The 288,358-nt window shown below is 42.2% G+C and overlaps 11 protein-coding genes and 1 long non-coding RNA gene across 12 annotated transcripts in view; 7 read left to right on the forward strand and 5 right to left on the reverse strand.

The window, feature by feature from the left end:
- Nucleotides 1-16,738: 16,738 nt before the first annotated feature.
- LOC306961683 (mucin-2-like) lies at nucleotides 16,739-37,986 on the forward strand (the record flags this gene model as incomplete). Its single annotated transcript, XM_079554527.1, has 18 exons — nucleotides 16,739-16,861; nucleotides 16,951-17,020; nucleotides 17,099-17,236; nucleotides 17,538-17,702; nucleotides 17,779-17,873; nucleotides 18,956-19,088; nucleotides 19,286-19,538; nucleotides 20,429-20,478; nucleotides 20,559-20,662; nucleotides 20,903-21,054; nucleotides 21,173-21,311; nucleotides 21,685-21,792; nucleotides 23,112-23,288; nucleotides 23,570-23,809; nucleotides 24,841-24,997; nucleotides 25,078-25,206; nucleotides 26,418-26,565; nucleotides 37,953-37,986. The coding sequence occupies 18 exons, from the start codon at nucleotides 16,739-16,741 to the stop codon at nucleotides 37,984-37,986; spliced, it is 2,415 nt and encodes an 804-aa protein (XP_079410653.1).
- A 190-nt stretch (nucleotides 37,987-38,176) lies between these two features.
- Nucleotides 38,177-43,400, forward strand: LOC306961684 (intestinal mucin-like protein; the record flags this gene model as incomplete). The annotated part of the gene is made up of 12 exons (XM_079554528.1): nucleotides 38,177-38,264; nucleotides 38,391-38,614; nucleotides 39,778-39,949; nucleotides 40,035-40,285; nucleotides 40,464-40,647; nucleotides 40,881-41,064; nucleotides 42,115-42,278; nucleotides 42,701-42,770; nucleotides 42,924-43,033; nucleotides 43,110-43,144; nucleotides 43,309-43,340; nucleotides 43,397-43,400. Exons 2-12 carry the CDS (start codon nucleotides 38,459-38,461, stop codon nucleotides 43,398-43,400), a joined length of 1,362 nt encoding a protein of 453 aa, XP_079410654.1. The 5' UTR covers nucleotides 38,177-38,264; nucleotides 38,391-38,458.
- Nucleotides 43,400-44,276, forward strand: LOC306961870. The gene is made up of 4 exons (XR_013792790.1): nucleotides 43,400-43,477; nucleotides 43,846-43,941; nucleotides 44,022-44,062; nucleotides 44,154-44,276. It is a non-coding gene; the product is annotated as an uncharacterized lncRNA (long non-coding RNA).
- An 883-nt stretch (nucleotides 44,277-45,159) lies between these two features.
- Nucleotides 45,160-48,359, forward strand: LOC306961845 (intestinal mucin-like protein). The gene is made up of 6 exons (XM_079554775.1): nucleotides 45,160-45,347; nucleotides 45,790-45,885; nucleotides 45,951-46,079; nucleotides 47,275-47,314; nucleotides 47,895-48,015; nucleotides 48,129-48,359. Exons 1-6 carry the CDS (start codon nucleotides 45,279-45,281, stop codon nucleotides 48,316-48,318), a joined length of 645 nt encoding a protein of 214 aa, XP_079410901.1. The 5' UTR covers nucleotides 45,160-45,278; the 3' UTR covers nucleotides 48,319-48,359.
- Nucleotides 48,360-49,944: 1,585 nt separating this feature from the next.
- Nucleotides 49,945-55,303, reverse strand: tollip (toll interacting protein). The gene is made up of 6 exons (XM_079555567.1): nucleotides 55,200-55,303; nucleotides 53,353-53,505; nucleotides 52,854-53,036; nucleotides 52,557-52,709; nucleotides 51,442-51,526; nucleotides 49,945-50,863 (listed from the first exon to the last, which is right to left on the reverse strand). Exons 1-6 carry the CDS (start codon nucleotides 55,230-55,232, stop codon nucleotides 50,628-50,630), a joined length of 843 nt encoding a protein of 280 aa, XP_079411693.1. The 5' UTR covers nucleotides 55,233-55,303; the 3' UTR covers nucleotides 49,945-50,627.
- A 2,743-nt stretch (nucleotides 55,304-58,046) lies between these two features.
- Nucleotides 58,047-63,203, reverse strand: lins1 (lines homolog 1; the record flags this gene model as incomplete). The annotated part of the gene is made up of 7 exons (XM_079554529.1): nucleotides 62,789-63,203; nucleotides 62,618-62,707; nucleotides 62,302-62,431; nucleotides 61,748-61,989; nucleotides 59,668-59,965; nucleotides 58,937-59,129; nucleotides 58,047-58,653 (listed from the first exon to the last, which is right to left on the reverse strand). The coding sequence occupies exons 1-7, from the start codon at nucleotides 63,131-63,133 to the stop codon at nucleotides 58,047-58,049; spliced, it is 1,905 nt and encodes a 634-aa protein (XP_079410655.1). The 5' UTR covers nucleotides 63,134-63,203.
- A 2,016-nt stretch (nucleotides 63,204-65,219) lies between these two features.
- On the forward strand, nucleotides 65,220-78,572 carry cers3a (ceramide synthase 3a; the record flags this gene model as incomplete). The annotated part of the gene is made up of 11 exons (XM_079554532.1): nucleotides 65,220-65,306; nucleotides 69,235-69,410; nucleotides 69,601-69,718; nucleotides 71,284-71,402; nucleotides 71,475-71,532; nucleotides 71,615-71,665; nucleotides 71,773-71,865; nucleotides 73,853-73,981; nucleotides 74,063-74,169; nucleotides 76,338-76,491; nucleotides 78,393-78,572. 11 exons carry the CDS (start codon nucleotides 65,220-65,222, stop codon nucleotides 78,570-78,572), a joined length of 1,272 nt encoding a protein of 423 aa, XP_079410658.1.
- Nucleotides 78,573-83,029: 4,457 nt separating this feature from the next.
- Nucleotides 83,030-114,253, forward strand: adamts17 (ADAM metallopeptidase with thrombospondin type 1 motif, 17). Its single transcript, XM_079554676.1, has 23 exons — nucleotides 83,030-83,186; nucleotides 83,451-83,815; nucleotides 88,431-88,596; nucleotides 90,247-90,410; nucleotides 90,998-91,081; nucleotides 91,907-92,058; nucleotides 92,483-92,526; nucleotides 97,179-97,284; nucleotides 97,799-97,939; nucleotides 100,743-100,893; nucleotides 102,953-103,054; nucleotides 104,950-105,095; nucleotides 105,355-105,524; nucleotides 106,109-106,236; nucleotides 107,099-107,219; nucleotides 107,539-107,619; nucleotides 108,860-109,017; nucleotides 109,092-109,242; nucleotides 110,159-110,294; nucleotides 111,205-111,409; nucleotides 112,204-112,356; nucleotides 112,501-112,678; nucleotides 113,548-114,253. The coding sequence occupies exons 1-23, from the start codon at nucleotides 83,129-83,131 to the stop codon at nucleotides 113,700-113,702; spliced, it is 3,315 nt and encodes a 1,104-aa protein (XP_079410802.1). The 5' UTR covers nucleotides 83,030-83,128; the 3' UTR covers nucleotides 113,703-114,253.
- Nucleotides 114,254-119,258: 5,005 nt separating this feature from the next.
- Nucleotides 119,259-137,447, forward strand: minar1 (membrane integral NOTCH2 associated receptor 1). Its single transcript, XM_079554684.1, has 4 exons — nucleotides 119,259-119,990; nucleotides 120,124-121,647; nucleotides 133,252-133,515; nucleotides 136,925-137,447. Exons 1-4 carry the CDS (start codon nucleotides 119,268-119,270, stop codon nucleotides 137,120-137,122), a joined length of 2,709 nt encoding a protein of 902 aa, XP_079410810.1. The 5' UTR covers nucleotides 119,259-119,267; the 3' UTR covers nucleotides 137,123-137,447.
- Nucleotides 137,448-142,821: 5,374 nt separating this feature from the next.
- On the reverse strand, nucleotides 142,822-234,009 carry cemip (cell migration inducing hyaluronidase 1). The gene is made up of 29 exons (XM_079554665.1): nucleotides 233,701-234,009; nucleotides 192,104-192,241; nucleotides 189,008-189,145; nucleotides 187,108-187,246; nucleotides 186,761-187,000; nucleotides 177,779-177,958; nucleotides 174,642-174,712; nucleotides 174,424-174,519; nucleotides 173,883-174,004; nucleotides 173,528-173,675; nucleotides 171,781-171,972; nucleotides 164,953-165,122; nucleotides 161,945-162,154; nucleotides 160,989-161,194; nucleotides 158,750-158,819; nucleotides 157,727-157,855; nucleotides 157,567-157,652; nucleotides 156,390-156,521; nucleotides 156,275-156,310; nucleotides 155,322-155,474; nucleotides 154,941-155,121; nucleotides 154,568-154,783; nucleotides 152,740-152,951; nucleotides 148,979-149,164; nucleotides 148,689-148,893; nucleotides 148,268-148,354; nucleotides 144,883-145,040; nucleotides 144,405-144,505; nucleotides 142,822-144,054 (listed from the first exon to the last, which is right to left on the reverse strand). The coding sequence occupies exons 2-29, from the start codon at nucleotides 192,159-192,161 to the stop codon at nucleotides 143,927-143,929; spliced, it is 4,050 nt and encodes a 1,349-aa protein (XP_079410791.1). The 5' UTR covers nucleotides 192,162-192,241; nucleotides 233,701-234,009; the 3' UTR covers nucleotides 142,822-143,926.
- A 6,224-nt stretch (nucleotides 234,010-240,233) lies between these two features.
- On the reverse strand, nucleotides 240,234-248,557 carry abhd17c (abhydrolase domain containing 17C, depalmitoylase). The gene is made up of 3 exons (XM_079554754.1): nucleotides 247,728-248,557; nucleotides 244,481-244,660; nucleotides 240,234-241,725 (listed from the first exon to the last, which is right to left on the reverse strand). Exons 1-3 carry the CDS (start codon nucleotides 248,210-248,212, stop codon nucleotides 241,506-241,508), a joined length of 885 nt encoding a protein of 294 aa, XP_079410880.1. The 5' UTR covers nucleotides 248,213-248,557; the 3' UTR covers nucleotides 240,234-241,505.
- Nucleotides 248,558-256,182: 7,625 nt separating this feature from the next.
- The window catches only part of arnt2 (aryl-hydrocarbon receptor nuclear translocator 2), a 59,353-nt gene continuing 27,177 nt past the window's right edge, over nucleotides 256,183-288,358 (reverse strand). Inside the window, exons 7-19 of the mRNA XM_079554707.1 lie at nucleotides 279,410-279,475; nucleotides 278,856-278,941; nucleotides 277,143-277,219; nucleotides 272,035-272,169; nucleotides 269,554-269,628; nucleotides 269,304-269,455; nucleotides 267,284-267,359; nucleotides 263,525-263,648; nucleotides 262,523-262,619; nucleotides 261,622-261,760; nucleotides 261,394-261,544; nucleotides 257,168-257,313; nucleotides 256,183-257,055 (exon numbers count right to left, since the gene is read on the reverse strand). Of these exons, the coding sequence (XP_079410833.1) occupies nucleotides 256,957-257,055; nucleotides 257,168-257,313; nucleotides 261,394-261,544; nucleotides 261,622-261,760; nucleotides 262,523-262,619; nucleotides 263,525-263,648; nucleotides 267,284-267,359; nucleotides 269,304-269,455; nucleotides 269,554-269,628; nucleotides 272,035-272,169; nucleotides 277,143-277,219; nucleotides 278,856-278,941; nucleotides 279,410-279,475 (1,423 nt within the window). The 3' untranslated portion in view covers nucleotides 256,183-256,956. The remainder of the gene's footprint in view (nucleotides 257,056-257,167; nucleotides 257,314-261,393; nucleotides 261,545-261,621; nucleotides 261,761-262,522; nucleotides 262,620-263,524; nucleotides 263,649-267,283; nucleotides 267,360-269,303; nucleotides 269,456-269,553; nucleotides 269,629-272,034; nucleotides 272,170-277,142; nucleotides 277,220-278,855; nucleotides 278,942-279,409; nucleotides 279,476-288,358) is intronic.

Below are 288,358 nucleotides of genomic sequence, written 5' to 3' on the forward strand. Positions count from 1 at the left end.
AAAGATCCTCTCGGTTCAGGCGGGAGTTAAGAGGTTAATATAGAAGCTGCAGTTACCCGAGGTGGCAATAGTGAGCATAAAACGACTAACTTGCAGCTAGCCCCTTTAATGTCAGGTACAAATCAATGGCATCCACTGGATTTTCACTGCCATGGTCTTCAATATGCATCATGCAAAGATCAGAGACATCTGGCACAGAGAGCACGGTGGTAGAGGGGTGAGTGCTCCTGCTTCACAGGTAGAAGGTCCAGGTTCGATTCAAACCAGGAGGGGGCCTTTCTGTGTGGAGTTTGCAGGTTTCCTCGGGTATTCCGGTTTCCCCTTCCACTAAAAAACATGTACAAAAGACCAGGATGAATGAGAGTATGTTTGAGAGTGCGAGTGTGGGACGACGGATGGAAGTTAGTGTGCGGCTTGTTGGTGTGGTTGTTAATCAAATAAACCAATAAACTTAACCTAGTGTGTGCTAATGGCGCACCACATCTGCACACACAACTTAACTCAACCATGGAATAACGTAATAATAACATTCTAATTATTTTTGACCTTTACACTGTGTTTGATGAAGGAGCAAAGTTGATTTTCCCAGCTATAAATGACATTCAAACAATGTGTCCAGTTCACACGCGAAGCCTTTCTCACAGTAGATCACCTTTTGTCATTCCAAACACAGATAATGCAATATAGTCAAAACCTCAATCATATCTGTGCCATAGAACAACAGCAGGGGCGGACTGGCCATATGTCCATTCTGGAAGAGCACAGAAGGGCCACTGGCTCTAGGGCCACCGGTCTGGCCTCTCACTTTACCCTCACCTTACCCTTACCCCCGCGCGTAACCGAGCTTTACCCAAATCTAAAAGCTAAAAGAAAAGCATCCAAGAGCAAAAATGTGCTGGAAAAGCAACAAAAAAGTGACAAAAACACAACGAAATGTGACAAAAACGTGACGACAAAGCAATGAAAAAAGCGATGAAAAAACAAACACCCCCCCGAAAGACAAGAGACGAAAACACACCGAAAAAGTGACAAAAAAGTAACGAAAAAGCAACAAAAACATGACAAAAATGCAGCGACAACATGACAAAAAGTTACCATCGCTTTTCCAGATTTTAGCTTTCAAATGAGGCGTTACAGTGTTGCTCTCCAGTCAAGAAGCCTTTTGATTTGGGTAAAGCCGAACTGGAGAGGTCAACGTATGTCTTTGTGGAAGTGTCGCATTTACGCAAATTTGGGCCAGTCTGGCCAGAGTCCAGGGCTGTTTTTCAGTCCCAGTCCGCCCCTGAACACCAGTAGAATGTTTGTGTAAGTTGTGGTTTCACACAGGCTCTAGTTAGGTCGACCTAACGTGGCTCTCGACCCAAGGGAGGCACTTTTGGGTCAGTGTGAATCCAACTTTAGGTCTAAACAGTCGCTCCGAGACCGACTGAAACAGGTGGTCTCGGAGCGGCTTCACTCTGGGGCAGAGCGGGTGCGGTGTTGTAGGAACCGTTAACGTAACAACGGCCTATAATGTAATAAATTTGGCTCAAAATGTACACTGTGAATATCAAGCATTGGCTTAAATGACTTGAATTGAGGAAATGTATCTTGTTTTGAGCGGTTTTCACTCATTTAGACACTTTTCCTGATCAGACCAAGTTTACTTTGCTTGTTTGAGGACATTTCAGACCAGTTCTAAGGTAAATCTTGCTTGAAATAAGAAAGTAAAATTGCCAATGAGATATTTTCTTACCCAACTGGCAAAGAAAATGACCTGAAATAAGGACGAAATGTATTGAAACGAGTCAGAAACATCTCAGAACAAGTGAAATAATCTAGGACAAATGCCCAAGAACTTCTTAACTAGTCAAAACAAGTAAAATGTGGATTATTGTGCTCAAATTGAGATGTTTATACTGATCTAGTTAATTACTTTTTGCAGTGTAATAAGCCGATAAGGCAATAACAGGCCATTAACTCTACTGAGCCAATAATGTAGCAACGACCAGCCGATAACACAACCATTATTACGTTATTGGCCAGACGAGATGAAAATCGTTAATAATTCTAATATTCAGCCTATTTTATTTTGCATGGGTTTCATCAGCTTTTGTATTTTACTGTTTTATTATTATTTTTTAGCTGTTTCCACTTATCGTCATGTAAAAAAAGAGGCAAACTTTATATGTTTTAGCGATAAAAGCAGTTTGTAGACTACTTTCTCATGTGAATGTAATTGTTTATATTGTATTGTTGTGCGTCTTTTTTTAATATTTCCCTTTCACTAAAGCACTTGAACATCATCTTTACCAGAGCGCATGAATGCAGCATGAATGAACAGTGACTAGAGCAGGGGTAGGTAACGTCAGGCCCGGAGGCCAAATACGGCCCTCCAGCACAGAACCCCTGGTCCCCAATATGATTTTGCGAAATATTATTATGCAAAAAAGGGATCAAATACCTGTTAAAGTACACAAAAAATTTGAGAAATAGTGTCTTTTTACGGTGTATTTTTTAACCCTGTTAACTCCTGCCTGAACCGAAAGGATCTTTTTCCTCACGTCAACAGATTTTTTTTAGATCATTTTTTTTGTTGGGTATTCAACTCATTTTTGTAACTTTTTTGTAATTTATTTGTCATTTCTTTGTCACATTTTTGTCATTTTTTGGTCATTTTTTGTCACATTTTTGTCATTTTTTCTTAAATTTTCTTAGATTTTTTTAAATCATTTTTTTGGTCAAATTTTTTATCATTTTTTTTGTCATTTTTTTGTCATTTTTGCCACTTTTTGCCACTTTTTCATAAATTATTCGTCACTTTTTTGTCAATGTTTTCTCCCTTTTTTGTCACATTTCCATCATTGTTTTCGTCTCAGTTTTGTTGCTATTTTCACAGTTATTTTCCAGAAGCTTTTGAACTGGGGTAAAGCCAAACAGGAGAAAATGTGCTCGGTTCAGGTGGGAGTTAAGGGGTTAAATGTCTTTGGAGAACATCCCACTTGGTCATATATAATGTAAAACAGTGATTCTCAACTGGTAGGTTTGGACTCAAAGGTGGGTCGCGAGCCTATAGGGAACTTTGTTTCAATATTTTCTATCTGAAACTACACGGAAACACACTGGAGTCTTTTAAAATTTGTATTATTGGGTTGTTTTGATCATAATTTCAGTCTTAATAGCAAATCTACGGCTTGTTCAATAAAAACATGTGGTAAATACAATATTTTATACGATATATGACAAATTACAGTTTTATTTGGGTCGCAGCTTGTCATTAAGGTAATGGCGAGTCTTGGAGCCGGACCACTTTAGAACCACTGATGTGAAACATTGGTATTTGCAGAAAAAGGTTCTTAACTTTAGGATACAATAGTATGGTTCGGCCCTCAGTGTTTTGGCAATGATGGAAATCGGCCCTTCGTGACGCAAACTTGCCGACCCCTGGACTAGAGTATAGCACTTTGGGAGCTTGTCAACTCCTGTAAAGCGCAATACAAGTATAAGAAATGATTATTTTTAATGGGAGTGATGTGTTTTGGGCCTTGGCCTTGGCAGAGTGAGCGGTGCACAGGGAGCAGGCAGGAGGATGTGGATCCTGGTCTCAGCAGGCGTGGTGTGTGCTCACGGCGCTCCACATTTACACAGGCACTCGCTCAATAATGATCATGTACGTAATGACAACATCCTAATTATCTTTTTCACACGGTGTTTGATGAAGGAGCAGAGTTGATTTACCCAGCCATTAATTTCATTCAAAGGATGTGCCCAAGTCACACACGAAGCACCAACAGCCTCTCTGACAGTAAACAGATCGCCTTTTGTCATTCCAAACACAGTGCAGTGCGCATTAGTCAAAACCTCAATCATATCTGAGTCATAGAACGACAGTAGAATGTTGCCAACAGTCGTGTAAGGTCATTTTCACACAGGCTCTTAGGTCCACCTAAAGTGGCTCTCGACCCGACTTTTGGGTCAGTGTGAATCCGACTGAAACAGGTGGTCTCGGAGGGGCTTTACTAACACACTGGGGCAGGGGCGGACTGGCCATATGTCCATTCTGGAAGAGCACAGAAGGGTGCTGAGCTTTACCCAAATCTAAAAGCTAAAAAGAAAAGCATCAAAATAGCGAGAAAAAGAGGATGAAAACAAAACAAAAATGTGCTGGAAAAGCAACAAAAAGTGACAAAAAATGTGATGAAAAGGCAACAAAAACATGAGAAAAACACGGACAAAAAAAAACTACAAAAACGTGAGAAAAACACAAACAAATGATAGAAATAATGAAAAAAAAATAATACAAATTTGACATAAATGACGTGACAAAAAGTTACCATCACTTTTGTAGGTCTTAGCTTTCCTTTGCTCTCCAGTCGAGAAGCTTTTAGATTTGGGTAAAGCCCAGTATAAAAAAAAATATGAATCTAAAAGGAATTCGGTGGAGTATGGTGTACCACAAGGTTCAATTTTGGGACCATTATTATTTATTATTTATATTAATGATTTTGCTTCTGTTTCTACGACCACCTTTCCCGTTCTTTTTGCTGATGATGCCAATCAAAAAAATAATAAAAATAAAATGTCGACCTGGGGAAAATGCACTGTTAAGGTATGTATTTGTGGAAGTGCACAATAACGCTAATTTGGGTCAGAGTCCAGGGCTGTTTTTCAGTCCCAGTCCGCCCCTGCTCCGGGGTGGAGCGGGTGTGGTGTTGTAGGAACCGATAATGTAATAATGGCCAATAATGTAATACATTTGGCCCAAAATGTAATAAGCCGATTAAGTAATAACAGGCCAATAACGTAATAACTCTGGCCTGACAAGATGAAAATCATTCATAAATGTAATAAATTCAGCCAATGTAATAGTACATAAAGTTGAATTTATTTTCAAAAACACATTAAACACCGTTTTTTCTAAATTGTTAGGTGACCTGTTATTTTGTGTTTTTTTTTTCTTTTATCAGCTTTTGTATTTTACTGTTTTATTTTTGTCACTTCCGGTAACTTGTCACATGTTTTTTTTCTTACGCCCAGAGCCCACGCTGTGATGGAAAGGTTGGCAGATCGAGACCCTGCTCCCACAAGTGCATGACGTCGCAGTGTCCTTGGGCAAGGCACTTCACTCACATTGCCTTGAGTGCTTGGTAGTGGTCGGAGAAGCCAATGGCACAGTTTGGCAACCGACAACAGTAGTCATTATTTTGTACCAACCTGTGTTATCAGTCAGTGGTGGAAAATGATTATGTCAAGTATTGGACCAACCACTCACATTCACCGCATTCATACATAGACGAGGTGAGTGAAGTGCCTTGCCCAAGGACACAGCAACGTCATGCACTTGTGGGAGCATGAATGAAACAACCTTTTGGTAATAAAATGACCCGCTTTTTCCTTCTGGGTCACCGTCGGGGTCAGATTTGTAAAACTGATGATGTAAAATTAAGAATGAACTTACTGTGGCCGACTTCTTCCTGTGACCATAAGGAAATGGCTCTGGAAGATCCTGGCTCCTATGGACTTTACGTTGAAACATTTTGGCCTCTCTTTAAGTCATTATTGAACACAGGCTTGTCATTCTGACTTCAACATGTTTGTCTCAACATGCGCAACAGCATCCTATATTTTTACTTTTGTTATTTCACCTTTTTTCTCCGCCATATTCTATATAGTGGAGTTGGCTCCAAAAAACCCTTCAAATTGCTATCATGGCTGAGCTTTGTTAGCCCCCAATGAACGCAATGGGGCACCCTCAGTCCATCGCTATACTTGTCAGGCCAATAACATAAGAATTATTACATTATCGTTATTATGTTATCGGCTTATTACATTTTGAAACTGGCCTAATGAATGTTGTTACTGGCCATTACTACGTTATTGGTTCCTACAGGTTAGATAATGGCCGACTTTGGGCCGAACGACTATGCCTTTTATAGCATGAAAAAAGACGATGTTTGGATTTACTACTCTGGTGAGGTAATGGATCGACTTCATATCATCAAGGAACTCTCTCAGTGTTAATTTTGACAAGATATTTTAGTCTAGTTTTAGTCGACTAAAATTGCATGTCAATTTAGTCGAGTAAAATTAAGACTAATATAGTCGACTTATATTTATAATATTCATAATAATCATATTTAATCGTGGTTCTCGACTTAATGGAGCTGCTTCCACATGAATAAAGCACAGACCTGTTCATTTGACAGTGAATTTAAATGATATGAGGCTTTTTCAGACGGTCAATAGAAGTTTGGATGATTTTAGTCTCTCCTTTTCATTTTTATTTAGTCTTATTTTAGTCGACTAAAATATCTGGACATTTTAGTCATAGTTTTAGTCTCATGAAAAACTTTTAATTTAGTTTTAGGCCTATTTTAGTCAGCAAAAATATCACTTTGACTAAAATTAAGACTAAATATTTTAGTCGACGAAATTAACACTGGTCTCTCTCCTGTTAAGCTTATCAGCCGATCAGTTCTCCTCATTTTTCGCGTTGACAGGGTGATGCCTGTTGTCATGGAAATAAGTTGGACGAACCGCTGATGGTTGTTACACGGCTCATGGTGCGACTGAACTAACTTTGAAGTACATGCAGTTGATAGAAACTATAGTTTTCCCTACAGGGCGGTGTCAGGTCGAGCCACAAGGCGCTCCAACATGTGTAAAAACATCCTGAGTATGTTAGTGTGTAAACAAGGCAGATCCCTTCTCTGATGCACATTTGTGTTAGTTCACCTTGGCGTGGCTACACATTCATCCTGCTGGCCCCTCCCCTGGCACGCTTATATAGAGCCCGGTACGCCTTCTGTGTTGTTTCCGATCTGCGGTGTCCAGTGGCCGATATGGGGTCCATACTGTGGTTCCTCTGCCTGACCCTGCTTCCATGGGCTCGCGCAACTGGTAAGATATTTGCCTTTTTTATTGTTTCCAGAAAAAAAAAACTAGGGTAAGGATTCTATAGACACATTTGATGAGGAGCAACCTTCAGTTCGGACCAATTTTCGTCATTGCTAATATACTTTTTTTCTATTAGTGCTGTACATCTATGACCTACTGGGGTGTTTTGTCAGGAGATGCGAAAATACTGACAGTATCTCCCACATTTTAAAGTACTTTATCACAGATTTCGTCTATGATTTGTGATACAATGTTTCTTCAAAATCTTATTTGGGGCCAAAGGTTTTATGCCTGAGGGCTGGATTTGGACCCCGGGCCTGACGTTGCCTACCCCTGCTTTAGTTTTAACTCTGATTTGCTCTTAAGTCATTGTAGGGCCCATTGGAATATATGGACCCTATAATGTACGAGTTTGTTCCTCGTCACGCCTGATTTTTAAAAGTGTATGTTCCATCCTAATTTTAATTCGAAGCGTTTGTGATTTTATTTTGTACAAGTTGTAAATATTATATTATAAACATCTAAAACTTACACTGTTTACCATTAGCTAATATGGGATTTATCCAATTTAATCCAATTTATTTCATATGTTTAGACTCTGAATAAAACATTTTAAAAAAGTGCCATAATTTCATATTTTGGTTTCTAATGCAATGGGGTGAAAATAAGTGAATGTTATGGAAATCAAATGGATTTAAAAGAGAAAGAGTCCGGCTTTAGAAAAGACCAAATGAGACCAAATGTTTTTTTGAAGGACACCTGGAGGGCAATGTCCCAATGTCTGGGCAAAACATCTGCTGGAACACTTTTTTAAAGCTACCAAAGACTTTCTAATTATTGATGGTGTATTTTTGATACAAAAACTAACTCCTCTCTTTGAGCGTACACTTTCTTCTCCTTCATCCACCATGAATCCTCTCTGCATCACCGCATCAACTAACATCACATCCTCTTTCATGGATCTCCTCTATGATCTTCCTGTGGGCCATCTGTTTCTACCGTCATTTTTTATCTGAATCATCTTCTTGTTTTTTGCTGCTGACTAACTGTGTCCCTCTGGTTTGTGATAGTGACGGTGCTCCCGAATCTGAACAATGCCAACGTTCTGTCAATGACTACAGGTAAGCTCTGCAAAATGCCTGTCATTATAGACTTCAGACTCTGAGTGGGCGCCAGTTTGCCACAAGGCAACACACTACAGGCAAAACTCTTTTTTTGAATTTTATTTTAAGATTATGGGACAAATTGTTCGCTTACGAGATGGAAGAGTCCATTTTTATACTCGCTACTGCCACCTCAGGTCTTACGCGTAACTGCAGGGTCTATATTAAGCTCGTACATGACGGCAATTAGGACCCGAAGTAACATTTTTGAGTGACAGTGCAGGATTTTAGGGGCAGTTGTGGTGAACAGGTCTGAGCTCATTCTACACATTAGGACATGGCTGGAACATGTAGGGGCTAGAAAATACGCAATTTTAACATTTTTAAACTCTAGTTTTTTGGTTTCTTTTTGAAAGACACTAGGTAAAAACAAACAAAGCTGTTCAAATATCTTACGCGTTTCGACGGACAAGGAACTACTTCTGTCTTCGTCAGAGGCGTCTCCCGACGTGCATGATGCGTCTCTTATTGGGATGTTGTTCTTCCCAGGTGTGGCCACACCTGGGAAGAACAACATCCCTAACCCATCATTTTACCAAGTGTCTTTCAAAAAGAAACCAAAAAACTAAAGTTATTACTCAAGAAGACATAATGAATGTAATAAAATATTTTTTAAACTCTGTATAGTCTTTTAGTCCTTTAACATATAAACTTTCACCTGGAAACAAAAAAATATATAAATTCATTTGGGAAACTGTAATTTCAAGGGCCATTTTCTCCAAATGCATTTTCCTCACATTGGTGCGTCAATATCTCCACCTAAGTAGGACCTACAGACAGAGTTAGACTGAACAATATTTTGAGGTATTTTTTAATATCATATTCGTAGCCTGATTTATTGAGTTTTGAATTGCAAAAAAAAACACGGCGACATTTAAATTAGCATTTAAATTAACACATTTTTCCACTAGAAAACAGCTTGTTTTCAAACTAAACAACATATCCAAATTCCACCACAGCAAAAGTTGTTGTAACTAATATGTCAACAAAATATAACCATGAATTTAGACCTGGCTCAATCCTTTACTCGAAAATATGGGAAATTTGGGGCTTATTTTTATTAAAATGACAGAAAACTTGCAATACATTTTTCTAATATTTATGCCAGTAATCTACAGCAAAAGTTTCAAATTGATATCTCTCAATTTAAAAAGTTTCCCTATTCACCTGCAGTGTCTCGCCTTACGCTTTCTCCAATGAAGCGCCTCAATTCCATTCTGCTCCACTTACTTTGGGGCTTGTAAATCATTAGCCTTTGTCGTTGGTTGTTGATGCTGTGCTGGTTTTGTTTGTCTATTGATATAAAGAGTTGTTTGAATGGGGAAAAAAAGTTATAAATTGTTATCGTAGACGTGGTAGAAGTGCCCAAAAGCAATTTTACTACAAGCCCCAATTCTGATCATGTCCATAGTGTTTGCACAGTGCGTTTCAACAGCCTTCCTCCTAAATCTTTGTTGTTTGTCCCAGCCAACTCAACCCACCTGGGCCGGGTGTGCTCCACCTGGGGGGGCTCCCGCTGGAAGACGTATGACGGAAAGTTCTACCGCCTGCCCTCGCCCTGTGCCCATGTGGTGACCTCGGTGTGCAGCCCGGACAGCAACACCCCGAACTTTGTCCTGCAGATGCAGCGCTCCCTGGATGGAACCATCTTTCACATCCTGATGAAAGTGGAGGGCGCCATCGTCGAACTGCACTCCAACTCCAGCGCCATTATCGACGGCAAAACGTGAGTGCAAAAAAGGCCTGGGTGAAGGGGATTGAGATGAAGGTTCACAACAAAACAATAAGCAAAATAGCAGTGGCATTATGGCTTTTGTAATCAATGAATCACATTTAAGGGGTTGTATTTATTTTTAGAGGTATAGAGATGCTTCTTTGTATTATCCTACATTTTAACTGAAGTGGAGATGTGAGGCCCGTGTGATCATTTCAAACACTTCAAAGACAATAACAGTTTGGATTTATTTTGGAGAATCATCTTTTTAAATAAGTTTGTCTCAGCTTAACTACAGTTTGACTGTAAAATTGTTTTTGGCTTTACGCTGTGTTTGTCTCTAAGCAACGTCTTGTAGGAAGAAGGAAACTAAAAAGTGTCTGTTCCGCTAAAGTAAAATGTGACTAATTTTGATTAATATTTTTAGTCACGGTATATAATTAATTAAACTAAATTCCCGGCCCTATAAAATATATAACTTAGAACAAAAGAGTCTTATTGAAAACAATTAAACTTACAAAAAGGGTTTGAAAGTATAAACAATGTGAGGCCATGCCACAGAAACTATACGTTTGTTAAGTGGTAACGTAACACCGATCCTTCCGGGTCCACAGATGTGCGAGAAACTACAAAAAACTCTTTAATACCACAATCAATATTTCTGAAACTTAGAGTTACTGAACATTAGGGCTGGGACGATCCGATACATATCACGATACCCAGAGGCCAATTCGATATGTATTGCGATACAGTAAGTAATTCTAACAAGTGATATGTTTACATTAAAATGTGTAAAAAGTCATATGTCCAAAGTTTATAAACCAAATGCCATGTGACAAGTGCTGTGTAACAGTTACTGGAAAACAATGGAGAGTGTGATAAAAATGCCTCCAAACACAAGTATTTAAAGTATTGCGATACTTGACAAAGCATTGATATTTGGTATTGCAGCACAAAGTATTGCGATCCAAGCCTGATCCGATATTTTGTCCCAGCCCTACTGAACATTCTTATTTATCAGGCCCATTCGCCAAAAATGCTGTACCTACTGCTATAAAAGTAATATTTACCAAAGTCGGTACTTCCGGGTTAGCGGAGAAAAATGCTAACGGCTGCTACGCTAACCCCGGAATGTTTGTCTAATGAGTCTGAGAAGTAAGTAGGTTCAGTAACTCTCCGTTGAGTTTCAGAAACATTGATGGTTGTTTTTAAGAGATTTTTATGTTTTTTTCTCGCATATTTGCTGGTCTGCTAGGCCCCAGAAGTGGAAGTCGTGACGTCACACTTAAAGGAATTTTTACATACTGAGATATGTTCTTACCTTAGCTTTGACGAGTTCTTTAGGACCTGTCTGATCTTCACCCGTGCCTTCAATCACGTAGACACAGCGCAGACGGCGTTAGCATTTAGCCTCTCCACCCTGTCCACTATAGCTCCAAAACAGGTGAAGATAGAAGTTCCAAGCTCTTCCACGTTTTCCCTATTTAAATATGGTTACGTGAAGTGTTCCACTACAAAGTATAATTACACAAAATTAAACAATGTGGATTTTCTATGCGGATAAAAGGGGGAACTATATTGTAAGGCGTAATAATACCAGGAGTAATATGGCATCCGCACAGTAAAGTGAAGCGAAGAGATTACGCCTTACAATATAGTTCCCCCTTTTATCCGCATAGAAAATCCACACAATCAGACAGGTCCTAAAGAACTTGTCAAAGCTAAGGTAAGAACATATCTCAGTATGTAAAAACGGTGGCCTATTCCTTTAACAAACGTATTGCATAAATGTAAATACTTCACCGTTGGAGATGAAGGTCCTTTAGTGTAGAAGATGACTCAAATAACTTCATCAAAGATGTACAACTCCTGTACGACTGAGAGCTTACACAGACATCTTCACCATAGGAGGTTAACAATAATTTGACACATAATAAATGTAAGATTTAATTCAGTTTATTAATTGAATGAAATGAAGGTACCCAGGTGGCACAGTGCCAGCCAGTTGTTTGTGGACGCTCACCTTCCCACCTGTGAGGGGCAGTTGAGACACTTTTACATTTTCATATAACACCGTCATACAGACTCTGACTAACTAGTTGTTGTCATTATACCTCTGAGTTGAGGGCACATTGGATGGAAAGACTATTTGATAATCTCTGGACTAACTGTCTCATTTTGTCATATTCTTTTTCTTTTAATTCTATTTTTCTCTCCCCATTTTCTTCCTGTTTATTGCTTGTAAAACACCAGCTGAAGATGCACCATCATGTTACACATCTTTATTTTAATCACAAGCTGTTCTTCTATGTGTCTGCTTTAGTAGGGTCATATGACTGAACTAATTGTTATAGAAGCATCTACAAAATTCAATACATTTCGTACACAATTATGGAATAAATGAATAAATGAGTTTGTAAACATTATACAAATGCTTTTAGGGGTCCTAGGGATGAATAGGTAGAAAGTAAAGCTTTTAGTTATAGTAGAAATGTTTATTTGACAAAAATCACAAAGAAAGAGATTTTGTTTTGTTTTTTAATTGATGTTGTGGAGGGGTTTGAGCGACTAAATGAGCCTATAGGACCAATGTTGTTGTGGGCTTCATGCCCATAGTAGAAACATCCGTGGTAAACAGGTCCTTGGTGACGGGTTCAGAAATCTCTCATGATGTGAGACCAGGACGGGAGTGATCTGTGCAGCTTAGACCAGCAACAAATAAATGGGAAAAATATGGATCATTGTAATTATAATGTTCATCTTATTTATTTATCACTTTAAAAAAAACAGTGACCGGAAACAACGATGACCACACAGCAAGTTAACACTACATTCTTACACAAAGCCAATAAAGTCACCGTGACCTTGCACGGCTGCAGTCTGAGATGTCAACGATTGTCTGAAATAATGTGAATTGTGTTCAGGGTGGCGCTTCCTGTGACACTGAAAGGTGTGACCCTGTCCTCCAGCCCCACCAACCTAATTGTGAAGTCCACCGTGGGCTTCCGAGCCATCTGGAACCTGGACGACTCCCTGGATGTAAGTCTCACTCTCTTTCAAAACTGAACTGATTCATAAGAAAACTACTTGCTTTGGTGTGGCTCAGCTGCACAGGAAAACTCTCTTAAGAGCAGATGGTAGCTCTAAAATATGTATTGAACTGAATTATGCCTTTACTCGATCATCTAAGAGAAGCTTGGCAACAGGACATTGGAATAAACATTACTACATCTCAATGGACTAAGACTCAAGACACCGTCCACTCACCTTCAATCTGTGCTCGCCATGGACTGCTCCAATTCAAAGTTCTGCACAGGCTGCATCTTTCCAAAGTACGGCTTTCCAAAATGTTCCATGGGGTGAACACAGCGTGTGAACAGTGTAGCCAGGAACAGGTTTAGCTAGCATAACATAACAGCTTGCTGGACCAAAATGTTTAAATCGCTTTCTGATGTTTGTTGGAACACAGTTACTCCCTGACGCTGTGCTTGCACTTTTTGTGATACCTCCTGTTATTAGATTTGTCTCGCTAGAAGACTGATCCTATTAAATTGGAATAAAAAAATAAATAATAAAAATAAAATCTTTCATTAATTTATTATATGATGTAATGAAACATATCTAATTGCAAAAATCCAATATGAACTAAAAGGAAAGGTAGATGATTTTCATCTGATATGGGATATGTTTCTGGAGCACTATGACAAATGTAAACAATTATGAATGTAATGGGTGTAAATGAATGGCCTGCCTGTTCAAGACACTAAATGTGTCAAATTACAAGAAGCTTTAGCAAATGCAGTCTTAATTCATTTTGCATGAATTAATTTGTCTTTTTCAGATTGAGATGGACAGTAAATATCAGGGCAAGCTGTGTGGGCTGTGCGGCAACTTTGATGGAGTTGAGAATGACTTTGAGAAAGATGGTAAGACCTTTAAGATCAGTGGTTCTCAGCTGGTTTAGCTTCAGAGGCCACTTTCAACTTATGACAAGATTATATTGAAATATTTTAGCTGCTTTACCTTGTTGTGGTATACAATGTTGAATAGTACGATGTGGAAACAAGGCTCCTCTGTACAGGAAATGATCTTGAGGAGTTCGCAGAGAATTACAAGGTGGATGATCCCAATAAGAAGTGTGATGAACCCGGGGTGCTGTCTGCCAAGAGCTGTGCAGAAAAGGTGCTTCAGTGACTTCATGTTTGTGTCGTGTGTGTTGAGTTCACATGTGTTGAACATGTTTCTTATCCCTACAGTCATTCTGCGATGACATCTTCTCCAGCGCTCCGTTTGCAGACTGCTACAACCGGCTGGACGTAGAGGCCTTTCATTCGGCCTGTATGTCAGACATGTGCTTCTCCAACACCACTGACTTTCTCTGCAAAACCATCTCTGAGTTCTCCAGACAGTGTATCCACGCCGGGGGCATCCCACAAAAGTGGAGGAACGAGTCCTTCTGCGGTAAGAATCCAAGCAGAATATCGTGCCACTAAACTATAAGAGCACACAGACTGACATGTGTTGGTGTTACAGACAAACGGTGCCCATTAAACCTGAAGTACCAGGAGTGCAGCACGTCCTGTCCAGACACCTGCTCCAACCCCGAGGCCAGTCAGACGTGTGACAGCCACTGCCTGGCCCAGTGCAGCTGCCCCGCCGGTCAGAGAAGGCTCCACACTACACACATGGCACACACAAACACTGGAGAGCACTGGTATTACAGAGAGGATCAGCTTAAGGGCTTCATTAGCCACACAGGGCAAGACTGTGTGTTTACAGAACCATTCTCCCACATTCATTATCACCTTTCTCATTTAACCTCCACATTCCACATGTCTGAAGAATGACGCACATCTTCGGTCTTCTCCAGAGTCAGTAGAGGTTGATTTGATGTCAAACTCCCATATTTGCAAGATATTGTGAAATATTTTTTACATATTGGTATTTAGATTTAAATAAGAGAAAAAAGTAGAACAATCACCTCACAATACTGTCGTTGGCAAATACTTGAAAATTTGAAAATGTAAACCACCAATTAACTGCAGGTACGATCCTTGATGACATTGGGAACACTGGTTGTGTGCCGAAGGAGACGTGTCCGTGTCAACACGCCGGGACAGTGTATACGTCTGGACAGTCCTACTCCTACCAATGCAGAAACTGGTGAGACTAAATCAACTTCTATTCTAGTGTTCTCGTCTACATCTAATCTAAAAGTACAACTAATGGTAGTTCTCAAAATCTGGGTGACACAGTAGAAGAACACATACATGTTCCATATGATCTGAATATGTTACCTGTGCTGTCTTTGCCAGTGTGTGTGAGAACGGCGGGTGGAATTGTACCGAAGGCAACTGCCCTGGGACCTGCTCAGTGGAGGGAGGAGCCCACATCAGCACGTTTGATGGGAAGTCCTACACCTTCCATGGAGACTGCTCTTATGTGCTTGCAAAGGTACAGTGAACAACATCTGACACAAAGATAAGCAAAGATGTGGAGAAGAGCAGATCAAACGGTTCTAGTGCAATCGGCATAATGTAGAATCGAATAAGGGTTGGTGTTTCCCACTTACAATATGGTGGGCATCGGTCGAGAGTGACAAAAGTTTTGTTTTGTGCTCCTTGAAGTTCTTTCTTTCATTTTACTTAATAAGTAATTATAATTTTATTGAACCATGGACCACCGAAAGGAGAGTTATTGTTGCGGTTTTAACTACTAGGGTTAGGACAAATACAAAGATACACAATACTATACGCACAATAACAATCATGACCAATTCATTGTATCATTACTTTTTAAGTCATAAATTAAGACTACCCATGCAAATAGTAATTTACATCAGATGTTCCACTCACTATCATGGGCACAGGTGTATAAAATCCAGCACAGAGCCATGCAAACTGTCTTAGAACTCTGCAACGCTCTCAAGGGCTCAGTGAATTCCAGCGTAGCACATTGTGTTAGACACTACACCAAAGCAATTGAATTTATTAAAGAAAAATGTCTTGGTCCAAGGTGTAGCTCTGGAGAAGGCAGGGGTACTAAAGGAAAAGAGTCAAAAGGCAAAAAACAAACTTGGCAAAAGTCATAGATCACTGAGAATCGCAGAGCAGTAGTACATTGACGGTCTTAGTGTCAAGCCTGGTTTGTGCTTCAGCGACGGCTCCGCGTTTACGTGCTGGATGCACATGGGAGCCAATCAGGGAGTCCGCGACAGCTGCATCTGCCGCTGAAGTGCACCTGCCGCACAAGGTGACTCCGCGGCAAGTGCTGCAGAACGCAAGTGCCGTGATGGGTTGATCCTTTCGCAAAACAAGGAAACACACAACAAACTTCTTCAGTCTCCCCCTTTGAAGTTGTTTTTCATGAATATATTGTTCCTATGACTTAGTGCTTTTGTGTTTTCATTCCAAAAGATGTTTAAAATAGACATAACAACGTGAAGGGAGAGGAAATTCTGGACGGGGCTGCGGTGGGCGGGACCAGCCGGCGAAGTATAAAAGAGCCTTTACAGTGATGAGCAATTGGAGCCAGGTGTGCCCGCTCGGAGTCCACTCCCCTTCCGGGACCAAGCCTAAAAGAAAACCCACAAGAGGGAGACAAAACATGCACAAAGGCCAAAACATAACATCTCGGGCCGTCATGAAAAACCCTCAATCCTAAATACTCCAAAGTCTGTAACAAAGCCGAAGCAACTTGGTAACAACAACAATTCTTTTACAAAGTGTTAGCCAAACAAAATGACACCATGCGCCATGCTACAAACTTCATGTGGACTTCAGATTAGCTCAGGAACAGCGCCGAGAGAAAACCAAGCCTTCCAACATCAGTTACAAGGGTGACCTCACAAATGTGAAAGAATTATGAAAAATCCCCATGAACACCATAAAAACATGTAAACCTTGTGGATAGCCTTCCCAGAAGAGTTGAACAGGGACAATAAAGTTCAGACCTTAAGACCTTAACCTACAGTACTAGAGTAACCATGTATTTGCAGAGGAGTGTGGCGCCGAACTTTGCTGTGGTCGTAGACTTGGAGAAGTGCGGTTTGACAGACTCTGTGAGCTGTCTCCGTGCCGTCACCCTGGCCCTGAACAACAACTTAATGGTAAAAATGCTCGTGCATATGTTCATGTACTTGTACTTTCAGGTAGAATCATGTTGACGTAAAGCTCTCATTTCCTTCGTAAACTGCAGGTGGTTAAAATCCGCGCTGACGGGCAGGTATACGTGAACAACATCCAGTCTCAGCTGCCTCTCTTCACACGTGAGTCCGGTCCAGCTGTGAGCACAGGGAAGCGAGTGCGTCCAGCCAGCTAACCTCTGCTTATTCTGACCTCCACAGCCGATCTCGTCATGTACATGCCCTCGTCTTTTTACATCTCTATTCACACCAAGATGGGCCTGCAGCTCCTGGTGCAGCTGAGCCCAGTCATGCAGGTCTATGCCATTGCACAGACCGATCTCAAAGGGACAACTGTCGGTAAGCCTGTGTGCTGCGACCATTAATGTGTTTAATTCACACTTACCACTGATTTGCAGAGATTACGTTATGTCTCACAGTCATGTGACACATTGTAGTTTTCTTAAAGGAACAGGCCACCGTTTTTCCATACTGATATATGTTCTTACCTGAGCTTTTCACACCAATAACAACATGCTCCACTGCTCTTAAGGAAAAAGTGGATATACAATTTATATATAGAATAAAATATCTATTTTTTCTGTTATGAATTTAAACACAATGATATTTTGACCCCCATGATCTTCTTATTGATGAAAAGGTCTGTGCGGGAACTTTAACGACAAGGAGCACGATGACTTTATGGGGATGAGTGGGCTCGTGCAGGCTACACCTGCAGCTTTTGTGAACACATGGAAAATGTTATCGGGCTGTTCGGACATCAAATCACAGCTGCAGGACCCGTGCAACCAGGCCCTCAACACAGGTAAGCCGCACAGCCACAGCTCATCTTCTTCTTCCAATGGACTGTTCTCTCACCTCATCCCTGCTCCCGTCTTCAGCGAGCTACGCCGAAAGCTGGTGTTCCAAGCTGACCGACTCAAAGAGAGTGTTCGCCCAGTGTCATTCCTCTGTCGATCCAGGCCCATACCAGAAGGTGAGCAGGATGTGTCTTCAATTTAATAACTCCTTCCTTCTCTTTTTCTGGTAACAATACAATTCTACAGCACTTAACTCAGATATATACATTGATAAAATATAATTGATTGACAGTGCAAACTGGTTCAAACTTATACAAACACTTTGAATTTGTAAAGCTGGTTGTATATCAGTTCTCTCAAATGTGAATGTTCCTAGAATGGGGCTCTCCAACAGGTGGCCCACGGGCAAGAGTTGATTGAACCCTGACATCTACAGAGCAAAAAAACAAAAAAAATAATATAAAAAGAGTAATTCTCTTGCCCATTCCTGTGCGGCGTTATGCTGTTATTATTATCGTGGTGTGAACCGGAGCTACAGCAGCTCTAGGGCTTTTACAAAGACACACATCAGGCGCATTTGTGGTTTATTGCACATTTTTAATCAACAATGAGCCGTAGGTGATTATAACGATCTAATCAGGCTAACCTAGCCTTTATTCAACCATATGAGCTGGATAGGCTTAAATACTGGGGAGAGCCTGGCGTAGACCATGCAGTATAGTTGAAGATCCATAGGGCATGGCAGGGCTGGGCAATTAAATCGAAACTTAATCAAAATCGCAATCTCAACATTGGCCAATCTCAATAATCGTCATGGGTCTTCATAATTGACAGGTTTACAGCCATTTCTTTGGCACAAACCGGACCTAGTGTGAGAGTTTGGACGAGACAATGGAGGTACTTTTGTGCATTAAATGGGACTTGATGAAACAATTTGTTTATGTTTGAGCTGAGGTTTGAATAAAACTGTGATCATGTTGTAAATGCCAGTTGCAGCAGTAATCTGAGGCATTTTATCCAAGTTGCCAAATTTGCCAGTTACCAGTTGCCTTGAATGCAATGCCGAGTTTTGGTGCTCCATCGTCACGGTGATGGCTGTCAGAAAAAATGTGTAAAACTGAGTAGCCTACAATTTGAGTAATCTTTCTTTGTGGTTATCTTTGTGGTTATCTGCATGACTGTGGTTAGTATGTTAATTTTGAGACCGTATTAAAGGAATAGTACAGTTTGCTGTTTTGCTGACAGTGTTGCTTTGCAGAAGTGCAAATACGACGTGTGTGTCGGGAACGGGCACAACAGCGAGCAGGCCATGTGTGCCGTGATGTCCACCTACATCCTGGCCTGCTCCATGGCTGGAGTCAACATCCCAGGCTGGAGAGACACCATTTGTGGTGAGACATGTTCACTTCACGTGCATAAATCAAGCTGAGGGGACAGTATAAGCCACTTGTTGTGAATTACAGCTACATTAAATGAGAGCTTGCTGCATGAGGAGCATCTGTTCATGGCTATTATTACATCAGTTCCTAAAACATGCAAACAAGAAAGACTAAAAATCATAGTAACACTGCCTCTCTGCCGTCTCCAGCTAAATACAAGGATTGTCCAACGGGAACCACGTACAGTTACAACATGACGAGCTGCCGCCGCACCTGCCGCGCCCTGAGCCAGCCCGATTACACCTGTCAGGACGAAACCGCGGTGGTGGACGGCTGTGGCTGTGAAGAGGGGACCTACATGAACCAGATTGGCCATTGTGTCGCCAGCTCCGACTGCCCCTGCTACTACAAGGACAAGATCATCCTGGCGGGACAGACCGGAACCGTGGACGGAACCACCTGGTATGGTTGTCATGGGAGTCGATGCAATAGAAATATAACCCCCATTTGACTGAGTTCAAAATTGTGCTCATAACATTCTGAAGTGTACGTATAGTTTAATGTGAAATCACTCAAAGCATTACATCAAGTTCAGCACTGGGAACACAACCTATTATTTTGGTTACACTATAATGTCCTCTGCAAACAGTGAAAAACCCTGCCTCCGTCGGTGTTCTATTGTTTGATAGGTACATGTAGAGGATAGAGACAGGACGAAAGCAGGTTCAAGTCAAAGCGGAACATTTTATTGTCGTCCCCTAGGAACATACAAGGCATCGAAAGGTTCCTACCCAGCCTATCACTACAGTAGGGTCTGAAAGACGCGTAAATAAATTAAAAAAAAAACTTGTTATGTTAGTGCGCTTCTTTATAATGAAAGTAACGTGTTAGCGTTTTCTATATAGCAGGCTTTGTATGCCAATTTATATATACTTACTATATTTTACTTACGCTGAAAGCTCAATTTTCACAAGCCGAGCTGTAGAAGCGATCCAAACCCCACAATGAACAGCTTGATATCAGTAAACAAACAGCAAAAGGCCACAATAAGAGGCATCAGCATGCTACAGTCCCTTTCAGAAGCAAAGAAAAGCAGGCCATAGTTAGTTAAAGTTTAATAAATAGTGTGTCATCAAACGCACGCTCTGAAAAACATTAGCTAAACTGTTAAACACACAGTTTTCAAGCAAAATTGTGAAAAAGTCTACTTTTACAAAGTGAACTCGCTTAGTGAACCCTAACAAAGTAGTCAGATTACTATAATGTGCTAGTAACTAAGGCAACACAGTACATTAATGCCTTGTAAAACATACGTCTCCATTAATGTGAATGGTTTCTCACTCTGTTTGCAGTGTCTGCAGAAACGGAGTGCTCAGCTGTGCAGGAGGAACTAAGTTGAAAGGTAAGGCTCATTTCATCTGTCTAACAGGCTCAAATTAATAGACAAAATTAGATTTTGGTTTGTGTCATGTGCTGGGACAGCCACCTGTACCTCGCCCATGGTGTACTTCGAGTGCTCCTCCGCCAAACCGGGAGCCAACGGGACCGAGTGCCAGAAAAGCTGCAGCACTTTGGATATGCCCTGTGTAAGTACATTTCCATTCATCTTTTTCTATGGACCAAATAAGTAGTATCTCATTATCATAAAATATTTTACTGAAACTTTAAATGAACAAGAGCTGCTTTTTTTGTGTGTGCATAATTTGAGTTCGAAGGGGTTTCAAGATTCCAGTTTAGCACCCATCATGATCCTCAATCAACTCTTCTTTCCTTTCCTGTGTGAAAGTGTGGTGGCTCTGACCTCTGTTTTCTTGCATGTACCACAGTACATCAAAAGCTGCACCTCCGGCTGCATGTGTCCGGACGGCCTGGTGTCGGACGGGGCAGGGGGCTGTATCGAGGAGGACAATTGTCCCTGCGTGCACAACGGGAAAGCATACAAGACTGGACAGTCCATCACAGTGGACTGCAACACCTGGTGAGGACAGCTGTGAAAAAAATGTGTCTGGCCGGATGGACTACTTTGCAGGTATCTCGCGGTTTGATGTTTTGATTGTAGTAACTAACTGTCTTCTTGTGGCTTGTTCATTTTGCAGCACTTGCAAAAACCGAAAGTTCTCCTGCACCACTAATCACTGTGACGCTGTCTGTGGGATTTATGGAGATGGTCACTATACTACATTTGATGACAAACGATATGACTTCAATGGGAATTGCCAGTACACTCTACTGCAGGTAAAGACTTCCCCATAGTAAATATATTTATATGACTCCCTTGGAGATAACACTGTTTACAAAATATTCCACTTCATTTCTTTCTCATTCATAATCGTGAATGGCGACACAGTGGTAGTGATCTTGCATCACAGCAAGAGGGTCCTGGGTTCGATCCCCGGACCTGTGTGGAGTTTGCATGTTCTCCCTGAGCCTACATAGATTTCCTCTGTGTGCTCTGGTTTCCGCTACTTTTGTTTGTTTGGTTGGTTGTTTATTTGGTTGGGACCAGGATGAATGAGAGCGTGTCTGTAAGTGCGAGTGTTAGCGTTCAACAAATTTAGATTAATTCAAAATTTCTTACAAACGATTTTTCTTTCTGTCTTTGTGTCAGGACTCCTGCAGCAGCTCGAGCAATGGCACTTTCAGAATCATCACTGAGAATGTGCCCTGTGGGACGACAGGCACCACTTGCTCCCGGACCATCAGGATGTACCTGGGGGTAATGTCAACACCTATAACACAATTGTTTTCTAATGAATGAATTGGGCTGTACAATTCATTCATTCGCCCTGGATCCAAAAGTACAAATCCTTAGTGATTCCCAAAGATTTTAAAAGAAAAATAAGGGGGAACAAAGTTTAAAGGTACAACAGAGGCTAATCAACTACAGTGTGGTAAACACAGAGTATTTGTAATGAGAGAAATGACCACATATGTTAAAAATATGGTAAAATGCTTCTAGACTTCTTTGGGTCAGGTGGTTCAGTGGATCGTCTTAAACCCTGAAGGTTGGTCGTTTGACAAGTACTGGAATTGTGAAAGTAGGAGAGAATCCCCTTCATGTCCATTTCCAAAGGGATCTGGCATCCCAAAGAGCTCATTCAGCTCTCTGATTGGACAATTGTCTTGAGAGCAACAAAAAATAAATACTTCTTCCACCTCATTTCGTCCTGGGAACTTTATCCATTTAAACAAGCTCAATTACCCGTGTGTTCAACACCCCTGATCTAAGTCAAATAAGAGTCCAATGGCGTCTCCTTTTTGCAGCGCACTGAATGCAAAGTGCCATATGAAGGTTCTTTCTGATGTCAACAGCATCAGGAAATGTTTAGCTAAAACTAACTAGACCTTTTACAGATTTATAAATGTGAAAAAAAATGTGCCGATCTCAGTCATTATTTTATAGATTTACAAGACAAAAACATTTGTGTACCTTTATTTATGTCCAAAACAGCAGGGCAATCTCCTGCTGCAGCTCAGTTAAAGCCTTTGGGCCTGCACAGTACAACTGTCCATTATTAATAGATTTTTCTTTTTCTTCTGACGGCCCAAACGTAGTGTGGCCCCACCAGGAATCTCCCGCGATTACCCAGCACGTCACTGCATTGATCTCAACTTTAGTAGTGTGTGCTAAATATGCATATAAATGTCTAATAATAGTGAAAGATTGTCCATTCTACTCAAGGACTCACTATATACTGAACTCATTATCATGATTATTTAATTTGTTTCTTTTATTTATGAACATAACTGCCACATTTGCCACTATAACAGTAATATATAACAGGTTTTTCATATATATACATATATTATATATATATATATATATATATATATATATATATATATATATATATATATATATAGAGAGAGAGAGAGAGAGAGAGAGAGAGAGAGAGAGAGAGAGAGAGAGAGAGAGCAGCCCATCCCTCTGTCTGAAATGAGTGTTTAGATTTTTTTTTTATTTACCTCACAGAAACTACTCATGGGTTCTTTGTTCCCACAAGCTGAAACACACTATTTGACAAATTTCCGCAGGACGCAGAGTTTGAGTTCCGCGACGAGGGCTTCCACGTGGTGCGGGGAAGCAGCCAGTCTCGCCCTGATCGCTTGCAGAAGATGGGCCTCTACCTGGTGGTGACCCTGAAGACTGGCCTGATCCTCATGTGGGATATGAAGACCAGTCTGTTTATTAAACTCAATCCGGAGTATAAGGTAAACAAACTCAACGTTGGGAGAAGGTGGGATTGAGAGGTGGAAAATCTCACGTACAAATTTGTGTACTTCAAGGCCAGGTTCAGAAAATGATGATATAGCAAGAAGAATATTAGTTGTATAGAAGCCTGTTGCAGTGAGTCGTACCTCAGTTAAACAGCACAGGAGATGTGAGCTCAATATGCTGTACCGAAAAGAAATTCCACCAACTCTGTTGTGTGGCCATTAATAAATGATTATGATTATGATCAGTTTATGAACAATTGCTCTTTTGCTTTTAGGGCCATGTGTGTGGTTTGTGCGGAAATTATGACGGTAACAGCAGGAACGACTTCACAACACGCTCCCACGAGGTCGTCACTGACAGTTTGGTGTTCGGGAACAGCTGGAAGTCGGAGTCGACCTGCCCTGGGGCTAAGGTGGTCCAAGACCCGTGCTCCTCCAACAGATACCGTAAAGCCTGGTCTCAGAAACAATGCAGCATCATCACCGGCATCACCTTCCAGGCCTGCCACTCACAGGTGCTCACAACTCTGCCACAGCATTGGCTTGAAATTATTTCCTCTACTCGTTCAAATGTGTTCAATTTAAAGAACGATGGATCCACCCCCATGTTTAACAGTTGGACAGAAGTGCTTTTCATGAAACTCTGCGCCCTTCCTTCTCAAATTGAACCTGTGCACTGTGGGCTGCACAATATTGAAATAACTTGCGATTTGTGATACCGCTGTGCAATATCGCAATAACAACATAATTGGAATATTTCACTAAACCATTTCAACATGATATGTTCCATTCTAAACACAAATTGTAAGTACCCAGTTATTCAGCAAGTTGTGTCAAGACAAGACTTAGAAAACACTACATCAGCATCAGGAAATGTTTAGCTAAAACTTACTAGACCTTTTACACATTTATAAATGTGAAAAAAAATGTGCCGATCTCAGTCTGATGAAGACTTTCATGATGTTGCGATATATTGTGGCTTCTTGCGATAAGGACATTGCTTCACCTAATATCGCGATATGATGTTTTTTGCGCTTTAACCGAGCACCTTTTTCTCCAGTCCGTCTTTATCCAAATCTACAAGCCTCTCAAGTGGAGATTGGAGAGCAACAGTGTCGTGCCTCATTTGAAATCTACAGCCTACAAAACTGATCATAACTTTTTTTGCCGCATTGTTGCCGCGTTTTTGTCACATTTTTGAAGTGTTTATGTTGTGTTTTTGTCTGGGTTTTTCATTGTTTTTTCATTTGTTTTTTTGTCATGGTTTCGCCATATTTTTAGCACTTTTTTGTTGCATTATTGTTGCACGTTTTTGTCACTCTTCCATTGCTGCTTTGTCGCTCTTTAGTCACTTTTTTGTCTCTTTTTTGTGGTGTTTTCATCCTCATTTTTGTCTCTATTTTGACAATTTTTTAGAGAGTCAAAGTTTTTAGATTTGGGTAATGTCCTTGGTTCAGGTCGGGGGTTAGAGACCTTAACCTCTGTGTTTTGTATCCAGAATGCATTTTGGCTGTGTGTTGGTAACTGTACTGTATTTGTGGCAAAGGTGGACCCGGGCCCATACTTTGACTCGTGTGTCAGAGACTCTTGTGCCTGCGACACCGGTGGGGACTGTGAGTGTTTTTGCACTGCTGTGGCTGCCTACGCAAAAGCTTGTAACGAAGCCAGTGTGTGTGTGCGCTGGAGAACGCCAAAGTTGTGCCGTGAGTATCGACATAAGCAATCATGTAGTCAACAAAATATTTACACCAGAGGAGATTCTGAAGGTGCCTGTTCTGTGCAGCTATTTTCTGTGACTATTACAACTCCCCTGGAGGCTGTGAGTGGCACTACAAGCCCTGTGGAGCAAACTGCATGAAGACCTGCAGAAACCCGTCTGGGAAATGCTCCGATCTTATCTCAGCAGTTGAAGGTAAGGCTTGTATTCTACTATGTGGTGCTGGAATGTCTTTGTCTTGTTTCTTTTTTAATTTCTTTTTTGAAATTCTTCAGAAATGTTCTTGCATGTATCGCAAATAACATTCCAACAATAATATCAATCTGGAAAGGATCCGGTTTAAATCGTTCTTGAAGAGAACAGACTTTTTTGGGGACATTTGCTATTAATTGGTTCAAGGGCACCACATTTTAGAGCCAGTTATGCCCCAATCTCAAAATCTAAACTGGGCGCAGTTGATAGAGTGGGTCGCCTCAGGATCGGAAGGTTGGGGGTTTAAATTCCAGATCCTGAAGATGTCCTCTGTCGTCATGTCCTTGGGCAAGACCTTGTCTCTAGTGTCTGCATACATTGGAATGAGAGTGTGAGAGGTGACTGGTTCCTTGCTATAAAGTGCATAGATACAGACTGCATCTCTGAAATCGCCCATATATGGTCATGTTTGAAAACAGTTAAGGGGGAAAACAATTTGGAGAAAAATCTAAACTTTCTTTAATTATTCAAAAACTACTTTAACAAATGCTGAATTATGAATATAGTTTTCTACTAAATAAAGATACAAAGAAGTGGTGAGGAGCAAAGTGGTTCAACAGCCCGTAAATACATACATAAAGGACAATGCTAACTTGATGCTTCATGTTAGCATGGGGCTAATGCTAGCAGTTAGCTAGCGCTAGCTACGTCTGCCGTTTTTTCACCTCTACTGAACAATCTGCTGTGAGAAAATATCCACATGGGCCCGATTTACACTTGACTTTATTTATGTGTGGTAAATAAGCTCATATTCCACCAGAAAATGGTTAAAAAGAGTGGAAAATTGTGTTTCTCTGAAGTTTCTATTTTCCCCCTCGGCGAAGCCATGACCCCTTCTATGACGAGATGCCGTCTGTATCTATTGAGCCTTATGAAGGTAGAAAAGCACAAGTTGACATTTCACAAAAAACATGCTGTCAACATCTTGGACACCTTGCTCTCTCTTTGTCAGTGCACTGGGTAGATTTTTGTTTCATTAACAGCAGACATGATGCAAAACCACATCATTATTTGCAATTGCAGTTTCATGCGACTGATAATGAAAATATAGATTCAAAAGCTTGCTTGATTTTGGCATTACACTTGGCTTTAATAACTGTGTTCCTAGTTTGAGATTGTACCTTTCTGCTGTTAACTCAAACATTTTGTTGTAGGTTGTTATCCCCAATGCCCAGCAAGTAAGCCATTTTTTGACGAAGACGACATGAAGTGTGTCACCAAAGATCAGTGCGGCTGTTATGACAACAATGGCAATCATTACAATATTGGAGATGACGTTCCTTCCAACAACTGCTACACTTGGTATACCGCAGCACAACACTTAATTCTAAACACAATTCTACTGTGTTCTGTAATTTAAAAAAAAGGTGCACAATTTAACATTAGCTTCACAGAAATGACTAAACTTTGACCCTGAGATTTTCATAACTCCAGAAATCGCAGTCCACATTGGTACATATTCATTTTTCCTCCTCTCTCTCATCGTTTCTGTTGAATACAAGGCAGTTTTTTGTCAACTGCATAAATAAAAAAATGGTGCTAATAATGTACAAGGCAATTCAATCCAAACAGCATCAAGGTGGACATGTCTTACGAATTGTGCCGACAAGAAAAATTACAACAAAAAATACTATGAATACGTACATTTTGTTTCTTGATCATCTTTTGATTCAGTTTTTATCTTTTTTTAATTATCATTTTAAGTGGGTGCACAGATACTGGAATAAACTGCAGATACAATACAAGTGGTGAGCATGACAGTATATAATCAAAGTTTACAAAAAATCCAGTGTTGCTTAAATGCATCTAACTCTGTCAACAGCTTGTACTTGTTTTATTAATGGAAGGATCTACAAATATGGTGATGTAATATACAACACCACCGATGGTCTTGGGAATTGCATCACAGCTACATGTGGAAAAGATGGAGAAGTGAAAAGACAACTATATTCCTGTGTTATCACAACCACAGGTGTTCCGACTACAACATTTGTTTTTACAACATCCGGTATGACGTTAATATAAAACAAACATAACATGTTATTGCCGTAATTGATGGTTAATATCAGATGTATCTAATTTATCTCTGTTTCACTCTAATCCATGGCTTCCTACTGAAGAGGTTGCACCAACTTCAATGTCCACTAAACCTCCAGGGGTCACAACCACAGGTGCTGAAACAACCGTGGTTACATCTAAACCTTCAGTCACTACTACACCAACTGTCACAACACCCAGTAAGACAATAGAGACACTTGAAACAACCACATCTGGTCCCACAACAAAACCAACTACAGAAGTCACTACTGTCCCAACGACAGGGTCAACAACAGCTGTGGTGGAAACAACAACTGAAGCTCCAGGGGTCACAACCACAGGTGCTGAAACAACCGTGGTTACATCTAAACCTTCAGTCACCACTACAACAACTGGAGTATCTGTCACAACACCCAGTAAGACAACAGAGACACTTGAAACAACCACATCTGGTCCCACAACAAAACCAACTACAGAAGTCACTACTGTCCCAACGACAGGGTCAACAACAGCTGTGGTGGAAACAACAACTGAAGCTCCAGGGGTCACAACCACAGGTGCTGAAACAACCGTGGTTACATCTAAACCTTCAGTCACTACTACAACAACTGGAGTGTCTGTCACAACACCCAGTAAGACAACAGAGACACTTGAAACAACCACATCTGGTCCCACAACAAAACCAACTACAGAAGTCACTACTGTCCCAACGACAGGGTCAACAACAGCTGTGGTGGAAACAACAACTGAAGCTCCAGGGGTCTCAACCACAGGTGCTGAAACAACCGTGGTTACATCTAAACCTTCAGTCACTACTACAACAACTGGAGTATCTGTCACAACACCCAGTAAGACAACAGAGACACTTGAAACAACCACATCTGGTCCCACAACAAAACCAACTACAGAAGTCACTACTGTCCCAACGACACGGTCAACAACAGCTGTGGTGGAAACAACCACTGAAGCTCCAGGGGTCACAACCACAGGTGCTGAAACAACCGTGGTTACATCTAAACCTTCAGTCACTACTACAACAACTGGAGTATCTGTCACAACACCCAGTAAGACAACAGAGACACTTGAAACAACCACATCTGGTCCCACAACAAAACCAACTACAGAAGTCACTACTGGCCCAACAACAGGGTCAACAACAGCTGTGGTGGAAACAACCACTGAAGCTCCAGGGGTCACAACCACAGGTGCTGAAACAACCGTGGTTACATCTAAACCTTCAGTCACTACTACAACAACTGGAGTATCTGTCACAACACCCAGTAAGACAACAGAGACACAAGAAACAACCACATCTGGTCCCACAACAAAACCAACTACAGAAGTCACTACTGGCCCAACGACAGGGTCAACAACAGCTGTGGTGGAAACAACAACTGAAGCTCCAGGGGTCACAACCACAGGTGCTGAAACAACCGTGGTTACATCTAAACCTTCAGTCACTACTACAACAACTGGAGTATCTGTCACAACACCCAGTAAGACAACAGAGACACTTGAAACAACCACATCTGGTCCCACAACAAAACCAACTACAGAAGTAACTTCTGGCCCAACGACAGGGTCAACAACAGCTGTGGTGGAAACAACAACTGAAGCTCCAGGGGTCACAACCACAGGTGCTGAAACAACCGTGGTTACATCTAAACCTTCAGTCACTACTACAACAACTGGAGTATCTGTCACAACACCCAGTAAGACAACAGAGACACAAGAAACAACCACATCTGGTCCCACAACAAAACCAACTACAGAAGTCACTACTGGCCCAACGACAGGGTCAACAACAGCTGTGGTGGAAACAACAACTGAAGCTCCAGGGGTCACAACCACAGGTGCTGAAACAACCGTGGTTACATCTAAACCTTCAGTCACTACTACAACAACTGGAGTATCTGTCACAACACCCAGTAAGACAACAGAGACACTTGAAACAACCACATCTGGTCCCACAACAAAACCAACTACAGAAGTAACTTCTGGCCCAACGACAGGGTCAACAACAGCTGTGGTGGAAACAACAACTGAAGCTCCAGGGGTCACAACCACAGGTGCTGAAACAACCGTGGTTACATCTAAACCTTCAGTCACTACTACAACAACTGGAGTATCTGTCACAACACCCAGTAAGACAACAGAGACACTTGAAACAACCACATCTGGTCCCACAACAAAACCAACTACAGAAGTCACTACTGGCCCAACGACAGGGTCAACAACAGCTGTGGTGGAAACAACAACTGAAGCTCCAGGGGTCTCAACCACAGGTGCTGAAACAACCGTGGTTACATCTAAACCTTCAGTCACTACTACAACAACTGGAGTATCTGTCACAACACCCAGTAAGACAACAGAGACACTTGAAACAACCACATCTGGTCCCACAACAAAACCAACTACAGAAGTCACTACTGTCCCAACGACAGGGTCAACAACAGCTGTGGTGGAAACAACAACTGAAGCTCCAGGGGTCACAACCACAGGTGCTGAAACAACCGTGGTTACATCTAAACCTTCAGTCACTACTACAACAACTGGAGTATCTGTCACAACACCCAGTAAGACAACAGAGACACTTGAAACAACCACATCTGGTCCCACAACAAAACCAACTACAGAAGTAACTTCTGGCCCAACGACAGGGTCAACAACAGCTGTGGTGGAAACAACAACTGAAGCTCCAGGGGTCACAACCACAGGTGCTGAAACAACCGTGGTTACATCTAAACCTTCAGTCACTACTACAACAACTGGAGTATCTGTCACAACACCCAGTAAGACAACAGAGACACTTGAAACAACCACATCTGGTCCCACAACAAAACCAACTACAGAAGTCACTACTGGCCCAACGACAGGGTCAACAACAGCTGTGGTGGAAACAACAACTGAAGCTCCAGGGGTCTCAACCACAGGTGCTGAAACAACCGTGGTTACATCTAAACCTTCAGTCACTACTACAACAACTGGAGTAACTGTCACAACACCCAGTAAGACAACAGAGACACTTGAAACAACCACATCTGGTCCCACAACAAAACCAACTACAGAAGTCACTACTGTCCCAACGACAGGGTCAACAACAGCTGTGGTGGAAACAACAACTGAAGCTCCAGGGGTCACAACCACAGGTGCTGAAACAACCGTGGTTACATCTAAACCTTCAGTCACTACTACAACAACTGGAGTATCTGTCACAACACCCAGTAAGACAACAGAGACACTTGAAACAACCACATCTGGTCCCACAACAAAACCAACTACAGAAGTCACTACTGTCCCAACGACAGGGTCAACCACAGCTGTGGTGGAAACAACAACTGAAGCTCCAGGGGTCTCAACCACAGGTGCTGAAACAACCGTGGTTACATCTAAACCTTCAGTCACTACTACAACAACTGGAGTATCTGTCACAACACCCAGTAAGACAACAGAGACACTTGAAACAACCACATCTGGTCCCACAACAAAACCAACTACAGAAGTCACTACTGTCCCAACGACAGGGTCAACAACAGCTGTGGTGGAAACAACAACTGAAGCTCCAGGGGTCTCAACCACAGGTGCTGAAACAACCGTGGTTACATCTAAACCTTCAGTCACTACTACAACAACTGGAGTATCTGTCACAACACCCAGTAAGACAACAGAGACACTTGAAACAACCACATCTGGTCCCACAACAAAACCAACTACAGAAGTCACTACTGGCCCAACGACAGGGTCAACAACAGCTGTGGTGGAAACAACAACTGAAGCTCCAGGGGTCTCAACCACAGGTGCTGAAACAACCGTGGTTACATCTAAACCTTCAGTCACTACTACAACAACTGGAGTATCTGTCACAACACCCAGTAAGACAACAGAGACACTTGAAACAACCACATCTGGTCCCACAACAAAACCAACTACAGAAGTCACTACTGTCCCAACGACAGGGTCAACAACAGCTGTGGTGGAAACAACCACTGAAGCTCCAGGGGTCACAACCACAGGTGCTGAAACAACGGTGGTTACATCTAAACCTTCAGTCACTACTACAACAACTGGAGTATCTGTCACAACACCCAGAAAGACAACAGAGACACAAGAAACAACCACATCTGGTCCCACAACAAAACCAACTACAGAAGTCACTACTGGCCCAACGACAGGGTCAACAACAGCTGTGGTGGAAACAACAACTGAAGCTCCAGGGGTCACAACCACAGGTGCTGAAACAACCGTGGTTACATCTAAACCTTCAGTCACTACTACAACAACTGGAGTATCTGTCACAACACCCAGTAAGACAACAGAGACACTTGAAACAACCACATCTGGTCCCACAACAAAACCAACAACAGAAGTAACTTCTGGCCCAACGACAGGGTCAACAACAGCTGTGGTGGAAACAACAACTGAAGCTCCAGGGGTCACAACCACAGGTGTTGAAACAACCGTGGTTACATCTAAACCTTCAGTCACTACTACAACAACTGGAGTATCTGTCACAACACCCAGTAAGACAACAGAGACACTTGAAACAACCACATCTGGTCCCACAACAAAACCAACTACAGAAGTCACTACTGGCCCAACGACAGGGTCAACAACAGCTGTGGTGGAAACAACCACTGAAGCTCCAGGGGTCACAACCACAGGTGCTGAAACAACCGTGGTTACATCTAAACCTTCAGTCACTACTACAACAACTGGAGTATCTGTCACAACACCCAGTAAGACAACAGAGACACTTGAAACAACCACATCTGGTCCCACAACAAAACCAACTACAGAAGTCACTACTGTCCCAACGACAGGGTCAACCACAGCTGTGGTGGAAACAACAACTGAAGCTCCAGGGGTCTCAACCACAGGTGCTGAAACAACCGTGGTTACATCTAAACCTTCAGTCACTACTACAACAACTGGAGTATCTGTCACAACACCCAGTAAGACAACAGAGACACTTGAAACAACCACATCTGGTCCCACAACAAAACCAACTACAGAAGTCACTACTGTCCCAACGACAGGGTCAACAACAGCTGTGGTGGAAACAACAACTGAAGCTCCAGGGGTCACAACCACAGGTGCTGAAACAACCGTGGTTACATCTAAACCTTCAGTCACCACTACAACAACTGGAGTATCTGTCACAACACCCAGTAAGACAACAGAGACACTTGAAACAACCACATCTGGTCCCACAACAAAACCAACTACAGAAGTCACTACTGTTCCAACGACAGGGTCAACAACAGCTGTGGTGGAAACAACAACTGAAGCTCCAGGGGTCACAACCACAGGTGCTGAAACAACCGTGGTTACATCTAAACCTTCAGTCACTACTACAACAACTGGAGTGTCTGTCACAACACCCAGTAAGACAACAGAGACACTTGAAACAACCACATCTGGTCCCACAACAAAACCAACTACAGAAGTCACTACTGTCCCAACGACAGGGTCAACAACAGCTGTGGTGGAAACAACAACTGAAGCTCCAGGGGTCTCAACCACAGGTGCTGAAACAACCGTGGTTACATCTAAACCTTCAGTCACTACTACAACAACTGGAGTATCTGTCACAACACCCAGTAAGACAACAGAGACACTTGAAACAACCACATCTGGTCCCACAACAAAACCAACTACAGAAGTCACTACCGTCCCAACGACAGGGTCAACAACAGCTGTGGTGGAAACAACAACTGAAGCTCCAGGGGTCTCAACCACAGGTGCTGAAACAACCGTGGTTACATCTAAACCTTCAGTCACTACTACAACAACTGGAGTATCTGTCACAACACCCAGTAAGACAACAGAGACACTTGAAACAACCACATTTGGTCCCACAACAAAACCAACTACAGAAGTCACTACTGGCCCAACGACAGGGTCAACAACAGCTGTGGTGGAAACAACCACTGAAGCTCCAGGGGTCACAACCACAGGTGCTGAAACAACCGTGGTTACATCTAAACCTTCAGTCACTACTACAACAACTGGAGTATCCGTCACAACACCCAGTAAGACAACAGAGACACAAGAAACAACCACATCTGGTCCCACAACAAAACCAACTACAGAAGTCACTACTGGCCCAACGACAGGGTCAACAACAGCTGTGGTGGAAACAACAACTGAAGCTCCAGTGGTCACAACCACAGGTGCTGAAACAACCGTGGTTACATCTAAACCTTCAGTCACTACTACAACAACTGGAGTATCTGTCACAACACCCAGTAAGACAACAGAGACACTTGAAACAACCACATCTGGTCCCACAACAAAACCAACTACAGAAGTAACTTCTGGCCCAACGACAGGGTCAACAACAGCTGTGGTGGAAACAACAACTGAAGCTCCAGGGGTCACAACCACAGGTGCTGAAACAACCGTGGTTACATCTAAACCTTCAGTCACTACTACAACAACTGGAGTATCTGTCACAACACCCAGTAAGACAACAGAGACACTTGAAACAACCACATCTGGTCCCACAACAAAACCAACTACAGAAGTCACTACTGGCCCAACGACAGGGTCAACAACAGCTGTGGTGGAAACAACAACTGAAGCTCCAGGGGTAACAACCACAGGTGCTGAAACAACCGTGGTTACATCTAAACCTTCAGTCACTACTACAACAACTGGAGTATCTGTCACAACACCCAGTAAGACAACAGAGACACTTGAAACAACCACATCTGGTCCCACAACAAAACCAACGACAGAAGTCACTACTGGCCCAACGACAGGGTCAACAACAGCTGTGGTGGAAACAACCACTGAAGCTCCAGGGGTCACAACCACAGGTGCTGAAACAACCGTGGTTACATCTAAACCTTCAGTCACTACTACAACAACTGGAGTATCTGTCACAACACCCAGTAAGACAACAGAGACACAAGAAACAACCACATCTGGTCCCACAACAAAACCAACTACAGAAGTCACTACTGGCCCAACGACAGGGTCAACAACAGCTGTGGTGGAAACAACAACTGAAGCTCCAGGGGTCACAACCACAGGTGCTGAAACAACCGTGGTTACATCTAAACCTTCAGTCACTACTACAACAACTGGAGTATCTGTCACAACACCCAGTAAGACAACAGAGACACTTGAAACAACCACATCTGGTCCCACAACAAAACCAACGACAGAAGTCACTACTGGCCCAACGACAGGGTCAACAACAGCTGTGGTGGAAACAACCACTGAAGCTCCAGGGGTCACAACCACAGGTGCTGAAACAACCGTGGTTACATCTAAACCTTCAGTCACTACTACAACAACTGGAGTATCTGTCACAACACCCAGTAAGACAACAGAGACACAAGAAACAACCACATCTGGTCCCACAACAAAACCAACTACAGAAGTCACTACTGGCCCAACGACAGGGTCAACAACAGCTGTGGTGGAAACAACAACTGAAGCTCCAGGGGTCACAACCACAGGTGCTGAAACAACCGTGGTTACATCTAAACCTTCAGTCACTACTACAACAACTGGAGTATCTGTCACAACACCCAGTAAGACAACAGAGACACTTGAAACAACCACATCTGGTCCCACAACAAAACCAACAACAGAAGTAACTTCTGGCCCAACGACAGGGTCAACAACAGCTGTGGTGGAAACAACAACTGAAGCTCCAGGGGTCACAACCACAGGTGTTGAAACAACCGTGGTTACATCTAAACCTTCAGTCACTACTACAACAACTGGAGTATCTGTCACAACACCCAGTAAGACAACAGAGACACTTGAAACAACCACATCTGGTCCCACAACAAAACCAACTACAGAAGTCACTACTGGCCCAACGACAGGGTCAACAACAGCTGTGGTGGAAACAACCACTGAAGCTCCAGGGGTCACAACCACAGGTGCTGAAACAACCGTGGTTACATCTAAACCTTCAGTCACTACTACAACAACTGGAGTATCTGTCACAACACCCAGTAAGACAACAGAGACACTTGAAACAACCACATCTGGTCCCACAACAAAACCAACTACAGAAGTCACTACTGTCCCAACGACAGGGTCAACCACAGCTGTGGTGGAAACAACAACTGAAGCTCCAGGGGTCTCAACCACAGGTGCTGAAACAACCGTGGTTACATCTAAACCTTCAGTCACTACTACAACAACTGGAGTATCTGTCACAACACCCAGTAAGACAACAGAGACACTTGAAACAACCACATCTGGTCCCACAACAAAACCAACTACAGAAGTCACTACTGTCCCAACGACAGGGTCAACAACAGCTGTGGTGGAAACAACAACTGAAGCTCCAGGGGTCACAACCACAGGTGCTGAAACAACCGTGGTTACATCTAAACCTTCAGTCACCACTACAACAACTGGAGTATCTGTCACAACACCCAGTAAGACAACAGAGACACTTGAAACAACCACATCTGGTCCCACAACAAAACCAACTACAGAAGTCACTACTGTTCCAACGACAGGGTCAACAACAGCTGTGGTGGAAACAACAACTGAAGCTCCAGGGGTCACAACCACAGGTGCTGAAACAACCGTGGTTACATCTAAACCTTCAGTCACTACAACAACAACTGGAGTATCTGTCACAACACCCAGTAAGACAACAGAGACACTTGAAACAACCACATCTGGTCCCACAACAAAACCAACTACAGAAGTCACTACTGTCCCAACGACAGGGTCAACAACAGCTGTGGTGGAAACAACAACTGAAGCTCCAGGGGTCTCAACCACAGGTGCTGAAACAACCGTGGTTACATCTAAACCTTCAGTCACTACTACAACAACTGGAGTATCTGTCACAACACCCAGTAAGACAACAGAGACACTTGAAACAACCACATTTGGTCCCACAACAAAACCAACTACAGAAGTCACTACTGGCCCAACGACAGGGTCAACAACAGCTGTGGTGGAAACAACCACTGAAGCTCCAGGGGTCACAACCACAGGTGCTGAAACAACCGTGGTTACATCTAAACCTTCAGTCACTACTACAACAACTGGAGTATCCGTCACAACACCCAGTAAGACAACAGAGACACAAGAAACAACCACATCTGGTCCCACAACAAAACCAACTACAGAAGTCACTACTGGCCCAACGACAGGGTCAACAACAGCTGTGGTGGAAACAACAACTGAAGCTCCAGTGGTCACAACCACAGGTGCTGAAACAACCGTGGTTACATCTAAACCTTCAGTCACTACTACAACAACTGGAGTATCTGTCACAACACCCAGTAAGACAACAGAGACACTTGAAACAACCACATCTGGTCCCACAACAAAACCAACTACAGAAGTAACTTCTGGCCCAACGACAGGGTCAACAACAGCTGTGGTGGAAACAACAACTGAAGCTCCAGGGGTAACAACCACAGGTGCTGAAACAACCGTGGTTACATCTAAACCTTCAGTCACTACTACAACAACTGGAGTATCTGTCACAACACCCAGTAAGACAACAGAGACACTTGAAACAACCACATCTGGTCCCACAACAAAACCAACGACAGAAGTCACTACTGGCCCAACGACAGGGTCAACAACAGCTGTGGTGGAAACAACCACTGAAGCTCCAGGGGTCACAACCACAGGTGCTGAAACAACCGTGGTTACATCTAAACCTTCAGTCACTACTACAACAACTGGAGTATCTGTCACAACACCCAGTAAGACAACAGAGACACTTGAAACAACCACATCTGGTCCCACAACAAAACCAACTACAGAAGTCACTACTGTCCCAACGACAGGGTCAACAACAGCTGTGGTGGAAACAACAACTGAAGCTCCAGGGGTCTCAACCACAGGTGCTGAAACAACCGTGGTTACATCTAAACCTTCAGTCACTACTACAACAACTGGAGTATCTGTCACAACACCCAGTAAGACAACAGAGACACTTGAAACAACCACATCTGGTCCCACAACAAAACCAACTACAGAAGTCACTACTGTCCCAACGACAGGGTCAACGACAGCTGTGGTGGAAACAACCACTGAAGCTCCAGGGGTCACAACCACAGGTGCTGAAACAACCGTGGTTACATCTAAACCTTCAGTCACTACTACAACAACTGGAGTATCTGTCACAACACCCACTAAGACAACAGAGACACTAGAAACAACCACATCTGGTCCCACAACAAAACCAACTACAGAAGTCACTACTGTCCCAACGACAGGGTCAACAACAGCTGTGGTGGAAACAACAACTGAAGCTTCAGGGGTCACAACCACAGGTGCTGAAACAACCGTGGTTACATCTAAACCTTCAGTCACTACTACAGCAACTGGAGTATCTGTCACAACACCCAGTAAGACAACCGAGACACTTGAAACAACCACATCTGGTCCCACAACAAAACCAACTACAGAAGTCACTACTGGCGCAACGACAGGGTCAACAACAGCTGCGGTGGAAACAACAACTGAAGCTCCAGTGGTCACAACCACAGGTGCTGAAACAACCGTGGTTACATCTAAACCTTCAGTCACTACTACAACAACTGGAGTATCTGTCACAACACCCAGTAAGACAACAGAGACACTTGAAACAACCACATCTGGTCCCACAACAAAACCAACTACAGAATTCCCTACTGTCCCAACGACAGGGTCAACAACAGCTGTGGTGGAAACAACAACTGAAGCTCCAGGTGTCACAACGACAGGTGCTGAAACAACCGTGGTTACATCTAAACCTTCAGTCACTACTACAACAACTGGAGTATCTGTCACAACACCCGGTGAGACAACACCAATTGTTGTTACAGAGGCACCAACAACCACGATTCCCGTCACCAAACCTTCAGTACTTAACACCACAACAGTCACCTCTACAGTATCTACAGTGTTTACTACATTACTCCCATCAACTTCTACTGAAGCTTGTTTCTGTCATGTCAATGGAACAGCCTATAGACCAGGTACCTTTTTTTGCATGTATTTCTAGTACAGATTGGAGAGATTTTATTGAATACACTTTAAAAAAAAATTAAACAAGACCTATCATTGTATTTGTACCAATTTTCTGACTGAATTTCTTTTGACAGGAGATCAGATATACAATATCCCAGATTTGACCGGCTTCTGTTACATTGCACATTGCAACTCAAGTTGCATGGTTGAGGTTGATTTCAGGGATTGCTCGACTCCCAGTCCCACAACTATTACAACAACTCCAAGTGGCACAGTTTCAACAACTGCCCCTTACACATCCTCCATTACCCCTGCCACAACTGTCCTGGACTGCAGTCTTGAATCTCCTCCAAGAAAGGTCAGATATTGAATGTTCAGAATATTTAAACACCTAGAAGTTAGCAGAGAAGATTTCCTGAACGCAAAACCAAGAGTGATTCCATAACAAATTCAATGTCATAAATGTGCAAAAATATAGAAATAGAAATTAGAACACCCAGTAAATTAGAAAATATTCTTTTTCCAGATGTTTTTTACCAATGAATGAATAAATGAACTGAATCAATAATAATAATTAAAAAAGGATAACTATCTAATTACAGGTTAAAGAAAAAATGCCCAAACTTAAATTTCTTTGTTAGCACAAATTAGGTTCGAGTACTACGGAGGTACATTAGGCTCACTTGTGAGTGTTATTCTTTTTCCTCTTATCATGTTATTTCAAGATAATATCTCTTTCGTACAATACGGATCACATTATTTCATCATATGAAATTATCATAGCAATTTATTGTGACCTGTTCTTCATCACGTCATTTCATAATAAAAAAAGATAAGGTTATTTCATCATGCTATTACCAACCCAGGTAGCAGTGTCTGAGCCAGTCTGGCTTTCTTTTGGCATAGCTGGCTGACCCGACTCTTCTTATAATGAGCCATGCGCAGGAAATCGAGTGTCAGTAATCAGGTAGTATAACCATTACTGGACCTGAAGGGGACACGCGTTCTCTGCCCCACAACAATCGTGCGGGCCAAAACATGCTTTGGCGTTTTGCGGTGCCATCTTCTGGTCCAGTACCAAACAAACAGCGAGTCAACCACAAGTTTTGGAATAGATACTTGGTTTGATACCAGGTCATTCTGCAGTTTGTAATTGTTGATTTGAACGGAAAAAGTGCAAAAGAAGTCACTCACTAGTGTCCAGACCCAACAAACCACAGTCACTTCATATCATGAAAGCGTGATAAATATGACATTATTTACAAAAATAATATTTGTTTAACAATAACAATTTGTGGACCAAAGAACTTTTTTGTTTGGAGATTTTTTCTAAAAACATTGAATCGTCCTCTGAGTACTGGCACAAGCCCTCCATTTGAAATTACGACATTCTTGTACCTACATAAACCCATAAATATAAACTTCCTCCTATACTCTTTAAAATCCAAACTAATTAGCAGAATATAGTTGCATTGTGTTTTTGTCTAAGTGAATTAAGAACTAAGAATATTTGTATTATAGAATGGAGAAACCTGGGAGGTTGGAAACTGCACCACAGCTAAGTGTGTCAATGGTGTGGTCACGACTACAAACATGTCTTGCCCTACACGATCCCCAGGATTCTGTGCCAACGGGCGTCAACCTGCCAAAGTCCTTGATCAAAAAGGATGCTGTTATGATTATGAATGCCCATGTAAGTGATCTGTTACTTTACTTTACCATATCTTTGATGCTGAAGGACACATTGCATGCCTTGATTTTGTATTTTATTCTGACAGGTGTCTGCAAAGTCTGGAACCAGAAAAACTACTTAACGTTTGATGGAAAATCGTACACTTTTGCAGAAAATTGCACGTACTATCTCGTCAAAGAGATTATTTCCAAGTATAACCTGACTATTAGTATGACCAAAGAGGCATGTGATTCCTCTGGTGGCGATACTTTCTGTTCACACACTCTCACTGTGGCCTACCAGTCTGATGTGGTAGTTTTAAAGCAAGCAAAGATTTCAGGAGCAGTCCAGAACCAGGTAGACATTTTTGAAAGTAAAGTGCATCTCAATTAAAATGTTACAACTTTGCCATTTACACCGTATTAGCACGCTAGTACAGTGCTGTAAAGTAAAGTGATTTACCGCTCATCCACTGTTTTTATGCTTATTTTTTTTCTGCATTCTGCTGTTTTAATGCGACTTTGTGTTTTTTCAGATTTATGTGAATGAAGTGCAAGTCTATGCCCCATACAAAAACAAAGACATCAGGATCATAGGATCAGATGTTGTTGTCAAACTGAAAATAGCTGCCATCAAGGCGAAAGTGCGCTATTCAGCTTCATCGATCAGGATCAAGCTGCTTCAGTCCCTATTTGGAAATAACACTGAAGGACAGTGTGGTACGTATGTTTCCCTAATGAGGTGTCAATTTAGATACTGTCAAATGTTTCTTATCTTTTAATTCACTTGACAAACTGGAACTCATAGAAACAGAACTGCAGCACACTTTCAACTGTCACATATTACGTTCAGCCAGTGGGTGTCTGTGTTTGTGTGTCGTTGGGTTTTCTTGCTTGTTGAGTCTTTCTCTAATATTTAATGCTACATCAGTGATATACTTCTGCTCTTAAAGGCACCTGTGACAACTCCCAGACCAACGACTGCCGCGCTCCCAACGGCCAAGTCGAGACCTGCTCCACTTCTGCCGGTCAGTGGGTGGTCACAGGGGAGCAATGTGTACAGCCCACAGTGCCCCCTACTAGCCCTCCAACTGTTTCTCCCTGCTCACCGGAAGTCTGCAACAAGCTGAACAGCAGGTTAGAAGGAAGTATGGGGTGCAGTGAATAAGAACAAGTCAGCCTAGTTTATGCTTTAACTTTTTTAAAGTGTAAGTAGGAAAAACTTTAAAAAAGCACTGTTCAAAGCCTCACTGCAGAACACTCCAGGTTATTTCTTGCCACGTGACATGAGGATCTAAACTGTTGTAAAACGCCGCTAAAAAAGAAAGCCCAAATATGACAGCGATTCTAAATGGGTTCCTAATAATTAGCTGGACACCGACAATGCTATTTTTCTTAAAAGGTGCATTATGCAACTTGCGTATGTGACCTTTCAGTGACCCAGCGGCTGTATGGGTGGTTAGCAGGACGCCCCAGGATCAATTGTTTTTTAGGGTTAGCCCACTAAATTAAAACAATTTTTCACCAGTAAGCCTTGGATTTTATTCCACACATTGGGTTTAATGCTACGTAGTGTTAGGAATGGGAACCATCTATTTTCCGATAATTGTATTTAAACCATACTTTGTATTTGATACCGATACCAGAACAAAACCTTTGTCGATACCTACTGTATACTAAACAATTTGTCATATAGAACCATAAAACAGAACAATAATGTAATCATTTCTCCTAATTTTCCCACTTTTTTCCCATTTCTACTGTTTTGTCCCCAATTTTCCCAAAATGTTCAATTCTCCCCCCGAATCCCCCGGCCACCAATTTTTTACTCAAAATCTTTCCCTATTTTTTTCTTATTTTTTTCCTCCATTTGAGCCATTTTTTCCATGTTTTTTTCCCAAGTTTCCCAAATTCTTCCTCTGAATTTCCCTAATTTTTCCCACATTTTCCCCAATAGTCCCCCATGTCCATTTTGATGACCAACCGAGGCTCAGGTAGTAACATTTGTCATATAACGGTTCAAGTCAGGCTCTGGTCTATTCATGCGACCGCATATTTGTGTTATGGGACAAGGTGCATCCTCCAACTTACTTGCGTGAATTAATAATGAGAAGTTCCTGGGCTGTGGATAAAAACTAATTTACAGATAGCTCCATATTTTTTGGTAACATTTCCTCTTTTTAACAGGGTTTTCCAGGAGTGCCACAAAGTCGTACCAGTGGACCCCTATTTTCGCTCATGCGTGAAAGACGCGTGTGAAAATCCCTGCGCCAGCATGGAGGCCTATGCCAGCGAGTGCGCCGAGGCTGAAGTCTTCCTCAACTGGAGGAACCAAACCAACGGGCTCTGTGGTTAGATACACCTTAACAGCTTAGTTATACAACATACTAAGCTTTGTTGGTGTTGCTTTTTCGGGTGCATTCACACAAAAATCAAATAAAATGACTTTAGGTGATTATTGGGGTGGAGGATGGATCAGATTTTTAGAATGTGTGTTTTTTTTTTAACAAGAACAGCCAAAAAAATATTTTCTAGCCCGCCTTAAACAGTATCTGGCATAGTTCAACAAAATGAAGTTATTATTGTTGTATTACAGCATTAAAAGTTTTCGGCAGTATTTAATAACAAAGGCACAATAGCTGAGAGACTTTAAGCAAAGGCAAAAAAAAACATAGCACATTACCCAACCCAACTCGATTCAACGTATGTTTATTTTTCCCATAATATCTTCCATGTAAAATTATGACATTTGATTGAAATATGTGTTCCCCAGAGTACAAGTGTCCAGACAACAAGGTGTACAAAGCGCTTGGTCCCGAGGTGCCGTCAACATGCGACAACAGGTACAGTACTGAGTCACCAATACAGACCTAATGAACTGTGTCTTGACACTCACCTCAGAAACTCAGAAATAAGCTGGATTACTGAGGATACATTTTGCTAAGGGGATAAAAAAGTATTACATTTCCAAATAACCACTGTCCCACACGCGACAGGTACAATGACAAGTACAAGGCGGACAACGACTCTGTGCTGGAGGGCTGCTTCTGTCCAAACGACACTACTGTGTTCAACAAGGTCAACCCGTTGTGCGTCAGCACCTGCGGTTAGTGACCTGCACAGAGATATGATTTCGACTTTAATATCCATAGTATGTTCATTTATATATTGTTGACTTTCAGATGTGTGCGTTGGGTCTGATGGAAAGCCACGACAGGTGAGTTCAGATGAGTCCTGTAATGGGGTTTGTAACCTTTTGCAAAGAGTCAGTTATCTGTATTATAAGGATGAAAAGCAGTACATATATCACTACTCGTTTCACGTGATTGACTTTTACATGGTAGTTTAGCTGTTGAGCTGTAAAGTGTGCATTGTTCACAGCCTGGAGAAACATGGACGAGTGACTGCAACCTGTGTGTCTGCGACAAAGACTCTGTGAGCACCCAGTGTGCACCTTTGAAGTGTCCAGATAAGGTTGCTGTCAACTGCTCTGAGCCTGGACAGCAGGTCGTGAGCCAGATCAAGGATTGCTGCCCCATACAGACCTGTGGTCAGTGCGCATGCTTCACTCACCTCAACAATATGTCTCCAAAACACACTTCACACTCCAGCAATATGAGTCAAGTACGGGTGCAGAGAAGTCAGTAAAAGACTCATGACCAAGTCGGCGTGAATCATCTTTTGTCCACTGTGTGTGTTTGTTTCTTTGTGCTGAGTGAAAGGACAGCTAAGAATTGGAATGTTACTTTTACGAAAAGGCTTTATAGCAAACAGGAGTAAGTTTTCCTGTGTGTGACAGTAGATAATAGACAGTATGCCTTGTGAGTCTTTGAGCTGGGCTACATTTTTTTCACCAGTGTTTGTAGTATTTTTTTATAATGACCATCCTCAAAATATGTCTGAATCTCATTCTCTCAGAGTGCAAGCAAAACCTCTGTCCCAAACCTCCCACGTGTCCCCTGGGCTTCACTATGAATGTGACGGATGGCGTCTGCTGTCAGGAGTACAAGTGTGGTAGGTCCAGCTCTCTTACACAAACACATGAGCACTGGTCATGTTAGATATTCACTGTTGTCCTATGTCCTATGTTTCAGTTCCTAAAAACGTGTGTGTCTATGACATGAAGGAATACAAGGTAATTATAGCAATTCTTAGCCATTTAGCTTCCCTTTAAAGTTGAGCTTTTATCGGTTAAGTATTCATTGTAATGCCTATGTGTGCTACAGCCTGGAGAAAAGATCCCCATCACTCCAACAACAACAGAGCCCCCAATCGAGGCGCCTCCCACAACCTCTGCGACTCCCTCCCCCACGGCTGTCCCCACGACCGTCCCCACAGCCATCCCCACGACCATCTCCACGACCATCCCCACAGCCATCCCCACGGCCATCCCCACGGCCATCCCCACGACCATCTCCACGACCATCCCCACAGCCATCCCCACGGCCATCCCCACAACCATCTCCCCGGCCATCCCCACATCCATCCCCACAACCATCTCCCCGGCCATCCCCACGACCATCTCCACAACCATACCCACAGCCATTCCCACGGCCATCCCCACGGCCATCCCCACCACTATCTCCACGACCATCCCGACGGCCATCCCCACGACCATTTTCACGACCATCCCCACGGCCATCCCCACGACCATCCCCACGACCATCCCCACGACCATCCCCACGGCCATCCCCACGACCATCCCCACGGCCATCCCCACGACCATCCCCACGACCATCCCCACGACCATCGCCCCATCCATCCCCACGGCCATCCCCACGGCCATCCCCACGACCATCTCCACGACCATCCCCACGACCATCGCCCCATCCATCCCCACGGCCATCCCCACGGCCATCCCCACGGCCATCCCCACGACCATCTCCACGACCATCCCCACGACCATCCCCACAGTCATCCCCACGGCCATCCCCACGACCATCTCCACGACCATCCCCACGACCATCGCCCCATCCATCCCCACGGCCTTCTCCACGACCATCTCCACGGCCATCCCCACGGCCATCCCCACAGCCATCTCCACGGCTATCCCCACGACCAACTCCACGACCATCCCCCCATCCATCCCCACGGCCATCCCCACGGCCATCCCCACGACCATCTCCACGACCATCCCCACGACCATCCCCACGGCCATCCCCACGGCTCTCCCCACGACCATCTCCACAACCATCCCCACAGCCATCCCCACGGCCATCTCCACAACCATCCCCACGGCCATCCCCACGGCCATCTCCACGACCATCTCCACGACCATCCCCACGGCCATCCCCACGACCATCCCCACGCAGTATGAGAGCTCCTGTCAGGACTGTTACTGTGGCCCCAACATGGACCCCAATACCTCTCTGCACGTCCCCATGTGTAAACCTGTGGTTTGCAACACCAACTGCTCTGAGGTAACATTACCAGTCCAGCACGTCATACTTTTCCATGTGGGAAGGCAGTCTTCTAAATGATAGCTCATAGCAGTTACAGCCATTGCACATCATGTCTGATATCTGACGCTATGCAAGTTTGGGCCTGGTTAGTGCCACAATGGGAGAATAAATGGGACAATCAGCCAGGTGCTGTAAGATTGAGGCAACAATTGTTTAGTGGTTCCTAGGTAGGAGGAAGTAATCAGTTTAAGAATGTTAGCTATTTGATAAAGGTGGCTAAAGCAGACCCTATCCTAAAGTAGATTTCAAGATTTTCCATTTGGATATAGTTTCTGTCCAAAATAGTTCATCGTACTGCCACAAAATTCTCAAATAAGAACACAACTATTCCCAAGTGCCAATAAAGTAAACTCTGCTGCAAGTGCATTGTGGTTGAAGATCCTTGTTCTGCTTGTCGTAGGGTTATGGCTATCAGAAGATATCAGGACAATGCTGTGGAAAGTGTGTCCAAACACACTGCATCGTCACTGTTGATAATTCTCCAGTCACCATTAAGGTAAGACACCCACACATTCACATGACAGTAGAAAACATGGTTTTTACAATATGTTGTGCTTTCAGCCCAATGAGACGTTTGTGTCGCCCACTGACAAGTGCGTGAAACATTTCTGTGAGAAGGTGGATGATAAGTATGTGACGAAACAGATCACCAAAACCTGTCCGTCCTTCAACCCTCTGGACTGTAAACCCGTGAGTCACAATGTGTTTCATTCAACAAGCTGTTTTGCTCATATCTAGCTCTCCTCTACTTTTGTATAAGCCACTCAAAGACAGTTTGTGTAGAACTTGAGAAGGTTATCAAAGGCACTGCAATCCCTAGTTATCAAGGACAACGTGTGGTCATGACGCAAGGTTAGAATCGTCAGAATTCATAGAGGTTGAAATAGTGGGGGCCTAATTAGGGCTCATTTTCTTTTCTGATTGGATAAGTGTCTCATAACAAAAACAATTTTAATACCTGCTAAACATTGTATTTATGCTGCACAGTAGCATTCATAAACAAGTCAACATTACAATTGCAATCTGTATTTGATTTGAACATGTTTACCTCATTTCTGGGTACACCGATGTGCAAAACAAAACCGAAAAATCCTGCATACCCTACCTTTAAAAGTCTCGTAGCCTATATTACAATTTATTGCTCTTAGTGTGGTTGATTATAAGTATTTCCCAATCTAGGGGTCGTAACGAAATTTCAGGGGGGTTTCCAGATCATGTGGGAGCAGGCCTGTGCAGAGGGGGGGCGGGGCTTGAGGCCGCTTTTGCTCCATGCCCCTGAAGTGCCCTTTTCCCTCCATACCTTTTGTTTATCTGTATTATATTTTGTTTATCCAAAGCTTTGCCATGGTCCTTACCAGTGGTTCTGCCCCAATAAGCCTTATTAGCCTATTTTAATCAATTAAATCAGAAATGAACATGCCCCTTGTTAGTCCATCGTGTGTCTTCCATATCCGGCGCTCAGAGAGAGGAGAAAGTGAGAGCAGAGGGCATCTCCTTGTGTTGTGTCCTTGGGCAAGACACTTCACCCATTGCCTTTGTGTGATCGGTTGGTGGTGGTCAGAGGGACAGTTGGCACAGATGTGAGCAGCCTCGCTTCTGTCAGTCTACCCAAGAGGAAACTGTGGCTACTAATTTAGCTAACCACCATCAGCATGGACTGAATGAACCCCCCTCCCTTCCATGTGTGAAGCGCAGTGCAAAATGATCCCTGTGGGGGGTTGCAAACAACACATGGTTGTTTTACTGCGTGTCGCGACTAAAAGAAAAAGGTTGTTGAGAACCTTTGGATTGGCCAAATGACAAGAAAAATCTTCGAGGGCCGACATTTGTGGAGTTCTTTTGGATATTTCCTATAAAAAATACTAACTCTGTATTCTCATGCCAGGGCACTGAGACGACAGATGCTGATGGATGCTGCAAATCTTGTAAGTTCACGGATCATTAATTACATATGACTAGGTTGAGTTCATGAGACATCATAACCAGAGGCGTTCAGTAATGAAGTAGAAGTAAAGTAGAGTTTTAGAAGATTTATACCTAACTTGAGTCGTATTTGTGTCGAGAACTGTTAAACGTTTACTCCACTACATTTGTAGTCTCCAAGGCTTCAATGTTTTTTTCACTTTAAAAGCCTAATTTTTCATACTCCAGGACAGTAGGTGGCGCTGTGCTGTCAAGTACTGTCAAATGCCACTGACTCACAACAAGGAAGAAAGTTTGTCCCCGTTGTGTTGTCGTACAGAGAGAACTTCAGGCCACAAATATTAGAGTAATATTTGACCAGTTGTATCTGTACTTTTACTCAAGTAATGAAATCAAGTACTTGTAGAATTTCCCCTTTGACTGTCAAAACGTTGGCAATTTCTTATTAATTTTTTCGGCTTTTTCAAGTGTGGGAGGTGATTAAAGGAGGATTATGCCAAGATGAATTCAGGAGTTGAAACTGGATTAGAACAGGTAAAAACCCAGAGTAAGGACTAAAGTATTGTTCATTGCTGTGTGAAGGTACTCGTCGCAGCGTTTGTGAGATGGGGTCAGAGTCCAGAGTGATTGAGGTGAACGGGTGCAGGAGCAAGCAGCCCGTCAACATGACCTACTGCGCCGGCAACTGCGGGAGCTCCTCTGTGTGAGTACCTGCTGTGGGGGCGGCACGGGGAATGGGACGTACAGCCTATAGTGACAAAATGAACAAAACTGGACGTTATTCAAAGCTAACTTCTCGCATGTTTGTTCCCACAGTTACTCAGAGAAATTCAAATCCATGATGCAGAAGTGTGAGTGTTGCCAGGAGACCGAGACCGCCAAAGTGCAGGTGGAGCTCACGTGCACCGACGGCTCCTTCGTTCAACACACCTACATCCAGGCCACAGCGTGCTCCTGTGCCAAGTCCATCTGCGCTGAAGAGAAGCGGCGTCGCAAGAGACGCTAGGCGCGCACCATGCACACAACACACGCTTCTGCTTTCATTAATTCTGTAAACCCATATATTCCTCTTATATCAATAAATTCATTCTCTTGCATTACAACAGCCTGAATTCTTATTCTTATTCAAAAAATATTGTTATTAATTCTTACTAGAATCAGAATCAGAATAGTATTCATTGCCATGGTTTGAGAACAGGTTCACAAACTAGGAATTTTTCTCAGTACAATTGTGCAACATAAAACATATGACACAGAATTTAGATAAAAATAAGCTATAAAAACTATAAGGCTATAAGGGCATGCATAAAGAAGATTAACATAAATAAATAATAGAAAATAAAGGTAAAATATTATAAGATGACAACAATGGACATAGAACAACAGCGGGATTGTATTCACAGATGTGCAGGTGTATTAAGTCAGCGGTTCTCAACCTGGGGGTGGGGGGTCGAGAGACAAATTTGTGGGGTCGCCAGATCATTTAGATAAAATATACATGTTTTCATTAGCATAAAATCTAATGTTTTATTGTAGCATGTGTTTGCTATTTTACCAGAGTGCCATTATTTGATTGTAGTTTGATGAATTTTATTTCAGCCATTTGTTTTTTTCTTTGTTTTTTAAGAATTATGTAGGCTAATGTTCCTATTTTACACGGTGTGACCCGGGCGGGGGGTCACGAACCCCTTTACCTGTTATGGGGGTCACGGCTCCAAAAGGTTGAGAACCACTGTATTAAGTAATTGCAGAGGGGGAAAAAATAGACACAACGCACCAAGGCAACCTTACTCGGTGCCATCGAGGTTAGGTACTAGTCTGACACTAAAACTGGTGCTCGTGGTGCTTGTGGTAAGCCATTATTATTATCATATTATATTATAATTACCACATTTGAACCCTTTTGAGCTTTTCACAAACAGAACTTCGGGAAGATCAATGCGCTCTGTGTGTAAGCTAATGGTTTCAAGAATAATAAAGCACAAATAAATGAGAACATTGCAATAGGTTTGCAGTAGTTATTATGTATGCTAGTATAGTATGAAAATGTTGGATTAGATTGCTCTTTCTGAATCAGAAAAACTTTACTGACCCCAATGGAAAATTCTTATGGTTACAGCCCGAAACCAAAGGGAAAAAATAGGAAATAAGTTAGAATATATAAGAATATATGCATAACAAATACCCAAGCAAAAAACACAATAACCGCAGACTTATCAAAGCAAACCAAACCACACCCCATTAAATAAAATGTAAGTACCCATGAATTCAGTCATGACCCCACTGTGAACCAACACCTCAAACAGTATATTATGATAAATATTTAAAAAAAGGAATAAAACAAGATGAGGTTCAACATTTGTGGATTGTAATACTAAATATTTCTTAATCAAACATCATCAGATTAATGCAGGTACATCTAAGATCTCATCGTCCTTACTCTATTAAAGAAAACTCTTATGGACCAATTTGACAAATCCCCATCAATTGCAAACAGTTGTAACTCACTAGACTATTTCAGTAAAAATGCTTTACCAAGAACAATTGAAGCAAAAGACCGTTGTGTCAAGCATAAATATTTATTTATGAATAAAGAACTTTCATTGCAAAATCTTTAAATAAAACTCATTGATTCCATCTGTGTTGAGGAGACGAACAAAACACAAGCGCAGCACTGTGTGAAAAACTTTTCGACCAATTCTTTATAAGTACAAACAGTGGACGACAGCTTTTTATTTAATAAGACTTGATATTTAGTCGAAGAACATTTGGCTTCAAACAGAAGAATCTGGAAAATTTACACCCGACAATATCATCCTTCATGTTAGCAGGTAATCACATGGCCACTATATACAGACTAATGTGACTAAAATGCACACACACGGGCTGCATCACGCCGTGGAGCTGTGGAATGATTACAGAGGGTCTTTGCAGGCTTTAAGTGGCTAATAAACTTCCTCCATAAGGTGTCTGATTGGGTTTACAGTAAAAGCAACACCACATACAGATACAGCAACCTTTGTACATATGAGAGACAGGTCAAAAGCAGAATTTAATCTGCTTTGGGTTTTTACTGTGAACCTTCAATATGCTGTTTCTTTCCCTTCCACCTCACTTCATATCTTTAACATCTTACTCTCAAAACAAATGCTGTTTGTAGCAAGTGGAAGCAAGGGGGAACATATTCAGAAACAACAGAAATATTCAAAGAAACAATTTAAGACTCCGCTCATTTGTTTGGACATACTGGTTGAAAGTGTTTGGCCCTTGAGCACACAGCAGGACACACACACAAGGCTGTTGTCTGGGTGAGCGTTAGAGCTCCTCGGCCATCTGCAGCAGCGAGTTAATGGCAGCGTCCTTGTTGCCCTGTTGGGCCTCCAACACTGTGCGCACCACTTCTTTGTCCAGGTTAGGAAACATGTCCTGCAGAGCCTTCAGGTCCTCCTCGCTGCACAGAGGGCCCTGGCTCACAGGAGGAGCATGTTGCCCCGGTACCCCCATCGGAACCCCCATCGGGACCATGCCCTGGTTGTAGACAGCTGGGACTCCTGGCGAGAAATCACAGAGGGGGAGTCAATGGATAAGGTGGGAATAAGAAAACTAAATTATTACACAAGGGAAATTATACAGTTGCTGTAGCTCTAATAAAGCCAAAGTATAATAATAATATTAATGGCCTACACTTGCATTGCGCTTTACAAGCCATGGTCACTAGTGAGAACTGAGAATTATAATGCTATGACAGGCATTGCATTATCTTCGTATAAGTACGTACGTCACACGTAGTGCGACAAGTTAAATCACCATTATATCACTGCTGCAGGTATCACCATTTGGCAATGTGTAACACAGCAGGATCAGATGGTTCAAAGAGAATCGTAGCCACAAAGTTTGTCGTAACAAGTTTCAGGCGGCAGATGGCGTGTGCTTAGTGAGAAATGAGTGTGTCTTGCGAGCTGCATTAATTTAGCCTCTTTCGCCTGACAGAGACCCTAGCAGCAGAGAAATCATGGCTCACTCTGCAGACTCTGCGTCGTGCATTAAAACTGTGTAATGCGTGGCTCCTTGTGATTTACTCCTTACTTACACAATGAGAGAAAAGCGCAGTGTGAGTGTGGGCTCTGACCTGTGATGGGCACATAGCCCACTCCCTGCTGGTACACCGAGGGCATGAGGACCACGGGCTGGGGCATAACTCCGGCTGGTAGCGACTGAAACACAGCACATTAACTCTCAAATCAATTCAAAAACAAACCGCGGCACATCGAACCTGAAGCAACATTTTTTTGAGTGACAGTGCAGGATTTTAGCGGCAGTTGTGGTGAATAGGTCGGGGCTCATTCTACACATTAAGACATTGCTGGAACAAGTAGGGGGTAGGAAAATACATACTTTAAGTAAGGGATAATGTATAGAACGCTGGTCATTATCGGGAAAATAAGTACCGACAGGGCGAACCGGACCCCGACGCGAAGCGGAGGGGTCTTGTTTCGCCCTGAAGGTACTTATTTTCCCGATAATGACCAGCGTTCTATACATTATCCCGCTTATTATACGGCCATTTGCCAACTGAACACACACAACATAAACTTCGTACGCTTTTATGAAGGCCGAAAGGTTTATTTAATGACATCCGCGACAAATAGTTCCCAAAAGTTTGCGCGTTGCGCTGCAGCGTTTGGCTAGGCTAGAAGCAGCAAGGCTAGTAGCTAGCCTAGCTACTTCGTTGAAGGTGCAGTTGGAGGAATGGTGGTGAATCTCTGGGTAAGTTGAAAGTCAGACTCACGCTAACTTCACGAGCAATTCCCCCGACTTCTCTCTCAGTGACGGGACAGATAGTGTCCGCTACTACGTACGCGCGGAGTGATATGAAAGCACGAACTCCGTTGCCATGGGCAGCGGTCATTATTTTTCTCAGAGGTCCTTTATCAGAAAATAATGACCGGTAGAACGTTGGGAAATCCCATTCAAATCAACGGAGCTTCTACTTACGTTGTGAAGAGCCGTATAATAAACATTTTTAAACTCTGTCTAGTCCCCTTAACAAGAGAAAGTCAAGTTTACTTTTGACAAAAACAGAGAACATAGACACAATAGAACCAAAGTGGTGGGTCAAACCACTAAGCAAAGAAGATTTTGTCTGAAAAACAATTTTCCAAAAATTCAAGTTTAAATTACGAGTATTTACAAAAGGTTTACATGAGTTGGATCATAGTTGGTGACAGAATCTGTAGAACTTACAGCGTAAGACATGACCAGGTTGATCATTCCCTCTTTGTCGTCTCCCTGTCGGCCGCTGAGAGTGAACCACTCGTCCACCACACTGCCCTCCCTCAGGCTCTCGGGGATGGTTACGTGAGTCCACGCTATCCGGTCGTCCATGGAGAATGCCCGCTGGAGACACAAGACACAAAGCAAGCCAATCACATTAGGCCCATAACACATTGCATTTCTCATTGGGGTTCACATTTTTATATCAAATTTACATCTCTAATTAGCAACTGCCAGTAATGACACACTGCCTTGGACCAGTCGTACCTCGTCAAAGATCTCCAGGTAGAAGGAGTCCACCCCTGGAGGCACGGTGCACTGGATCACCTTGTTCCAGCGCGGGTTCTTGGCTCCATTGTGAGCTGTGGGCGTCTCGTAAACGGCGTACCCCAGTCGAATCCGGCAGTACGGGTCCATCCGCGTCATGCCATAGTTTTTAGCCAGTTTAGCCTAGAACAAGATATAGATTCACAAAATTAAGTCTCAAGGAATCAACGGATTGCATATTTCACACATCTTTACACTCTTAAATCTTTGCTTTGTCTTTTGCAACTTATTGTTTTACTTACTCAACATTTGTCTTCACAGTCAGAATGTTTTCTGAGAACGTACGTAGGTATTTAAGTAAGAAAATAATTAATTATGTATAAAATAATAATCTTTTAGCCTTTTTTCCTGTTAAAATGTGTGTACATATCTTAAATTCTATATTGTGGTAACATATATGAGTTGCTGGTCAGAGAATCGCGTCAGCTGCAGATGGTACCTGGACCACGGTGATGCTGAGGCGGCCGATGGTGGTATTGATAGCGCCTCCGTATTGCAGTTGCCGGGCTGCCTGGGCGTCCAGCTGCACCTGCTGCTGCAGCTGAGTGGGACTGATCCGCAGGAAGTCCTGGGGCAGCTCCCCAATGTACACCTGCATCCCAGCAAAACGGACAAAGGTTAAGTATCAAATCTCCCACAGAGATACTCCAGTAGTACCCCTGTCAACTGAAAATGGGATGCACTCCTGAGTCTGAAATACTGGTTCAGGATCCAAGGGTTAGCGATGCAACTTTGATGACCGAGTTGAGTCTATAATGCTCTTTAACATCAAAATGCAGAAATGTAGGAAACGATATAACATCAAAATAGGGCAATGTGCATAAAAGCTTTTTATAGTACATATACTCACACTCTCACTTGATTTACTCAATGATAGTAACAATTATTGTGACATGCCAACTTCTCTGTGATAATGTGATTTTATGCAAACTTGGTCACACTGTAACTTAATATGGTAATTATAGTAATAGTAATAGTAGTAATTATATAGTATATATAATTATATAGTATATAGTAATTTATTTCAAGGAAGTATTACTTATCACACCCTTAGACATCACCCAGTATAAAGACTGCTCCTGAAACATGTCTAGCATTTCCTTGGTAATAGTCTGGTTCCCCTTTCATTGTTTATTATAAACGACGAAAGAGGAACCCACTAAATTAAAATATTACTTGCGGTTCAAACTCATTCACACTTTCAGAACATATCTTTGGCAGTTTAATCCTTAACAGGGACGAGTTTATAGACACATTTCTCAGGTTCACTTTAAAAGAAATGCGACAAAACTAGCCTGCAAGTTGACAAATTTGATACAAATGTTTTATAATTACACACACAATGGTAAATTGTGTTAAAGAAGGACGAAACATGTTTTGTTCCATTACTAGAAAAAAATGTAAATAAAAAATCAGGTATAGTGCCTTTAACCGTAGTTATCCCGTGCTGCCATTCTATTTCTGAATTCCACATTGTTGCTGTAAACCAGGGGTGTCCAAACTTTTTGCACAGAGGGCCGCATATTGACATGTATACAGCATGGAGGGCCACGTACAAACATTCAACTGGGTGTATTTAAGAGAGGTTAAACCATGCCCAACACCTTTATTTTGGCGTGGAACCATTATGCTAGCTCTGTCTCACAATAAATGTTACTTTTAGATGTTTTAATTGTGTGGAATGATTAAGATTGCAGTAAAAAGTACCTTATCATGCTACAAGGTCTGTTTTTTGCTGTGTTTACAACATACTCTGTGAAATTAACAACACAACAAAAGGCAAGTTAAAACAGCTTTAAGTCCCATTCAGCCATATCAAATGAGCATTTTACTGTAATACATTTATAAATGTTTATTTTCGGAATCAATAAACTCTATGGGTAAAAGTCGTGGTGATGAGTGTGATGACAGTCATGACAGGTCTGAGTAGCACAATGCTATCGTTGTTAGCTCTGTTTACGCTGGAGTGATCTGCTATAATCCGCTTAGATCTCGGCAAACATCACCACATAGATCACCACACCGTTCTCGGGGGAGCAACAACGAACACACTTTATTACTTGACATGCGTGTATATTTCTTTATCGATCTTCTGAACTTAAATGCGCTGATCGGAAGTAACGTTAGCTAGTAATAGTAGCGTTGAGTAGCTGCAATAATCAACGTGTGAACTTAATCCCTACGTCAAACTATTTACTTGAGTGTTCGTGTTGCTCACAGCGCCCACTACACGCTGTCATACGGATATTTTCATAATAACTGGGTAAAAACGGGAGTAAACAGTACCTGTCCCCGCTGGGTGCTGATGGTGGTCGCCATCTTGTCTCCGCAGTCTTTTTTCTTCTTCTTCTGGGTTGATGGCGTGGGCGGAGCAGCGCGGCGACGCACGTTAGCGCCACACTCAGGATAGATGAGGAAACGCTGCCTAGATGTCGTCAATTCTGGCCTTTTAATCTCTTAACCCCCGCTTTAACCGAGCCAGTGATAATTTTGACAACATATTTTAATTTAGTTTTAGTCTTTTGACGAAAATGTAATACAATTTTAGTCTAGATTTAGTAAAAAAAAAAAAATCTTCAATTTCAGTCTAGTTTTAGTCGATTAAAATTGCAAGTTTAAGACAAATTTAGTCGACTTTACATTTATAATATTCATTATAATCATATTTAATCGCGGTCCCCTGCTTCATGGAGCTTCTCCCCACAAACAAAGCTCAGAGCTGCTTCTTTGGCAGAGAATTTACATGATCTGAGGCTCTTTCAAACTGTCATTAGTTTGGATGATTTTAGTCGCTCCTTTTCATTTTTATTTAGTCTTATTTTAGTCGACTAAAATACCTGGACATTTTAGTCCTAGTCTCAGGAAAAACTTTTAATTTAGTTTTAGTCCAATTTTAGTCATCAAAAATATCACTTTGACTAAAATTAAGGCTAAGTATTTTAGTCCACAAAATTAACACTGAACCGAGCACATATTCTCCAGTTCGACTTTACCCAAATCTAAAAGCTCCTAAAAGTCCCTCTTTTACTTATATATAGTCCTTTTTTTTCCTTTTATCTGGTCTGGTACACACATATTTAAAGTCACATCCTGCAAATACAAAACCTGTACATTTATGGAATTTTTGTACGAAATAGAGATCTATGGTTAGACAGAAAATTTAGCATAAGGCTTTCTTGTACATTTATAGAAAGTTGTACATACAGTATATGGAATTCTGTTAAATGGAAACTGCTGCACATATATGGAAGTGTGTACCGTGTAAATGGAAAAAAACACCTTCGTTTTCTGTCTTGAAATAATAATGATAATAATATAAATAAATAAATAAATATAAATCTAAAAGCTTCTCAAAAAAAGACCCTCAAAATACTGTAAAAAATGAGATGTAAATGAGGACGCAGCCAAAAAACGCAACCCAACAGGCAACAAAAAAGTGATGAAAAAGCAAAGAAACAGTTACAAGAAAGCAACAAAAAAGCGACAACAATGTAACAAAGCCAGTGACAAAAAAAGTGATATAATAGCAACAAAACGGTTAGAAATAAAGCACAAAAAGGCAACAAAACATGCAACAAAATCGCGACAAAACAGCACCAAAAATACAATGAAAAAGTGACGACAACACAGCAACAACCCAAGGAAAAATCTTAGCTGTGTTGTGCAGGTCTTAGCTTTCAAATGAGGCGTTACACTGGCCTGTTGTAGGCTGTAAGTTCCAGTCGAGAAGCTTTTCGATTGCTTTTAAGATTGGGTAAAGCTGAACTGGATGTGCTTGGTTAAGGTGTGGGTAAACTTTTTCCCTACACCTTGTATAGTTCATGTTTTACAACTTAAAATATTGTACCTATTTGTATGAGAAAAAAAAAATGACGTAATTCAGCCCTCTACTGAAGTGAAGAAGTTTGTAATGCTATGCTACCAATAAAAAATGTTTGGTAGTGAAGGCAATTTGAGTGTTGAAATGATCAGAACAAGTGTAGTGAAGCTGTCTGGACTTTGTTTAAAACATAGCCAGGACTTGATGGAAATGTGTAAAAATGGCTCAATGGCAGTTTTGTTGCAAGATTTCAGCGTTCACAAATTTTATAATGCCTTTGCCGGGTTATTGCACTTTGGGTTTCTGGGTTTCAGGTTCACATCACAGCGCTCTAAAGGCCTATAATATTTAAACAGGTGGGGGTCAGGGTCAAGGGCAGGTCAAATGATTTTGTGATGCTGTGCACAGAGATCCTGGACCCAGTCAATGATATTAACCCCCATCTGAACCAGGACATTTTCTCCAGTTTGGCTTTACCCAAATCTAAAAGCTTATTGCAAAAAGTGTCAAAAGACTAAGAAAATTAGATGAAAACAAGGATATAAATGCAACAAAAAGAGCGATAAAAATGGAACAAAAAGGCGATGAAAAAGTGACAAAAGCACAACAGAAAACTGACAAAAACGCAATGGAAGAGCGACAAAGGAGTAACAAAGTGATACAAATGTGATGAAAACGCAATAAAAAAAGCAATGAAAACAAAAGAAAAAGAAAAACAACACAAGGAAAATTATCCGTTTAGCTGAGTTCTGTAGGTCTTAGCTTTCAAATGACCCGTTACTCTGGCGTATGGGCTGTAACCTTTGAGATTTGGGTAACGCTGAACTGGAGAAAATGCATTTGGTTAAGGCAGGGGTGAAGAGGTTAATGATCATTTTTGTAATTCAAAGATTTTAATTTAAGATACTACTTGTGAAAGTATAATGCAGTTAATAGGAACAACTGCCCCCCACATGGTTGTGTGACATCATCACGTTCAAGAGCCTACTGTGAGTTTTTGGAGGACACAAATATACCAAAACAGTAACTAAAACAAAACATTTCTTCAAAAGGATCACATTATTTATAACTCCATCTCTTTGCGAGTTTCAGTAATGAAATCAAACATTATCAATCAAACTGACAAATAGACAATCAGATGCTATCATTGAACAGTGTTATAAAAACATATATAGTGGAAACAATGGATGGCTGTCTTGCCAGGCTAATTCCTTGATGTTAAGCACTTCCCACTGCCCATTAAGAAAAGCACCACATAAATGTTGCAATTTTAAACCTGGGAGCTTAACAATTACACATTAAGAAGTTGTTTATTACATACTTCCAACCTCAATATGAGGCGTCTCGTATTGTATAGACTTCAGACTGGCCTCTGCCTCAGTGATGAGCTTTATCAGGGATCTAGGGTTGTAAGGGAAGAGCTTCTTTCTGTGCAGTCTGAATATCAGCTCACGCAGCAGGCTCAGACAGCGGACAGCAGTCTCCAAATAGGAGTCTCTGTGATGAGCTCCTTCTAAGTCTCCTGTCCTCTCCATCTCCTCTGCGTCTGACTCACCAGAGCTGCTATAATCCACCAGGACGACCCCACAGCCCTGTCCTGCTCCCGCAGCCGCGAGCCCAGCATCCCCAGCTCCTCCAGCCCCCCTACACCTCAGATTTCCCCCTTCTCTCCCGGGCAACAGCTGCTCCAGACAAACGCTGGCACAGGCGGCACCGAAGCCTCCGGGGTCAGTCCGGAGAAAGCGGAGGTAGCGCACAAAGTACTCCAGGAAGCAGGTCTCGGTGGAGATGAGGAAGTCCAGCAGCACGCGGTGGTCGAACGCCAGGCTCCGCAGCAGCAGCAGGAAGTGGCAGTGAGGGTTGAGGCCCAAAGGGCATGCCCACAGCAGGAGGGAGGAGGACTGGGCTGGCTCCTGCTGCCTGCAAACAGACAACAGAGAAGATCAATGAGATGCTTTTGACAGAAAAGTCTGTTCATTGTATAATTGGGGATGGCTCACTGTTTGTATTGATTCATTCTTTTCGCAACCCACTCCTCAAGCCATTTGTGAGAGGAAATCTATAGCAATTATATAGACTTACACTGTTTTGGCATTGACATTTTTTGTATGTCTTAATGTATATATTCAATGTTCAATCTTGTAAAAATTAAAACAAAACAACTGGGGATTTACACAGACTTGCTTGGAGATGGGAAACCTACCTGTGGTGAAGGAAAATGCAGAGAAGAGCTTTGGTTGCTTCCATCATGTCATCGTCCTGCTCTCCGAAAACCAAGATCACCCTGGAGCAGCAGTGACAAGGCTGTCCTGAAGGGGGCGCAGGGGAGTCCATGGGCAGGATGTCCCGAAGGCCCTGGAGGCACAGGGCCAAGGGCACTGGCTCAGCATGGAAAACTATAAAGCAGAGGCAGAGAGAAATTACAGAAGGGTAATGGGATAATATGACTTTGGGCAATTGAAAATAATTGAACACATTTAACATCCACCTCTAATCTAGATTGTGTGGCAGATTTTTATGTAGGGTAGTAAACATCTACAATCTAAAAACCCAAACAGTGTCGAAAATGCAGCAGCAGGGAAATAATGGCCCGTAAGTTTCGTTAAAGTTTAATTATGTGATGTACAATTTTGTCTGATTAAAGTTGCACTAGCTCTTTTTTCTTCTGCTATGAAGCCATAAAAGTCGGAGAAAGATGATCATAAACTATCAGCTGTCGCCCAAACTTATTTTTAGCTCAACAAAACCTCCCGCACATCTCCATTGTTCACACAAAATAATCATATGCGCATTGCACAGCTTTTACATGAAAGTGGAGTGGAGCAGTGAGGGCCAATTTGTTTATTACAGTGTAGAAGTGTAGGCATGTAGAACAGGCTGTAAAGAGTAGAAAACTAAATTAAAATGGTAAAAGTATAAATATTGTGAACTTACCTGATCCATTGGGTTGACACTGCAGCTCCATGGACTTGAGCAGGACGAGGCACAGAGCTCTGAGACTCACATTGTCCACAGAGGGGCCAGACGAGACAGTCAGCGTGCCCCCAAAAAACGGCACACCCTCCAGAGGTACGCCCTTCAGCTCGCCCTCAGCTGCCGCCTGCAGCACACTGTGGACCAGCAGGCTGACGTCTCTGCAGGGCTGGCCCTGATGCCCTCCCAACCAGTCCTCCCCTGCTCTCTGCACAAGCGCCCTCTTCAGGAGGAGCAGCACTCGTCTTCTGACCGCAGGCTGAGGGAGTGCACAGGAGCAGAGGTCTGCTTTTACTTTCACTCAAGTTCAAGTAAAAAAGGACTTGGTAAAAATGTTACTTGAGTACTGAGTAACTGTTTCTGCGAGGGGAAAAAAGGCGAGTTTGGAAGCAATAAAGTCTGACAAGACTTTATTGCTTCATTGCTTTAAAAGGTCAGACAAAATGTATTTTGTTAGTTTTTATAACTACTACCCCTTAGCCTTGATAAGTTGATAAGTTCGGAGGCGACAGTGGCGCTGATGGTACAGCGGATCGTCTCATGATCAGAAGGTTGGAGGTTCGAATCCCACGTCCAGAAGGTGCACACTCTCGTTGTGTCCTTGGGCAAGACACTTCACCCACATTACCCCCAGTGTCTGCGTACATTGGTGTATGAATGGGTGAGTGGATCCTTGCTGTAAAGCGCTTTGAGTGCCTAATGTAGGTGGAAAAACGCTATATAAGTTGAGACCATTTACCATTCTGTAATATACGTAAGGATTAAACAACGAGGAGCCGTGCATTAGACGGTTATAATGCACGACGCGGAGTCAAGAACACCACGACGCGCAGCGGAGTGGTGTTACTCCGCGAAGTGCATTATAACCGTCTAATGCACGGCTCCTCGTTGTTTAATCCGCTTATACCATGGTCCCACAAACGTAACATTTATAAAAAATATTTGTTTCATTTACTGAAGTCACTAAATATGCCAGACCACCGGGACTATTTTCTGTGGGTTATTAGCCGGTCACTGAAGGCTCGTCTCAGAGCGAGCCATTCTCCGCAGCTATTACGAGGATCTCAGTCAGGCTCAACCAAACAACATAAGCACAGAATCACAACACAACAGGACTAACCCGGCACTTTTCCGTGGAAGTAAACACCGATATGCGGCACTCGTGGGCAGGAGTTATTTCACTTTTACGCTGTTTACCTGAAGCTAGCAAGCTAGCTCAACGAGCTCAACTGTTTATGGAAACAGCTGCGGTGGAGTCGCTCACACCCGGGCCCCACGAACTGAAACTTTTATGATTGACATTACTAATCCAGCCAAATATGTTTAAATGCAGGATCATTTTATGTACATGAAAATCATGAATAGTGCCTTAACCGTTTTCAATAGAAATGGAAAGCTCATATGTTATTAACAGTAGCTAACCAAGCTGCTCACTCTCCTCTACTTCCCATTTATAAAACATTATGTTTTGGCCAAAAACGTTGAAATTAAACAAAATCCATCTCATGCGTTCCTGTCAGTCACTAATTACGTGTTTATCTGATTCAGCTGTGTCATGCGTTGCTATGGCGATGCCCACAGCGGAGTGATATCCCAGTGATTTAACTACCGGACTACGTGTGCGGTTATACGAAAATAATGCACGCTTGTTAGCCCCCACCAGCCAATCAGAATCGAGTATTCACCCAGACCATGGTATAAATTAAAATAATGTGGGTGTCTAAATATTAGGCTTGTTCACTTTGGGGAAGGAGCCTCGAAAAGTAAAAAAATGAGAAACATCATGGGAAATATAAACGTGCCGTATAATTGGAGGCAACATGTTTAGTGCGAATGAGGGAGACAGACTGACTCTGAAACAAACAAAACCTCAAGTTGATTTTGCATGACATAGGCCCTTTAAGTATTGATTTAAAGGCCATTAATAGGCTTACTCAAAAGTGGGAAAGGTTTCTCAAGTAGATGCATAACAACTGTGTGATCGACTACCTTTAAAAGTACAACTTCTCCACAGTCACTAAATGTACCTGGTGACACCCACCTTTGAACAGGAGCAGAGAACCAGCAGTTCCCTGGAGCAGACGCCCAGAAGGCATGGACTGCTCAGATTTGCTCCATGTGCGCACACGCTCCGACAGGCACAGAGAACCTCCAGCAGGTCCACCACCAGGCTGACTGAGGACCCTCGGCCGTCATAACCACCGTCTGTGTCCGCACTCAGCCACCGGGGGCAGGAGGCTGGCAGGCTGGAATCAAACTCTACCAAAACCTTTTTGCAGAGTTCTGAGAAACAGATAAAATGTGTTGATTGTAAAGAATGTTGTAATGCCCAATATATTGTACGACCGTTAAAATAGACTGAATGACAGAAACCACTCTTTAAGGCTGTTGGATCTTGAGATATTCCCCATTGAATCTGAACTAATCTGGTAGTGCATAACTGACCTCTTTGAGCACAGAAGGTTGCTGAGCAGGTTGTATAATCCAACAGGATGCTGATACCCATTCGGTGTATATTTCCCTTATTGACCAGATAGTAGTCTAAATATCATTCGTTCAGTATGAAGTGATCCGTGTACAGTGTTGCGTGGTTACCGTAGTGAGCTCCCTTTAGCAGCCGTCTGAGGACCTCTGTCAGAGAGCGGACACAGGAGTCCACTGGGGGCCCAGGGGCACAGCAAAGGGTCTGGATACACCACTGAGACCACTCAGCATTGACCGAACCCTATGCAAAAAAACAAACTGAAGTTGGATCATGTTTGTTTTAATAAAATTAAAAAAAAAGAGAGAAATACAAAAAAAAAGGCCAGGGCCCTCATCAGGATGTCACTGTAGGGGAGCATCTACCAGCAGGTTAGGCTACAGATACACATTCTTGTGCAATGATTTATTTGCTGGTATTGACACTCACAGTGTTGTGGAGCTGGTAGATGACTGCGGCAGACGCACACGTCACACTTAGGTGAGACACAAGCAGGTCTTCAGAGTTCAGCTGCTGGAGCTGTAACGCACAACACGCTTCTCAATAACTACAGCCCGAGACTCTTTACTAATCACTTTTGTCACCTGCAAACTCACTCACCAGTGCGCCCATGACATCTGCCTGGAGCAGACTCCAAGTCTCCTCCGCGAACAGGTGGAAGTCAGGAACCCCTCTGCGCGCCGTGAGACGGCACAGCAGCTGCTCCAGCACCGTCAGGCTCACGCACTGGAGCTCGGAGGCACTGGCGCTCACTCCAGCCCCTTGCGCGTAAAGACAGGAGCGCAGCAGGCTGGCGGAGTGTGCTGGCGTGAGGCTGGGACAGTTTGCGGACAGGACACAGTGGTACAGGTCCTCCAGAGGGGCCAGCGGCTCCGGGAGGGGCAGCCCGCTGCTCATCTCTCTGCCCCAAAGATGTGTTTGTAATAACGCACGGGAGTCTACCATGGAGTACACCTTTTGCCATTACGCACAGGCACATCCACAAACGCGCTCATCCCGGTTACCAGCAGCTGCCTTTCTTCTTCAGGAATCCCATGCTAGAGTTTTACATTGCATTACTGCCACCTACTGCAATTTTTAGGCAGTCAAATAGCTTTCCCAAGGAAAAAGAAAGTACACAAGTGTTACGCGTCCTCCTTTGAGTGTAGGCCTATACATTTTCCACACGGAACTTTTTCAGATGTTTTGTGATTTGCTTTTGTCAGCACGTAAAATTCCGGTACATGTTTTTTTTTTTAGAGACAAGCCTACGGTAAATTAAGCGCAACACTGCCCTCTGCTGCTGGTGACTCGGTGGACTACTGTAACCTGACCCACGCTGGTGGCCCAATACTTTTGAACTACTTTAGCAACACAATGGATAGCAGTTTGTTTCAGGGTGAAACTCATATTAAGTTGCCCTGAGAAGTTGGCAGCAGACATTACCCATTTAGACAAAACATACAATGAAAAATAAACGAAGGAAAATTGAATGCAAAATGTGTTCATTTTCTTCACCATGCACTGTAAGACTGTAGCTCAGTTAAGCAACTGTATGACGATAAAGATACTTTCTAAAGTTACTTAGATAAGATTATAGAGCCTCTCAGGTCTAAACCAGGACTGAGAAAGTGTTACTCAGGGATTGAGTATAAAGACCACATAAGGCGGTCTTTATACAGCTTTGAATGGAATCTTACATTCAAAGCTGTATCTCTATACTCACCGAGAAGAATTGTTGCACTACCAATGTCCTACGTTGTCCCCACATGTGTGCGTTTGCTTATTATTATTTGTTTTGGCCTATATTGATTCTATGCATTGGCATTAATAGGCTATGTGAATGGCATCTTGTATGCTGATCTTGTACACAGGTATCAGGTCATGTATACATGTAAATTAATTCTTAATTTAGTTGTGCATCAGGAAACAACTATAATAGTTTTGTTTTTGTTGCCTAAATAATACAGCATTAAAAAAAAACCTAAAAAAAAAAGTTTGGGTTTTGCTATCTCAGATCAACATCTCAGAATATAGTGTAATATCTCAGAAAACATTCACAAAAATATATTCTGTGAGTTTTTTTTATAGAGGAGACTGCTCATTCATACAATGCTATGGTTTGTTTGTTTGTTTGTTTGTTTGTTTGTTTGTTTGTTTGTTTGTTTGTTTGTTTGTTTGTTTGTTTAAAGGATCCCCATTTGCGCAGTCATGCTGTCGCTATTCATCCTGGGGTCCCACTAAATCCATTCACAAAATACATAGTGTTAGAGGATAACATTAAATCGCTATTTATCATACTGGGTCAGGCTGTACAGTCGTACTATCTCTGTCATAGCCTTGACTGTGGTGCTCAGGCGCCCACTCTCTGCCACTGAATGCTTGCGTATCAGTATGACGCTCTGAGAGGGTATTTATCCCTCTTCTGTGGAAGCATAGACGGACTTAAATGGTAGGACTAGCGCAGTGTCTCGAGTTCATGTCTCCGGGTCCCGCACCGATGGTAAATAAACTTCTCCTGCATAAGACATCCAGACTGCTGCCTGTCATTCATCTATCCTCTCGAACACCATTGTTATTTCTCTAACACATAGACTGTCTTTAAATTCATTCCAAATGTGTGTATCAATACATTTGAATATCCAATTAAAGTCCAATAAAAGCTGTATGTAAGAACAGTACATGTTTGTATTAAAAAAGGAATGGTTATGACCGTGTTATTACACTTATACCACACCATTCACTGACGTAAAGTCTAACCAAGAACTGTTTCCTTTTGTGGCAAAGCATGTGACACATATATTGATATTGTACATATGAAGTGTTAAACAGGCCCTGTCATGGTGCAATAAAACTGGCTGACTGTGGCTGACTGTGGCTGACTGTGGCTGACTGTGGCTGACTGTGGCTGACTGTAGCTGCTGCACATGCGTTACTGAGGGCAGTGGCGTCACCAGACACCGGACCCATATTGAAGTACAGCTATTGTGTTTGCACTGGTGTAAGGGGGGGGTTCCCAGGTGATCGTGTCCGCCTGGGTGTGACCTGAAGAATGTCAAACAAAGGAACGGCGGCTGGGAACAGTGCTGAAAATCCAGGACAAACACTTGTCACCCAGAGCTCTCCGCTGCTGCGTCAGGTAAGTTCCTTGATAAGCAACTGTAGAAGGACAGCGGGATTAGTTTTTAGAGGGATTTCACTCGGTAATGTTACTGGACACCTGTAGCACTAGTATGAGATGTGATTTTTTTTCTTTTTTTTAATAAGTCTGATTAACTACTATTATTATGGGCTACATTTGAGCTTAAAACCATCCTAGGAATATAAACTAGGCTCAATAACTTCTGTATTTACCTGTCACAAGTATCACCATGACTGTAAACATCTATAACATATTTCTTTGCACTGCCAAATTGATTTTATGTTCCTATTTTGACCTAAATGTACATTTATTTATACTAATTGCTTTCTTTTCTTTTCTTTTCTTTTCTTTTCTTTTCTTTTCTTTTCTTTTCTTTTCTTTTCTTTTCTTTTCTTTTCTTTTCTTTTCTTTTCTTTTCTTTTCTTTCCTTTTCTTTTCATTGCACATAACAAAGGTCTAATCTGTTATTGCTTGTTTTAACACTTACCTTGTCCTTCTTCAATTGCACATTTTCTTTGCCCCTTGTGTTTTCTTAAGAGCTGCCTTTGTGAATTTCTTTGCTCTGTTATTAATTCTTATCTTACAAGTCTAAACCAGTTCCGAGGGAGTGATAATGAAAATATTCCTTTCTGATGACCAACGTTTATTTGATCAAGGGCTAAACCGGCAACAAGAGACTTACTGTACATCAGGACTAAACCATGGAACACATGGCGACACAAAGTGTAGGACTAATCTACCCATGTAAAACTGGGATTAAACCGAGTCTAAGCTTGGATGACCTTGTCTAAAACTGTGGCTGAGATTTTGGATTTTAGCGGGAACACCCAACATAGCTTTGTGGGTTTTACACTGCAGATATTATTGAAAGACAAATAAAATAATGATTAACAGACTGTACAGAGCACGACTCGCTCTGCCTGGAGTCGCTGGAAACAGGGAGAAGGCGATCACTGTGTGTTGTGTCAATACAGTTTCAGATATGACTCTGTTGATGTGGGCAGCGCACATCAGGGCCCTCGGCTGATTGCAGGAACACAGTTTGTTTGTGAAGTCCTTTTTCCTTTTTAAAAAAAAATGTGCATCTTGTATCTACAGTGTCATCCTAATTGACTTTACGAGGCTTTTCTGCCTGCAGCACAGAACAAGGGAGTGATCTCTAGGTCAATATTTGCTTTGTAAACAGAGCCATGTGCAGAGGGGCGGGGCAGGTAACAGGACTTAATGGTGTTTTAACTGTCCCGTGTTTGGACAAGGCGACTGTATATTGTCGACAACAGCCATTCCCAACGTCAAGGCCCCTTCATGTCAGGAAACACCACGCCTGCTAACAATATAAAACGGACTGTACCTGCTTTGTAATTCTCCCTGTGCAGCAAAATCATTTTTTGTTGCAGTATATTATAGTGTTTTTTCCAAACATTGTGGTGGTGAAGCAGATCGTTATGGACAATGTTTTTAGCGATCACAAACCCGAAAGTAGCGCTGGTGCAATGTCAGCACCCTATTGTTTGTGTTATCTGTGCTTTGTTCCGTGAAAGTTGTGAAGCGTATACAAGCAAACCCACCCCTCAAAGAAACTGGATGTGTCAGGATTTAGGAGTGTAAGGAATAAGTTGAGTCCAGTGTTTCTCAACTGGTGTTTCAGGACTTTGATTGGTTCCATTGTTAGTTGATAAATACTTTTGATAGCTGTTAATAGTCAACCCTGTGATCGATGCTCGAATAAAAAAAAAACAATGGGCCTCATTCATGAAAGTATGATTTTCAGGAGTTTCTGGAGCATAGAGGTTCAGATTCACAAAGAGTTCCTTAGAAGCTAAAAAGCTTAATTACCATTTACCCTCTTTTTCATGGCAATTAAGTACATAGTAAGTAAGTGGTTTATTTGTCATTGTGCAAACGTACAACAAAATTGTGTTCAGGTGTTAGTCCTGAGCCGCTGCGACTGAGCCGCGCCACCACTGTGGGTCAACCTGACCAGCATGTTTTTGGAGGGAGTGGAAACCGTAGCCCGTGGAGGAAACCTGGCTGGCTGCCTTCAGTGCTGCTTTGATCCTCTGAAACTGTGCACCGCCTCCTGGGTTTGTCACAGTTTCAGAGCGTGGTGTCCTGCACTGGTCAGCTCCTGCCTCTTGTGCAGCCACCATCTTCTGGGAAGAGCTGAGCAGTTAATCTGTTTTATACTACAATGAACGTCCATTAGCCAGGACACTAGTAGGATAGAAGGCGTGCTAGCTGTGAGTCTTTCCCGGATACCGTCTCCTTTGTCCTTTCCTTGTTTCCTGTAGCTCCACTTGTGACGCCTCCAGTGTGCTGCAGGTGTGGGGACTCTTGGTGCCTCTTCAGTGTGTTAAAAGAAGAAGAAATGTGTCGCTCTCAAATGTCTTTAGCTCATTAGCTAGCTGTTTTCTTCAGGACCGTACGTTTGTTAAAGCAGTACTAAGTAACGTGTTTACCTTAATAAATCCTTTTCGTAGTCCCTGTGGGGATAGTACAAGTGTTTATGGGATGATTGGAGGGTCTTTCATCTCCCCCTGGTGTCTCTGGACAGAAAACCATGTTTGCAACTTGACTGCCACCGGAGAAAGCAATACACACTAATGGAATCATGAAGAAGCTAACGGGCAAAGCTAACTGCGGGCTAACGTCACTTTAAACAGTATTTACAGCAAAGTTTGAGTGAAAAAAAATATTTCCATTGTATAATTGGATGCACAATAACCCTCTCTCCCTTCGCCTTTCCTGTCAGCGTAGTATGACAATTAATAAGTTAAAAAATCATAACTTGCTACTACACCTGCAGTTGCGCTTATGGCCTCTAGGGGGAAGAGTTACTTAGTACTGCTTTAGGTAATGATGTAATTGCTCTTCTTCTGGGTCTGTAGAGCCAACAACAAGGATCTTTTTAAACATCTGATCACAAAGAAATATTGCATTTACTCATTAGTAAGGCTTTTCTGGCATTAACTATCAAATTATTTTTTCCATACACAATGAAGACTTATTTTAAATATAAAAATATCTTCATTTTGCCTGGAGAAATGGTGAGCTATAATGTTCAAATGTGGTGTGAAATGTTTTTTGTCCTTTTATCTGTTGTTATTTCAGCAGGAGATTCAGATAAAGTTGTATTTTTTGCTGTGTTTATCTATGGAACTCTCAACAGACTGGACCCGGAGGTAGTTATTTATTGTGTGTGATATCACACTAACAAACGTACTGTGGACTCTCTGCAGTAAACAATCCACTGAACCTCACAAAAACACGGAAAACACATCATATTGACTAAGGACATTTTAATTGATTTATTTGATCAAGGACAATACACAAAAGGCGTTAGTTTAAAAAGAACAAAGAGATGTCAATTGTCAGGTTACAGCAAAAAAAAAAAAAGTCTCTGCACCTATTACACTCACATCTAAGGGCATGACAACATCATCCTTAGAAGTACTCAGGTACATGCGTCCTGCTTGAGTAACATTGTGTCGTAAATTTATCACACAGTACTTTTTAAATACTCTTGCTTGTCTTACTTCAGTGCAGAATTTTGTTTTGTTTGTCTGGTTACATCATAGTAATAATAACAAACTGATCACTGTCATTCTCCAAAATAATTTCATGTGTAAATGGAAAAATGTGTACAAATATTATATTGACCACGAGAAAGGAATTCAAATTTTTAAGTCTGTTTTGACTTAGATAATATTCTAAAGCTGTAGAATAGAGTCCTCATGTCTGTTCTGAGGATTTGTTCTTCCAGAAGAACGCTTTTAGCTAAGAACGCAGTTTGTGAATGCCAAAAATCTACTTAAGACGGCCTTGATCGTTTCATGAATGAGGCCCGTTGTTAGAAAACACTATGCTTGATCGTTACATGCCATTTTTATCCAGATACATCACCTGTTCCCATGTGTCTCTCCAGAGCATGCTGGGCCACATGTACGAGTGGTTCTGGTGGGATCGCCTCTGGCTCCCGGCGAACCTGACATGGGCCGATCTGGAGGACAGGGAGGGCAGGGTGTACGCCAAGGCCTCGCACCTGTACGTCGCCATCCCCTTCACGCTGGCCTTCCTGCTCGTCCGCTTCATGTTCGAGAGGTAACCTATCATTACCTGTGGAGAGAGTTACCATGGTGAGTAAGCCGCGCATTGTTCACACACAAATTCAAGTTTCGTCAACTTGGTGGTATTGGTCGTCATGGTAACTTCCAGGTTGTGATCATTAAACACAAACTGCACTATTTTTACTCACAGTTAACCAGTCCTTGTGTTATGTCTACATTTCCAGGTGGGTAGCCACACCTGTAGCGCTGGCGGCAGGGGTCAAGAGGAGGATCCGGGTCCAAACAGAAGAAAATCCTATTCTGGAAAATTATTACTGTAAACTGAGCAGACAGCCCTCACAGGTACAGCCCTCACAGGTACAGCCCTCACAGGTATAGGTACAGCCCTCACAGGTACAGCCCTCACAGGTACAGCCCTCACAGGTACAGGTACAGCCCTCACAGGTACAGCCCTCACAGGTACAGGTACAGCCCTCACAGGTACAGCCCTCACAGGTATAGGTACAGCCCTCCCAGGTACAGCCGTCACAGGTACAGCCCTCACAGGTACAGCCCTCACAGGTATAAGTACAGCCCTCCCAGGTACAGCCATCACAGGTACAGCCCTCCCAGGTACAGCCATCACAGGTACAGCCCTCCCAGGTACAGCCATCACAGGTACAGCCCTCACAGGTACAGCCCTCACAGGTACAGCCCTCACAGGTACAGCCCTCACAGGTACAGCCATCACAGGTACAGCCCTCACAGGTACAGCCCTCTCAGGTACAGCCCTCACAGGTACAGCCCTCACAGGTACAGCCCTCACAGGTACAGCCATCACAGGTACAGCCCTCACAGGTACAGCCCTCACAGGTACAGCTCTCAAAGGTACAGCTCTCACAGGTACAGCCCTCACAGGTACAGCCCTCTCAGGTACAGCCCTCACAGGTACAGCCCTCACAGGTACAGCCCTCTCAGGTACAGCCCTCACAGGTACAGCCCTCACAGGTACAGCCCTCTCAGGTACAGCCCTCACAGGTACAGCCCTCACAGGTACAGCCCTCACAGGTACAGCCCTCACAGGTACAGCCCTCACAGGTACAGCCCTCTCAGGTACAGCCCTCACAGGTACAGCCCTCACAGGTACAGCCCTCACAGGTACAGCCCTCACAGGTACAGCCCAGAGCAGACACCCGAGCAGCATTGAGGGCATGTGAATTGTTTTACCAGAGGGTCAGTGAATGGATACGAATGGCCAGGGAAAGGAACTCGTGAAGGTTTGTGTTAGGAAGAGGCATTCCCCTAACACTGCAGTGGGCTACCGAGTGAGTCATTTTGAGGACAGAAAAACACCTACAAATGACCAAACATGTGCTTGCTGTGAGGGGCTCAGCTGTAACTTTACTGGGAGCTCGACCTCTCCTGCTCGTCTCCATGGAGATGTTGACTAAATCAGGACCTGATGTGGCTTTTTGATGTGGACCTGATCATCAGATCCACATCAAAAAGCCATTCTTTGATTACTTGTATGTCTGTGTATAGGAAAAAGTGGCTCAGAGAGTGCGGCACCTCAGTCCTATTTTTGGTGGTCCTAAAGTTTTTTGTAGAAATGCTACACATCACCAGAGATGGTACTTTTTACTGCAAATGTAATCATTCTGCCTAATTATAGCTTTAAAAACTAGCATTTTTTCTGTGAGATGGAGCTGCATTAAGTTTTCAAGTCTGGGACACAGTTAAAACCACTCTTTAATGCATCCAGTTAAATGTTTCACTGCGTTGACCACTGGTTTGTGACCCTCAACATCCTATAAACTTCAATACTTTTCCCTTGATGGAAAGAGTTTGGACACCCCTGATCTTTAGAGAGAGCCGACCGCACTTGGAGAGAAGGCTCTTGTGCTGTTTGTAACCCGTGCCTCTCTCAGGCAGACGTGTCGGGCCTGAGTAAGAAGACAGGGCTGAGCGTCCGACAGGTGGAGCGCTGGTTCCGGAGGCGGAGGTGCATGGACCAGCCCGGCGTGCTCAGGAAGTTCACAGAGGCGTGGTGAGTGCTATGGAAACACCTTCACGTCACTCTTCCTCATCGCCACAATCACAAATCCACTCGTGTCCACAGCTGGAGGTTCGCCTTTTACCTGTGTGCCTTTGTCGGGGGAATTCTTGCACTTTACGACGTGAGTGAGAGAGTTTTATTCAATGTTTTACCTTTAAAAAACATAGATAAAGTTGGTGTTCCTGTTGTCTTCATGTTTGCAGAAAGCATGGTTCTACGACACTCGAGAAGTATGGACAGACTTTCCTAAACAGGTCTGTTACGGATATTATGAGAAAATTATCAAAAGCATCAAAAAATGAGCTTATGTTATTATGGAAATCCTCACCCTGAGTCTGTGATCTTTTCCCTCGGTCTGCAGTCCATGTTGGACTCCCAGTATTGGTACTACATTCTGGAGCTGAGCTTCTACGGCTCGTTGGCCCTCAGTGTGGCCTTCGACATCAAACGAAAGGTCGGTCACATTATGTTACTGCATTTACTTATATATTTTAATAATTTACATCTATACGGACTACATCGTAAATGCTTTTACCTCCCTGAAAAAGCTTGTTGCAAATATTGTTCTGAAGTTTTTCCGTGAGTCAGTGTGTCAGAAAATGGCAGCAAATACAGAAAAAAACTAAATAATTCTAAAGAACAAGGTGCATGAGGCGAGCTATATTTCATTGATCAAAATGAAGCATTTGCGTTAAATATTTACTCACCATTATTTTTACTCAAGTAAGAGAAGAGATACCTCATTATAATGTTACTCAACAGTCTGACAGTCTCCCCCAGGGGAAACTGAAGCTACAAACGTAGTTTACCACCACCAAGTGTGGAGTGAAACTGCACACTGTCTCATGTAAAGCGCTTTGTGACTATATGTCTGTGAAAGGCGCTATATAAATAAAGATCTTCTTCTTCTTCTTCTCAAGGAGAAGTACCATACGATAAAACTACTCTAAGAAGTACAATTCCTTATACAGTATCCATACTTTAGGTATAAAGCAATTTACTGGTGGCCAAAGTGACACAAACAAATTACAAAACAATATTAAGTGGAAAAATAATTTAGATGAGGAAAGGATATAATAATGCTCGATGTTAGAGCGTTTATGTGTATTTTGAGTAAATAGAACAGCCTTGCACTCTGATGTAAACCTGCCCTGCTAACACTGACTACAACTTTTTTATTATAGTCTGTTTACTTATTATATACCATTATGGGCGGCACGGTAGCGCAGCAGTTAGCGCTCGTGGTTCACAGCTAGAAGGTCCAGGTTCGATTCCCACCTGGGACGGGGCCTTCCTGTGTGGAGTTTGCATGTTCTCCCCGTGTCTGCGAAGGTTTCCTCACATTTCCTGCCTATTTGCTCACCCTGAGTGTCTAAGAGCTGCGTGTAACAAGTACATTTAAAGGCTATCTTATCTTATCGTATCTTAGAATAAGATTTGTTGTTTGTTTGTCTTGCCTTTGATTTTTTTTCTGTATTATTTGAAGGGTTGTTTGTATTATTTTAAAGGCCCTATGCCTGATTTTTTATTTTTTTTTACAAACAATGAAAGAGAGTGCGAGTAAATTCAATTGTCATGAAATTGATGCAAATGCTTAGACGCACAGTGTTTTTTTCCTCCACATATCAGTTTACAATACGCTGACGGTCCTGGAGGACAAAACAAATTATGTTCCTCTAGGAAAACAGATCAGGTATAGGGTGTCCAAGTTACTTTATTGCGTTTTAAGCTAAATATGGCTTGTGACAGAACAAGCCATATTTAGCTTGAAACACAATAAAGCAACTTGTCTTTTCAAGTATGTTCAAAGAGTCCAAATCAGCAAAAATTCCTTAATTCGCGCAATTTTGACGCCATTTAACCCCCTAACTCCCACCTGAACCGAGCACATTTTCTCCAGCTTTACCCCAATCCAAAAGCTTCTGGAAAAAAGGTGTGAAGATAGCAACAAAACTGAGACGAAAACAAAAATGAAAATGTGGAAAAAGTGAGAAAAATTTGACGAAAAATTTAGAAAAAATGGACGAAAAAGTGACAAAAAATTGACAAAAAGTGATAAGAATTTGACAAAAAAATGTGAATAATTTGACAAAAAAAATCTAAAAAATGATGAAAAAAAATCTGATGATGTGGGGAAAAAGATCAATTTAGTTTTGTAGGTCTTAGCTTTCAAATGAGGTGTTACACTGGCCTACAGGATTTGGGTAAAGCTGAACAGGAGAAAATGCTCTCGGTTCAGGCGGGAGTTAAGAGGTTAACCTTAATTTAGTCATTATTACATTCCAGCAATGCATGACAGATAGAGAATAGAATTAAATCAGTCCAGACCCCTGCCCATTTTTCATCCTCTCCGACACCATTGTTTATTCTCTCACCCAGATGAGTAGAAATATCAAATAATATCAGTTTTGTTCCTGTTGGGAATATTTGTTTCCATCCAGGACTTCAGGGAGCAGATCGTCCACCACTGTGCCACCCTGGTGCTACTGTCCTTCTCCTGGTGCGTGAACTACATCCGTGTGGGCACGCTGGTCATGCTGGTGCACGATGCCTCTGATGTGCTTCTGGAGGTTAGCCACAGCTCCACAGATGTTCACTCTTTAGTGCAATAAAAGCTCCAACTTAACTAACTAACTACTGCTATGTTTCAGTCGGCCAAGTTATTTAACTACGCCAAATGGGAGCGAGTGTGCCAGAGCCTCTTTGTCCTGTTTGCCGCAGTGTTCATGGGGACGCGGCTCGTCATTTTCCCTTTCTGGTAAGCTCACGATCAGAGCACACTATTCTGATCCTGAACACTTTCACAGTAAGAATTAAAGTTAATGGAAATTAGGCCAGTCCAAAGTGCAGAACGACAGATTACAGGCAAAACTCAATTTTTTCAATTTTTTGGGCCAAATTGGTCTCTGAACATACAAGCTTTCACCTGGAAACAGAAAATATTCCTAATCCTCACAATAACATGTTTAGATATTGCGCTGATTCAATGTCCCCCCCATTTCAAGGGCCTTTTTCTCAAAACACATTTTTCTGTCATTGTGGCGACACTATGTCCACGTCAGTAGGACCAAAAGACTTCAAATTTTCCAGCCTTGGACTGAACAATATTTGGAAGATTATTTCTGAGGGATTTTTTATTATTTAATCCCTGGCCCCATTTATTGAGTTTTGAATGTCAAAAAAAAAAGGCGAAAATGAATTTTTTACAAATTGTTTCCACTAAAAAACAGCTAATTTTAAAACTAAACAAGATATCCAAAATCCCCTCTGAAAAAGGCTTGGCAACTCATTTATCAATGAAATGAAACCATGCATTTGAATGCAGCTCTATCCATTATTCAGATTTCGTCGCCGAAAAGATGGGAAATTTGGGGCATTTTTAGGCATAAAACACCACAAATGACCGAAAACTTGCAATGTATTTTTAAAAGTTTCAAATTGATATCTGTAAATATATTTTTTTTCCCTATTCACCTGCAGTGTCTCGCCTTAAGACCATGTAGAGTGCACTGGTTTGAGTGAGATAAACCAAACAAAGAACTAAAATGTAGAGAAGTTAGACTAGGGTCAGGTCACTTTTGCACATCCAAATTATTAAAAGCAAATTAATGTTTGCGTGTTTTACAGCCTTGTGCAGCTTTGAGCGGTGGCAAAGTGAAAAGAGAAATTGCACTGATTTAAATTCTACTTCTATCTTCCATCGCTTATTAAATATTTAGTTGAGGACAAAGCAACAACATCTGTTCTTTTGCTGTGTTTACAACATACTGTGAGGTGGCAAAAATAAATCTACTCTGCAACAACAACAAGTCAGGTAGCTTTAAAGGGACTATACAGAGTTTAAAAATGTTAAAATGATGTATTTTCCTCCCCCTACATGCGCCAGCCATGTCCTAATGTGTAGAATGAGCCCAGACCTATTCACTCAAAAGCTGTTACTTCGGGTCCGAATTGACTGTCATGCACAAATAGAAGCTGCAGTTACACGTATGACCTGAGGTGGCAGTAGTGAGTATAAAATGGCCAATTTGCATCTAGCCCCTTTAAGAAATGGAATAAGTCTGTGTTTGTCCATTGTTTTAAATGTGAATTTTTGAATCTATTTTTCTCTTAGGCTCTTAACCTCATTCCGCCTGCCTTAACAAAGCGCATTTTCTCCAGTTCAGCTTTGCCCAAATCTAAAATCTTCTCGACTGCCTCATTTGAAAGCTAAGACCTAAAAAAACCTGATTGTGACTATTTTGTTGCCTCGTCGCCGCGTTAGTGTCACATTTTTCAAGCTTATTGGTCGTTTTTTTGTCGTTTTTTGTTGCTTTTGTCGCTTTTTTTCCCCCCTGCTTTTTTGCCGCTCTTTTGTCATGTGTTTAATTGGGTTATTGTTGCGTTTGTTGTTGTTCTTTTGTTGCTTCTTTGTGGCTCCTTTTTGTTTGTTTTCTCATCACTTTTTAATCGTGTTTTTGTCGACCTGTTGTTGTCGTTGTTTTGGGGGGTTTTTTCTTTTCTTTTTTAAAATTTTCATCCTCGTTTCTGTCGCTTTTTTTGACGCTTTCTTCCAGAAGCTTTTAGATTTGGGTAATGCCAAACTGGCTCAGGCGGGGGTTAAGAGGCCTCTGAGGGATGTTCTTTTTAGTATCTAGTTCACTGCAAAAAAAAGTCAGGTCATTTGATAGGATTTTCTCACTAATACCTAACTTATTCAAAAAAATTAAACAAGATATCCCCATGTTAAAGTCAAAGTTTAATTAATTAATTCATTCATTCATTTATAATCTCCTCTAACCCCAAACCTAACCAAAACATATATATGCAATTTTTCAGCATTTTTATAGATCAAATTAAGTGAAGCATGAATCTACAGCAAAAGTTTCAAACTAAATCAGTTTCTCTCTGTTCACCTGCACGTTGTATTCATTCTTTAACCCCCAGGTTGATCCACTGCACCTGGGTGTACCCGCCCCTGTACTACCCTCCCTTCTTTGGATACTACTTCTTCAACGCGGTGCTGCTGGTGCTGCAGGGCCTCCACGTGTTCTGGGCCTACCTCATCCTCCGCATGGTCAACAAGTTCCTCTTTGGCAAGGTCAGTTCTCCTCCCGGCGATCACGACCTGCTTCACAAGAGCTTAGATTTATGAAAGTGCAATTTATGGTGTCGTGACCTGGCTCAGGGTTAGACGGAGGACGGAAAAGGGAAGGAAAATAACCAGACTGTTTCCCTTGCTGAAAGCGAGTGGAAATAAGGCCGGTCCAAATTGCAGAACGACAGAATAAAAGTTGAAGTTGTCAAGTATTTGCTGTAGAAAAGTTAATCCGTTTAAATAAGTCAACAAAAAAGCTTCTTTAACTCAAAAGAAGGGGCCTGGATTCACTTAATTTGACAGCACATCTGCACAGCGCCACCTACTGTTCATAGAGTGTCCATTCTTAGGCTTTAAAAACACACACACACACACACGGACTCATTTGTTTACTTTGGAGCCTTTGTAGAAATGTAGTGGAGCAGAGAATGTGATGTTTATCTTGTGAAAAGTTCCCAACACAAATACTGGTAAAGTACAGACCCTCAAAGACTTCTACTGAAACTGAAATACAAGGGGAAACAGTCAGAGGTAGCACGCTGGTGACGTCGTCATGACAACCATCTTAACCCCCCACCCCGCCCACATTTTCTCCACCCAAATCTACCATCTTCTTGACAAGAGCTCACAGCCTATAGGCCAGTGTAATGCCTCATTTGAAAGCTAAGACCTACAAAACAGATCTCGAGTTGTGGTCCCTCTTTTTCTTTGTCGCTGTTTCATCACTTTCTTGTCACCTGTTTTGTTGAGTTTAGTTGCTGTTTTGCCGCTTTTGTTACATCCTCCTCTACGTCTCGTTTTTGTCACTTTTTTGTCGCTTTTTTGCTGTGTTTTTGTCACTTTTTGCTGTATTTTTGTTGCTTTTTTTGCTGCATTTTTGTCAATTTTTTGGTGTGTTTTGTCTCTTTTTTTGCAACTGTTTTGTTGCTTTCTCACAGCTTTCTTGTCACTTTTTTAGTGTGTTTTTGTCGCTCTTCTGATGCTTTTTTGTCGCGTTTTCATCCTCATTTACTTCTAATTTTTGTTGCTAATTTGACCCTTTTCCATTCTCTTTTCTTTTTCATTATCTCCAGTTTGGTATTATCCAAATCTAAAAGCTTCTTGAAAAAAAAAAAAAAAAACGATGAAAATGAGGATGAAAACGCAACAATAACACAATTAAAAAAGGGACAAAAATTGACAAAAATGCAACAAAAAACTATGAAAACACCATAAAAAACTCAAATATTCAAAAAATGTGAATAAAAACCCGCGGCAACAGCGTGACAAAAATTTTCTGATTATGTTTTGTATAGGTCTAATAGGTTAACTGGAGAAAATGTGCTCGGTTAAAGGAACAGGCCACCGTTTTTCCATACTGAGATATGTTCTTACCTGAGCTTAGACGAGTTGATACGTACCTGTCTGGTCTGTTGTGCGTGCCCGTGGAAGAACGTGGTAGCTTCCAACTTCACCCCGTTTGGAGCTATAGGAATACATTGAGAGAGGCCAAATGCTAACAACATCTTGGTCGCCTGAAAAATGGTGGCCTGTTCCTTTAAGGCGGGGGTCAAGAGCTTAAAGGCCCTGTACCTGATAGCAGTGGCCCTCCTTTGACATATTCTAAACCTAATGTGTACCTAATTGTGCATTTGTATCAATTTTACAAACTTGCAAGCTAGTTTTTGTTAGCATATCTGTGACAGTGACCTTGAAAGTAGTGAAATGTGCCTCTAAACTCATTGCTCATGCGTCTGTACTCAGATCAGACTCGTAACTGTGCCGAAAGTGGGGCATCTCCAGCTCAGTGTCCCAGAAGAAGTTCCCGCTTTGCTGCAGAATACTGTCACTCTAACTGTCTTCATCAGTGTGTCTTCCTAAACCAAACCCAGCGGTGAATTGAGGACAATATTTGTGTGTTGCAGCTGACGGGAGATGAGAGAAGTGACAATGAGTGTGAAGAGGAGCTGAGCCTGGAGGAGCAGGAGGAGGCGGAGGAGCTGCAGAGTCAGCGTGGAGGTGTGGTCCACGGGAAACTTCAAAACGGCTGCTCTGAGCTCCTGCCCCCTCCGCACGTCTACTGCCCGGCCAAGACTGTGTACTGAACAAAACTTTACTGCAGAGTCCAAAAATCATTTCACATTTGGGACTGACTTGTGCTTAAAGACCATTTCCACAGATAAGGGTGGCACGACTCTTACAGAATAGCCAAGTATTGTATACGATATAACATGTAAAAGTGTTAGAACTTTCTATTTGTAAATTCACATAAGCTCTTTGAGAAACCACAACTCAAGCAACCTCTGTAGAATTCAAGTACAATGTAGTTACTTTTGTTTTTACTGAAAATGTGAGCTTTTTGTTGACTGGATGTTCTTGAAACATTTTAGCAGTACGTCTCATCATAAACTTTTATCACAAAGTCGACAATCTAAAATAAGTTCAAACTGCTTGTATCAAAAGAATCTGTCTCTGTAAAGGCTTTGATGGGTCAAGGAAAAAAAATCGATGCGCAGCAAGCATTACGGGCCTGATCTTCTCCCTGGCGCAACAACAGCGTTGGCACAGAAGAGAGTGACATCTTACGTGCAAACAAACGGTGTGCCAGTGCTTACGTGACCACAGTGTGGGGGCGTGGCTTAAGGGTCATTCATACTTCACAAGACGCAAGAAGTTCTTGTTCTTGCACACTGAGCTGCAGACCAAATGAAGTCACTGTTGCCTTGTAGCCATGAAACTGCTGTCAGTGACAAAACGATTCCATGGCCACAAGGCAAAAGGGACCTCATTTTGTTCTGCAGATCAGGGTGCAAGAACAAGAACGTCTTGCGTCTTGTGAAGTATGAATGAGCCTTTAGAAAGACGGGTTCGACTGAGGCGTAGTGTGACTGCAGCACGCACTTGGTGGTCACTTCTGCTCATCTTTACACTCACATCACTCGTGGCCTCATGTACTTCCTTCAGCATTTATGGGCTCGACACACAGGAGGCGACAGAGACTGGCTGAATCCATTTCCTCCTGGATGAAAACCAGCATACGGGAAATACATTTTTCATGAAACACATTTTTTGTTTTTTATTATAGTATGGTCTTTCTTTAAGATATTCAGGTATATTATACTGTTCTCAGACTCTATTTATATAATATGTGTTAACTATACATACAAGGTATTTTACTTACTTTTCCAGCAATATTGTGCATATAGGTGGTTTTGCATTTGGTGCAAATAGGGAAAAAAAGCAAAATGATGCTGTAAAATACAAAAAAGGGCACTCAATGACAGAATAATGCAATGCATTTTTTTTTTTTTTTGCCATATTATCATTGAAAACTGAATTTGACAATATGGCTAGATAACCGATTAATATTGGGAAATGGTTAAAAATGGTACCTTCTCAGATCAAACCCATGTCAGGCGACAGCGACAGAAGTTGAACATTTCTCAACTTTCTTGTATCAAGTCACGAGCCCGGGTGTGCAGGTCTATATGGACAAGCACGGAATTTCACATGCACGAATGTCACCTGTCACGTAGTGGGAGGAGGATTTTTGCTGTGTCGCGCTAGTTCCCTTTGGAAATTAATTGAGCGACTCCCGTGTGTGGAGCCCATTAGGCTGCATCATCTACAGGACAAAGTACCATCTTTATTCCACTCTGTCCCAAGACCGCGAGAACATACCACTGGATTTGGTGATGAAGAGCGCCACACGGGGCTCTACACGCTGCAGAAACGTGATCAAAACACCAGCACCCCCTCACTCACCGCCAACAACGCTGGAGCTGAAGATTACACAGTGCGTCCCTTCATCAGCGTGAAGCGTTTAGTCTAAATAAAGCCTGCGTTTAGAAACATAAGATCAGTCCCATATGTTTAGCAAATAAAGCCAAAATATCTACTTTGTCACAATGAGACAAACAAATCTCACTTCCTTTCCATCAGAAAGTGACAAGTGTTGTCACAATACTGAAATTGCACCATTGGGTTTGATTCTGACTGTATTGTATATTTAAATCAAGTGTCTATTCAGATAGACATTTAGTGACAACTATACAGGTGATTTGTCAAAAAAATCAAGTTGTCATGAGTATTTTTTTTAACTTATTTCCAATCAGCTCATTTCACAAGTGTCACTTTGTCCCCTTTTAACTCCAAAATCTGGCTGTGTCTTTGTTTGCCTAATGCTGTTGCCAATGACGACTGAAAAAGACATTTCAGTTATAATGACCCTGTTAAACACCAGTGGAGTATTATTATGCTGCACTTTAACACAGCGCCGTACAGAGTGAGTGTACAGCATATACCTTTGTTGATGCTGTGATGGATGTAAATGAACTATTTTACTCTGTGATGAAGGGAAACGTAGCTTTGTGATGGCCATGATTTCTATAAAAAAAAATTTTTTTAAACTTCCGTAGTGCTCTGTTTCATTTACAGTCACCAGTGGAGGACCTGCACACAAGAGGGAGGAGCAGCAGGACATAACTCCCTCCCACACATACAGGGGCCGTCACATTACTCCTTTTGAAATGTGAGTTGGATCATTGGAAAGCCTAATCAACTAAATGGGAGACAACAGGGGTTTTCTGCCTTTCGGTCCTTCAAAACGAGAATCTGAAAATTTGAGAAGTCACCAGAAGAAATATACTACTTCAACCAAAGGATTTCAGAAATACTCTGAAGCAATAACACACGCGGTGGATGTGTCCTCGCAAGAGGCAATTAAAATGCAGGAATATAATGTTATACTTTCCTCACCACAGAACGTAAACAACAAAATGATGGTGTTGCCTAATGCTAGACTTACAAATAGGCAGCTGAAGAAAAGGAATATAATTACGCGCACAAAGCATCTAATTTCACAAGTGTGTGCTTAAACAATATTACTACAATTCCATCTCAAAAAATCCAGCACAGGTTCTTTAAAGGGGAGAGGGTGGTGGTGGGTTACAGAAAATGTACTTTTTAGAGCTTTTTACCATGTTATAATGTTGTTCTTTCAAAAACATTCCCACAGCTGTTTTGCGCCACTTGCACATCTTTGAATCTTTTAAAAAGGCTATTCTTTTGCTCTCCATCACTTGGTTAATCCTCTCATCACAAAGTGAAAACACTCCCGAGGAATAAAGTAAAAGGAATATTCCTTTTCTTCTCCCCTCTTCATTGAAACAGCTGCACAGCGAAGGGGAGCGAGAGGGGGAGGCATGGGAGGGGCTAATGGTAGCTCCTGTGGAGGATTTTGTTAAGCTGTTTTAGATATTGCATTTTCTAACCAACAATGTGATAAAGATGTATGTCACCAAATACATGCAAACAGCATCATACCCCCTCTTTCATTTTTAGCTTTGAGACCGGGTTAAATATTTCAATAGACTAAAAGCGTGAGAGACAAACACGCAGAAGAATGTACCGGTCTCAGCACCAAACCTCTGACTTTGTGCCTGCCTCGTGGTGTGGCCTAATAGGAGAGGGCTGTCCTGCTCTGTGTCCCAGTGGCCTGTCTCATAGTGGCCTATTCTTAGGAACACATATTTGACCGCAGCCTGGGGGTCCTGCCCTCAAGGTGGTCCCACTGGCCCCTGAGAGGAGCTGCAGGCCCCGGGGGCCAAACACACTCCTCCTGCCCATGGCCTGCAGTGCCACACTGCATTTAGTCCTCCAGACGCCGCACGCTCGCCATTTCAAATATGCAACAACATCGTCCACTCCGGGGCTGGGGTCAACTGCCTCTCGCTCGTGTCTACGCCGTGCACGTCTCTATTCACGTTCTCCCGTTTTCAGAGTTTAGTCGAGGATAAACTGTTAGCTGCTGTCCAAACTCGTTTCTAGCTCTCTCAAGACTGTCATTGATATACTCTGACTTTCATGCAAGTGACTGATAGAAATGTGCTATATAACAAAGTGTGATCTGCTTTTTCATGGTGACAATAGACATTTCCTCTAGTACAAGAAAATAAACGCCCAACATCTGATTTATTATGGGTTCACAAACAATAAAAAAGGGAGTGTGCACATTTGAAATGTTTTGCTGCAAACATATCAGATGCAAACAACACCAGGGGTCTTGTCTGCAATAAACTGATTGTAAAAGTATCAGAGACAAATCAAGTAGAGGGCCTTTAAGCACATGCAGCTGTACAGTTTCTGCACAATGTCTTCCTGCACATATTGCTGTGTCTGTAAAGACAGCCCCGGCGCACGGTCCCGTCTCTCTCGCTCATCAGCTCGAACATTGTAACCACGAGCGGATCTTTTTCGTGGAAACCTCTGAAGACAGACACAATGAGCTTTTGCGGCTGGCACCAATCTTCCAAATCTCCCCACACGAGTTTACACACTCCGCATAGAAGCCAACCTTTTTTTTCCTCCTCCTAAAACCACGTGTAGGGTTTCATGCCTTGACAGTGACGGGCAGCCGCCGTGGCCAACCGGGGGAGGCCGTTTCTCGCGTTCCGTCGGCTCAGGGCGCAGCTGGACCAATGAGAGCAGAGCGGAGGGCAGCCCGGCCCGGGGGGAGGCGTATCCCAACTCTCCCAAGGAACTCCAGCCAGATTTACCCCAACTTCTTCTACATCAGTAGGAGAGAAAAAAGTGTCGCCACGGTCTCATCCCCAGCCGCCAGCGTCCAAAGCCCCCGTTCGTTTTGGAGACGTGCTCTATCATGCGCCAAAGGCATGCAGACCTTTTGCTGTTACTGCTTTCCTACAACGCAATAAGTGGTGAGTGTACGGGCTTCTTTCCCACGAACACAGGGCTTTGTGTGTTTCAGATGTAGGTCAAACCAGCCTTAAGTAAGTGACCCAGCAGCACATTTTGTTCGTTGTTCTGTGCTGATGTGGAGAGTAGTGGTTCGCGTGCACAATCTTTGCGGATAAAACTTTTTTTTTTGGCGTGTTCTTTCGTCTTCACGCACGAGGTTACGTGGCTTATAAAACCCGTGCAAGTCAGAGCTGTGTGCTGATTATAAACTCTTCCCTCCCTAGCGCGCTGCGAGCTGGACACGGATGAGGTGGTCCCAGTGCTGCTGGCCGGACCAGCAGCGGCGCACCTGTCCCGCCACGCTGCACACCGGGGGCCGCGCTCGCTGGATGCTTCCTCTGCTGCCGGGGGACTCCGCTGGAACAACACCCGGCGGGACATCCTGGTGGAGGTGCCCGCGTTTGGGGGGCGCCTGGTGCTCAATCTGACGCGAGACACGTCCTTTCTGCGGCGGGACTTTGTGGTGGAGGAGAGGCGAGGCGAGGGCGCAGAGGTGCGGAGGGTGCCCCAGGGTGAGCTCTGTTACTACTCCGGCTCTGTCCTCAACCAGCCCGGCTCAGTGGCGTCTCTCAGCACCTGCGGAGGCCTGGTGAGTTTGTTTTCTCCAGAAGGTAACTTGTGCAGGCAGTGTGCTCATCATCTGGGGTTGGCAATATGGTGCCAAATCTGGCCCTCCAATAGGCCTGTGGCTCTCGAGATATTTTGAAATATTAACTAAAGAAAAGAAAAGAATTGTTTTCCTTAAAAGGGGACTTACTGTGTCATGCAATATTGACTATTCAGAGCTTCTAACCATATTATTTCATCTTTATCAAAAACATTCCTGCAGTATTTCACTCCATTCACACAATGTTGACTTCTTCTGCTGCTTAAGCGTTCCGAACAGTATTTATTAGCTCACAAAACTGTCCTCCACATTTTTTTTAAAGCTCATAGTGAGTCACTGGACCCGTCCTGAACAGTTCTGCACTCAATGTGTGTTCATCATTGTTTTGACAACATGCTGTTAGCTAAAAGTGAAATCTGTATTCACAGTTTCAAATCCCCACCAGCCCAGTTTCTTACTGGGCCTTACTGTCTTTGCCTTTCATGGATGTTATTTCAAATATTAAAATGTAAGATTTCAATGCTGAGGTACCTCATATAAAGTTTTCATTTGCTTGCTTTACGCTCATAATGCGCTGTACGTATCAAGTCCTCCAGCGGCACCTCATTGATGCCGTTGAAGACTGAATGGCATTTTACAGTATGTGCGTCGCTGTTTTATTAATGCAGTGAGATGCAATGAGAAAGACGAGAAAAACAGTAAAGGAAATGTGTGCCAAATCAAACGTTTATTCAACAGACACAACAGTAATAAATTCATGAGTACAAATGCTCTGACAGAAAGTTAGCAGTCTGTAGTGTTCTCTGGAGTCTGTGCTCACAGCGGCGCGTAAAAGAAGAGCGAGAGGAGGCGCAGGAGTCTGAGCTGGAGCACAGCTCGGCTACGGGGCAGAGCAGAGAAACAGAAGATCTTAAAATATTACACCTACACTTTTGGTGCCCCAAACATTTCTGGGCACCAAAATAACAAGCAGCGGCCCTGCAGTCACTTACCCAGCCTTTGAAGAAGATACATGAATAACATGGTAATTACATGGTAATTAATGTAGCTTTAGTGACCACCATCATGAGGTTCAGCCCCCAGTCTTTTGATTGAAAAATTGGCTCCTAGCAAAGCAAGTCAGAGAAGCAGTGGAAAGGTTGTAAATCATCATTCTTTATTCAGACTCTAGGTCCATAGTATAAAAAGAAATATACATACAGCCATATTAACACCCAAAGACAAGAGTCACATAAACAATACATACAAGATTATAAAAGACAGCTATACCAATGTTTCCATAAAGGAGACTGTTACCGCACAGCATAAGACCTGGGGTTCACCAGAGTCACCACCAAAGAGTTCACAGAGTCGTTGAGGCGGAAAATGCTGAAGATAAAGATCTTAATATTATTATATTATTATATTATTATATTATTATATTATTATGTTATTATGTGCAGTACCACATAATACTTCTTGCGTAAAGTATGATGTCAATTATGGTAAAAATGAAAAAAATAAGTAAATTATGTATATATTTGAAACTTTTGCTGCTTTTTATATTACTAATAAATTCATATAAATAAGCCTAAACTGTTATGTAGTTATACAGAAAATGTAAATATATATATCTAAGAGCCTATAAATAGCCTTGTTTTTGAAGGGCTTTTTGAATTGAACGGACCCCAGTATTGTCTGCATACATTCAGTGACTGAAGTGCAGTCTGTCGTGGCAGGTTTGTCACCCACAGCTAAGTGGAGTTTGTTTTTGGTGTGTCGGTGTGATCTGTCCACTGTCAGGGGCAAACTGAGTGTGTCGCGTGGAGCACGAGTCTGGATACGTTTAGTCTTACAGTTTATTTTACAAGCGCACAATAGAGAAAGGGACCCTTGGATTTTTTGTACCCCTTTATCTTTTATATTCCCTTGTTGTTATGTTGTTATTAAGTCTGATGCTGAAATCGTTCATTCACGCTTTTATATTGGCTGTGTTTACTGTTTCATGGGCAGTGAATGGAATTTCCCACAGCTCTTCGCTTTTATGAATGTTCAAAGAGTCTGCAATTGTTGTTTAGGGTTTGAATACTTAATGTCACTATAGTTTTCAGTTCTAAGTTGCTGTTTTGAAATGAATAGGCAAGGCAACTTTATTTATACCGCGCATTTCGTACACAAGGCAACTCAATGCACCTACATGAATACATGATTGTAGGTGAATCTTTGTAGAACTTAAAGCTATAGAGAGTAGATGTATGTGGTTTTAGTATCAGACTGCCACATTATCAAATGATGCTGGTCATGTGACTTAAGTGTCAATTGTCCCGAAAAGTGCTTTACTCTGTGAGTCGTGTGTCAAAGCGGCTCATTGGCTCAGAGTGTTTCAGTGTGTTGCCTTAGTTTGACAGTTTTGAGCGATGAGGCGCTAAACCACGGATGTTTTCTGGTCCTTACTTTGGCGAAATAAACCATGAGTGACAAAGAAATGTGCTGCATTTCCCCCGTTTTCCCAGTAAACCGCGTTCATGTGGTGTGCGTTTTTGGGGCCTGCAGTAAGTAAGTAAGTAAAGTTTATTTCTAAAGTGCTTAGATATAAAACAAACCATATAAAAATGCATAATGTAAGATTAAAGTGACACTAGTGAAAACTCATCGACCAAAAGCTCTTAAATAAACACGTCTTCAGATCCTTTTTAAGAGAGTCAATAGAGTTGGCCAGACACAGAGACAGGGGCAGGGCGTTCTTCAGTCTGAAAAGACAGGTTCCCTTTGGTCTTATAATGAGTCTTGGGGACCAGTGTTGGGGGTAACATGTTCCAAAAGTTCCAAAAATATATTACTTTTTTCAGTAGCTAAGGAATATAAGATATTATCCATCCATCCATCCACCCATCCATCCATCCATCCACCCATCCATCCATCCATCCATCCATCCATCCATCCATCCATCCATCCATCCATCCATCCGACAACAGAGCTCCGAGGATCATTTGGGTGCTCAAACCTTTCCACCACGTTAAGGTGGCGGCTCCAGGAGGGGATATAGCATATTACTTAAACAAAATACGTGAATATATTAGTTATTACATTTGAAGTGCATTAAAATGTATGAACCATGGAAATGCCAAACTCCACCCAAATAAAATGCAGCATAACAAATCAAGTTGGACACTGGTGAATAAGATCTCTCTTTGGTTAATGTCGTCAAAACAAAACACGAGAGAATGGGAGAAAGCGAAGGAAAAGGCATTATTACTATTTTCAGCCAAAAGTAACTCAAAAGTAACTCAAAGCAGTGTAACTCATAAACATTTTTGAAACAGTATATGTAGTACAAACATTTTTTTTTTAATAGCTGTAACTACTAATATAGAATACCAATACAATTTTGAAGTAACTTGCCCAACACTGTTAGGGACAAGCAGGTTCTGGACAGAGGACCGACGAGTGTGGCCAGAGGAAGGTCCTGGATGTACTGTGGGGCCTGACCGTTTAAGGCTCTGAAAGTCAGCACTTAAATCTTAAAATCAATCCTGAAATTTTACAGGGAGCCAATGGAGAGCCGACAAAACTGGAGCAGACTTATTCAGACAGGTAAAAACAGAGTTGCAATTGTCATGTCCTGAATGACTAATGAATGAAGTAAAAAGATTGCGCTTTGATGTCCTGCCTCGGAGCAGCAGAACGCCAGGTGACTGAGTTGGCCCCGCCCACTGGAGCTCAGTGGAACAGAACCACATTACAAAAAAAGTTACTCTTATTAAAACATCAATAGCAGGTTGTTTATGCAAATATTCAAAATGCCCACAGCCTGTTGGTGCTGTAGCCTTATGAGAAGTCGCAATTATAAAGGGTGTCCACAAGAGGTCAGTGTTCAAACAGAATGAAGCAGCTTTGAAGCTCCGAGTCTTAAAGTGCATACGACACATTAGACACAATTTTTGCAACATATTTTATCCAGCTTTCAATAATTTAACCATTTTTGTGATGTTTATAAATTAGTTTCACTTCCTTTTTGGACACTGACAGGAAGTGACATTGATAGAGGCGAACAAGTTTAAACTGTTGCCGTGCCAACCATGTTATGTCAATGGGAAGTGAGTCAAACAGCTATGGAACTTTACCTCCATCGATGTCATAGTAAATGACATTAAAATGACAATTATTACTTGCAACTGATGTTATCCATCGAAATAAGTCATATTTTCAGAAGCATTCAAACCTGTCATATGCACTTTAAGCGAGTCTTTGCATGGAAAGCTTTGAAGTGTCACACGGCTTCACTCGCCCATCACTAGAAATCATTCCAAGAGGTCTGGAAACTTTGCGATACCCGCTGTAAATACGACCAGCTGGCCACGGGGCAGGGTGTGTGCTGTGGACATCGGCCGTGACCTTCTGCCCCTGGATGCTGTATGGAGGACCACGAGGAAAAATCATTAAGGGGTGATACTCCATCTGTTCTGTGTCCAGGTGCAGCTTCAGTCTTACCGACAAAGCAGAGTCCAGGCAATTATAGACAGATCCCCTCCAAGTCGATGATGAACCTCTGAATGCCGGGTTTAAAGTGCTCCTTCCATGTTCTGTGGAATAGTAGACTCTGTTTGTTTGTGCACAGACAGGGTTGGTCCACGTTGGGGAAGATGTCTTCTTCATCGAGCCGCTTCAGAGTTCACCGCTGCATACTTTCTCTGGTCAGAAACACAGGATACAGCGGCACAGGCGCTCTACTCCGGAGCCCAACCCATCCAGAGAGAAAGCCGGCTCCTGTGGGACCACACGAGGTAACTCTGACAGAACTGTTATCCTGTCATCTATTACAAGGTGAACATAATCACAGTCAGATCGGTCTGGAAAGGCTCCGGACCAAAGCTGCCACGTGATTGGTGGGAATCTTCCAATCCGCCAGGGAGCTCAAGCAAGATAGATTTTTGTGGGACTGAAAATTTAGACCTCACGACCATCCAGCTTGTAGGAGTTAGGAGTTATTAGGAGTCCTAAAGCATGAGACAATGTCATGATATTTAAAAAAGGACTGAAATGTTTGCTATTCATTCCAGATTCTAAATGTTTAGCCTCTTGAAGTGGTTACACAAGTTAAAAGCATTTGACAGTGTTTGCACCGGGAGAGTCATGGTCAGGTTGCGTTCAACACTTTCTAAACCTGCTTATAATTTAAAAGTTGCTGCAGTGGTGAGTGTCTCAGACATTTTATTGACTTTCTGATGCTTCCCTCCGGTGTACACAAGCTTTCTCTATGTCACACATAAAATTCTGAACGATCAAGGTTATTGTGCCTTTCACTATTAAGGAACCCTCTGAAGCACTCACATGTTCCTGTTTTGAGTAGAGAAAGCATATACTTAAGACCTTTTCTCTAATAATTGACACAATGATGATAATTATTATTGTTTTATAGTAAAAGATAGAGGGCCCGATCTTGTGTTTCTAAACGCAGACTGTAGACGAGACTTTTGTGCTGACGGGGGCGCTATGTGACATCTTTATACTTGGCACAGTAAGTGGCTGGACAGAGTGGTGGGGTTTTGATCACGTTTCGTGGAGTTTGATAGTTTAATAGTGGCGCTAGAGCATGACGATATATTGGGGATATGGACAGTGTTATGGACAACTCACAGTGGGAGAAATAGTTTGTATTGTGTCCGGCAAGCGCTTAATAAGATGGGCGAGGCTGCGAGCGATGTTAATGTAAAGAAGACGAGAGCGAAGGGGAAACAGCAAAGACTACTTGTCGTAGTCAGTGCTGTTTCCCTAAGCGACGCCCTCAGGCTACCGACGAAAGCACTGGTGCATCGTTGTTTGTATGCCAGATTCCAACTTTGCCTTGAGCAATGCTGACACTTAACCTGTTGCTTGCCCTCCCCCCGATCAGCGGGCTAGAATGGCAAATGTGAGTGATGTAAAATGTGTTTCACACAGATCTTAAAATGGTCTCAACTTTTAAATTTATACTGCTTTTCCACCTACATTAGGCACTCAAAGCACTTTCCAGCAAGGAACCAGTCACCCATTCACACTCTCATTCAGTCAGTCGCCCCATACACATAGTTTTCGAAAGTAGAAAGTCTTGGCTCTCCAATGAGGTATCACACTGGCATATATGCTGTAAGCTCTCAAGTCTAAAAGTCTCTCAAGTCCCTAACCCAAACCTAACCCTAGCCCTAACCCTAACACGCTTTGAGATTTAGATGTGCACAATTGCTAACCCTAACTCTAAACCTAACCCTAAGGTGGCAGGTAAAAGGGATACTTAAAAACGCAAAATATTCACCAGTAAAGACCAAAACTTGAACTTTATTAGTTTTGTTTTAGGCCGTTTGAGTAAAAAATGTGTAAATCTCAGTGAAAGATCTCTAAGCTGAATGCTTGCACACACTGGCCCGCTGACTCGCTGTGATGTGTGTAATTGACAGTGCAGGGGAGGCCGTCCACTGGAGCCGCCCCCCGCCGGAAGAGGCACTCCATCGGGCTGCACGAGGCCTACACGGTGGAGACGGTGGTGGTGGCTGACTCCGACATGGTGAAGTACCACGGCGCCGAGGCGGCACAGCGCTTCCTGCTCACCGTCATGAACATGGTCAGCTCCCTGTCTATACACGCACATCTTAAGGAGGTTTAGATGAAGCACGTGCTGGGCTTCCATTCCGTATTAGTCCACATAAAACCAAACTGTTCGCTACTACGTGTTCATGCTCCACTTATTTGTGTGCGGTTAACTTAAGGTGCTTGAAAATATCACAGTTTAAGGTCATTCCTCTTTTAGCTTTGTGTTGACAGCTGCTGGGCAAAATAGTCATCCTCTCACTCCCTGCAGCACACAGACGCTCTCCTGTGTTATTATGTAAAATACTGCTGAACCAAAGACTTACCGACATGTACTGTATGTCAATAATGTCTAGGAGATGAGATGAGTCGTCAAATATTGTCCGAGTGTGTGGTTGCCAAAGGGCTTATGTTAATACAAAAGGCGTCAATAAACTCTCAGGAACTTCAAAATCTGATCTTTACGGCTGCACAGTTTTCGATGTGAACATGTTTGTAGATGTCTAAACCACAGGATTATCTGGATTTATACATGATACAACCCCATGGAGACAAGATATGTTGATGTTTGCAGACGACATTGTATCACCAGAATAACTGCAGTCGTTGCTGTTCCTGCAGGTCTACAACATGTTTCAGCACCAGAGTCTGGGCACCAGGATCAACATCCGAGTCACCAAACTGCTGCTGCTTCATAACCGCCCAGTATGTATGCTGCTTTGCTTCCTTTGTTGTCTGAGGTTGGTGCTTGCTTTGGGTGGCCGTACGGTGGCTGAGTGGTTGGTGTCTAGTAGGGTGTAAGAGCACTAAAATGATATTTTTGGGTTCAACAATTTCTGGCGATTTATCCATATTAATAAAATATTCTTCTATCAACTTTGTTATCTTTCATATTGTATTAATAAAGTATGAAACCGTGCTCAGTAGTTCATGAACAGAGATAGAAGTGTCGACAGGGGCTGCGTCAGGGCACAACAATGACCAAAGCATCAAGAAGAAGCCAGATAGCCACACAGTTTAAAGGGACTATAAGGAGTTTAAAAATGTTAAAAATTAAGTATTTTCCTCCCCATACATGTTCCAACAATGTCCTAATGTGTAGAATGAGCCCAGACCTGTTCACCACAACTGCCTCTAAAATCCTGCACTGTCACTAAAAACGGTGTTACTTCGGGTCCGAATTGCCATCATGCATGAGCTTAATATAGAAGGTGCAGTTACACATATGACCTGAGGTGGTAGAGGTGAGTATAAAATGCCTAGCTTGCGTCTAGCCCCTTTAAGTTTACCTGGAGGCTCCGGGAGGACGACAGGGCTGTCTGTGCATCACTGGAATATAGACAAGTGCTTTTCCACAGATAAGTGAACAGTGGCGTGACAAAGTACTACAATTGTACCGAAATGGTTCACTGGTGGACTGATCCGAACGTACAGAACCAACACGGTTCAATACCTCATATGTTACACTAGCGTCTAGTCTAAAAGGCGTAATGGGCTTTAATAGATTCTAAACCTGTTTGTGTTTTGCAGTCCAAGCTGAAGGTGAGCCACCACGGAGAGCGCTCCTTGGAGAGTTTCTGTCATTGGCAGTACCATGAGCTGGGGGCCAGGCACCTGGGCACTAACTACCTTCCTGGGGCCCGGGACGACGTGCCGGTGGATGCTGCTGTGCTGGTCACCAGGTACAAGATTTAACTAAGGTGCATCTTACAGACGACAGCAACATGATAGTGTAGCTGTAACAGTGTTTGATGAAACTTTGTACACACATTTCACCAGGTGCAGGTGCATGAGAGACAATTGAAAACCCTGAGTTCATGAGCAATTAGAAAAAGATAATTACCGATCTTCATCAAGCAAATGGGACATTTGTCTGATGAAGGAGGCACTGAACTAGTTCAAATAAAATTATTTTTAGCAAGCCAGGCGGTGTGGAGGAATGTGTTTTTACTAATTAACTTTGTGCAAGGTTTTTTTTTTTTTTTCATGAAGGTCTTTGTAAGGTATATCTACTTTCAATCTACTTTGATTGAAATGTTGAATTAAATTAAATTAATTTAAAACTTAACACAGATATTCAATTAAGGAAAGTGTTGTTTCTTTCAGAACAGATTTCTGCGTCCACAAAGATGAGCCCTGTGATACTGTGGGTAAGTGCTCAGCTCAATTTTTGTGCATGTAAAAGTGTGTCGATATATTTAATTTACTGTCACGTAACAAAGTAAGAAAGAAATCCACTTGATCCTTTAGCTCTTCTAGCTGTGCTTAGTAAACGTCTTGCCCCGTCGGTAAACAGTGCCCTGTTGACTGTGTGTGCGTGTGTGTTTGTGCAGACCTGTGTACAAATATGTGCGTCTGGGAGCAGGAAGGCCCGCGCTTACCCAAACAAAACCCTCTGATGGCCGTGGGGTCTGGGGATCAATGCTAATCTCTGCCATTACATCATCCTGCGATAGCTGTATCGAAATGCAATCCAATCTGCTGATACAGTCCTGCGCCTATGACTGCTGAGGCGTGGAATTTGGGAGGGCAGGCCGTAGATTCTGTTGGAAAGGGACAAACCGAAGAGAGAAGACCCTATTGTAGACCCTGTCAGGGAAGGGCAGCTTGTCATAGGAACACGTCCCCTCACCAGACTTTAAAGCCGACATGGTTAACATAAAGCTGGATAGGTCTAGGTTCAGCAACACTATGTGCCAAAAGAATGAGATCAGAATTAGATTATTGTCCATTAAATGACAGAATTTTTTTTGTAATACTTGAACAATTTTACTGAGGAAAATCGTGTTTCGTTGAGTTTAATGTTATTTGCAAATGGTATGTTATAAAGGATATGTTAGTGTCGCTTTACATTAAGGCCGGGGTACCTGACTTTTTGTTGTTGTAGTGTACAGTTATTTTTTGCCAACAGAGTATGTTGTAAACACAGCAAAACATAGACTAAATTAATGCAGTTCATTTGCACTAGTTTACTTCTGGGTTTATGACCATATGCTTGAATGTATTAGCACTAAATTAAGCATTTAAGAAATATATGCTTATTTGCATATGCATATTATTCATAGCTATTAGTATGGTAATACATAATAGTATAATAGGGTCAATGCAACTCTATGGGAGATAAACCGCTTTTGAAAGAAATTTCTGAACAGAAAATTTCCAAATGTTTTCCATGATCACTATTTGTGACTGGATTCACAAACCTGCCACATTATTCTTATGGCTGAAAGTTCTTTCCCTAAGGTGCAAAACATCACACATGTTTTGGAATATTGTCACCACTTTCGGACGCCTTTACAAGGAAATATTTAGGCCATAGTTCATATGACTTTGAACTTTGTGACAGGTTTTGTTTCATGTGAATTGGCCCTGGAATTACAGAGAAATGAGCCATAAGACTTTTGACAGTTACCATAGTTACCGCAATGGAATTTACTATGGCCTCTATAGAATGTTGCGATGTCACGCGAGTACCTTAATACTTAAAGGAATAGGACACCATTTTTAAATACTGAGATATGTTCTTACCTTAACTTAGACGAGTTCATTTGTACCTGTCTGGTCTTCACCCGTGCCCTCAGTCACTTAAACACAGCACAGACGGCGTTAGCATTTAGCCTCTCCTCCTCTCCACTATAGCTCCAAACGAGGTGCAGATAGAAGCTACCAAGCTCTTCCACATTTTCCCTATTTAAATATGGTTACGTGAAGTGCTACACTACAAAAGTATATTTACACAAAATTAAACAATGTGGATTTTCTAAGCGGATAAAAAGGGGAACTATTTTGTAAGGCGTTATAATACCAGGAGTAGTTCGCCGTCTGCACAGTAAAGTGGAGATATTAATGCGCGGATGTCGAAGTACTCCTTGGATCGTGTCACAGATTTCAGTTTTTTAAGTTGGGCTCAATGGCATATAGTGCTCCTCAATAATATCGTTTATAGCGATATTTTCCTGCCTCAATGCAATTTAAAATTTTGTTTTTGTCACACGCCTTTACCTGAACATTCTGAACGACTAGGTTATTCCACTAATGGCTTTCTTCTTCCCTGATGGCACGAGCATATTCTAAGGTGACAGTGCCAGGATTCATCGGGCTCATGTTGTGAAAGGGTGGTTCAGGGACATCATTTTCACACATGGATCGGCCGCCACAGAGTCCAGATCTTAACCCCATTGAGAATCTTTGGGATGTGCCGGAGCAGGCTTTGCGCAGTGGTCACACTCTCCCATCATCGATACATGATCTTGGTCAGGCCTTGTAGTCACAGTTAGCTTTTTGAGATGGGATTCAGCCGGGGGTTAGGTCAGAAATCCTTCTAAGTTTACAAATGAAGCCTCCAAATGTGGTGGAAACACATGTGATATTCATCCACCTTATTAGATGTTTTACTCAAGAAACAGTCAGAATTTCCATACTTTAGTTTTATTGACTAATGAGAGGAGAGAAAGAAACCCGTCGTAGAAGTCCATAATGTCAGTGTGGAACAGAGTCATTAAAATAAACACGCTTTTGTTGCAGCACAAATTGGGCTTCACGCAGTCTCCCCACTCGAGGAACAGTGAACTGAACTCCCATCCAAGAATGGAGTGTATATCAAAACGTGAATTCAGAACCTTTCTCATCGTATTTCCATGCTCTTTTGTCCTTTCCTGACACGGTGTCTGCAGACTTTGGTGATCTCCCCCTGGGTCCTCCTCTACTGTACTCATCTGCACCTCGTAAAAACCCGGGAGATGATCCGCTTCCTCTTTGTGAAGAATGTCTCAGATTCTTTCCTGCTTTTGTATCAGATCATAGGCATTAGGCTGGTAATTACAGCCTGCCCCTGAGAGTATGGCAGTAAACAGCCCCGCTAACATCTGTTCCATATGGCTCTTACTTAGGGTGGCCGCTTTTCATATTTTTTTTTTTGCAGAACATGAGAGATCTGCTATAGGCCGGTGTTTAGTAGCCTCTCTGGCATTTTTATGAGAGTCTTTATTTCAAGCCACAGCATCGAGCCTCACAATAAACACACACACTGAGGTCAGAATGTTCACAGACTGCGTTTAGTTTTTGGTAAATATTCTACACGAAATACTTGACTGTGATAAATTTGAAAATATATAATACATTTGAAAAGCATTGCAAAAATAAGACATACATATATTCAGCCATACAACTATATAATACAATAATAATATCCATCCATTTTCTTCCGCTTTATCCGGCGAAGGAAACTCATTTCGGCCGCTTGTATTCGCGATCTTGTCCTTTCGGTCATTACCCAAATCTCATGACCATAGGTGAGAGTGGGAACGTAGATCAATCGGTAAATCGAGATAATTAGTTTGAACATTTTCAATATAAGATTTAAAGGCACACCGTGTAACATTTTGAACTATACTGTTGCCATCAGTACAAAACAAGCAGCTAATGAGCAGCTCGACAGAGAAAATGATATTTCTGCAGTGATTAATAAAAGGATGAGGATCAAACCTATTCTAATCTATCTCAACTTTGACTAACTTAAGTCAACATCTCCATGGCGACGAGCTGGAGACGTACCCACTCCCGGTAAAGCTACTGTCATGTCATGTCATGTCTGAGAGCAAAAGCACATATTTGTTTGTACATTTATGAGGTATTTTTCAATGATGGAAATTACCTCCCCCCCAAAAAGCTTGTATTTCAATTTTATTTATTAGTTAATTCTATGCGTTGTGGCTTTAAAGATGAAACATTGGAATAAATAGAAGGGTATGAACAACTTCCTGGGCAAGACATTGCAGGTGAAAAAAAATGTCCCATCGTCAATGTTGAGATATTTAGCCACTTTTCTCCCTCCAGAGTACAAAGTAGGCACAACTCACCCTTGCAATGCTGATTTTATGACACAGAAAGCGAAATAGATTCAACTGGACATTTTTTTGCATACTGTAGTTGTCCAACATACTGAAGTTGTTTCGAGAGTCATCCAATTCTCTTGCTCAAAGGGCCAAAGCCCATCAGATGGTAGATTGGGTGGTGACATACTCCAAGCACACAACAAAGATGGCTGTCATCCAGGTAGATACAACACAGAAGGCTATATCGATTAAACTGGACATTATTTACATAGTTGCCTAGCGTTTCAAGAATCATCCAATTCTCTTCTTCTTCTTTTTTTCCTTGAAAATACAGCAACATTTTAAATTATTAATGTTTTAGACACATCTTCAATTTAACATTGTGTGTTTTATGTCCATGAGTGAGCACAAAGCTCAAGTGGTGTGCTTTTAAAGGGACTATATGGAGTTTAAAATTGTTAAAACTAAGTATTTTCATCCACCTACATGTTCCAGCCATGTCCTAATATGTAGAATGAGTTGTTCACCACAACTGCCTCTAAAATCCTGCACTGTCACTCAAAAAGGTGTTAATTCGGGTCCGAATTACTGTCATGCACGAGCTTAATATAGAAGGTGCAGTTACATGTATGACCAGAGGTGGCAGTAGTGAGTATAAAATGACTAACTTGCATCTAGCCCCTTTACACTAGTATTAATGCAAAACAAAATAAAAAAATCACTGCTAAAAAAAAAAAATCTTTTGTTTTTTCACTTATTTTTTTTCACAATAGCTTATTCAAAAACTAAACAAGATAAAAAAAAACAAAAATCCCCTGTGAAAACTTTAACAAAATAAAACCATACTTAAATCCTAATCTTTTGGTTTTAATTTTGCCAATGCAATTTCTGCTGTACCTGATGCCAAACGTTGAGTTGTGTCCTGTGTGTTGACTTTGAGAGCTAAAGTGCCACTGCTCTTGTTTCAGGTATTGCCTATCTGGGAGGCGTCTGCAGCTCTAGGAGGAAGTGTGTTCTGGCCGAGGACAATGGACTCAACCTGGCCTTCACCATCGCTCATGAGCTGGGCCACAAGTAATATCACACCTACAGACCGTCACTTTGATTCATTGCTGATTCATCATTCAGAGCAGAACTTACTGTAACATTATACAATATTTGTTTTGAATGGAGAGGACGTATAACAGATTAGGTTGGCTAAATTTGCTTGCCATTTTATTACCTAAAACAAGGGTTCCCAAACTACTGTGGCTGCGACCCCTGAAATAACCGTGCATGCATTTCAGACAGCAAAACTTAAAAAATCTGGTTAAATGATAAAAATGTACACAGTACTTTGCAACTGGACTTTTATTCATAAATATATTCTGCCATCCCAACTTTGGACGAAAATGAAATAAAGACTTTACTTTGCAGTGACAACACATTATTAAGCATTTTGTAAAGTATTCATTAAAAGCTTTCCTAATAAGTTGTTAAACATTCATTATCTCCTGCCATAATAATACTCTGCACCATTTCTGCACCATCAATTATTCATTTTGAAGCAGTGGAGGCATTAGAAAAGCTCACGTCCTCTCCTTTGCAGCATGGGGATGAGCCATGATGATGACCACGCCTCCTGCACTGGCCACTCCCACATCATGTCTGGAGAGTGGGTCAAAGGCCGTAACCCCAGCGACCTGTCCTGGTCCTCCTGCAGCCGGGACGACCTGGAGAAGTTCCTCAGGTAAGTCTTTGCTCAACCAAGTCCTTAGTGATTGTGCGGGCTCGGATGTAAAAGCTGTGGAAAAGCTAAAAGTGACGAGATTCATACAACTGTATTCATATACGGTGAGCTGCGGTGGCTCAGGCATCTGTTTTGGATGCCTCCTGGTCGCCTCCTTCGGGACGTGTTCCAGGCATGTCCCAGTGGGAGGCGGCCTCGTGGAAAACCCAGGACATGCTGGAGGGACTATGTCTCTGGGGCCTGGTGTCGCCTCGGGGTCCACCCAGAACAGCTGGAGGTGTGCCTGGATAGGGAAGTCTGGGCGTCTCAGCTCAGACTGCTGCCTTCGCGAACCAGCTCCTGATAAAGCGGATGTGGATGGATGGATGGATGGATGGATGGATGGATGGATGGATGGATGGATACTCATTTACGTACATAAGACTTATAGTAATGCTATTCTGCGCCAACAGCCCAGTGTTGTTATTGTTATTTCTATACGTGATAGATTTCTAGTTCGTCCATTTCAATTTAAAAAATTAAAGAATTTGTATTTCAACTAATTCATTCAGGTTGATAAGTGTTGGAAATTGGGATCAGTGTTGACTGGTTGTATAAAGCTTTTGACAGACAAATTACAGGCACAATATGCAGAAATGTCATCATTGTGAACAGGGCTTTTCGCTATAGCGGCCGCTCTCCTCATCCTTTGATCATCACTTCAAGGTTGGTTATTAACAGCCGCGTTTGTACATTCAATCATCAACATGCTTTCTGCAGTCGCTACGTTATTTAATCGGGAAAAAACAGTGTCCTCAGAACAGATCACCTCTATAACATCACTGTCACTCGTGTGCTCAGGCGCAAACTCAGGGGAGAGAGAGATGGCGCAGCGCTTTTTTACTTTTTATTTACATAATGAGATTCGGAATCTCAGGAGTCCTGGCCCCAGAGGGGAACTTATTGTACATGCAAACTCTCTGTCCATGTGGGAATCTGCCTTTGCTCTGCACAATCCCGTCAGACCTCGGAAGCTAAGCAGGGAAGGGCCGGTTGCCTCGCTTCCGTCAGTCTATCCCCGGGCAGCTGTGGCTATGATAGTAGCTTACCACCACCAAGTATGGAGTAAATGAATAATGCAATGTAAAGGGTCCAGAAAAGCGCTAAATAAAACTAATGCATTATTATTAATCAAACCTGGGACCTTCTTGCTGTGAGGCATGAGCACTAACCTCTGCACCACCGTGTGAGCCCATGTGACTTTCAGACGGCGGCGTTGTCACTCAGGTCTGTTTGATGGCACTGCGCTCAAACTCTGATTGTGAACAGCTGACAAGCCACTTTCTATCATGTTTGTTTAGTCACCGTTACGTAATCGTCAGGGGAAAATAAGGTGTCAACGAAATAACTTCATTAAGTTGTTGAAAACACAGTGTGTCTCGATTGTCAAGAATTTTGGTACTAAAAATGCCAGCCAAAAAAGAGGAGCGGTTCATAAAAAAGCAATAGTTATTAATGCTAATGCACACAGCAGACAATTCAAGCTCTGATATGATTAGAGTAGACTGAAACACACAATATTTTTTTGAGCTCAGGAGACGGAGATTGCCTGAGAATGAAATAAGTCATCACTCCAGGTATACTTTTGATGAGACAAGAAAGGAAAAAGATCCACACAGCTTGTATGCTCCCAATGTGTATTCCTGGCACACCCAAACCAGCCCTTCATCTGACGCTTTTGATGACATTAATAAGATTATAACATGGTACAAAAATAATAATAATAATTGCATTATATGAGACTTTTGGTAATAAAAATAAATAAGATTGCAGCTCGAATGTGTGAAGAAATATAATTGAATTCCTGTTAAGCAAGGGGATTAGCGAGGTCACAGCACACTAGACTCTCCCAGCATAAACTGCAGGGAGTGGGAGGGATAGAGACGGTGTTCTTGCTGCCTCCACTGCACCCACACCCTCCACCACCCACAGCCCACAGAGTGTTTACAGCTGTCCCTCTGTATCAATCAGCACACGGCAGACACATACTTACTGTAGAGCCACTTGCACTGAATACATTACGGCTAAAGGGTAGCATCATTTTCCTCAGTTTAATTAGAATTCTAAAGGGGGTCATTTACCAAGCGTTTGCTCAAGGGGTACATGCAGAATTGAGGCATCAGAGGAGTATTTGTGCATCTTTAGTTTTGTACAAATACTGTAGGGTTTTATGCTTTTTGCACGTATTTGGGATTATTACCAAATACGTGCAAAAAGAATGATAAATCAAGCACATCTATATCACGATTTTACACTTTGTTGGTATGATAAAATGCAATATTGATCTAAAACAAAATTTTTCAAATTCAAAAATTTCCATACATCTTCAATTAAGACCCTCCTCTTTCTCCCCTTTGCTGTGCAGCTGTTTCACTAAAGAATAGCCCCTGGTGAAGAGCCATAGAATACTCAAAGATGCGCTAGTGAGTCAAAGCAGAACTCCACGTGTTTTTGATGAGAGAACAACAATGTAAGATGGTTACAAGCTCTAAAAAGTATATTTTGTGTAATATCCCTCCTTTAAGTAGAGATTCTTCTATTTCTTTATTAATGCACCACACTGACCTCTTTGCCGCCATTAGGAAGGAGTCTCGATCCTTGTCAGGCCCAGTCGAGTGAAGTACTTAGTAGATTTTACCCTATGCATAATGCCGCATTATTTTTTGCACCAAGGGTTTGGGAGTGATGCAAATCCGATTCTTTGTATGTACTCAACATGTGGTAGAACTGACACAAAACTCAACTTGATTTGTTGCTTGATCAGGTCCAAATCCAGCGCGTGCCTGCTCCACACCGACCCCCGCAGCCGGTACAGGGTGCGGCTCTCCCCCAAGCTGCCCGGGATGCACTACAGCGTGGACGAGCAGTGCCAGATCCTCTTTGGGACCAACGCCACCTTCTGCAATGACATGGAAGTACGGCTTGATATCCGCTTTGTAATCTAATGCACTTAAGGCGAGACACTCGATAGGGAAAGGAAATATCAATAGATCACTGACATGTGAAAAAATATACTATTATTAAGTGTTCTGTTCATTTATGTTTTCATATGAAACAAAATTGGTAAATATCCTATTTAATATGTTTGACAACCAAATAAAGGACAGACAGCAGGGCAGTTGACAGACTTGGCGGGGCTTTTGGGCCCTGTCCCACAATTTGACACCACTGTTCTCTCATCACTCTCTTCATTTGGTCCTGGCCTCAAGAACACTTTATTCACTCATCATTTCATAAACTGTAGCTACTTAGCCTCAGGTCTATGCTATGTCTCACTTCTGGTCCGTGACCCACAGTTTGAGAACCACTGACATAAAAAAAAACAACAACCTGAAACTGCTCCTGACTGGTATCTATCATTATTAAATCTTCTTCTATTTACTCTGAATATGATTATCTTCAAATCCTGCACATTCACAGAACTGGGGCTATGAAAATAGGTTACCAAGTGGCGCTACTTTCAGTCAGACCCTGTGATAAACTCCCTTCGAAAACAAACAGCCTACAGCCATTTTACTCACTTCTATCGAACAAACTACTGTCCAGATCTGACTGTCCTGTGCTCAAAAGTGACTCTGCTGTCTCTGAAGAGTGACTTTAACTTTCAGGTCGATGTGACCCGTTCAGTCCGCGTTTTACTGCGGATAACACAGACGTGACATACAGAGATTTGTTACGGGGATGACGGGGAAGGGCTCTCTTTCCCCGTATTTCAGCGGTGACACCGCGGAGCAATGATGTGGATCATGTCTGTGGTGGAGATTTTGGCAAAGGGAGAGAAGCAGTGACTGAGAGGAAGAGAGGGAGAAAGAGGGAGCGCGTTTCTCGGGTTTGTCGCCGTGTGCTTTGATTGACAGGCAGGAACTTAACAGTGATGCGGGATGATGAGATGATCTTACGCATGAAAATACATGTCAAAGCAATTAATGATTAAAGGGATAAAGGGACTATACAGAGTTTAAAAATGTTAAAATTGTGTCACCAGAACTGCCTTGAAAATCCTGCACTGTCACTCTAAAAGGTGTTAATTCAGGTCCGAAGTGCCGTCATGCACAAGCTTTATATAGAAGCTGCAGTTACGCATAAGACCTGAGGTGGCAGTAGTGAACATAAAATGACAAACTTGCATCTAGCCCCTTTAGGAAATAAATTACTCATGTTAGAAAAAGGGAAAAATAGAAAATAGCTCTTGATTGGCCCCTCTGGGGCCTGGGTGACAGTAAATAAGAGTGAACTGAGGGTTGGTATTGCCCCAGGTGAGTTCAATTATTCTCAAGTGGGACTCTGGACCCAAAATGGATCGCAGAACCTTTTTCAGTCAGTGGGTTTGTGAGCCTTTACCTTAATTTTTTTATTGACTGAGAAAGTATACAAACACTGTCATTTATTATGAGCTATCATGTTGTTTTGATCATGATTTCAACTTTTTTATAATATTTAATGCATATTTGTCTTGTCTTTGTAAGGGAGATGGTGCGTCCTAACGCTGTAGTTGAGTTTAACGAGAAAAACGGACTCAGCATAAACATTAATGAACGTCCTCACCTCAAACTGCCCTGTCCGGTTATTGACCTTGAAAACTTTCACTGCCATGGGAAGAAAGTCTTGCTTGATGTCAGGTGGGAGTGAGTTCCAGAGCTCTGCTCCCTGTGGTGACAACACAGGCAGGGGGGACAGCGAGCCGCCTGGAGGAGGAACAGGCTATATTTATTGCACTATAATCAGTAATCTTTTCTATTGCTACTTCCCACTGAACATATAACCGATAAGACACTTGCCATGACTTTATATCTTTATTGGACTGGGATAATAGTAACATTATTAACCAGGTGCAGATGAAAAAGTTTGAGCAATATTGGAAGCAAAACCAGTGCGCAGATGATGCTTTATTTTCAAATTTAGCTTAGTTTATTTTATTGCAGTAATTGTAGTCAATTTATCTGTGTTCTCACCTTGTGGCTGTGTGTTTTGCAGCACCTGATGTGCGCGGGCCTGTGGTGTATGGTGGAGGGAGACTCGGCCTGTAAGACCAAGCTAGACCCCCCTCTGGATGGGACGGAGTGTGGAGTGGACAAGGTGGTTACACATACATTAGGAAAAAAAGCAACAACTACCTCTAGCTCTATCAGCGTAACACCTTAGAAAAGTTCAGAGAATAGCCACTAACTTGCTGGTTTTAACTGGTCTTAGAGCTCTTTTTAAACATCTGATCACACTGAAATACTACATTCACTCTGGAGCAATACTTTCTATTTTGTATTCACTTATTTTTCCTCACAAATATTCTAACTTTGACTGAAGAAATGGTTGCATTAAACAGTTATTGGCTTTTTGTTGTTATTTTAGCATGAGATGAAGACAAAAGTTGAAATAGGTAGCGTTCATGTGACCTCTGTAACTGTAACTATGGTAACTGTCGAATTGCAAATTTCTTTATCTTACTTTTTGGCTAATATATTTGTCGTTACTGGGACAATCCACAAGAAACCAAAACTGTTCATTGTCTTCTCTATCTGCACATACTGTATACGGTAAGGCTCAGTTATTTTCTCTGAAAGGCGTCCCAAAGTGAAAATATGAGCATGATGTTGCCCAGTAGAAAGGACTTTCTGGCATAAAAGAAAATTATGTAAATGATGGGTTTGTAAATCCGATCATACCAGGCAAATTCGGATGAGGTACAGTTGTTGTCCATTTTCCTTTTGGAGATTTCTAACAATAACTGTCTAGAATGTGAACGCAACCTTTTCTTATGGCGTTTCTTCATGGAACTTTCAACCTTTTTGGATTCGGAATTAGCTTGGTTGTCATAAGTGATGTCACACTTAACAACTCTATAGAACGATACTGTAAAATTTATAGATACAGACGCATCTCTGGAATCGCCCATATATGGTGATTTTGGAAAACAGTGAAGAGGGGAAACAATTTGGAGAAAAAAAATGTAAACTTTCTCTAATTATTCAAAAACTACTTTAACAAATGCTGAATTATGAATATAGTTTTCTACTAAATAAAGATACAAAGACATGGAGAGGAGCAAAGTGGTTCAACATTCCATAAATACAAAAATAATGGAGAATGCTAACATGGTGCTTTATGTTAGCGTCATGCTAATGCTAATGTTGCCCCCTCGGAATGACCAGGGAGAATCAGATGTCGTTTTCAAGGTTTATTTTGAGCACATTACATTACGGTAATTAAGGTAAACATAGGTCCCCTGTGAACAATAAAAAGGTAGGTTTTAGCGTATTGAGGATTAAGTTAAAATGGTTAAACAAACAGATAAAATGACACTTACATGTCCCACCGGTGTAAAATAGCTTAGGCCACGGCTCACTACTGCGCCACAGCTTCTCCTCTGAGGCTGTGGGCCTAGCTCCTTTAAACTAGCTTTAGCAAGGTCACGTCATGAATGCGCTTCCGGTTTCACTTACAATAAAAAAGGCAGTGTTCAACATTAGCAAAAGATTAATAAATATCTTATTATTTACAGTGAACCATTTCCTGACAATAATAAAAAGAAAGAGCTTAGGGCGGCACGGTAGCGCAGCGGTTAGCGCCTCCGCTCCACAGCTAGAAGGTCCCGGGTTCGATTCCCACCAGGACTGGGCCTTTCTGTGTGGTTAAATGCAGAGGACGAATTTCCCTACGGGGAATAAAGTAAACAAACAAACAAATAAATACTTTGTGCCAAGATGTGTAGGAAATGGGATGGCAACACTAACACTAGCTTGCGCTGGCTACGACTGCCCTTTCTTCACTTCTACTGAACAATTTGCTGTGAATTAACATCCATATGGACCTGATTTAGACTTGACTTGATTTGTTTGTGATAAATACTTTAAGAGTGAAAAATTCTATTTTCCCCCTTGGCGAGGCCACGCCCCCTTTTATGACGAGATGCCGTCTGTATCTATATTGTAACGTAGACACCAGAGCTCGAGTCTGACTTTTTGGCTGTGTTCCAGTGGTGCAGAGCCGGGGAGTGTGTGATCAAGAGCCCCCTCCCGCAGCACATCGACGGGGACTGGAGCCCATGGAGCCAGTGGAGCATGTGCAGCCGGACCTGTGGCACCGGAGTGCAGTTCAGGCAGAGAAAGTGCGACAACCCGCCGTAAGTCATCAATGCTTCATGTTCAGCAGGTGTTATTGCTGGTGAATAGGGGGAAAGATTAAACATAGAGCTATTAATTTGAAACTGTGGCTGTAGATTATTGATCATATATAAATAAGGTGTTTTTATTTATTTATTAAATTTATTAAAAAGTCAACACAACAAAAATTGAAAGTCTGGAGTCTGTAGGAGCAACTATTTTAGGCTTTGGTCCATTCTCTGTTTCTGATTCTAGACCTGTTTCTGTTTCTGATTCTAGACCTGGCCCCGGCGGTCGACACTGTCAGAAGACCAGCGTGGAGCACAAGGCGTGTGAGAGCCGCCCCTGTCCAAAAGGGTCCCCCAGCTTCAGGGACCTGCAGTGTCTCTCCCATGACCGGCAGTTCCCTCTTCTCAAGAGCAGCATGATGACGGCCATAGTGAACGACGGTGAGGTTCTCCACGGAACTTTAATCATCGCGTCATTTACATGTTTCTTAGCCTTTGATGACAGTGAGGCCAGAACTTAAGCTGAGGAGAAGAAATCGTGCGCAAGAAGCAATATTATAGACAGTAGTAGGAGCAAAGTAGAGGCTATTGAACAAAGCTTTTTAGATTAAAGATGGGTAGCAACAATAACAAGGTAAATCCTCTGCACTACAGTAGAACAACTCATATGTAGATATATTTTTCTATGCTAAATAGATTAGGTTGCTAATACAATCATGCAGAATCACTATTCAAATTACTGAGTGAAAAAAAAGTAAAGAGCCACAGACAAACTGTCCATAAAGACACTACATTTCAACACATTGACACTTTGACACTCTTGCCAAAACAAGAAGGTCCCAAGTTTGATTCTTGGACCGGACAACAACCATAAAAGTGTGTTCTACTGTCCAAGATCTGCAGATGGTTTCACACCACGGTCACCCACAGCTCCTGTGGTTTGCTAAGGCACTGGCTGGGTCAAACGGAGTAAACAAAGATGATAAGTTTGTGTATCTATGTTTCTGTTCTCTGTTTGTGTGCAGAGAAGCCATGCATGCTGTTCTGCAGTCCAGTGGGCAGGACGGTGCCGGTGCTGGTGTCTGAGAGAGTCATGGATGGGACGCCCTGTGGGCCGTATGAGGCTGACCTCTGTGTGAACGGGAGGTGTCAGGTAACTCAACATGACTCACAGCAGAGAAACAACAGTTCTATGGATTATTACAGTTTAAAGGGGAGACACGGCAGGTGAAAACATAGATTAGATCACGCTGGAATCCATATATGGTCATTTCCTTCCTGGGAGACCGCCACGGCTAAAGACGGGAGAATACTCGTGAATGTGCAAAAGTTACAAAAGTTAGGAGCATTTTCTCATTTTCTATTAGGTTTTCATTCCACTCTTGCAACAACATCCCTTTAGTTGAATCCAAACCTTCCAGTCTTGGACTTATATATTTCCCTGTCTTTTTCAAAGGTATTTTTAAATATGTGATTCCTATCGTGATTTATTGAGCTTTGAACACAAAAAAATCCAATCCAATCCACTTTATTTATAACGCACTATTAAAAACAACGAAGTTGACCAAAGTGCCGTACAAAAAGACAATATAAAATACAATTAAAAAATATATAATACTAAACAAAATCCAAAATCCCTTCGGAAAAAATAACAATAAAATCTGGCTCGATCCATTATTTTATGTTATATTTTGTTGCTGAAAATACAGGCAATTTTGGCCATTTTTGTACAGAATGTTTTTGTCTTTAACACCAATTGATATGTCTAACACCTGCAGTGTCTTTCCTGAAATGTATTTTATTTTCAAATAGTAAAAAAAACGTACATTTGTCAATGCATTACCTTCACAGAATGTGATGAACAGTTACTGAAGCTGATTTTGAAAAAGCTGTGTCAGGGAAATTAGCAGACTGTTCCATAATTGAGATGCTCTGAAGATATTTTGGCTCCTCTACCTACTGTACCTCTGTTTTTTGATAGAAGAGCCTTTTTCTCTCTCTAATCCCACTTGCAGAAAATTGGCTGTGACGGCATCATCGGCTCTGCGGCCAAAGAGGACCGCTGCGGGGTGTGTAACGGGGACGGGCGCTCGTGCCGCGTGGTCAGAGGAGACTTCAACCACACCAAAGGAATGGGTCAGTCCGCTGAACATGCGTCACACTGAGTGATTATACATATATAATCCTGTATATTCTATTGAGCACAGTGTGGACCTAAGAATAGCAGGGCTGGTCTTAGAGTGACTCATGCCATTGTGCTATTGTTTATATGTTTTATAAAGGGTAGTTCTGGAACAATTGCGTGTGGGAAGAGAAAGCTTTCAGCTGCGAGAAAAGTGCATCATTAAGTCCCGTCAGCTTCTCTTACCATGTAACCTTTAGGAATCCGGCATCTCCTTTGTGTCCTGTCTGTCTGTAGTGGGCAGTTGTGGACAGCTCCTGTGTCTCTCTGCAGGGTACATCGAGGCGGTGGTGATCCCTCCTGGAGCTCGGAGGATCAAAGTGGTGGAGGGCAAGCCTTCTCACAGCTTCCTCGGTAAAGACGCCTGCATGTTTCACCACACAAATGTGCTACTAAGTATTTGTCAGAGTTAAAAGCTCTGAATGTGACTTTTAGGCTGACTTTTCAAATTAGTTGCACATATAACATTATATTGTTATGATTAGGATATAGGTTACAATGCATAAAATCACGACACAAATTATATTTCAGTATTTGAAAAAACTCATTGCAGATAGGTGGGTGATTCCTTCTACTTGAGAGAAAGACTTTGCACATCAATTACTTAAGGCAGGTGCGCTCTCAGAGTTCATGAATGACAAATAATAATTCAACTTCAAATGTTATTTAGTTTACAATGAAACTTGTTTGGCTCTCAAAGCCTCTATAATAAATATAGATATTAAAGCACACAAAAACAGTAATTGCAGCTTTAGTGCTGAGGTGCTATGGGCAGCAGCATTAAGGCGTGATGGAGGTAATAACTTGGCGGAGTCTTTAACGCTCTAAAGCGTTTGCCTGAAGGCAAAGTCTCAAATGAGTGCCCGGCGTGTGTGATCTCCTTATAGATGTTTGTTGTTCGCCTCTTCATTCGTGTGGCATAGATGTGCAGGGGCTGGTGTGAGATGATCTTTGTCCGCCTAAAGTCGACAATCATCTCCTTGGTCTTTGTGGTGTTAAGGAACAGGTCGTTGTCTTTGCACCACTGAGTGAGACGCTCGACCTCGAGCATGTAGTTTGTATGTAGTTGTATGTGTATTTGTTTTATTTTTTATTTTGCCTTTATTTAACCAGGTTAGTCCCATTGAGATCTTAGATCTCTTTTACCAGAGAGGCCTGGCCAATATGGGCAGCAACACAAATACCATCCTGACATAAATGCTCAAAGTGGGCTAGAGCAATATGAAGTGCTATTAAGACAGCATCTTCTGTAGATCTGTTGGCTCGATAAGCAAACGAAAAGTTTGGAAGGAGTTTGAACGAACAATTTCAAATGTATGTGCTCCCTCTGTGTAAAAGAAAATCAAGTATTTGCAATAGCAGCTTTATGTGAAAACGATTACTGAGCAGTTTTTCGCTGTGCACTGTGTTGTGTCGGCTCTGGGTGTTCAGGATTTGACGACAGAGTTCCCATTTTTACAGCAACTCAAGTGCGACTCAAGTGCTTTGCGGATTTGTTCCTTAACAAAATTGTGGGCTGTGTTTTGTCGATTGTGCTTTAATAAATCGATCCAAGAAATATCAAGGTAATATTCACAAAAATATCTTGTGACAGCTCTCAAAGACTCCGGAAAAAGGTCCATCAACAGCGACTGGAAGATCGAGCTCCCGGGAGAGTTCGAGGTGGCTGGGACCACGGTGCGCTACGTGAGAAGGGGGCTGTGGGAGAAGATGTCTGCCAAGGGCCCGACCACGCTGCCCCTCCACCTCATGGTGAGTTACCCCGGGTCCTCAGTCCATCCTTGGGCTGACGCTAAGAGAAAATACACCCTCTGTGCTGCGTTCAGGTGCTGCTTTTCCATGACCAGAGCTACGAGATTCACTACGAGTACACAGTGACCCTGAACGTGTCGGAGCCCAGCCCGGAGCAGAGGGATGAGCATCTGTACATCTGGACCCACAGCAGATGGCAGGACTGTACAGTGCAGTGTGGCGGAGGTGAGCGAGCGCCAATGCCCTACACACTTTTCACCGTGACCAGGCAAACCAATAGATTTTCAATTAAGAAGGAAAAAACACCCTGTGAATTCTTTTCTGTGAGGTGGCGGTTGTGGCGGGTTAATGAGTGCTTGCCTTGCTTTTTCCCTGACTCATTTATGCGGTTCCACGTGAACTGCTGCCACCTCCTGTAGGTCACTCTAGTGCTATTCACTCAGGAGGGACTTCTGTGACACTGAAATGACCCCAGGAGTATAAAAACTGTTATGAACATCAGCGCAATAAGCAATGTCAGTAATTCACTTACTTCTACAGACTTCTTTAAGGAAATGATGGACAGATATTACAGTGAATGATGACAACTACCATTTTTATTAATTATACTTTACATACTATGACAAACGGCAAACTTGGAAGTCTCTGGGATATTGCTCTTCTTATTAAACAGCAGTTGCCATTCTCTTTTAATCACTTAGCACCAAACACATCCAAACATTTACAAATGGGGTGTTTCCACTGGCATCCCCTACCCAGCCCAGTGCCTGGTCTGCCCTGTTGGGCGAGTGTCTCACTCTCCACTGCCCAGGCCAGAGCCAATCCGGACTGACCAGGGATACGTTTTTGGACGACCTCTGGCCTTGGCCAAAGCACGCTGAACCGAGACTAATGTGGCGTTAACAGACTGCTGGCCTCTGACTGTCCAGAAGAGATAGGACTGCCCTCACTAAAGCAGGGATATGATATTTCACAATAACAAACCGCTGTTGAAAAAAGTGCATGGAGGAACACCACTCCGCTGCACATTGTGGTGCTCTGGACTCCACGTCGTGCATTTAAACTGTATAATGCACGGCTCCTCATTGTTTAATCCTTAATTGTTGCATTAGGTGTTACATAAACTTTTCCCGTGTTGTAGGGGAGCGGAGGACGGTGGTGTCCTGTATGAGAATTGCCAATAAGAGCATGGAGGTGGTCAGCGACAGCTTTTGCCAGCCTGAAAATAGGCCTCATCCTCAAGTTCGGCCCTGCAACTTGCACCCCTGTCAGTACAGGTGAGACACACGACATCTCACCCAATAATTCATCCAGGACTCATTACTATCGATATTATATTATTTTGTTTTTGAATAAACCATCATTATCGAGGGAAAAATCTATATCAAATCTGTCTTTTTAAGCTGAAAGCTCATCATCATCAACCGTTATTGCAGACTCGAGGTCCAGTTAAAAAGAAATTTGATTAAAAAGGTTCTGTAAAATGTAAATACTGGTAAGCATAAGAGTTGAGCATTTTGTATCTGTAGATGCTGCTTTAAAGACGCACTGCGTAACACTTTACTCAATAAATACAATTGAAATACAAGCATTTATTTTATGACAGATATTATCATGATTGAAAAATACCTCATGAATGCACAAACAAACATGTGCTTTTGCTCTGAGCAGCTCAGCTCTCTCTATGACATGACTGTAACTTTACCGGGAGTGGATACGTCTCCAGCTCATCTCCATGGAGATGTGACTAAAGTCAGCAGGATTTTAGATTTGAACAGGTTAGGTTCTCATCCAAATCCATTCTTTTATTACCCACTGCAGAAATAGCATTTTCAGTGTCGAGCTGATCATTGGGAACATGTTTTGTGTTGATGGCAACAGTATAGACCAAAATGTTACGCAGTGTGCCTTTAAGTGTATATTTTTTACCAAAAAAGTACCTTTGCAGATACACATTCCTTTATATAAATCTATGAAGTAACCTTGACTCAGAGAAGCAACTGAGGAGCTTATTGTACCTTAGATTATTTTAGACTATTTATTTGTTTCCTGGTGAAAACTGACTTGTTATGAAAGCCAAATGGCGCTAAGTTAAGCCTGCACTGCCTTGCCTTGACCCCGAGTCTCTCTGAAATTCAGAATCTCTTTCTCATCTGACGTCTCTAACGTGGGTGCTGTCCTCTCCAGGTGGGTGACAGGCGAGTGGGGGTCTTGCTCGGTCACCTGTGGGAAGGGGATCCAGCGCAGGGAGGTCGGCTGTGTGTACCAGCAGCAGAACGGCACTCTCATCCACACCAGAGAGCTGTACTGCCAGAGCGGCAAGCCTCCCGGGGTGCAGGCCTGCGAGGGGCGCCTCTGCCTCAACGTGTGGGAGGCCTCCGAGTGGTCCAAGGTGAGCTGACCATTCAACAATTAACAGAAACATGGAGGAAAAAGGGAGTGACATTTTTTCCTGTACTTTTTAGTCTTTCCGAGTTGTAACTAGTTGATGAAAGTCGCAGCGGCTCTTGTGTCATAGTGTGGGAGGGCAAACGACTCGATTGGCGCGTAATGTGTGCGGCAGAAAGGCGTGACTAAATCCCAGTCTCAGTAAATCAAAGATGTTTGAAGTGAAAGCTGATTTTGGACAAGCACAGGACAAGCGTGGGCTATTTTACCAACCCAGAAGCGACATACAGAAAGCAGCAGCAGCTTTCTTTTCTTTTCTCTGTCATAAAGGCAGCACAGATAAAGAGACAATGGCCACATTGAACCTGATCACGCCAAACAGCACAAAATGAGCCGCTTTTGCCAGCCATATTTCAAATGCAAACAGGCTAATAACATCCACTGTAAATATGCTACTTTTAATTTCCATTTTAGAGAACTGATAGGACAGAACAGCATGGAGTCAGCTCGTGTAGTGTGGCTGCTTTTCGATTTGTCACTCTCTTGTGTGCGGACTCTGGGTGATGTGGCCTTTACAAAATCTAAGACTGGAAAAAAGCTGTTTCAGATCAACATAGCATTTTCAAGCCAAGATGGTGTGCGATAGTCATTAAGATGTGTCTAAGAACACCCCAAAATAGCATATTCCTGCAAAAAAATAAGTTCAGTCTTTCACCATCAAAAAGCTGGTACAGAGGATTGTGCTTTAGCAGCAAAGTCCTATTTAGTTTTTTTTTTTCCATTTATTTTTGTCTGCAGTGTTCGTCCGACTGTGGGGAGGGCGTTCGCACCAGGACAGTCCTGTGCACAAACCCCCAGGCCCTGTGTGACCCTCTGTCCCGGCCGCCCCATCAGGAGCCCTGCGAGGATCACTCCAAGTGCTACGAGTGGAAGACCGGAGACTGGTCCAAGGTGAAAGCACACAACTATAGAATTTCAATAATTTTTAATGATTTTTTTTATTTATATTCCTAACCCTTATGCTCCTGTGAGAATAGAATGTATTTTATTAGAAGAAAGGACATGCCGGTTAAACTTCTTGGTCTCCCGGTCTAGTGCTCGTCCTCCTGTGGGAAAGGCCTTCAGTCCAGGGTGGTGCAGTGCATGCACAGAGTGACAGGTCGCCATGGAGACGAGTGTCCGGTGGTGCACAGACCCCCGGCCTACAGACCATGTCACCTGGACACCTGCAACCAAAAGGTCAACGTGAACACCATCACCTCTCCCAGGCTCGGTCAGTGACTGCACTCAACACGGTGTTTGCATTAGTTCCTTTTCCCTCGAGGGCAGTGGTTCCCAAAAAGAGGTCTGGGCCTCGAGGGGGTCCACAGAGACATGGGTGGGGCTCCCAAGGGTTGTCTATACAGCAGTTATCGTGGAGTTTGCCTGAGTGAGTGAGTGTGATATTAACTTAATCTGTATTTGATTGAATCTGCTACTTTGAATCAGTGTTTAGCTTATATACATGTAGGAATTGTTACATTTTATATCTAAATTTATGAGTAAAACGTCACACGTTGTTTTGAATGAGGTACATTCTTATTATTGGGGGGTTCCAGTGGCATGTTCGGTTCTGTAAGGGAGCTGCGATGCGTGTGATATCCCCGCGATACTAGGATATCACACGAGGAGGCATGGCTGAAAGTTTTTCACAGCACATTGTCCATCGAAGTGAAAAATCGGCATTTTATATAACAGTTACAAATTTGGGCACACTCTGTTCCTTTCCATGTCTCTGCATCTTTATTTTTTGCGAGAAAATACATCGTTTAGCATTTGTTCAAGTTGCTGAGGAGTAATTGATGAGTTTTCCTCTTTGTTTCCTCTCTGGAATGTGACCATTTATCGGCGATTCCAAAGATACTTCTTTGTCTAATTTGGACAGAATACAGATATCCATGGCGTTTGTGATTAGGTTTACAATGTTTGTCATTAAAATTAAGATTCAGTATACATTTCATAAGCTCTCATCCTTCTCACAGTGTGGGATTGAGTTTCTGTTTTGGGCACTGGTGGGGTCCTTTGAATGAGGTACAAGAATCGCCTTTTTATTCAGTATTGTGTTTGGTTGTCTGACTCCCCTGTCCCCTTCCCCTCTGACAGCTGCCCTGACGTACAAGTGCGTGGGCGACCAGTGGACGGTGTACTGCCGCGTGGTGCGTGAGAAGAACCTGTGCCAGGACATGAGGTGGTACCAGCGCTGCTGCCAAACCTGCCGGGACTTTTACGCCAGCAAATCCCAGCTCACCGCCGAATGACCAAAGCTCCGGCTCCTTAGCAGTATTTGAATTCTCCTCTCAATGACTGTAGGTGGTGACACTTGTATGTTTGAAACGCTCAAAGTTTTACTGGAAACTTGAATATGGCCAGAACTTTGCTATGCACCAAAAAATGTGAGTGAGGAGGTTTTTGAAGTATTCACACAATGTTCTATGTAGGGTTTAACTAGTGCATTTCCTTCTCCTCGCTCACCGCTGCCTGCCTTTAGATGAAAATGTAGTCAACTCAATTGTATTGAGTTATTTAAAGCCACCAGTCTAGGTCTGGTTTGGGCAGTGTCTATGCACTCAGTGGACGAACATGTTCGTCACATAAAGAAATTTAACTCTTTGTGCATTACTGTAACATATGCATTTGTGTAATGAAAAACTATATTTGAAACAGTGCACATTTCACACCAGGCTGCCTGCTCCTGAGATGGCCACTTTCAGCACTTTACCTGTTTAAAGTAACACTCTGTACTGATCTGCAGCTGCTACTGCATTGTCAATTTTCACGGGATGCAGGAATAATGCAGTAAAAGCCAAGGGAGTAGCGTAGTTTTAGCTGACTGGAAGAGTGTCTCGTCTTTTGACACACACAGGTTGTGACTTTGAAACAGCGATGCACACTCTTCAGAGGCTTTTACATCTGCATCAGTCAGTTATACATATAAATATTTCTCCTTTTTCCTGTTTTTTGTGCGGGGGCCACGAGGACCAAGCTTTACCAACTCTGTGTGACAAACGGCAGAATAGTTCACGACTGGAGTCACACAAACCTACCAGAGCGGGGAGGGAGGCGCAGCTCAAAGCTTACTCTGGAGCGGGTCCTGGCTTTTAAAATAAGTCGCCAAAAACATGTTATTTTTCATGCCAAAATGATGGAATTCAAAACTCTCTCCCTGTGTGAAATGCGAGGCGTGATCATCTGTAATAACCATGATATCAAAAGTCTCACAATTTTACCATGGACTTTTGAATTATAGCTAAAGTCCATTTGCTGCCTTAATGGAGTGTTTTGTTGCTACAGCATGAAAAAAAGACCATGGTTATTAAGTGTATACATTTGTAACACTTGACTGTAAACAGCAGGTACACCAGATTTATTTCAATGAATAGAATTTCGACAAAACAGCTTTCCGAGAGGCTTTATCTCAAGTCAACAAAGTGTTACTTTAAGTGATCTTTTCTGGTCAGAGCAGTCAGTACGGAGCAGGCTGCACTCAAAAGAATACTGTTGAATTTATTGATAGTGTGATGTTCTCTCTTTCCGCCTTCATCGCTTTAGGGTCACTGAAAGCACTCATTTCATTCAAGTCAGAAAAAATATCATTATGTATTTAAATTCAACTTGTATTTTTTTGTCCTGTATTACAGTATCTGTTGAGCTGTCCTCCAGGGAGATGCTCATACGCAGAGGTGGGTAGAGCAGACAAAAAGTCGGAGTAAATAACAGTTTCTCCTCAAGTGAGCGCCAAAAACGATAAAAAAAACACTAAGAATTGAATGAATTATTGTCTGCAATAGGCTGCGCACAGGAAGTAAAGTTTTATGGAAGTGTTGTGTGCTAATACTACCTATAGAAATACATTTTCTTTTAAAGTTACTAGAAAAGTAAATTAAACATGCTCCATTATTTAATGTTGACTTTACTTAAGCTTTGTATTTTCCCATTCAACACTTTTTTTTTTATGTAAGTAGAACTTTTAAGTAAATTTTTAAGCATGGGTTTAAATGGCTTAAATTGAGAATATGAATCTTTGCTTGTTTGAAGACATTTTATACTTGCTGTAAGGTAATCTTACCCCATTGGCAGATAAATCAACCTTTGTGTCTGTTTTGTGTAGCTCGAAATAAAATATTCAATCAATCAAAATCAAAAAATCAAAGGGGCTAGATGCAAGTTGGTAATTTTATGCTCACTACTGCCACCTCAGGTCTTATGTGTAACTGCAGCTTCTATATTAAGCTCGTGCATGATGGCACTTCGGACCCAAATTAACACCTTTCTGAGTGACAGTGCAGGATTTTAGAGGCAGTTGTGGTGAACAGGTCAGAGCTCATTCTACACATTAGGACATGGCTGGAACATGTAGAGGGAGGAAAATACTTAGTTTTAACATTTTTAAACTCCTTATTTCCTTTAAATAAAGACAAAATGTAATGAATTGTCAGAAACATCTCAGAACAAGTGAAATAATGTAGGTCAAATACCCAACTAAATCTTAACTAGTCGAAGCAACTCAAATTGAAAGTACTATGCTCAATTTGAGACATTTAAACTAATCTAGATATACATTTTTTTTATATAGAGTAAAGTAAATGAATATTAATGATAACGATATGTTAACTGTACTACCCACCTCTGCCTGAATGGGACAGTGAACCTCAGCTCTTTGTGAGTGAGTGTTGAGTGTGCGCATTTATGGTGCTATCATGTGACTCATTTCACTTCTGTGGAATTCAGTGTCTTAGTTATTATTTTTTTTGTATATTATTTAATAAGTGACTTTTTTTTCTATTGTATTCCTCTTGTTACTGTACGATTTTTGCACACGTCTCTGTTTCTTCACTACCACTTCATGTATTATATCCATGTCCATGGTGCTGAAATAACCCCAGGTCACTTTGTAGCAAGTATGTTTTTTTTTTTCCTTTTTTTTTATCCAAGCATAATGCGGTGCTAAGCTCTTGTTTACTGTCATTGACCTTTGGTGAGCTCCAGAGGTGGGTAGAATTGCCAAATGACTCCACGTAGGTTATTTAATTTTACTTGAAGTGCATATGACAGGTCAGAGTATTTTTTCATCGAACGTGGAACAAAGTGTTGACATTTGTGTTGATGTTTATTTTTGACAATTATGATCCTTGGGCACAGGAAGCGGCATATGACGGGGTAGACTAGACGAGGGGCATGAGCAAATCAGGGTCTCCCTCTTCATATCTCACTCATATTTTACACAACATTCTTTTCAGCTTTTCTTGAAGCTTTTCTTTGTAAAAATGCTACTTGACTGACATCGTTAATATATGATTAGTTCTTACCAAGTATTATCCCATCAAACCAACTAGAAGAAAACACATGAAAAGCTGTCATACGGATAAGTTGACAATGTGGAGCAGAATAGAACAGGCTAAAATAAGCGTGTCTTCTGCCTATTCCTTTTTTAGTCGTAATTTGCTGTATTATGTTCAAACTGTATCTATGTGTTGAAATGATAGAGCGACTTAATTTGTCATTCAATGCATTCAAAGTACACAGAGCTGAATATGGGTGCATTGTACTCAGAATTTTTTAAAAACTGGCACTTAAAAAGTAATGTGAAAAATACATATGTAAAGTGCAACCAGCATTGTGCAAAAGCTAATTTAGATAATTATCCAACCATTCAGTCATTCAGCCGTCTAATTACATTTGTTTTGTAGCATGTGATCCCACAAAGAATGCTAGTAAGTAAAGTAGAAAGTGGTCATCCAACTAGTTACTCCAGAGTAGTTGAGAGTACGATATTTAGGGTGGAAATACAAGTACTGAGTTGGCATTTTTTGTAGTGACATAATCCAACCAACTAAGTCAAGTTCAAAAGTATGTTGTGATAAAAACTACTCTTAAAAGTACAATTTCTTCCAAAGCTACTCAAGTGGCCGTATTTGAGTGACGGCGTACCCACCTCTGAACACTCCAAAAATGACCTCGTTCAACTCGATCGCTGAAACACATCTCAAACAGAAGTGCAACGTAAGACTGGAAACTGCATGGGGTATTCATAATGTCAAACTCATACGGATCAAAGCGCAACCACTCAACCTGTCTACTTCATGGTTATTGGTCATGTCAAACTCGAAATAAAAAGCAACGGAATTTTTTTTGGAACATACATGTGTCTGGATTTTTATTTCTGATGATCACACACACCCATGGCTCATTAAACAGTCCATGCGTCCGTGCAGTGTACAGCAGAATATGGACTATGTTAGACAGGTACGGTGACCACCAGTCCCTCTTGTGGTAACACTGCACAGCCATTTAGACCTTTGTCCCACCTATTTAGATAATATCCCACTTTTAGACATACATAAAGAATGACAAATAATCCTCCAGTGCTTCCGAGTTTTCCGAGTCATGAACCCCTTAGGTGGCTAGGGTTAGGGTCATTAGGGTTATGATTAGGGTTAGGAAAGGCAAATGTGAAGTAGGTTGTGTTTCACTCACAAGGATCTCACACATTTTTTTAGAAACTGGAAGGTCTTGGCTTTCAAATGAGTGACACACTGGCATATAGGCTGTTGGATTGAATATGTATAATTGCTAACTCTAACCCTAAGGTAACAGGTTAATGGGTCTGGCCAAAATTTAGCCTTTTAATGTCACTGAAAAGCATTACAGCTACATTACAGTACAAAAAAAACCTTGCATAAAATGTGCAAAAATAGCAAAGGAAACACTTGATGATCTTCATGTAATCTAAAATCTATTTTCTCATATCTGTCCCTCCACGTCCCACCGCATCACGTGACCTGTCCCACTTTCACTACTATTGGAGATGGTGCCCCGATGGACAAGTGAGTTTTTGCTCAGGTGTAACTGTAGCAGCAGAAGTGCTCTCTGTGCGGGTATGTTTTGGCTGACGTCACAGCAGCAGTAACAAAAGAGCAGCCACTCTAACCGGATATCAGCTAATACCACGTTCCATGAGCTCTACCCATGGTCTCTGTTGAGACATGTGCAGACGTCCAGCAGCTCCTCTACCTCGGGACACAAGCGATCTCTGAGGAAAATAGTATTTCAATCACGTGTCTCGTCTTTTTTGTTGGATTCTGGAGCAAAACCGCGCGTCACGTTTATTCCGAAAGGCAAAACCGGATGTACGATGGCGTCTTGTATCGGTTTGACCCGTGGTTTTCAGAAGTGTTCAGTCTTTTCCAGCCGCAGCTGCCTCTGAGCGCACAGCGGAGGCTCAAAGGAGGGGCCAGCCAGGCGCACTCCCGGGGACGGCACATTCCTCGGGCCAGGACGCTCCAGGGGCCATCCAGCAGGCGGCAAAACGAACTCATCCGATCACGCGCATCCGAGAGGGCAGGAGAAGCCTTCACCTGCCTCTGCCCGGATGCTGCTTGGATACAGTAACCTATAAATGGGTGCTGTTCAAATACCGTCAGTGCGCGCGTGCTGCAGCGTGTGCGCGCAGTCTGCTCCAGCTGTGCGCTTTTTCCCCCTACCTGATTCTCCTCAAATGAACGCCGTGCTGTCCCGTTAGCCGATCAGGTGAGTGTCTAAGGTGCAGGACTCGGATTGATGATTGATGCATCCGAGAAGGCTCGTTTGTGCGTGCGTCTGCGCGTGTAAGGAGGGCTCCGCAGATAGTGCAGGTGCAGATAGCTCCAAAAAACATGTCATTTAGGTGATACAAATGCATGTCTAAGATTATAGCTTTGTCGTCTACATTTCTGATCTGGGAGTTAGAGCTGTCCGGAAGAGGGATACCTGTCTGTGTGTCTACTGTCAGGATTCTGTGTGATTGAGGTTCTAACTAACTCTGTGTTTGGCAGGTGTCCACAGTCATGGAGCACACTCGGGAATACCCTGGGGAGTACCCTGTGGTCCTCAGCCAGATCCTGTCTGAGCTCAAGTCCAAACACCAGACAGCTTCCCACCCAGAGCTGTGTCGCTGGCTGTGTTCGCGTTTCGACCTGGTGCACCTGGCCAAACTGCGCAGTCTGCTCTTCCACACTGCCAGCCTGGACCCCTCCTTCCCTGCATCTCTGTTCAGAGATAGGATGTGCTGCTCTTCGCCGGACCCCTATTCCAAAAAGCTTCAATTGGCTGTGGATATTGCATCCATGTTCAATATCATTCAGAACGGAAGCCCAGCAAAAGAGAGGTTGCCTATAGCCCGAGCCCCCTTCCACAAGAACCACTCTGTGGGAGGGTCAGACTGCCTTCCCCTCCCTGCCCAGAGCTCCAAACCAGTGACTGACAACAGCCCTCATCACTTCATCCCTGCCACTGACCCCAACTTTCTGCTCAAAGTTAACAAGGACTTGAAGTGTAGAGCAGCTTCTCTGGATAAACTCCACCCCTTGCCCCTCTATGGCCCCGGGACCATGGGCCGCTCCTGTGAGATGCAGAGTACGTACTTCCCCATGGAGGCTGACAGTGAAACCAGCACAGAGCAGGAGTCTCTCTCACAGTCGGGCCCCCAACCAGAGCCCCTTCGCTCCTGTGTCCACAAGAGGAATATCTTCAAGGAAGATTTTCACAACATGTCTGCTTTCACCCCAAAGGTGAGTGCCTCAAACTGTTCCACACGTTCACTCTACTGCAGAGCTCAAACTGTCTTTAGCAGCAGAAGTAAATGTAAAAAAGTTAATTGATATTTATGTCTTTATTAAACTTAGTGTCTCTATGCTGTTGCAGGTGATCAGACAGTCCAGTGAGTGTACTGAAGGCGGCCACCAGAGGGAACTCCAAAAACCTGTTGTATTCTTCAATCACAGTTTCGAGCTGCCCTGCACCAATCCTTACATGGAGCAAGGCTTCAACTCCCCATTGGAAGAGCGACAACGTGCCAAGCACGAGAGTCTGGATGACCTACAGGCCTCCACCTACTTTGGACCCAGCACCGTGTCTGAGGCTGTGAGCACCTGCAGGTTCACAGACAGAGCACCAGAGAACACCCACATGGTCAGCACCAAACCAAACCGACCACCCCGGCCTGTCAAGAGCTTCAGCCTCAACACGGAGTATGTGCCGACTCCACCCAGCAGGCCCATAACCAACAAGAGACCCCTCAGAAACACAGCCGTGATGAACGGGGACCGAGAGTCCACTAAAGCTGCCTCACCTGCTCTGACCAACAAAGCCCAAGCCCCGCTGCCACTGACCAGTGGACCTGAACACATGGAGAGAAAGGACGAGGCCCCATGGTTTGACAGCAGAACTGTCAGCAGAGGCTTTCAGAGAGGAGAGCCCAGCTCCAATGTGAGCACACAGACAGAGAAGGGCAGTGAGCCCAGGAGGCTGAAGAGCTTCAGCCGCACTGACTCGGAGATGATCAGTGATGACATCAGTGACATATTCCGCTTCTTAGACGACATGAGTGTGTGTGACTCTCTGAACATGGTCCAGTCCTGCTACAACAGTAACGGCTCTCTGTCCCAGCTCACTCTGAGGTCTGACGCCGACAGCTCCCCTGAGCGCAGCACCGTGCGCCTGGCTAAGTCCAGACTGGACAGCCTGTTCCATTCTCTGGACAACAGTGATGACGAGCTCAAAACCAATGTGCACAGACTGGTGCTGAGGATCGGCGAGATTGAGAAGAAGCTGGAGTCTCTGTCCGGTGTTCGCTCTGAAATCACCCAACTCTTGTCCAAACTCAATCAGCTGGACCACAAGGTCCACAAACCAGAGCACGGCAAAGGGACTGACCCTGTCCCCGTGCTGTCAGACACTACACCCTCCCCCAAGGCCTTTCAGTGCCACACAACTGGACACCAGACTGGACCGACCAGTGGACACCCCAACGGACACATAAGTGGTAAAAAAACAGGACATGTTAGTGGACACGCCAATGCACACCCTTATGGGAACTCCGCTGGACACTCCAATGGACACACCAGTGGACAGCCTGGTGGGCACAACAGTGGACAGTCTGGTGGGCACAACAGTGGACATAATAGTGGGCACAGTGGTGGACACAGCAGTGGACACACCACTGGACACACCACTGGACACACCACTGGACACACCACTGGACACTCCAGGACTTTGGTGGACTGGAATAGCCCACAGGCTGTATGGAGCAACACTGGGGAGAGCCTTGGGGTGAAGGCCCTGAAGAACAGTCTGATGAGGAGGTCGTCTCGCTCCCTGAACCAGGAGCCGGCCCAGGACTGGAGCACAGCGGTGTACTGCACGGAGCGGCCGCGCATCAGCAGAGAGGTGAGAGAAAAAAACATTTGGGTTAGATTGTGCTTTAAGACACTGGTGCCCTCACTCGTCCCTGTAACACCGTTTCAATGAAGGTTGACACTCATTTGGTGTTTGTTGATTTTATGAGATGTGTGAACTAGGGCGTAAAGTGAAGTGAAGATAGATTCTAAATGATGTGACACTTTTAGTTTTGTAATTTGTTGGGCAGATAAATGACTCACTGTGACCACCCATTAACGGAGGGCAAGGGCGCGCCAGGCCAATCCTGACCAGCCCAGTCTCTCAGTCCTTATTATATTTAGTATTTTACATTTCAAAACGTGCAATAAGTTTGGAGAATGTTTTTATGCCTTAGTCATATGTGATATATACGTCACTTGTCAACTTCGTAAGTTTGACCTATTTGTAGATGCAGTGCCTTCAGAAATATTTCCAAAACTTGAAAAATGCTTTACAACTAGAAATGCAATGGCTGCGCCATTGCGATTGACTGCGGAATTGCGGGAAGCAAATGCAGAAATTGCATAAAATGTTCAAATTGCATAAATTGCCTAATTTGCATAATCTAATTTGCATAAACTGGTAAAATGCATAAAATGTCATGTTGCATAAACTGTATTCACCTTATTCCGCCCCGCCCACTTTTACCTCTTTTTGCTTTGTCTCGGCACTTCCGTTGTCCAGACACTTCCGGTCGAGCGCGAAGCCCGTTCATTTAAACGGAGAACGAGTGAAAATATTCTCCGCTCAAATCTAATGTTTAGTCGATTGATTTGTGTAAAATGTCCAATGTTTGCAGTCAACACTGCACCGTTTCTCTGCGCGGCCGAAAAACGGCTTTGTTTTCATGTAGTGACTGATTTTATGTGGACCTTTCCAGCCCCATGTTAACTGATAGGAGAAAAGGGGCAGGCACAATTCGGCGGTGCCCACGCGAGCCTCCGGAATAAGGTGAATAAACTTAATTTGCATAAATTATGTAAATTGCATAAGCTCTTTAAAATTCATAACCTACATTAGGCACTCAAAGCGCTTTACAGCAAGGATTCACTCACCCATTCATACACCAATGTACCCAGACACTGGGGGCAATGTGGGTGAAGTGTCTTGCCCAAGGACACAACGCCAATGTGCACTTTCAGGAGGTGGGATTCGAACCCCTGACCTTCCGATCATGAGACGACCCGCTCTACCATCTGTGCCACTGTCGCCCCTTTACAGTTTATTGCATAAACTGTTCATAAATTGGTTATATGCGAAAATCCCTATTAAATTGCATTATTCTGCTTTATATGCGAATGCATAAACTGTTTAAATTCCATAAATTGCTTAATTTGCAATATATATTTTGCATAAACTGGTAAAATGCATAAAATGTCATGTTGCATAAACTGTATAAACTGCATAAAGTGGTAAAATGCATGAATGGGTTAATTTGCATAAATTATGTAAATTGCATAATCCATCCATCCATTTTCTTCCGCTTTATCCGGGGCCGGGTCGCGGGGGCAGCAGTCTCAGCAGAGATGCCCAAACTTCCCGATCCACACACACCTCCTCCAGCTGTTCTGGGGGGACCCCGAGGCGACACCAGGCCAGCTCGGAGACATAGTCCCACCACCGTGTCCTGGGCCTTCCACGAGGCCTTGTCCCACTAGGACATGCCTGGAACACCTCCCGCGGGAGGCGACCAGGAGGCATCCGGAACAGATGCCCGAGCCACCTCAGCTGGCTCCTTTCGACGTGGAGGAGAAGCGACTCTACTCCGAGCTCCTCCCGGGTAACTGAGCTCCTCACCCGATCTCGGAGGGTAAATTGCATAAGCTCTTTCAAATTCATAAATCCTAAATGGCATAAACTCTTAAGTTGCATAAACGGTTTAAAATGCATAAAGTGGTTAATTTGCATAAATTGTTAATATTGCATAAACTTTTCTATTCCATAAACTGGTCAAACTGTTGAAATGGCCTCAGTGCCTCAATGGCAGAAGCTGCACAAATGGCTGAAAGGCCTGGAGTCTCCCCATTGGCTGGATTCCCCCATACACACCAATGCAAAAATGTCAAACTCTCGTATAAAAAAAACTGGAAAACTGCAGAAGGCCAATTTTTTCTCAAAACCCACAAGTTGCAGAAGCTGAACATGCACAAAGTGCAGAAATTGCATAAAATGCAGAATAAAGTGCAGAAAAGCATTTTGGCCGATTGCGGTAAAACCGTAAGTTGCAGAAGTCCCAAAAGTAATAACACCCTTCTCCTCAACATGCGGAACATTTTGATGCATAACTTGCATAAATTGCACAAAGCATGAAGGTGCTGAAAGCTCTAGAAAATCGGGAAAAAGATGGAAGAGGAATAATAATAAAGAACATGAAAACCAATAATTGACTGCGGAAGAATACCGCAGTCAATCAATTATGGTACATCTATTCAAGTGACATACAACTTAGAATCTATAAATAAGTATTTGTGATATATACATTATCATGACTCAATTCATTGTTCTTTTAGTAGTTCATTATTAACTTTTGTAGATGGGCTATTTGTTTGAAATGAGCTTTGCCTTACACACAATAATTAGAATAAGATACAAGCATTTATTTTATTACAGATATTTTATTAAAGACCTAAAACTTAAACTCTCCTCAGACCTGATTGTAGCATCACTGGGAGTAATACATCTCCAGCTCGTCTCCATGGAGACATTGACTAAAGGCAGCCAAATATAAGATTCAAACAGGTTAGGCCCTCATCCAAATCCTTTCTTTGATTACCCACAGCACAAATAGCATTTTCTGTGTCGTGCTGCTCATTAGGAGCAGGTTTTGTATTGGCAACAGCATAATCATAAATGTTACATAATGCATCTTTAAAAAAAAAGCTTTACAATTATGGCTGTTCATTGTTAGCTTAAGGTTTGCAAATAACACACAAAGTATAAGTCATCAGTTCATGTTGGGCTGCAACTAACAATTATGTTTAATTTTTATGATGAATGATGAATGATGAATAATCGCGTGGAAGGTGAAAGGAAAATTGTAATATTTTCTAACTTTTTTCACATAAAGCCAAAGTGATGCTGCTTGAGGACATGATGATGGAGTAAACAAATGTTTATAGGACACTACATACCTTACTTTAAAATACTTTTTCATCAAACATACACATTTTTTATGTCATTTTTGCTCTATTTGACTGCTCTGAAACGGTTAATGGATTACTAAAATAGTTGTGAACTATTTAAATCAAGTACAGGTTTATCTTGTGTTTGTAAATGCTTCATTGGTTTGCCTCATCATAAAGTGTTCCCTCAATGGCATTCATATTTGTGTAGTACAATTCTACAAAACATAAATTGAACGTGTCATCTGCAATGAGAAGTGCCGTATCCCGCTCAGTCTGCGGCCAATAACGGCGGTATAGAGAGCCCTGCTACAGACGCACAGCCTGTTTGTTTGTCTTTCTCAGAAGTTTGGAAACTAAATGCGAACACAGTCATCCGCACTGAGTCAGCTGTCGTCACCACATGCCCCACTGTTATTTCACAGCGCACTCGCACACCCGGCTACTTACATCGGCTTGTTTGTTTATTGTAGGGTGGGCATCGCCAAGAATCTGACAAAAAGCATCACGATTCACATGTTGCTGTACAAAACATACACAGGTAATGTAAAATGAGATGGTATGAGGGGTTAATTCTGTATTAAAGGGGTCGTACCCTTTATTTCCTCGCCGTAAATTCAAATCTGTTTTGTTCCGTTACAGTATGTGGTGTTCACAGACATTTATGAAAAAAAGAAAAGGCCTGTATGTATTAAACTAATACACTAATGAACTTTCTTATGTAGCGAAAACCAGGAAGTGTTAGCAAGCCAGTTGTTGTTAGCATCACCGGGAAAGTGAAGCTTTGCAGTGCCTCCAGAAGTTATGAAACAGCCGTGAATTGATTTTCGGGCGGCATTTGTTAAGCTAGGAATGAGTTTGGACGGCGGGTAACAGCTTAAACTGAAAATGGGAGAAAAAAACAGGTACAGGGGCTTTAATAGTTGGGGCGAGTTGTCAATGACAATCTACCATAAAAACTAATACAGACTCTTTGTGCCACTAACACACTAAATACACACTTTTAGGAACTGGCTCAGAACATGTTGAACTAACAGAAAAACAGATTTCCCATTTCCAAATGGAATAAACCCACTAAATGTTTGATAACCAAGCGACAAGATATTTGATATTTGTCTTGCGATTCGTGCCCCAAATATTGCAGCTTTTAATAGACCTAATTATACTTCAGGCTAAAACACTGACCAGAATACTCACATTACACACTCTCCGTCATCCAGGAGTTAAATGGATTTTCTACCTTCATTGGGGCCAAACATAGACATAACAGACCGTCATTACTCACTCCTCCGTTTGACAAAACAGCTACGCCCCAGCTCTGATGAAGCGTGTTCATAAAAAGGGCATAAGGGCTGGATCTTCACTGTAGACTCGGCAGTCATAGGCAGTTCCAATGCTAACAGTCCAGCCCTCATTAGTATACGAGATTTCTAAAACTGTTCTTGCGAAAAGCATCCTGGTCCCTTTAATTGTGCCAGCGTTATCACAGGAGCAATATCTAGTTGTAGAAAGTTTAACAAAAATAGGCACCAGGCTTTACAGTTGTTTAGAACGTGTTTAAAGTCCAATGCTATGCAATGTAAAACTAGCTTGTTCTGCCGCCACTATATGGAGGTACTACAGCAATGGCGGCCAGTGTCGGCCCATAGCGTCGTCGGCGTGAATTTCTGCTACAAGCGGCCATTGGGGATGTTAGAGTGTGAGCTTACCGTTTGACCCATCCTTGGAACAGTAGGTGCCGGTAATGCCCTAACATTTGGTGGCAAACCGCCGGAATAATCCCTAAGAAGAAGAAACAGTCAAGGAACCCATTCACACTCTGTTTCATACGCTAATGTACACAGACACTGGAGGCAAGGTGGGTGAAGTGTCTTGCCCAAGGACACTTGCCTGGCCTGCCAGACACTCCTCCTTTCTGTTCAAAAGAAGAACCGTCTGGACAGCTCCTCGCAGCCTATCATTTCACAATTTTACCCACATCGGTCCAATCACGCACCGAGAGGCGGGACTTCATTCCCCCAAGACGCGGAAGCCGTCACCACACTCTTCCAATAGAGATTGCCGTGCGTGGCGAGTGATATGATGTTTTCTTCTGCTCTTTCGTTTTAAATCTCTAAAACCGGAGCAAGAAACAGCGTTCGAAGCGTTCCTCGAAAATAAGGACGTTTTTGGAAAGGCTTCTTGCCGCTTGTTGCTGCGACGTATCGCGCGTTGCTCTGATTGGTTGATGCCGTCTGTCAATTACGCCCACTAGGAGATCGTCGAGATCATGCTGACTCCCAGACTATATGTCTTTGAAATATCTATGAAAAAGCATGTAGTTTGGCAGGCCAGGCAACAAGGACACAACGACATCATGCATCTTCAGGAGCTGGGACCCGATCATGAGACGACCCGCTCTACCAACTGCGCCACTGACGTTCCAGTTATCGATTGTAGTAGAGATGTTCAGATATTGTTGAGTTTCATCCCATCTTCAGAAGCTTCTGGCTTTTTTAGTCAAAATGTCAAAAGTCAAAATACACAAGCAAAGTCGATTTAACCACTGGCCACAAGTACGAGGAGTGGTCCAGACTCCAGACGGCCTTCGTGAAACGTCTCAAACTCAGTTCAGGATGAATCAATCAATCAATCAATCAATCAATCAATCAATCAATCAATCAATCAATCAATCAATCAATCAATCAATCAATCAATCAATCAATCCAATCAAAACAACTTTATTCATCCCAATGGACAATTCTGTTCACTGCTCTCTGGTCATAAAAAAACAATAAAAGGAGACACATACAACCAATGATGCGTATGTGAAAATCTCTACAATGATGACACACTACACTCAGCACTATTTACATTGTATGATTCTCATTGAAGACATTAAACTGTGAATTAACACAATGGGAGTATGTAGGAAACAAACTAGAAATGACTCAAAATATGTTTCACCCTTTATTCTTTGCATTTTCTCAATGAGCTTCATAAAGTCATCCCTGAAACAGTCTGTGAAGTGAAAACCATTTCTGGTGACTTCATGGTGAAGCCCATTGAGTTAAAAAAGTGCAAAGCAGAAATCAAAGCAAAAGGCGGGGCTATTTTGAAAAATCCATTTCAACTTTATTTTTTAATAATCCCATGTGTGTTCATTCATAAATAATGCCTTCAGTGAGAATCATCCATGTAAATAGTCTTGAAACAAAAGAAAACCGCATAAAAAAGTGTTCTTGTATGTACTGTATGTTGGATATGTTCCAGATCCATTTACCCCAAAACTTGAGAGAAAATGGAATGTGATCCCCCAAATAGAGGACACAAACTAAACCTTGCATATCATACCCTAAAACATAACCCGGTCTAATATATATTTCCATTATAAGCTATGCAAACACCTCCAAGCTGTGGGGCTGTGCAGCTCCCAGATACTGTCTCCTCTTATCTATACCGGCTAAACACACAGGGCTTGAGTGAATGCGGCTAAAAATAACCAAGAGCAGAATCCTTCAGCATAAACAGCAAACTGTGGCCTCGGCACCAGCTCAAACTCTGGGTCTCATCCAAAGCATTGTCCTTGTCTATTCTGGCTCTGTCGTGCTTCGACTAAAACTGAACAAACATGTAATTGTAATTTGAAATGTTTGAATTAGATCAGCAATGTAGTTCTGCAATGAAGCAACTCAAAATCACTGCATTTCAAACTCCAGTCCTCTCTCATAATGCTCTTGGACGACTTCCATTTCTTGACACAAACTATTTAATATTTTTCCTTAATCATGTGCACTGTGCACACCTTAAACACACTCATGAGCATTAACATTGGAGAAGACACTGCCCGATGAACCGCTAAAAGATTGTCATGTATTTCGGGACATGTTTGTCGAGGTCTAAAGTAGACGACAGGCTTACATCATCAGACCTCATGGAGATGGGATAATTTGTTCTCCGCAGAGGACAAATTATCCGCCTGTGCGATTTGCTAATTAGACTAGATTGTTGTGACTCATCTTTCAGCTGTAAAGAGATATATCTCCTGTTTTTTTGCCTCAAGGTCCTATTTTATGCTTTCAGGCTGTCTGCCAGCTAAAAGCAAAAAAAAAAGAAAAATGAATTATGTGTATGATTGTGAAGCTAAAGGATCATCACTCGTGACATCAGCAGGTGGTGGGGGAGTTCTGATCCCGTTAGATGGGGATGAGCTGACAATGTGCGCATCAATGCACATAAATGCGTCATGTGCATTGACGTATGGCTTATACTGTACCTGCGTCAATGCACAAAACACAACTCCTGGAAAAAACTTAATAAAGATCAATCTCAATCACACAACTAGACACTTGCCCCGAGAATCGTCCAGTTGTCCTTTTCACAGAGAGTGGACACTCCCGCTTTGTTGTATGATTTAAAGCTAAAACTGTCAGTAATGTGGAACACTTTTTTTCTCAAATGAGACACTGTTTCTGAAATATAAAACACCTCTCCCTAAACATTAGACTCTATTTTCTTTATTAACACTCAAAAAAGGTGACTAAGACTTAGGACTGCTCGATTATTGAAAAAATATTAATCACGATTATTTTAGTCATAATTGAAATCACGATTATTTGTTGCCTTTAAAAAAAAGTCTTTGTTTTATTTATATATTTATTAATACAAAAACGAAGCTGAATATTTTCTGTTTTCTGAACAGTCATAAAAGTACAAATGTTTTCAAGTTTGCCTCGATTATGGACAGGTCTCTGTTTCACACCTGCCCCCTGCTGGCCAGCCCTCACACCTGCGCAAGTAAACTGAGCAGTGCTGATGACATCATCACACAGCACTGTTTGTTTTTATGTCAGTCAAAAGCATGAGCCATGGAACATGAAATGCGAAGGGAAAATAATAATAATGAAAGTCTGCTTTGCAAAAAAAAAAAAATATTGATTGATTGATATTTTTTTTTTCCTATTATGCTAATTTTGTAATCGTTTAGTGTAATAATCGAAATTGTAATCGAATTTTGATTAATTGCACAGCCCTACTGAGTGAGTATCTTTGATATAAAAGACCTTTCCCTCCGAGATAATATAAATAAATGATTCTAATCTACAGAATTGCTGAGGGCAGTACTTGACTGTATAGCAGTGGTGGGTCGAGGAACCACTTTCAGTGATTCACAAGCTTTTCCCAAGGAACATTTCTCTCAATATTTATGGCCCTGGTTCTATCTATAACTTGTGCTTCCATGGGAGGCGATCTCTCCTGTGGTTCTCCCCAAGGTTTCTCTTTTCTCCCACTAGGTTTTTGAGTTTTTCCTCGCCGTGTCAGAGAGTCTAAGGGGAGGACGCCCCTGAGGCTCAACACCACCTTCTGCCGATGTTTATTTGGACATTATGTTTGCCTGGATACTTCATTGGCCTGAACTTTAAATTGCCTTGTTTATTGTTTTCGTTCATTGTTTCAATGTTTGTGCAGTCCTGTGAGGCAACTCCTGTTGTGATATTGGGGTACACAAAACTATTGATTGACGGACGGATGGATGGTTGTGTTGAAAAAGAATGAAAACACTACCTGTTTGTGTTTTGTTGGAGCAGTGTTCCAATTCTGCCACGAAGTGTTCACTTTTGGATAGTGTGTGCTATGAGTAATGTCTCAAGAAAAAACTGTAATCATAGTTTTCCCCCAGTGAAGTGCCTACTTTACAAAGAAAGATGGACAAAAAGCATGTTATTCTAGTGAAATTGGCATATAACGTGTCTGATGTATCCGCGGTGTTATTTGCAGGGCGGGGCGCGGCGAGCTCATAGTGATGCCTGGTTGTTGTTGTTGTTAGTGTCATTAAAGCCAGTTGAAATGGCAGCGTGTGGGGGATGCTCTGAAACACTGCTGTGACATGACCTTTGTGGAGGATGCTCAATGGAGCGGGTTAGGGCGCACTCCTCGCCGCTCACTGCGCTCTTATGAAAATACTAACCAACTCCTACAAATCATCCATGCGGCCGAACAGTGCCGTGCGGCGGGGCAGCTCACGCTCTTTCAGCTGCTCATTATTATTCGCCAGTGCAGTCCAACAGCGTGTATTATTCAAGTTTCAGACACGTTGCTTTTGTATGTTGTTGACAGGAGAAGCATAAAAGACAGAAAGATTAAAAAGTTGTAGAAATCCTAAAATACACAGTACCGGTCAAAGGTTTGGAAACAGTTGTTATGTATTCACTTTTCTGTTATTGCATGATTCTCATTGAAGACATTGAACTATGAATGAGCACATGGGATTATGTAGGAAACAAAAAAGGGGGAAATAAATCAAAATATGTTTTCTTTATAAAAAATATTCAAAAATGCCACAAATTATTCTTACCATTTTCTCAATGGACTTCATAAGGTCATTCCTGAAATAGTTTTCAGTCTGTGAAGTGAAAACCATTTCTGGTGACGACATTGTGAAGCGCATTGAGAAAATGTCAAAAGTGCAGTAATTAGTAAGTAGTAATCAAAGCAATTCAGCTTTTGTTGTTTAAAGAAGAACTACGTTACTTGTTGACCTTGATAAATCCTTTCCGTAGTCCCTCTGGGGGTATTACAAGTGCTGATGGGATGATTGGGGGGTCTTTCATCTCCCCCTGGTGTCTCTGGCCAGAAAACCACCCTTGCAACTTTCCAGCTCCAACCCGGAGGTCTCAATACACACTAATGGAATCACAAAGAAGAAGCTAACAGGCTAACGGGCAAAGCTAACTGTGGGCTAGCGCCACTTTAGCAGTGTTTACAGCCAAGTTTGAGTGAAAAAACTATCTCCATTGTGTAATTGGATGTACAATATCCCTCTCTCCCTTTGTCTTTCCTGTGACATCTGTAGTGGCGCTAATGACCTCTAGGGGACCTCTCTCTCTCTATATATATATATATATATTTATTGTAAATTCACACATTTGTGGTGAAAAAGAAGAACTGGCCTGCTACAAATGTGTTTGAAAAGTAAGGAAAGAGTTTGGACACAGCTAAAATTTTAATTTCATGGCTTCCTCTTTTATTGTTTGTAATTAAAACATGTTGCAAAAATAAATATGAATACACATTTAGATGCTGCAAGATTGAGGTATTCAAAGGCTATTTTACAGGCCAGAATAAAGCTTAACATGACTAAAATACTGTATTTCTGCGCATACAAGAGCACTGTTGCTGGGGTGCCTTTAAAGCCACACCGCGTAACATTTTACCCAATAAATAATATTGAACTACAAACATTTATTTTACGACAGATATTTTCATCATTGAAAAATACCTCATAAATGTACAAACAAACATGTGCCTTTGCCGTGAGCGGCTCAGCTCTCCAAAGACATTACTATAACTTTACAGGGAGTGGGTGCGTCTCCAGCTTGTCTCCATGGAGATGTGACTAAAGTCAGCAGAATTTGAGATTTAAACAGGTCAGGTCCTCATCCAAATCCATTCTTTGATTACCCACTTAAAAATAGCATTTTCTGTGTCGAGCTGGTCATTAGGAGCATGTTTTGTAATGATGGCAACAGTATAATCCAAAATGCTACGCAGTGTGCCTTTAAATAAGGCCTATTAAAACACTAACTTTTGGAAACTACTATGTTGTTCATGGAATGGTGATTGTAATGTATGTAGTATAAAAGCCAGAAAAGTGTAGGCTACAACACTAACATATGAAGTGACAAAATTAAATTGCATTGAAAATAACTTTATGCAACACTAATATATCAGCAAATGGAGTCACCGAGCTTCTGGAATAAAAAACAAACAAACAAAAAAACATTAACTCATAGGCTTTTCAAAAATAAATAAATACAAGTTTGGATTATAATTTTGTGATAAATCATGACGTAAAACACACAGTTTTAATTGGGATATTTCTCTGAAGCTTTATGGAACAAAAGGTTGGACAAACAAATCGATAAATACTCAGAGTTCGATGAGTCAACGCAGCTGAACATTTCTTCACAAATAACAGCTGACGTTTCATTGTTTTATTGCAGTCAGTGCGCTTCAATTCATTTGGCTGCAATAATTAGTCCTTTCATTCATTGATAATAATCCCGCTATGCTCAATAATTAACACATTGCTTTAAATAATAATAACATTTTTCATAAAGTCTGTGGGAAAGTGGGATTTGTACGTGCTGCACCATATCCTGTGGCAGTGACGTAAAACGTGAGCGTGTAAGGGAAATAAAACTAGTGTAGGCGTTGTATGTCTCTAAAAAGAAACTATGATTCATAGGGAGACCTATGGTGGCTCCAGAGGGACAGAAACAAGAGACATTTGTCCTTCTACTGTGCCACATATGGGCATTGATCGTTAGCTGACGTCAAAGCAGCCGCCCCCAGCCCTGATGAGAGCATCCCCAGTGCTCCTGTGTGTTCGCTGATAAAGGGAAGCTCAAGTTACTGCAGGGAAAGCCCAAGGTTGTTTCCACATCAAACAAAAAGAAAAACACTTTCTGAACACGCTGTAGATGAAAAGTGCTGTGTCTGAATGTTGCAGGTGCAGCAGGAGCGTCAGTACGACCTGTCCCGCGCCGGCAGAGGCCCCGCCGAGTTCACCCCTCAGCCCTACACCCCGTCCCGAAAGCAGCACCTGCAGAACCCCCCCGTGTACGCGGACCTGGACCCCGCCGTGAAGAGCAGCCCGGTGTACTCCGAGCTGCGGCTGGACAGCACCCGCCTGCACCCGTCCTGGAGCGCAGCCGAGGGGTACGCCAGGCACGCCGAGCAGAGGAGCAAGCAGCACAAACCTCTGGACTTACAGGTGAGGGACCTTCCCAGCTGACTGTCCGCACCAAGAGCATTTGATTTGATCCGCACAGTTCTGACTTCACGCCATGTTAGGGAGAATATTCTAAAGGAAATATCATGGTGAGTAAAAACAACCATTATTACACAATGGTCAATGTTGATATCTTGGCCTATAGTTTTCTCCTTAAATATCTTAGTTTTCACGACTCCCTTATTTTATTTGCAACATTTTTTATTCCAGGAAACATACCAAATAATGTAGTGAAAACTGCAGTGCTCAATAGGGTTCACAAAATAATACAATACTGTTTATTTAGCTGAGACATTTTTTTTTTTCAGACGCTACATTATCTCTATCTTAAAACTGAAAGATGATGTTCACTGATTTTATTGAACAGTGGGTCAGCAGGTGGAGCTCACGAGGTTGCGAGCGCTGAGCTGGAGATCAGATCAATTCCATATTTAAAAGACTAAAAATATTTATGTGTATTTAATCTGATTCTTCATTGAGAACACAAGGGTTTCTGAAATGAGATCAAATAACAAAGTAAGCAATGTAAGTACGCATTGCTCAACTTTTTGAGTAATTTTGAGTTTTTCTTTGTTTTGTTTTTTGGCTTGATAAAGAAAAAGTATAAAGTAAAACTAAAGATATTACTCATTGTTTTTTACTGTGGGGGTCACAGATTGTTTTTGCATGGTAATCTTTGGGTCCCCAGTCATTTTCTTTTTATTTATTTTTGTCATTTGAGCTTTAGTTTCTTTATATCTTTATTTAAGGACAGAGACATTAAAGGGACTATACAGAGTTTAAAAATGTTAAAACTAAGTATTTTCCTCCCCATGTCCTAATGTGTAGAATGAACCTGTTCACCACAACTGCCTCAAAAATCCTGCACTGTCACTCAGAAAGTTGTAAATTCAGGTCCGAATTGCCTTAATGCACAAGCTTAATATAGAAGCTGCAGTTACGCGTAAGACCTGAGGTGGCAGTAGTGAGCATAAAATGACCAACTAGCATCTAGTCTCTTTAAGCTCATAGAGACATATTGCACCAGATTATTGCTAAAGCTAGTTTGCATTTAACAACTAAGTAGCTTTCTTCAGCACCATTTCAGAACCCACCAGGCATCAAAGCCTGTTATCCTTGTTATCTTGTTTTTGTATTGGTTGTTCCTTAACTTTTTTGTAGTATTTTTGTAATTGTTAAAGCCACACCGCGTAAAATTTATTTTATTTTATTACATTTATTTTATGACAGATGTGTCACCATTGAAAGATACCTCATAAATGTACAAACAAATGTGCTTTTTGCTCACCTCTCCTAATACATGACTTTACCGGGAGTGGGTACATCTCCAGCTCGTCTCCATGGCGATGTCGACTAAATGTTGTTCTCATCCAAATCCACTCTTTGATTACCCACTGCAGTAATAGCCTTTTTTGTGTTGAGCTGGTCATTGGGAACATGTTTTGTGTTGATGGCAACAGTATAGACTAAAAAGTTACACAGTGTGCCCTCTTTTATAAAATCACCAAACAAAATATTTTCCAGAAACATACATAATTTTAATTTATACCACAGAATAATAAGGGATATAAAGCAGCTGTAAAAGCCTGAATAAAGCACGGTATAGAGCTGTGTTCACTAAGGATGAACTTGGAATTATTTCGGATTAAAAAGAAGGTAAAAATTACTCGTGATTTTAGTGTTTTTTCGCTTTATTGAAACACAAAAATGTTAAGAAATAGTACATTTTATTGATCACTTTCCAAATAATGGATCCTCAAAGTAAGGTGTTCTTGGAGGACAAAGGAAATGTACCAGGTGTTTGCTCTCTTTTGTTACTATTATTTTTCACTGGAATAAACCTCGGGCCATTACCCGTTGGGACCTTTTGTCCCAATTTGTTCCCGTTTGGTCCCAGGATCCCCCAAAACTTTTTTGGGCCAAGTTTCAGACACAATATGCCAATGAAAAATTGATGATGTGGTCACATAATGTGAAGCATTGCAATGAAATTTGACATGATGAGGAATACGGTAATATAACATTTCCGGTACATTAGTCAAGGTGTTTGTGTCGTTCAGTTTTCAAATATCAGACCATTTATCAGTTTGTGGATGCAAAACAACTTTCTCCAACTAAACTCAGACAAAACTGAGATCATTGTTTTTGGCTCATAGACTCAAAGAGACAGTGTTACCAGTCACCTCGAGTCTCCCCCAAAAAATAAGGTTAGAAATCTAGGAGTAATCATGGACTCAGACCTGAACTTCAACAGCCACATCAAAGCAATAACATCAGCAGCTTTTTACCGTATGAAAAACATTGCTAAGATTAGAGGAATAATGTCGAAACCAGACTTAGAGAGACTAATCCATGTATTTGTCTCCAGCAGGTTAGACTACTGTAACGGCTGCTCACTGTCAGAGCTGTAGAACATCCAGATCGCTGCTGCTGGAGTTCTGACAAGAACCAGGAAATACGACCATATTAGTCCAGTGCTCCGGTCTCTGCCCTGGCTTCCTGTCACTCAGAGAATAGAATTTAAAACAGCTCTGCTACAAGTCTTTTCATGTACTGCACTAAAGTACATTTCTGACATGTTAGAGCCGTATGAATATCAGATATCAGATCGACCGTATGAACCATCTTGAGCCCTGAGAACTTCGGGGAGGTGTCTCCTGGTGGTTCTCAGAGTCAGGACTAAACACGGTGAGGCTAAAGCTAAAACCTCTGTCAATGTTCAAATCCAGGCTGAAAACAGTTATTTTTACCCGTGCATATTACACTGAAAGTATTTTATCTGCACTCACTAATTAATAAATGTTTATGCTGATGTTTTATGGATTGATTTCTTGTAATTTTTTGCAACTGTGAAGCACTTTGAATTGCCTCGTGTATGAATTGTGCTCTACAAATAAACTTATCTTGCCTTTATTAGTGAACATCAGAAGAATGTTCAATTGCAAATGCTCTTCACAGACTGCATTACTGGGACGCTCTGACATGGAATTAGTGTGCACATTATAAATAGAAAACTTCTTAAATTCATGAGCTTCAAATTAAGCCTAAAATGGGCCTTGTAAGACAGATCACCAGCTATAACAAAAAAAGGTGGTCCATAACCCTCATGAGGTATGGAGTTCTCCATTAATGTGTCCTATTTGGCCTATGCGATGATTCCATGGAAAATGTATTTTTATGGCAACTAACTTAACCTTCTTGGATTTTCTTCAAACCTTTACGTTTTAATGGATGAGATCTAGGGGGGGTTAAAATAGCTAGAATCAGGCCTGTGTGGTAAAAGTGCGTAAACAACAGTCAGTCGATTTCAGCGTCATTCAAACGTCTCCTTCGAGTGAATGCGTCCCGAAACTAGAGCCTTTACTTCCACTGCGTTCTGTCTCTGTTCCAGGGGACGTCGGCGCTGGACCCGGCCCACCTGGAGTACTGGCTGGAGGACGTGTACACCCCCGGGTTCGACTCCCTGCTGCGGCGGAAACAGGCCGACCTGCGGAGGGCGCGGGCCTGCAAACTGGCCGCGCTCATCGCCGCCGCCACGTGCACGCTGCTGCTGGTCATAGTGGTGCCCATCGTCACCATGAGGACCTGAGGGGCCCGCACGCCGCTCTCTCGCACTGTAGAGGACTGAAGCCAGGGCCGCTTCTTAAGTCTGTGGGGGCCCTGTCAGAGGTGGGGGGTAAATCGTCTACCAGATAATGATGTTGTTATTTGGAAGAACGGCTCAACAATTAATTCATGTTTAATTGAAATTAATATTTGAATGGTTGAAATTAAAACCTCTACAATAGTAAAACAGCTTTGGGGTGAGTTGCCCAGTGCCAAAAAACATTCTTTTTTTCACAAATGTCTGATTTTACATATTCAAAAGGACACAACAAATTTATTCTATTACTAGAAAAAACTATTTTGTAAAGGGCCTTGATGTCATGCAAACAAGCTCTGATAAAAGTTGCAAAAACAGCTGATTGCACTTTGATGAAGCATTTCTTTGCACATTTTCATCCCATTTCGAATGGTTTGCAAAAAATATTGAATGATTATCGTGATTAAGAAAGTCCAACATATCAATCATGCCTAAACAAAGGAAACTCTAACATAAAAGTGCACTCAAGACAGTCTAAAAAACAAAAAAAGTGGTCAATGAACTTGTTACTTGCCGTCTCCCCTGATCAGGGAGTGAGGGTTAGGGTTTAGGGATTAGGTATTAGGGTTAAGAACGGCAAATGTGACGTAAAATGTGTTTCACTCACACAGATCTCACACATTTTTTAGAAACTAGAAGGTCTTGGCTTTCAAATGAGGTATCTCACTGTTAATACGCTTTGAGATTTGGATATGCCTAATTGCTAAACCTAACCTTAAACTGGCAGATTTAAGAATAAGAAACAGTCAACAACAACAGTGTGACGGTTGTAGATAAATGGGTGATACAAATATAGGGGGGAAAACAAATCAGGATTCAGATTATGTGCACATTTTAAACACATCCGGGATTATTACTATTCAGTACTGCAAACGTCTAAACCAGTGTTTTCCAACCTTTTTTGAGCCAAGGCACATTTTTTTCGTTGAAAGAATCATGAGGCCCAGCAACAGCAGAAAATGTGTCTTGAATAGGAACACCATATAGTCTCGCCACAACGCCACTGTAGCCTCCACCGCTCGCATTCATGCATCCACTTCCTGACATGGAAGAGTATTACATGGTGACTCTGTCGATCACTAGACAGCACAGACACTCGAAAGCGGCACAGTATTTGCGGATAATTATTTGTTTAAAAAAAATATTACTTCAGACCCACTAGGCACACCAGACAACAGCTCACGGCACAGTGGTTGGAAAACACTGGTCTAAAGTCACACAAGAATCGTAGAGTACAAGGATTTCAGTTTATAGGTCTATTTCGGGTTCTCAAAGCGGGGGTCTGGACAAGGCACTGAGCCAGGGGTCTCAAAGGAATAGATGAAAACAATGATCTTAATATAATTTATTTCATTGGAGACTGTGTGGCATTTGTGAATTGGGTCAAACAAAACACACACAAAAGCAGATTCCTGATGTCTGAAATGGTTAAAATCAGTCATTACATTTTATCTTGAGGAAAGTTTGAAAACCTTCAGTGCTCATTTAACATTTTTTGAGGAAAAGACACTACTTTACATGACATTATACAAGTCTAAGTCGCCTTTGGGTCGCGGCTTGTCATCCCAGGGCGCCATACCAGTTGAGAACCGCTGGTCTTTACAGCAAGCTGGCATTAAAAAAGAAAAAGTATTTCTTTTTAGATGAAAATTGCTAATTGCAACCATTCAAATGTATTGATAAACTGGTAGCTTTCACCCCAGCCCTGCCCCCTAGTGGCTTCTGGGCCCCTGTACAGGTGCTTGGTCCCCATTTAGCTAGAAGCGGCCCTGGCGGTAGTGGTCAGCAGCCCTAGTAGCCAGCGTATTTCAATAGTACAACTTTGGTGCAATGTATTTGAAGTCCTTTTTAATCTCATAGCTGAATGTACTAGATTTTTTTGGGGAGAACCGTAAACCGTAACGATATCTTTTTCATATCTGAACCATGATCCAGTCCATCTCGGTGAATGAAGTTTTTTTTTTTTTTTTGCCAATTATAGTACAGTACAGTATTACAAACTCCAGACCAAATGGTATGTATTATAGATATACAGTAGGTCAAGCTCCAATTTAAAGCCTTAAGACACTCCCACTTGCCGCTATCGTACGCCGCTCCGTTGTTTGCAAAACCAGCAGCACAGTGAAAGTATCCTTCCCTGAAAGTGGAAGGCCAAGTGCTGCACACAGAGCCCTTAGCGTCGCTACAAACCTCCTCATAACAGATCGGATTACACCCGACTGGTTCTGAGAGGGTTCAACCGATCTGAATGTAACAGACATGAATGTACAGTAGATGGGCTCTTTTGGACTGAATGTAGCCTGAGATGACACCTTTATTTATTTTTTATTTATGTATTTATTAATCTTTTTTTTTATTTCAGAGGAGGGCGTGTGACAGCATTTTGGGTGTCAGTAAATAGTAACACAATTTTATTTTTTATATATTGCAAAGCTCTAATAGGTTGCGTTCATGTGACGTCACAACATGCTTAACAGTTTAAAATTAAATTAATACATGATTTAGAATTGTTTTTATAAATAAAAAACTGAGGACAGCACTGACCAGAGCTGTCACCAAGAAGCCTATGGTGACCCTGGATGAACTGCAGAGAGCTACAGCTCAGGTGGGGGAAACTGTACACAGAACAACTATTAGTCGTACACTGCACAAATCTGGCCTTTATGGCAGAGTGGCTAGAACAAGCCATTTTTGAAAGAAAACCATAAGAAGTTCCGTTTGCTGTTTGCCAGAAGCCACATGGAGGCTTCTGGCAAACAGAAAACGGAACTTCTTATGGTTTTCTTTTATAAATGCCACTCTGTCACAGAGTGACATGATTGAATTTTTTTTTTATTCAATCATTTCCAAATACTGATGAGGAACAGCATTTGTCAGTTATATTCTTGAAGATTTCTTTCAAAAACTGCCTTTGTCCCATAGAGTTTGTATTGGCTCCTGCCTTCCTATTGACATCATGACATCATCACATTCGAAAACATGAACCCAACCTATTAATTATGGGGTTTTTGACATAAAGAGCACAGACTAATGCATGCAAGTAAACCAGACTGCTGGAACTTTAAGTGCGTATGACACATCAAACCAAGAACATTATGATTTTGCCACAAAATTGTGGCATTTCACTTATTAATGATTTGTGGGCACAGGAAGTGGCATCTGAAAAGACAGAATTTCAACCATATCACAGAGGTTCTTATTTTTTTAAGCTCAAAACAATGAAAGTTCTACTTATGTATGTAAGTTAGGGCTGCACAATATATCACAAAAATTACGATATTAGGTGATGCAATAGCCGTATCGCAAGTAGTTTCAGTATATCGCAACATCTCTAAAGTCTTCATGTGACCAAGATCGACACATTTTTCTTGATGTAGTGTTTTTTAAGTCTAATTTTGACACAATTTGATGAATAACTAGTTACTTACAATTTGTGTTTAACTAGAATGAACCATATTGTGTTGAAATGCTTCAGTGAAATATTGCTGTAATATCGTTATCGCATATCGGAAGCAGGGCCGAAAGTAAAATGGGCCCTGGGGCTAAAAACTTTTCAGGGCCCCACATCTAGTCTGTCTGATTTCTCTCACTCTACAATGAAAGGAAAAATTAATGTTTATTTTATTTTATTTATTGTTTTTATTTGAACTTGCAGGAGTAACTTCTTAAAGAAAAGTTGAAAAATTTATGAAAAAAAAGTTTAACATAATGATCCCAATTTGAGCTCTGTGGCCCTTGTGGAGGAACCTTTGCTTCTGCCAGACTGGTGGGGGGGACACATTTACAAGGGGGGTCGTCCCACAGAGATTCTTTTTTTAATTTAATGGTGCAATTTAGTGCATGTTCATGCATTTTTAACAGATCTTTAGATGTGTTTTAGTCCTGGTTCAGTCTTGGTTTACTCTTGGATTAGTCCTGGTTAGACCTGGTTTAGTCTCGGGTACAAAGTCATCTGATTAAGCCTTACATGTGAGGGAGTCTGCAAAGAGAGAGGGAAACCTGTCCTTTTCTCCTTTTGCCCAGTGGCCCTTCAGTCTGCTGGGCCCCTGGGCTTAGCCCCTGTAAGCCCCTGCAGAAATCCGGCCTTGATCGCAAGTTACTTCAATATCGTGCAGCCCTAATGTAAGCGCATACCCCCTTTCTTAAAGGTGCGCAAACCCTGGTCCGAGAGCCTTCCAAGTCTCAAACACTAACGCTGGCTAATAAAAGTGAACAAGACATATTTTTTCAATACATAACAACTGTTTTTTTTGTATTTTTTGTGTGTGTATTGAAGCAATGGCAGTGCATTTGAGAATCGTAAATGTTTGTTTAAATGCGACCGCTCCGCCCCCCCAGGCAAGTTCAACAACCAAATGTGGTCCTTACATCAAAATATATATCTGCTCTATCTTCACCAATGAGACATGAGACCTGTCTGTCTTCCTTTGTCACTAATGTTCACTTTAAACATTTTCCCCCAACTTTTCTTCCTGAAAACTATGAATGATATTCACCAGAGCCATTATTCCATCAAACTAAGGAATTATGAGAAAAAAACATGGAAACTGGAATCCTCGTGAAAGGTTCTGGACACTGCCCTGTTATACAGAGTGGGGCATGGGAACTTCCTTTTGTGAAAAGGGGGTGGTGATGGTCACAGAATCGAAGGAGCTGGATGGGAACTTTTATTCCATATCCATTTCAGTCACCGATATGCAATGGCTGAGAGAGCAGCGCGTTTTCCGTAGAGACGTATTTTTCTGACGGCCACTCTTGTCCTCGCGCTGCAACTCTCCTTTCGTCGCCATCTTTGTGCTCCGGATTGCAAATTGATTTTATTGTGGGTGGATGCCAACAGGGAAACAGGGAATGTGTCCAAAACATAGAAAGGACCAACAAGCACTGCTATGGCATGGCATGTTGGAACGTTCTCTTTGTTGAATTCTTCACGATGAACTCCATATTCAGCCTTTGCAAATGATTTCAATGGATTTGTTGAGAGAAGTTTATCTCCCGGAGAGGGGGCCTAAACTGGCCTGCGCGCTCGCCTCATTGTGGGGTTACAGAATAGCATCTGAACCCAAATGGTCAATATACTGGTTTACATGCTTGAAAGAGTGAACCAAAACCTTCCAAATTGTCTGAATCAATGGAGGCCAATGTTTCTTTTCAAAACGGTGTGAAATTAAGTCTCCACAGGCCAAAAATAAGAACTCAAAAAAGAGTTCCTATGCCCCACCGTGTATACTTCACAATATTATTTCAACAGGCGTCATATTGGGCGGCTTCTAACAGATAAAATGTTTGACCTGTACTGTATGTGCCGTAAAGGCGTTCTAGACGGTCAGATGTGGGCTGACCCCGTCTCACTGTATCAGAAGAATGTTTGTACCGAGCAGCAGTGCCATTTATATTATAAGTATAGATAATATGTGAGCATATTCCTTTGCCTGTGTGGATTATATATTAAAGACATGAAAAGCTGTTGTTTGCCTTTGAGAGAATTTGTAATACTATATGAATAAAGCAATATTGTATAATGGAAAGACTCACCAGACTATCTTCGTATGGCATTCATCACAGTTGTATATGGTCTGTATGGTATTAGTTAAATATCAGGAAACGATGAAGAAATAATGATCTTTATTTTCTTACAATTATAAACAATGACTTTACAATGCCAATCACCTTTACTGTATAACAGCAACCAACAGAAAAGTAGCACATGTACCACATATTTACACAAAAAAAAACATCCACTTGGTTTTACAATAAATAAGTACAAAATAAAGTTGTGCTCCCCTCAAATGTAACGCTTTGCCTCCGAAAAAAGACCAGCTATTTCGGCTCTGACCAGGAGGACACGCTTGCTGGACTGGAATGATTTAATTTGTTTTGTTGTTGTTTTTTTAATATAAAAAAAATATTTTACACATTCAAAATCTCTACTGTGATGTTCATTAATTCTACATGGGTTTTCTGTGACTGACATCTTTGACAAACACTGACAGAGTCCAGGTGTCGCAGCTCCTGTCCCGGAGCTGGGACACCTGTGGTACATGCACATGTATCCTCTGTATGAGCACAACAGGAAACACCCAACACAGTAATCAATATCGACATGAGAAAGTTTGCCTTGAAAGGAGTTCTGTACATGAGTTTTAACTCTCGGCCCAATGGTCCTCATTCGGGGATTCTTTTGTTTCTTGTGTTATTGTGCTTAGATCTAAGGATGAAGGCCAACATTAAAGACTCAGCAGAGACTCTTCGAACAGTGTTTCTTTCTGTCATCAAACCTGGATCTTGTTGATTGACTCCTTGCTTCTCCACTAAAGGTCACAACAGCTCCATCCACCTCACAGTGGATGGTGAGGGTCTGTTTAAGAGTGAATGCATCACTCATGTCACGCTTCAACAGAACAAGTGCTGCATTTTAAACATGTATCCATATATAAGACATATAGGTCTGCATATGATAGCAGGCCAGACCCAAGAGTGTATGAGCTAAATAAAGTGTCTATCTGAAGTACACATGCTGACCTGATCGCAGTCCCACTGTTCTCACAGACAGTCTTCAAAGTGCTGTGCGTCTATGTGTCTATCTACAGAACTTATGTACACCAGATATTAGGCTCTTTTAGAGCAGCGCCAGTCTGTCAGCACAGCGCTCAAGTGCTATGCTGCTTCTACATCAACTTGTACATGTATTTGTACACCTGTTAGGTTCTTTTGGCCTGTATGGGCCCTCAGAAGGCCCTGGCCTGGAGCTCACAACCTCTTCATGTGGAACACCGGCACAGGCAGGACTTGGTGGAGCTTGGCTCGCTCAGAATCTGTCTCTAGGTGAACCCAATGTGGCACAAACGAGCCCTTGAACCCGACGAAGGTGAACTTTTCTGCAGCAGAAATACACAAAAGTTAGAATACACAACCACATACACCTGTGTACATCTGTATCTGTAACCATCTGCGAGAGCTTTGTACCAGGATACAACCTCTAAAATCAATAACGCGGGGCTTTCTTCTTTTTCATTACTAAGTCACATAGTCATACACGGTCATTCAGATAGCTAACGTTTGGTTAGTTTTCCATCAAAGAAAATGAGTCAGTCATGTAATATGTCTTTTATATACTGTATTGAGCAAAACACAATCTTTGAGTCATCATGGGAGTGAATTCTTCTAATGTGACAGTACCACCACCTGCTGGCTGTCTACATGTACTACAGAGACTGGAAGCAGGTACCTCGCAGGTTGATGGAAGCCTTGGCCCCGAGGGTGTGCAGAACCTTGGTCCAGATGCCTTTGGTCACTGAGCGGCCCTTGGCGGTCATCAGGACAATGGAGCTGAGGGCAGGAGTAACAGTTCATCAGCCACGGAAGGTTATGTGTAAATTGTATTGTATTGTACTGTATTGTATTAGTTTATTTGAGCAATTTACAGTACATTTTTTATTTCATGAAAACTCAAAAGGAGAAGGCCGAAGCAAGAAAGCTTATATGTGCCTACCCCATATTCATGTTAACATTTATGCCTTTCAGCAAATTATAAGTACAAGTGAAGGCCAAATCCAGCAAGTCTATGAACTGAAATGAAAACTGTAATCTTCACTGCAAAGCTTAATTTAGGCCAAGAAAGAAATCAGGTAAAAACAGCAGCAATAACATGAATTCATCTGAACTTGACATGTCAACTGTTGTTTTGGTAGAATCTATGTCCTCACTTGTCTGGGAGCTGGTGGATGTAGCTGTGGATCTGAGCGGGGATGCCCTGGAGGACGCTGGCCTTAAACCCTCTGCTCTCCAAGACCTTCCCATCATGGCCGTCCACCACGGTCACCTGCACACCGTCATCCGCCTGGTACCACTTCTTCCCGTTGACCTGAGCAGCGCAGCACACACAATGATAAAGTATACAGTCAGGTCAATTTCATGGATTTTTTAATGTATTATATTGTTTTAGAGTTTCTGGTAAGTTAGCCACACCGTATAACTTTTAAGGCTATATGCTGCTATTTTACCAACGTTTTCAGTGGACTATACCAATAAAAACATGAAACAATGTGGATGGTTTGTATATGAATCTTCTAGGAGCAACTTTGCACATTGTGGTTTAAATCTGGTTGGAGGACCATCTCATAAACATTCCACATTAGTGAAATTCTGCTAAATTTACAGGAGTACGGTTCACATTCTTACTTAAAGGAATAGGCCACCGTTTTTACATACTGAGATATGTTCTTACCTAACCTTAGACGAATTAATATATACCCGTCTGGTCTTTGCCCGTGCGCTCTGTCATGCAAACGGAGCACATACGCAGCCTCTCCCACATGTCATATAGCTCCAAAAAAGCTCACGTGTTCCCTATTTAAATAAAGTTACGTGAAGTGTTTTCATGCGAAGTATTTTTACACAGAAATGTAACATGTCGATTTTATAAGGAGATAAAAAGGGGTACTATATTGTGAGGCGTAATGATATGAGGAGCACAGCGTCCGCGCAGTAACTCCTAAAGACTTCCCCCGCTCACTTCCGTCAATAGAAGCTGCGTGACTTGTAGAGAGCTAGCAGAGAACAGTTGAAGAAGCGTCGATAACTTGTGAACAATGCCTTTTATATGCATAGTACTGGGCTGAGGTAACAAGCAGAAAGTATATAGTGTAGTAATGTTTCACAGATTTCCAACTCACCCCGGACGACACAGGACTCAGGACCTCTACCATGAGGTAGGAATGCGCAAGCACTTTCCGAAAATATATTTTCTGCTTGTTGTAAAAGGCTCTGTACAAGTCACACAGCTTCTATTGACGGAAGTGAGCGGGGGAAGTCTTTAGGAGTTACTGTGCTGACGTTTTGCTCCTCGTATCATTACGCCTCTTTTTATAGTACCCCTTTTTATCTGCTTATAAAATCGACATGCTACATTTCTGTGTAAATATACTTCGCATGAAAACACTTCACGTAACTTTATTTAAATAGGGAACACGTAGAAGAGCTTGGTAGCTTCTATCGTGAGCTTTTTTGGAGCTATATGACATGTGGGAGAGGCTGCGTATGTGCTCCGTTTGCGTGACAGAGCGCACGGACAAAGACCAGACGGGGATATATTAATTTCTCTAAGGTTAGGTAAGAACATATCTCAGTATGTAAAAATGGTGGCCTATTCCTTTAAAGAGGGGGTATTATGCTTTTTTCAGCCACATAGCACCAGTCTATAGCACACTACAATGATGACGAAACCTTCTGTTGGTCTGTCAATGCAGTAAATTAGAATAACTGCCTTGTATAAAATTGCTCTTTCAAAATGGCGGTAGCAAATGACTTGAAATAGGCCCCTGTCTCTTTAAGAACCTCTGACCCTTTCAGACACGCCCCCTCCACACGCTGTCTGTGGCATCACAACAACACTGCGCTCGTTGTCTCAACTGTATTGAAACTACGATCGGTGCATTTTATTTTTTATTGTTGGAAAGGAGCTACTGTTTATCACTTTGTGAACAATGGCCACACAGGATATTATTTGGAGACGAACCTTCCACACCGGACGCTTGGAAGGGGCTCTTGCCTGAAAAATAACTGCGGTTTGGAGGCTATCTCTTTGCATCTGCCATGCCCTATGGATCTCTAACTATACCCCCATGGACTACACCAGGATCTGCAGGAGCCCATACGATTCAAAAGACGGACATTATCTGTGCAGGTGGACAATGGTTTTTCGAGGTTACCCCGTTAGCTTGTTAAAATCGACTACAGCTCATTGTTGATGAAAAGTCTGCAATAAACCACAAATGTGTAAAGCCAGGCTCATTGTGTGATCATCGTAAAGGCTGCTTCGTGTAGTTGCCTGCTTTATTGACGTTATTTGTGCATAATATGCTGCCTGTTTTCAATGAATGTTGTGAAGGTGAAGGTTGTTAGCTTGTCGCGGCTAATAGTGCCTTAGCTCCGGGAGAAAAACACTCGGCTATGACTCACTGTAGATGAAATGTGAGCAATAAACTACAAAATCAACAAGCCAGGCTCCGTGTGTGATCATCATAAAGGCTGCTTCAAGCAGTTGCCTGTTTTAGTGACGTTTTCAATGCATAATATGCTGCTTGTATTCAGTGAATTTTCCCGTTAGCTTATCGCGGCTAGCTTGTTAGCTCCGGGAGAAAACCACTCGGCTACGACTCACTGAAGATGAAATGTGAGCAATAAACTACGACATCAACAAGCCTGGCTCAGTGTGTGATCATCATAAAGGCTGCTTCAAGCAGTTGCCTGTTTTAGTGACGTTTTCAATGCATAATATGCTGCTTGTATTCAGTGAATTTTCCCGTTAGCTTGTCGCGGCTAGCTTGTTAGCTCCGGGAGAAAACCACTCGGCTATGACCCATTGTAGATGAAATATGAGCAATAAACTTCCAAATCAACAAGCCAGGCTCCGTGTGTGATCATTGTTAAACGGTTCTTTATGTGTGTGGTGGTTTTATTTACTTTATGTGTGCATATTTCTCGTTTTCACGTGATGACTCGAGGTTTAGCTTAGCATTAGCTTTCTCCGGAGGCTCTGTGCATCATCAAGGCCCAGCGCAGAACCAGACACTGAAATAAGTGTTCTTGTCCGGTTTTAATCCTGGGTGTTTAGGTAACAGAAACACTGATGTGTGTCTTTGTAAAAGTCTGCTGTGGCTCCGGTTCACAACACATGAAGCTAATCCTCCATGATGACTCTGTTTACATCTTAGGGCTACACACTGCGGGGAGGGGGTTCTGCTGAGGAGCAGTGGTTGGTTACTCGGCTGGTGACGAAAGGTCGGAGGCGTATCCTGGAGGTCGAGGGCGTTTCCTGAAGGAATCAGGCGTTTTATCCCTAAAATGGCCGCCATCAGAGTTTTTACAGATTACTCGAAAATACGTGAATGTGCCCAGGCAACACTTCAGGCATGGTTTTAATGAGGGAATGACATCATAACATGATGTAAAGCTTGAAAAAGTCGATTTTGCATAATACCCCCCCTTTAAGTAAGAATGTGAACCATACTCCTGTAAATTTAGCAGAATTTCACTCATGTCCGTTAGATTTTCAGCATTTGTAAGTACTGTCTGTGAAAAAGAGCTGACCTCGGTGAAGGCGAAGTCGTCCTTGATGTGGAAGAAGCGGGTGTTGTAGGACTCCAGGCGGACCTCCAGGAAGTGATCAGGGGAGAGCTGCAGACACAGAGGGGACATAGGGTCCATATGGATGTTTTTTCACAGCAGATTGTTCAGTAGACGCGGAAAACGGCACTTGTCGCTAACGTTAGCGTATGTAGCATGAAGCTAATGTTAGCGTCCTGGTTGTTAGTTTCCCACCGCTGGAAGGGAATCATTTTTTACCTAATATGTTTGCTATACTACTACTACAACTACTGCAATTAATGATAATACGTTTCTTGACACTAATGCAACTACTTAGACTCATACTTGAACTTCCGAACGCTACCTCTTCTACAAATATTCACCACTAACAGATTAACAGTAGTCTGCGTGCGCGTTGCCGTACCACGTCGTTGTCGGGCAGTTTGCGGGGCATGGGCACCTCCACCAGGGGGAGCTCTGCGTGCTGTGGGTAGGCCTGGGACATGCAGTTGCTGGGGGGGCTGTGTTTGGGGACGACTGCGGTGATCTTGACGCGTTCGCAGCCTTTGAGCGAGCAGAAGGAGAAGCCCTCCCTCTGGTAATGGGCCTGGACCCTCAAGAAGAGAAGCCTGTGAGACCAAACAAAAACACTATGGTTAGTTGTCATCTTTATTGGGTGCTGGGAGACTTTTAAGTATTGGAGTAGGCCCTGACCCGCTCTGCTGCTCCCAGTAGTAGTATCCCCTGCTCGGATGCGGGTGCTGCAGCTTGTCCCGGTTGTTGGTGGGGGTGTAGGTGGCCGTCTTGCGGGTGACTTTGGTGGCACGGTCGTGGAGGTCTGAGACGATGGTGAAGGTGGTGCCACGGGGGTAGCACAGGCCCACGTTGATCCAGTCATCCCTGGCAAACACACACGGAAAAATACGACTAATGTATATAGAGTTGTTAACAATAGGAAAAAGACAGTGGTTTGCCGACTTTTCACGCCATTTCACCTTCCGAGAACTACGTCATAAATTATACAAACCTTTGACCAGGCCTAGATCAAGTCCGAGGAAAATGTCAAGTGGCAGATCATGGGTATGTGGAGTTCATGCGACGTCATTGGAGATGGACGACAGGAAAGATTGAAGCAGGAGAACTTTGTCACATTGCAGATTTAGAGAATTTAACTACCTCCTACCAAGCCCTCACTCACGCACCACATTCATGCACAGACGAGGAGGGTGAAATGTCTTGCCAAAGGACACAGTGACAATCCACACCTGTGGGAGCTGGGATTTCAACTGCCATCCGTTGAGTTTTAAAACGCTCCACCATCTGAGCCAGTGTCGCCCCCATGCAATTGGTGGCGTTATGGATTCTTCTAAGGCCGATCCTGATTTTGGGGGATTTTTATTGGCTAATGCTGATATGCTTTGCTGATATTTTTGGCAGATTTTTCCAAATGTTTGGTCAATAATCCTGTAAAATCATAATACTCGGTCACTCCAGCAGTGGCCGGTTTTACTTTATTACTTTAGGTGATCCATTCATAGTTTCTGTCCCAGCTTTGATTAGTTGCATTAGCATGCTGCCGCTAGGTTTAGCATATTGTCGCTACCATTTTTTGATAGCACGACGATCAAAAATAATCGCTGCACAATAAAATAAAATTGCTTAGGTTAAAACTAACTCAGCTATTGAATTCTCCAGATTTGGTGCTTCAAAGTGACATGTTCACTGAGGTTTAGTAAAACTTGTATTCAACAAACTTGTAGCTAACCAATTTTCGTCGCGATGTTTCTCCGCTCCCGAGTTGTGGCCAGAGAAGACTTTGTTATTTCCAATGCAAAAAACAGGAAGTCTCTACCACTTTCGGTCCCATCGGCTTTTATCTGCCCTAGCTCGGCCGATATTGTAAAATCCCCAAATATCAGCCCGATATATCGACCCCCCTCTAACAGGAATTCTGTGATATCGTCTGAAACCCAGCATTAAGGGAGCAGCTCTCCCTTATAGCTCTATAACAGGGGTCTCCAACCTTTTTTTCTTTTTTAAAGGAGCTACATTTACACAACAAACATGAACTACGTATTCTTCACAGACACCCATGTAAAACGTGTCTTAGGTGGAGCTCAGGAGAACACATGAGTTTTCTTCTTGTACTTTACTATATTGACCCAAATGTTTGCAGATTCTGTTCAGCGTGTTCTGAACAAAAAGAAAAATGCATCTAAAATGTGACACATCAAGGGAATGGAGACATGTAGAAAGTCTTTGGCTACCTAGAAAGGAATGGAGATGCTTGCTCTATGAGGACACTAGATGGCGCCACTTTACTCATGTTTCACAAGAGCCCTTACACATCCAGTCACACTCACACAAACAGTATTCAATGAAGGGTCTCAGTCATACAGCAGTTCTCTATTGTGCAAACAAACAAAGCTTTCTGACGCAATTATCTGTACTGGGTAGTTTAAGAGCTGGACGTTTAACCTCTCACACAAGAAGCTTTGACAGACAGTGACACAAGCAGCCTTCATTTTGGTCAGAAGGCATTCAACCCACCAATGAGAGGAGTTTGACTGTGTGGGGCGCCAAACGATCTGAAAGTCTAGAAAAGCTTATAGTATCAGAGCATGTAAAACAAAAGTACATAAAATTAGTCTCAGCTTCACTGTTTTTCTACAATTGTATTAACTACATCAGTACACTCCTGTAGAAATGGCACAGATGTCAATGAACTCACATTGTCCGAAACAGTTCAGTCATATTCAACTCCACACCAACAATTAATTGCATGTATATTTAGTTCTTTCTCAGACACTTTAATAAAGATGTTTCGTAATGGCCTGAGTCTGTGAACAGCTGCTGTCTGAGCGCCAGGCCTGTTAGTCTGATATTAATAGAGTTATGAATCATTTCTGCGGTCGACAGAGTCCACTTCCAGAACAAATGCCTCGGGTCAGTCTTCATGGAACAAAGAATGAGAGCAAACAGCCTTAGATCTAAACAAGTCAAAACTCTGATCAAGGTGGAATATACCAGGCACTGAAAGTAAATACCCCTCCCACTGTTTTTCAATCCAGTTATATAAAGTCTTGTCAATCTTAGCATTACTTTTTTATGTTTAATTTTCAACATCCTCACTATAACTCTGTTTCGGGGCGGACGTTTTTATGATATTTCAAACTTTCCCAACCTGAAGTGACAGTTATTTATCATACAGGTCTGCCACACGCCCCTGTCCCTGGGTGCTGTTGAGGGTGCCTACATGTGTAAGGGGTGTTACATGGCATTCAGCTAAATTGATGTACGACTGACAAGATAACATTCCTGCAGTTGTGTTTTGCTTCACTCATGCGTGTTTGTCTCCTTCCCGAGCGGACAAAACATTCTTCCACCTGCTGATGTCATGAGGAGGTGTTTGTAAAGTCTTTGTCGAGTCATTTATAAGGGGGAATACATACATACATACATACAATTCATACAACTCATGTTTCAATATTTAAATATGCATCTTTGAAGGGTTGGTGTTATGCTTTTTGCAGGTAATAATCTCAAGCACACCAAATCACTTTCTTACACTTTGTTAGTTAGATCTAAAACAGCTGAAACCTCCTGTTTTTAACCAATTTCCCCGTAAGACCCTCCCAACCCCCTTCTCCTTCGCTGTGTTTCTATTTATGATAAAAGGATTAGGCTTAGCAAGAGATAGAGAGGTGAGGAGAGCATTTCCTGGATACGTAGGACCTCAGGAGGAGCTTTCTCTGCTACAAATAGCCACTGGGGAGGATTCAAAGATCACTCAAAGATGCGTGAGTGGTTCTAAACACAGCTCCAGGTCTGCTGTTTTTAAGAAGACCAACATTGTGACACCGTAAAAAGCTCTGAAAGTTGATTTTGCTTAAACCTGCCCTTTCAGTGATTTGACAACTTACATTATGAAAATAAACTAAATAAATAAATAAACAATATTACAGTATGTAACCAGTATTAAGTGAAGGACTTTCAACTTGATAGTCAGAGTCAGCCTTGGATCCTTTTCTTCTGTTCTCTATACCTACTTTGGTGCTTCTTTTCCTTCTTCCTCGCACACACTCAAAACACCAGCCCAGCCTCAAATATACGTCATACGGAGAACATGAATCTCCTTTGACCGTCCGGAGTCACCAAAGTTGTTCAACGTCACCAAAGTTCTGATCCTGCCCTTGAGGGATCACACTTCATGCACAGATGAGCCTGTTTGTCAGCAGCAAATATTGATCTTTCATTTTTGCACAGATTCTCTTGTTACAGCAGCAGCAGTCGAAGATTCGTGCCCTCCTTTGGTATAATGTATAACCATTTAAAAACATCTTTAATCCTAGGAGTGTTTTCTAGACACGTCCATTATCTTTTATATTAAAGAAAACAAAAGAATGCAAAGGCCAAAAGTAAAAAAGCATAAAGAATAGTAATAATATTTCAGTGGGTGGCTGTGTGGGACTGACTTGTTGAAGTTGATGATCCAGATGGTCACCTCGGCGGGGGCGGCCTGGTCCCAGTGCACCGTGTAGCCCTTGTACAGAGTCACCACGGGCTGGAACTGCTGGTAGTGTTTCTTCTTGGCCACAGCGCCCTCTAGAGTCAGGGGTTTGTCCGGGTACTCGTCCCTCACCATCTGCATCATCGGGCTGGCCGGGTTACGGATTTGGATATAGATCTGATGGTGGGTCCAATAAGAAAAGAGAAATGTTAGATTAAATTTTCATCAACTTGTAAATCAGATATTATTATTCAAAGGCTAAGAATAAAAGGCAAAGCATTACGGGCATAGATTATATGCCAGTAAGAGTGGCCTTTCTAAGCACAACACAGTCAGTGGTGATGAGCTACTAATGCAACAGCTGTCCTGGGCTGACTAATGAAAATGTGGCTGCCAATCTGCCATAGTGAAGCTTAAATTGACTGAACTGATTGACTAAATCTAGACTAAACCTCCTCAACTCAAACAAGTATTTTTTAGTTTTAGTTTTTAGCCGAAGAAAATTCTTTGTAGAAATTAATTCAAACATATTCAATCATATTCTCTGCTTCATGGACTTTCTTTTGGCAGTGAGTTTAAAGGAGATGAGGCTCTTTCAAACGGTCACTGAAGGTCATGTGTTTTTAGACTTTTCAATTAGGACTTTGTCCTGGCATAGGACTTTTGTTTTCCCCCGGTTTCTTGCTTTTATTCCATTTTTATTAGTCAACAAAAATATTAGTAACATTTTTGTCAGAAATAACTACCTTTACTTCAGTAAAGGCACAATGTGGAGTTCTTTTTCCATAAGTTTGATATTATGAGTTTGCCTGTTTCATGTGTTTTGGTATTTGTTTTGACTATGAACTTATTAGACGTGGGTAATGGGTCACATTACTCCCCCTCTCTTAATTCACAGGACCAAATCAACTGCACCTGGACTTTGGCACAGGTATGAAAAGGAAATAAAGGCAAACGAACACGGAGTGAACGAGACTGGGCCCCCAGGGGGTCACGACTGTCTTGGCAGTCATGGGGCAGGATGGAGGGGCCGGGTCGTGGAAGGAACAGAGCAAGGCGTGTCGTGGAGTAGATACTGTATACGCAGCACGCAGTGGAGAAGAGGACCGACACAACCTGGCAAGCTGACCTAAGGCTCCAGAGTTGGACGTGTGTGGCGTGGGACCTGAGCGCGGCGGCACCTGGTGAGAGGAGCCGGAGGAAACGCAGCTGAGGGATCCGTGGACGGCGGGGAAGAGGTGCATACACCCCTGGGGTGTAAGACAGAGTCCCGAGTGGAAGCCGGAGTCACGTCCGTTGGGCTACATTAGCCTATTCTATCCTTGTGCATTTTATTTGTTTTGTCCTAGGCTAAAAGGTTCACTATACAATAATAACGTATTCAGCCGCAACATCCAACTATACCCTCAACATGAACAATAGACTCCAACCTGTGACATTTCAGTAAAATCAGTCAGCAACAATATTACATCATGATGAAATATTTTAGTCTATGAAATTAACACTACCCCAGGAGGTGGAGACAGGACTGCCAACTGACAACATCCCACCGCTGAAGTTGTTAACAGTTTCACTCAATTAAAAAGTCTTTCTTTTGGGCGGGAACAAGAACCGAGAGGTGTCAGGAACCATTAGCACCAACTAAAGGCTGTTGTTCCCTTGATTTAAGCTTCACTAAAATGAACACTTTCCTGGACAACTGAGAGAATGCACAAACGCTGCCATTACAGCTCCTCCAACCACTTGTTTGTAGTGTTGCCTTTTGTGCCTAGTCTGTCTTTTAGGGGCCCCACCTGTGCATAGTTTCCGCTGCAGATGGCCCCTCTCCACTCGGGCACGTCGATGCAGTCCGGATGGCGCAGGAGCCAGTTGTCCTCTTTGACCAGGTAGGCCCCGGGGTACTGGCTCAGGGACCCGTCGGTGTCATGGAGGAGGGCGGTCTTGTCCCCGTCCCTCTGCATTAGGCTGAAGAAGGGGCCCACCTCCCCAAAGAACAGCCGAGAGGGCAGCTGCGAGGGCAACACAGTGGAGTAAGAACAGAGGTGAGGATGTTAAAAGCAAATGAATGCAAATGTGAAAGTGAAAGTTTGTGCGGGGTTTATAGTGCAATATGAGAGTAAAATGCTTTGATTTAAACCGGCGGGACATGAGTCTTCAGGCACTGACCGGGACTTGATCGAAGGTGAGCTGTGACACGTTGTTGTTGGGGCAGGTCTGCCATGAGTTGTTGAGCCTGAAGCCGATGGCGCTGGTGTGACGCCCCTCCAGAGCGCTGAACTTTCTGAAGGTGCAGTTGTGAACGCGGACGGGCCCATCGTACACCTGCATGCCCCGCGTCGGGAAGTTCCTGTCGGGCAAATACCTTTGAGAATTATTGTCGTCCACAGCATTTTATCATGACATACAATTTGTCATAGACACATTCAAATGCGCACATGTGATGTGGCTTCAGAGGCGAATAGCAAATGAACAACTATTAGCAAATTAGCAAAAGAATCATTTCAATAATTTAGTTGAAAGCAAAGTGGGTGTTTTAATGGAACTTACACAGCGCGAGGCAGAGAGCGGCCCTTCAGGTCGATGCCTCCGGGGCCCCACACGTTGCCGGGCTGGAACGTCCCTCTGTTGTCACTCTCTCCCACAAACACAGAGTTCACCACCTGCTGGTGGGAGCCGTCATCATCCGGGAACGTGCCGCCGCTAACACATCAGTCAGTGGTTAGTGAGAATCTAACCTCATAACACAGCAGCTTCAGTAAACACAATAATGTGGGCAATAAAGAATGACACATCTTAACATGACGTGACCCTGCACATGAGACGAGACACTGCAGGTGAAAAGTAAAAAAAAAAATCTTCACAGGGGATTTTGGATATCTTGTAGGTAAAAAAAATAGTGGTTCAACGCTCAATGAAGGAAATAAATATCTAAAAAAAAAACCCTCTCTGTAGAAGCTACCAAAGTGGAGATATTGGCGCAAGAGTGTAAAGAAAACTATTGTTATTTTTTATTTATTGACCTTTATTTAACCAGGATAGTCCCACTGAGATTAAGAATCTCTTTTTCAGGGGAGTCCTGGCCCCAGAGGGGAATCTATTGTACATGTTTTTAGTGGTAGGGGAAACCGTGTAACGTTTGTGCCTGTGTATCTCTCCCGGCTTTGTCCAGGGCTTTCTCCCAGAAAGAATTACAGTTTACATCTCGGTCGCCTTTCATGCTACACGTGGATACCAAACTTTCCAATATTTGTGAATGAACAAACGAAAGAGGAAGACGGCCACGCTGGAGTAGTTATTTCCGGGAAATCTCTGGCCTGCCAGTGGACAAAGGCTGAGTTTAGCTTTTTTTTACTCTGACATTATGAGTCAAAACACAAAACAACCTAACATGAAACAGATTATCATACAACTGTAATTCAAGACCATTTAAAAGTAAAACGTGAGTTACAAATTGTTTATTTTATCGACGCACAACGTCATGTCAGAGCTGGGATTCTCACCTGGCCAGAGTCAGGCTGATGGCATTATCTGCAAATCTGCAACACACACACATTCAGGTTAAAACCTCTTGAGATGAAACAGCTGTTTTACAAGAGGGACCAGAGTCATACTAACTGGCATTCATCCAGCCAGACGTCTCCTCCCCGCAGCCACGCTCCCTGGTCCATGTTCTTGTAGGCGATGAAGCGGTGGATCCGTGCAGGGACTCTGGGTTTGAAGGGGTCCGCGTCCTGGTGAGGGCCGTACCTGGGACAAAGAGGCAGAGAGGAGGTTGGACTTTGAAGAGTATGGATGAGCCGATCATTGCTAGCTATACTTCATCATTGATGCTAACAAAGACAGTCCTTTATAATAGACATTATATTAAAATCACTTCCTGTATGACATTTATAATCTGTAAATATTCATCCTGATTAAAAGGGCTTAGTTTTAGGTAGGTCGACCAATATATCGAACAGTATATTGGGCCGATGTATTTTACAATAGGTATTGGCCGATATCTCCAGAACCGAAAGTGATAGACTAGTTTGTGCATATCGCCACATTGCATAATTGCCTAAGTTATTTTGTATTGTTAAAATGGCAATAGGAGAAAAACAATGTGTTTTCTATAAAAAGTCTTTTTACATGTTTTCCAAAATCAAAACAAAAATTATCTAGGCAATTATGCTATATGGCTCACGATATGGCAAGAGTTCAGTCAGAGCTTTAAAATGAGCCCTCCCACAAACCATAAGAAATAGACACTTATAGACACGTATATACAATATAATCCGTCTTATTCTTCAGTGAACGTACATAGCTGTGAGTCTTGTTCGGATACCTCCTCGTATGCCCCTTTTTTGTGACGCCTCCACTGTGTTGCAGGTGTGGGGGGCTTTTCAGGGGGGAGTTTCAGAAGAAGAAATGTGGAGATCTCAAATGTCTTTAGCTCATAAGCTTGTTGTTTGTTTCCTTCAAGCCCCTAATAAAGCGCCCCCACAGTTTAACACTGACACATTTTACAGTTCGGAAGCACTTGGAAATATCGGCCAATCAGTCACTAAAAATCCCCCAAATCAGCCTTAGAAAAACCCACATTGATCGACCTCTAATTTTAGGCCTAATCTCTGATTCACCATTTCCCAAAACACTAATTACTAAGTCTTTCTCTACCCTTTCATTTCGACCTTCTGGCAGCACTGAATGACGTATAAGTTACTCCCACCAATGCGGTTGCCATGTTGTCACCGATATAACCCCTATAATTCTAGAAAACACACACAAAAAAGTGGAAAGTGGACAACCTCACCTGGACGCCACCAGAGACAGGTACGGCTTCTTGTCTTTGTTGTTGGCTTTCGTGGTCTTCACCCCATTGTCCAGGATCATCCCGGCCTACGACACACAACCACACATGCTCACTCACGTCCTCAAATCAGTCCAAAAGCCGACGTGAGATTTGGACTGACCCTGTTGTTGGAGTGCGCACGGTTGTTGATGAACAGACCCATGGGGGTGTGCTCGGTGTGCCCGGGGGTGTACATGCCCTCAGAGGGGCCCGTGGGCACGTGGTGGAAGATGAACCAGAATCCAGTCTCCTGAGGAACCCAGCACAAGCATTCAGTCACTGTGAACTTTCTTAGTGTCAGTGTTAAAGATCACTTGGGCAATTCATTCTAAGAAAGTAGGCATGTCCTTCATCTTAGTCACCACATCTTACACACATTGTCAAATCAAAATACTTAAAGGTCCGCTTTATTTGGGCATTTTTAACAACTTTTCAACATCTTAGCCTTGGTATTTCTTGTAGCAAAACTTTGATTTTTTGTTGTTGAGGTTTTCAGGAGCAAAAACATAACACCCATTTCCATTGTGTTCTATGGGTAGTCAAAACCTTAAACCTAAACACTCAGAACTACACACAGCGCAGATAGAACCGTATAATCCAGAGGAGACGATATGTGACGCAGTGAAATAAGCTCAAATTAAAAAGGGTAGAAATTGTTGCTTGCCTTCATTTATTTATCTTTTATTTATTTATTGGTTGATTTGGGACAGTGCAAGTTAATGAACAAGCCACAGCGGGTTGAATTTCCATCCATCGTCCCCCAAGACATGACACATTCACCATGGGTTTAATCAGAACAAGTTAGAGACGGTAGCTTTAAAAACATTCTGGAGACTATTGGAGACGGTAAGTGCAATATTGGATTACTGAAACAAAGCACAGCCCCAGGTATTTTTGGAAAAGTTATCAAGCCCTCCAAGGCCTATACCAAGGACACTGCTAGTTGACATTCCTTTTTGGAAAGCTCCAGCTAAACCAAGCATCCGCTTAGTGTTGCATTTGTTCCTAGCGATTTCCCTTGGCATAGCATTGTCTCACATTAAAACAAAAATAACACTGCCCCTGAGAAACTCACGAGTCAATTTTCTAAGACACACATGTCCCAATTCAACACCAAGTAATAGACAGTGTTGTGTGTGAGTACCTCGGAGCCCGCAGCTGAGCAGTTGACCAGGTTGTTGTTGGGGTTTGCGATCCAGAACGTGGATGTGGCACTGTGGACACACAAGAGGAGGGTCATTCACTCAGGGTTCACTGGCTCATAGAGAGGACATAGAAATGTTTGTTAAAGTGAGTAATGATCCAGTCATGTCCTGCTGTCAATTTATTATGTTTAGTATCTACCTGGATGTCTAAGAATGTTACACAAAGTTTGCCTCATGACTGCAGTAATATTATTCAACACCTGGGTAAGCTGAAGACGATGAATACATGTAAATGAATACGAAAAACCTTTTCTTTGGCTCTGCTTTGCTCCCTTTTGTTTAAATTAGTCATGTTCAGACATAACTTAGCAAAGATAAGTATTTAATATGTATTCAGCAAACTAACTCTTACTCCTTTTGAGCCTTTTTGTGTAACTTTTAAATCAAAGTAAATGATGCCTGTTTTTAAAAAAAATTTTTTACCTCTTACGCAAATAGTTCAAATAAACAAAATAAAATAAACCAAAAGATGTGTGCCACCGCCCACTTTGCGATCTTGTGGGAACCATGCCTGTCGAGCTTTGGGCCTAAAAATAAGGGACATTTTCTGGCACCCATTCCGAGCCGTCCCACCCCAACCTAGCTCAAATTGACAGCAAAGCAAAAGTCATGACAACTGCCACTCAAGTAGGTGGCAGTTCCTGCGAGGCGAAAGTGAAAAGGCAGAATGTAGGTTCTTTACTGGAGATTTACCGGAAAATACTACGAAGGATGGTGGGAAAGAGGGTAAAAACACAGTAGTTTCCCGACTTGACAGCTATAGTGGTTAGTTGTTAGTTATCAACCTTGGCCCCTCGGCCGTCTGAATCAAGAAATGTCCAGCTCTATCAATTTACTGGACTTTGTTGAAGTGGTTGATCCTTATATCATTAGTTACACTTATTCCAAACAGGTTCACATTTCAACTGCAGTGCATGAAACTGCCAGCATTCCCTCACGTCCCCCGAATCTCACAAACATCTGAAAGAGCGATTGTTGTTCTCATTTACATTCAGCGAGAGCAGAGGGCCCCAGGGGCCCAGACGCACACTGGGGCACACGCTGCGCTCAATCGAATTTGATTAAATACATTTTTAATCCATGGAAATAAATCGACGGGGGAATTAGCCCAGAACACAATGGTTCAGATAAATTGGACAAAAAGCTTTTTACAAAACATCAATTTTCTGCCGCAGAACATTAATTAAATCAGTTTAAATGAACAGGTAGTGAATAGAAAGAACAGGTGAGGAGGTCACAGTCAGCAGCAGGTTAGGGGCAGCATGAGCTCTTTTAAATGGAGTTTAACTATCCCCATAAGCAGAACACACGACTCCCATACTAATAACTAATACAAATTATTCTGATCATCCATACATCCATCCATCCATTTTCTTCCACTTGTCCGTTTCCGGGTCATGGGGGCAGTTGTTGGAGCTGCCCAAATCACATTGCACCAGCCCCTTATGGCTCCTTCTGCAGGTGGTGGGTCCACAGAAGGACGGCCATGGTTCAAACCGGGCCTGTTGGTCTCTCATAAGGGGCTTCTGAACCGCTCTTTGTTTGACCCGTCACCTAGGACCTGTTTGACATGGGAGAAATTACCAGGGGCACAAAGCCCCCGACAACAGAGCCCCCAGGATCATTCAGGTGCTCAAACCCCTCCACCACGTTAAGGTAGCGGTTCCAGGAGGGGTATTCTGATCATCAATTTCAATTGTCAAATAATATATCGAGAGTAAGCAAAGACTTCAGAACACTATGTTTACTGATCACGAAGCATGTTTATTTCTTTAATTAATCAATCAAACAACCCAAACTCGAACATGCAATATCTACACAGCACATGCCCCACATGCTTTACACAAATGGAACCCTCGACCTTGCTGTGAGGCGAGAGCGGTAACACTTGCACAACACATTCTGAAAACACCTTGTACAGAGCTAAATGAACACGCGTGCAAACAGAGGATTTGAAATGGAACTGAGCCAGTGACAGTGCAGGTAGAGGCGAGATCTTCCTCACATATCCACTTACACGCTCGCACTCACAGCTACTGTTTCATCTGTCTGAGTGTGCGTGTGTCTGCCTGTGTACCAAGTCGTGCAGGATCAGGGTTGTCTGATTAAGGTTAGGACAGCAGCAAGTCTGGTTTAGCCCCAGAAAATGAAAGGACTGTATGTGTAATGTGCTCTGACCTGCAGTCCTGGCGGGGGTTGGCCACATATCCGGGGTAGGCGTCGTCGGTGATGTCGCGGCACATTTTACCGTCTCGGTCAGAGGGCAGGAGTGTCCCGGCACGCACCACCAGCCCCAGGCAGTGGTCGAACGTGTTCCTCTCCTCCGGGCCGTCCTCCGTGAAGAAGCAGTGCCCCAGAATATCATAACCGACCACGTCCTTCACCTACAATCAGCAGCAGTATTCCTATTACATCAGTCACTTTTATACTGCATTTCACACATCCTTGATGCAAGAAAGTTGTCTATACTACGTCAGGGTTTGAGCAAGGAGTCAAAGAGGAACTATTAGTCATAAAACACTTCTTTGAAATGGTGGTTAAAGATGCAACAACAAAACAGTATTTTACATCAAGGAACACACACCAATATAGGCAGATACTGGAGGCAAGGTGGGTGAAGTGTCTATGCCCATGACCTTACTGTGCCGTCGATGCGGCTCTCACTGATTAAGTAAACATTCTCTATTTGTCTCTTGCCCAACATGAGGTGTAGAGAAGATTTGGTTAGTGTGTTTCCTCTCCACATTGCACAGGCCCAAAATACTGAATCTGAGTGTCGCAGGGGCAGAGCTGAGAGTGGAATCAAGGGACTGTGCCCCCTGAAAGAAAAGTAGTTATTATTGTTTTATTGCTGAAATCAAACATCCCAACCCTAATGAGCTCATGATTTTGCCTTGAGCTCTTCCATGAGAGAAGTATCAAATAAACAATCTTAACAAACTCAACAAGTTTAGCTTGAAGTATTCGAAAATACTGAGGGTTTTTAAACAAATCAAATCAATAAATTCAACATTTAAACCCATATCAACCAATGAACTGAAAAGTCTACACCCTCATGTTCTCATCTTCAACTAGTCCAAGAGAAGAATGTCCTGTGTCCACCCCTGTGTGTGCATGGGGGTGTATGTTCTCACCAGCAGACCGTTGGTGCCGTGGATGGTGACGCAGCGGGAGAAGGAGTGGTGTATGGACACATGTTGGATGGAGGTTGGGGAGTGGTAGCCGCCCCTCTCGTCCACGTCCCCGTTCATGTGGAAGTGGATCGGGTAGTGTCCCATGGACTGCTGGCCCATGTGCTGGAGCTCCACCCCGGAAACATGGGCCGCTTTGAAGCCGCGCTCCACCTGCGAGCACAATCAGGGGCACAACTTTAAAGAAATTGATACTTTATTTATTTTTCTGTACAACGAATAGTTCTAGAAAAATCAGGGACAGTGAGATACTGACGGGATTTTGATTTAGAGTCCCATTAGCTTAGTGGCTCATTAGCTTCAAGACAAAAACACCTACCGTGATGAAGATGGAAGTTTCCTCCAGTGAAATCTTTATTTGTATCTATTTATTTTAAGATAAAGGGGGGACAATGCATATTAATGAGCATTTAAACAAATGTAAATATGCCAGATCAGCCTTGGGCTAATTTCCATCTGCAGACCCCCTGGCAGGTTTATGTTTACAGAAAACAAAACAAAAAAAACTTTCAGCCTCCCATGTAATCTTCAGTTATTTATTTTTTTGGACAAGACACCGCAACAAACCCATTGGGAAATAACGGGACAGGAAAGCAGCGCCTCCTGAGGATCCACTCGGAGGTCATGTGACGTTCGCGTGCATATAGCCCTTTGTAGTTATTGTTACCATATTGGCCCACTGCTGAGTATGAAAAAATAGGAACAGTCCCTTTAATATAAAATAAGCAAGGTAGAATTTTACCAATATAAATGTGCTGATTTCAGTGTCAGACAGCGAGACAAAATGAAGTTGCACTTGCGTGAAAGCTGGCACTGTCTCGCGTGTTCAGGTGAATCTCTGTGTGGGCTCACCTCCAGAGTCAGTCTCGTGTTACAGAACAGTCTGCTACATTACACCCAGGTCGGCCCATTACTTTTACATGTACACTGATCATTTTGCCCGTTGGCCTGACGCCTGGGCCTGGGGGGGACACACAGGAGACGTTCATGTTTATGATGATTCTGATATGCGGGAGCTGATTGTGGAATGGCACGCTCTAATGCAACACATCCAGCTCAAATTCATCCGCCTGTCACCCAACAGAGGACAAACTAATGTGCGGTTTGGATGAGCATATCTGTCTCCTAAATTTTACACTGTGACAGCAAGACCCATAAATTCACCATTTATTTGGCAGGGCTTTGCTTGAACTTGCTACACTCATGGTGAAGGTTAATATACGGTCTTCTTCCTGTGGTTATAAGTCAATTTGTTCTCTGGCTCCAAGTGAAGCGTCAGGTGCATCACCTTTCTGAGCAGAAACATCTGTAGGAGTTTTACACTTCCACAATGAGCATCAGAGAGCAAACAACTTCTTCCATCCATTTAGCAGTGAGGCCAATCCCAGTTCAAAGTTTACGAGGTATTTGTGACATTTATATAATTTCAGTGGTCTCTGCCGAATTTACACAATGAAATAGCAAGTCTGGGTGTTGCTAAACTCTTGTTTACATTCGGCCCTCGTGAAGCGAATCCTGTTGCTCTTCCTTTGTTTGGGCAGCCGATGAGTGCACACTGATTGGGGTTTGCAGCAACATTTCTGAACAAACAGGGGCAAATAAACTTAGGCTGTATTCAGACCTGCACTGTTTGGTCCACTTTAAACGGATCAGGGTTCGTTTTGAACGCTGGTCCGGATTTTTTATTCAGGTGTGAAAACAACAAACGAATCCTGTTGCGGATCAAAGAACCGGACCGAGACCCACTTTTTCAGGTGGTCTCGGTCCGCTTCCAAACGGACTCTGGTCCAGTTCGCGCCAGGTGTGAATATAAACCACTGTTGATCCGAAACAACTGCGGGATACATGCACCTTTTTGGGCTTAACAAGCCACAGTAGCAAGGCAACGTGGGAAATGTTATCCCTTCGCAGCTGCTAACGCTAATACTGGATGGATACTACAAACAATGAGCCGTGGACAGACCTGGAGCCTCCTGGATATTTGGGCAGATGCACTAACCCAACTGCTAGAACAGACACACAAAAATGTGTTCGTGTTTAGCGAGAAAATGAAGGAGAGGGGCTTCGAGCGTCTCCTGAACAGCCGTGGTCGCCGCGTGGCGTCAAAGTGGAAAAAAAGAAGAATGGAGGATCAAGGCCAACAGTTTGTCCCGTGGACATAATGGAAACAAACAGCTCAGCAGACGGCCCTTCATCTGCACAAAACACCTCTTCCTCCAGCTGCTCCGGTGAAGCTGAGGTTAATGGTAAGTGTCTCTCACATTTCTTTTATTATCATAGTAAGCTCAAATTTTAATTTTAATTTCATTTGTTGTGGTCCTTGCTGCCCAATGGGAGCCTCAATGGTCACACACGTGTATGTGTTTACAAAATATAGTTGCGAACCGCACCGAACAAAAAAAAAAGTCTTCTGTTCCGGAACAAACAAGTGGAGCAAAGGACTTTTCTGGTCTGGATACACAGTAAAAATCAGTGTTTTAATGGCATGGGAGACTACAAACGAGTGGATGAAGCGAAGGTTATTATATTTGGGCCCGCGATGTAGCTAGCTAATGTCTCACAGCAAAGTTCCAAGACCAACAAAACACAGATGTCCTATAGGCTGTAAAAACTCTGCCCAAAATGTACTTTATTGGTCAGGCCACTTTAGTGTTTCTATCCAACATTGACATACTGCCCCCTTTTGGCAAGTGTTCTTACTGCACATGATCAATGATTTGATTTTAAACAAGTGGACTGAGCTTGGTAGACCAACAGGTGTAAACGCGCTCTCACGCTTTAGCTCAGAGAATGCTAATTGTTAAGCACTAGGTTTTTTTAAAGTCCGAACAAGCTTGTTGGCCATGTCGCATTAGCTTTACGGAGCATTGAATGACGTGTCTCCTGATTCCTGTGGGTTTAGCTCGAGTGGCTTATTTCGGTCATGTGTTTTGGTGCTCGTGTGCATGTACCTTCAGGTGTCCCCCGAAGGTGTCGAAGCTGAAGAACTTGCAGGCGTGCTCTCCGTAGCACTTCTCCTGCATCTCTCCTCGCAGCAGGATGTTTCTGGTCAGCAGGCCCACCTCGGCTCTCATGTCCACCCCGTCCATCAGCTCACCCACGTGGAGGAACTGCGCGGTACCTGAATGCACCAGAGTGAATAAGGAGTTTGTTTTCTGTATGTCAGCTACACGTTTAGGCTAACCTTCAACATCTAAAGAGCCACTTACAAGAACAAAATCATGAATATATTAAAAGCAAAGAGTCCAGATAAAATACTTTAAAGGTCACATGTACAGCTAATGTCTCACACGTCCAGATTTTAGCTGCATAAAACTGACAGGCAGACACGCCGTGTTAAGTCCTGACTCGTCCTGAGCCCGGGATGGTTCATAGCAGAGATTTACTTTAGCACATGACTGTGAACAGACTATTTCAAAGAGCAGTTTTAAAGTCTATTCTTTCTCAGAGACCTGAGCACTGGACTAATATGACCCACAATAGTATTTCCATCTACAACCAGAGCTGTATTTTATTTTTATGAAATTATTAATGTAAAATCTTTGAAACTGTGATTGTATTAGAAGAAAATATAAGAAAGATCTATGGAGATCACTTTTTTAATGTTGTTGTCCATTGCACAGTGATAACGGTATGGTCATACCGCCTTTGCTCTGCCCAATCCCGTCAGGACTCAGAAGCTAAGCAGGGAAGGGCCTGGTCGGTGCTTGGATAGGAGACCGTTTAGTAACACCAGGAAGCGTAGCAAATGTAGTGAGTGAGTGAGTGATGGTGGTCCGATGGCGCAGACTGGTCTCACTTCCGTCAGTCTATCCCAGGGCAGCTGTGGCTTCTATAGTAGCTTGCCACCACCAAGTATGGAGTGAATGAATAATGCAATGTCAAGTGTCTTTCAGTGTCCAGAAAAGCACTATATAAAAGCAATGATTATTTAAATAATTCTGGGGGTCCTTCCCTGAAAAAGTTAAAGAAATCCTGTGTCACTGCCTTCATAGCAGCCTGTCTGCTTACTCCTGTTTTAGGATAATAATGCATTACATAGTTGTGTTTTTTTCTAGGAGTCCAATGGAATTTGTTTTGTCCTACTTTACATTAAAAGCCCTGTGTGCTGCTTGTTACTGTATTTCTCTGAAAGTTGTGAAGCATGCTAGTGCCGTCACCCCTTGAGCCATACTCAAACTTCGGCTTGAGTATGGCTTACAGCTGTCAGTTTATACTTTACACTCCCTGTTTCATTGCTTGTAAAAAACAAAATCTGGTACAAGGCCTTCATTTAGCGATTTTCTAGACACTCAAACTTCAGTCACTTTGTAATTGAAAGCATCGCACCTCCGTCACACTCTGTTTCCCAGGAGGTGACTGACAGACAGCCGAACGAACAGATTCATAGGTGGGCAACACAGGAGATTGTGACTGCACACTTTTCCCCATTGGTTGCTCAACACATTTGAATGCCTAGAACTTGCTAATTAACTGCGTGTCATAGGCAGGCACAACTAATAAAGACTGCGGAGGCTTTGTTGTCCAGTCTTCACCTTCACTGTTCAAACAAACAAGCTCACAAACACGCTCACAAACACGTGGGCGGTCAGCGTGGCGCAGAGACAGGAGAGCGGTGGCCACGCCTGGGAGCCTCTGTGTAAATGTCAGGATGGAAATAGAATCATGAAGGCTCCCTCCAGGCACCACTCTTCACCAAGCGTCATTTTAAACCATTTACCGCCGTCAAGAGTTCAGTGCGCTAATCCTGGCACAATTATTAGGACTGACAGCGATAAACAGGCCCCGCTCTACACATGCACATACACACACTCAAACAAGCGGCTGTCCAATTGCCAAAGCAGCAACACGGCATAATGAAGGGACAGGAGAAGATATGCTGTCCACAAGGTACAGTATGTATGAAAATGGCTGCTTGAAGATATGCAAAAGCAAAAGAACGACAAAAATCTGCATAATGCCGAAGTAATTGGGAGATCGACTACACATCAACACTGACCATCCTGATGTTCTTCACTTCTCTCTGTCCACATCACCCATTCCACTCACTTGCATCCTACAATTGGCATTAAAACATTCGGCACCTTCCACTCGGCACACTTCACATTTGGCACCCTGCATTTGACAGCTCGTATTCGGTTTCCTAAATTTTGCATTTTGGAATTGAACACTCTCCACTTGGCATCCTGCAATGGCAATCTTACATCCCTTGCATCTCATCTTGCTTTATAATATACATGCATTACGTTGCTGTGAATTGTTGTCTTGGCTGGCGAAAAAAAATATTGCGGTACTTTTCTCCCAGTTATTTCTTTTTTAACACCACATAAACCCACACCGAGCAGTCGAGTCCAAGCATGGATATTTCCGCTTCATTATAAGGGCAATTATACAATTATATGGGAAACCTCACAGTTCCTTTCCTCCACAAACCAACATAAAAAAAATAAAAAATCTTTTTTGGCAGTTTTCAAAAATGGTCTCCATTAGCTTCCACGGAGTCTCTCCGGGGTTTAAAAACATCCATGCACAAATCACATGTCGCCTACACTATGTTATGAATTATTATGCAAATTGTATTTCAGTGCCATAAAGGTAAAAGAAAAAAAAAATCTATTAAACTCATGGATGGTATTGTGTCTCAGGGCTCTTTGACTCACTGACATCAATCTCAGACACCTGTGATAATCAGTTGTCAGGTTAAGCCCAGTTAAGGGAAAAACTGAAAAATGACGTTCACCATGTTAAAACAGGCCATCATCATTTCAAGCAATAAGGGAAAGAAAAGGATTTCTCTTGCGTGAAATTGTTGAATGCCTTGAACTAGGTATGAAAACCTCGATATTTCACGAAAGACTAAGCGTAATCATCGTACTGTGAAGAGATTTGTGACTGATTCAGAGCACACACAGATTTTTGCAGATAAAGGCACAATGAGGGCGGTGTCTGCTAGACAAATACATCAGATTAAGAGAACAGCTGCTACAAAGCAGCAAACAGGTATTTGAAGCTGCAGGTGTCTCTGGAGTCTCTCGAACATCAAGGCGTAGGACCCATTATACCATGGAAGAAAGTGGTCATGCAGAAACTCCACATTTTTTTCAGAGGTAATTTTCACACCTTCAGGGAGCCAAAATTGGCTGGCCAGCTCTCTCCTCATTATTCCAGGCCAAAACATGACTTCGCCCCCTCCTTACTGATGTCACAGCCTTGTTGGGACATGGTGGCCATTCACCAACCATCCACTTCTCCATCCATCTGACCATCCAGGGATACACAGAACTTATCAGTGAACAAGACTGTTTGAAAATGAGTGTTCACGTATTTATGAGCCACTGCAGCCGTTCCTGCTCATCAGCTTCAATGAACAGTTTAGGAGAGGCTGGATAGACGGTTTATGCACAACTCGGGAGACTCCAGCAGCTTCAAATACCTGTTTACTCGGCTTAACTGATAACTAATTATCACAGCTGTCTGAGATTGATGTCAGTGATTCAAAGAGTCCTGAGACACAATACAATCCATGAGTTTCATTGATTTGTTTTTACCTTTCTGACACTGAAATACAATTTGCATAATAATTCTTAGTGTATATTCAATGCAGTAAACTTTCAACAGCAGGTTTCCAAACAAGCATCCATAACAATACACATTTCGAAGCCCTTTAAACAGACTTGATAAACATTTGTCTTTTTATAAGTCCATCTGTTGTCTATCTGTGTGTGCTGAGGCTCTGCTGATTCCGTGCAAATGAAGATCAAAATGAAAGTGTTCTTGTCTTACAGTTAGATCTGGAAAACGGGACAACTAAATCTTTTGAGTTGAGTTGTAACATGTTGGTGACAAAACCCACCAAGTGCCAGATTTTCAAAACAAGGCTATTTTACCCGTTATCTTTGACTTTCAACTAAAGCAGTGTGCAACCAAAGGCTACCCCAGCAACTTTTCGGACAATTTTTCCTTTTTTCAGATTCCCTAAATGTGTGACAGGACAAGAGACTGGACAATTTTTTTTTCATGACTGTAGGTGCTGCAACGCCTCTGCCTATTTTGGACACAATCCTCATCTGCCCATGAGATCTGACTGTCTAACAAAACTCCAAAGGAAAGAGGAAACAAGAGTTATTTCGGATCAATTATTTCAGCTCGTTCAAAATGCAGCCGCTCGGCTTTTAACTGGCACCAGAAAACATGAGCACATCTCGCCAATTCTGAAATCCTTGCACTGGCACCTGGTTCGCTTTCGTGTTGATTTTAAGATTCTTTTATTTGTGTATAAATAACTTCATGGCCTCGCTCCGCGGTATCTGTGTGACCTGCTGCAGCCCTACACTCCTGCTCGCACTCTCATAAGTAATTTTTTGCTCGTGGTGACCAAAACAAACAGGAATGTACTGCCCTAGTACCTTAGACAGGCCGAGTCACTCACAATTTTTAAGTCCCAGCTGAAAACCTACCTTTTTTCTTCAGCTTTTAACTTGCATTGATTCCTTATCTTCTGTTGGATTTGTGTTGTTGTTATGGTTCAATTTACTGTACTGACTTTATTATGCAATCTTTTTGTATCACTTAGTTGTGCCGTTGTGTTTGTGTGTACAGCACTTTGGTCAACTGTGTTGTTTTTAAAGTGCATTATAAATAAAGCTGGATTGAACTGGATTATTTCACATATTTTTGGACCCCATATATTACACTTCAAGGGTCATTTATCAAGACGAGTGCAAAATAGTTTGACCAATCTGGGAAATAGCTGTTGCACCTAATTTAACCACAAATCTGATATGAAAGAAGTCTGCTCGAGTAAAAAATGTGTAAATAACTGTTGCTGATCCATTGTTGAAAGTGCTACTCATTTTGCACATGAGAACTCCTTGGCTTTAGATACTGTGCACTAGGTCGCACTTGTTAATAAGTTTAACCCAATTAGTAATAATGCTAAGTTCATTATGTAGGCCAGTGTTTCCCAATCAGGGATGTGGAGACCCCCGGGGGTACTTGAGCACTTAGCAGGGGGGGGTAGAATTTCAATATGGGTTTCAAAGGAAAGTTAGTTTTAAGATAAGATAAGATAAGATAAGATAAGATTATTAGCTTAATTTTTAACACAACACTGTATTATCTTAGTTTAGTTGGTCACTTTGTAATAATATTGGCAAGATCATAAAGGTAGGGGGTACTCAGAGTATAAATTGACGACTCAAGGGGTATGCGAGACAAAAAAGGTTGGGAACCACTGATGTAGGCTATGGATCAGTTAGTGGTGGGAATTATGGCTCTTTCCTGGGAGCTGTTCAAAAGACTGGCTCTTTTAATGAATAGTTTATAGTTTAATAGTAATGGCAGCCAGATAACTCGCAATATCCAAGACGTGATTAATAAAAGGCATGCTTTTTATTCAAATATTCTAAAATTACAATGGGACTGATATTTACACTTTAAAAAACGTGCCACAACTAATAAAAAGAGGCTCCAACTGTCAAAAATCATTTCTAGTGCATTCAGCTTTCACTTTAGTGCAAAAAACATTCACTTGTGTCATCTGCTCCATTGTTGGGCAAAGTCATTGTTCAATCGGGAGAGTTCTGGGCAAAACTGACAGAAAAAAAAAAGATCTGTCTCTTTTCACAACTTCGGTCATGAATGTCAAATAACTAGATCAGTTTTTGTATGTATGTGGTGGAAAGAATCTGCAGCATCAGCATTTGTAACAGCAAATGACAAGTTATCAATGAAAACTGAAAAGAACAATGGACCTAAACAGCTGCCTTGTGGAACAACCGTGTACTTTCAGAAAACCTATTAAAAATGGTCTGATATTCAATTTTGTTGCGACAACTTTAGGAAATAAAACTTGCTTGATCTCGCTGACTCCACAAAGACCGACATTGCTCCATGAGAGAAGTGTTTGAATGTGACAGAAAAACAAACATGTAAGCCACCGTTAGTGTTACCTTTCTTCACCTGTGTCACCCATCATCACCGTCTGAGGCACAGTCTGGGGCCCGGTTATGAAGGGAGTGGAACAACGAAGGCCTTTTAAGAGTCACTAATGATTCTAAGTGGACTCTCTGGAGCTTTTAACCGTGTTATTATGTTGGTCCCTTATTAAAAACACAGCTATTCAAAAGTTCAAGTAATGCAAAATCAAGAAGAACCAAGACGTTTCAAACCAAAAGTTCAAAAGTTCTCAAGGGAAAAAGTCTGATGTGGCACATGGGTCAAAAGGTTTGCTCATAAATTAAGTCGGTAGGAGACTGACACACTACAAGAAAAATCGCCCCTGTTTTTGAGGTCGTAGATGGATTAAAACATGCAAACTCCATATCGGAAGACCCTGAATTGTTCCAATCTGTGGGCAATGTGAATCCATTTGGAATGAAACCACATAAAATGAACTGATTTGTGTTTGGTAATGAGGCTAAATGTAATGATAAGTATGCTAAGAGGTTAAATGTGTTGTTGTTGTCCTGGTTTTGTCCTTTTGCATCAATTTCTACCTTGGAAAACAATAAAAACTCTTTTCTACCCTATTCCAAGTGAAAGTATTGTGTCTGCACTTTCTTCTTTTAATTTAATTTTACACTGATTTTTAATTTGATTTCAAAGATATCTCGCTTTACTTGTAACAGCTTGTACTTTTAATTTAGATTGCTTTTATCGGTTAACCACTTTGAATTACTTGTTGCTTCACAAATTAACTTGCCGTACCAAACCACATTGTGATTACACTTTTTTGTTGTTGTCTGAGTCTCTAGGCATGAAATCGGTGGTGTCCTCACCTGCCACTCGGATCTGGGTGGCGGAGCAGCGGGGGCAGGGCAGCAAAGTGAACTCTTCCGCCTGGTGCATGGAATAGTCGGTACTGGCCACCACGATGCGGTCCCCGGGGCTCCACCCCTGAGGAGGCTCCGCCAGCTCCACGATGCTGCTGTTGGACTGGGAGTCAATGGAGATGTAGGCCTGGGGGCGAACTGCGGCGGGAACACAATACACCATAAACATCATTAAAAGTCCTATAATTTTCTCTTTGTGTGGCATTGTTATCAGATCGATTTCAGCGAAACACAATTACTGATGCTCTTGAGATATGCATTTTTGCAGATAAACTCTTTAAATTTAGTCAAGAAAAAAAACTGTTGCTTGAGAGAATAATGAATGAAGACTGAGAACTAGTCAATAAACAGAAATGGAGGATTCGATTTGCCAGTGACGGCATAATCTGCAGTCAGACTTCTTCAGTTGCGCGAAAGCAAAAAAGCCCTCTCATCCCAGTTAACAGTCCCGGGGGCATGTTTCTGATTATGAATTGCCTCTTTTATCTTGCAACAGAGTTTATTTGTTTTTTATGCCCATTAATTTAGCTTTATCCCAATCCATAATGAGGATTTCCCTTTTGCCATGATTTCAGATTTTTGCTTAAAGAGACTAGATGCAAGTTGGCCATTTTATGCTCACTACTGCCACCTCAGGTCTTAAGCGTAACTGCAGTCTCTATATTAAGCACATGCTTGATGGCACTTCGAACCCAAATTAACACCTTTTTGAGTGACAGTGCAGGATTTTAGAGGCAGTTGTGGTGAATAGGTCTGGGCTTATTCTACACATTAGGACATGGCTGGAACATGTAGGGGGAGGAAAATACATAATTTTAACATTTTTAAACTCCGTATAGTCCCTTAACTGATTGTGTGCGCCATTACCATTTCTTTCTCACATTCCTTACGTGAGAAGTCTAACACTTTCCTAATGGCATAAAACTTTTCGGCCAATTTTTCCTTTTTTCAAGAGTGTGGACAATTTTTTTTTCATGACTGAAGGTGCTGCAGAACATCTACCGAAACATGCAACACCTCTGCCTATTTTGGACACAATCCTCATTAAAAAGACTATTCAACTATTCATTAAAAAGACTGGCTCTTTTTAATGAATAGTTTATAGTTTAATAGTAATGGCAGCCAGATAACTCGCAATATCCAAGACGTGATTAATAAAAGGCATGCTTTTTATTCAAATATTCTAAAATTACAATGGGACTGATATTTACCCTTTAAAAAACGTGCCACAACTAATAAAAAGAGGCTGCAACTGTCAAAAATCATTTCTAGTGCATTCAGCTTTCACTTTAGTGCAAAAAGCATTCACTTGTGTCATCTGCTCCATTGTTGGGCAAAGTCATTGTTCAATCGGGAGAGTTCTGGGCAAAACTGACAGAAAAAAAAAAGATCTGTCTCTTTTTACAACTTCGGTCATGAATGTCAAATAACTAGATCATTTATTGTATGTATGTGGTGCAAAGAATCTGCAGCATCAGCATTTGTAACAGCAAATGACAAGTTATCAATGAAAACTGAAAAGAACAATGGACCTAAACAGCTGCCTTGTGGGACAACCGTGTACTTTCAGAAAACCTATTAAAAATGGTCTGATATTCAATTTTGTTGCGACAACTTCCTCATTGGTCTTGTACAACGCCATGAAAAGAGACAGACACAATCACAGAAGCTGTGTATGCTGTGGAAGCGTTACCGAGTTTGCGGCAGAGGAAGCGGACGCGGTAGTCGTGGCACATTCCGTGAGGCTGGTCCTTGTTGAGGCACACAAAGCCATAGTCCTTGTCCATTTTGTGGATGATGTCTCCGCTCTGGTCAGCTGGGACCCCATCCACAGTCTCTGCCTGTAGTTAATACATAAACTTCAGAAAGATCCAGGGAAAGTGTTTTTGATATTTACTCAGCAAACTTCAGCTTAGCAGTTTCTCCTGAACAAACAGTGCTTGCCTTATCCACTGTATGAATTTCCCCCCCATACATTTGATCATCAATAAAGCCGTTTTTTGGTAGCATTTCGAGGACATTACTATATAAATCTCCTCATGTGGTACCTGTATGTCCAGAGGGTTGGAGCAGACGCGCTGAGGGAAGGCCTTGTGCAGGTCAGACACTTTCTCCCAGTCTCCAGAGCCGCGCTGGTCGTCTCTGCTCAGCCACTCGGTCCACTCGGCCTCTAAAATACACAGCCACGAGGTCAGTATTGTTATATTGCCCACTAAAATAACTCTTTTACCTGAGTTTGATCCTATATTCATTAACCTGTTACTTGCCGTCCCCCCGATAAAGAGGCTAGGGTCAGGGTTACGATTAGAGTTAGGAACGGAAAATGTGACTTCTTTTCCCTCACCTGATCATACTTAACCAAGCTGGTATTTAAAGGAGGAAACTGGACTTCCACCTAGTTTCTCGTTAGGTATGAGTGAAACTGGCTTAGTGTAACTAGGTGGGGATATGGTACTTAGGTTTCAAAGTAACCAATAAACTTTGCAACCTCTACTATTGGAGAAGTACAATGAAGTACAATGTTTTGCTTCAGTTCAAGTGTTAAGAAAATGTGCTGGCCTAATGCAGTGAGTGTGGGTGAGAGCGCACCTTGCACCCACTGGCTGGAGGCAGTGATGCTGAAGGACAGTCCCTCTCTGGAGCGAAATGTGTGGGACACATGGGCCTCGCTGGACGCCTTGGCCCCTAAAAACACAGCTCAATCAGACTGGAGACAGAATAACGAGAGAAGGAAGTAAAGTGAGTGAGAAAGAAAGAAAGGAAAGAAAGAAAGAAGGAAAGACATGGGGCTAGTTGAAGACAGGTACCCTGATACATCGCATGGTCCTCCACTGCCGACGAGGGGTCTCCCTTCACTGCGATCATGGCCCAGGGGTGTCTGAGAGGAAGGGAACTACAGTTAGCGATGTCTCCAAGCTAGGAAGAGAGTTTTTCCATCAGGGGCTGCAGATTGAAACATGTTTATTGTCCTCCTTCCCAATGATTTCAGCTCCATTCCAGACTGGACAATAAACCGAGATGAGGGGGACTTTTTGCTATCACACACCTGGGTTACTGTACTGTACAGGTAGTGCTGCAGGGAAGATAGTGCCAAAACCTGATCTATTGACCTGAAGTGAGGGGGGTAGGGTGAAAGCAGACCACAAAGCTACTGGGGGATCTAACCTTTGTTCTTTAAAAATACAATTCTCTTCACAGAATCCAATAGTCTTCAGAAAAATTTCAAATGTAATAAATCCCAATGGCGGCAGACTTTTGTTTACAGAGGACATCAAATACGTAAATAATTGCGGCCTTTGAGATTTGATCCTTGTGGCCACGAAGATAGCAGTTTGATTGAGATTATGCTTGTAACCATTTTCTTGAGAACGTCTGCTTATCTGCTCATTTTCCCTCAAGTAGACCCATGAGGGACATTGGTGGAATACTGATAGCGGCACGGCACTGTTTGCTCTAATTTATGGTATGGTTTAAGCAGTCCTGGAGATGCATATCCTATCCACGTTCTGAGATGCAATCAGGAGTCTAAAGAAGGTCTGTGTGCGTGAATCTGTCAGCGCAGAGCGAACACGCAACCACACGGTCTCATAAATCATGGCTTATTAAAATGTGTCTGCAGATTACGGACCACAAATGAGCATATGATGACACCAGAGCGGGCTGAGCTGGAGCCGAGCGCGTAGTGAAGGCGACAGGAGGAATGTCAGAGGCATAATCTGTTCACACTGTGTTGCGCTAAAGGCAATAGCGAGTCCCTTTGCCCTCTACTGGCATACGCGAGTTTTGGTAACACTATGATACCAATAAAGCATTTACAAACACAACTCCATCACAAAAAAAAAGGACTAACTTATTGTGCACTCGTGATGTCATAGGATTGATTTTTTTTCTGATCCTTTTCATTCGAGTTGCATTGTTAAAGGCACACTGCGTAGCATACTGTATTGGACAACAGTGGCCATCAGTACAAAACATGCTCCCAATGACCAGCTCGACACAGAAAATGCTATTACTGCAGTGGATAATCAAAGAATGGATCTGGATGAGAACCTAACCTATTTAAATCTCAAATTCTGCTGACTTAAGTCGACGTACCCACTCCCGGTAAAGTTACAGTCATGCCTTAGGAGAGGTATAGCATCTGTAAACTCCGGTCAATTATAATTTCCCTACATGTACGTCTGGGTCTGATCTCAGTGGTTGCGTTACATCGGTTGAATTTCTACCTACCATTCAGCGAGCGGGGGAGGCGCGTGTTGTAGGTGACGTCAAGCAATTGCGCCGCATTTGCTGGTTGTAGTTTGGCAATGGCGACAGATGCGAAAGTAATGGAAGCTCCCAAGTATCCAGAAATTAAAATTGAAGCCTTGGAATACCTAAGGAATGCCCCCAAGAGTTATGATAGCTGCTTCACTCACTCGGGCGCATTACATACGTCACGACCAAATGCTAGCGAAAATCAGATCCAATCGTTTCAAAGGAGTTCACCAATCCCACCTGATAATGGAGCTCAATTGTGAAGGTCCAGACTCTTGTACGAAACGCAATCAGTATGATGGTATGGTTAAACCAGGCTAGGAGAGGTGAACCTCAATCTGTCAGTCCCCATCTGGATGTAACTGTTATGATCTGCGGCTGGTCAGTTTTAGGTTCAGGAACACTATGTGCCCCAAGAATGAAATCAGCTGACTACCTGAACATCCTGAATGATCTGGTTACTCCATCAATGGAGTTCTCTCTTCCTGATAACAATGCCAGGATTAATCGCGCTCACATTGTGAAAGAGTGGTTGAGGGGGCATTAGACATAGTTTTTACTGAGACCAGATTTGATTTCAAACCCAGGATCAGGGAATAAAAAAGTTGCCACCTGGATTTAACTAATTATTCTGGTCTGAGGTTGCTGTGGTTGGTCAGGTGTAGGTTCTGCAACACTTTGCGCCCAAAGAATGAGATCAGCTGACGACTTGAACATCCTGAATTACCGGGTTATTCCATCAATGGATTTCTTCTTCCCTGATGGCACGGGCACATTCCATATTCTCACAGTGTGAAAGAGTGGTTCAGGGAGCATGAGAAGGATTGGCCACCAGAGTCGAGATCTTTACCCCATTGAGAATCTTTGGCATGTGGTGGAGGCTTTGCACAGTGGTCACACTCTCCCATCATCAAAACAAGATCTTGGTGAAAAATGAATGCAACACTGGCTCTTTTAACATTGCAGAAACAATGCCACTGAAAACAAAGCTAAAGGCTCTACAAACAAATTAAAGCATGTGACCTTTATGGTGGCTTTATTTTTGGTCAGGCAGTGTTTTTTGGACTCCTTAGCTACCAATTTTATTTCCATTATGGACAAATATTTTCCTTGTTTTCCACACTGTTTTTCCCTATAAATGGAACACTATTCCGGACACATATTTTCCTCCTTAGCGCCCAATTCACTGACCACTAAACCCTTAGCTCAAAAGTGCATTTCCTTGTTAGTTCATGAACTTTGTTGGCAGGAGCTACACACACAGATCACCCTTCACAAGAAAAGCCTTTCAATCGTTGAAGTCGAAGATGAAACTGCAGCTGCAAATACGTTTGCTTTCTGCATCATTTTGGCTGTGAATGACAAATACTGTAGGTTCCAAAGAGATAACATTTGTGCAGTGGTTTCGGGGAACTGTCTGCAAAGTGCAAACTATAAATTGTGTTCAAGGTTCTGGTGAAAGTTCAGAAAGTTGGTGGCTTGGTCCAATGAATGGCATTTTGTGTGTTTGCAATCATAAAAAACTGCAAGTTATAAAAGTTGGCATGCTATGATGAGGGTGGACTACTTTGTGAATTGGTTCAGCTAGGTCAAAGAAAACATTGTGCGGCATTAAGGAAAATAATGTGGTGTTTACTGATCCATTTGTATTACATTGTCTATAACTTTGATGTGCTGGTGTTGTTACCTGAAGCCCAGCGTGCGGATGTGCCGGCTGCCCAGTTGGGACAGGCTGTTCCGGGCCGTGTCCTCCAGGTTGTTGGAGGCCTCGTCGTTGACCGCCATGACCAGGACGAGCCCCGGGTCCACCGCGTCCAGGAAGTCAGCCAGTCGCACGCTCTCGTTCTGACTGCGGTACGTGTCGAACCTGGACATATAGACAGCATAAAACACTGAAAACTAAATCAACTTTTCCTGCTAAATGTTTTGTGTAGAGCCTGATGGAAATATTATAGGAACAACATATCGGCTATCCGTCAAATTACTTAAAGTTATGGAACTGAAAAGACCCACTGTGGTCCCAGAAGTAAAATCCCATTTAATTTTTCCCATAGACTTTTCAGCTAGTGGTATCTATTGACAACTTACAAATGCAGCAAAAGTCTTTTTTTATCACTTTTTAGCCAAAGGGTGATGTAATATATAATGAAAATCAAGGTTTATTTTTTGAGTGAAAAGATGTGTGCCTTGAGAATTAAAATAACCTTGACTGTCGTTTGCTTTGGGCTGAAATTAAACAAAGAAATCACTAGGAAAAATCAGCGAGGAGCCTGTCACTATAATTACATCATTGACTTATCATTCAGTGTTTGCACTAGGACATTCTAATCTCAAATATGAAGCTGATTAAACAGTTTTGAAAGATCCAAAGAGAAAGTCCACAAGCCATAGCTTTGTTTCAAAAAACATGATTGCCCATCTTTGAATAAAAAGTATATATTTACATACATTGTATACACAACTATATTTAAGGTTTGCCTGGAAAAAATAGTACATTTTCCATGGTTTGACCCTTTGTTATATCAAAAATACATTTTTTTTTTACTTCCTTAATGGGAAATGGGTTCCATAAGGGTCGCCGAGCAACCATACTGTACGTAAGGGCTGAGTGATGATGCTCTACTTCCGGATCCAATGGAACTATTCACCTATTCACTATAATGAGATCTGATTACACAGAAATATTACATTTACCCTGGATCTTCATCAGGAATTATTTTCTGACATAAATTATAAAACAGTTTTTGCGGGTTGCAGGTGACATCACAGCATTCTAAAGGCCTATACTATTATATAGAGGCAAAATTATTTTGTTTTTGATGACATTTTTGGTTTTGTACAGAGAGATCATGGACCCAGTGACTGATAACAATGAAACTGGCTCCTGCCCCCCGTTGGGTCCGATGACATCATCACATTCTAGAACCTGCAACGCAGCAATAGGTTGCGTTCATATTCTAGATTTCTATTTCAGTTGGAGCAGGTGCCAATATAACTCAATGGGAGAGAAACAGTTTTTGTGATTTGTTGTTGTTTCAACAGGACATTAAGATAAAGCTCCTTTTGGAACTTTCAATAGTTTGGACCCGGAAGTGGCTTGGTTATAATGTGTGATGTCACAACATTCTGAAGAGCTTAGTTAAAAAAATCAGGAGGGCAACTGAAAATTCTATGGCAGTAGCTGTGGCAACAGATTTTTTGTCTTCATTTTTGGCGAATATCTCAATCATTACTGGGACAAAAACTGTCTCAAAGTTCATTGTCTTCTCTGTCAGCACATATAAACTAATGAGTAATTATTTGCTCGTAAAGGCGTCCAAAAGTGGGGACAATATTCAAAAACATGCATGAGCGTGATGTTGGTCAGTATCTTTCAGCCAAAAAAACAATGTGGCAGATTTGTGAATCCAATCACTGTCAAAAACTGATGAGGAAAAACATTGGATAGCTTCAGTTTTTGAGATAAAAAAACCACAACTGTATTTCTCCCATAGAATTGTATTGGCCCCTGCTCCACCTGACAGTGTGACATCATCACATTCTAGAATGAACGAAACCTTGTTCAGTGTGACATCATACACAGTAATTATTCACTTCCGGGTCCAAACTGTTGAGAGTTCCACTGATAAACACAAAAACACAATTTTATCTGAATCTCCTGCTGAATTAACTAAAGATAAAAGGCCAAAAACTGTTGTACCGCTAATTTCAACAATATAGCTCACCATTGCTCCAGGTAAAATGAAGATATTTTTATATATAAAATGAGCCTTTGTTGTGTATGGAAAAAATAATCATGATAATAAATGCCAGAAAAGGATTACTAGAGGAAATCCAGAGTAAATGTAATTTCTTTGTGATCAGATGTTTGAAAAGAGCCTTGTAGTCGGCTCTACAGCAGGTTAAAATCAGCTGAATCCCATAATAATGAATACGGCTAAAGCTCTGTTGGACCCGGACGTAGAGTGATGACATCATCACTTGACAAACTCTAGGTTCTGTGCACGAATGTTGCAGAGCATGATGCTCGTTTCCGAGGGTAACGACTGTTTCCTGTCTGTGTCTTATTCCTATGAAGTTAGCCGTGTCTCGCTGAAATAAACTAATATTTAAACAGCAGAAAACAAGCAGCTGTTAATTTCTTACAACATGTTAAAAACTTTACTGAGGATGTAAATACTTCACCAGAGGAGACTTAGGTTTTTTTTTTATTCCCTATGTAAACTGCATGTATGCTACTGTTTTATTTAACACAAAAATACAATATTTTTGTTTTTAAAATCCATTTTGCTTAATGAAATTGCCACTTCACCAGAGTCACACTATGATTAATTACCCCTGGCATAATCCCATTAAACTAAGTAGTCAGTAACAAGCACATTAAAATCAAGAGAAAGGGCCTCAAGCTGTTTCCTCTCTATAATTTATTCATAATTAATAATAGCATTTTCTTTTCTCTACAAGGTCTGGCAAAAAATATAAGGTACGTTTGTAAGGAGATAATATGCACCACTGGAATATCAACTCAAATTGCTTTTCTTTGTAAATTTACAGCCTTGTTTATGAACTGAGCAACATGAGATTTTTCATTCAGGACATACCACAAATGTTATATTGTCACAGCCAGGGCCTCAGACGTTTTTACAGTGTGTGCGAGCCCTCCGAGGGCAGACGGCGCTGAAAGACATTCCACACTGTGTTTTGTCTGCGCTACACAAACATGCGGCACTACCTCAGGTGCTCCGGCCTCCGAAATGGAACAGACTCCAGGTGCGCATTCGTTCAGGCTCTCGTGAACACGTTATGGAGCACTTTTGTTGATTTGTCTTTTCTTCCAGTTGCTCACGCTCGTCTAGTTAATCTATTCCCCCCCGCCCCCCCCCTCCTCTAACCGCTCGACATGAATCTGATTTATTAAACATACGATATTGTTTATATACTCTGCGCAACCATATTTCATTAAACACATTGACACACAAACTTACAGGGCGGTTATTGTTGCAAGATTTAGCTTTAAAGGGACTATACGGAGTTTAAAAATGTTAAAATTATGTATTTTCCAACCATGTCCTAATGTGTAGAATGATCCCAGACCTGTTCACCACAACTGCCTCTAAAATCCTGCACTGTCACTCAAAAACGTGCTACTTTGGGCCCGAATTGCCGTCATGCACGAGCTTAATATAGAAGGTGTAGTTACATGTATGACCTGAGGTGGCAGTAGTGGGTATAAAATGGCGAACTTGCATCTTGCCCCTTTAAGTGCAAATTTAGGTGAGCAATTTTACATTCATTTTATCTTCCAAAATTCAAACCGTGTGGATGCTCAAAATGGAGTAGGCTGAAGCAATAAGCTTATTAGTGCCTACCCCATATTAAATTCAATATACATTTAAATAACATAATAAACTAGAAATGCAATGGCTGCGCCATTGCGATTGACTGCGGAAATGCGGGAAGCGAATGCAGAAATTGCATAAACTCTTCAAATTGCATAATCAAATTTGCATAAACTGGTAAAATGCATAAAATGTCATGTTGCATAAACTGTATAAACTGCATAAAGTGGTAAAATGCATGAATGGGTTAATTTGCATAAATTATGTAAATTGCATAAGCTCTTTAAAATTCATAAATCCTAAATGGCATAAACTCTTAAGTTGCATAAACGGTTTAAAATGTATAAAGTGGTTAATTTGCATAAATTGTTAATATTGCATAAACTTTTATATTCCATAAACTGGTCAAACTGTTGAAATGGCCTCAGTGCTTGATTGGCAGAAGCTGCACAAATGGCTGAAAGGCTTGGAGTCTCCCGATTGGCTGGATTCCCCCATACACACCAATGCAAAAATGTCAAACTCTCATATAAAAAACTGGAAAACTGCAGAAGGCCAATTTTTTCTCAAAACCCACAAGTTGCAGAAGCTGAACATGCACAAAGTGCAGAAATTGCATAAAATGCAGAAAAAAGTGCAGAAAAGCATGGATTTGCGGCACCCCCATTATAAGAAGGAAAAATCTCCGACATTTTGGCCGATTGCGGAAAAACCGTAAGTTGCAGAAGTCCCAAAAGTAATAGCACCCTTCTCCTCAACATGCGGAACATTTTGATGCAAAACTTGCATAAATTGCACAAAGCATGAAGGTGCTGAAAGCTGGAGAAAATCGGGAAAAAGATGGAAGAGGAATAATAATAAAGAACATGAAAACCAATAATTGACTGCGGAAGAATTCCGCAGTCAATCAACTATAAGGTCTAGATCACATTGACTTTTGATACAAGCAAGTCCTTCCTGAGCTGAACAGATACAGATTTTTAATGATACAGTCATCAGTTTTAAGCTTCACACAAAATTTGCCAAGAAGAGTATTTAAATACATAACACAGCGGCTTGGTATATTTGTTACAGATGTATGTAGAATGAACCAAAAGAAACAGAACACTTGATAGGACGAAGTATATCTGAGAAGAATTACTACGTCATTAATCTTACTTAATTCGGGATTAATCCTAGGTTTACACTGTAGTTCTTTCTGATATAGGTTCCAATATCAATCTAATGTTGTTTCTAATTATTGAAGGGACTATACAGAGTTTAAAAATCTTAAAACTAAGTATTTTCTTCCCCATACATGTTCCAGTAATGTCCTAATGTGCAGAATGAGCCCAGACCTGTTCACCACAACTGCCTCTAAAATCCTGCACTGTCACTCAAAAAGGTGTTAATTCGGGTCCAAAGTGCCGTCATGCACGAGCTTAAAGGGATATTTCAGGATTTTTGACATAGGGCCTCATTTCCTAGTTATCGAGAGTGTTGCTGACACCTGGAAATATTTTTGGAATTTTTGGAATATAACTGACCATGCATCACATGAATGATCGCATTTTGAAGGACTATTTTCTAGCAGATCACTCCACCGCTGCGTAGCTTATACAAACACGAAGCAGATGCTGCTCAAATACAAGGTATTTTAAATGCAAAATGGTTAAACTTATTCTATCGACACAGACATGGTTAGTCTGGCGTTATAAGTGATTTGCCTCAGGTGCACTGTGGAGCGGGTCAGACTGTTTTTAATGCAGGCTAGTTGACATCATAGAAATGCGCTAGCCCTGCATTAGCCTAGCGCCACGTAACTCTTCAAACATAAGAACTGCATGAATTACAAAAAAAATATCTCCAGGTATCAGCAACACTCTGGATAACTAAATGAGGCCCTATGTCAAAAATCCTGAAATGTCCCTTTAATATAGAAGCTGCAGTTACATATAAGACCTGAGGTGGCAGTAGTGAGCATAAAATGACTAACTTGCATCTAGCCCCTTAATAACAATTAAAAATAATTGACATTTTTATCACACGTTTGATTTGCATAGGGACAGGCATATTTTAGTCTGTTGTAGCTCTCTTTTGGTCCTGCTGTTTCCCTGTTGCCATCCCCATCTCAACTACAGTTTTTTATTTTTATTTTTTTCCTGTACAGTGTAGTGCGTTAAAAAAAAGCTAGAGTGTTGAATGGGCCAGTTGAGAGTTGGCGATAGCCCCCACTCAACAAGCCCCCACCCAGCTACCCTATCTTGCAACTTTATGGATGATCTCTGTGTCCTGGGATGCGGGATTTGTCTGTAGGTGTGCGCTAAGTAAGTCTGCATATTGAGTTCCGTGCGGCTGACCGTGCTCAGGTCTGTGCCTGCATGCTAAGTTTTGTGGGCGCGTCGTAAGAATTGTGCATGCATAATACGATTCATGTATGTGTAATACTTTGGATGTGTATGATTAGCATTCAACAGGACAGAAGCGGGGGCTTTGCCAACTCCTTCAGCATCAAAATGGCATGCGTAAGTAAGTGTGTGAAATAAAACCTCTGTCGGGAATATCTCCAGTGAGCGGTAATGACAACAAGGAAGTAGCAGAATCATGGAACATAATATGCATAGTTAATGTGCCTTTATAATACAACGTTATCTTGGCTCCTTATATATTGGAAGCTAATGACTGTCATGATTGGCATTGGTAAGTATCTGAAAGAAAATCCATTACTGGCCGGCTTTTGGTGTTTGCTTTCGTAGACATCGTACAGAAACAAGACCGCTGCTGTAATTGTTGTAATTATTTGTGTTTGTGCCTGGGCATGACAACCATTTTACACACGAGTCTTTCTGCAGGTGTTTTCTAACTGGATTTCTCAGGTATGACTAATGTAAGGCATAACATGTTAATCTAATGCCAAACGGTATCAGCATGAGATGTTGTTATGACTGTAATTACTCCCTCTAGGGAAAGCATACAGTACATGCATTTCAATCATGTAATTTTCCTCTATGTAGATGCCATTTTAATGATAATAATGCATCGGTTTTATATAGCGCTTTTCTGGACACTCAAAGACGCTTTACATTGCATTATTCATTCATTCCACACTTGGAGGTGGTAAGCTGCTATTTTAGCCAGAGCTGCCCTGACCATGTGCCATCGACCCCTCCAACCACTCACTTTTCCTGGCTTCCTGGTGTTCCCAAATGGTCTCCCATCTAAGTACCGACCAGGCCCTTCCCTGCTTAGCTTCCATTTTGACATTTCTACTATGAACAGATGTGCATAATCCCATTTTTTGTGTGTGTTGTATCAAGTGAAATGTGTATGTTTATTATATTGTTATGGGGTAGGCGTACATAAACCTTCTTGCTTGACTCCTTTGAACTGAAATGTATATGGCTCAAATAAACAAATAAACTAAACTAAGTCTAAACCTTGTGCAAAATGTGAATCTAAACACAGATGTCATGAATCTGAAATGGCAGCGCCAGTGTTAGGAATAACCGCATATACAAATAAGTAACATGTAATCTAATGAACTACCATTTCCTCTGTTAGAACAGGGGTGGCCAACTAGTCAGAGACCAGGAGCCAAAATCTTCAACATTGATCCTGTGAAGGGCCACAAAGGCCCCGACCATTTCGCGAGATCCAAGGGCAGTGGTTTATTGTGATTAAATATAATGTGACCGTTATATTTAATCACAATAAACTATAACTTTATGCCTTTCAATAATTGTATTAGATTTAATAGTTCCATGGTCACCAAGATTGATATAAATTAATATTAAATAAACTGACATTTTGTGCTGTTCTACTCTGATGAGTCAGAATACATTTTTTTTATTTTTAATGCTGGGGTGTGTTTGTTTGTGGGGCCCTGGCCACTGAGCCCCCTCCTCTGATTCGCCCCTGGCCTGTGCGCTCAGTGCCTGCAGTTTGGTCCTGACTGGACTATGCAGAGAACGCACACTAGGCTGCACAAAGTTCAAGACCTTTAATCAGGAGCCTCTGGAGGACGTCTGAGATTCTGTTTTATGTTGTATTTGTTACAGTTACAGCACATGTGAAAGAAAAGTCAATGACTTTGCATATTTCCTCGTTACGATGTCGAGCTTCGCATCATATGCTACATAAGAGCAGTGGAGTAGAGAGTAGGCTAATCAGACAGTTTAAAAGCACAGAAGCTGATCCCAGTGCCACAATCTGCCTGCCTGAATCTGAGCGACGCTGCTGCATGGGCACCTTATCCACGCCGCCTCAAAAAGGAGGGAGATCCGGACTCTCATTCATGTGTGTAGAGATGGGAAACAGGGTCTGTAGGACTATGGTTGGATTTTTGGTCAAGATTCATTATTATGGCTTGCAGAAAAGCAGCATCCCTTAGATCCTGCTCTCGTGAGTGCAGCTCAGCTGTTTCAGTAAGCGAGAAAGAGCATCACTGGAGCAAGAGTGACGTCGATTGGCTGAAAGAGTGATTGACTACACTATAGACCAGTGGTTCTCAACCTGGGGGTCGGGACCCCCAAGGGGGTCGCGAGACAAATTCAGGGGGTCACCAGAATCTATAGATACAATATACATATTTTTATTAGCATAAAATCTAATATTTTATTGTAGCATGTGTGTGCTATTTTACCAGAGTGCCATTATTTGAACGTAATTTGATGAATTTTACTTCAGTCTTTTGTTTTTTTTCTTTGTTTTTTAAGAATTATGTAGACTAATGTGCCTATTTCTCACGGTGTGACCAGGTCGGGGGGTCACGAACCCCTTTAACTGTTATAATGGGGGTCTTGGATCCAAAAGGTTGAGAACCACTGCTATAGACTACCATCAGAGGAAACCCGCACGGCCTGCTGTTCTGTCATCTCTAAAACTGGAAACAATGCTCACACAAGTGTATTTTTTGGATCCATTTCATTATTTCATGACTCGTTTGGATGGGATTTAGAGCTGGCAACGACAGAAATGAATTGCAGGAGCTGCCGCACGTTTGTGGAGTTTACAGCCATTTGTAGCAATGCCCGAAAGAACTGAGATGGTTATTTCCTTTGCGGTTCATCTATCGCTGCTTACAATTGGCAACAAGCACTGACATCAGCCTGAATATGTTCTGATTTCATCGTGAGTTTAGTTTTGTCCTTTGCAGCGCGTTCTTGTAGCTTTAACCTGGGTGTAATATTAAAGAAGTGCCAACAATGGGCAGCACGAGAGGCGTCCTTGGAAGGATGTGCAGGGGTAGGAAATTCTCTTATAGTTACGCATACTGTAAGTTTCTCAGTTACCAGTTTGCAGAGAACTAATCACATCTTTAAAGTGATGTTCCCAACACTGAGGGGGCTGACCTGTCGTCCCGTAGCACCTCTCCAGTGCGGGGGTTCAGCACATGCGCGATGAAGCCCCGGTGGCCCCAGCTCCTCTCGAACACGTAGCTCTGGTTGCCGTTGCTCTGTCCCGGGAGCAGCGTTCGGTTGAGGAAGGTCCAGGACAGTTTGGGGGCTCCGTGGATCTCCAGGGTGCCGCCAGTCCCGACTCCGATGTACTTCTGACCAAAGTAACTGTGCTCCGCGTCTGGGTCGTCAGATCTGAGAGGGAAAGCCAATAAAATCAGCACAATAAGAATGAAGCTAAAAAATAACATATTGGAGTAGAAGAGCGTTGTGATTGTCGTGACACTGCGGAGGTTCTGTACCTTCCATAGAGTGAGATGGTCAGGTTGCCTCTGTAGGGGCAGTCAGGGCTGCCCACGTGCATCTCCCCTCCGGCCCCAATCAGGATGTGTCTGGTCCGCAGCAGGATGGGCCGGTGAGTGTCTGCAATCACCAACTTCCCTGGACACATGAAGCACATCGGGTCTCAGAACTAGGACCTAACAGCCAAGCCTCTAGTTAGAAGAAGACCACTCTACAAGGGTCTGGGGCAGGGTTTTCAGATATCAGCAGCCAAAGTCTCTCAAAAAACACTGAACACCCACGGACATCAATCATTTCGGATGTACCCACATGGTAACCAGATGTTTACATGCACTATATAAAAAGACACACACTATTCCTTTTTATGTCAGTGAGAATTTGCTAAATGCCAGAAAAAAATTTAGATAGATTGTTTTATGTTACTTTTTTTTTACAAAAAACAAAAGTTTACATACATCTAGACTTTGTGATGGCCACTTCAAAACATTGGCTTTGTTTTCCTTAAGCCACTTAGTAACCAGTTTGGCAGTATGCTTTGGGTCATTGTCCATTTGCAAGACCCATCTGCGCCCACGCTTTAACTTCCCGGCTGATGTCTTGAGATATTGCTCCAATATTTCCACATAGTGTTTTTTCTTCATGATGTCATCTATTTTGTGCACCAGTCCCTCCCGCTGCAAAACAACCCCACAGCATGATGCTGCCACCCCCGTATTTCAAAGTTGGGATGGTGTTCTCAGGCTTGCAAGAATCCCCTTTTTCCTCCAAATGCAAATGGTCATTATGGCCAAATTCTTTTTCTTTGTTCTTCTTTCTCCAATTCTTTTTTTGTTTTTATTACGTCAGACCACAGCAAAAATGCAAGTCTTTATCCTTGTGTGTATTTGCAAACTCCAAACTGGCTTTTTTATGTTTCCTTTGGAGTAAGAGCTTCTTCCGGGCAGAGTACCCTCTCAGCCCATGTACAGTACTTGTTTCTTTCTGGATGATGACAAACCCTTACCAGCATCTTCACCAGGTCTGTTGCATTTGTTCTTGGGTTCATATTGACATTTCAGACCACAGCACATTCATCTCTAGGACACAGAACCCACCTGCTTTCTAATCGGTATAATAATTTCCATCTTTTTCTACTTGTGTACAGTTATTTGAACCAATGAACCTGGCACCTTCAGGTGTCTTGAAAGTGCACCCAAGGATGAGACTTGTGCTTCCAAGGACATTACATTGTCATCTGGGCTTTCCCAAATTGTTTGCAGGTGTATGTAAACGTCTGACTTTACCGAAAGTAATAAAAAATCTATCTCTCATTATTGTGGCATTTAGCAAATGGAAATAATTTCATGTCTGACAGTGAGAAAAAAAATGCATATGTGTCTTATTATATAGTGTAGGTGAACATCTGGTTCCCACTAAGGAGAGTGTCAGCACAGCTCTTATGCAGGCTTACTCCCTCCTCTCTCTCTCACACTGAAAGAGCAGCTCTTAAGGAATTAAGGTACAAATAGGATTTAGAAAACAGCACTCCAAGAGAGGTAAGAGGGACCTCAGGAGAAGCTTATGGCCACTGGAGAAGAAAAGATGCGCGAGTGGGTCAAAACACAACTCCAGTTATACTTGCTTTATGAGAAAAAAACATTGTGACATCATAAAAAGCTCTTAAATGTTAATATCGCATAATATCCCCCCCCCCCCCCCCCCCCCCACACTGGACCGGAGCACAAAACCACCACCAACAGGAAAACAAATTGTCAATGAAGTAAAAGTGCACCTGCCTCTCAAGCTCAATCTCATAGAGGTCTGATATTAATTGCTCTTTACATAGTGTAGGGCTAGCATTCCACTAGACCCCGATTACTTCATTCATCATCCCTCACACAATCATTGCCCCAGCCTCACCTCCGGACTGGATCTCCAGGGAGTGCACCGTGGCTGAGGCTCTGAGCAGCACCTTCTGACCGCGGCCGATGGTCACGCGGTGGTCCTCGCTGTGTCCGGGCAGCCACGTTTGTAGTCCAGGCTCCTTATCGGGACATGCTGGAGGGATCAAAAGGAAAATTATTGTAGGTAAGTAGTTTTCATCAATTATTTAAAGAGGGGGTATTATGCTTTTTTCAGCCACATAGCACCAGTCTATAGGACACTACAATGATGACGAAACCTTCTGTTGGTCTGTCAATGCAGTAAATTAGAATAACTGCCTTGTATAAAATTGCTCTTTCAAAATGGCGTTAGCAAATGACTTGAAATAGGCCTCTGTCTCTTTAAAAACCTCTGACCCTTTCCGACACGCCCCCTCCACACGCTGTCTGTGGCATGACAACAACACTGCGCTCGTTGTCTCAAGTATTGAAACTACGATCGGTGCATTTTAATTTTTATTGTTGGAAAGGACCTACTGTTTATCACTTTGTGAACAATGGCCACACAGGATATTATTTGGAAACAAACCTTCCACACCGGACGCTTGGAAGGGGCTCTTGCCTGAAAAATAACTGCTGTTTGGAGGCTCTCTCTTTGCATCTGCCATGCCCTATGGATCTCTAACTATACCCCCATGGACGACACCAGGATCTGCAGGAGCCCATACGATTCAAAGACGGACATTATCTGTGCAAGTGGACAATGGTTTTTCGAGGTTACCCGTTAGCTTGTTATAATCGACTACAGCTCATTGTTGATGAAAAGTCTGTAATAAACCACAAATGTGTAAAGCCAGGCTCATTGTGTGATCATCGTAAAGGCTGCTTCGAGTAGTTGCCGGCTTTATTGACGTTATTTGTGCATAATATGCTGCCTGTTTTCAATGAATGTTGTGAAGGTGAAGGTTGTTAGCTTGTCGCGGCTAATAGTGCCTTAGCTCCGGGAGAAAACCACTCGGCTACGACTCACTGTAGATGAAATGTGAGCAATAAACTACACAATCAACAAGCCAGGCTCCGTGTGTGATCATCATAAAGGCTGCTTCAAGCAGTTGCCTGTTTTAGTGACGTTTTCAATGCATAATATGCTTGTATTCAGTGAATTTTCCCGTTAGCTTGTCGCGGCTAGCTTGTTAGCTCCGGGAGAAAACCACTCGGCTATGACCCATTGTAGATGAAATGTGAGCAATAAACTTCCAAATCAACAAGCCTGGCTCCGTGTGTGATCATTGTTAAACGGTTCTTTATGTGTGTGGTGGTTTTATTGACTTTATTTGTGCATATTTCTCGTTTTCACGTGATGACTCGAGGTTTAGCTTAGCATTAGCTTTCTCCGGAGGCTCTGTGCATCATCAAGTCCCAGCGCAGAACCAGACACTGAAATAAGCGTTCTTGTCACCGGTTTTAATCCTGGGTGTTTCGGTAACAGAAACACTGATGTGTGTCTTTGTAAAAGTCTGCTGTGGCTCCGGTTCACAACACATGAAGCTAATCATCCATGATGACTCTGTTTACATCTTAGGGCTAGACACTGCGGGGAGGGGGTTCTGCTGAGGAGCAGTGGTTGGTTACTCGGCTGGTGACGAAAGGTCGGAGGCGTATCCTGGAGGTCGAGGGCGTTTCCTGAAGGAATCAGGCGTTTTATCCCTAAAATGGCTGCCATCAGAGTTTCTACAGATTACTCGAAAATACGTGAATGTGCCAAGGCAACACTTCAGGCATGGTTTTAATGAGGAAATGACTTAATAACATGATGTAAAGCTTGAAAAAGTCGATTTTGCATAATAGGCCCCCTTTAAACATAATGATGCAATGTTAAGCTATGGTTTTCTTAAAGGGGGGGTATTATGCAAAATCGACTTTTTCAAGCTTCACATCATGTTATCATGTCATTCCCTCATTAAAAACATGCCTGAAGTGTTGCCTTGGCACATTCACATATTTTTGAGTAATCTGTAAAAACTCTGATGGCGGCCATTTTAGGGATAGGTTTGCCTGAGTCCTCCTAGGAACGCCCCCACCTCCTGGAGACGCCTCCGAGCTTTCGTCACCAGCCAAGTAACCAACCACTGCTCCTCAGCAGAACCCCCTCCCCACCACAAACAGTGTGTGGAGGGGGCGTGTCGGAAAGGGTCAGAGGTTCTTAAAGAGACAGAGGCCTATTTCAAGACATTCACTACAGCCATTTTGAGAGAGCAATTTTATACAAGGCAGTTATTCTAATTTACTGCATTTACAGACCAACAGAAGGTTTGGTCATCATTGTAGTGTGATATAGACTGGTGCTATGTGATTGAAAAAAGCATAATACCCCCTCTTTAAGAGACTCAAAACATTCTCCACTGTGGGGGCCGTTTGGACGTGGAGGGGCAGACTTCCAGAGTTTGATCCCCCATGGTTTTCAATCTTGCAATTCATTATGATATTTGCATAATGACCAAAGCGTTTCCGAATACAGGCAGTCAAAATGAGTTTCCACCACGGCGTGCACCCTTAAAGATAGGGAGAGGATTTAGGTCACTAGCTTGGGACATCAAGAGGAGCCAGATGACGTGGCCTTTCTCTCAGAAGGTGCCCTGAGTGTGTTCCCTAGGCCCCAAACATGCCACAGTATTAATTATTATGTAGCTAAAGTGATAGTCTGTAAGTTTTAATATTATAGATTGTGTATAACTGGTTCTGAAATTTGATGTACGAGTAATATTATTTCTGAAGGTCATTTCAGCAACTAATCAGATCCCTGGTCTACCACTTTGTCCAATGAGACGAGCTTTTCCTGTGAACCGGCGTGTCAGGTCCAATCAGGAGAGCAGGGGGAGGAGCTTGATCATTTATTCTTTTGTTTGTAAGTTTGTTCTTACACTCCTCATTTTGAAAACTTGAAGTGGCTTTCAGGTCCAATCAGGAGGGGAGGAACTTGATTGTTCAGCTACAAATTTCACTCTCTCTCTCTCCTCACTTTGCAATCTAACAGACTATCACTTTAATGATTATACAGTTAATGATTTGTGTTGGACATGGGATAAGAGAAGACCTGGACGCTCTTTTGTACTCGTGTGTGACAGCGACCCACCTGCTCGGACACAGGGGAGCAGCAGCGCCCCCAGCAGCAGCAGTTGGCTGGTCCACATGTGTGCGGGACGTCCAGAGTCTTCCACTGGCTCTTCTGATGGGGGTCACAGGTGGATGTATCGGGAGCAGCAGAAGCCTCCTGCACAGCACAGTGAAAGTGAAGTTTGAATAACACAATGCAGGTGGTATAAAAGCAGAAATAGCTTTATAGCAGGGATAACACGGTAAGGCAGCAGTAAAGATGCACAATTTCTGAGGTATTCGTCACCAATTTAACAGGATTAAAGAAGGAAATGTTTGTATTTGATTTAATATATTGGGTGGAATGTTACGCAGCATGGCTTTAAGAAGAATATGTCTTTAATAGGAGGATTACTAATTTTTCATTAATTCTTTTTGGATTGCATCAAACTCATTTGGACTAAGAAATAAGCTCCGTACATAAACGACAGAGCAGTAAATCCGTTCCTGAGTTTGCACACATTACGGATCCACGCCGTGAGCCTGTGCATCAGCAGAAAGCGTGCACTCGGCTGCTGGAATGAGCCCCTCTTTGTGATGTGCTGGGGATTAATAAACTGCAGATAATCTTGTGTTTGCATTGCCGGGATTATCTCACACCTGACCTCATCACGGCAGGCAGTTTGTAACATTCAGTGCATGTAATTATGCTGAGGTTAATTATTGACTTTACAGCAGGACTGTCGGGGAGTTCAGTTTATGTAAAGCCGCCATACAGTTGCATTGGAAAAATGTAAAAAAAAAAGCCTAGAAGTCAGAATTATTCTTATCATTTTGTTTGGCCGGAAAAGCGCCTCTGAGGATGTATACACATTTAGTATTATTTGTTGCCATGGGCTAAGAAGGTTCAGGACTGAATGTTAATGACAAAATCTGCCATTTTTGCTGTAAGAAGCAAACAACATTGATCTATTTATTCATTTTTTACTTTGCCAGGACAGAATGTGCAAGTGTCTGATTGATCCGTTGAGAAAATGACTCCCCTTCGTGTTTTGGTGGAGATTTAGGTAAAGCCAGGTTGAGAAGCTGCACACTCTCACTCACACTCTGCACACTCTCTTTTAGCACAGTGAGAAGGTGAGAGCGCTTATTCCCACACAGCTGTGCCACCATAATCCGTAGCATTTACCAAACACAAAAAATGCAGAGGAAAGATTGGCAGAATAACTCTAATAGCTGACAGACGGGTAAATACATCCGTGACACATTATAGTGTCAGACAGATGTATTCACTAATGGGTGATTTGCTGATTTTGAGTAAAATATCGAAAGAAAATCCACAAGCTGAAATGTATCATTTAAAGGGATTAGGTTCATAAATCTGCCAAAAGATTCTTGTTTAATGACGCTGTAGTGAATGTGCAGTGTCACTTGCTTTATAGGAAAAAAAACAGCAAAACATCACATTTGTTCAAACTTGCAGACGTTGAATGTTTTATCTACACAGGCACCGTAATTACAGCATTTCTAACTATGCACCAGATCAGTTTTATGAGGTGGCGTGAAGGGTTTGAGAAGCATTGGCCTGTCCTCCCCCTCAATAATAAACCATTATGAAAGGTATGTAGTCACGTTAGCGCAACCTATTTTCATCAGTTGTTTGCTCCACACTCATTCATCTGCAGCATGAATTGCTCCCGGGGCTTCATCATGAAAGTGTCACACTGATAAGTGTCTGATACTACAGCTGTAGGCCTTCTCTGTATGTCCTGACACAATAATTACACAGTCATAACTCTCTTCATGAGCATTGGAGAACCAGAAATGTAGCTGTGACAGAAATGAAATAGAGTTGGATTAAGAACTCTATACTTGTCATAGTTTGGGACAATGAAGGCGCCTGGGTCAGACCAGGAGGCCACAGCATCCACACAGACGAGAGCAGGAGGGACACACATAAGCTACATGTAACATCAACTTCCTGTCCTGAAGCTCCAGCAAAATGTTTGACTCTTTCTGTCTCAACGCTGGTTGCAGTCTTAACGTATTGGCCCCCTCAACAAAGGGCATTCTGAAACACTGAAGCGCTCCCCATACCTGCAGCACAGTGGTCACAGGAGGCGCTACAGGAAACAAAAGGGGCAAATGAGGAGGTATCTGGACAAGGCTCACAGCTAAGCCTCACAAGTCTTCTATCCCTACTATTGTTCTTTGTTCTGGATAATGTATGAGAATAAACGGGACTATATGGTGAAAGACTGTTGTGTTTTTATATTCACTGAGTCCTGGCTCAACTGTGAAGCGAAGAATGGAGTCAAGGCCAGGGGAGAAGGAGGAGGACAAAGATGAAGATGAGAAGGAGCGAGAGGAGGTGGTGGGGGCGGAGGAAGCTGCACAGGAGAAAGAGAACTGAGGAGGTGGAGGAGCTGACCAGTGCGGGACACCACGCTCTGAAACAGGGACAAAACCAGGAGACGGCGCAATGTTTCAGAGGAGCACTAGTATTCATGTGTAGGCCCTTTGTACAGTGACATCACGCATTGGCACACTTGCTGTTCGTCACTAACCCATTAGACAAAACCTAAACTTTAAAGCCCCATGATCATGTTGACAACGTGCACTGTAAACCGAACATCCCTTTCAGAAATAAAAATAACACATAATCGCCCAACATCCAGATAAAAACAACACAGTATTTCATTTATTCATCCAAAGAATCCTTCCTACCGACCAGTAGCAGACTCAGACAGACGCCACAGCTCCAGACAGAGTGAACTGAACTCGTGAACCTGGCGGTGGGCCAACAACAGCCCCATCACTGTCAGTCAGTCACACGGAGCTGTGCAGCGCTCTGACACGCTAACTCTGCCCGGGGCTAACTGCGCTCGCTTTCCACTTAGCGTTACACACGGCACCGCTCTCAAACATCCACATGTGACCCCTTTGGCGGCACGGTGCGGCTCAGCGCGATTTCCTCACAGCGGGTTCGATTACTCCGGTGTTTTTGTGTGGAGTTTGCTTGTTTTCCCTCATCAACAAAAGCACAACAGGCAAATTCTCCAGCTGGGTTGCACACACTTGAGAATTAGCATGGTGCGCTTTGACCATAGAAGAAAGTCTGAGGGGGTGTCACTCCGTGGTACTGTCCTTCCAAGAAACATGTCTCCCCATAGAGTGGAATGGGACATCATGCTGCAACAGAGTGCTGTGTTCAGCCGACAGGACATCACAACTTTTCCAAAAGGTTTTACGGCAAATACACTGCCTGAGCAAAAAATAAAAGGCGCCACAAAATAAAAGGTCAGACACTCTCATAATTGGACGCCTTTAGCTTTGATTACAGCGCACATTCGCTGTGGTGTTGTTTCAATGAGCTTCTGCAGTGTCAAAACATCCAGTGTTGCATTAACTTTTCTCTAAGATCTGATGATGGGGGAATATGACCACTGCGCAAAGCACATCCAGCACACCCCAAAGATTCTCAATGGGTTTAAGATCTGCACTCTGTGGCGGCCGATCCATCTCCTGCTCACTGAACCACTCTTTCACAATGTGAGCCCGATGAATCCTGGCGTTGTCATCTGGGAATATGCCCGTGCCATCAGGGAAGAAGAAATCTATTGATCGAATAACCTGGAACAACCTCATTAAGGATGTTCAGGTCGTCAGCTCTTTGTTTGGGCACAGTATTGTAGAACCTACTGCAGCAGCCCCAGATCAGAACGGCTACTGTACATTCCGGACTATTGAGAACAACTGAATATAATCCCCACTAACTAAATTCAGAAAGAAAAAAGAGAAAGTACATATATAGGGCACACTTATAAGCCGTGCACACACACTGCACCAGGGCCGAGAGATGAGTACAGTGTGGGACAGGTTGTGTGTGCGGTGTGCAAACAGGCAAGTGTCCCGCTTCGTTGCCATTTCATTCTCATCTCCTCCTCGCTCTTATTTCCACACTTTTACGCAATAAATGGACGCCATCAAACTACTTATTCAGCCCACTGTGAGTTAAAACTGTTCTGAGATAAAGAACAAAAGGCGATGGTCTCTGTGTATCAAAGCGCTAGCCTCGCCGTGCTTTAGAAACATGACCAACACACTCAGCACGAGCACTCCCCCCGCAGCAGCCCCCTCCCCGCCCCGCAGTCTGGTAGCGGTCGAAGCAGGAAAAAGGACTGAACTACGGGACAACTCATCCACATGATGTCTTGGCCCGGAATTTCTGGTCGGGCTCAGGCATGAGATCTAAACAACAAATGTGTAAATTAGCTGCATGGTTGTAGAGGCCAGAGCGTGTGAAAAGAGCAGCGTTTCATGATCCAGAAATTGCAGTAGTTAAAGCAGTACTAAGTAACGTGTTTACATTAATAAATCCTTTTCGTTGTCCTTGTGGGGGTAATACAAGTGTTTATGGGATGATTGGAGGGTCTTTCATCTCCCCCTGGTGTCTCTGGCCAGAAAACCATGTTTGCAACTTGACTGCCACCGGGCCGGAGCCACCAATACACACTAATAGAATCACAAAGAAGAAGCTAACATGCTAACGGGCAAAGCTAACTGAGGGCTAATGTCACTTTAAACAGTATTTACAGCCAAGTTTGAGTGAAAACAATTATTTCCATTGTATAATTGGATGTGCGATATCCCTCTCTCCCTTCGCCTTTCCTGTCAGCGTAGTATTTACTCTCCAAGACAATTAACAAGTTAAAAAATCGTAACTTGCTACGACACCTGCAGTTGCGCTTATGGCCTCTAGGGGCAAGAGTTACTTAGTACAGCTTTAAATCCCCCGATTGTGGGTTTAAAATAACATTTAGAGTCTTCTCTGTGGTTTTTACTTCGTTAATTGAATGTTTTCAGCGTCATTGATGTCATTTTGAATACGATGTTTTAGCAAGTTAGCTCGTACTTTAAAAACTGACAATCTCTAGCATACATCTGACTGTCTGTCTGCGAACACCTTGCTTTGTTAAATTGTAAACGTACGTCTGCATTTTCAGATCTCCACAATTAATTCACATTTCAGTGCAACAGTCAAGGAGTTTGACTTAAATCCAGCAATCCAATTATCCAAAGACATCTTATTCAACTTAACAAATCCATCTCGGAAAGGTTTCCTATCAAGAGAAATGTGCGAGTCTGAACTCCGCAGTCATTTCCGAAGTGTATAATTCAGCAGTGAGTAGCATAGACTGAGAGGCAGATGGGCTTAGTCAGATGTGTCACAACGCTCCAGTTTATGTCACCAAATTAGACCAACGTTAGGGCATGTTGACAGAAAAACTTCATAAACACCAGTACTTTTTTACATCTCATCACCTTCAGCATGCAGCGCCGCTTTTTGTTGGCGCTCAATGGCAAATTACTTTTCGGGTGCCCTGGTTTTCTAAAGTGCGAGATTTCAAAAGCCTTGTAGACAAATGGCGAATAGAGAAATGTTAATTTTTAAAGATATTTTCAGTAACTGGTTTATTCCAAAAGTAAGATGTCCATTATCCACAGTTTGGGCCATTTTTACACACAAAAGGCCTATTTTTATATGACAAATGAAAGAAACGCTTTTCACCTTCAGTGTCATATATTTTTCCCAAGTTGTGCAACCCTATTGTACCCCTGGCTCCCCTGCTGCTGTTTCGGTGGCACAAACTCTCTCTCACTCTTATGCAAGTGCTCATGTGCCATCACACGGCCTGTCACATGACCGCAGCCCGGGGTTCCACAGCGGGAGCAGTGTCAGACCTGCTAATGTGACACGACATCACCATGGTATCCCCTTACACTCTCATGTTCAGAACTGGCCCTCCAGTGACACAACAAAGAGCAGGGGCCCCACAATGCGCCTACTGTGGGGGCCCCTACAGCACGTGGAGATATTTCCAAGTGGGTTTCTTGGATACAGTAGCAACTTCATATAACATTACTCATTTGCCATATGGAGTCAATGAACAGGTGCAGGAACAGTGCTAACTAATTGTTTCTTTCTTTTGTTTCTTTCTTTTTTACCTCGTTGCGGGATAGTATTTGCAGTAAAATCAAGGGATTGCTTCATACTATCCGTGTCATACAAAAGGTCCCTCTACGATTTTGTGATAACAAATGTTAGCACAGTATCATTCAAACTCCTGGAAAGGTAGAGCCTACTGTTAGTACGCTAGTTGTTGTGGTTAGCATTGCTGTGCTAGCGCAGCTTTGGTAGTTGTGAGACATGCTTATAATAAACTCCTCCTAGTGTTAGGAATGTGTTAGAAAAGTTAGGAATACATAGATCCATGACTGCAACTAACAATTCAAAGTTAGCTTGGCGCAGCAGTTCTTATGCTACACAGAAGGTCCCAGGTTCGATCCCTGGTCGGAGGGGGCCTTTCTGTAGTTCTGGAGTTTGCATGTTCTCCCTGTGGCTGCGTATATTTCGGTTTCCCCAACACTAAAAACAGTTATAGGCCGGCATATTTGAGAGTGAGTGGTTGGTGGTGGTCGGAGGGCCTGGTAGCGCAGATTGGCAGCCTCGCTTTAGTTAGTCTAACCCAATGGGCGGCTGTGACTTACCACCACCGAGTATGGTGTGAATGAATAATGACTAGTGTGGCGCTTAAAGGAACAGGCCACCTTTTTCCATACTGAGATATGTTCTTACCTGAGCTTAGACGAGTTCATTTGTACCTGTCTGGTTTTCTTCATAAATACAACACAGACGCCGTTAGCATTTAGCCTCTCCTCCTCTCCACTATGGCTCCAAACGAGGTGAAGATAGAAGCTACCAAGCTCTCCAACGTTTTCTCTATTTAAATATGGTTACGTGAAGTGTCATACTGTAAAGTATAGCTACACAATAATGTGGATTTTCTAAGCGGATAAAAAGGAGTAGTTCGCCATCCGCACACTAAAGTGAAGAGACTACTGCATGGATGTCGAACGACTCCTGGTATTATTACGCCTTACAATATAGTTCCCCTTTTTATCCGCTTAGAAAATACACATTGTTTAATTTTGTGTGAATATACTTTATAATGTAACACATCACATAACCATATTTAAATAGGGAAAACGTGGAAGAGCTTGGTAGCTTCTGTCTTGACCTGTTTTGGAGCTATAGAGGAGAGGAGGAGAGGCTAAATGCTAACGCCGTCTGCACTGTGTTTACGTGACTGAGGGCACGCGTGAAGACCAGACAGGTACAAATGAACTCGTCTAAGCTCAGGTAAGAACATATCTCAGTATGGAAAAAAGGGTGGCCTGTTCCTTCAAACCTGGTCACAGGGCTTGAAAACCGTAATACAAATGTAATCCATTATTATCATTATCATCAATATTTCTCAAGTGTTTGTGAAGAGTAAAGTTATTTTTTTAAGGATGTTTTGCCCAGTGGGTTTGAGACAGGACAGCAGTGTGACACACGAGGTGAAGGTAAACTCGGTTAACCCAATTGAAGCGTGTAATAAGTCAAATTCGCACATCCTCAGGTCAATGTCAGGACCTTTTTACAAATATCCTGGCATCACCTGGGGAATGTCCTCAGGAGCGTGTGAATTTGCCTAATGCGATGTTCTGTGTTGTTTGTAATTGCAGACTAGTGAACCCTGCTGCTATAGACGTGTCCCTCTTCGTCTGCCAGACCTGTCCACACACCATGTGAGCTCAATTCAATTACACTTCTCCTCAGGCTGCACCAGAGGCAGCTCGGCTCGGCCCACTCCAGCCACACAAAAGCCTTCTGTATCAAACTGACTGACAGACACCTCGCGTCCACTTCCACTCACAGGGATCTGCACCAACACACGGACTATGGCTGCAACAAATGACCGAGCTGCTTCATTTCACACATGCCCCCGGTGACATGGTTTTGATGTGATGTGTTGTCCATGTCTAATTATTACTAAGTTTGATGGGATAATGTGAGTACGCTGCCAGAACAAGAAAAGAAAAACATTTCACTAACTGGGATGGTGTTGGTCGAAGATCAGCAACACTATGTCCCCAAAGAATGAGATCAGCCGACGACTTGAACATCCTGAATGACCTGGTTATCCCATCAATGGGTTTCTTCTTCCCTGATGGCATAGGCATATTCCAAGATGACAGAGAGTCCAGATCTTAACCCCTTTGAGAATCTTTGGGGTGTGCTGGAGAGGGCTTTGCGCAGTGGTCACACTCTCCCGTCATCAATACAAGATCTTGGCTTAAAATGAATGCAAGAGTTGAACTTTTGACATTGTAGAAGCTTGTGCTGTTTGTAGCAAAATGTTAGCCTGTATTAACCTCTTAACACCCGCCTTAACCGAGTGCATCAGCTTTTCCCAAATCTAAAAGCTTCACGACTGAAGATTACAGACTATAGGCCAGGGTAATGCCCAATTTGAAAGCTAAGATCTACAAAACTGATCTAAGCCTCTTCCTCAGTATGATTGTCAAGTTTTCGTCTTTTGCGGTGGTGTTTTCATCACGTTTTTGTTGCTTTTTCGACACATTTTGGACACATTTTTGTGGTTTATCATTTACACTTAAAACCGCTACAAAAAGCAATGAAAATGTGTCAATAATAAGACTAAAAGGCAAAGAAAACATGACCAAAAAAAAGAAAAATGACTATAACGTGCGTGGCAAGGGCAAGGAAAAAAATCTTAGATCAGTTTTGCAGGTCTTAGCTTTCAAATGCAGCATTACACTGGCCTATAGTTTGTATACTCTTCGAGAAGCTTTTTAGTTATTTATTTTGGGCTAAAACTGGGGAAAATGTGCTGGGTGAAGGTGGGGGGTTATCATGAAGAAAAGTATAGAAAACAAAACACAGTTCCAGCGTCCAATGCGGAAGGAAAATAAAAACAAATAGTGCTTTCTTTTTCTTTCCTTTTATTCCATCATCGTGTTTATAATATTATGTGGCAGCCTATGTGTCAAGACAAATTTCCCTCAGATAAAGAAAGCTTGGGATGATCTGATGTTTCCCTTTTACTCTATGAGAAAAAACCTAATTGCATTTTAGAGGCTAGATGCAATTTGGTCATTTTATGCTCACTACTGCCACCTCAGGTCTTACGCGTAACTGCAATCTCTATGTTAAGCTCGTGCATGACGGCACTTCAGACCCGGATTAACAACTTTTTGAGTGAGTGCAGGATTTTAGAGGCAGTTGTGGTGAACAGGCCTGAGCTCATTCAACACATCAGGACATTGCTGGAACATGTAGGAACGTTTTTACATTTTTAAACTCTGTATTGTCCCTTTAAGCAATTCAATTCACAATCTATGTTATAAACTTAAGATTCAGTTCACAGCGCACATTTTAAACATGCCCTGTAGCAATAACATTGGAGGGTGAAAAAAAACGTGAAATACGAACTGCTGAACTAATACAAGTCTGCATTTTAGAACAGGTCGAAACTCCAGAGCTGGCACATTGGAAACTTGGAGACGGGTTGTTTTGGTCGGATAAACAATTGATTAGATAATAGAAATCGACTCTGAGAGAAAAAAAAGGTGAAGCACTGCGGCTTTAAATGTTAAATGCCGAAACAGTGGGAGCCAGATGAGCACACAGGTCGCAGTGAGCCAGGGAGGATGCTTCTGTTTGTGTGCCCTACATTCATGATGTTTGGGAGGAAAAGCTGAGTGGAGTAAGTCCGTCCCCGTCAGGCCGCCGCACAAGAGGCCCTTTGTGTCCTGTTTGTCCAGGAGACTGCAGCGCGGCCCCTGGACCACGGCTCGGACCGCAGAATCCGCCAAGAGCCACCAAACCCATGATGAGCGGACTGGCCAGATTCATCACATGGACTGACAGAAAACACTCATGTGTGACTCAGATGTTCTTTACTTACTTTTTTCTCTGTTGTGACCATGTCGTAATGATGTTTATCCATGAAAAACAGAGGTCAGACTTCCCCTTTTTAATTATATGTGATGGGATGATGTCTGGGGTAAGTTTTAATAATAGTTTTACACCAAGGAAGTAGTAATTTTTTGAGGAAATGTTTAAAAAATATTGGAATTGTAGTATAGTTTCGGACTGATATGGATTATTGGGGTCCAATACTGATATGAAGGATATTTTAAGTAATTCAATTTAATGTTTGTTTTTTTATCTTTCAAATGGCCAAGTTAAACATTTATTAATATAATACAGGTTTTAATCATAGAAATATACATAAATATATGTTATGGGGTTGACTGATGCAGGTTTTTCTCATCCTGATGGCGATTTTTGGGGATTCTGATTGGCCGATACCAATATACACCGCTGATATTTTTGGCCAATATTTGCTTAAATATCTTGTCTATGATCCTGTGTATTCTGCTTCTAAACGTGTCAGTGTTGACCTGAAAATATATAAAAAATAGTTGTTACTGTGACCGATTTTCACCGCAATGTTTCTCTGCTCCCCTGAGGCCTAGTAAAAGCTTTGACTGAGTCCTTTTCAGTGCAAAAATAACGTCTCTATTACTTACGGAGCCTTTATAGATAGCTGATGTTGAAAATACCCAAATATCGGCCCGATATATCAGCCCGGGCCCTAATTTGTAGGTTTCAAATCAATGCATAAAAGGGACGAGTCATGGCCCATTGGTACAGCATGAGTTGAAGAAATTGTAACTCCTTCACATACCCAAAAAAAAGAAAAGTAAACTTCAGGAAAATGTCAAACTAGTAAAAATTGAGCAACCTAAACTATAGTATGCACTTCAGTTTGATCAAGAACCTTATATAAAATCTAAAAAGTAAGGCATTTGGCGAGTTCTTTGAGCAACCATCCGGCGAGAGGAGTCCGATGGTCAGGGCGGCTGTTGGTTTTTCCAGCCCACAGCTTGGCCCTGTCCTGAGTACACATCTGTGGGAGACGCACTCCAGCCTGCGGGGAAGAGAGAGCGCTTCTGTCACCCCCGAATGGGAAGAAGCCGGGATGTGTTGCCTACGAGGTCAGCAGCCCAGTCACGGCTCGGCCTGTCTCTCTCAGGCTTCTGCTCAGGGAAATAAAGATCGGGCAGTCATGATACAGGCACAGTTGACAGTTCTCTTGACACAGGTTCAATTCCTGGCCTGGTGGGACTCATCTGGACTTTCCTGGGTCAAAAAGCTCCTTGTTGCTTCTAACACTTTTTGCATTGAAAAACCAGACTTGAGCCTCTGGTTTTTAGGGTCAACAGCATTAAGGCGAGACACTGCAGGTGAGTAAATGAAGAGATGTCAACTGGAAACGTTTGCTGTAAATTACTGAGGAAAAAACATTAAATAACGTATAGAGCCAGGTTTTATTTGGTTGTTATATCAGTCATAAAGACTTTATCAGAGGGAATTTAAGATCTCTTGTTTTTGAATAATATTTCTATAAGGGTGACAGTGGCGCAGTTGGTAGAGCGGCTCGTCTCATTATCGGAAGGTTGGGGGTTTGAATCGCAGCTCAATAAATCAGGCAGGATTGAGATATCTAAAAGTTTGGAGTCTGTAGGAGCTACTAAAGTGCAGATGTTGTTTGGAAAAGTGTAAAGAAAACCTCAAAGTTTTGAAGCAGCGGCGCATTAAAATTATCTCCCATCTTTAGCCGCTGCTCTCTTCCAGAAAGGAAATTACCATATCCTCCTGACTACCAGCAATGCAGATCTGTCCTCTGTAGAGGGCATTTCTAAATCTGAATATCTCCCACCTGATACATACTACTGAATAACTCCTTTTAGCATCTAAAGAGGACATTTAGAGCTTTTCAATGATAATGTGAAGGGGAGGGGCTTTGGTAGCTTTATTTTTTCCATCAGGGAAAATGGTGGCCATCAATGCGACCACATTTATGAGAAGAAAAGCACATGCATAAAACTTTTGATGCTTTAAAGGGGCTAGATGCAAGTTGGCCATTTTATACTCACTACTGCCACCTCAGGGCATACGTGTTACTGCACCTTCTATATTAAGCTCATGCATGATGGCAATTCTGACCCGAATTAACACCTTTCTGAGTGACAGTGCAGGATTTAGAGGCAGTTGTGAGGAACAGGTCAGAGCTCATTCTACACATTAGGACATGAATGAAACATGGCTGAAAATACATCATTTATACACTTTTAAACTCCGTATAGTCCCTTTAAAGTTTGGATTGAAATATTTGCATATTTTATACAACTCGCCTAACAACACATTAATACACAGTATAACTTATTTTAAATCTATAGTATTCAAGTGTTTAAAAAATGTCCTCTGCAGTGGACATGTGCAGTTATTTTGTCCATTTTGATGGAGGAATTAAGTACAAAGTGGAACCCTCAGCCAAATGAAGCTCTGATCCACTTTGGTGCAAACCATCTCCCAGGGATGGTGGACGAAACATGCATCAAGGTGTCGCAGAGTGAGGACGGACAATTTTTTGGAGGTTAAACTGATTCTAACGTTGACCTTTTGGTGTTTTCTTTAGTGCCAACTTTGCCATCAAAAATCACTCTCACTCACACGTATGACCTTCCGATGTCCACTTTAGTGTTTTCTCTCTGGTCGTCAGGAGGATATTTGTATCCTCCTTTTGTGCTACACGTGGATACCAAACTTGTTCTCATTTATTTGTGAATGATTATATGTGTGAAAGACGGAACCACCACGCTGTAGTAGCAATATACGAGAAATCTCCGGCTCGCTAGCGTACAAGACGTCGGAAAGGCTGAATGTGGTCTTTTCTACACTCTGACATTAAAACGAAATGTTACGGGAGAAAACTAGGTAAAACTCTCACCACTTGACCAATGTGTGAAAAATCAATGCTTTCTCCCGCCTTAAACCCATCAGCCGAAAGGTTTGTTATTTTCTCATCGTAAAGTTAATTATCTTCTGTCCATATCGCCGTGTGTTGTGAACAAAACAATTTTGGGGGTTAGTTTGAGGGCAGACCACTTTTAGTATCTGATCTATACTTATTGCGTTTTTATTGATCGCTAATGCCGGAGAAAGAGTCTAAATCAGGTCAGGCCCGGCATCTCTCCTCTCCGGAAAACAATCCCAAAAGTTTTCGGTGAGAGGTGCCTTCACTATAACGATGCGCCGTCCCACAGTCTACAAGCACCATACGCGAGGCAATGAATCCTCAGCACAAATATGATCCGACAATGCCCTCAGTCTGCCGCCTTTTACGATGATGAATACGCTCGCGCTTTACACGGCTTTAAAAAATGTACAGTAATGAGGGTGTCCGTGTGGAAGTGATGTGAGTGCTGTAAAGCTGTCAGGGGTCCAGCTGCTGCCTGCCCCTCCAGATGTCCCACGCGGATGTTTCCATTTTCCTCCTCTTTCTCTCGTGCATTAGCAACTCCTCCGCTCGCCTGCAAGTGTACAGCGGATACATCAGCCTCCTGCGTGACTCCTTTAAGTGACCAGTGGGGGCGGGGAGGCGTTATATAAATTGAGGCCATTTGAGGTGGACGTACAGTGCCCTATCGGGGCCCCAACAGTTCAGCGTTTTATATCTTTTATATATATTTTATTCTCTGGAACCGCATAAACTGTGGTCCTCTGAGGCTTTAACACATTTTTAATCTATATTCAATCTTGTTTTGTGTGTGTGATTTCACCTATCACCTTTCTATTGGTCTTCTCTTTTTTTAATATATATATTAATGAATTGCTTGTGGATTTCAAAGGAAAAGCATTTTCAGAACTTTTTTTGTGTGTGTGATTTCACCTATCACCTTTTTATTGGCCTTCTCATTTTTTAATATATATATTCATGAATTGCTTGTGGATTTCAAAGGAAAAGCATTTTCAGAACTTTTTTTGTGTGTGTGATTTCACCTATCACCTTTTTATTGGTCTTCTCTTTTTTTAATATACATATTCATGAATTGCTTGTGGATTTCAAAGGAGAAGCATTTTCAGAACTATTTAAAGTGATGCCCGTTTTCAAAGATGTTTCTTTGGTGAGGTGCTTCTCTTGTCCTCTCACAGGGAGACCTGTGATTGGCTGCATGCTCCATTCACAAACCATCACGCTTGTCCCATTATTTATATTTTAATATTATGCACAAACCCACATGGTAAAAAAAAAATAGGAACAGTAATATTCTTTGCAACTGCACAATTTAAAGCTGTTTTCGTCACATGCAAAGTCTCCATAAAGGATTCCTTGTTGTGAAGCTCTTTCTGGAGTGGCGCCTGGCCACTAGGGGGCAGCATCCAATGGCCACTGGTTGCACTGCTTTACAAACAAGAGGGCCCATAGATATCACATAATAAAGGCTAGATGTCTTAAGGCAGAGTCACTTCCGGCATAACCGGCGGCCATCTTGCCACAGGGAAGCTTTCTGGCGAGCTCAAGTCAGTGAGTGATCAACACGAACACAAATCCTCTTGTCTCGCTGAAATCCTGACAGATTTACCAACAGTTTGGTTTCTTACAAACGTTATTAATGTGGCTATAATTCTGAATGCTAGAACATGTTGAAATGTTTTATGCCTTGTTCAAAAAAAATGCACTCGATTCAAGCAGGGGTAAGTGGTTAACAAACTTTAAGGGCCCATTTTCTCAAAATAAAGTTTGTTGTTTAAACTCTGGCTCCTTCAAACTCCAAACGTTCCAGTCTTTTACTTAATTATTTTTTTTTTCTTTTCATTTCAGAGAGATTTTCTAATTCCTGCCTAATTTATTGAGCTTTGAACTGGATTTTTTTTATTAATCAAAACTAATATTAATAAAATTAAGCCTGGCGTGATCCATTATTTACATTTTGTTGCAGAAAAATGGCCAGTTTCTCCATTTTTGTACATAAAATGCCTTATTATTCTGATATGAAAACATCCAATGACAGAAAACATGCATTACTTTTTTGTCTCATATTTATGTCAGTAATCTACAGCAAAAGTTTGAACGAACAACCCTCCAGTTATAAGACCTCAAGTGTCCAGCCCCTGAATACCACACGTGCGCCGGAGTCGTGTCAGGCTGTAATCCCAGAGCCGCGGCCTGTCCGCACTCGTACAGTAGCTGTTTCCATCATAATAACAATATTTGGAGGTACAGCGCAGCCTGCATGCCGCTGCACGCCGCACATTTTTCACACAGCGCTCCCGTGACTGTGAGCACGCGTCGCCGGTGTGCGGATGTGGCCTTGCTAAACACTTGATTGACAGCCCTGCTATTGCATCTTACTGCCGCCCGTCCCCACCGCACCAGCCGCTCATCCGATCTGACAGCGGATTCATTTGGAGAATTAACCGCCGGATGCGACGTACGCTGCATGATGATAACCTGCCCCAGCATCAGCCTCACATGGCATTGTGATGGGAGAGTGCAGAATGTCATTGTGTCCATGGGCAATACACTTCACCCACCTTGCCTGTGTAGATGTATTAGTATAGGGCCGGGACTTTTTTCTATTAATTACGATTAATTAATTACATGAGGTTTAGTGCGATTAGAAATACTAATCGGAATTAATCGCACTTCACTTTCAACACTTCAGTTTCTTTTTTTTCCCTGCAGACGTTGCTTGGGCACAAACAACATGTAAGGCCAAAAACAATTTGACTGTCAAAGTTGTTTATTCACACAGCCGACATAAACCTATTTAAAAAGATCATTCTCCAAAATGTGTTTGAAACGTTCACACAGGCCTCACATCTCCACTTCAGATCAGTTCAAATGCTGGAAAATAAGCAACTAAAGAAGCAACTAAAATATACCTCTAAAAAATAAATACAACCCCTAAATAAATTATGCCTAAATGCGATTAATTGCGATTAATTAATTACAAAGGCCATAATTAACTCGATTAATTTTTTTTAATGATTAGTGGTGGGACTCGATCAAAATTTTTTAATTGAGTCCCACCACTAATTAGTACTTTTTTTCCGATGCCTATACTAAAATATTTGTCATCTTGAACCAGAAAACAGAAGGAAAAAAAAGTACATTTATTCCATAAAAACTCGGTATTTGCTTTAGATTAAGGCGTGCTCGTTAAGTATTAATAAACATTAGTCATCATTTTAGGTTAAAGTTATGGTTGGCTAATAAGCACATTATTAATGGCCTATATGTTAACAGATACAGTATAAGAATAATAAACAGTGTGTTTATACTTCACAAGCATGTTATTAACACTTATTAGTACATTATTGATACTAAACAAACACACCTTAATATAAAGCGTTTCCCAATGTTTTTGTTTTTTTCGATACCATGTTGTACCTAAACCTTTTTTCTATGTGATGACGGTATCCAGCCCTGTGTGTGAGTGGTGGTGGTCGGTGGGGCAAATGGTGCAGATTAGCTGCCTGGTTTCCTTAACCCCAGGGCAGCTGTGGCTACAATCGTAGCTTACTACCACTACGTGTGGAGTGAATGAAGAGTGACTACAGTGTTGCGCTTTGACAAGCTTGTCAACTCAGGCTTGTAAAAGGCTCTACAGCCTTTATTGTGGTTTGTGTTTTAATATCATAAACAAACATTGATGGCTTAAAGGGTATAGGCCGATTCAATTGATCGAGATCCAGACGGCGCCAAACCATCTGTTCTGGTCGAACAAGTAAATAATATTAGGCTCATCGTGACGCATCCGCTAATACCACCTGCTACATAATTATTACACAGAACTCCTGTTATTGCAGCGCTTCCGTTTATGCCTCAGAGTAGAGTCAGAACTCTGGCAGAATTGAATGATGGAAACACTAAAGTATGTCATTTTGTTTATGCATATTAAGTAGCCATGTGCTTCAGGCGTGTACTTAGCGTCAGGCCTCCAAAAATAATACTATAAAGCTTTTTAATCATATTAATTTATCCCAATAATATGAATATACATTGTTGACGGTGTTGGTCTTGCCAAATGACTGGACCAGTGGCCACGACTTCAGAAAAATCTGCCCCAGTAAAACAATAGAATAATTACGTGTTTTCATTTAGCAAAAAAACATTGAACACTAGTTAAATCCGTTACATTGAGTTGCTAAAATGTGCAGTGTTGACAATAAACAGGAAGTAGTTTCCTTCCCCACAGCTGGACAAAAGGACTTTTCCACAGTGGTCTAGACCGGTTTAACCACTGGGGAGGCGTCTGGAACTGTAGGTCAGAGGGTCATATCATAAACATATGATTTGAGCAAAATAAATGGCAAAAAAATCATGTTCATTTGTATGAAATAAATACTATTGGCCTCAGTTTTTATGTTTTAATTGCACTGTTTTTTACATTTGGAGGGCTGTGGTTTTGGCCTGGGGGGCCCGACCTGTCTCCATGCAGCTTCAGGGGAAAATGGAACCACAGCTCTTAACACCAAACCACACCGTCCCGACTCCCATTGAAGAGCGCTCTTTCGCTCTAAAACACATTACTTTGATTTTAAACACACTGACCCTCATTTGGCTTCTGCTGCGCACCGTTGCCATGCTGGAATGTCATCGGCATTTCCTCTATCGATTTCTTCTCAACTTGACTAAAACGTTCAATCAATCGCACAGCTCTACTCCTCCGTATTATCAGCAACAACCTCCCACACCAGCTGCGCTTTTCTGAACCCGATCCGTTCAGTTGCTGTTTTACATTGTAGAGACTGACAACAAACAAGCACCTACGTTTGCAGCAACATCCAACCGCACCCGTATTAGCCACAGCCTCTCTCTCTCATCAGCAGCACGCTCCAGTGGCGGTTTATATTCTGGACCCAATCCCTTCAGAAGCTGCTTCATATTGTAATAACCGACTGCCTCGAAGACTGAAAGATCCCATCTGTTCAACATCAACACACTCCAAAAATAGTTTCCACAGATTCCACGGAAATAAGCGACGAGACACTTGAAATTCAGACGTTTTCTTAATGATATTTAAAAGTGAAGCGTGTCCTCTTAGTTTGTGGACCTCCTACAGTCACATCTTAGTATATGTGTTGTTGTTCTTTTCTGTCAGTCTATTTGCCAGCCTCTGTCCTTTCTCAAATATCAGCTCTCCTGTTTAAAACATTCTCCTGTGACTAAAATTAAAGTTATATTCCCGGGGCTAATCGAGGTGAGCGTATTAGCGAGAAAACTGCTCGGCCGGTTCCCCCCATCTGACCCGGTCTAAATCCATCCAGCACTATCTATTTTTCTTTTCTTCTCCTGTTTCTGTTTTTTTTTTTTTGTTCCCTAATAATTTTGGCTTATGCACAACATAACCACACGGGCGAGCAGAGGGGGGAGGGCTTTCCAGGGAACATTCCTGGATCGGCTCTGGGATGTTTCCTGGCAGCAAGGAGCAGGAGATGCGGGCAGTGGGGACAGCACGCAGACAGGACAAGCTCAAATTGAACTATAGACTTCAACTCGATCTAGCAACGAAGACGTGTAGTAACAACGCGGGTCGTAATGTGCAGGCACGCTTGGCCAGATCCACCGGCAGGTCACGGGCTGCAGGGTTAGTTTGTGCTATTAAAGGAGAGGTATGAGTCAGCGAGAGCTTGTACCAGCCAGGATTTTTGGATTAACAGAGACTTTTCCACTTGTACCTGCTTGCAGTGGTTGAAAGTATTGAGGTTAGAAAACGTGGTCAAAAAAGTACACACTTAGAGCTTATCTTTCATCTTTTAATATATTTTAACTTTCTACATTTTATCGCTGGTGTTTGTAGTCTTAGATCATTTCAATTGAAAAAGGATTTTTTTTATGTGAAAGTTAATTTATGCTTGTTCCATTGGCATTACCATTTTTATCTTAGATTAGTTCAAACTCATTCAAATTCACCTTAAAAGGTTCACGATGCAACTTTTTATGTTGAGTTGATTAATATGCATTTGGCCGCTCAGTGACCCAGCGGATGCTTGGGTGGTTAGTAGGGCTGGGACAAAATATTGGATTGTATTTGGATTGCAATTACTTTGTGCTTCATTATTGTTGTCATGGCGTCATGAAAACAGGAAGCAACCTCCCTCTCTCCTGGTACAGCTGAATTTTCTGCAAACTGCATTTGTGGTTTTCTATGTTCCACATTGATTTTCTGGATTCTTTTGTACGTCTTTGCTGTGTTTTTGTGAAGGTTTGGTGGATTTGTTTACTTTGAGATTCCAAAATGGTCCTGAAGAAAGCAGCTTTTTAAAGGCAAACAACATGAGACCAACAACATAACAGCTAAACCCACTTGCGACCTACACATTTCTTCTTCTGAGACACTGAAGAGACACCAAGAGCCCCAACACCTGCAGCACAGAGGGGGCGTCACAAGAGGAGCTACAGGAAACAAAAATGGGACAAACGAGGAGAAGGTGAAAGACTGTTGTGGAGCGGAAGGGGCTGCGCAGGAGGAAGGAGGAGGTAGAGGAGCTGACCAGTGCAGGACACCATGCTCTGAAACAGGGACAAACCCAGGAGGCGCTGGACCGTTTCAGAGGATCAGAGGAGACAGAGGGCAGCCAAACAGGTTGCTCAGCTGCAGGAGCTCAGGACTGACGCCTGAACAATATTTCGTTGTACAGTTGTACAATGACAATAAAGCACTTTATCTTCAATACCAAGTATTGATACTTTATCCCAAAACTTTCAATACTTGTGCTTTGAGGCATTTTTATCCTGCACTCCTTTGCTTTCCAGTAAAAGTTACACAGCACTTTGTTACATTTTGTGTTCTGTGCACTTTTCAATCCTAAACTTTGGACACATGACTTTAACACATTTTAAGGAAAACATATTACTTATCATAATTACTTAATGTATTGCAATACAGATCAGATCGGCCCCTGAGTATCTTGAAACGTATCGGATCGTCCCAGCCCATAGGATAACACCTTTACCATCCCAATGGTCTGTAGGACGCTCCAGGATCAATTCTTTTTTAGGTTTTCACTGATGATTGAACCGTATCCATGGTTACGTATACATTCCATTCCGAAAATCTGCCAAAAACCCTAAAACACCCGAGATAAGACTGATCCTGAAGCATCATGAAAATGGATGGAAAAGATAACCACCCATACAAGGGAAAAATACACACAAATATGGACTTTTTAGAACATAAAACGTTGCATATTTTTAGGCAAGAAGCTATGAGGACTAAGACTATTAATAGCTTCATAAACCAATAATATAACATTAAGATCTATTTAAATGGATTCAAATTAATTTAAAAGGACTGAAGTTACGAAACCCCAGCGCCACACTCAGTCTGACGTTTGCCCTGGTTTGATAAAAACAACACAATCCTAAGTAAACATTACACATGTTTAACTCTTTCACCACGTACTTTTACTTTTAAGTGGTTCTTTCACATATTTCCACTTGGTGCCAATACCTCAGACCAGTCGCGGTTTCAGTACGATCTGTTTGGGTCAAAGTGAGCTGAGAAAGTACGTAATGTAATGTAAGCAGACTGTCGGACGCTGGTTTGCCTGAGGAGAGACAAGACAGCTCTCTGAAACAGGCACAGCCTCTGTAAACATTTATCTGCATACTGTAAAGTTGAGGACACTGTATCAAAGTATCCTCAGATCAACTGGAACATTTGGGAACAAAATATGCTTAAACTTTTTCCATATTTTCAAAGTTGTTTATGTTAAGTTTTATTTTGGATTTCAAGACATTTGGCCAATCAGAAAGTAGAATGAGCTTTACACTTGAGGTTGCCAGAACCCATGAGGATCTCTACTTTACTTGAATTGCATTTTTGCTGAGAACTCACTTTTTTCCGCTACATTTGAAAGATAAATATAATAGTTTCTACTCCATTACATTTGGGTCAAAAGTAAAAAGATCATTTCAGCAGCATGTTTTAGCCTTCTTAAAGGGCCTATATCATGCAAAATCAACTTGTTGGAGCTTTTAGCCATGTTGTAATGCTATTTCCTTATCAAAAACACCCCCAGAGTGGTTTTTGGCCGTATTCACACAGTTCCCAGCAATCTTCCTGAATCCTGCTTTCTGAGCAGCTGCTCCGCCCTCGCCTGGAAAACGACTGAGTTGTGACAGATAGTGTCAAACAGGAAGAGCCCGACATCTGTAATGTAATGCCTTATGGTCTGATTTGAATGTATATAACAGCTTTTTCATTATTTCTGTTGTAAGAAAGAAAGAAAGAAAGAAAGGGAGAAAAAAAAGAAGTGCCCGAGGCGTCCGTGCTGCCCGTGTGGAGAAAGCGTCTGATGTCATTGAAGGTTGTGAAGAAGGAGCTCTTTCTAAACTATTCTGGACAAGCCTGTTCTTTTTTCTTACCTAACGATAATGTCATGAAGAAAAGCGTGTTTGGCTACGAGAGGTGCAGGACTTTTCTCAACCTTCCTAAAGAAGAGGCCACTCGCCAGAAGTGGGATTCGGCGACTATCAGCCAAAATAGTGTTTTTCTGTGACTGTCTCTTGATGGATGTTTGGTGAACCTTCGCCAGAATCAAAGTGGATTAACTTTCATAACCAACCCGAGTCCCATAATGTAAACACCCGATGGAGCGGCCTGGACAGAACGGCGAGTCAATCAAAACGCGTGTTAGGTTGTGTGTGTTAGCCATTTACGAAGCTGCCGCTGTGGAGAAAACAAACGCACCCCCTGAGCGTCATGTTTGCACTGAAAGCTGTGAAGAAGGAGCTCTTTCTAACCTACTTATAACCTACTTCACTTATTGCTGTAATATTTATATTTCATTTACTGCTAATGTTGCATGGGCATATTAGCCCGGAGAGAGGGGGCGGAGTTAACTGAATTGAAGTGTAGTGTCTTCCGGTTTTGCAAAATACCCCAGAAAATACTTATATTTCTCACAAAAAATAGTACTCTATAGTGGTAGAGGTACAATATGTCATATAAATGCCTATAGTTTACTTTGGGATGGTTTAAATAGCATGATACAGATCCTTTAAAAGCCTTTTAATGTACACTCCAGAACAGTAGGCGGCGCTGTGCAGAAGTACGGAATGTACGCACGGAAAGGAAGACGGTTTGTCCTCGTCGTGTTGCCGTACAGAGGGTGATGGTTTTGAAACTGCAAACTTTCACTTGATAATTTAACAGAGCAAAACTTACTTGTATTGGAGTAATATTTGACTATAGTAGTAATGTGCAAGTATTATGACCTTCTTTTCCAGAACAGTATGTCTAAGAGCAGGTCGTACTAAACATGAGAGGCCTTTCTCCTACCACCACATTCCCAGTAAAATTGCTCGAGCACGTCACTCCACGTTATACGATGATAAAAAGCTCGGAAAAGTCCAAATCCTGGAGGTATTATCCAGTTGTATATAAACCTGTCTGTTCTGGTGTAGACTAGTGTTAGCGCTGTGTAAAATCTTACGAGAGATGACTTCCTGCAGGTGTGCGCTTGGAGGTGGTCATTATCAGCCTGAAATGGTGTTTTGTTTTTTTTGTCCTTTCTCCAAATGATACACTTGCAAAGGAGACACATTGTGCAAAACTTTTAATCATGATGTAACGTCGTTCCTTCGTCAGAAACACTTTATTTTTCTTCTACTGCTGAAGTGCTACAATCTGTCTTTCCCGGATCTTGGAACTGTCTCCACATTTCACAGGCCCATAATCCAATACCACACTTGTTATGAGCAGTTCTGCACTAAAATGGGGTCATTTATCAAGGTAAGATAGTGAGTGCAAGCTGGAGAATAGCAGGTAGCTATTTGTGGCCATGTTGCACCTAATTTAATGAAATTGCTTGGATTACAGTTTTAGAGCCCCAAATCTGATCCACTTTTGCACATGCGACTTGTTTTTTTTTTACAGGGCTATTGATTTGCTGGCACGCAATTTGCTGAAAGTGAATGTTTTCTTTTCACTGTTTTATAATGTGTCATTCTTATTACTGCAGGCAGCGGACGCTCCAGGCCACTTCGAAAAAGCCAACTCCTTTAATCCGGTGTTTTATTTTTAAATTGTAAAATATCAATGCTGAGTTAATGTTTTTTAAGTCAGACACATCTGCTTTTGGGCATCTCAACATTTATATTAAACATTTTAGGACTTGTAATTTGATGTGTGTGGATCCTTTTTCAATTGTTTCACTTTAGGATTCAGCCTCGCCTGCTTTTGGATGGACGTGATGTTTTCTATTAAGCTAAATGTATGTCTTAAAGGGACTACACAGAGTTTAAAAATATATAAATTAAGTACTTTCCTCCCCCTAAATGTTCCAGCCATGTCCTCATGTGTAGAATGAGCCCAGACCTGTTCACCACAACTGCCTCGAAAATCCTGCACTGTCACTCAGAAAGGTGTTAATTTGGGTCCGAAGTGCCGTCATGCACGAGCTTAATATAGAAGTTGCAGTTACGCATTAGACCTGAGGTGGCAGTAGTGAGCATAAAATGACTAACTTGCATCTAGCCCCTTTAAACAGTACAAGCTTTCAAATTTTGCAAATGGCATGCTCGTACATCAATGGCGCAGTCAGTAAAAATGTATGAACTTTTAAAAAAAAGGGGGAGGATGGGTTCTATCTAGGGCTGGAAAAGCTCCAGTAGGGGGCGGTATCGAAAAACTTTTTTTTACATTTTCTGTACTTTTTCTCTCCAGATGTCAATGAATGATCTGCAGTGAGTCTAAAAAAGCCTGAACTCATGAGCAGCTCCACGTCATCTTAAAACGAAGCAAAGCTATAACTTACTAACACTTTAGTCATTATTAGAGATGGAAGAGCCATGGTCTGAGCCAGGACTAAACCAGGACTTACAGAAAACTGATTATGTTTTAGTAATGGAACCGCATTTGTTTTGCCTACCTTTAGTATATTCTCATGCATTTGTATGGAAAAACACTGTGCATCTAATTATAAGGCATCTGTATTGATCCTGGAAGTTGGACCACAAACATTTTAATTTAGACACTTTTAATGTTTGTGATAAAAATAAAAATAAATCAATTTTAGGGCCTTGAAGGACACCTTTATCTGGAGATATTTTCTAAGTACTTAAAGGAACAGGCCACCGTTTTTCCATACTGAGATATGTTCTTACCTGAGCTTAGACGAGTTGATACGTACCTGTCTGGTCTTTGTGTGTGCCCGTGGAAGAGCATGGTAGCTTCCAACTTCACCCCCATTTGGAGCTATAGGAATATGCTGGGAGAAGCCAAATGCTAAGAACATCTTTTGGGCATGCACAACATCTTTGGTCTTTTTGCGTGACTGAGGGCACACACAGAGACCAGACAGGTACGTATCAACTCGTCTAAGCTCAGGTAAGAACATATCTCAGTATGGAAAAACGGTGGCCTGTTACTTTAATATATCAAGGTTATTGTGTGAAAAGTACGTTAAATAGTCTGAATAAAACCAATATACAGTAGAACAATGAAGTTTCTCAGTCATCTAGGTCATGTAATTTACTAAAAAAAAAAGGTGAATCAAAACATTTTTTTTGTGTGTCTAAAACCAACATAGGAATGTGTAAATGCGTTCTGTGGTTTTATCCTGAACATACACTGAAATTTAGAGCGCGGTCTCTCCACCTGAGGCATGTACTATAAGCCGAAATGTCTTTGAAGATGGAACTCAACGTTTATGTCACAACAGAAGGTTTCAAAGCGTTCGGTATCCAAGGATGTGCTCTTGTCCTTGTGCCAAGAAAATCAATTTCTGTCACTTTGCAGTAGAGCCTCTGACTTTCTCCCAGGAGACGGGGACTTGGATACAGAAGTGTGCAATTAGCTTCCTATTGAAACGTGTTAATGAACCAGAGGGTGTGAAAGCATTAGGTTCTTTATGATAATATTTTCCAACCCGTCGCATTGTGCAACTTAAGATAGTGTGGAAAGCAAGCACAAAGTAGACCGACAGTCATTTCTGTGCACACAAGACGGCCTTGTTGCCGGCTAAAGGAGCATGGAATAAAACAGTTCATGACCAGAAAACACGGTGAACTAAAATAGAAATAAGGCTATATCCACACAAAGACAAAACGCTTATAATTTCAGAAACTTTATCTATAAACACAGAACCAACTCAGTGAATGTGTGCGTCCACATGAAGCCAGACCATAGACTGTAAAAAATAATGGACGTCTTCTGCTCACTCCTCCCCATTTACCATAATGACCACTGTCGAGGGGGAATTCATGGAGGATTTACAGACTCCCCATCCCCGGCTCTGAAGAGGCATGTTCCTAAAAAGGACATACGGGCGGGATCTTCACCGTAGACTCGGCCCTTGCGTGACGTGTAGCTCGCGCTGCTCCAATGCTAACAGTCCGACCCTTATTAAGTAAGAGATTTAAAAAATTCTTCTTACGAAAACCAGCCTGGTTTCATAAATTGTGACTAACCCAGCGTTATCTCGGGAGGAATATCTAGCCTAGTCTAGTGTTGAAAAAATTGAAACCAGGCGTTAAAGTTGTTTTTAAGGTGTCTAAACTCCAATGCTTTTCAATGGGGGCCTAGTGGCGATATGGAGGTACTACAGCAATGGCGGCCCCCAGTGTCGTGGTCATAAAGCAGAGCAGCCAGCGCCCATTGAGCCAGACATGTGTAAAACCGCTGTGATTCATCTTCCACGCCTGTGTGTGGCGATGTGGCGCTAACACAGATAATAGAACAAGACTGTAGCGCATGCACTGTAAACCGTTGTGGAATATAAACATAATGAAGCCGATTCATGGATGTCCAATCTACAGAAGAGACGAAAGGTGAATTTGTTCTTCTGACGTAACGGGGCTAAAGCTGAACTGTCAGTGGCCGGACTTTTATTGTCAGTCCAAAAACACAGACTGAATGGAGGCTAACTATGTGTTTTCTACTTGTCACCTTTGGCTCGCGGACCATGGTGGAGCAGAGAGGAGCAGAGTAAAACTCATAAAGTCAGTAGATTATAGGTAACAGTCACAACGCTGGCGCAATGATGTCATCGTAATGCTGGAGCCACGGTAGCGCAGTGGTTTGCGCTCGTGCTTCACAGCCCGAAGGTCCCGGGTTCAATTCCCTCCTGGGACGGGGGCCTTTCTGTGTGGAGTTTGCATGTTCTCCCCGTGTCTGTGTAGGTTTCCTCCAGGTCCTCTGGCTTCCCCTACCACTAAAAACATGTACAAGCTTCCAGCCAGTTGATTCAGCCTGGCTCCACATCTGGAGACGGGTTCTCCATACAGGTTGTCCCAGCGGCGTCGAAGGATAGGACAAAGGAAAAGGACAAATTTCGCTGTACAATGTTGCATAATGACAAGTAAAGCTCCTTATCCTGACAGTGAATGGCGTTTTGATATCTTTCTGGTTTGGAAAACGTTTGTGTACAGACCCCCGAAATGCTGGTTTCATATGGATGACACGCTGGATTGATAGAATATTTTTGCATTCTGTCCTGAGCTGTTTTATAACGATTTGTGAAGGCAACTTATCTGCCAATGGGATGACTATTTTACACTTGAAATGAGAATTAACATTACATTTAACCTGAAATAATGTTGAAAACTTTATTAAAAGGTTCGTCGTTTTAATAAGAAAAAGTTGTATTCCGCTGGCAGATTTCTTTTCAACTGGCAAGTACTCAAATTAGGTCAAATATTTGTAATTCACATCTTTTGAATTCTTTGAAATATCTTTTTTTCAAGCTCAGTGAACAAGTCTTGCTTTGTCATGAGTATCTTTTCAGCTCCCCTTTCATGCGAACCTCATGGTCAATGCAATATCTCTACGCAACACTGACTGCCCATAACGGCGCCGAAGGGACTGTGAAGTTACTGTCAAGTTCCAAACAATCAAATCTAAACCGGGCTCATCCCATTTCAAATACAGCTGTGTGCAGTGTGGACATAGACCACAGTCCAAGCACACAGGCAGAGTTGGGCAGGTGGGGCCCGTGCCAGCGCAGCCATTTGGCCCCCACATGTCTCTGCCACAAGTGACCCTCTGGCCCGCCGCAGCTCTGCGCTCTGTAATAATGGTTTATGAGGGAGCGCAGGGCAATTATTATGTCTAAAAGTAACCCAGGAAGTGTGATAATTTCATGGTGGGAGGAGGATGACAGACATGGTGTGTGTAGTGGTCCTCACTTATGCTCTTTGACTGAGGCTCAAACAAGGCTTAAACAACAAAGAACAAAAGCGTAGGTTGGCATGGTGCAGAGAACAAAGAATTACTTTTTTTGTGATATCATTAGGCCCCCTGCCCATCAAAAATAACTGCAGTTTTGAGTAATCTTTTTTTCATCTTCTTCTACAAAAGCGCGATTTGTATTCCCTGGATTTTGTTGAGAAATGGATAGAATCTGGGAGCGACATCCCCATTTAAAAGTCCGTAAACCATCATCAAACCTATCCTGAGTGGCTCTGCATTAAAAATGTGTTCATCTCGGTGTCCTCAATTTGTTGGCATGCCCTTGGACAAAAATGGAGGCTTGTGCGTTGTTTTTAACATGTTTAATTCCATTGTTCCCTGCAGAGAGCACATGGACTGGAGTGGAGCACCATAACTAAGACTAGGTTTTGGTAAGACGTTTCAGTAGCAAAGGTAAGTTTAATGTTGAGAGTTTAAAGCAATACTAAGGAACTTGTTTTCCTTAATAAATCCTTTTCGTAGGCCCTCTGGGGGTAAAACAAGTGTTAATGGAATGATTGGAGGGTCTTTCATCTCCCCCTCGTGTCTCTGGCCAGAAAAACACACTTGCAATTTGACTGCCACCGAACCGGAGCAACCAATACACACTAATAGAATCACGAAGAAGCCAACAGGCTAACAGGCAAAGCTAACTGTGGGCTAGCGCCACTTTAAAGTATTTACAGCCAAGTTTTTTTTTCCATTGTGTAATTGGATGTACAATATCCCTCTCTCCCTTCGCCTTTTCTGTCAGCGTAGTATTTACACAAACAATTAATAAGTAAAAAATCACAACATGCTGCGACACCTGCAGTTGCGCTTATGGCCTCTAGGGGCAAGAGTTACTTAGTACTGCTTTAAAACCACGGATGAGAGCAAGTGAATAAGCAAGATTTCTGTGCAAGAAAAGGACAGGTCTTGGTATGGTTTGGATGAAGGAACAGCATTATAATATAGTTAAGAGACAGTTAAGCATAATATGGGTGCTTTAGAAAGGTTCAATTTAAAAGGGGCTAGATGCAAGTTAGTCATTTTATACTCACTACTGCCACCTCAGGTCTTATGCGTAACTGCAGCTTCTATATTAAGCTTGTGCATGACGGCACACACCCGAATTAACACCTTTTTGAGTGACTGTGCAGGATTTTAGAGGCAGTTGTGGTGAACAGGTCTGGGCTCAATCTACATATTAGGACATGACTGGAAAATGTAGTCCCTTTAAGAGATACCCTAGCTGTGTTTCCCAACCAGGGGTACAGGGACACTTAGCTGGGGGTACTTGGAACTATTTCAGATTAAAAAGAAAGTGAAACTGAATAGAATTTCAATATTAATTTCAAAGGATAGTTAGTTTTAATCATGTTCTTCAGCAAAAGGTTTGATTAGAGAGCTATTTTTACCTTCATTTTGAACACAACACACTAGGTTAGGAACGACTGCACTACAGTACAGGAAAATTGAACATGAAAACACAGGGAAAGGTCTCACACAATACGTGAACCAAACCTGAGACCTTCAAGCTGTGAGGCAAAAGGCAAAGCACTTAGCACCATCAATTCCAGATTATTCACACTATATTAAGTCTACTTTTCCAAACGTTGAAGTCGCTGCTTCTGATGTGAAGTGAACTCACTTTTACCGCGTCAGATCCTTCTGTGCGGATTTATTCACATTATGGGCACATTGGATTGTCCTTGACAACGCGCAGAGCCCTTTTGACAAATCAATCTTCAATAATAGAAATGATCTTTTCACAGTTTGCTGCACTAGTCATTCGCACCTCACTCGCTTTGTGGCACTGAGTTACTTCTGGAGCTACAGTGGCAGCCAATTTGCGCTAACGACCTCTTCGACGACAACCACTCAGTCAAATTCACACATGATGCATAAAGTGTGCTGCCCATGGACATGATGACATTATGCTCTCAGGATCTATGGGGGAAACTGCTCCAAAGCCTCTCCTTACAACAATCCTGCTCAGATTTTAAAAGTCAAACAAATTTACAGCTCCCTATTGATCCATATTAAGTCCCTTTATCCCTTTATAGCACATCCACAGTCCCGTCATCTCTCTCTCCCTCCCTCTCTCGATGGCCACACTGTCGGCACAACCTCCCCAGGATATTCAATTAGATACAATCAAGAGCCACACATTTCTCACTTGCTGGAAATTGACTGTTTACAGCGACCAAGGGCCCTACAGACATGAAGCAAAATCAACAGCAGCAGCAGGAGATGTGCGTACAGACATACACATTCCATATGAGGCTGGTAAGCGTGCCTTCATTATAGATTCATAAACACGCCGCAAGTATTTTTACCCCGCTGTTTCACCCCCCATTGGCAGGTTTTGCTTTTCGCTCGATTGGGAAACTACATTATCATGATTCATTCGCTCTGAAGTCACATTTGTGCCGGTAATCTTGTTCTGTAGCCACACCGTCTCTGGGGAAGATTGACAGAAATGTGGCTGGATATTTTGCACCAACACTCACTCGCTCCAAAGGAGCCATAGGTTGCCACAGTGGTCCGTACTCGGGCCCATTCTGTTTATGATGGCATTAGGCTAGAGTAATAATCAGAAATCATGAAATTCTTTTTTACAGCTACAGACGACGTAGCTGTATTTAACCTGATCAGATAATAGACATTTGACTTGGATAACAATGGAGGTGCTCGAAGTACTTGATTTCATTACTTGAGTAAAAGTACAGATACCACTGATCAGATATTACTCCATCTTTGAAGTAGAAAGTCTGTTTACATAAAGTGTTATAGAAAATAACTTTGCAGCTTCAAACACACAAAAATTGCACACGAGTTCACCATAAAAGCAACATGACAGACTAATCTCCTTTGACAAAACAACTGTGCAGCGCCACCTACTGTTCTGGAGTGTAGTTATGGTCACTGCATTTATGCTTTCACATGTCCAGCTGTGTTATAGAAACTTACCATCAATGGAAGTGAGTCAAAAAATGCAAAAAAGGAGATGAAATGAAACCACATGGCGCCTCTCGAGATGTCACAATTACTGAAGAGTAGACGAAAAAATGAGGTCAAGCAGCTATGATTTGTTTGCAAATTGTTTAGCCGTTGGTTCTGCTTCACCTGTTGAGCTGTGCACAGTAGTAGCCTGACACGCCAGCCTATTCTCTGTTTATTCTGAACTGAATAAACTTGGTCTGGATAAACAAGGCGCTCGGACAAAATCACGCAGGGGACAGAAACCTTCGTGCGTCTCCGTATGTGCTGCAAACTTTTAAAATAGACAAAGCAAATCATATAGTAGAAAGTACAACATTTTGCTTTCAACTGAAGTGGAGTGAAAGTAATAAGTTCCTCCTCAAAATATCCTTAAAAACTTAAGCACACCGTAAACTTAATTTGTTACTGGCCTCTTCTGGATGACAATAAACTACGTCCTCCTTCACCCTGATAAAAATTACACCATTATACTAGTCCCTGAGCAGATTATCACCCTGGATAATATCAGCACATCCTTGAGTTCTCCTGTCAGAAACCTTGGAGCCTTATTTGACCATGACGATCACTCTTTTAAAGCACCAAGCCAATTTGCGTAGCGTTGTTAATATAAGAAATATCTTACCTAAAAGCAACATCCAAGCGTTGTTTCATTGACGCTGGACTAATATAACTCTCCACTGGCAGCGTGTTCTGAAAGTTATGTGAAAAGCTGGTTCAAAAATGCTTTACAGAAACTACGCACTTCGCTCCTGACAAATCGAAAAACACAATTAGCTCTTGGGGTTTTCAAACTTTTCGCACCAACTAAGATATTAATGTAAAAAAGTACCACCACTGCTAGACCAATGCGAAACAGGTCTAAACTAGATCATGCCTAAACTGTAGAAAGCTGAATCTAATAAAGTCTGAAATGGAAGAGCCCCATGACATGACTTCTCCCCGACTCTTCCGCTCTCTTTTTTTTGTCTTGGTGTTGAGGGAACAAGCTCAAAAATTACCCTACACTCTTGGTTCCCAATGTCTCCTTGTACAGATTAAGAACTGCTGACACCTGTCTTGGGTTAGGAGCTCCAGTGGACATGCAGGATGCAGACACGGCACCGCTCTGTAGGCACGCTCCACTGCCCCTCTGATTTCGGATGAGATTAGAAAACTGTAGCTGACTTGACAGGTCTGGAGGAGTCAGGGAGAGGCTGGAATGTTTTGTATTAAAAAGAAAGTAGAAAAAAAAAGCTGTTAAATGCTGGATAGGGATCATTTTTACACGTCGGCTGGTAGAGCTGCAAGTGAACAGTGGCCCAGTGGTCAGAGTTTCTAGCAGTGATATTAATACAAATCTGTTTTGTCCATTGGCGTATTGTGAAAGCAGACATTTGGTGAAGTCTTTTGATTGCTCTGTAATTTTCTCTGTGGTGTTCAGCACTTTGGTTAACTTTGCTTTTTAAAGTGCTCTTCCAATAAATTTGGATTGGAGTTGGATAATGATGACAAATGCCACAAATATACCTGTATATACCTGTATATTTGTGACAAAGAATCACACATTTAGATTGAATTTGATGTTTCCAATACCAATAATGTGTGGTAGATCTGCAAATTGACGGGTTCATCTCCAATGTCAGGAAATGTGACAATGGGAAACAACCAAGTGCTGTAACTTCCTTTAATGCTGTCCATGAACAAACAGCATCAAAACTTGGATCTAAAGATATAAGAATCATGTTTTCGATGCTTTCATTGTATCGATACTGGTACCTAGTAGTACCTGGTAGTATCCTTTGACGGTATCCAGCCCGTTATGCCAGGCTGGATACCGGAATAACCAGAATAAACTTGACTTGCTTCTTTTCTAACACATTAAACACTATTGCTATACTAGCTGAGACCCGGCCTTCGGCCGGGCCTCGCTAGTCTCCACATTTGATATTCTGAGATTATGAGTGATTACAAAGAAATGTCCAACCCGTCACACAGTTCAGCTGTAGACCAGTGGTTCCCAACCCATTCCAAAAACTATGGCCACTAAATGTGTAAAATAATGAATGCTAAAAATAATTTCAAACAAACTGCAGTTGGAGTGTTTGATGCACCCGTACTCCTTTCTTATAAACTACAACGACAATATGTTCGCTAAACTCAGGGAATAGAATTCAAGAGACAGTGGAATAATTATGGATAAATATTAGGGGTTCAGCTCTAACGGTTTAGTTCACGGTGCAGGACCCGTGGTTTGGTGCATCCCGGTAGTGTACAATCAAAAAAATAATAAGTAGGTTTTGAAATGAAATAGCCTAATGATCGTTGTTTGACAGTATTTATAACCTTACAATAAAATTGGCAATGCTTTCAAAGCTGCTTTAGAATAAAATGTACCTCTGGGCTCACAATACGTGAAAGCAAAATAGAAAACAAATGGTCCAGCAGCAAAGGAAAAAAAAAGGAAAAAACTACGCAGTGCAGGCCATGCGCTTGTTAAGTGGTAGTTTCATTTTCGCTTTGACTCACACGGAGGATAAATCAGTCGGAGCAGCGCGTTTGATTAGAGGCTCGTGTTTTGGGCAATGTTTTGCGTGTACTTTTTTTCGGAGACAAAGCTTTGGAGACGGAATACGGCCAGGATTGGATCTTGCGCATTTGTCTGCGTCTCTGACTTTACGCAGCACTGGATCAATAATGAACCACAGCCTCGGTCACTGCAGGAGAGACATAAACAAAGACACGCAGATGTGTTTTGGAGGAGGTAACTGTACCTGTGCGGAGCGTCTGCAGCTGCAGGTTAGGGTGAGTGACGATGGCACACATCGGCCTGTTTGGATGCGCGCGCACACATACACACGCACGCACACACGCACGCGCACACGCACGCACGCACGCACGCGCACACACAGCCCGGTTTGGATGCACGCGCGCACACATGCACGCACGGACGCACACACGCACACCCAAACGCGGGCGCACGCGCGCACACACACACACACACACACACACACACACACACACACACACACACACACACACACACACACACACACACACATCGCCCTGTTTGGATGCGCGCACACGCACGGCAGTCAGATCTCGCGCACTCGCGTTGTTACGGCGGATCAGCCCCCAGCACCAACCACGCACAAACTCACTACTGTCGCCAGGCTTCCTGGTGTTCCCAAACGGTCTCCCATCCCAGTTCTAACCAGGCCCGTCCCTGCTTAGCTTCAAAGTCGGTATGGGAAATAAACATGGCGGCGCCCAGGCAGCGGCCATTGAGATAGCGTTTTCTATTATAGATGTTTAAAGGAAAAGTTCACCGTTTTTCTATGCGGAGATATGTTCTTACCTGAGCTTAGACGAGTTGATACGTACCTGTCTGGTCCATGGAAGAGCTTTGGTCGCTTCTAACTTCACCCTGTTTGGAGCTATAGGAATATACTGGGAGAGGCCAATGCTAAAAACATCTTTGGTCTTTTTGCATGACTGAGCGCACGCACAAAGACCAGACAGGTACGCATCAACTCGTCTAAACTCAGGTAAAAACATATCTCAGTGTGGAAAAACGGTGAACGAAACATGTATCAGTTCCAATTTCTCTCAATCTTAATGCACTTGATGTGTGAAATGTGAACTGAATTTAAACCTCACCAGAAATGTTCAACACTTTGCAATTGGAACCACTGACCAACGCAACGCTCTTGCTAGGTTTAATTTAAGCGTATAGATCTGGTCAGAATTTCTTATTCCTAAAGTTACACGACATGACTGACCAACGTATGAAAAGTATAATGAAAGCCTGCAAAATCAAAGTCTACCTTGGCTTTACAGTGTGGACTAGCTGCAGATGTGGTCACACAGTGAAAGGTCCTAGCTCTATAGTCTGTGTGAAATCTCCAAACCACACGCTGTCTTTCGAATAATGATTACACCAGTCCTGCAGAGCTTTTATCCACCACATTCTGTTCCTTTTATAGATCCGCCTGTCCGGACACATGCCTGGCAGCTCCTCCGGCGCTCCTGCCCATATCTGCTTTGTCCCGAGCGCTGACATGCTCTTGAATGCACCGCACGGCTCCCGCTCTCCACACCCGCTCCACTGCAACTGCGACTATGCCTCGGTAATCGACGCGCAGTGCAGGGAGTGGTCAGCAGGGGGAGTGAAGAGACGTAGAGGTGGTATAGTAATGTGGAGTTTGTCCGAGTCAATCAAGCTGAAATTCGTTAACTAGCAAATTGCAAACTCTGCCGTTATTTTCGTAATATTAAAAATATCCTGAACAAACAACAAATACAGTATACCGACTCACTGTGGTTGTGTTATGTGTAAAACCTTCTGACCCTGTAGTTTAGACCTCTACAAACAGAAATTAGAAATGGTCCCAGAGCGCTCTCTACAGGTATCAGAGGGAATGGAAAATTACAAAATGGAAAGAACTATCAGGAATTACAGTGCGCTTCAGCAGTAGAAGAAGAAACAACCAAAGTGAAAAGGTTTACTCATAGATTCAAAGCTAATAACAAAAAAAATCAATATACATATGTCATCTCTAATATAGTCAGCCATCAATTGGACTTTGTTTTTCATCTTGGACATTTGTTCTGCCTGGTGGCTGTGTGCAATCTCAACACCTGTGCACTGGTAGGTCCCTGTCGCCTGGCCAGCCAGACCACACGTTTTTTCTATTCTTTACAAAGACCTGAAGTCTCCGGACCGAGTGTGGATTCTTCGATACCCGATATGCGTGATTGACAGGCGTATAAACCAATCAGAGAAAACCCAGCTATGATGCAAGAGGGAGGGATGCTGCATGTTATGTAAAGAGATAGTTGTTTTACAATGACGGCCAGTAGGGGGGAGATAAATGGAAACAATCACCATCGGTTTTAACGAGACAAACAATATTCTATAGTTGGCAACAACAAGAAGAAAATTCTCTTACAGAAGATGAAGCATCTACATCTTCTTCTCCTGAGAGGAATAAAAGAGAGAATTCAACACCATCAAAAACCCGAGGAAAGATTTATTGTCCAACCTCACCCTCTAAGTTTCTTACAAATGTAAATTTTCAGCCAGTCTAAATCAAGACACTATGTCCTGCTGTATCGATTACATAGACTTTATCTTGTCTTCATAAATTTACAATTCTTATTTTCAGATTGATATTGCACTCCTGGTAAAACTAGTCCCATAATGCTTTCTACCAGCCGCCTCTTCCCCGACACTCCACCACAAACCACAACCACAACCATTTTGGCTCTGCGCTTTACTGCTTTTATAGCCCGCTCAAACGGTTCAAAGAGTTGATAAATATTACAGTACAGTTGAATGACGCATACTCCAATAAATTGCCATTCAACTGTATGCAAATGTCCCTGCTTGTACCTGAACGTGTCCAAACACCCCAGAGCACAATAGATCCATCATGAGAAAGAGAAAAGAATAGCAAGAAAAGCATGACACCCTTTATTTTCATCATGACTCACCGTGTTTATGCGTCTCTCTCTCTTAGTCAGCGCTTGTACTATCAGACAGAACACAAAACCTGACACACTTGACCTGACCCTGCAGGGGAGAACAAGAAGTATCCTGTGCTTTTCATATCAGCTTTTTTTTTAAATGTATTTACAATGTATGCTAATCCTCCAGCTAGGTCAGAGGTGGGCAAGCTAAGGTTAACTTAGAACTCCAAATGCACTCCTTCAATCGGGCCCACAAAACAAGATCAAGCCCATGCACTGGCTACACCCCTTACAGGTTGACACAGGAGCAGTAATTGAAGGCTACCTTAACCTAGCATAATCTACTGTGCATAGGGCTGAGTGCTATGATAATATGAATCTAATTATGATCCGACCTTTGTGACAGATCAGAAATCAGTCATAGGGACAGTGTGAACTTTCACAAGCAGAATGGTAATGGTAAATGGTCTCAACTCATATAGCGGTTTCCCACTCTCAAAGCGCTTTACAGCAAGGAACCACTCACATTCTCATTCATACACCAATGTACGCATACACTGGAGGCAAGGTGGGTGGTGAAGTGTCTTGCCCAAAGACACAACAGCAGTGTGCACCTGCAGGAGCCAGGATTCGAACCCCCGACCTTCCGATCATAAGAAGACCCGCTCGATCACCTGCGCCACTGTCGCCCACCGTGTCTGATGCTCATGATATGAACTTGGCATATCACCCACCCCTAATGTATGTTCTTTATTGATGGAGGAATCCATTACACCTTGGGGACAGGACTGCACAATATTGTATCACAGTATTAGGTGATGCAATATCCGTATCGCAAGAAGCCACTATATATTGCAAAACCACTCAAGTCTTTCATCTGACCAAGATAAGGGACCAGATGACACGGCCATTCATGCGTGTTGTTGGTGAGCGTCTGCACATATATGTGCACTGCAGGCGCGTCACAGCTCTATCTCACACTTTAATTTCTACTGATCACAAAACAATTCAGTGCAGGGAAATATACTGTAAGCAAAGCACTACAATGAGGAAAAGAGGCAGTTTTTATAAGTGAGAGGTAAGTGAGTGGTATATCTGAAGTTCTTTCTTGCCTCTTTACTACAGCTCTCGCCTCTGTCGTCAAAGTTTACAGATATGTCAGACAGAACTGTAGAAACCTATCTGCAGAAATAACCCAGTGCATCCGTAGCCTATAAGACAGATTTGCAGGTTTGTGATTGAGTCTGGTCAGAGACGGCATCAACTACATTTCTAGAGCGGAACATCTGCAAGAAAACAGGAAGCGGAATAAACAAAAAAAGAGCGGGCATGTGTTGTTGTTGCGGTGTTATTAGCGGTTCTGTGTTAATATTCAAACAGAGTTATGAAGCATAAAAGTCACCTACTGTCAATGTGTTTTTGGTCTTTATCGTTGAATGGAAAAAAGGTCTCTGCTCCTCTACGCCACTGAGGCGACTTCTGCGTCCCAAGAGTGGCACTGATTGCAATCAACACGTGACTGCAAATAAACAAATCTGATTGTACGAATCCGTTTTAGTTCGGCATGAGCGTCAGACTGATCTCTGTCCAGAAATACAGAGGGGTATCATTCTGGACTTGCCAGGCTATTGCAGACCGGGGTGGGGTGCGGAGTGGAGCGTCACCATAGGGCTCTCTCAGACAGTAACAGGGTTTGGTGTGTGTTGGTCTTTAATCAGGCAGATACAATTGTTCATCCGGGACTAGAATCATTTTTAGTACAGTTTGTTTTTTCTGGATCAAGGACAAAAGCCTTGATTTCGGGACTGTCACAAAGGTACACTGTATCGCACCTGTAGAATTTGACTCATCCTTCAATGCTGCTGCATTTGGGGTTAATGGGGAGAAGCACTCAGAGAAAACCCAACCAAACATGGGGAGAACCGGGTCATGTCATCCTCTGGACAGGTCCACATGCCAAATGGAAACAGAGTCATGCCTGGTCCTAAAAGCCCTCTGTCGTCTCCTCAGCGCAGCTCCGTGTAGCCCCGTTGGAAGCAGCAGGCCGAGACATGCAAACAAGTGCACTAAACAATTTCACAGGCCATTAAAGCACTGACAGACGAGCAGCAGGAGAGATTAGGATTTTTGATTTTGGGAATGCTCCGTGCTCGCAGCGCTCTCTCCGGCTTCATTCCTGGGTTGTGGATTCCTTGGGTTGGGACTTGGCGCAGTGCCCAGATTGGCTTCTCGGGCTTCTCGCTGGAAACTGACAGCTGCTGCTAACGTCGGACAGAAGTCTCTCCAAAAAGCAGACGGAGAGAGAAAGCGTGAGAGTCCCTGCCGAAGTGTAACAACTAAACCGGAGGCTGCTTATGGCGGCTCTCATGGCGGATTTTGGTAAAAGCCTGTCTGATTTGGTTCGGAACGAAACGTAGGAGGGATAGATTTGGGGGAAACTGTTGCAAAACATCACGTCAAGTTTGGGGATGAAATGTTTGCAATATGATAACCATATACACCAGAATTGTAATTTTGTAAGCAAAAGTTCCCAAGCTGTCATCTTTACTGGGTATTTTAGAGTTAAGGATGTGCCTCTTACCCAAAGAAGCTTCACCTGGGCACTTTTAGTAGAAGGCTGTATTTATACGACTCTAGTGGTGAGGAGTTTACCTTTTTGTGATAAGCTTTTTAGAATAAAGATGTGTGGAGCCAATAGCAAGGTAAACCACCCTCCACTATAATATAAATACAGCCTTCTCCTAAGGGATAATAGTTGCTGACAAAGCTCCTGGAGGATGACTGCTTGAGAACCTTTGTCTACTACAATCCTACAAGGTGGCAAAGTGTTCGGGGACAACGTAACACAAAGGTTGATACAAAAGTTGTGTTCACATGATCACAACATTGTAAACAGCCTATGACTTAAAATGGGTTGGTGCACCTAAGAATTATATTGTGGTAACTGTGGTAACTGTCAAAATGCTGAATTTCTGACTTGGTTTATGGATAATATCTCTATAACGGCGGGATCTATCCACGTGAAACAAAAACTGCCACAAAGTTCAGGGTCTTCTCTCTCAGCACACATGAACTAAGGTCACATGACTGATCCATAAAGGTGTCCAAGGTGGAGACAATACTCAAAATGATATGCTTGATGTTGGTCAGATGAAAGAACTTTCGGCCATGAGATGAATGTGGCAGGTTTCTGAATCCAGTCACTTTCAAATAATGATCATGGAAAACATTTGTAAATTTTCTGTTTGTAGATTCCTCTCCGAAACTGTGTCTCTCCCATTGAGTTGTATAGGCACCTGCTCCAAGTGAAATTATGATAATGATGGGACATTCTACAATGTCATGAACACAGCCTAGTCCCAGACCGTGTGGAGCCTTTCTGAGTAGAAACTGCATGTTCGTCTTGAGCCTCCGGGTGGTCCAGCCCTGAATACAGGCACAATTTTCCCCTTATTCATCCCCGTCCATTAAACCATTTCCTCTTTGTGTAAGCACTGCCTGTAAGTTGGAATATCCATTGAAATCGATGGACGAGCATGAAGAAAATTAACCCAAGATAAAAGTGCCCACAGTGACTTTCTGAATAAGGTGAATATGCTAATCCCCAGTGGCCCAGTGGCTTTGTGGAAAAGTTCTAATCCCTTTTCCCTCACAGCAGGAAGGTCCCGGATTAGATCCCCTGATTGTGTGAGCACGGCTTTTCTGTGTGGATTTCAACCCCATAACGCCCACTATAAGCCTGGCTAAAATTAAAGTTGTCTCAAGATTTGGAGATGTGTACCCGAGCGAGCGCTGCATCGCGGTTACCTACAGCTCTTTTTTGAAGGACGGGTCAAATAGTGCAGAGAGAAGATTTCCCAATATGGGGACAATAAACTGTGTACAGCAAATATGAGGACAAAATGCCACAGAATAACCTTGGCCTCAACCTATTACCTGGAACAACATTTGTTAATGAGTCTTTAGATAATGGCAGAATTATCGCTGGCTTATCATAAGCTTTTGTATAGGCCCCATTAACTCTGTTGACATTGCATATGAAGAAAAAAAAAACACAAAGCAATCGTTTCTTCATAAAAATACATCTGACCTTCCAAGTTCCACCAGGCCGAGATCAAGATCAAACCAGGACTAAGGTGAGTCTGAAAAGGGTCGTAATAGAATGCCTAAACTTTGTGTAAAGAAAAAAACAACTTAATGCATTACTAAATCACAAATGAAACTCTCTATATAAAGATTTGCTTTTGAACAGATGAGAGTAGCTGCTAGAAGAGAGATGGGTGGTACCATAAGTCAAACCCCTCCAACTGCTCTTTAATATCCTGCTTGCTGCCAAGACGAAGATCATTATGTGCTGCTGACGAAGCTTCTTTGATGAGAGCAGAAATGGGGCCGACTGATTGCAAAACGTGGCTGCAAATCTACGCCAACAGCCACTCCGATGACCAGCAATCACACTGACATAAACAAAGGGTGGGTGAAGTGTCTCGCCCAAAGACACAAAAGGAGTATGCAACTTCTCAGAACGCCAACCTAGTATCAAGACAACCGTTCCACTAAACAAAGCTGCACAATTTTGGGGAAGGTAATAGCGAGTTTGAAAAAAGTAATCTGTGCGACAACCAGCCAAAGTGTCCCCTACTCGGAAACTCATGCTTTCAACAACAAATCAGGCTCCAACATTATGACCAAAACGCCTATTCCAGCATTCCTTTTTCCTCGTATGTGCTCATGGCTTTGGCTCTTACACAAAATGACTCTGAGTTTGATGTTTCAGTCGAGTCACGGGTCTCAGAAATGACTCGGAGTACAACATCGCTGCTACGTGGTTAATGGCTGTTCCCCCGAGGTCTGACTTTCCGAAGCAGCGCTGCACCTGCCCGACTCCCGCCAGCACAACCACAGGAGGTGACGAGGGTGGGCTCGCTGCACAGCCTTGTTTCCTGTCACAGATTATTAACGGCGCTGACGGGAGAGAAGGGAGCGCGCAGGGGCTATATCTGCTGCTTTGGGGAGCAATACCACGCGCAATACAGAAGGTTTCTCATCAACGCGGTCCCGAGTGTGCAATAGCACTGACCGCAAGGCTCCCGTTATGGCCCTATGTCAAGCTTTTGAAATACACCTGGAGTCCACTGCGAGGGTTAGCCTATTTCACGTTTTATGGCTTCATTAATGCGGGTTGTTTGTCTTCTTTTGGACAACTGGTCGTGCCACGGCGCAGAGAAGGCAAGGATTAGGCATTGGGTGCCCTCCGCTGGCATAAAAAGGGGAGTGAAGTGTGTTGAAATGGATAATGAGCAGCATGCCTGTTTGCAACGTGACACTAACTTACAGTATAATGAGATGGAAATGGACAGGCTAATGGTCAGAAAGGGTTTGGTGAAGTTGAAGGAAGGCTGCTTTGTTTGAAAATATGTAGCCTCTAAGACTAATGGCGATTAACAAATTACGAAGACTGCAATTACTCAGTGAAATCTATCATTCTTGTTTGTTGCAGTTCATTTCAGTCTTCGTTTAGCTGTGTTAATTCTTCACATAGCCTATCTATTGATTTATATTGTTTTTGCAACATTGCTTGGACAATTTGAAAAAAGTTGCTTTCCCCCCTTACATTCACTATTGCAGAAAGCACCATTAATAACAAAAGGGACAACCAACAAAACACATTGTGATAACCTTTGCTGCATTTTATTGTACATCTGTTTTCACAGCTTGCTATTTTGCCAAAAATAGCATCTAAAAAGGGAGGCACTTCAAGCGAGCGCTTTAAACAGTTATTTTTCAATGGTTCTGCAAGATGTTCTGATGAGGAGCAATGAAATAAAACTAAAGAACTAATATGTGACAACCAGCCCCGGTATCCCCTAAATGCCAGCAGTGCAATTGGCACTAAAATGTTGCAGACGCAGTGCCATAATCAGCTTTTGGTCAAAGTAGTCTCTTGCGCGTCTCGTGACAGGGTTCAGCCGCTTGTCAACTGTACCAAAAGACACGCGCACAAAGCCCGCCTGTGCGCGGACCTGTTGGTACGGAAGCATGCGGGCAGCACTTGTTTACAGAGTGAGCCGCTCAAGACGAACTGTGCACGGACTGCGCCTCGCTGTAGCCAAAGTAACCAAGGAAGGGGAGACAGCGCAACCAGCCAGCGCACGCAACTGCCCATCCACACAGCAGAGACCCCCGCGAGCGCACACCTGTGGCGCTCCATGCACTCACTCATGACTCACACACACACAGAGGGGATGATCTTACCGCGCCGTGCGGTCCAACGCGGCAGGAGACAGAGAGCGGCGGAGACGGCGGCAGACGCGGCGGCGGTGCTGGTGGTGTCGGAGCGCTGATGGAGAGCGGGTTCAGTCTGCAGACGGTGTGTGAGCGCGCGCACACGCCATCCCCTCCTCGAGACTCCGCCGCCTCTATTTACTCCCGCTCCAGATAAGACACGCCCAGCCGGCGCGTGTGGCCCCTGCAACTGTCAGACGCACCGGGCTCAGCGTGGACACACGACACGGAGCTGGCGGGAGGGGGTGTCGTGTGTGAGTGTGCGGGCTCGTCTTACCGGTGTCTCTGCGCAGTGGTGTCTGGAGGGGATGTGCCTCTCTCAAGTATTATAATAGTATTCAAAAGTGGCCTGTCACGCAGCACGCACAGACACGCTACTTTCTTTATATTTTTGAATTCTTTCCTAGATTTTCTCTCATAACCCTCAACCAATCGTTTAAGACCCATGTGGAACCTGTCAGTGGGTCAACATCTATAGACCATTCACGGCTGAGGTTTTCTTTTACAACAGGCCTCAATAATTATAAAATTCGGCAACATGTGGCCATCATGTTGGAGGACGTTTCCCATCCTTACAGGCAAACTGCACCAGGACACCAGGAGGGGGCGCTCCGGAACCGGGACGTCACAGTTTGTGCGAGGATCTTTTAAAATGCGATTGAAGGCACATTATGCCCAATAGCAGCACACAGAAGTATTTTAGGGGGAGATGTAGCTTTCTTCTTTGACCCTCCATGTGAACCATATATCCAAGTCATTTCCCCCCAGCAGCGCCTGTGGAAGTGATGTGAAAGTGCATGATAGATTGGTCATGGAGGAGCATTAAAGCCCTGCGTAAAGAACGTATATTGTATAAAGCAACAAAATTCTGCAGTATAGCTCAGTATTCTCACACTAAATCTTAAGGTTGTCGGTTCGATCCCCCAAGAATCTTCTCTCTGTGTCCTTGGGCGAGAAGCTGTGTGGATGTGGTGTGTGGGTGAGTGGTTGGTGTTGGTTGCAGGGGCCCTTTGGCACAGACAGACCAGTGCGCAGCTTTGTCAGTCTGCACCCTAAGGCGGTGGCTGTGTAATAGATTGCCACCTGCGAGTGTGGCGTGAAAGAATAATAGTCCCTTCTAAAGCACTGACGATACAATTAGATTCTTCTCTCTTCCCGTTTGATATGGTTTGAAAATATTATAGATTTTACCCCTGGACCTTTAAAGGGACTAGATGCAAGTAGGTCATTTGTATACTCACTACTGCCACCTCAGGTCTTATGCGTTACTGCAGGTTCTATATTAAAGTTATAGTCTGTAGGTTTGCAAAGTTAGAAGAGAGTGCAAAGTAAACAATCAAATTCCTCCCATCTTGGACCTGAAAGCCACTCCTAGTCTGCAAAATGAAGAGAGTGGGAACAGAATTTTCAAAAATCAAGCTCCTCCCCCCTTCTCTGATTGGTCCTGACAGGCCGCTTCACTGGATCAGCTCATCCCATTGGTCAAAGTGGTATCCAGGGGATTCTGATTAGTTGCTGAAATCAGCAAAGGGAGGGACTAGAAAAATATAAGTAATATTACTTGCGTTACGTCAAATTTCACTTCACTTTAAAGGGGCTAGATGCAAGTTAGCCATTTTATACTCACTACTGCCCCCTCAGGTCATACGTGTAACTGCACCTTCTATATTAAGCTCGTGCATGACGGCAATTCGGACCCAAACACCTTTTTGAGTGACAGTGCAGGATTTTAGAGGCAGTTGTGGTGAACAGGTCTGGGCTCATTAGGACATTGCTGTAACATGTAGGGGAGGAAAATACTTAATTTTAACATTTTTAAACTCTGTATAGTCTCTTTAAGTTTTAAAATAGATACATTTGTGAAAAGTCTTCTAACATTGCCCTGAAACAGTGTGAATGGGGCACATAAGCAACTAACTCTAAAGCTTAAAAATGACAAAGACAATGTTCGAAAAGTACTTAAAGCAGTACTAATTAACTTTTACGTTTTTTTTTTACGTTTACCTTAATAAATCCTTTTTGTAGTCTCTCTGGGGGTAAAACAAGTGTTAATGGGATGATTGGAGGGTCTTTCATCTCCCCCCTGGTGTCTCTGGCTAGGAAGCCATGCTTGCAACTTCCCTGCACCGGGTCGGAGCCACCAATACACACAAATGGAATCACAAAGAAGAAGCTAACAGGCAACGGGCAAAGCTAACTGCGGGCTAGCTCAACTTTAAACAGTATTTACAGCCAACTTTGAGTGAAAAAAGAAAATGTCCATTGTGTAATAGGATGTACAATAATAAGTTAAAAAAATCGCAACTTGCTTCGACACCTGCAGTTGCGCTCGTGGCCTCTAGGGGCAAGAGTTACTTGGTAGGCTACTGCTTTAATCTTACAACTTGACACAACTTGCTTTGGGTAAAAAATTACATTACAAAAATTGGGGGGGAAAAATAAAAATAATCTACTGACGATAAGTATTGAGCCCAAAAATGCATTGTTTATCTGCCATTTATGGAACATTAAGTTGATAGTAATTATCGTGACAGCTCTAATGTAAACGTCAAACATTTTTACACAACAACATGGTATATTTATGTAAAAGTAAAAAAAAAAAAAAAGCTCACACAGTCCATACGTCATGCATTGTTTATTGTTTCCAACATCACAGAGCTGCCATCACAGCGACAGAACAACCGGCATCATCACAGCATCTTAAGGCTTATGTCCAACACTGAGCACATCTACTTCAGTCGTTGCATAAAAGACACGTCAAAAAAAGAAAAGAAAAGAAAAACACTGCTCCATACTCCGGGTTTCAGATATACAGCAAGGCTTCTAACATTCAGGTTCAAAAAGTGTACAAAAACTCCGTATCAAAATCAAATAGGAGCATAAGAATGGACTTCATAGACAACGGTGGGTCAGAGACAAAGAGGCCCACACCAAACTTCAACACTGCAGGAAAAGGAGTATCTATTCACATGTTTAATGACTTGACCGACCAGTTTGCTTTATCCGCCCCCTTTTCAAACCGCGCAGCTGTGCCTGGGATTGTTCATATTAATCCGGTGTCATACCATGTGCAGGTTTCTTCACCACCTTGTCAATAAATGCACGTGAATTAATTTTGTTATTTTTATTTAAAGGAGAGACACTGCAGGCGTTAAAGGGATATTTCAGGATTTTTGACATAGGGCCTCATTTCCTAGTTATCCAGAGTGTTGCTGATTTTTGGAGATATTTTTTTTTGTAATTCATGCAGTTCTTATATTTGAAGAGTTACGTGGCGCTAGGCTTGTGCTAGGCTAGCGCATTTCTATGGCATCAGCTAGCCTGCATTAAAAACAGTCTGACGCGCTCCACAGTGCACCTGAGGCAAATCAATTATAATGCCAGACTAACCATATAAATGTTTGTGTCGATAGAATAATTTTTTGAATATTACTGACCTTGCATCACATGAATGATCGCATTTTGAGGGACTTTTTCTAGCAGATCACTCCGCCGCTTCGTAGCTTATACAACCACAAAGCTGATGCTGCTCAAATAAAAGGTATTTTAAATGCAATATGGTTAAAATTAATCGTCAGTCTGGCGCTATAAGTGATTTGCCTGTGGAGCGGGTCAGACCGTTTTTAAATGCAGGCTAGCTGATACCATAGAAATGTGCTAGCCTTGCATTAGCCTAGCGCCACGAAACTCTTCAAATATAAGAACTGCTTGAATTACAAAAAAATATCTCCAGAAATCAGCAACACTCTGGATAACTAGGAAATGAGGCCCTATGTCAAAAATCCTGAAATATCCCTTTAACGCAGGGATTGTCCAACTAATAGTTTCTGTAATTATGTCGAAAATATCATCTCGGCTACTACATCTCCAGGGAGAACTCCTCCCAAGTCACAACGTCACGCAAGTATCTTCCAAACATAACCAGCTCCCTGATTTTTTGGTGAAGTAAATTTGTTGTGTCCTCACTCGTTCCTAACTTTCATAACACATTCCTAACTTCCAAATCCTTCACAGACATGAGTTCATGAGCACATTTCGCAATTTGCAGGGTCACTTTCCAGGGTCACCGCTAGCGAAATGCACTTGATACAAATGCTTTACAATTAGAGACGAGATTGTTTTTCCTGCAAATTTCTCAGGACAAAACTCATTCCATTCCGCTAAGATAATGGAAAAAATAATAAAAATCTGGTCTGGGCCTTTAGTTTATAAACCTGAAAATAAGGAAAATCGATTCTTCAACACAAAAAACTATTTTGCAGTTCCCTTAATAAACACTCTTCTATGTGTTTGTATTGTATACGTTCCCACACAATTATCTAACGCAGAGATGTCTGATTCACTGCGCTTTTAAACACCCAAAAGTGGTAAAATTTGAATATAAAAACTCCAAGCTTTAAACACGTCTCTGTCAATTATCTGCCGTGTCTCGACTTAATTTGTTCTGCCACTGGAGTATGATTTTCTTTTCTTCTTTACTTCCCAACACTGACACTTTTTCCTCCACTGGCAGGTCATTTGCCTTGAACACACATTGATATCAAATACATAACTGGGGTTTCTGTCGTCAGAACCAATGAAAAAGCCGCTTAAACTTTCCTCGTACAAATCATCTGACAGACACTCCTTTTTCGCAGTGGACGACATGCTCGCCGAGACGTCTGAACAGCGTCCTTCAAAACCACCACGGGTCACTTGTTCACATTGATTTTGGACTGTTGGAGTCCTCCCCGTCTCCTGCGGGACATGTCCACGGTCAGTCCACAGTGAGAGACTGGGTTAGCAGCAGCAGAAGTCAGTCCAGAGGTTTTGTTCATGAGTGGTCCAGAAAACTCCCAACGTAAGGCTTTGGAATATCGACGTTTGGCTTGATTAGCCTGACCGATGTTAGATTAGCTTAACTCTACGGGATACTCATTGTCTTGTAATGAGAAAGTGGACTGGTAATGCTCGGGATAAGGAGAGAGAGGCACTGGAGGAAAAAACCTAAATGCGGAGATATCCCTTTTGAAACTTTTACTGTAGATTAGGGACACGAGTTTTTCATCTGGAGAGAAGGGTTTTTATGTGTGAAAATGGGTTATTCTATCATGACTAGAGTTTCTTTTGTTGACATTTTTCATTCAGCGGGGATTTTGCATACTTTGAAAAATACTGAAAAAGCTCAAAGAATAAAGAAAAGGAAAGATCGAACTGCACATAAATCAATAGAAGAACGTTTGATAAGTGAAATGATGAAAGAGATTATTGTGTAGATTGGACTATTTCTTTCTTCCCAGGTGATATTCTTAGTAGTATTAGTATTTAGAGATCAATCCGGTCCTGTTTTTCCCTACAGTGTCTTGCCTGTCCAATACAGTGACAGCCTTTTCCAACTCCAATGGCAAAAACGCCTTTGATTTTTGTTTGATCCATTCTCCATCAGATCATCTTCATTCCAATCAAACCCGCTAAGGATCAATGGAGCAATACCAGGTGGACGTTCTCATTACGGGACACAATGAGACAGAGGCGTGGCAAGTCAGGCTGCAGGTGTGGTGCAGCCGAAATGAACCGTGGCATCAGACGACACGTGGACCTTCAGAAATCTCAGTCTCCGCACAGCATTTACACTAAAAAGTAGTCCTTCTCTAACAAAAAAAAAAATTAGCACATACTTAAAGCCACACTGCGCAACATTTCACCCAGTAAATAAGAGTCAAATTCACCCGTTCATTTAGTCTTTACTGTACTGATGTATTCGCTGTAGAAAATACTATTGAGGTATCCAAAGTAGAAAGTACAAATCAGTTTAAAAAGTGGCATGAAAAATAACTTGGAGACACAAAAATCAGTACGGCGAGACGTCAGGCACAAACTTTCTTCCTTATCTGGAGTCAATGGCATTGTCAGTATGTCTGCGCAGCGCCACCTACTGTTCTGGAGTGTGTATTTTAAGGCTTTTAAAGAGGAAGTGTCAAGCTTTTGGCCAGTATTTAGTAATAACGTTACATTTTCATCATAATGTTACACTTTGTTGGTAAGAAAATGCAATATTGGCCTAAAACAGCTGAAACAAAACATCCAGCAGTTTCATTTCCTGATCCTCCAAGTGAGCTACCGTAATCCCTTCCCACTTTCCTTCCTCTTGCTCCCCTTTGCTGCGCAGCTGTTTCAACAAAGAGAGAAAAAATATTAATATATCACCCCTGGGCACATGTGGCTGTAGTGATGATGCTGTAATTAGTGTTTTTACTTCACAATGAGAGGATTAAGCCCAGCAAAGGATCAGGGGGTGAGGAAAGCATTATCTGTATTCGTAGGACCTCAAGAGGAGCTTTTCTAGAAGCTGCCACACAAGAATTTCCTCGGAGGTATATCTAAAGATTACTCAAAGATGCGAGCTCAAGACACATGGTAACATGGTAAAAAGATCTGGAAAGTCATTTTGGCATAATAGCCAGTAAAGATAAACAAAACACATTTACTTTTGACCTACTATACAAATGTAGTGGAGTATTATATTACACTTTCAAATGTAGTGGAGTAAAAAATACAACTCAAGTAAACTACAGACCCTCAAAAACTCTATTTAATAAACCTTCTTAGTTACTGACCAGCAAGTCAGCAAGAACAAGAGGGATTGCGTTGGCATTAGCACAGTAATATCCAGCTGGACTTGAAGCGAAGCATTTGCTGCTCAGGTTTGAATACACTAGGTCCTCGCTGCTAAAATATCATTGTCTGTATCGAGCATCGCTGATGGCATGTGTCTCTAGGTCACCGTATAAACTGGGATGTTTCGCAGTGTGGCTTTAATAGAACAAATTATTATATTATATTATACCTGAAATGATCTGCACAATCAAAGTGCAACTGAACAACTACATTAATCACAAAATCATTTATGGTGCAAAAGAGATTTTCTTCACTAGATAAAAACAAAACAAAAATACAGGCATAAAAATCAAAGAAAATGTTGGAGGGGTTTCAGCAGTGTCGAGGGGTCTGCCTTAGTGTTTGATGAGAAAGCCCCGTACATTTGGTCAGAATGGAGTCAAGTCATTGGTCTGGGACTCTCTTGTCTCGTAGGCAAATTATGGAGAAGGCAGTTCATTAAAAAAATGATTACAAAAACACGCAATAGTTCCATCTCAATCCATATTCTGTACGTTTTACTACTTATCTCTTCATTTTTGTACCTCTATGTGGAAAAAGTACCAAAAAACAGCAGTAAAAGAAGGGACAATGACAACATACAATGAAAACAAAACAAAAAACTTCAGTCTGAGCCACCACTGGGGCAGGACGACTTACGACCAAAAAGCTTCAAGAACCCAATATGAAAACAGTGGACCAACCAGAAACTTAGCAGCTTCATATCCCGCCTTATATAGTTTTTTGGAGGGACACATTTTTTTAAAAAGGCTCCTGTATCAAAAAACAGAAAAACGAGATGCATTTTCACATGAGATTAGTATTGGCAGATCACTTTGACAGATTTATACTGAAAAAGTTGGGAGTGGAGTAGGTCTGGGACAGGGGTAAAAGCGGGGGCTCGGATATTAGGGTACAATTTTGTAAACTTTTCGATGCTAAAGTTAAAGAAAAGTCGATTGCAAAATAAGGTCGATCGAACAAAATGCTAAAATTATCTGTCCGAGTAGTGTTACCTTAATATTTGGGCATGCGGACTTCAGAAAACGGTCCAAATCGGGAGGGAATGACACTCCCCCCCGCGACCTCACCCCCCCGCAGGACAGTCCCGGGACACTTAAAGGGACAGTGTGACTGCATCAGGAGGCGGACAGTTCGAAGGAGATGAACTGCTTTAGCCTCTCCAGGTACTGCGCGTAGAGTTCGATGTCGTTGTGGCCCGCGCCCTCCACCCACAGCGGCTCCACGGCCCGCGGGCAGCGCTCGTACATGGCCAGCCCGTGAGAGAAGTCGATCACCTCGTCCTCCGTCCCGTGGATCACCAGCACCGGAGAGGCCACCTTGGACACTTTGTCAATACTGCAGCGAGAGGAGGACACAGAGGAAGGTTGATACAGGCAGAGGCAAATGGAGGTCACTCAACGACCGGTCTGTTGTTTGGCCTTGGATGTTTTATGAGGAGAGTAATGGCAGGCAGGGATCAGTAAGGCTGGGTAATGTTACAGGTCCAGGGTGGGGTTGACACATTTTTAGAATGACATACTGTTTTAGTCACTACCAATTAAGTCTTTGCATAATCATGGACTCAGACCTGAACTTAAACAGCCACACAACATTGCTAAGATCGGAAGAGTGTCAAACCAGACTTAGAGAGACTTATCCATGCATTTGTCTCCAGCAGGTTAGACTACTGTAACGGCTGCTCACTGGCCTCTCTAAACGAGCTGTCAGAGCTGCAGTACATCCAGAACGCTGCTGCTCGAGTCCAGACAAGAAGCAGGAAATACGACCATATTAGTCCAGTGCTCCGGTCTCTGCACTGGCTTCCTGTCACTCAGAATAGAATTTAAAACAGCTCTGCTTGTGTACAAGTCTTTTCATGGTTTAGCACCAAAGTACATCTCTGACATGTTACAGCTGTATGAACCATCCCTGAGAACTTCAGGGAGTGGTCTCCTGGTGGTTCCCAGAGTCAGGACTAAACATGGTGAGGCTGCGTTTCAGTTTCATGCAGCAAAAATCTGGAACATTCTTCATGAGGATGTGAGACAGACAATGTTCAAATCCAGGCTGAAAACAGTTCTTTTTGCCCAAGCATATGATTGAAAGTATTTTATCTGCAATCTTGCATTTTACTGTAATTGATTAATTTTATGTTGATGTTTTTATTGATTCTATTTGCTTTCATGTATTTATGCAACTGTGAAGCAATTTGAATTGACTTGTGTATGAATTGTGCTCTACAAATAAACTTGCCTTGCCATAACGATTTCAACAGGTTACAAGTGATTATCCATCCACCAGATAGTTTTAATTGTTTGCACTGTGATAAATATGACTTTATTTTGTGAAGATGCGCTTAACTCCACATTGGTTACTTGAATCCAGGACGTCATCAAGAACTTAAAATAGTGTGATGTTGCCGTGCAAGGTACCTCCTGTGTGGTGCACAATGTTTTCAAAGGTTACTTCAGTCAGGCAACCATTTTTCATTTCAGGCTAGAAACACCTGAGTGGTGCATTTGCACAAAATGAGGCAGAAACTGGTGGTGGTATTTATACAAAACAACAAAACTATACAGCTGATGTACAAGATGCGCTCTTTTCAGAAACACAAAGTGACAAGAAGAGGAAAGCAGCGAGGGGAAGGCAGTTTGATGACGTCATGATTGGAGCACTTTTGAAATTGTTCATTTCAACTCTATTTACATCGGAGAAAGGCAAAGAAACATGATTTGTGTAAAACAATTACAACTGAGCCCCTCAGTCTGCGTGTTCTCACGGATCTGTCCCTTTATAAGTCCAGATTAAAGTCTCATCTTTTCAAACTAGCTTATATACTTCGAACGCACTTGTTTATGTCTAGCATGTAATGATTTTTGTGTGTTTAAAGTTGTTTTATCTTTCTGTGAAGCACCTTGGTCTTCCTTGTGTTGTTGTAAGGTGATATATAAATAAACTTTGATTGATTAATTGAACCTTTCCAAAGCGTTGCGGTCATCATTGGTGCGCATAGATCTACGTGCATGCCGACAACCGGACACTCACACCGCATCAGTGTGAGGTTTTGTCAAAAAAAGTAGCAGTCGACTAAAATTGCAAGTAAATTTAGTCAACTTAGCATTTATAATATTCATTATAATCATTTTTAATCAAGGTCCTCTGCTTCATGGAGCTGCTCCCACATGAACAAAGCTCAGAGCTGTTCCTTTGACAAAAATAAATAAATGAGGCTCTTTCAGACTTGTCAACAGAAGTTTGGATGATTTTAGTCTCTTCTTCTCATTTTTATTTAGTCTTATATAGGCGACTAAAATATCTGGACATTTTAGTCATAGTTTTAGTCTCATGAAAAACGTTTAATTTAGTTTTAGTTCAATTTTAGTGGACTAAATATTAGGGCTGGGACAAAATATCGGATCAGACTTGGATCGCAATACTTGTGTATGTGCTGCAATACCAAGAATCGATACTTTATCAAGTATTGCAATACTTTAAATATGTGTGTTTGGAGGCATTTTTTAATCATACACTCCATGGTTTTCCAGTAACCGCTACACAGCACTTTGTTACATTTGGTGTTAATGCTCTTTTCAATGTCAGCACTTGAGTTTCTATACATTTTAAGGTAAACATATCACTTGTTGTAATTAAGTAACTGTATTGCAATACGTATCGGATCGGCCCCGGGGTATCGTGATATGTATCGGATCGTAACAAAAGTGGATCGTCCCTAATAAATATTTGAGTCGACCAAATTAACACTGCACCGCATGCACTGAACTATAGGTTTGGTGCCCAATGGAGTTTATCATGTGGGGATTTTAGGCAAACCCAAAATTTACCTGGCAAATAAAAATGAAACGATCAGCAGTCTGTCGTGAGGACGGGTCATGCTACGTTCCTACACTCTTTTCACTTTTGCACAGTTTTATAAATGAGGCCCCTGGTCTGTGAGCTCAGGGTAATCGGAAATCCGAGATATCACGTCAACTTTTAAGAGACGGTTCAGACAGACACATGTGGTGGTGATTTGAGATGTGAGGTGTCAGAGAATGAGGTAAGACCATTTCGGATCATTTTATAGGTGGCAGCTAGGAGTCGGCGCCGGTACCTGGGGAAGGCATCGAAGCAGTAGGTCTTGCGTGTGTCGGGAAAGGCCACCCTGAGGCCGGACATGAGCGGGGAGTGGAGGATAACGGCCGCACACTCGTACCGAGACGCCAGGTCCACCGTTGGCACCGTGCCGATGCTTTGGCCGTAAAGGATGATGTTCTCTGGAGCCACGCCGTACCTACAGAAGAACAATGGTTACCCAGAGAACCTGACCGCAGCGCTCCAGGCTTCTACTGCACTCACGATTACATTACCCCACCTCAAAAAGACAGCCTGAAGAGCAGTTTATGGTGAGGCATTTGGATAGGATTGTAAGACTTCAAGCTTCCTATTTCCCTACGGACTTCAAGAAAATAGGAAAACAAAAAACATAATAGAAAGCCTCAAAAAAATGACTTAGTTTATTTTTCTGGGGTTGAAAATGATTCCTCAAAACGCAGCAGTGTTTGAAGAGATGAAACAATAATATCAATTTGGCTAAAATTACAAGGAATTAGGCAATCACACAAGGAGGCGAAGGATAACTTTTAGACTGACTTCATTCAGAGCTCGTAACAACTTGAATGTCTATTTGAAAATACCAAATACCGAGGTCATGGAAACACTTTTCAGGCTTATGCAGTTCAGCCACCAATCACAGAAAAGTGATTCATACAAGTAAAGAAACAGAATATCATCCAAGTCAATTCTCTGTTAACATTTTCATTTACTGGTTTGAATGCAGAAATTGATTACACTCATTTTTGCAATATGTATATATGTTGCTTTCTATTTTTAATATATATATTTGTATTTTGTTATATTTTCTTTTATATATTGGCCTATAGGTCTACACTGTTGTTTTGGGGTTTCATGTCACTGATTTAAGGAGTCTGTTCAACAGGTCCACCACTAGGGGATAGGGCTGGTAAAAAAAAAAAATCGACCAAGTAACTTCCTTAAATGTTGTCCCTGGACCCAACAGGCTTCGAAACTTGGTCTCTACAGATATTTATTATTTCTATACCAGAAGCACCTACACTATACCATAATGGTATTGTTTAACGGTAACGGTGGCCCACGACGCCAAGCAAAATAAATTAAAAAATGCAGAATTTCAGGTAGTCCAGAGTGCCTTGGTTTTTCTTTCATAAGTTTTTTGTTTCCTAAACGCTAAACAACAATAGTAATTCAACAATAAATCAAAAATACGTGAATGTGCCAAGGCAACACTTCAGGCATGTTTTTAATGAGGGAATGACATAATAACATGATGTAAAGCTTGAAAAAGTTGATTTTGCATAATACCCCCCCTCTAAGTAATTATTCAACAGAAATGTGTTTTAGGTTTCTAGAAATGCGCCTCTGCACACCTATGTAGGTATTCCATTAAAAATCATCCGTTTGTAGTTAGAATAGGCATTAACAACATTAACAATGTCTAGACTGTATTTATGATTAATTTAATGCTCTCTTCTCTAATCCTCATTGAAAAAATCAGTACTTTTCTTTAAAAACAAGGACCTTTTAAGTTGTCCCAAACTTTGGAACAGTAGTATATATATATATATATATAGGACTTTTCTACCTTCATTAGGCCCAAAGCTCTTTAGAAGGAACCAATCACCCACTCACTCACCAATGTACTGTGTAAATATATTTCAGCAAGACGCCGCTAACTTTCCATAATAAAACACAGACAGGAAACAGTCATAACTCTAGGAAGTTAACATCATGCTCTACAACATTACAGAGCCTTTTATCTTACCTAAACTTCAAGTCCTGAGCACTTTGATATTTGATTTTTGTGTAAGAAAAACTAAAGAGTAGTGATATTCTATTTTGAAATGGAAACTCTTGTCTGAAGCAAAAGTGGTGCAGTCAGTTGAGGCGACATCAGCTGACTCGGCGCATTGTTTTATGTCCCTGGGCAATGTACTTATATATATGTCTAGATTGTCCTCCAGTCAGTGTGGCTATAGAGACAGACAGTTATGTATGCTGAGGTCCCACTCTCTTTTCATCTTATATGGAGCTTTTTGTTAGTTTGTTTTGTTTCAATGCAATGACCAGGATATTCCAATCAATTAAGTCATGACTGAGCGAGTGACAGGTGGTGGACAAGACTGATACTGGCCTTTTATCTACTGCACTCATAAATTGAATGACTATAAGAGTAAAGTCTATTTAAAAGACACGAAGTCCAGGCCAGACATAATTAACACTTTGCTATTGGCATGAAAAGGGCTGCTTAAAGTCTGAAATGTATCATCAAGATTTGATAGGCGACACTCTTATAGCCCATTATCATCAATGAATAGGCTGTAATATGGGACTTGTGCTACTTGTCGGCTGTGAGCCATACAGGGGTCACCAAGTCCACATGAGCAGCTTCATCAAAAACATTTGAATTCTGCAGCTATTTAACGATTTCGCCAGGAAAAAATGAAAATGGACTGAACGCAAATGTCCCACAGGGAGAGCAAGTAATAATGACCGCCCGGAGCAAGTCTGGTGCAGAGGAAAAGTGTTGGAAAAACTCATCTGTGACATTCGGAATTGTCAATACATCGTTCATCTGTGACAAGGACAAAGAACATCAATAAAGCCTCTTGGAAGAACTGTCTTACAAATATGTGTCCTGTAACTCTAGTACTAACTCGTCTCACAGAGTCTGGCTAGAGCTTTGTCTACTATTCATTTTGGTTTATTATTGTACTAAGAAAAAAGGACGGACGGACGGACATTGCTGGGTTGCAGGTTCTAGAATATGATGTCATCGGACCCAGCGGGGCAGGAGCCAGTTATTCCTATTAACAGCATTACACTTTCACAAGTCGTAGCTAAAAAGAAAATATATGAATTTAAAAAAATATCATTAATAACAGTCACTGGGTCCATGATCTCTCTGTACACGGCCAAAAATGTCCTCAAAAACAAAATAATTTTTCCTCTATATATTAGAATAGGCCTTTAGAATGCTGTGATGTCACCTGCAACCCAGCAATATAGAGAGAGATATAGATATAGATATAGATATATAATAGTACTCAGTTGTACAATGTTACCCCATTGTAAAAGCTGTCCATCCTGTTTGAGGAAGACTTACACCTGTTGCACATCAGTCTGTGTGTACCTGTTGAATCTTTAGTGTGGTTGAAGCTGCAAAGATCTCATGTGATGAAGAGGAGCCACTTCTCTACAGTAGCTATTGGTTTGGGACAGCAATGTGTCGAGGCAGAAACGGGGAGCTGAACTATACTCACTTGTTCCTGAGCACCTGCCAAGCGGCCTCGATGTCCGCGTACAGGTTCTTCTCGGACGGTCTGCCGCTGCTGGCGCCATAGCCCGAGTAGTCATATGAAAACACGTTGCAGTTAATCCTGGAACCTAGTCCGATATAAAAGCTGCACATCTGGCCCAGGTCCACGGCGTTCCCGTGAGAAAAGAGCAGTGTGTAGCGACTGTTGGGTGCACAGCGCACGAACATGCAGCTGACGCGGTTCCCTCGGCTGCTCCTAGTGCTTAGCACCTCCACTGCATCGAGCTCCCGCTGTGAGTACTGCCAGTCCGCCCGGTCCGTGAGGTGCAGGCTACTCACTCCGTTAGCATCCGTGTGCACGGAGTATGTGGGCTCCGGCGGGAGGAAGGCCAGTTTAGCTGCGATGCGGCTGGGACAGGGCGGACAGCAGAAGAGCCAGCACAGCTCGCCAAGGGAAAAGCCGTTCATCCTGGGACCTTGCTCGGGCATCTGGCCGCAGTCAAGTGTTAAATGAGTCCCAGCAAACACAGACCGGTTGTGGCGGTGCTATTTGTTAGACGGGAGCATGCTGGAGCAGGACAGAAGCAGGAGAGGAGCAGGATATGGGTGACAGGTGCACAATGCTAACAGCTAACAGCTAACAGTGGAGCCCAAAGAACATCGACCTTACTCAGACATCTTCTTTACATCCGCCGCCTAACGTCCTCTGGATACAGTTCAAACTCCAGCGCATATTTGTAGTTTCTTAAAAATGCAGTTCTTTGTTCGCAAATATCACCGTAGTGTTTTGTTGTTGGCTATCACCAAACACAAAGCTCTTCTTCCGCGTATCGGTCAGCTTGGTAAAGTGAAAGTCGCACATTGATGACGTAGGTCAAAGCTCCCTTGTGCATCTTTTTTTTTTGCTTTTGTGTTTGGCCTTTTTAAAATATATATTATTATGAAGGTGTGGGTGTAATTAAACATTTTACAAAGTTAAGTAGTTTATATTCATTTTATTCATCAAAAGGGTTTTTGTCTCAGTAGAACTCACAAGACTGATGCCTGGACCTGCTCCAATAGGCCTGTGGACCAGCAGTGATCCAACTTCATACATGTTTGGTGGTCACATGGTCAGGGAATCTGGAACCAGTGGGACTTATACAGGTCCGGGTTCTCCAGCCAGACTTATGTGACTGTCTGCAGGGTTAATCACTGCACATTAGCAAATCAGTGCTGCGGTGGTGACAGCTCAGACAGGCCTGGGGATAATAGCAGCATTATCAGGTTATATCAACTCTGCAGGTGCCATCACTGCTGGGCTCATTCGACAACTGGACTCAACAGGAGGAACTGTGCTACATTCAAAATAGCACATATACCGCTGTATAGAGGGTTGGCACTTACAGTATTCTATAGAACCCTCACTTTTGAAAGATAAAAATAGTCACAGCTTCAACATTGGCACTCATTCCTGTTGCTGTGCTGCTGTGAAATCACCTGCTATACTTTAAAAATACTCCATCAAGCTACTTTGTTCAGAAACATGACCACCTGTGGAACCTCCAGTTTCCTCCGAATCAGCTGCACTGGGGTTGTCCATTTCTCCTGACAGGTTGCACTGAGTCTCTGGTTAAAACATGAATTGTACATAGAGGGCAAATATCTCTAATTTAATAAATGAAAATAATAATGATAAAATAAAGAAATACAAAAATCTTCTGCTCACTATAGCACATGGGCCTGGTACCACAGCCAAAGCCTCTCACTTTTACGGAGCACTGTTAGTTAGTCAGAACAAGTAGAATATAGATTTGAAAGCGGTGAAATAGCATCCATTTTCTGTTTGCGGTTTGTCTTGGGGGAATTTAATAAGGCGGCACATTTCAGATAAATCTGTCAGTGTGGAGACACCCGGGCTGTAAACACTGGGCTGTGCACCACCAAGCGCACAGCCCCGGCACACAGCGGCTTATGCAAATCCCATATATCTCCCTCACACACTCCACAGCACAGCGACAGCCCCGCAGCGAGAGCACGTGCACATGTTCAAACCCTCTTCAAATCAAACATGCTTTCCCCTATCAGCCCCCGACAATGAGCTGAGGAGGCACTAAAAATTAAGTAGTTTTTCTTTAAAGTCTTTTTTTTTTTTACTTCATAATAATTGAAAACAACCACATTTGAAGTAGATCAAATAATGACTTTAAAGCCATTTAATGAACATGAAAACATCAGGTGGAAAAAGAAGACGCTGCGCTTTTTACTAAATATGTGTGTAAGCTCTCAGTTATATATAGAGAGAAAGCCATCATCTGCCCTGGGTTGTTTTTAAAAGGGCCATAGGGGCATTTCACTTCTCTCCACAAGAATGAACTCCAGCGATGAAGGGCTGACCTTGTCAATGGCTCCACCTTTTTTATTCCAAAATTTCCTCTCAGAAAGACAAATGGCCTTTTTTTGCTCTGTGCGTATCGGTTACACAAATATTTACACTGACTTGGTGTCTGCTCTGTGTCACTCTGAGCAGATACTAGAGGTTATTAGTCAGTAAAATTAATCACTGTGCTTGAGTAAATCGTTTTGTGCTTGAATTGTGTTTTTGTGGAGCAACTCTTTCCTTAAGGCTTTAAAGACCAGCGAGCTCCTCTCCCTCGCCCTTGTGTGGAGACGGTAATGCGAGCGCTGCAGCACGTGGGTTTGCAGGTGGAATGCTGAGTAACGGCTTACCCAACCCCTACTCATCCTCCCTCCATCATCCCATCACATTATATATATTGCACTTTTCATTTCATTTCCACCCCTCTCCTTATCACCATGCTGTTTACTCATATATCTCTTTGCTATATTAGACTGTAGAGAAACAAGTAATAAATTCTGAAATTCAAACGATTATTTGTCAATGGGTTCTTTTTCTCACTAAATAAATAATGTCAGTACACATAAATAATGTAAGAATTATGCATGTTCACACTGTGATGGAGTATGCTACTACCCGCCTCTGACAAAAACGTACACTTGCACGTATCTGTGAAGTGCACCAATCTTCTTCCTTTACAGCTTCCACTCTCTGATGCAGTTTTTTTGAAGGATACTTATGTTGCAGAGCAGCTCCTGTGCCTCGCTGTGCCAGGTGTTGAATCAAAGGCTTGTAGCATCCTCATGCAAATGTGAATTTACGAGCCCGGGCCGAAACAGCCTGGTACGGGACACACTGTGTGTCTAGAGAGATAACACCCTCTTTATGATGAAATTGCATATAGTCATCCTATAATTTATCTCTTTCACTGGAGTTCACATTATCGACTATGAAGCTTTTAAATCATTGTAATGGTTCCTTGTGATAACAGTGTGCTCATATCTCTGCTCACTATATTTTTTATCTTATTCACTTGGGAAACATTATTTTTAAGTTATTTTTCAACCAGATTTTGTCTCCCATGGTCACCAAAATAAAGCTTCTCAGTGTTGGGGAGAATATACTTTATGACTGTAAGAAGTTATAGAATACTTGCCATAAAATGTATTTTGTAATGTATTCCATTACGTTATCCAATCAGAGCATTGTGTTCTGAATACTTAGAATATTTTCATGTTGATTTTCATTATATCCATGTATGGTAAATGGTAAATGGTCTCAACTTATATAGCGCTTTTCCACCTACATTAGGCACTCAAAGCGCTTTACAGCAAGGATCCACTCACCCATTCACACTCTCATTCATACATCAATGTACGCAGACACTGGGGGCAATGTGGGTGAAGTGTCTTGCCCAAGGACACAACGACAGTGTGCACTTTCAGGAGGTGGGATTCGAACCCCCGACCTTCCGATCATGAGACGACCCGCTCTACCATCTGCGTCACCGTTGCCATATGTATAAATATGGCATTCAATTTATATAGGCTACACTTCTTGGATGTATTTACATACAATGTATTTACCAATAACTAGGAATTCAATAACTTTTTTCAAATGTGCTGTACGCACACATGTATTGTTTGTAGGAACTGTAGTATAAGGCGTTTTAAATCTTTATCTTTTTAGAGGAAAAACAGGTCATCATTAAAAGTTATTTCTTAATGATGTTGTGCAAAATGAAGCTATAATCTAATGAATATATTTTCTGGAAAGTAACTGTATTCTAAATATTCTCAAATGAAAGTGTAACAGTACCTGAATACAGTTGCTTAATATGAGTATTCTAAATACATGTATTTAGCTACTCCCCAACCCTTCCCATTATTCAGATTATGGCACTACAAATATACTTTTCTGCTTAAAATGATAGAACAGCCATTCCCAAAGTCCAACACATCGCGGCCCTTTTTATCACTCTTTTCAAAGATTATCTAATGGTTTTCATCATAAATTTCTTATTATTTTACATGAAATGAATGCAAAAACAGGTTGAATACTTACTATACTTAAACAAATACATTTAAGATCATCTTAAACCCATTCATCTTTATAAAAATTTAAGTTAAGGATTTCAGGTATTGGTGCAATTTCACCATTTTGTTATGTTCAACCTTGAAACATCTACATTTATAAACATGGGAGTCTCCTCTGTTGAAGTATTTGCATTGTGAGTAAAGCTTTTAACATATTGTAAGTGATTTCCCATGTTTTCTGCCACGTACTATTTAAATATGAATTTATTTCAGCGAGACACAGCTAACTCCACAGGAATAAACAAGAAACATTCCGTGTACAGAGCCTGTTGGTATTTCATTTAAATTATTCACACTGCTTAGTAGCTGATTAGCCTTGGTCGTGCCTTGAAACTCTTAATATTTAAAACTTCCAAACAGTCCATGGGAAAGATGAAGATAAATCACTTTGTTCCTTTTTTGAGTGTGTTCTCCAGCTGTCAGTGAAACTCAAAACCCCATGGCTGCGTGGGGAGGATGCGGCGGCCATGTTCCCAGTGACTGAGATTGTCGTGAGGCCAGGAAGTGGGACAGCTGCAGGCATCAGAGGACCAGAGCACGGTGCCATCAACATCCAAGGCAGAGTCTGGGGCAGCCAGGGGGGCTCATACGGTTTTGTCCAAGCTCTATGTAAAAGGATATTCAAAGGCTCGTGTCAAACTACAATGGAGTCATTCCCAGCTCATTGGGACATATTCAACACATAGTGACACGCTGTGACCCAAGTTAAAATGTTAATTTCAACTCACAGAGACTTTTTTTTGCAGTCTGACAGTGTGCTATTACATCAAAACAGAGCAATTTGTCACATAGTTCAGTTGATTAAAGCACTGGGCATGACTGATCAAACTATCAAAATAATGTATCTAATCATTTTTGGCCTGAGACCCACTGAAAATGATCCTGTGACCCTGGGGCTTGGCGTCACTCGACAATTGGAAACCACTGCCATAGACATGATACAAGCATGCCATTTCTAAAACTTCAGAAGTAACTGGGGCGATAGTGGCGCAGTTGGTCGAGCGGGTCGTCTTTTGACCGAAGGGTCGGCGTTTCGACCAGTGTACCCAGACACAGTGTCTGTGTATTAATGAGAGTGTGAATGGATGACTGGTTCCCTGATGTAAAGCGCTTTTAGTGCCTAAGGCAGGTAGAAATGCACTTTATAAATGTGACTATTTATCATTTGAAAAAACAAAAGAAAGATAGAAACAAAAATGAATCTGATCGCTCTGTGGCCATATCACCGATGCGCACAGATAACCAAAAAACTATCAAACTATTCCTAACAAAATTAAGGAGCAATTAAGGAAAAATGTTAGGTACTTTTACTGTACTTTGTAAACTGTATGACACCGTCCCGGTCGTTGTTGATGCATTTCAGGAAGTAGCCTAATCAAATCAAGTAAACCAGGTAAACAATCCTTCTGTCTTACTAAAAGAACAATTCAATAGTTTCAACTAACATTGATTTTACAGGGACTTTGTGGGTGTGATTTTTAGTGGTTCCTTTAGTAGTTTCTTTAACTACTTCGCATATTTAAGCATGTTTGAAAGCAAACACTTTAGTACTTTCACTAAAGTAATAATTTGGTTGTGCAACTTTTAGTTTTATTGGTGTACTTTGACCATTGGGTGAATCCAAACCGGCAGTGAAGTTGATCTGATCAGAAACATCACAACAAAGTCACAAAAACACCAGCTGGTTTGATAACAACTGCAATTCTACATAGAAATACTGCACATTTAACGTTTTAAATTTTTTAAAGGGACAGGCCACAATTATTTACATACTGAGATATGTTCTTACCTGAGCTTAGACGAGTTGATGCGTACCTGTCTGGTCTTTGTGGGTACACTCAGGCACGCACAACGGTCAAAGATGTCGTTAGCATTTGGCCTCTCCCGACATATTCCTATAGCTCCAAACGGGGGTGAAGTTGGAAGCTACCACGCTCTTCCACGGGCACGTACAAAGACCAGACAGGTACGCATCAACTCGTCTAAGCTCAGGTAAGAACATATCACAATATGGAAAAACGGTGGCCTGTTCCTTTAAAATATGTGTGAAACACTTTTACTAGTCTGAGTTTTATCTGATGCTTTTACTGTGGTGAATTTGCTCCTGTATCTGAACTTTTATTGAAACAAGAAAATTGCGACTGACCCTCCTCTCTTCAACCAGTTTAACAAAGAAACTCATGTTCACGAACATTTTCAGCGCTTAAATCCTACAAGAATCACCAAGCTAAGACTCCATGGTGGCGTCTTTGCTAAACCATCCCCACAATGCCAAGAATTTATTAAGTCCCTGCAACAGAATGCATTAGCGCACTGACAATGACAGCGACAGATTGACCGTGGAGACGTGTAACAAAGAAGGGTTTATTGCCACGAGCACAAGTCTGTTACGCAAACGAAAGGGCACATTTGAACACTTCATACAGGGCTGAGTGTACACAGACAGACTAACTAATGCCAGAGTTACATATGTACCACACTGCACGCCATATCATTAGATCTACACAAAAAACATGTACCGTGTGAAAGAAACACCAGTTACATAAAAATCACCTTTATTTACAAAAGACATTGAGCGGAGGTTTTCTTAGCAAAAGCCTGTGTCGCGCCAGCAGCAGTCCGTTTACCTGTCCGCCGCAGCCCATTGCCGCGACAGCAGCAGGTGGGGGGAGCCTTCGAGACCACGAGGATTTATTTTTCTGTTTGTGTGGTCTGTAATAACTTCAGCGTTATGGAAATGAATACTGTTGAGTTCATATTACACTGTCAGTTTGATAAAGATAGCCTGGTTAGCCATACATCTTTATGCGATTAGTGCAGAGAAGGTTAGGTCTGGTGTTGCTCTATCGAGGTTTGAGCTCCTCTGGCACCAGGACTGGCCATTATTAGGCTTGGAGCAGAATCTGAATTGCGAACAAAACACTTGCGTTTCTGCAATGGAACACTTAAGATAAATAAGTTTGTGCTTATTTATGGCAATTTCCCCATGATATTGGTGATATAGTATAAGTAAAATGGAGTTGAATGTACTGCCTCAGTCCCTCTCAGTGGGGCGGTACCTGGGGTGGCCTATGCAACCCCTTAGCCATGCCCCTGCTCCTGTGCGTTCTTGCCGTACCCATCGGTCAGGAGTGGCGGGACTTGTGATGCATCATTTACAGCGCTTAGAATTATTCAATCAAAACAGTTACATTCAAACCAAGCATCACCTGATGACTTTCTTGGTATGGAAAACACTGAGATAGTGGAGTTCTGGACTGACGAATGATCAACAAGACCTGGACACTACGAAGCTGGTTGAACTAGATAAGTCGGGCTTACCTTAACAGACTTAAGACATGACATACCCAGAGATGAGCCTTTCTACGAAGAGATTCATCAACTGGCCGAGTTAACCATGAGTTTCTCTGTCGAGCTATAAGTGCGTTCACCCAGTCATGACCAGAGGCACCACAGAGTCAGTTCATTTGGATATCACAGATAGAAGGTCCGTACACTAACTTCATGCATGTGCGCCTTAACCAAGGAGGGCATAAAGACAAGCAAAGACCCAATGAGAACAGTGTACCCTTATCTCATATGGGAAGCATCGTCACTAGAAGTCATTCAAAAGTGGGGCAGACACATTTTCAGAGGAACCCTCCCATTAAGCGGGGGGCCCCATTCAATCCATTTTTTACATAATTCACATTTGATTTCCTGCGTTATTGTCCATTTTAGACAATAAATAACACTTTAAGCTGGTTCGTTTGCTCTTGTCAAAAACATGCCAACGATTTTTAGGGAGAACAATGAATAAAATGAATTGGGACCTCTCAGGAAATGCCCGGTTTGCCCATATTATAGTTATGGCCCTGGAAAACAAAGTACCAAGAAACATAAAGCATGTCACCTGTTTCTCTGTCTCTGCTCCGTTCTTATGCTACGTTACCAACATAAAAGCAAGTAGCCAAAATAAAGTCTTGCTTTGTATTTTCACATTAGTGTGACATTGACAGAAATCGATCGCTAATAAGAGACGCTAGATACCATCAATACCGCTCGGAGACTTTTTTTCGGTGATTACTGGACGGATTGAATATTATAATTTAAAAACTGAGGACACTGAGCAAAAAATGAGTCCTGTCAGGCTAATCACACGTCCTGTCTCTTTGCTTGTTCTGTGTCCGCTGCTGCCTACAGAGCTGCTTCCCCACAGCACTGTCATCTTGCGGTTCCTGTAGTTCATTAACAAGATGGAGTTTTGCTAGATTAGGCAATTTCCAGTCGTGAAAACGGATAGAATAAACAAGAAAACGAACAGCGGTGGATATTTGCTACCTCGATAGAATGTGATCCAGCTTTGTAGGAGCGCTAAAGTTACCCTGCTAACCTTAACCCTCTGACCCAGCTTCGTAGTACAGGGTCCAGATCAGGGCCCCTCCCAGGACCAGACCAGATCACAATGGAAGTAGATGAGAGGATGGAATGGTTGGTAAGCATTGTCTTGGAATGCTTCATAAATCATTGCACAACAAACGGTCCACAAAGTATCTGGATGCTATACAAAACACTGAATGTTCCCAGGACGACGGGTGGCGCTTCTGACCAAGGGCCGTCCTATAATGTCCCATATGAATGGACGTGATGCATGTGACCAGTTTCGGAGAGCCACAGTATTCTTCAGCTGCAGGTTCCTGGACAGCGCAGGTCATGGACATAAGAGAGCAGATGGAGCTTCAGTGCATTGAGGAGTCCGATGAGGTACGTGCTGCTCAGACATGACAGCTAGATGAACGAGTCCGCGGGAAGGGGCGGGGCTACTCGGAAAAGGGAGGGAACATGCCCAGGTCGGCGAAGTCCTCGATGTTGTAGTTGGCTGTTCCCTGGGTGGGGTCCCCTGCCATCGGTAACATGTCCTGAGGAGGAGACGTACAGCAAAGAACAAAACTTAGAAGACCTGAGAGCTCGTTCAGCACCTCATAACAGCTCTTCCGGATGCGTTGAGCTTGACTTTGACTGGTCTGTTACCTGAAAGACCTCGCTCTGGCTGGGGGTGGTGTGCGTGTGCGTCTCCCCCGTCTGCTGGGTGTGGTGCTGGTTCTGCCACTGGGACCACACCTCACTGGGACGCCCCTGGAACTGTGTGCCGCTCTGACTGCTCTCTCCTGACACGTCTAAATGGAGGACAACAATAACAAAATCAAGGTTAGTTTGTCTTGTGAATCGAACGTGGACCATCACAGAGCGTTTAGTCTGTGTCTCAAACGTCCTTATGTCATTGAGGGTATTGATTCTTATACATTTCACACAAAAAACAACTGATAAGATATACTGCCTGCCCCCCCAAAAAAGACACCACAAAGAAAAAGGTCGCACACTCTAATATCTGGTTGCAGCGCCTTTAGCTTTGATTACAGTGCACATTTGCTGTGGCGTTGTCTCAATAAACTTCTGCAATGGCAAAAGATCCAGTAGTGCATTCATTGTTCACCAAGATCTTGTATTGATGATGGGAGCTGCACAAAGCCTTCTGCAGCACATCCCAAAGATTCTCAATGGGGTTAAGGGTTAAGGATTCCGAATCCGTGTGTGAAAAGGATGGGTCATGCTCCCTGAACCACTCTTTTACAATGTGAGCCCCATGAATCCTGGCACTGTCATCTTGGAACATGCCTGTGTATCAGGGAAAAAGAAATCCATTGATGGAGTAACTTGGTGTTTCAGGATGTTCAGCTGATCTCTTTCTTTGGGCACACAGTGTTGTTGAAGAATCTAGACCAGACCAACAACAGCAACCCCAGATAAGAACAGTTAATTACATCCAGGTGGACACTTGTTTTGGTCAGGCAGTGTGTTTGACCTTCCAAGTACCACAAGGATTAAAACAAGTCCAGAAGGTTAGGGTCAGAAGCCCAATACGTATCACAGTTTGAAAATCCCAGTCTTTTCCGACCTTTTTTTAAGCCAAGATTGGTGGGAAAGGTGTACTCTCACTTCTCTCACTTCTCTCTGTGCTGTAAAAGTTGTTGAATGTTTACCTTATGATGCAAGCTGGACTGTTGCAAGATTTGAGTTCACAAAGTTACAAAAATCCATCTTGTGACGCTCCCGCCGATTTGAATTGCGTGGCAGCTTTGCCAATTGCATTCACAACATTCTAGAATGATTCAGAAAGAAACCTCTAAACAGAAAATCTCTCAATGTTTTCCCTGATCATTATTTGGAAATTATTGGATTTGCAAACCTGACATATTCATGTTATGGCTACAAGTCCTTTCATCTGACCAACATACATCATCACCAACATTGTCTCCACTTTTGAACACCTTTATGAGACAGTCATGTGACCTTAGTTCAGGGGTAGGCAACGCCAGGCCCATGGGCCAAATCCGGTCCTCCAGCACAGAACCTCTGGCCCCCAAGATGATTTTGAGAAATATTATTGTACAAATAAAAGATCAAATACCTGCTAAAGTAGTCTAAAAATGTGAGAAATAGTGTCAGAATTTTAAAAGTGTCCTGTCAGAACATCCCTCTTGGTCAAATAATGGTAAATAATGGTTCTCTACTGGTGGGTCGGGACCCAAAAGTGGGTCACGAAACTATTTTCAGTGGGTCGCGAGTCTATAGGCTATATTTTATTAAATATTTTCCATCTGAAACTGCATGGAAACACTAACTGTGTCTGTTAAAATGAATATTATTGGGTTGTTTTGATCATAATTTCAGTCTTAAAGGGAAATCTACTGCTTGTTCAACAAAAACTTGTGTGGAAAATACAATATTTTATACAATATATGACAAATTACAGTTTTATTAGGGTCCTCGACTTGTCATCCAAGGGTTATGGTTGATGAAAACATTGGCATTTGCAGAAAATACTGTAGTTCTTTACTTTAGGCTACAATGTTGAGGTTCGGCCCTTGGATGTTTTGGCAATGGTGAAAATTTGCCCTCCACGACGCAAACTTGCCTGCCTTAGTTCATACTGTATGTGCTGAGAGGGAAGATGTTGAACTTTGTGACAGTTTGTTTCACATGGATAAGTACAGCCATTACAGAGATATTAATCATAAACCAAGTCCAAGTTCTGCATTATGACGGTTACCATAGATACCACATTAGAAATCTGCACCAACTCAGTTTTAAATAATAGGCTGTTATGAATGTTGTGATCATGTCACGGTAATGAAAACAATAATAAACTAGCGGTTAGTTTGCAATAGAAAAAAAAGGCTTCATGACTAAATGCATAAGCCTTTTCCTTCAAATGCTTTTACTGTCAAAGCGAAAATTTCATTCCACTTAATAAATAAATCAGGTACAGGGCCTTTAAGATCAACCACATGAAAAAAAAAAAAACAGTAATGGAAATAAATTATCCTAAATGCCATTCCTGTCACCACCAGACACATTACTGTGACTGTGAGTTGGCAAAGCGAATTAACTGTCAGAATTGAAAGCGGCACTTGACAAATGCATCACTACACTTACTGTTCCCTGCACTAATCAGCCAATAGTAATTAATAAAGCTATTCTGTGCGTAATTAGAAAGGCATTGCAAAACACCAAGAAAGCGGTGAGAATAACGTGAACATTTCAGCGGAGAAAATGTGCTCGAGGGAAGGGAGGCCGCCCACTGAGAGTGCAGCACCCCTACACAGACGAAAGACTCTGTGGCTTCTCCCAGAGATGAAGGATAATAAATCAATGTGTCGGCTCATGAGGTCCTCCCTACATCGGTACATTCAGTCATCCTACAAAACATGGCTATATTGGAATTCTGAAATGGTGAAAGGTTATGATGACCTCTATACACTGCTAGGCTCTACAGCTGCTAAACTATTCACGCTATTTACGAGGAAAGAGTGAGTGTGAATTTCAAATTGTTAGATGTGATCGAGAGTCATTACTAACTTTCTTAACACACGGTTCTTATATTCTAGTTTACGAACACGTTTCACCACTTACAAGGAGCAACACTGTCATGGTCGGCTTGTTCACAATCAATAAAAAGGCTTTTTAATAAAGGTTCACAGCACACAAAGGACTGTTTCACCAATTTCTGCTTTTACATTTTACAATACACTGATAGAAAGATGAATTTGCTGTAGATTACTGGCATAGGTATGAGAAAAAAATTATTCCAAGTTTTTGTCATAAAAATAAGGCCTTTTATGCCAAACCCGCCCCACATTGTGTATATTACTGCAATGAAACCTGACTAATGGATCTCTTTTTACTATTTAACTATTTAGCATACCCTGAGTGATCTTATTGAGAGCCAAATGTAACAAGTGAATTTCTCAAAGGATTATCTTGTCTTAAATTTATGGTTTTATTTTGTTGACATATTAGTTACAAAGACTTTTTCCGAGGGGATGTTGGAGGTTGTTTGGTTTTAAAATAATCTGTTTATTAGTGGGAAAAAAAACATTGTTAGTAATAAATCAGGTTAGGGATTAGATATTGAAAAATCCCTTGTAAAAAATGTAAAAAATATTACATATTAAGTCCAAGGAACTGGAACATTTAAAGTAAAGGGGAGATATTGTTGCACCAATGTGAGAAAAATGCATTATGAGGAAATGGCTCATGTAAATCTATGGAAACACATTCAATCAGTGCAATAATTAGACAAGTTTTGTTTTGTCTTTCCAGGTGAAAGCTTATAATTATGTTAGGAGACCAAATTGGTCAAAAACCTGAAAATGGGAAAAAAAAGAGGTTTGCCTGTAGTGTCTCTCCTGAAAACCTCAGGTAAAAAGTAAAAATTACCGACGTCCTCAGAGTATCTGTGTGATTTAGAAGGCCTTTTTTTAACTAGTGCTTTTCTGCAAACTCCAAGGTTCTCAGGTGATTCTTGTCCTGTGTGAATCGACATGTCGGTGTTTTGAAAGTTTCAAACCTGCGTATTGAATTTAAAATAAAGGCAACATCACTTCAATTCAGCTTTTTCACTGTATATTTATGTCCACATTGAAGCTATATAAATAATATCATCCCATCAAAGCATTTCTCTGAACCGATGCTGTTATCTACATTTAAAAAATATAAAGGAGAAAACCAGCTACGGTATTACAGACGTGTCGTCGTGGCAACGTTAGACAGACCGACATGGAGGATCTGAAGGGAGAGTTTGAATGCGTTTGGAGCAAAGTTTGGAGCGAACGGATTGAAAGAGAAAGGCAACTGCTGTCAAATGAGAAGAGCAAAATCCCAGAGACATGACGTGGATGTCGTTCTTCACTTACCGAAGGCGGTGGAGCGGTTGGTGAGCCCGGAGTAGGCGTTGCCGCTGGGGGAGGACGTGGCCGGCGACGACAGGGGGCTGTAGGAGGCGGGGTCTGTCTGGTAGCTGTGTCCGGAGCTGATCCCGAACGGGCTGGACTGGGCTTTACTGGACTGTGGGCGACACATGCAAAGTTTACCTCCGTTTTCACGCCGTCATGTAGAGTAGAAAGTTAGGGAGTTTTCCTGACCTGTCCAGAGAAAGGCGGGCGGGTCCCGGACCAGCCCACCTGTCCCGGGTTCAGCTGTCGGGAGATCTGTGCCAGGTTCTGGTTGGTGGATCCGGACTGCTGGATGTCATTTACGCCAGGTACGTGGATCACAGAGGAACTGCACAAGGAATACTCATTGTATCATGACGCTGTTACTAATGTCTAGCAGATGCCCTTCCAACACTATCCATGCCTGACTTTTAGTTAGTAAAATAATGTCTACAATTAAGCCTTATATAGATCATGTTATAATAAACAATCTGACCGAACATTTAGGGCTGGGCATTGCCAAAAACTTCGATATGATACCTAGCCCAATACAGAGTTCAGGATAGGATGCATGTCACGATTCAAGTGCATCGCAATAGTTTCCATAATACGAGATATAATTCAAATTTTAAGAGAAAGGGATCTTGCTGAATAAGCTTACCATGCATTTTAAGCCTTTTACTGTAGTAGTTAGAGTGCATTTTGTGATACGTTCTGAATAAAGACTAGATAGTTAGTGAGACGAACATATTTGCATATCACAGTACCGGTGCCTTGATACGATACGCGTACTGCCACGTACTCCGTAACAATATATTGCTGATACGACAAATTGAGCACAGCCCTAGTTTATGTACTTTTCTTTTAGATGCTTCCCATAGAGGAATTTTATTATTCATACACTGACTCTGACCCATTTAAGAGACCAACACATGCCACTTGTTCTGTGTGGTTATACAGTACTGAATGCTAAATGGGACATTTCATGCAAAATCAACTTTTCATATTGCTAATACTGGCATACTTAGGATTTCTGAACACATCTTTGCTAATGAGAGGCCGATTTTTGCCAAATTAATAGTGCTCAGTGGGGACACACACACGGACATACCTGAAGCTCTTGCCCGAGTGCCCCTGTGTGAAGGAGCTCTGGGAGTACAGCTGTCCTCCTGCTGTGGACGACGGCACCAGCATCTTCTTGTCGCCCGCTGGACACAAGAGACAACAGTGAGACATGCAGGACTCTCCATATCAAACGTGCACCGGTAGCCTTTAGGGAAATAAATGACCTAAGACAAGCCAGATAGAGTTCTTGGCTCAGCAGTGTCATCACATTACTGGCCTCATTGGCCTATTACATTCAAAACTGGCCAAAACTCAAACGCCGCTGGCCGTTTCGACTAATTACTACATGAACGGCTCCTACAGTCCAGCTGCAGATACACATCTGCTGTTGAGTCTATACCAGGTGGTTCCCAAAGTGGGGTCAAGACCAGTAAGGTCGTTGAACATTGTCATGAGAGTTGCGAAGTAATTTCAGGACAATATTTTAAAAGATTTAAGTAGGTAGGGGAAACCGGACAGCCTCGGCTGGCTGAATATGATGTTATTTTTGATTGAGAACCGAACATTTAGTGAAACTGAATCAAAATATACAATAAAAACTAACATGAATAAACCACATTTCAAATGTTTTGCAACTGAAATTCTATTATATTTTACAAGGGGGGGGGATGGGCAAGTTTTGGTCCGGTGATACTGGAGATCGCGGCCAAAATGGTTTGGACAACCCTGGCCAAAAGTGGGCTGAAAAACAATTTTTATTAGATTATGGGTCTTTGAAAGAAATAAAATATGTCTGCTGAATGGTTTGGAAGTGACATCAACCATATGATCAACTCAGTGTGAGGAAACACTGTATACAGTATCCGATTCAAACTGCATAATATTTTGATCTTTTTCTGTCCTAAATATTTGGATTTGAGTCCTGACTTGTCCTTCTAGGGGGATTCTAGGTCAGAAAGCTACATGGGTTATGAGTTGAGAACCACTGGTATAGCCTGACTAAGCTAATAACTGCAAACAAGTAATGTGAAATGTGCGTGTGACATACAGCCGGAGATGGCGGAGTACATCTCTGCGAAGCGCGGGTCTCGCTCCTGGGGAAACAGCCCCTCAGACTTGTCCATGCTCTTGCCGGCCTCGTGCACCCCGCCGCTGACGCTGGCCACCGGAACCTGCGGGCCCCCGTTAACAGCGTTAGGTAATGCCATGGACAAACAGATCGGCGCTGATACAGAAACGCTTTCGTCAGCACGGAAATGCCGCCTGGAACCGTGACAGAGGCAAACAATGAGAAGCAGATGGCAGCAGCACGCCACACTCCAGAGCAGCCGGAGCAGTGGCAGAATCAGACAACACACACTGGGCGCCTGCAGGCTGCGGTCCTACAAACAGCTACAGCTTTGGACTGCTGTACATGTTTGCCGTTTTATGGTCGGGTTGTTTTCTGGGACACAAGTGGACACTCTGGCACTGCTGACGTATAATCTATTACAATCAGAGCTCTGTACTGTATAAACAGTTTAGATACTACGGGTTGCAAACATTTTATCTACAGTTGTTATCCCTGTTCTGTTCTGACATAATTTAGATTAGATTAGTTTCTTATTTCACTTCCTTATTGAACATGGGCACACAAAGAGGTACAATTTGCAGCCATACTGTACTAATGGGCCTTTAGCAAATTACAATTCTGTGCTTGGTAAATGGAACTCTCCTTCTTCTTCTAATAATCTAATCTAATCTTAATCAAAATCAAAACCTGTCATACTTGGTGATTGTGCTTTTTGCAGTCACTATCTCACACAAGGACTCTCTGACAGTCTCTCAAACATCATCCTTCACGTTGGCAACCTTCAGGCTACAAGTTATCCCACATTGAACAAACTAAGTGGTTATTTTGTTTGTTATTTCAGCTATAGGTACAGGGTATCATACAGCCAAATTAGAAAAAAACACTATGGGCCCGATCTTGTGTAGACTAGACTTTTGCGCAGACGGGCGGCAATCTGTGCAACCTTCAGCTTCATACTTGGCGCAGTAAGTGGGCAGGACAGGGGCTAGACAGACACCCATGGCGATGTGTATGCACAGCAGTGGCCCCTACCCATGCTTATCCTCCTACAGACTGTGTCAGACCGGAATATTTGACACCACTGCAGGTGGCGGTTGGTTGCGGGGGGTTCGCATGTGCTGGTGTTTCTTAAATACTAGTGCTAGAGCGGGACCATCAATATAAAAAGAGTGCGAAGAGCGCGGGTCCAGCATGCTCCTCTAACAATAAACAGTGCTGCAGTGGAGAGGGTGACCAGCACTAAGTTCCTGGGTGTGCACATCACAGAGAACCTCTCCTGGACCATGCACACTACATCACTGGTCAAGAAAAGTCATCAGCGTCTTTACTTTCTCTGCAAGTTAGGGACTATAGAGGGACTATAGAGAGCATCCTGACCAGCTCCATCACTGTGAGGCACAGCGCCAGCACTGCGTCCTGCCGAAGGAGCCTCCAGCGCATCGTGAGAGCAGCTGAGAAGATCTGCGGAGCCCCTCTCCCCTCGACTAAGGACATATACTCCACCCGTCCTACCCGCAAAGCCATCAAAACAGCCAAGGAACCTTTGCACGGGTCAGAAGCCCCTTATGAGAGACCAACATGCCTGAGAATCGTGAGGCCGTCCCTCTGTGGACCCACCACCTGCAAGAGGAGCCATAGGGGCTGGTGCAATGTGATTTGGGCAAATCCAAAAGCTACCCCCACGACACGGCAACGGAAAAGTGGAAGAAAATTAGATGGATGGCTGGATGGACCCTTTGCACCCATCACAGTCTCTTCAAGGTAATGCCTTCAGGGAGGAGACTGCGGAATCTACAGGTCAGTTCCAGTCGACTGAAGAACAGTTTCATACACAATGCCATCGGGAAGCTGAACTCCCGGCCCTCCCAAAGCTCCAAAAGCTGATAACATGTTAATGTAAGAGCGAAGGTAATGCAGCAAGTACTTTTTGTAGAAAACACCTCAGCCGATCCATTTTTTCCCCCCTAAGTGACGCCCTCAGCATCGTTGTGTGTGCGCAGGATAGCAGCTTGTCTTAAAGTCTAATTATATCCACAATAATTGAAAAAAGCATGCGATTGAAGCATTGGCTGTCCTTGTTTTGTGTGCTGGAGTGACTGACTGTCTGCTCGCGTGCGCCGTGTGTTTGTGCTGCGGACATGAACGCCTCAGCTGGAGCCAGTCATCGGCCCATCTGTGCTCCACAAACACGGTCTGACTCAGCCTCCTCTCAGATGGTGCGTGCCCGGTTTACACAACTCACGTTAAAATAGTCGTCTAATCAGAGCCCCAGTATTCCGAGATTATGCCGTCAGTGGGGGAGGAATGTGCATGTGCGGGGTAAATATTGTTATTTTTATCACAGCCTAATTGTGTTTGAGAAGTAGCTTGCAAAATCCTAAATGATGAGTCGTCTGTCAAATGAGACAAATTACGCTTTAGTCGGACTCTTTTTCTTTTGGTCACATTTTATGTTCATAACTTATTCAGTAATAGCCTTGGCATTCAAAAGGAAAACGTGTGCTTTTACAACACTTCTTTTACCTTCTATTTGAAGACTTGGATGAGGATCTTTTTGATTCCTTTGAAATGAAAGGTCCTTTGTGGATTATTCAAGCTTTTATACCTAGCATTTTTTTCACAAAAGGGAATGAATAGACATTCCTATGGACAGTGTGCATCAATTGTAAAGCTTTTTTTTTTTTGGCATAAAATGGCGGCCAAGTTGTTGTTAGTATTAACATCTTGGTGACCCTGAAAAGTGACTGTGGAAGTTGCGAATGAGTTAAGACCTCAACTAACAATCAAACTTTTCAAAGAATGAAAGAGTGATCGTGTAAACAACATCAAGAAAAGGTATCGGGCCTTTCAATAGACTCGCACTCTGGCTGCACTCGTGTAATGCCTCTGATTGTTCGCAGTTGTCCAGTAAGGGAGAGCTCATGTTGTGGGGGCGGCAGTCACAGTGACTGCCTGCCACCAAAGATGCGGCAACTGCGGCAGCTGTCGCGAAACCTGCCAAAGCATCTGTCACAGAAGAGGTGTTTTGTCAGTGGAATCGTATGTGGCTGGTGTTGTGTTGTGGCTCGCTTTGTGTCTGCTGATCCAAATCCAGCAGCAGTAGTAGCAGCAAGAAGTAGTATAATTTTGGAAGTAGTAGTAGTACTCCAGTACAGTGGTGACCGAAGTACTTCAATTGATTCCTTGAGTTAAAGTATAGGTGCTACCGGTCATCACTTCAATACAAGCAAATGTTTCTCAGTCAAATGATGTCTGAGGGTAAAGTACTGGAGTATTGGATGTAGAAAGTATTTGCTGTAGAAAGTGTACTTATAACTAGCTTTGCGGCCAGAATTCATCACCTGTACGGCAACATGACGGGGACAAACTTTTTTCTCTGTTGCGAGTCAGTGGCATTGACAGTAAGTCTGCCCAGCGCCCTCAACTGTCCTGGAGTGTGCATCGTAAGGCTTTTAAATGGGACATAAAATGCGTTAAATTTTCTACTTTTTACTTTGGAGCATTCATGGAAATATTATTGAGTATCTTTCAAAGGCAATGGCGTTAAAAAATTCATAAGCTCTGAACAAAAATTCTCAAAAACTCTACTGTTGTGGCTTCTTTGGTGGCAGGGCGTTTTGTTGCGAGGAAATAACATTTTAAGAAAAGCTCAAAAATTGATTTGGTGCAACATAAAACATACTCAGTACACATGACCAGGATGGAGGGAGGGGGATTGTGGGTGGTGGGCCGTACCTGGGACAGATCGTAGGCACTGAGCCCGTCTCTCTGGTGCACCTCCAGCTCGGCCTGCTGCTGCTGCTGGAGCTGCCTGCAACACAACACAAAGATCAGCATAAAACCACATCGAACTTTCACATCCTGATACCTTTTCTGATACATTTTGCCTGTTTTAACCCATGGTTTAGGATGTAGTACTCGGACATAGCTACTCTACTCTGTGCAACTACTACCGTTACAACCAGCGCTCTGTAAACAATTATGAAGGTAAGCTAACTTCGCAAATGTTATGCTAACAGCGTAGCATGAGCAGCTTTGGCCCAGGGAAAGACGGTCACAAAATGAACACTGATTTGCCCTGGCATAGAAATAAAAAAAGGAGAAGCGGCGTATGATCCTAACAGCTAGCAAGCCAGCTAATCCAAGAAAGTTATCAGAGTCCGACCGTTAGCCTGCTCAATGTATTTTTCCTATAGCCGTTAGCATTTACCCATTAAACATTGCAAATTATGAATGATCCAGATGTTTTCAGCTGTCGTCAAACAATCCACCACATTTAGATGAGGTCAAAGTCTAGTTACAAATCATTAATGGATGATGGCAGATGTTTTTACATTTTAATTTAGATAAGAATTAGCGTATAGAATTAGCCTCGGAGCTAAATGCTAAATCGTATTCTGTAAAGTTTCTGCTTTACGTGGGGTCAGGTACACATCTAATGGCCACTAAACATCATATTATAAGATGTTAATGACGGAGAAACCACATGTCATACCTCGCCATACTTTTATATGGGGCAATTTGTATCAAAAGGCTCAGATAGCTAACTGCATTTCTATGATTTCTATGGGCCCTGACACTGTAGCAGCAAGTCCAAATGCAACAAAACGAGGGTAGATGTGGGTTTTGCCAGAAGAAATGGCCTACTAGTCAACCAAAAACAATACATTTGTTTTGATCGAAGTATTGTATTAATTAATCTATTTGTCTGTGCAGAATGTGCCACTTGGATAGAAAAAGAAAGCATATAATACAAACTGTTCCTTTAGTCCAGTCCATAAAAGCACCGTGCATGCTAGAGTGGACAGGGAAGAGTCTTGGCGAAGGCTCCTCACGGTGCTCTCTAGACATTAGAGCGAAAGCTCACCTTGAAACTAAAATGCCTTGAGGGGCTTTCACCGCTCTCTCCATTAGCACTAACTACACCTGAGGCCACTGCGCACTCAGGACCACGGCGCACAAATGGAACACAAATATTGTGATATTGACTGATCGTCGCCATAACATTAAAACATCACTCTACAATATTGTCATTATAACGTTTGAAGTAAAAAAAAACAAGCGCATTTGAGAAACCTTTCCACGAGCTTTTAGTGCATGACCGTGTCTGATGGAAAATAACATTAGGGGGTAAAAACAATGGGCACTTTCTCGAACACTTATCCCTGATTATGGCTCTCAGGGAGCACAGCCTGTTTGAAGCTTTGGGAACGATGTGATGCACTCTGGACAAGTAATAACGCAATCATCGCACACTGACAGGCCACCGTTCACACTTCACCACGCTTTTTCAATGTGTTCTTTCAAAGCGTTTAAATCAAATAAACATTCGATCAATGGTCTGGATAGGAGTGAACATTTACCTTCCATAACACATACACATGATATGATTGTACAATCTCGAGATTAATCATGTTTAAAGGGGCTAGATGGAAGTAAACCATTTTATACTCACTACTGCCACCTCAGGTCATACGTGTAACTGCACCTTCTATATTAAGTGCGTGCATGAAGGCATTTCGGACCCGAAGTGACACCTTTTTGAGTGACGGTGCAGGATTTTAGAGGCAGTTGTGGTGAACAGGTCTGGGCTCATTCTACACTTTAGGATATTGTTGAAACATGTAAGGGGAGGAAATTAGATAATTTTACCATTTTTAAACTCCGAATAGTCCCTTTAATGGTTGCAATCAAGACTGGAAGATGCATGTAATGTATAAAAGGTGCAGAGAGTGCGTGTGTGAGTGTGACGTACTTGACGTTGGTGTTGGTGCAGATGATGTACTCGATCTCGTCAGAGTAGGGGTTCTGGAAGGTGAAGCTGCTGGTGCGGATCAACATCCACTCTCGGCTCTTCATCCTGAAGCGGTACATGACGGACAGGACCTGGCCCTTCAGCTTCACCACCTGCAACAGCAGCCGTTAGCTCACACAGGGGCCACAATAGGAGACTTTGGAGATCTGGCATTAGGGTGATGAGAAGGTGTGACAGAGAACGGGCCTACCTGCTGGAAGCTCTCTCTCAGGTGGCTCTGGTCCTCCGGGTGGCAGAACTCCAGGATGTCTTTGCCCAGTAAGTCCTGCACACAAGCGCACACTCACTACAGGACTGCCCATGTCTGACAGTCTGTCTGTAATATCAGAGTTTATGCGAACAAGTTACATTCATATTTAAAAGGTTGAAAAGGCCCTACAGCACATACAGTTGTCAAGAAAGCCATCAGCATAACCTTTATCCAAAGCATTTGCTATAGGAATCTATTCTCTGTAAATCGGTGTTATGCAGACATGTGATTAGCGGCGGCTGCTGGAGGTTGCCATATTGATGCTAAGTCATGTGGCACAGTGACAGGTGATTGATACAGCGGTACCAGGATGGTCTTGCCTTGAATCGAATGCATACTGTTGTTAATATTTCATAAACAAGTTTTGATTACTGGATCGTGCCAGATTTTAAATAGTAGTTCATTTGGTTGACACTTTAGATGCAAAGGCTGTTCCAGAAGGGATTTACAATATATTACTTTGTCTTGGAAAAATGAAAATATCTGTACAAATTCTTCCTGTTTTTAGGGAGGCTTATCACAATACATTTTAAGTGTGTTTACAGGTGAAAACGTTCATGTTATGAAAACAAACTGGCTCAAATTCTTGTCGGAAAACTCTTCTTGGAACATTTTAAGTTGCCAAATCCGCGAATGATTGGAACGCCAAACAGATCATGCAGGGAATTCAAGACTCAAGGCTGATCAGTTTATCATTATGTCTGTCCCCATCAAATCTGAAGAATTATTCATGCAACAAAAGCAGATTTCCTGTTTGTGAAGACAACCATCCATCCAGGCAAATTTAAGAACTAGACCCCGGATTCTTAATGAACCCAAATAATTCAAGTCTGCTGTTAAATAAGGATTAACTGCTGGTGAAGCTCCTTGAATGAGAGGCAAAACATCCGCAAAACTTTAGCTACTTGTAAAATCTTTGTGTACGATCTGTAAAATTGCAATTTCACAGGTCATTTTTTTCCATACTCTTGGGACAAGATCCATTTAAAGCACTGTCAGACACCATATTTTACTGTCTTGTACAAACCAATTTCCCCCCAAAGGATTTGCTGATAGGTAAATCATTCAAATTTATGTCCCTAAATTTCTTACAATTACAGTATTCGTCAAAAGTTTAGAAACACATTTGATGCATCAGCTTTTCTTTATTTTCCACACTATTTACAGTGTGTGATTATCAGCGAAGACATAAAACTATGATATGAATGAACACATGGGATTAATGTTGGAAACAAAAAAGGTTGAAATACCTCATAACCTGTTTTATATTAAAAATTCTTCAACACTTACTCTTAGCATTTTCTCAATGAGCTTCATAAAGTCATTCCTGAAATGTTTTTTTTTTTTTTTTAAGGTTTCTGGTGACTACATCGTGAAGCCTATTGAGAAAATGTCAAAAGTGTGCAAAGTATTAGTTAAAGCAAAAGGCGGCTATTTTGAAGAAACATACTTCCATATGTGTTCATTCATAAATTAAAGGGATATATCAGGATTTTTGACATAGGGCCTCATTTCCAAGTTATCCAGAGTGTTGCTGATTTCTGGAGACATTTTTTTTGTAATTCATGCAGTTCTTATATTTGAAGAGTTTCGTGGCGCTAGGCTAGTGCAAGGTTAGCGCATGTCTATGGTATCAGCTAGCCTGCATTAAAAACAGTCTGACCCGCTCCACACTGCACCTGAGGCCAATCACTTATAACACCAGATTAACCATATAAATGTCTGTGTAGAATATTTTTTGGAATATAACTGAACTTGCATCACATGAATGATCGCATTTTGAGGGAGTATTTTCTAGCAGATCACTCCGCCGCCGTGTAGCTTATACAATCACAAAGCTGATGCTGCTCAAATATAAGCAACTTAAAAAGGCAAAATGGTTGAAATTACTCTATCGACACAGACATTTATATGGTTAGTCTGGCGTTATAAGTGATTTAACTCTGTGCACTGTGGAGTGACTGTTTTTAATGCAGGCTAGCTGATACCATAGAAATGTGCAAGCCTTGCACTAGCCTAGCGCCACGAAACTCTTCAAACAGAAGAACTGCATAAAAAACAAAAAAAATATCTCCAGAAATCAGCAACACTCTGGATAACTAGGAAATTAGGCCCTATGTCAGAAAATCCGGAAATATCCCTTTAACGCGAGAATTTAGTGAGAATCGAAGTAAATAAACAAAAAAAATAACTACATGTGGTCTCCTCTCACATTACAACTGGACATCTACTAGCGGGCGACTGATCTGAAACAAGTCTGACACTGAACAGACCCAGATTAGCACATGCCATGTCCTTAGTGTACATTCCGGCCTGGGAAAAGGAACACATATGGAGCTCATCTAAAACCCCAGGATCCACTTCCACGAACGACGGGGCCAGAGGGTCACATGTTCCGAAACGACAGCGAGCGGGCCTCACCTGGGGCTGGTAGCCGATGACGTTGATGCAGCGCGGGTCCACGAAGGTGATGATGCCGTCAGAATTGTGCCGCGATAGGAATTCAGTGGGTACGGACAGACCATTCATGTCCATGGAGACCGGGGAGCTGGTGACCTGCAGGAGAGGGGCAGGTTAGACTGACCTCGGAAGGAGCTGTTTTTTCTTTTCTTTTTTCATTTCAAGATGTAGATCAACATGGACACAGTGTTCATTTCTGTTTATGTTATTTATCCGGACTCAAACTGAACAAAAACTAAATAAATGATGATGAATGAAGACTAGAGTAAGGAAGGAAATATTATTTGTTTAGCTCTTTTCACATGGTACGAGTCGCCCAAAGCGCTTCACAAGGGACATTTTTTCCTTTTACAACCAAGTGCTCTATCAGGCTCCCATCCGGATACAAACCAGCCCCAACTCTGCTTAGCTGTTGAGATCTGACTAAATCAGGCATTCACAAGGTTGCAATTAAAAGTCATGATTTACACTTAAAGGGACTATCCAGAGTTTAAAAATGTCAAAATTATGTATTTTCCTCCCCCTACCCCTATGCTCCAAAAATGTCCTAATGTGTAGAATGACCTCAGACCTGTTCACCACAACTGCCTCTAAAATCCTGCACTGTCACTCAAAAAGGTGTTAATTCGGGTACAAAGTGCCGTCATGCACGAGCTTAATATAGAAGCTGCAGTTACACGTATGACCTGAGGTGGCAGTAGTGAGTATAAAATGGCTAACTTGCATAAAGCCTTTTAAACAGTCATAAAATGTCTGGCTATTAGGCATATTTTACAGTGAAGTGACAGTTTTCCTCCCTGAAAGTTGTGAAACCTGGTTTAAACTCAGTCCCTGTGACAAATTTTGATGTTGTAAATGCATTAGGAAAGTTTGAGATGAGTTTGGACCAGAAAATAGCTATTTGAAATTTGAGTGACCCTGTTTCTTTGTACAATCAGGTATAGCTCCTTGAATTACAATCAATGAAAGAGGAAGCCACTAAATTAATATGTTAGTTGTGGTCCAAACTCTTCTTCACAAGGACTCAAGGACATATTTCACCACTTGCAGGGTCACTTTTCAGGATCACTGTCACAGAAATGCTAGAAAAACGAGCCTGAGAGTTCATGAAATTGATACAAATACTTCGTAACTAGATGGACAGTGTTTTTTTTCCCAACAAATGTCTGAGTTTACAATATAATTTAAAAAAAAAACAAATCTGTTCCACTACTAGAGAAAAAATCAGGTATAGTGGCTTTAACAAAAATGAACAGAAGAGCCTTAAAAGAAAATCTATTTCAATCAAAGAACCATCTTTTGTTTGCTAAAAGACCAGAAGCCATACAATATGAATTATATTGACTAGGAGTCATTTACCAAGCGTCTGCTCAGTAGCACATCAGATTCATTTACGCATTTTAGTCATGCAGCATTCTTTCTCAGAGTTGGGGCCCTAAAACTGTAATACAGGCTATTTCAGAGGGTCAAATTTGGTGCGACAGGCTCACAGATATCCATATGCCATTATCTAGCGCCTGTCTTGATAAATGACCACCATTGTGTCCTGTTTTGTGGGCCGACTTCCCGACTTTCCAACCTGACGTCAGTGATGGTCAGTGGTCCACACACCCGGAAATGAAGGTGGTCCAGCCCTGACCTGTGCCCTGAGCCGATGCTAGCCTTTCTGGGGCCCTAAGCAAAAACGCACTGGGCCCTACAGTTCGCATCCCAAAGCTATTCAACGAAGAGCGGACCAATTTACGGTCAAAAACAGTTACACGTAGAAGTGCAGAGCTGAAGTGGAACATAATGACTTCAATTCGGGCCCTGCCCCACTGTGTGAGAACCATTTGTCACTGTCAGATGGGGTTTTAGAACTACACTAGGCTATTTCCCCCTCACTTTTTAAAATGGCAAATTCTGTCCACATTCTGTCACCTCTGGTCCCTGACCCACAGTTTGGGAACCGCTGATTTAAAACATACTGAAACCTGCACCTGACTGGTTATTTTTATCCAACCACTGAGAATTAGCCTGATGGTAATTGGTTTAACCCCGTGACGCCTGAATTTATTTCCAGTTATATAAAAAATATATTATCAGTGTTTTTAGGTTTAGGTTCATTAAGCATTGACATAGCAGGAAAGAAAAAAACTTTGTCAATTATAATAGAATTTAAAAAAAGAAAACATCTATAAAACAGATGTATAAAACAGAGTTAAAGCTTGTGGGATAAAAGATATTTCATGTTTTTTTTTTTGTGTGGCTCTTCTTGGCTGCATTTGGTCTTCGGTGCATGAGTTGGTGTACAATGGAGGGGTCTGAGTTATGAAGGTGTGCAGAGGAGCGGAACTGTCCTTCAGGATATTCTGAAGGGTCTCCATTGTGGCCATGTCCTGTGTGTCACTCTTGCAGGAAGAGGTATGTCATAAATTAGCAACACTCAGCATTAATGGGACCAGCCATATTCAGAGAACTAGGGTTACTGGAAGTAACTCATGAGAGCTGTGTGAATTCAGCGACCCTTTAAGACAAAACAATGGCACTTTTATTCGCCAAACTACAGCCCTGATATGAGTGTTCTCAGCTAGACAACAAAAAGATAGTTTAAAGGAGTGTGTGGCTGAGCCTTAGGGGTTACAGGGGGAAGGCGGAAGGTCTCTCCTGCCCATCAAATTCAGCAGACTAATCCATTTTGGTGTTATATGTGGCAAAGTAAGCGGAGAGTGAGTGAGCGCTGTCAGAGAGCCTGTCGCCGTAACAACGCTTTGATTAACAAGTGAAACAACACCGCAATTTTACTGAGATGTGGACCCTTGTGGCTTCCGGGGCCATACGCAACTCAAGTCTGCGTCTAGAAAAAAAACGTCTCTGCCTGTGCCTGTTCCTGAGTGACAGGACATATATTACCTGTTTTTGAATGTGTTTGTGCAGCTGTATAATTGCTGATGGCCTTTGGTACACGACGGCCACCTTTCCATCAGTCAGCCTCAGTTGTAAGTACAGATATTATTGGATTATCTTTATTATTATTGAATGAGCAGCAGCAGTTGACATTTTGAAGAGGCCAACACCTAACCCGACAGATCAAATGTATCAAAACCTTTGGCATTTCATATGGAGAAGTCAAACAAATCCCGACTTTCAAAGACACAAGTGCGTGAACAAATAATGACTTGTTTATTGTCCTTTGTCTGGATTTGACTGCAAACATTAGCTGTGATGTTTCCAGTTCACGATTTGGAACAGAAGCGTGCACACAGCCTCTGGGATTCCTTAGAACCATTCTTTTTCAGATGCCATGCTGAATGTATTAATACAGAAGCGGATTATTTTATGTCTTTGATTATGCATGTAATTAAGTCTGTTTTTGGAAATAATAATTGAACGCAGATGTGACAGACTGGATGAGCTCAAAGGCTGAACAGATCCACTGCAGCTCCCTCCACACAAGGAACCACAATCAATGTCACACTGTCATAGGAATATTAATGATCATGGCTGGTTGACAGAGGATTGGCTACAACCTATAGTTTTCATTGACATCACTTGGAGGGTACTAACTATGGTGACTCACTGTAAGCATAATAGCCACATAACGTCTAGCACATTGGTTTTTTGATGCTTGGCCGCTCTGGGAAAACACATAATATGGAATAAACTGCACCTTTTGTGAGAACAGTGATTCATACAAAGCGCTGTGGCCTTTTCCTTTGTTCCATTTTCCGCATTGAAGGTGAGGGTTTTATGCAAATGAACACGTCAGCTCATTTTGCCTATATTCTGAGGCTGTTCTTTTTGACGAGAAATGTAAAAACAAAGCCCAGACTTTTGTTTTACTCAAGTGAATGGTGCTTCAGAGAGTGCAGGAACACTGCTTCCCTTCTCTTGCTTTCACCACCAAGAATGTCACATGAGAACCAGCAATATAGACCCTTTCCCTTCATCAGCGACATCAGCTGGAGGCAGAAACTAAAAGGGATGGGACAAAATATAATTTTGCAACAAATGTTTTATGACATAAACTTGGTATTATTCATACCAGTTATGGTGGTGATTGGTTTGACAAAAGAGCCAGACTTTTAAAATGACTCTGCCACTATGCACAATGTTTTACTCAAAGTCTAACTAATTTCTATTTAGTTTATACCAGCCTGTGCTTGATATTAAGCAGCTGTCTTGATAAGTAGTGCATTAGAATGTAGTGCATTACAATACGTATTGCATTGGGCATCTGTATACGAGCAATCGCGATGTTGTCACGTCCGGGGGCCGTGGCCGGCATTTTACGTTTTAAACAAATGATAAGAATCCTATGATCAGCAAAAACAATGTTCATAAACAGGGCATTGCTTCTCTTTCGCTGTAACAGATCGATCATTTTATAAAACTGTGTTAGAGGCCTGGATTCATCAGCTGTTGCCTACCATTCACCAAAACATCCGGCGAAAATTGCGGAAGTAAACAATAACAGAGATCGCTCGTATTGGGCCTCTGTATTGTGATACTTATTGTCCCAGCCCTAGGAACTAAGCAACGGCAAGAATATGAAACTACAACTAGTGATCGGAAGGGTTTTTAATGTCATCCAAATTAAAGTTTCATTTGATAGTATGCAATAACAGTGAAGTTTTGTTTATTGTCATGATGAAACAGCTAGAAGAGAGTGATCCAATTTTTACAGATAGTGAAAGGGTCTACTGACTGAATACATATTAGAAAAGTACTGTATTAAATGCTCCAGAAACAAATCTGACATTTGACCAGGCCAACCACTCCTACTTTCTTTTCCTGAAATAGATCAGATGCAACTGTTCAACGAATCACTAAAATATGGTAAACTCTCTCAAATCATTTGGAACAAACTTTCCCGCTGATTCTCAGACTCTTGTGTTTTTTATTAATTATTTTCACCATGTTCTACTCTGCCATGTTTTTGGTGTGGACATACCCACTGGAACTGAAACCCCAGATGACACATATTTGTAAAGGTCAGGTAAACAGCTTTTTTATTACTGCACAAACAATGTCTCTGGTTTGGCTAATGCTGTTGTATACAGAGGCAGAGGGACCACAAAAAAACGTACCTGCAGTCGCCCAATGGCCACAAGGCAGTACTTTCCGCCCTGCCCCGCCTCCGTGTCCTCGTCTGGAATGGTCATACCTACAGAGAGAGAGAAAAGTAAGTGAGCGCTAAAAGCACAACAGGACCTTTCACATCCTCAGTGCGGCCTGCCCGTTTCCATGTCCTGACCTTTACAGTGGCCAGGGAAACCAAAGCCGTGCTCTCAACATGTGTTAGAGTCAGCATCAGGCATGCGGTGAACCCAAGTGAGCAGTCAGCTACAGTTACATGTTCTCTGTTCACATAAGCACAAAGGGAAAAGAAAAGAGCTACACTGGAAGCGAGAGAGAAGAGGAAAAGGGACACACACTGAGGTAAAGTGATTGAAACAAGCAATGTATACTATAAAGTGTTCCTTTTTATAAGATTGGTCTGTGAACTTCTGATTTCACACCATGGCCCTACAGTCTGGACTTTCAGCCCCTCTTTGGAGCTGAAGACCTGTCTCATGAATGCAGGGGAAACATGTGACCAAAGTTGTTTTGATTTTGAAGGAAATATCAATCTATAATAACCATTATGAAATTAACATCATGATAATAACAACAACAGCAATATAAACCATACTGGTATGCAAAAGCTGTTTTTACAGAGGGGGTATTGTGTTTTTTTCTGGTATTTGATGATAAGCTCAAACACACCTTTATAATGCAATATTAGTTTTGTTTTTAGTTTATTTGTTTATTTGAGCAGTATACATTCTGCTCAAAAGGAGTGGGCTGAAGCAAGAAGCTTATGAGCGCCTACCCCCAATATATATATATATATATATATATATATATATATATATATATATATATATATATATATATATATATATATATATATATATATATATATATATATATATACCCACAATCATATTGATATTGATATACAGTAAAACAGCTAAAACAAAATATGCAGCAGATTCATTTCCTGATACTCCATGCGGCCGCTAAATAAGCCCCTCCCACCAATCCTCCTCATGCTCCCCGTTGCTGCGCAGCTGTTTCAAGAAAGAAAACTTTTTTCTAGCAAGAGATGGAGATACGTAGGAGCTCTGAAAGCACATATTACTAGGTGCCGCTGCGCTGCTAATAATGGCCACTGGAGAAGATCGAAATATTACTGAAAGATGTGCTAGTGTCTACAAACACAACACTGGGTATGTTTTTGATGAGAGAATAACATACCCTCTAAAAGTCGATTTTGCATAATACTCCCCCTTTAAGGCCCTAATAACAACCAAGGAAAGCTTCCTTCACTGTGGTCTCCTTTGCACTGGAGCCAGGGGGCTGCTGCGGCTGCCGTGGATGGAAAGTGGCACCATTCCTTAAGTTCACAGTAAAACTTCTCTGGGCTCTCTTCTCTCCTAATCTCATTGTGCTTGTCTGTGCCTTTCCCTCCCTGGATTTGATTCACAAGTCTGAACTTTCACTTTCATCCTAGACAGAACCAGATTTCGGTCCGGATGGGACACACTACAGGTGTGAAACCCCCCATAGTCCAAGTGCAAGTCTGTATGTGAGTTTAAGTCGAAGTCCCAGTCCAAGAAGCTCATTTCACACATCGAGAGACATGTGGACAGCATACGACATGAGAGCCCCATCCAAGATCAAGTCCCCATCCTGAACTTTTGTGCTTTGAAACTCACAGTCCCAAACATGAAAGCAAAGGCTGCAGCCAGTGTTACCTGCGGGGGGCCAGGCTTTGATGTATCCCGTGCAGTGGACCACGGAGTACTGCGCCTCGCCCTCTTTGGACGGTCCCAGCCCGTTCCTGTCCCACAAAAACACAGCATCAGTCACTGGTGTCTCCGTCCTCACACGTGAGCCAATGTTTTGCACCGTTTCTGAGACAGACTGAGTGAAAATGTTGACAATAGCAGAGCTGTTGTTGTTGGCTCAGAGGAACTACTGGAGGAATGTGAAGTGATGTGTCAGCCTCCGAGCGCCGATGGCTGACTCTAAGGAACTCAGAACAGACTCAAAATACATGTCATGCACTCTTGAGTAACAAAGGTAAAGTGGCTGTTGCTCTCTTTCTGCGGAAATCTCTTGTGCAACACCCTCAAGATTATTCCTGGCAATCCGTGTAAAAACTGTTTAATCGAGGCACTGACACATCCCCTGAGCCCGATCTAATCCAGTTTTGTCTACTCTGGCAACGTCCTGAGGAGTGTTGATGTCTAATGTCACCAGACTGACGGCATTAGTGGACACTCAGCTTCTCATAGTTAGACTGTACCTGTATCGTTTCCTCATGTTGGACAGACGGTTCAGAGAGATGTGATCCAGAGGAGCGCTTCCACACCTGCACACACATGATGAGAAAACATTCAGCACTGAGCAAACACCGCACAGGTTGGAACGATGCTGCCACAGTTCAGTCAGATGTGACAATAAAAGCAACTTGCCACAACCAAGTGTGAGTGAGGGGCAAATCATTATTCACAAAATTGTAAAGTCACTTTACAATAGAGCACAAAATAATTAATATTTGTTTGTTTTATACATTATTTAGTGGTTTATAAAGGGTTTAGGTTTTATAAAAGGTTTAGGTCTGTACTGGATTTTTTCAAATGGAAGGTTTTCTATCTAAAAGGCTAACTTTGTCTAATTGATCTGACTGACTGATCAGTTACACCTTTACACTGAAATTGGACATGCTTTAAACTGGCTTTTGTCCTGGCCTGAGCTGCGTCTCAGAGTAACCTGGAGGTGCGGGTCAATGCCTAGTCTAACTGCTCTTTACTAACACTTGACCTGAGGAGCCTTTCGGGTGAAAGATGACACTTCTTAAAGGGGCTAGACGCAAGTTGGCCATTTTATACTCACTACTGCCACCTCAGGTCATACGTGTAACTGCACCTTCTATATTAAGCTCGTGCATGGCGGCAATGCGGACCCGAAGTAACACCGTTTTTAGTGACAGTGCAGGATTTTAGAGGCAGTTGTGGTAAACAGGTCTGGGCTCATTCTACACATTAGGACATTGTTGGAACATGTGGGGGGAGGAAAATACTTAATTTTAGCATTTTTAAACTATGTATAGTCCCTTTAAATACGCATCATGTAACTGTTTATGTGAAGAAGAAGAAAACAGATATTAAAGGGACTATATCATGCAAAATCGACTTTTTGGAGCTTTTAACCAAGTTGGTATGCTACTTCCTTATCAAAAACACACCCAGAGTGTTTTGGCTTCATTCACGCAGTTCTCAGCAATCATCCTAAATCCTGCTTTCTGAGCAGCCGCTCTGCCCTTTCCTGGAAAACAGCTGACCTGTGACACATAGTGTCAAGCAGGAAGAGCCCGACGTCTGTAATGTAATGCCTTATGGTCTGATTTTAATTTACAAAACAGCTTTTTCATTTTTTCTGTTGCAAGAAATAAAAAATAATAATAATAAAAAAAGGAAGTGCCCGTGGTGCTTTCTCCATGTCATGTTTGCACTGAAAGTTGTGAAGAAGGAGCTCTTTCTAACCTACTCTGGACACGCCTGTTCTTTTTTTTTTACCTAACGATAACGTTGGCGTTGGCTACGAGAGGTGCAGGACTATTCTCAACCTTCCTAAAGAAGAGGCCACTCACCAGGCAACTATCAGCCAAAATAGTTTTTGTCTGTGACTGTCGCTTGACCAACCTTCGCCAGAATCAAAGTGGATTAACTTTTATAATCAACGCGAGTCTCATAATGTAAACACCCGATGGAGCGGCCTGGACAGAGCGGTGAGTCAATCAAAACACGTGTTAGCTTCTGTGTGTTTGCCATTTATAAAGCTGCGTTGCAGATGTCAACTCCTTATAACTGCATTGTTAAGTAACTTCACTTATTGCTTTTATTGCTGTGTATTTATATTTCTTTTACTGCTAATTTTGCATGGGTGGACTAGCTCGGGGAGAGGGGGCGGAGTTAACTGAATCGAAGCGTCGTGTCTTCCGGGTTTGAAAAATACCCCCAGAAAATACTACTCACAAAAAATAGTGCTCCATAGTGGTAGAGGTACAATATGTCATACAAATGCCTATAGTTTACTTTGGGATCGGATCGATTGGAAACGATCTACTGAATAATATACCAGTGAATCACCCGAAAAGTTAAAACACTCTGGGGGAGCTTTTTGGAGCCTTTTATTTGACCCTGATCCCGGCCCTTCCAGTAATGTACAAATGCATACAAAAAAACAACACGTCTTATCTGCAGTCTAGTCTAGCACTTCCTGATCCCATCACCGTGGCTTACAGCGTCCCCCCATCTGTCTTTTTAAACTCAATAATCACAAAAATGTTCAGAATGTGGCTTATTGTAAAAGGTCAAATCGATAACATGCGTTGTGTAGATTAATTATCATGTTTTCCTGTCGCGTGCACTGAGGTTACATAAGTCTGCATGTTTCCAATAACGCAGCCTCCTCCGTCCCGGACCTGCAGCTCGTCTCGACGTGTCACACAACTGCCGTACGGTTCCTCAGATGGCCAGGTTGTTCGAATTATGCAAAGGCTTAAAATAGGAAGAGCAGAGACGGGAGTGCGCCGTGGCACATTCCGAACAGCTGAGCACAATCGCGCTGTGGTACGAGCCGCGGTTCTGGACGACAGCTCCACGCCTGGACCCACTCACTGCACAGAGGAACAAAACCTCCGGCAACAACAGCCATGATGTTGTGGGGTGATGAGAGCTGTGTCGGAAAAGTGCTGACATACAGGGTACACACAAGGGCCCTGTTTCAATCAAAGTGCAGAAACTTCAACATCATCCTTCTCCAGATCTTCAGCTGTGGTCCAGATTACCTGAATGGCCAACGAGCCGATTGTACATGTTTTTTGACAAAAGTGGATCATCTGGAGTACAAAATAATGTGTGCTCAAACGCATGGATAATCCCTTTTCAGCTCCCGCTACTTTGTCTGCGTCCTCACCACTGGTGCGTTGAGCTAGAGATGCCCCGATCCAGCTTTTTTGCTTCCGATAGCGATACTGGGGGTTTGAGTATCTACAGATATCCGATACCAAGAGACTTTCTTAACCTCTGAACCCCCGCCTTAACTCAAGTGCATTTTCTCCAGTTCAGCTTTACCCATGTTTTGATGCTACAAAAACAATCATTGAAATCGTGACAAAAACGTGGTAGTAATGTGGAAAAAATGCAAAAAAAATATCACAACATATGACCAAATGTGACAAAAAAGCATGAGTGTTGTAGGTCTGAGCTTTCAAATGTGGCGTTACACTGGCCTATAGGCTCTAAGCTCCAGTCGAGAAGCTTCTAGATTTGGATAAACCTGGAGAAAATGTGCTCGGATAAAGTGGGGGTTATAAGTGGTATAAAGTGAAAAAGGGAATTGTGTTTCCATTGTGAGATCAATAAAGTCTTGTCTTTTCTTGCAAACGAGATGTTCCATATCAATTGTCAATCATATCTATTAATAAACTGTAATGGAAAAACATCAAATAAGAATCACTGTCGTATTTTTGACACTAAATATCCTTGACACAGGCTATTAGGTTACGTTCATACAAACAACGCACATAAAGTGATCATTACTACTTGTACTTTACAAATGTATCAGTTATTCATAAACTAAATATTACACACTCCAACATTAGCCAATTTAGTTTTATTTTCTACTTTAGCGTCATTTTGATTAAAAGTACATTTGCGGGCGTTAAAACTAACTCAGGGGTTGAATTCATCAGGTTCAGAACTTCGAAATGAGAGTCCATATTAAAGCAGTACTAAGTAACTTGTTTACTTTAATAAATCCTTTCCGTAGTCCCTTTGGGGGTAATACAAGTGTTAATGGGATGATTGGGAGGTCTTTCCTCTCCCCCTGGTGTCTATGGCCAGAAAACCATGCTTGCAACTTCTCTGCACCGGGTCGGAGCCACCAATACACACTAATGGAATCATGAAGAAGAAGCTAACAGGCTAACAGGCAAAGCTAACTGTGGGCTAGCACCACTTAAACAGCATTTACAGCCAAGTTTCAGTGAAAAAAACTATCTTCAGTGTGTAATTGGATGTACAATATCCCTCTCTCCCTTTGTTTTTTTCTGTCAGAGTAGTATTTACTCTCACGGACAATTAATGAGTAAAAAAAAAAACACAACATGCTACGACACCTGCAGTGGCGCTTATGGCCTCTAGAGGTATGAGTTACTTAGTGCTGCTTTAAGTTGGTTTTAGTTGGTTTTAGTTGTGTTTTTACAATGTTTAGAGCTAAAACAGGTTCATTAAAGGATATTTGGATGTGGTATTTTTCCAGGATCGGCTCCAAAATCAGTATCAGATCGGTACATAACTAGTTCGGGCGGCTCATGTGCCAGTGTTGCCGTGTGTAGGTGATTTTACATCAAAAAGCACTTTTCTCTGAAGAAATTAACAACAGGATGATGCTGATATAACATCAAATATGCTACAAACTACACACAGGTTTCTTGTTAACGTTGTAATTGTTAAATCCTTTGCTGTAATTGGAACAAGCAATCGCGTTTGAACCCATCAGCAGCAAATCCTTCTGTAAAAAGTCACAAACGATTTCAACGGGAGCCTCTCCAGATTGAGGCTTCTCGTGGCGTTTGAGAGCTCACAAACACACGAGAAGCTGTTTGAAAACCAAACCACCAGAAGCTTGGATCAAATGGGCCAATCACAAGGCAGCTCTGCCGTGAGAAAGCGGGTGTATAATTTGCACTTTTATTGATACTAATTAACAACGCGGCAACGACGGAAAAACACGAGGTATGCAGCTACAGAGCTACAAAACTAAACATTTAATGGATTTGTGGTTTGTTGTTTTGAGAATAGGCTGTGATGGCCTAAAACGAAGTGATCCAATCAACAAATGCTGCATCAAAAGTTCGTCCTTTCCCCCAAATAATTTAAAGTGACATCCCGTAACATTTCACTCGATAAAATAGACGCATTTATGTTGTTACATATTTTCGCAGTTGAAAAATACCGATAAAATAACTGTGAGCGGCTCATCTCTCCGAAGACCTAGACTTTCCCCTTTTACATTGGTAACTGTGAAATCAATCTGGTTTATATCAAATTACTGTTACTCTTCAAATACATCAATAAAGTTAAACTGTTGTAGTGACTTCCTTAGTTCGCAGTGCACATTTTGAGAAGCATTTACATTTGAGAAAAGTCAATAAACTCCAAATCTAAAATAGGAATCACACGCATGTAAAGTCCGTTCTCTGCAGCCTTTGTGATTTGGTGATTGCGACCTGTTGACTTGCAATTTCATTACATTGGGATTAATCTGCCTTTAGAACGAGTTTATGAAAACACATTTCTTCAGTTATAATTGATCATGATCTAAAATTGGAAGTCGCAGATTAAAAATATCAGAGTGAAATTATCAAAAGCAATAGCGATATTATATAAATCCACATATAATTTAAGCAAAGAGAGCTTAATTCTTATATATAACTCATTAATCATGCCATATATCACTTATTGTTTAGAAATTTGGGGAAATACCTATAAATCAAACACACACAAAAAATCACCCTACAAAAAAAGGCAATAAGACTCATCACATTCTCAACTTACAACCAACCAACCAACCCATTCCCTATTCATAAACCTGCAAACATTGAAATTCTATGATTTAGTAGACTTGTATACAATAACAATGATGCTCAAAGTAAAAACTAAACTTGTGTGCCCTCTCTCTTTCACCTCAAGAGAATGTATAAAAGTATTATACTTGAAAAATACCTTAATTCTGTTTACTAGTTTGTTTAAGACTGTGTCAACTTACTTAAAAAAAAAAAATCCTTTTGAATGTCTGATGTTTTGTTAGAAAGTTAACCAAAACAGGTGCTATAAGTTTAAAAAAAACAAAGGTAGGCGAAATAAGCATTAGCTTCAGCCTATACCTTTTTGGTCATTTTGTGTTATGCTATGAAGAAGTATACTTAACTGAATGTAAATCTTTTGTGCATAATTAATTAATTAATTAATAAACTGAAACTGAGACTGAATCTCGCCTGTGTAAATGAGTTTCATGTTTCCATCCTTTGTGTCTGGAAGCATCTCAGTGTTCAGACCAGTGTGTTTTCAATTCGCTGGTTTCCTGTTTTCCACACGTCCATCACAGCTCCAGTGAGTGCTGCCATCGCACATTGTTTCAGAGATGTTCCTCCCACAGCAAGAGGGGAGCCATCAGGAGGGACATCAAGACTGAACATTGTCCAAACAATATGGAAATGTAGCCTTTGATGGTTGCAATTTCGACAAATTGCGATCGGGCTGTGATCAGTCGTGCAGCTGCACACTTAAAAAAGGGCTTCCGTGAGAAAACAAGCCCAGCCTCAGCCCTCCCCTTATGGTGGGTGTGGGTGCCCAGGGTGTCAACAGCAGTATGCCCTCGCTGAACCTCCCGTATGTGGGTAAATGTAAGACCCACTCTAGTGGAGAAACCACTTCCAGTTCACCAACGTGTTTTTTCCCCCCACATCTGTCCACAACTGCAGCTCACTTTAATGCTGCGCGTGTTCTTTTTCGATTTCCCTTGGATGTTGGGAAGAGAAACAAGCCGACTTGAACCCCACCATAGCTCCATAAGACTCCATAAGACTCTTGGTAAAAAAGGATTTCTATGTGGCTTTGGGACTCATCCAAGCTGCTTAATAGCCTGGTTCCAAAGAGTTTTTCTTCCTCTAAAAATTGTTATGACCCATGTGACAATGCTGAGGTATGTGTCATATGTTTAACCACGCTGGATTTTGTATATTAGAAATAAAAAGTGGAAGCCTAAATCTATGATTGACATGCTGTGGAGCTCTGTGGAGGCTTGTAGCCGGTCCGCCCGCCCTGTGAGGGCGGGGCTGCCCACCTTTATGCCCTTTAAAGGAAACAGCCATGTTAATATGTTTGAAAGAGGAATCATTTTTGTCAATGACATTATCAATGAGAACGGTAAGATCATGGAGTATGATGCATTCAGAACTACTTATGGCGATGCCTGTTCCAGCTTTTCATTTAATCAACTAACAGGAGTAATTGGAAAAAAATGGAAGCAAGTAATTAATTATGGAACTACTAAATTATCTGTCTGTAAACCTCCAATAAGAAACTCTAGTTGGCAAAAAGGAACAAAAATAAATAGAAAAATATACAATTTTTATTTAATAAAGAAATCTCTGAAGGCTGCCCCATATAGCACATGTGGAAAATGGGAGGACTACTTTGACTCCCCGTTGCCATGGGACGCAATATGCAAATTAATCTACAAAACTACTATCGATGTGCAAAATCGTTACTTTCAAATTAAAATTATTTATAACTTCTTACCCACGGGTAAAATGTTAAAACTGTGGAATATGATAGAATCAGATGTTTGTCGTTTTTGTGGTCACGAGTCCGAATCTACCCTGCATTTGTTTTGGTATTGTCATATTGTGTCTTTGTTTTGGGTAGAAGTTGAAAAAATGTGTTTAAGGATTGGTTTGTTTATGAAGCTTGATGTGGTTTCTGTTACATTAGGAGAATTCTTTGACTGTCATAATTTAGTTAATTTAATGATTGTACTCGGTAAAAGGTTTATTTTTAAGGCCAAAAATAGATATTCACTTAATATTACTTTCTTTAAAACATTTATTCAGAATTTCGTAACTTTAGAAAAGTATAATGGTTGAAACAGATAATGATGCCAAAAAACACAAAAGTAGATGGGATGGTCTCAAATGCTTATTTTGAAAGTGTAATTTTGATTAGATTATATGAAATCTGTTGTTTTCCTAATTTGAGTGTATATAAATGAAAGTGTGTGTTGCTGAGCCCGACCTGGACATGATCTGGACTGAACCTGGTTTTAAGAACCCTATAGACCTGGTCTGGTGAAGATAATGTCCTATATTTAAAAAAAATATATATAAAATAAATAAATAAATAAATAAATAAAATAAAAAATAGCAAAAATAAAATAGACAAAAAAAGTACCTAAAATAAAATTAAAACAATTATGCATGAATTTGTAGTTAATGAAAATGGTGCTGTCAATGGACCAGCAACACACACAGTTCCTGTGCCACGAACTTTGTTTCTTTACTGACTGCAGTGATGTATACTGTGGGAGCCTGAGTACTGTACTGTAGGTAACAGCCCTTTTGTGTGAATGAGTGTGAATGAGTGAGAATGAGTGTAAATGGGGGTGGAGGGAGGGAGGGAGGGTTTTTTGGGTTGGTGCACTACCTATAAGTGTATCTTGTGCTTTTATGTTGAATAAATAATAAAAAAAACAATAAAAAAAACAGCCATGTTAACTTCACAAACCAATCGGGATCATTACTAAGAGTGGGGCTGAAAGGAAGACTGGATATCTCATCATCTATGGTTCAGAGATATCCTGTAAAGCCGTTATCAAGGTGAAGGCCTCCTGCCTCTCCCTGTACTTCTGTTTATATTATGTCTTTGAGTAATGTTGTGTGTAATGTTCAAAGATTACAAAAAAGTAGTGTAAAAAAGTATAATAACAACATAAGCTCACATCTGAACTGGATTTGAAGCGGATCATGTTTCCATACCAAAGTAAATTTGAACCAAAAGGCAAAGGGTACTTGGTATCAGATGGTATCTGTTATTCACATGTCACGGATGAAAAGATTTGAGTGTTTATTACTTTTGGTATTTAGAGTATGTAAAGGCCGGATTTTATTCTCCAATGGTTTTTATTCATCCTATCTCAAAAAAATGTAGAGGGCCACATTACTGCTGCAAAAGTGTTTGGTCAGCCAGTCCTCATTCAGTATTTTCTGAGTTTGATGACACATAAATTATCGCAATATTTTATTTCCATACATTGTGCATGCCTTAAAAAGCAATCTCTTCTCTTTGAATGTTGGATTTTTTTGGTGTCGAAAGGACCTAAAGTGTGCGGTTAGAGTGCATTTGGCTGCTCCCTGTCTTCCTGATGGCTGCCCACATTGTCACGTACCTCGCACACTTCACTCAGACCTGGTCACAACAGTCCGTGCTCCCGGAGCTTTATGTAATAGTGCAGATAATAGCACTCCAGTGAGGACTAATGGCACTCTGCTCTGAGGAGGGAACAAAGCGCCTGTCACTCCGAGCGCCTGGCATCGCCCCCTCCTACTCTCCCTCCTCTCTTTTCTTTTTCAATCAAACACCAAAAACGCTCCACGAATTTATAATTACTCAAATACTAAAGCTAAGCA

This window comes from Gobius niger (genome assembly GCF_951799975.1).
Source record: "Gobius niger genome assembly, chromosome: 4".
In the NCBI taxonomy this organism is placed as follows: domain Eukaryota; kingdom Metazoa; phylum Chordata; class Actinopteri; order Gobiiformes; family Gobiidae; genus Gobius; species Gobius niger.

Bases quoted from the DNA above. Each gene is read 5' to 3' on its own strand.
- LOC306961845 (XM_079554775.1), top strand. From the start codon at position 45,279: ATGGACCCCAATACCTCTCTGCACGTCCCCATGTGTAAACCTGTGGTT. The intron at 46,080-47,274 runs GTGAGTCACAAT...TTCTCATGCCAG, and splicing joins ACCCTCTGGACTGTAAACCC to GGCACTGAGACGACAGATGC. The intron at 48,016-48,128 runs GTGAGTACCTGC...TTGTTCCCACAG, and splicing joins AACTGCGGGAGCTCCTCTGT to TTACTCAGAGAAATTCAAAT.
- tollip (XM_079555567.1), bottom strand. From the start codon at position 55,232: ATGGCGACCACCATCAGCACCCAGCGGGGACAG. The intron at 53,506-55,199 runs GTACTGTTTACT...GCTGGGATGCAG, and splicing joins TCAGCACCCAGCGGGGACAG to GTGTACATTGGGGAGCTGCC. The intron at 52,710-52,853 runs GTACGACTGGTC...TTGTGTCTCCAG, and splicing joins ACCTGGAGATCTTTGACGAG to CGGGCATTCTCCATGGACGA.
- adamts17 (XM_079554676.1), top strand. From the start codon at position 83,129: ATGCGCCAAAGGCATGCAGACCTTTTGCTGTTACTGCTTTCCTACAAC. The intron at 103,055-104,949 runs GTGGTTACACAT...GCTGTGTTCCAG, and splicing joins CGGAGTGTGGAGTGGACAAG to TGGTGCAGAGCCGGGGAGTG. The intron at 107,620-108,859 runs GTAAAGACGCCT...ATCTTGTGACAG, and splicing joins GCCTTCTCACAGCTTCCTCG to CTCTCAAAGACTCCGGAAAA.
- minar1 (XM_079554684.1), top strand. From the start codon at position 119,268: ATGGAGCACACTCGGGAATACCCTGGGGAGTACCCTGTGGTCCTCAGC. The intron at 121,648-133,251 runs GTGAGAGAAAAA...TGAATGTTGCAG, and splicing joins GGCCGCGCATCAGCAGAGAG to GTGCAGCAGGAGCGTCAGTA. The intron at 133,516-136,924 runs GTGAGGGACCTT...TCTCTGTTCCAG, and splicing joins ACAAACCTCTGGACTTACAG to GGGACGTCGGCGCTGGACCC.
- cemip (XM_079554665.1), bottom strand. From the start codon at position 192,161: ATGTGGACCAGCCAACTGCTGCTGCTGGGGGCGCTGCTGCTCCCCTGT. The intron at 162,155-164,952 runs GTACATGCACAC...TTGTGCTCGCAG, and splicing joins CCTTCGGGGGACACCTGAAG to GTGGAGCGCGGCTTCAAAGC. The intron at 155,475-156,274 runs GTGAGAATCCCA...CTGATGTGTTAG, and splicing joins ATCAGCCTGACTCTGGCCAG to CGGCGGCACGTTCCCGGATG.
- abhd17c (XM_079554754.1), bottom strand. From the start codon at position 248,212: ATGCCCGAGCAAGGTCCCAGGATGAACGGCTTTTCCCTTGGCGAGCTG. The intron at 244,661-247,727 runs GTGAGTATAGTT...GTTCTTCTGTAG, and splicing joins TGGCAGGTGCTCAGGAACAA to GTACGGCGTGGCTCCAGAGA. The intron at 241,726-244,480 runs GTACCGGCGCCG...CTCTCGCTGCAG, and splicing joins TGCTTCGATGCCTTCCCCAG to TATTGACAAAGTGTCCAAGG.